The sequence below is a fragment of the Engystomops pustulosus genome, chromosome 8, assembly GCF_040894005.1.
Source record: "Engystomops pustulosus chromosome 8, aEngPut4.maternal, whole genome shotgun sequence".
Classification (NCBI taxonomy): Eukaryota; Metazoa; Chordata; class Amphibia; order Anura; family Leptodactylidae; genus Engystomops; species Engystomops pustulosus.
In genome coordinates, this window is record NC_092418.1 from 114,239,698 (window position 1) to 114,480,590 (window position 240,893).

The 240,893-nt window shown below is 44.7% G+C and overlaps 4 protein-coding genes across 9 annotated transcripts; all 4 read right to left on the minus strand.

The window, feature by feature from the left end:
* Positions 1-31,713: 31,713 nt before the first annotated feature.
* Positions 31,714-44,930, minus strand: LOC140074967 (uncharacterized). Its single transcript, XM_072120354.1, has 2 exons — positions 44,850-44,930; positions 31,714-33,680 (listed from the first exon to the last, which is right to left on the minus strand). Exon 2 carries the CDS (start codon positions 33,671-33,673, stop codon positions 32,594-32,596), a length of 1,080 nt encoding a protein of 359 aa, XP_071976455.1. The 5' UTR covers positions 33,674-33,680; positions 44,850-44,930; the 3' UTR covers positions 31,714-32,593.
* A 29,216-nt stretch (positions 44,931-74,146) lies between these two features.
* LOC140075885 (uncharacterized) lies at positions 74,147-140,554 on the minus strand. Of its 2 annotated transcripts, none has more exons than XR_011849478.1 (2): positions 140,437-140,554; positions 74,147-77,607 (listed from the first exon to the last, which is right to left on the minus strand). XR_011849478.1 is itself a non-coding variant. In XM_072122279.1 (2 exons), exon 2 carries the CDS (start codon positions 129,915-129,917, stop codon positions 128,883-128,885), a length of 1,035 nt encoding a protein of 344 aa, XP_071978380.1. In that variant the 5' UTR covers positions 129,918-129,924; positions 140,437-140,554; the 3' UTR covers positions 127,911-128,882. The 2 variants fall into 2 exon arrangements, 1 of the variants encoding a protein (XP_071978380.1); XM_072122279.1 differs by lacking the exon at positions 74,147-77,607 and adding an exon at positions 127,911-129,924.
* Positions 140,555-147,534: 6,980 nt separating this feature from the next.
* Positions 147,535-155,089, minus strand: LOC140075886 (uncharacterized). Of its 5 annotated transcripts, none has more exons than XM_072122283.1 (3): positions 154,938-155,053; positions 153,419-153,698; positions 147,535-149,087 (listed from the first exon to the last, which is right to left on the minus strand). In XM_072122283.1, exon 3 carries the CDS (start codon positions 149,075-149,077, stop codon positions 148,037-148,039), a length of 1,041 nt encoding a protein of 346 aa, XP_071978384.1. In that variant the 5' UTR covers positions 149,078-149,087; positions 153,419-153,698; positions 154,938-155,053; the 3' UTR covers positions 147,535-148,036. The 5 variants fall into 5 exon arrangements, with proteins under 5 accessions (XP_071978384.1, XP_071978383.1, XP_071978382.1 ...); XM_072122282.1 differs by having other exon boundaries at positions 154,894-155,003; XM_072122281.1 differs by lacking the exon at positions 153,419-153,698 and having other exon boundaries at positions 154,938-155,089.
* A 3,208-nt stretch (positions 155,090-158,297) lies between these two features.
* Positions 158,298-231,003, minus strand: LOC140075888 (unconventional myosin-X-like). The gene is made up of 41 exons (XM_072122285.1): positions 230,534-231,003; positions 211,005-211,103; positions 197,793-197,951; positions 196,976-197,163; positions 195,208-195,333; positions 194,604-194,728; positions 192,346-192,359; positions 192,147-192,231; positions 190,227-190,330; positions 189,677-189,806; positions 189,145-189,263; positions 188,130-188,276; positions 187,896-187,996; positions 186,882-186,948; positions 186,662-186,754; positions 186,312-186,380; positions 185,188-185,270; positions 184,989-185,097; positions 184,534-184,614; positions 184,186-184,310; positions 183,859-183,973; positions 177,933-178,039; positions 175,414-175,704; positions 175,198-175,237; positions 174,238-175,029; positions 173,792-173,915; positions 173,076-173,322; positions 172,895-172,990; positions 172,632-172,725; positions 172,448-172,503; positions 170,985-171,127; positions 170,494-170,688; positions 170,253-170,410; positions 169,644-169,767; positions 168,524-168,821; positions 167,983-168,190; positions 167,282-167,418; positions 166,205-166,331; positions 164,144-164,593; positions 162,256-162,447; positions 158,298-159,983 (listed from the first exon to the last, which is right to left on the minus strand). Exons 1-41 carry the CDS (start codon positions 230,552-230,554, stop codon positions 159,870-159,872), a joined length of 6,153 nt encoding a protein of 2,050 aa, XP_071978386.1. The 5' UTR covers positions 230,555-231,003; the 3' UTR covers positions 158,298-159,869.
* Between the last annotated feature and the right edge of the window lie 9,890 nt (positions 231,004-240,893).

The following is a 240,893-nucleotide window of genomic DNA, read 5'->3' on the forward strand; positions in this document are numbered from 1 at the left end:
CTCCTGCGCATGTACATAGAGTCCTCCATAACAACCTCCTGCACATGTACATAGAGTCTGCCATAACAACCTCCTGCACATGTACATAGAGTCTGCCATAACAACCTCCTGCACATGTACATAGAGTCCGCAATAACAACCTCCTGCACATGTACATAGAGTCCGCCATAACAACCTCCTGCACATGTACATAGAGTCCGCCATAACCACCTCCTGCACATGTACATAGAGTCCGCCATAACAACCTCCTGCGCATGTACATAGAGTCTGCCATAATCACCTCCTGCACATGTACATAGAGTCCGCCATAACAACCTCCTGCGCATGTACATAGAGTCTGCCATAACCACCTCCTGCACATGTACATAGAGTCCGCCATAACAACCTCCTGCACATGTACATAGAGTCCTCCATAACAACCTCCTGCGCATGTACATAGAGTCTGCCATAACAACCTCCTGCACATGTACATAGAGTCTGCCATAACCACCTCCTGCACATGTACATAGAGTCCGCCATAACAACCTCCTGCACATATACATAGAGTCTGCCATAACCACCTCCTGCACATGTACATAGAGTCCGCCATAACAACCTCCTGCACATGTACATAGAGTCCTCCATAACAACCTCCTGCACATGTACATAGAGTCCGCCATAACAACCTCCTGCACATGTACATAGAGTCCGCCATAACAACCTCCTGCACATGTACATAGAGTCCGCCATAACAACCTCCTGCACATGTACATAGAGTCCTCCATAACCACCTCCTGCACATGTACATAGAGTCTGCCATAACAACCTCCTGCATATGTACATAGAGTCCTCCATAACAACCTCCTGCACATGTACATAGAGTCCTCCATAACAACCTCCTGCACATGTACATAGAGTCCTCCATAACAACCTCCTGCACATGTACATAGAGTCCGCCATAACAACCTCCTGCACATGTACATAGAGTCCGCCATAACAACCTCCTGCACATGTACATAGAGTCCTCCATAACCACCTCCTGCACATGTACATAGAGTCTGCCATAACAACCTCCTGCACATGTACATAGAGTCTGCCATAACAACCTCCTGCACATGTACATAGAGTCCTCCATAACAACCTCCTGCACATGTACATAGAGTCCACCATAACAACCTCCTGCACATGTACATAGAGACCTCCATAACAACCTCCTGCACATGTACATAGAGTCCTCCATAACAACCTCCTGCACATGTACATAGAGACCACCATAACAACCTCCTGCACATGTACATAGAGTCCTCCATAACAACCTCCTGCACATGTACATAGAGTCCGCCGTAACAACCTCCTGCACATGTACATAGAGTCCGCCATAACCACCTCCTGCACATGTACATAGAGTCTGCCATAACCACCTCCTGCACATGTACATAGAGTCCGCCATAACAACCTCCTGCACATGTACATAGAGTCCACCATAACAACCTCCTGCACATGTACATAGAGTCTGCCATAACAACCTCCTGCACATGTACATAGAGTCCGCCATAACAACCTCCTGCACATGTACATAGAGTCCACCATAACAACCTCCTGCACATGTACATAGAGTCCACCATAACAACCTCCTGCACATGTACATAGAGTCCGCCATAACAACCTCCTGCACATGTACATAGAGTCCGCCAAAACAACCTCCTGCACATGTACATAGAGTCCACCATAACAACCTCCTGCACATGTACATAGAGTCCTCCATAACAACCTCCTGCACATGTACATAGAGTCTGCCATAACAACCTCCTGCACATGTACATAGAGTCCACCATAACAACCTCCTGCACATGTACATAGAGTCCACCATAACAACCTCCTGCACATGTACATAGAGTCCTCCATAACAACCTCCTGCACATGTACATAGAGTCTGCCATAACCACCTCCTGCACATGTACATAGAGTCTGCCATAACCACCTCCTGCACATGTACATAGAGTCCTCCATAACAACCTCCTGCACATGTACATAGAGTCCTCCATAACAACCTCCTGCACATGTACATAGAGTCCGCCATAACAACCTCCTGCACATGTACATAGAGTCCGCCATAACCACCTCCTGCACATGTACATAGAGTCCTCCATAACAACCTACTGCACATGTACATAGAGTCTGCCATAACCACCTCCTGCACATGTACATAGAGTCCTCCATAACAACCTCCTGCACATGTACATAGAGTCCTCCATAACAACCTCCTGCACATGTACATAGAGTCCGCCATAACAACCTCCTGCACATGTACATAGAGTCCGCCATAACAACCTCCTGCACATGTACATAGAGTCCTCCATAACAACCTCCTGCACATGTACATAGAGTCCTCCATAACAACCTCCTGCACATGTACATAGAGTCCTCCATAACAACCTCCTGCACATGTACATAGAGTCCTCCATAACAACCTCCTGCACATGTACATAGAGTCCTCCATAACAACCTCCTGCACATGTACATAGAGTCCCCCATAACAACCTCCTGCACATGTACATAGAGTCCGCCATAACAACCTCCTGCACATGTACATAGAGTCCGCCATAACAACCTCCTGCACATGTACATAGAGTCCGCCATAACAACCTCCTGCACATGTACATAGAGTCCTCCATAACAACCTCCTGCACATGTACATAGAGTCCTCCATAACAACCTCCTGCACATGTACATAGAGTCCTCCATAACAACCTCCTGCACATGTACATAGAGTCCGCCAAAACAACCTCCTGCACATGTACATAGAGGCCGCCATAACAACCTCCTGCACATGTACATAGAGTCCTCCATAACAACCTCCTGCACATGTACATAGAGTCTGCCATAACCACCTCCTGCACATGTACATAGAGTCCTCCTTAACAACCTCCTGCACATGTACATAGAGTCCTCCATAACAACCTCCTGCACATGTACATAAAGTCCTCCATAACAACCTCCTGCACATGTACATAGAGTCCTGCATAACAACCTCCTGCACATGTACATAGAGTCCTCCATAACAACCTCCTGCACCTGTACATATAGTCCTCCATAACAACCTCCTGCACCTGTACATAGAGTCCTCCATAACAACCTCCTGCACCTGTACATAGAGTCCTCCATAACAACCTCCTGCACATGTACATAGAGTCCGCCATAACAACCTCCTGCACATGTACATAGAGTCCGCCATAACCACCTCCTGCACATGTACATAGAGTCCGCCATAACAACCTCCTGCGCATGTACATAGAGTCTGCCATAACCACCTCCTGCACATGTACATAGAGTCCGCCATAACAACCTCCTGCACATGTACATAGAGTCTGCCATAACCACCTCCTGCACATGTACATAGAGTCCTCCATAACAACCTCCTGCACATGTACATAGAGTCCACCATAACAACCTCCTGCACATGTACATAGAGTCCTCCATAACAACCTCCTGCACATGTACATAGAGTCCGCCATAACAACCTCCTGCACATGTACATAGAGTCCACCATAACAACCTCCTGCACATGTACATAGAGTCCGCCATAACAACCTCCTGCACATGTACATAGAGTCCGCCATAACAACCTCCTGCACATGTACATAGAGTCCGCCATAACAACCTCCTGCACATGTACATAGAGTCCGCCATAACAACCTCCTGCACATGTACATAGAGTCTGCCATAACAACCTCCTGCACATGTACATAGAGTCCGCCATAACCACCTCCTGCACATGTACATAGAGTCCGCCATAACAACCTCCTGCACATGTACATAGAGTCCTCCATAACAACCTCCTGCACATGTACATAGAGTCCTCCATAACAACCTCCTGCACATGTACATAGAGTCCTCCATAACAACCTCCTGCACATGTACATAGAGACCGCCATAACCACCTCCTGCACATGTACATAGAGTCCGCCATAACAACCTCCTGCACATGTACATAGAGTCCTCCATAACAACCTCCTGCACATGTACATAGAGTCCGCCATAACAACCTCCTGCACATGTACATAGAGTCCTCCATAACAACCTCCTGACCATGTACATAGAGACCTCCATAACAACCTCCTGCACATGTACATAGAGTCCTCCATAACAACCTCCTGCGCATGTACATAGAGTCCGCCATAACAACCTCCTGCACATGTACATAGAGTCCTCCATAACAACCTCCTGACCATGTACATAGAGACCTCCATAACAACCTCCTGCACATGTACATAGAGTCCTCCATAACAACCTCCTGCGCATGTACATAGAGTCCGCCATAACAACCTCCTGCACATGTACATAGAGTCCGCCATAACAACCTCCTGCACATGTACATAGAGTCCACCATAACAACCTCCTGCACATGTACATAGAGTCCGCCATAACAACCTCCTGCACATGTACATAGAGTCCGCCATAACAACCTCCTGCACATGTACATAGAGTCCTCCATAACAACCTCCTGCACATGTACATAGATTCCTCCATAACAACCTCCTGCACATGTACATAGAGTCCTCCATAACAACCTCCTGCACATGTACATAGAGTCCTCCATAACAACCTCCTGCGCATGTACATAGAGTCCTCCATAACAACCTCCTGCACATGTACATAGAGTCCGCCATAACAACCTCCTGCGCATGTACATAGAGTCCGCCATAACAACCTCCTGCACAGGTACATAGAGTCCGCCATAACAACCTCCTGCACATGTACATAGAGTCCGCCAAAACAACCTCCTGCACATGTACATAGAGTCCTCCATAACAACCTCCTGCACATGTACATAGAGTCCTCCATAACAACCTCCTGCACATGTACATAGAGTCCTCCATAACAACCTCCTGCACATGTACATAGAGTCTGCCATAACAACCTCCTGCACATGTACATAGAGTCCTCCATAACCACCTCCTGCACATGTACATAGAGTCCTCCATAACAACCTCCTGCACATGTACATAGAGTCCACCATAACAACCTCCTGCACATGTACATAGAGTCCGCCATAACAACCTCCTGCACATGTACATAGAGTCCGCCATAACAACCTCCTGCACATGTACATAGAGTCCGCCAAAACAACCTCCTGCACATGTACATAGAGTCCGCCATAACAACCTCCTGCACATGTACATAGAGTCCTCCATAACAACCTCCTGCACATGTACATAGAGTCTGCCATAACCACCTCCTGCACATGTACATAGAGTCCTCCATAACAACCTCCTGCACATGTACATAGAGTCCTCCATAACAACCTCCTGCACATGTACATAGAGTCCTCCATAACAACCTCCTGCACATGTACATAGAGTCCTGCATAACAACCTCCTGCACATGTACATAGAGTCCTCCATAACAACCTCCTGCACCTGTACATAGAGTCCTCCATAACAACCTCCTGCACATGTACATAGAGTCCACCATAACAACCTCCTGCACATGTACATAGAGTCCTCCATAACAACCTCCTGCACATGTACATAGAGTCTGCCATAACAACCTCCTGCACATGTACATAGAGTCCGCAATAACAACCTCCTGCACATGTACATAGAGTCCGCCATAACAACCTCCTGCGCATGTACATAGAGTCCTCCATAACAACCTCCTGCACATGTACATAGAGTCCTCCATAACAACCTCCTGCACATGTACATAGAGTCTGCCATAACAACCTCCTGCACATGTACATAGAGTCTGCCATAACAACCTCCTGCACATGTACATAGAGTCCGCAATAACAACCTCCTGCACATGTACATAGAGTCCGCCATAACAACCTCCTGCACATGTACATAGAGTCCGCCATAACCACCTCCTGCACATGTACATAGAGTCCGCCATAACAACCTCCTGCGCATGTACATAGAGTCTGCCATAACCACCTCCTGCACATGTACATAGAGTCCGCCATAACAACCTCCTGCGCATGTACATAGAGTCTGCCATAACCACCTCCTGCACATGTACATAGAGTCCGCCATAACAACCTCCTGCACATGTACATAGAGTCCTCCATAACAACCTCCTGCGCATGTACATAGAGTCTGCCATAACAACCTCCTGCACATGTACATAGAGTCTGCCATAACCACCTCCTGCACATGTACATAGAGTCCGCCATAACAACCTCCTGCACATATACATAGAGTCTGCCATAACCACCTCCTGCACATGTACATAGAGTCCGCCATAACAACCTCCTGCACATGTACATAGAGTCCGCCATAACAACCTCCTGCACATGTACATAGAGTCCGCCATAACAACCTCCTGCACATGTACATAGAGTCCGCCATAACAACCTCCTGCACATGTACATAGAGTCCGCCATAACAACCTCCTGCACATGTACATAGAGTCCGCCAAAACAACCTCCTGCACATGTACATAGAGTCCGCCATAACAACCTCCTGCACATGTACATAGAGTCCGCCATAACAACCTCCTGCACATGTACATAGAGTCCGCCATAACAACCTCCTGCACATGTACATAGACTCCGCCATAACAACCTCCTGCATATGTACATAGAGTCCGCCATAACAACCTCCTGCACATGTACATAGAGTCCGCCATAACAACCTCCTGCACATGTACATAGAGTCCACCATAACAACCTCCTGCACATGTACATAGAGTCCTCCATAACAACCTCCTGCACCTGTACATAGAGTCCTCCATAACAACCTCCTGCACATGTACATAGAGTCCGCCATAACAACCTCCTGCACATGTACATAGAGTCCGCCATAACAACCTCCTGCACATGTACATAGAGTCCGCCATAACAACCTCCTGCACATGTACATAGAGTCCGCCATAACAACCTCCTGCACATGTACATAGAGTCCGCCATAACAACCTCCTGCACATGTACATAGAGTCCGCCATAACAACCTCCTGCACATGTACATAGAGTCCGCCAAAACAACCTCCTGCACATGTACATAGAGTCCGCCATAACAACCTCCTGCACATGTACATAGAGTCCGCCATAACAACCTCCTGCACATGTACATAGAGTCCGCCATAACAACCTCCTGCACATGTACATAGAGTCCGCCATAACAACCTTCTGCACATGTACATAGAGTCCTCCATAACAACCTCCTGCACATGTACATAGAGTCCACCATAACAACCTCCTGCACATGTACATAGAGTCCGCCATAACAACCTCCTGCACATGTACATAGAGTCCACCATAACAACCTCCTGCACATGTACATAGAGTCCGCCATAACAACCTCCTGCACATGTACATAGAGTCCGCCAAAACAACCTCCTGCACATGTACATAGAGTCCGCCATAACAACCTCCTGCACATGTACATAGAGTCTGCCATAACCACCTCCTGCACATGTACATAGAGTCCTCCATAACAACCTCCTGCACATGTACATAGAGTCCGCCATAACAACCTCCTGCACATGTACATAGAGTCCGCCATAACAACCTCCTGCACATGTACATAGAGTCCGCCATAACAACCTTCTGCACATGTACATAGAGTCCGCCATAACAACCTCCTGCACATGTACATAGAGTCCGCCAAAACAACCTCCTGCACATGTACATAGAGTCCGCCATAACAACCTTCTGCACATGTACATAGAGTCCGCCATAACAACCTCCTGCACATGTACATAGAGTCCGCCATAACAACCTCCTGCACATGTACATAGAGTCCACCATAACAACCTCCTGCACATGTACATAGAGTCCGCCATAACAACCTCCTGCACATGTACATAGAGTCCTCCATAACAACCTCCTGCACATGTACATAGAGTCCTCCATAACAACCTCCTGCACATGTACATAGAGTCCACCATAACAACCTCCTGCACATGTACATAGAGTCCACCATAACAACCTCCTGCACATGTACATAGAGTCCGCCATAACAACCTCCTGCATATGTACATAGAGTCCGCCATAACAACCTCCTGCACATGTACATAGAGTCCGCCATAACAACCTCCTGCACATGTACATAGAGTCCGCCATAACAACCTCCTGCACATGTACATAGAGTCCGCCAAAACAACCTCCTGCACATGTACATAGAGTCCGCCATAACAACCTCCTGCACATGTACATAGAGTCCGCCATAACAACCTCCTGCACATGTACATAGAGTCCGCCATAACAACCTCCTGCACATGTACATAGAGTCCGCCATAACAACCTTCTGCACATGTACATAGAGTCCTCCATAACAACCTCCTGCACATGTACATAGAGTCCTCCATAACAACCTCCTGCGCATGTACATAGAGTCCTCCATAACAACCTCCTGCACATGTACATAGAGTCCTCCATAACAACCTCCTGCGCATGTACATAGAGTCCTCCATAACAACCTCCTGCACATGTACATAGAGTCCTCCATAACAACCTCCTGCACATGTACATAAAGTCCTCCATAACAACCTCCTGCACATGTACATAGAGTCCGCCATAACAACCTCCTGCATATGTACATAGAGTCCTCCATAACAACCTCCTGCACATGTACATAGAGTCCGCCAAAACAACCTCCTGCACATGTACATAGAGTCCGCCATAACAACCTTCTGCACATGTACATAGAGTCCGCCATAACAACCTCCTGCACATGTACATAGAGTCCGCCATAACAACCTCCTGCACATGTACATAGAGTCCACCATAACAACCTCCTGCACATGTACATAGAGTCCGCCATAACAACCTCCTGCACATGTACATAGAGTCCTCCATAACAACCTCCTGCACATGTACATAGAGTCCTCCATAACAACCTCCTGCACATGTACATAGAGTCCACCATAACAACCTCCTGCACATGTACATAGAGTCCACCATAACAACCTCCTGCACATGTACATAGAGTCCGCCATAACAACCTCCTGCATATGTACATAGAGTCCGCCATAACAACCTCCTGCACATGTACATAGAGTCCGCCATAACAACCTCCTGCACATGTACATAGACTCCGCCATAACAACCTCCTGCATATGTACATAGAGTCCGCCATAACAACCTCCTGCACATGTACATAGAGTCCGCCATAACAACCTTCTGCACATGTACATAGAGTCCGCCATAACAACCTCCTGCACATGTACATAGAGTCCGCCATAACAACCTCCTGCACATGTACATAGAGTCCGCCATAACAACCTCCTGCACATGTACATAGAGTCCGCCATAACAACCTTCTGCACATGTACATAGAGTCCGCCATAACAACCTCCTGCACATGTACATAGAGTCCGCCATAACCACCTCCTGCACATGTACATAGAGTCCTCCATAACAACCTCCTGCACATGTACATAGAGTCCTCCATAACAACCTCCTGCACATGTACATAGAGTCCTCCATAACAACCTCCTGCACATGTACATAGAGTCCGCCATAACAACCTCCTGCACATGTACATAGAGTCCGCCATAACAACCTCCTGCACATGTACATAGAGTCCGCCATAACAACCTTCTGCACATGTACATAGAGTCCGCCATAACAACCTCCTGCACATGTACATAGAGTCCGCCATAACCACCTCCTGCACATGTACATAGAGTCCTCCATAACAACCTCCTGCACATGTACATAGAGTCCTCCATAACAACCTCCTGCACATGTACATAGAGTCCTCCATAACAACCTCCTGCACATGTACATAGAGTCCGCCATAACAACCTCCTGCACATGTACATAGAGTCCGCCATAACAACCTCCTGCACATGTACATAGAGTCTGCCATAACAACCTCCTGCACATGTACATAGAGTCCGCCATAACAACCTCCTGCACATGTACATAGAGTCCGCCATAACAACCTCCTGCACATGTACATAGAGTCTGCCATAACCACCTCCTGCACATGTACATAGAGTCCTCCATAACAACCTCCTGCACATGTACATAGAGTCCTCCATAACAACCTCCTGCACATGTACATAGTCCGCCATAACAACCTCCTGCACATGTACATAGAGTCCGCCAAAACAACCTCCTGCACATGTACATAGAGTCCGCCATAACAACCTCCTGCACATGTACATAGAGTCCGCCATAACAACCTCCTGCGCATGTACATAGAGTCCTCCATAACAACCTCCTGCGCATGTACATAGAGTCCTCCATAACAACCTCCTGCACATGTACATAGAGTCCGCCAAAACAACCTCCTGCACATGTACATAGAGTCCGCCATAACAACCTCCTGCACATGTACATAGAGTCCGCCATAACAACCTCCTGCGCATGTACATAGAGTCCTCCATAACAACCTCCTGCGCATGTACATAGAGTCCTCCATAACAACCTCCTGCACATGTACATAGAGTCCGCCATAACAACCTCCTGCACATGTACATAGAGTCCACCATAACATCCTCCTGCACATGTACATAGAGTCCTCCATAACAACCTCCTGCACATGTACATAGAGTCTGCCATAACCACCTCCTGCACATGTACATAGAGTCTGCCATAACAACCTCCTGCACATGTACATAGAGTCTGCCATAACAACCTCCTGCACATGTACATAGAGTCCGCCATAACAACCTCCTGCACATGTACATAGAGTCCGCCATAACAACCTCCTGCACATGTACATAGAGTCCTCCATAACAACCTCCTGCACATGTACATAGAGACCGCCATAACAACCTCCTGCACATGTACATAGAGTCCGCCATAACAACCTCCTGCACATGTACATAGAGTCCACCATAACAACCTCCTGCACATGTACATAGAGTCCTCCATAACAACCTCCTGCACATGTACATAGAGTCTGCCATAACAACCTCCTGCACATGTACATAGAGTCCACCATAACAACCTCCTGCACATGTACATAGAGTCCGCCATAACAACCTCCTGCACATGTACATAGAGTCCTCCATAACAACCTCCTGCACATGTACATAGAGTCCTCCATAACAACCTCCTGCACATGTACATAGAGTCCACCATAACAACCTCCTGCACATGTACATAGAGTCCACCATAACAACCTCCTGCACATGTACATAGAGTCCGCCATAACAACCTCCTGCATATGTACATAGAGTCCGCCATAACAACCTCCTGCACATGTACATAGAGTCCGCCATAACAACCTCCTGCACATGTACATAGACTCCGCCATAACAACCTCCTGCACATGTACATAGAGTCCTCCATAACAACCTCCTGCACATGTACATAGAGTCCGCCATAACAACCTCCTGCACATGTACATAGAGTCCTCCATAACAACCTCCTGCACATGTACATAGAGTCCTCCATAACAACCTCCTGCACATGTACATAGAGTCCTCCATAACAACCTCCTGCACATGTACATAGAGTCCGCCATAACAACCTCCTGCACATGTACATAGAGTCCGCCATAACAACCTTCTGCACATGTACATAGAGTCCGCCATAACAACCTCCTGCACATGTACATAGAGTCCTCCATAACAACCTCCTGCACCTGTACATAGAGTCCTCCATAACAACCTCCTGCACATGTACATAGAGTCCGCCATAACAACCTCCTGCACATGTACATAGAGTCCGCCATAACAACCTCCTGCACATGTACATAGAGTCCGCCATAACAACCTCCTGCACATGTACATAGAGTCCGCCATAACAACCTCCTGCACATGTACATAGAGTCCGCCATAACCACCTCCTGCACATGTACATAGAGTCCGCCATAACAACCTCCTGCACATGTACATAGAGTCTGCCATAACCACCTCCTGCACATGTACATAGAGTCCTCCATAACAACCTCCTGCACATGTACATAAAGTCCTCCATAACAACCTCCTGCACATGTACATAGAGTCCGCCATAACCACCTCCTGCACATGTACATAGAGTCCGCCATAACAACCTCCTGCACATGTACATAGAGTCTGCCATAACCACCTCCTGCACATGTACATAGAGTCCGCCATAACAACCTCCTGCACATGTACATAGAGTCCGCCATAACAACCTCCTGCACATGTACATAGAGTCTGCCATAACAACCTCCTGCACATGTACATAGAGTCCGCCATAACAACCTCCTGCACATGTACATAGAGTCCTCCATAACAACCTCCTGCACATGTACATAGAGTCCGCCATAACAACCTCCTGCACATGTACATAGAGTCCGCCATAACAACCTCCTGCACATGTACATAGAGTCCGCCATAACAACCTCCTGCACATGTACATAGAGTCCGCCATAACAACCTCCTGCACATGTACATAGAGTCCGCCATAACAACCTCCTGCACATGTACATAGAGTCCGCCATAACCACCTCCTGCACATGTACATAGAGTCCGCCATAACAACCTCCTGCACATGTACATAGAGTCCGCCATAACAACCTCCTGCACATGTACATAGAGTCCGCCATAACAACCTCCTGCACATGTACATAGAGTCCGCCATAACCACCTCCTGCACATGTACATAGAGTCCGCCATAACAACCTCCTGCACATGTACATAGAGTCCGCCATAACAACCTCCTGCACATGTACATAGAGTCCTCCATAACAACCTCCTGCACATGTACATAGAGTCCTCCATAACAACCTCCTGCACATGTACATAGAGTCCTCCATAACAACCTCCTGCACATGTACATAGAGTCCTCCATAACAACCTCCTGCACATGTACATAGAGTCCTCCATAACAACCTCCTGCACATGTACATAGAGTCCGCCATAACAACCTCCTGCACATGTACATAGAGTCCGCCATAACAACCTCCTGCACATGTACATAGAGTCCGCCATAACAACCTTCTGCACATGTACATAGAGTCCGCCATAACAACCTCCTGCACATGTACATAGAGTCCGCCATAACAACCTCCTGCGGCAGAGAGTTCCATAGTCTCACTGCTCGTACAGTAAAGAACCTTTGTCTATGGTGATGGTAGAAACTCCTCTCATCTAGGTGTAGAGGATGCCCCCTGTCTATGGTGATGGTGGATCCTCCTCTCATCTAGGTGTAGAGGATGCCCCCTGTCTATGGTGATGGTAGAACCTCCTCTCCTCTAGGTGTAGAGGATGCCCCCTGTCTATGGTGATGGTAGAACCTCCTCTCCTCTAGGTGTAGAGGATGTCCCCTGTCTATGGTGATGGTAGAACCTCCTCTCCTCTAGGTGTAGAGGATGCCCCCTGTCTATGGTGATGGTAGAATCTCCTCTCCTCTAGGCGTAGAGGATGCCCCCTGTCTATGGTGTTGGTAGAACCTCCCCTCCTCTAGGTGTAGAGGATGCCCCCTGTCTATGTTGATGGTAGAACCTCCTCTCCTCTAGGTGTAGAGGATGCCCCCTGTCTATGGTGATGGTAGAATCTCCTCTCCTCTAGGTGTAGAGGATGCCTCCTGTCTATGGTGATGGTAGAACCTCCTCTCCTCTAGGTGTAGAGGATGCCCCTGTCTATGGTGATGGTAGAATCTCCTCTCCTCTAGGTGTAGAGGATGTCCCCTGTCTATGGTGATGGTAGAACCTCCTCTCCTCTAGGTGTAGAGGATGCCCCCTGTCTATGGTGATGGTAAAATCTCCTCTCCTCTAGGTGTAGAGGATGCCCCCTGTCTATGGTGATGGTAGAACCTCCTCTCCTCTAGGTGTAGAGGATGCCCCCTGTCTATGATGATGGTAGAACATCCTCTCCTCTAGGTGTAGAGGATGCCCCTTGTCTATGGGGATGGTAGAACCTCCTCTCCTCTAGCTGTAGAGGATGCCCCCTGTCTATGGTGATGGTAGAACCTTCTCTCCTCTAGGTGTAGAGGATGCCCCCTGTCTATGGTGATGGTAGAACCTCCTCTCCTCTAGGTGTAGAGGATGCCCCCTGTCTATGGTGATGGTAGAACCTCCTCTCCTCTAGGTGTAGTGGATGCCTCCTGTCTATGGTGATGATAGAACCTCCTCTCCTCTAGGTGTAGAGGATGTCCCCTGTCTATGGTGATGGTAGAACCTCCTCTCCTCTAGGTGTAGAGGATGCCCCCTGTCTATGGTGATGGTAGAACCACTTCTTCTCTAGGTGTAGAGGATGCCCCCTGTCTATGGTGATGGTAGAACCACTTCTTCTCTAGGTATAGAGGATGCCCCTGTCTATGGTGATGGTAGAACCTCCTCTCCTCTAGGTGTAGAGGATGCCCCCTGTCTATGGTGATGGTAGAACCTCCTCTCCTCTAGGTGTAGAGGATGCCCCCTGTCTATGGTGATGGTAGAACCTCCTCTCCTCTAGGTGTAGTGGATGCCTCCTGTCTATGGTGATGGTAGAACCACCTCTCCTCTAGGTGAAGAGGATGCCTCCTGTCTATGGTGATGGTAGAACCTACTCTCCTCTAGGTGTAGAGGATGCCCCCTGTCTATGGTGATGGTAGAACCTCCTCTCCTCTAGGTGTAGAGGATACCCCTGTCTATGGTGATGGTAGAACCTCTTCTCCTCTAGGTGTAGAGGATGCCCCCTGTCTATGGTGATGGTAGAACCTCCTCTCCTCTAGGTGTAGAGGATGCCCCCTGTCTATGGTGATGGTAGAACCTCCTCTCCTCTAGGTGTAGAGGATGCCCCCTGTCTATGGTGATGGTAGAACCTCCTCTCCTCTAGGTGTAGTGGATGCCCGCTCTCTATGGTGATGGTAGAACCTCCTCTCCTCTAGGTGTAGAGGATGCCCCCTGTCTATGGTGATGGTAGAACCTCCTCTCCTCTAGGCGTAGAGGATGCCCCCTTGTCCTGGTCTCAGGCCTAGGTATAAAAAGATCTTTGGAGAGATCCTTGTACTGTCCGTACAGGTATTTGTACATTGTAATGAGGTCTCCCCTCAGTCATCTTTTTTCTAAACTGAATAATCCCAAATTTTGTAATCTGTCATTGTATTCTAATCCCCTAATAATCCCCTAATAATCCTGGTTGCTCTCCTCTGCACCCGTTCCAGCTCTACTATATCCTTTTTATACACTGGTGCCCAAAATTGTACACAATATTCCATGTGTGGTCCGACCAGGGACTTGTAGAAGGGCAAAACTATGGGGCACATTTACTTACCCGGCCCATTCGCGATCCAGCGGCGCGTTCTCTGCACAGGATTCGGGTCCGGCTGGGATTTAAGATGGTAGTTCCTCCGCCGTCCACCAGGTGGCGCTGCAGCGCCGAAAATAATCTTAACGCCCCGGAATGCACCATCCCATAGAAGGTGAAGGTGAGCGCTCCCCAAGCGACACATTTTCGGTTTTTAAATGCGGCGGTTTTTCCGAATACGTCGGGTTTTCGTTCGGCCACGCCCCCCCGATTTCTGTCGCGCGCATGCCGGCCCCGATGCGCCACAATCCGATCGCGTGCGCCAAAAACCCGGGGCAATTCATGTACAAGCGGCGCAAATCGGAAATATTCGGGTAACACGTCGGGAAAACGCGAATCGGGCCCTTAGTAAATGACCCCCTATGTCTTTATCATGAGAATCTATTCCTCTCTTGATACATCCCATTATTTTATTTGCTTTAGCAGCAGCCGCCTGGCTCTGGTCAATAAAATTAAGTTTACCATCCACCATTACCCCCAAGTCCTTTTCAGCTCCAGTTTTACTAAGTAATTGACTGTTTAGAACATAATTATACTCTTTGTTTCCATGGCCCAAGTGCATAACTTTACATTTATCTACATTAAACCTCATCAACCATTTCTCTGCCCACTCCTCAAGCTTCCACAAATCCCTCTGTAATGCTAAACTATCGACCTCAGTATTTATTACTTTACACAGCTTAGTATCATCTGCAAATATTGAAACTTGACTGTGTAAACCCACTACAAGGTCATTAATAAAAAATATTAAGAAGTGGCCCCAATACTGACCCCTGTGGCACTCCACTGGTAACATCAACCCAATCTGAGAATGTGCCATTAATGACCACCCTCTGTTTTCTATCACTAAGCCAATTACTTACCCAAATACACAGATTTCCCCCTATTCCCAGCAGTCTCATTTTATATACCAACCTTTTATGTGGCACGGTGTCAAATGCCTTTGAAAAGTCCAGATATACAACATCCACAACGTCCCCCAGATCCAGTCTTGAACTTACCTCCTCGTAGAAACCAATCAGATTAGTCTGACAGGACCGATCTCTCATAAACCCATGCTGACCTGCACTATATAACTTGCCAGCCCCTTCAGTATATAGCCTGCCAGCTCCTGCTCCCCCACTATGTAGCCTGCCAGTCCCTGCAGTATATAGCCTGCCAGCTCTCCCCCATCCCCCAGTATATAGGCTGGCAGCACCTGCACTATATAGCTTGCCAGCCCCTTCAGTATATAGCCTGCCAGCCCCTGCTCCCCCAGTATATAGCCTACCAGCTCCTGCTCCCCCACTATGTAGAGATTATGAAGCAAGAAGAGGACCTGCGGGGGGCATCGGAAAGGTGAGTACAGTGTTAATTTTTTGACAGAGTTAGGCACAATTTTTGTGGTGAAGAACTTGGCTAATACTTGAGTATATAAGGGATATATCAGTATCATAGGTTTCCCCTGTGCCCCCTGTTATATAGCTGCAGCCTCTCCCACTCGCTGACAGTCATAGGGATCATACTTATTAAAGCTACAGGTGCTACTCAAGTAAAAATCTTCAATCACAAAATCAAGTAAAAACACAAAATCAGTCTCCTCAAAAAAAGGCCTCTCTTTTTGTCCCACCACAAAATTCAGCGAGTATGACTTGTTTTCTACAGACTTTCATACGGAAAATTCCACAAAATCCACCCACAGAGGTTCCCTCATGTCAGGGTTCACGATCAGTGGACCCTCTGGACCACCGCGGGAGGTGGAACTAACCGACACCTGCTACCGGAGTCTAAGTGGCACCTGGTCTTCACCAGAGCCCGCTGCAAAGCGGGATGGTCTTGCTGCAGCGGGGTGCCACCAGGTCGTTCCACAGGTGCGACTAGCCCAGGGTGGCAGCAGGAGACAGTTTCATGGTGAGGTTCAGGCAGGCGGCAGAGATGAAAGGTCAAGTCCAATCAGGGGTCAGCAATGGGAGGTCCAAGCAGATGGGAACGGGAACACAGGTACACAGGAACACATGAACACAAGAACACAGGAACGCAGAAGCAGGAACACACAGGACGGGTAACACGCAGGAACACAGAAATGCAGGAATATCACTGGGGAGCTTTCTCTAAGGCATAGGCACATAGATCCGGCAGGAAGCACAGGGAGGGGCTGGGAATTTATCAGGAAGGCAGGTGGCCATCGCCAATTATGGGTGCGCTGGCAGTTTAAATCTAACACAAGCGCGTCCCCACTGCCTGGCTAGGATCATGAAAACGAGGGGTCTCCATCAGAATAATGTAACAGATGGCAGCGCATGATCGTTCTGCTCCATTAATCTCTATGGACCTGACGGAGATCGCCGAGCATGGAGCCACATGCCACTCAATACTTTGAGCGTGAGCCCCTCCTCCGGTCACACAATAAATAGCAGGGTCCTGTAGCTGAGTTACAATCATGCGCTCCTAAACTACAAAAGACGCAAGAACAAGGTAAGATCGTCCATCAAGTGTACATTACTTACACAAGGAATATATGGATCACAAAGTAAAATGGATTACTGTGAACTTATAAATAGGCTTTTTACCTATGGACCTTTTTTATATATTTACTCATCCAGCCATATATTGATAGCAAAATTTTTAAAATGTTTTTATATGTACTGAAGTCAGATAATCCTTGGTTTTATGTATTTCCCATATATTTTTGTCTTTTGGCAAATATTCGAAAATGGGACCCTAGAGTCCCCAAACGAGTTGTATCCAGAGACGACTGAATAAAATTAATTCCTTATAAGACAACTATTCCTCCCACATTTTTACCCTATAAAAAAAATTACCGGACATTCCTAAAACCATCACCACCAATTTACCTCACTTTAAAATATCTGTTGCCAAGCACTCGCCCCCTTCACAAAAACTGCATCCTAACACTCCCTGAACTAACGCATCCTTACAAGAAAATATAGACTACTTGGGGCATATTTATCAGGACCTCTGCGCACCGCCAGTGGCGCAGAGGCTTATTGCTAGCTTTTGCGATTATTTTCCCCAATCCGCCACCTTCACGCCAGTGGGGCGTGAAGGGGGGGGGCCGAGCGGGGGGCGCGGCCGGACGGGAGCGGGCCGGCACGGGGCGTTACTGTCCCCGCGCCTGCGCACTCGCTGCTGCCGGCGACTTTTCATACGTGAAAAATCGCCGGCTGCGTTTTTTTCTACGCCGGGCCCTGCCTGGCGTAGGATAAACGCTGCGCAACTGGCAGCCCGATACATCAAGAGGTGGAAGCCTCTTGATGTATCGGGTTGTGAATTTGCAGCGGCGGGGCGATCATACGCTGGCGCAGGAGCACCATGTATGATAAATATCCCCCCTTGTCTTCATCCTCCCCAATACCACACAAATGGGACCCTAACACAGAGACCAGGTAATGGAGAGGGTGGGCTGATGGAGAGGGTGGGCAGGACAATTTGCTCCCACTAAGAAAACCCCCAGAATAGAATGAAATGTTGTCTTAATAGTCTGCGGGAGCTTATGGTTACTTTTCAAAAGAAAGAAGAAACTGGTGCAGGGTCCTTCACAAACAGCGAATTAGTGATGTAAGATCAATTACTACTGGGCATGAGGAGTCAGCCACTGTGGAGAACTCTACAAGAGCGTGTTAAGCTTGATCCTCACCCGACCCTCCATAAAGTACTGAAGGAAACTATCACGCTAGAGAGGGAGGAGGAGCGGGTAGCAGTCCCTGGTGGCACCTGTTTGAGAGGCTACATTAGAGTTCAGATTGAATTCTCTTGAGGAAGTGCTGAGAGTGCTTAAAGAGCCCCTGTCTACCCAAGACCACAGGCTGACGTGTCATAACCAGGAAAGTGGGAGAGCTACCCAAAGTACTGCGAGGATTAAAGAAAACAGCCGGAGGTACTGGGGCTGTGGTGAAGTGGGCCATTTGACCAGGAGGAAGCAAAAAGTTATGCCCAATGTTGGATGTCCAAGACATAATTGGTGAGAGTCCGGTGGTCAAGGCCCAGTTTAACGTCAACACAGGCTTCAAAGGTACAACCCTGGCTAGACAAGCATTTAAAAAAGACCCTTCCCTCCTACATTTCTTAAAGATATGCAAGCTGCCATGGACATTTGGGGTTGGATGGTAAAAGGAAAACACGTAATGCTGGTACAGAACTCTATGAAATCTCAAGCGTCAGTAATCCGAGTTACAAGACCTTGATGGCTCATAGATTAGGGCCCAAGTATTGGCAGCATGTTCCTGACAACCATTCAGCCCACAAAGCCCTGCAATGATCATTAAGACAGTGCTAGATCAAGGCAGAGCTGGAAGAAGTCACAGGCCAACTGGGTAGCATAAGAGTACACTATTCCAGACATTACATGAGCTGCTGGTCCTACTGCCTCTGGGCACTGGTCTAATGTTGCATGGCACTACAGTAATGGTGGAACTCATCCTTCAAGGATTTGCTGCTCACTCTGACTAGACTGAACCAGACTAGAAACTTGAGACCAAGACTTAAGACCCTGTGCTCCCACCCATCATTGAGGTCATCCAATAAACACATTTTTGATGTTCCAGGTGGTGGAAACAGGAGCCACAGATCAGAATCACTGACGACGACAAGAATAAGTTTACTTTATACAAGAGAATCGGAGATATAGCGAGATCCTCATTTCACTGATATATCAAGGCCCAGATGATTCTAGTAATTGTTCACAATATGGAGAACATAAAGGGGGTCATTTACTAAGGGCCAGAATTGCGTTTTTACTGCGGGCTACCCGAATTTTTCAGTTTTGCACCGATTTTCCCTGAATTGCCCCGGGTTTTTGGCGCACGCAATCGGACTGTGGCGCCTCGGCGTCGGCGTGCACGCGACGGAAATCGGGGGCGTGGCCGTACGAAAACCCGACGGATTAGGAAAAAACGTCAGTGCACTCCGACGAACTTCAGCGCAGCAGCGACACCTGGTGGACGTCGGAGGAACTACCTTAGTGAATCGCCGGAAGACCCGAATCCTCCGCACAGAACGCGCCGCTGGATCGCAAATGGACCGGGTAAGTAAATCTGCCCCAATATATTCGGCAATCACAAAGTTTAGAAAACCTTTCACACAGATGACAATAACTTGAGTGGGTGCCATAAGGGTCATAAGAAGTCTTTTCCTATATAAGGGATCGTCTAGTACAATATGAGGACCTTCTACAGATTTTTCATTATTACACAGTTGGAAAGTGACAAAGACCTTCTATAAATAAAATGTCATGGCCATCATGTCTGCCGTGTCCTGGACTCCTAGGTGATCAGCTTATAGGGAATATTCTCCATACTTGTTATATAGAAGTTTCCCCCCGATGAGACACAGGTTTGTCTCCTATGACTGCGCCGTGGGCCGTGATTACTGTATAACTACCAGTCAGGCGCCTTCATGTGACTATAGTCATGTGGGAGCAGGTGGAGGAGCCCAAGGGTGCAATATGCTGATATATACAAACCAATGACTAGACATTTAATAAAATATCTAAGCTGAAAGTAAGCAACAACTAGAAAAGTAATAACATATAAGCAAATAGTAATTACAGCAGGTATAACCTTGTGTAGCCCCGTGTATGGCGAGGAGTAATAGAGTGTATAGTAAAGGGGCAGCTAGAGGTGCACCAGCTGGTGCATTTGTTACTTGTCCCATAAACCGCGAGGACCACAGACCCCTCTATCATCACTTACATCTCCTCTGACCTCGGGTATTATAAATCCTCTATTGCTTTCTGCACTGATATAAGTGAACGTCACTTTTATTATTAATGATAGATCCTTGTTGGTAGGTGAAGTAGTAACATGTGTTGGCCCTTAATTAGTCGTAGAATAAACATGCAGAAAAGGTATCTGATTTGGGGGTACATTGGGGGGTTTGGGGGTACATTGACTCCAGTGGCGATGTTGGAGACGAGAAGGCTGGGAAGAAGGCCCGACATGATGCAGACGGTGTGGCGGCTCTACAGACAGTTGGTCGGGATTGGCCCTTGGACACAGTTTACTCCCTTATGGGATAATCCGTGTTTGGGGGAGGTGTATATGATGGAGGATGTTAGGAGGGGGTGTCAGAGGGGGATTAGATACCTACATTAGCTGTATGTAGGGCCGACAATGAAGTTGTTTCAACAACTAGCAGAGGAGTTTGGGGTCCCCAGGCTTATGTTATGTTATACGGTATTGCCTTCAGTCACATTTTGGGTCAAGAGAGGTTACCATTTCCTCTTTGGGAGTGATGCAAGGGATGGTCCAGGCTAAGACTATGAGAGGACTAATATCCTTATTGTACGGGGAAATACTGGATAAAGTACTGGGGGACCCGTTGACAGAGGATCGTTGTAAATAGGAATTGGATGTTGGAGCATTGCTAGATGAGGAATGGTAGCAGATAATGGTAGGCCACAAGCAAACCGAATGTGGCACATCACCGATGACATTTACTCCGTCTTCAAAGGGCTTATCGTAACCCTGTCATCATGAAGAAAATAGGCATTTGCGGGGAAGATAAATGTCTGAGATGTTTGTCAGAGGGACATATTGTACATATGTTTGGGACGTGCCCAATGCTGGGGGAGTTGGAAGATTAATTGATAAAGTGTATGGAGTGGGAGACCTGAGCGACCCAAAAGTCTGTTTGTTGGGATGTGTTGGAAGATTGGAGATCACCAGGGCAGAACAGCTAGCAGTAGCTAAGATACTGTATCAGTTCCCGGAAGACCATTGCCAGAGACTGGCTAGATAACTATCCCACCGAGGCTAAGGGTACAAACAAATGATTTTTCAAATGACTTACCAAATAGAGCTAGGAGTTTATATGAAACAGAATGCACTTGGGAAGTTTGAGAAGCAATGTCATAAATGTCTGGAAATATCTTCCTGATCCGAGGTGTTATTCGTAAAACCAAGAACTTGATCAGGGTTAAAGATGGTGTAAATGAGCCCCAAGTGTAGCAATGGCCTGTACTATTTTGGTAGTGACGATTGCTATTACTTTGTGAAGCCTCATGACGAATGGGGGATGCAGTATCTAAGAAGCACCAACTTCCATGGCAACCCCAGACCAAGGGGACCTTCTCCTTCCATCCAAGTGTCATCAAGACCATCAGCAATAGGTCCTGGACCCCTATACAATGGCAGAAGAAGATCACCAAGAAGACTGGATATGAAAAGGAGAAGATGTCTACTATAGCGCACAACTGGAGGGTAACTGCAACCCTCTCAGAAGAAACGGGTGGTTTGGCAAAATTAATCTGCCAGTCAGTTCTCTCTGACAACTGAATTTGGTGGATACAGTGTCATCACTGACAGGGAAAAATGGAGTGAAGCGACTGACATTGAGGAGACCATCAGTGTTACTCTGCAACCTAAGCAGAAGATCTACATCTGGACCATCGGCTTACCCTGGGAAAGGATCCTGTGCTGTACTGCCTTGATATGAGAATTTTGGATAATCCAGACCCCCCAACTGATATCCCATTACCTCCTTCAAGAAATAAAAGGTTAATGAAGAATTGCTGGCTGCTGAAGCTAATGCAGAGTGACCACATATACACATATGCATGTTCTAATAAGTATTTTACCATATAGGAAGTCACTGTGATGTCCAGCAAGACTGTGGGCCATTGAAATCTCCATAACAAGGTTCAAGACGAGCTTCATACATTTATGAAGAATTACAGCCTTTCTAAAACAATGTTAGAGAACTCTTATAAGCTTCTCCTGATAGATCTCATCATCTTATTGCATTGTATAGTTCACACATGAATAAACCCTTACCGGTAGGTGACGTATTAGTACGTTGTGTGTCTGCTGTGGGTTTATGGAGAGGGCTCACGGGCTGAGCCCTATGCATTCAGGTTGGGTATCTGCTGCATATTGCAGCAAAAAACTCACCGGTAACACCTGCTATCACTGATCGCGAGTGTAAACCTTCTATTTGCCACCAGCAAAGCCGCAGTTGGTAGGTGCTGCCATCTTTGACAGCCTCGGATCTTTGTAAGACCTGAGGCTGTATAGTCTCTGACAATCTGTTACAATTGGGTAGATTTACTTACCCGGTCCTGTCGAGATCCCACGGTGCGTTGTCCGACGAGGATTCGGGCTCGGCGCAATTCACTAAGATCGTGCGCCCGAGTTCCTGCATCTGTCGCTTCCCCACCGAGGTCCGCTGGAGTTCACCTGCTTCTTCCCGGTGTATGTAAGTGCTGATCTTGCGACACATTTCTAATTGTTAAATCCCGTGCGTTGTCCGAATCTGTCGGGTTGTTCAACAAGCCGGTGCGCCAAAATCCGATCGCGTGCGCCAAAATCCCGGGGCAATTCTGCACGAAACAGAAATTGTCGGGAAACCCGCCGAGAATGCGTCTGACGGACGCCCCCTAATTTTAACATAAAAAAGCAAGAAAACACATTGGGCAGATTTACTTACCTGGGCCAGTCGCGATCCCGCGGCACGTTCTCCAACGCTGATTCAGGTGCTGCCAGTATTCACTAAGGCCCGTGTGCCGGATGTCCACTAGGTGTCGCAGCTGCGCTGAGGTCCCCGGAGTTCACCTGCTTCATTGCGGTGTATGTGAGTGCTATTCTTGCAACACAAATTTTTTTTTTAATTTGTTTTCCGACGGCCACGCCCCCCGATTTCCGTCGCGTGAAAGCCGATGCGTCACAATCTGATTGCGTGCGCCAAAATCCCGGGCAATTCGACGCAAATCGGAAAAATTTTGGAAACCCGGTGGAAAAACGTGATTCGGACCCTTAGTAAATCTGCCCCATTATCTATAAAATCTCCCAACAATGCCATACTTTAGTATGAATCAGACAACCTATGGTTAAAGTACCCTAGGAGGTCTGAAAAATAGTAAAAAAAAATTTAAAAAGGGAAAATTAATAAATAAACCTAAAATTTTAAATCACCCCCCTCTCCCTAGAACTGGTAAAAAACTAAACTTTAAAAATCATAAACATGTCCGATCTATTAAAATGTAATAACGGTTATTCCAGGAGCTGAACCCCTTTGACAGAAAATAAAAGAAATTAACTTTTTTTGCCATTTTGCAACTAAATTTTATAAAAAATTTATTATAAGAAGTGATAAAAAATGGTTGCACATAAAATGTCAACTCGTCCTGCAAAAATGACACTTCACACAGCTCTGTACACTGAGGTGTGAAAAAGTTATTATCGCCAGATGGCCAGATTTTTTTCTTTTGTTCAGAAGGTTTTAATTTTTTAAATGTATGAAAACACAATAAAAACTTATAAATGTGGTATCCCTGTTATCGTACCAACCCAAACAATAAAGAATATGTGTCATTTTGGCCACAAAGAAAAATCCGGAAACACCAAGCCCACAAGAAAAAATTTGAATTTTTTTCCACTTCACATTATGCAGGAAACAGGCCCACACACAGGTTTATATGGAAAAGGAGTGAAAAATGGAAACACAAAAACAAAAAAGGGCCAAGTCCATAAGATGTTAACTCCTCCTTACCTTTGAGCTAAAGTTACCACATACATATTGATTTTATATAGATGCAACTTCCCCCACGGGGCCTTTTTCTTGGGGCCTGGAGACAGCCGGGGCCCAGAATACCGGAGTGACCGGCGGTTGCGGCCTAGGCACGCTGTGGTCACGGCGCTTGTTATAGGGACCGGAGGGCTGTCCTACAGCCTGGCAGGTCTCCAGCAGGTGGTGTTGGCAAGAAATATGGAGAGAGAGGCTGTGGTACTGGTTCTCCCTGAGGCAACCCCTGAGTGTCTGTAAGATAGGTCCCTATGTAATGGATGGGGCGCCCTTGGTGTAACAGCCGTGTGCAGGGACCAGACGAAGGCAACGTTGTGCACAAAAAAATTAGGGTTCTTTATTCAATCAACTGTTGGAGATTCTGGATTACTGGAGTGGTCATGGAGAGTGATCCTCAGGAGTAGTTTCACCAGCCTGGTAGCAGGTGCAGGCTGGGAGGTAGCTGTGTCCAGGTATGGAAGCTGCAGCCGAGTGCCGAAGACCTATTCCATTCTCCTTATGAGCTGATCAGACTCCCTTAGAGGGGTTCTATAGGTAGAGGGCCTGATTCACAAGTACTCCCTTGCCTATACATTGGCAGGGGTGTTGCACTACATTCTTTATGACTTCTCTGTGCACATATTATGTAGGTAAAGCAAGGCAACTGCGATGGGGCCTAGCTAATACAGCTAGGCCAGTGGTGGTGAACCTATGGCACTGGTGCCAGAGGTGGCACTCGGAGGCATCTCTGTGGGCACATGGGCTGTCTCCCAGGCACAGAGTTTGCCAGACATGGCACTTTTCACTCTTGGTCCTGTCCGAAGAGTGAAAAGGTGTGCAGGGTCGGATTGGAGCTCAAAGATTCTGGTAGAAATAAGTTTGTTACTGCCTAAATTGCTGTGTTGGCACTTTGGAAAAAGCTAGTGGTTTTCGGGTCTCATTTTGGGCACTCGATCTCTAAAAGGTTGGCCATCACTGAGCTAGGCCCACAGTCCTTACCCCAAGGGTAGTGTATGTCCACAGAGGGTCGCTAGGCTTCACAATGATAATGGAAACCATGTGAGGGACAAAGCCCAACAGTCCCACAGCTTTACCTCTTTGAGGGACAAGTAGGAAGATGGCCGACCCCAGGAGCCTCTATCGTTATCATTTGGTTATTTTTCCTTGCTTTATTCCATATGTATAACATTACATTATCATGAAAACATTACCAGGCATCAGATATATATTGATACACTACATGATAAGAAAGTTGTAATTTCTAATAAAGCTATTCCTGGAATCATGCTTGGCTATTGCAAATAAATAAATGAATATGCGATGATGCCTGGACTGATGCAGTTGTGCTACTTTTCTATATTTGTGGTGTTAAGCTGAACAACAATATGGGAATATGAGTATAGTGTTCAACACAGCGCTCAGGCTGATCAGCTTGTTATTCTGTTAGAGGCCATGGACATAGGCACGGCCGTCATCATGGGGGTAAAGTCTGGGGCCTGGCCACTAGTAGGCCGTACCAACTCACCTTCCGGCGCTCCTATGCAGCTCCTCTTCTCCCTTGGATTCCACAGCAGGCAGCCTCCGCACACACTATCTTGTCATGATGTTTCGTAGTTTGTGACAGAGGGGTCTGGAGAATGAGGACAGAGGGGTTTGGAGAAGGAGGAGGACAATGGAGTCTGGAAGAGGAGGAGGACAGAGGAGTCTAGAGAAAGAGAACAGAGGAGCCTGGAGGGAGCAGATCGGCAGGGTCTGGAGGAGGGGGACAGAGGAATCTGGAGGAGGAGGACAGATGGGTCTGGAGGAGAAGGACAAAGGAGTCTGGAGGGAAGAGGACGGAGGGGTCTGGAGGAGGAGTCGGAGGAGTCTTTTAGAAAACTTTATAGCAGGTATATGAAAATTTTTTTATGCGGCTACTGGGGCGTGGAGTAGCCGGATATGAGGCTACTAGTCGCAGCTACTACACGCCCCAGTAGCCGCGTTACTCCGCCTACCAGGTAATTTTCGGCGCGCAGCTGCGCGGCCGCGGCTCCAGAGCCAGAACTACTGCGCATGCGCAGTGGCCGGGGGACTCGGACTAGGGCGCACAGCTACCAGGAGCTGCGCGCCGAAGATTACCTGGTAGGCTGAGTAACGCGGCTACTGGGGCGTGGAGTAGCCACGACTAGTAGCCTCATGTCCGGCTACTGCACGCCCCAGTAGCCGCATAAAAAAATTTGCATATACCTGCTATAAAGTTTTCTAAAAGACAACCGGGACGTGAGGATTAGCCCAAAAAAGGGCTATCCTCAAGTCCCATCCATCCACCTACCACCCCTTCTACCTTTATAGGTAGAATCGGGGTGGTAGGTGCCCTTTAATCTTTCCAACATAGTCCCATGTAAATACACCTCTCCTGTCCCCCCAGCTTTCTAACATGAAGTCCCATGTAAATACATCCCTACTGTCCCCCCAGCCTCCTAACATACAGTCACATGTATATACATCCTTCCTGATCTCCCAGTTTCCTAACCGTGATCACAGCGTGCCCAAGGCCGCACCAGCCAGCCACTCCGGTATTCTGTGCCCCAGCTGCCTCCAGGCCCCCAAGAAAAGGCTCGGCCCCGGTGGGGGATGTTGCACATGTAAATAAAATCCTTGGGCTCCTTATGCTTTCTAACTGTAGTAAATGCATGTAACAACATCCCTCGAGCCTCTAACATGTAGCCCCATGTAAATACACACCAATAAATGACATCCTTTCCAGATGTCCAGTGAAACAGAGTGGTGATCACATGACCTGCCCAGGCAAGAGCAGGACATGTGTCCTGCAGCAATCTTCAGTCCTGTGCCTCTTACACTGGGACAAAGGGCCAGTAGCATTTTAATTCTTCATTATAGTCTATGTTCGCAGCAATTTTCTGTTAACGGGAGCAAAATTTTAAATAACAACTAGTTACATATTTTCTTAGATTTTAAACTCATTCAAATATTAATTATGTTTATTCCTGAAATAACCCTTTAAGCAAAGGAGAGACTCATGTGGGGAAGGAATTCATTCTCCTTATGGAGATTTCTTATGCAGGCCACCTTTTCTGGTGTGACCATGCAAGCTCCACAGAAGAGCCTGGGTAAGGAATATGCAAATACATTTTCCAGGAATGAGCATTCATGGCCTTTAAGACCGTATTCCTGAAATGGTGACCTGCAAAGGCAACCTCCATGAGGAGAATTAATTCCTTCCTGACTTATGTCCACAGATGCTTAGAGAATAGAGGATAACAAGCTGATCAGTGAAGGTCTGACTTCTATGACCCTCACCAAGCACAAGAATGGGACCACAAGCAATCTGGAGAACTGAAGTCCAATTCTCAGCAATAGGATGGTAGTACTGCTGCTCCAATCAAATATTGTATCATATGTATCATATTGTATGCCAGTGAAACCTGAGCGCTGTGTTGAACACTATAGGGCAGGGATGGCGAACCTACTTTTATGTCGCAAATTGCCAAGATGACAATTTAAGCAGTAACCTACTGATCCCAACTGTATCATAAGTCTGGGATTGCAGCTTCCTTCCAGGGTCCCCTGAAGAGGAAGAATCAGGGGACCCAGAGCAGGAACTCCAAGCATAATCCATCTCTGTCCATACCTTCTCGCTAGGTAGGTAGTAGGTGCATCCAAGAAGGAGTTGCTTTAAAATAGCTTTAGACCGCAGTAGGAAACCTTGAGTCACGTCTAGCAAATTTTGTGCCGGGGTGATGGCCTGGGTGCCCACAGAAAGGGCTCTAAGTGCCACCTCTGGCACCCGTGCCATAGGTTCGCCACCACTGCTATAGGGCATATTTACTAAGAGATTTGTGCCTATTTTCTGATGGACTTTGCACGTTCTTTTCAGTGTAAACTGCATGCACATGTATACAAGAAGTGTCCACGCCGCTATTATGTGGCACGCGACTCTTTTGTGGGGTGGCTGCGCTGCCTCCGTGCAACACAAATTAGGGGGCGTTCCAGTGCTCAGTCGGACCGTGCACCAGATTTAACACAAAAAAGATGATGAACTCTGTGGGGCCAGAGCAGGGAAGCGACAGATTCATGATTTCTATATAATGAAGAAGAAGCATGTGTCATGTAGCCAAAAAACACAATTTTATTCAAATTACCAACATGAACATGGCACAAAACATCCAAAGAGCAAGAGATAAAAACATTTAAAAAGGGTGACAAGCACCCATCAATGAAAAATCACCTGGAGCCTGACACCTGGTGTTGTCCGGTCCTCCAGGCCTGAGCCCCCCACAATGGCATCCCCCACAATTGTGTATAGAGTAATTGCATTCAGCACTAGGTGAATTTCTAGTATATTGTTTGGTCTTGCACTTGGCCCATTTGATTGTATTGGACACTATTCCAGTAATGTTCTTATTAGACCAAATACTTCTGCACAGTCATATATTACTAGATCTGCTGCTATCACACACAACAATACTGCACTAGCACTTTATTAGCTAACCGCTCTATCTGATACACACCTTGCATCCCCTTCTCGTCGTACTGATACATCGGCGTCGCTGTTGCCTAGACACAGAGACGCGGCGCGCATGCGCAGGTGGCCTCCCGCGTCAGCGGAAGTGACGCGACCACGCGGCGCGCCTCCTCCTGTGTCAGGGGACAGCCCCCTGACGCCGCTCCACTGCACACACACCGGCTACAGATGCACATCAGATACTATGGGGCAGATTTATCAAGCAGTCTGAATGTCAGAATATTTCCAATTGCCCATGGCAACCAATCACAGCTCCCCTTTAAAATATTCATGAGCACTGGTCAAATGAAAGCTGAGCTGTGATTGGTTGCCATGGGCAACTGGAAATATTCTGACATTCAGACTGCTTGATAAATCTGCCCCTATGTGTATATATACTCGAGTACTACATCCATGGGGCACCCCTGAGGAAGCTGCGGTTGGCGGCAGAACGCGTGGGGCTACCCTTCCTGAGCCTTCACCCTCATCCCACACTCTCTGGTAACACTTAGGTATTGGTTTTCCATGGGTGGCATGTGACTAGTGGGTTCATTCTCCACATTCACGACACAGCAGGACACCTCTGCGCTATCTGTGCACAGATTTTTATCACTCCCTGCTGTGTCCTCTGCGTGTGGCTACTCCACCGCAAGGTATACACACACACACTCAGCCACCTTGCATTTGCTATTTCAGCCAGTGTGTTTGTGGGATGCCATTGTGGGGGGCTCAGGCCTGGAGGACCGGACAACACCAGGTGTCAGGCTCCAGGTGATTTTTCATTGATGGGTGCTTGTCACCCTTTTTAAATGTTTTTATCTCTTGCTCTTTGGATGTTTTGTGCCATGTTCATGTTGGTAATTTGAATAAAATTGTGTTTTTTGGCTACATGACACATGCTTCTTCTTCATTATATAGGCTCTTTTGCGTGTGTTCAGCCCTAGATAGGGTTTCCATATTGCATTTAGATCCCAAATCTTTGCATACGCTATTAGATTCATGATTTCTGACGCACGTTCTTCATGAATGGGTTGCACCCAGCATTATACACGGGCAGAGCACTTTTAGTGAAGTTTCCGACTTTCTCAGTAAATTTGCCCCAATTTTCAGATTGTCATATTGTTGTTCATATTATCACTAAGAATATAGAAAGGCAACATGACTGCAAATCTAGTCGTCCTCAGGCATTCATTTATTTATTTGCAATAGGTGACTATGATTCCATAAAAAGCTTAATAAGAAATGACAACTTATTTATCATGTGGTATGTTATTTTATCTAATGCTTGTCAATGTCATACATATACAATAGAGTGGGGGGGGGGGGGGTAACATATAACACACAGGCTCCTCCTTCCTGTCCCTGTGGGACTGCTGGGCTTTACCCCTCACTATTTCCATTATGATTGTGAAGCTTTTGGAGACAGCGGTCCCGGTGTGGACAGAAATTACCCATGTGGTAAGGACTGTGCGCCTATAACAGCTAGGCCTCCATTTATCTAAGCTACTTATATAATGGGGCACATTTACTTACCCGGTCCATTCGCGTTCCAGCGGCGGGTTCTCGGGTCTTCCAGCGATTCATGAAGGTCCTGCGCCCGATGTCCACCAGGTGTCGCTGCTGCGCCGAGGTCCGCCGAGTTGCGTCGGAGTTCACTGATCTCTTCCTGGTGCATGTAAGTATGGCCCGTGCGACCAATTTTTTGTTTTAAATGCGGCGGTTTTTCCAAATCCATCGGGTTTTCGTTTGGCCACGCCCCCCCCCCCATTTCCGTCGCGTGCATACCAGCGCTGACGCGCCACAATCCGATCACGTGCGCCAAAAACCCGGGGCAATTCATGGAAAATTGGCACAAATCGGAAATATTCGGGTAACACATCGGGAAAACGCGAATCGGGCCCTTAGTAAATGACCCCCAATATGTGCACAGAAAAGCATTCCTCTCAACATTTCTGGATGAGAAAGAGGGACAAAATGGCGGCATGCTTAACGTGCCACGGCTATCCCCCTAAGCCCCACCCCCAATCACTCCCTGGCTACGCCCCAAATTTTTACCATTATTATAATTATCATTGTCTTAATAATAACAATATGAAATAAATTTATGCCTGGGCTTGGATTTGAACCGAGAACCTGCACACTCCATGTGCCATGGAGACACGAAGGGGGTCATTTACTAAGGGCCCGAATCGCTTTTTTTCGTTGGGTTTCACAAATTTTTCCGATTTGCGTCTTGCACGCGACGGAAATCAGGGGGTGTGGCCATCAGAAAACCCGACGGATTCGGAAAAAACGCTGAATAAAACGCTGGCGACAGGACCGGATAAGTAAATCTGCCCCAGTACCTTTTTTTGTGACTAAGAGCTGTTAACAGTTACTGTTACATAGGCTTAATGCACTAATATATAGAGAGGGATCTTCTCAGAGATTATTATTGTAATTATTGAGACAATTATTATAATGATTTTTATTATTATTTTTATTATTATTATGGTGACAATTATGAATATTTTTATTATTATTAATAATAGTCTCCACAATAATAATAATAATAATAATAAAATAATGATTGTCTCAATAATTACAATAATAATCTCAATAATAATCTCTGTGAAGATCCCACTCTGAATATCAGTGCATTAGGTCTTTGTCACAGTGTAACAGTAACAGGTAACAGCTAATGGCTCTTACCAAAAATCCTCCTGTAGACAACCACTCAGCTCATAGTCTAGTGGGTAGAGGCTCTGTGCTGCTACTCTATGGAAGGTGAACTGCAGAGGTTCTGGGTTTGAATCCTGGGCTAAACAGAAATTTATTTAATTGAATTAAATAGAGCCTTGTGTCTGGGGAAGCCCCGGGAGGTGTAGACACCATATGTGGACAGATAGTGATGTCTCCCTGATGATGTGGTCCCTGCTCTGCGCTATCTCAACACATCTCTCAAAAGGATTCCCTGCCCGATGTGTGTATAAGTAGTTCACTACTGCAAGTTCTGGATTTGAAAATATATACTAGGCGGGACACAGAGCCGGGACAATCTCCCAGCTGCCCGTGACAGCGGGACAGAGGTGAAAAGCCGGGACTGTCCCGCCAAATCCGGGACAGTTGGGAGCTATGTCAATAGACAATCATTCTGTATATAGTAACTTTAGCTCAAAGCAGAAGAGAAGTTAACCATTTGTGAACTATACTATGCAATAATATGATGAAATCTAAAAGATGAAGGATATAGGGGGTTTGCTCAGTATTTTTGGTAAAGTGACTGGCACAGTCAGGCCAAGCAGGGAAATATTTCTCTCTGTTTTAGAAAGGTTTTCTTGATTTGTCCTGGTGGGTTGAAATCCTTCTCGGCGCTAATTAAACCTTTTTATGGAGATTTCAATGAGCCGCAGTCTTGCTGGACATCACAGTGGCTTCCAATATGGTAAAATGCTTATTACAGCTTATGTGTATATGTGGTCACTCTGCTACAGCTTCATCAGCCAACAATTTCTTCGTTAACCTTTTATTTCTTGAAGGAGGTAATGGGATATCAGTTGGGGGGTCTGGATTATCCAAAATTCTCATATCACGGCAGTACAGCACAGGCTCACTTCCAAGACAAAGCTGGTAGGCCCAGATGTAGATCCTCTGCTGAGGTTGCAGAGTAACATTGATGGTCTCCTCAATTTCCGTGGCTTCACTCCATTTTTCCCTGTCAGTGATGACACTGTAGCCACCATATTCAGTTGTCAGAGAGAACTGGCCTTGGCATATTAGTTTGGTCAAAGCGCTAGTTTCTGCTGCGACGGTTGCAGTTACCCTCCAGTTGTGCGCTATAGTAGACATCTTCTCCTTTTCATATCCAGTCTTCTTGGTGACCTTCTTCTGCCACTGTATAGGGGTCCGGGACCTATTACTGATGGTCTTGATACATACCCATTCACCGCATGCTGGCCCTTTGGTAACACCCACACCCCCTGGAAGAAAGTTGATGACACTTGGATGGAAGGAGAAGGTCTTTGGTCTGGGGTTGCCATGGAAGTTGGTGCTTCTTAGATACTGCATCCCCCATTCGTCATGAGGCTTCACAAAGTAATAGCAATCGTCACTACCAAAATAGTACAGGCCATTGCTACATTTGGGGTGCAAAGTATATTCTACACCATCTTTATCCTTTATCAAGTTCTTGGTTTTACGATAAACGCCTCGGCTCAGGAAGATGATATAGAAGCTATCCCAAGCTGACAGGTAGAAGTCTCCTCCTCGGCAGTTTGGGTGTAGAGGGAAAACTATGGCATCTTCATCCGAGTTCATGTTTTTCACTCGACGACAATTATTCCCCTTTATTATAAAGAAGACATCATTTTTGTGAGCCAGGTAATGGTCTCCGTTTCTACAAGAAGGATGAAGGCTGAAGACCACTATATCTTTTCCACGGTTTAAGTCTGTTGATCTCATGTAACAAGAAAGATCTGATCGGACAATGTAATAAAAATTTCCGATAGCACAGAAATCCACACCTTTGGCCATCTTCTTAGGGAGAATTTTTGCTGACATTGTAAATCTGAAAAAAAATGAGATGTCAAAAGAAAATATAGACGGGGCTCATGAGTCATCTTATCTGTTACATTCGTGCCAACACAAACACAAATAACCCTTTAGCTAAATAGAGGATATTTAACCCTTTCAGGACCTGGCCCTTTTTTGTTTTTTCATTTTCATTTTTTACTCCCCATGATCAAAAATCCATAACTTTTTTATTTTTCCATGTACAGAGCTGTGTGACGGCTTATTTTCTGCGTAACAAATTGCACTTCATAGAGGTGGTATTGAATATTCCATGCCGTGTACTAGGAAGCGGGAAAAAAATTCCAAATGCAGTGAAATTGGTAAAAAAACGCATTTGTGCCGCCTTCTTGTGGGCTTGGATCTTACGGATTTCACTGTGCGCCCCAAATGACATGTCTACTTTATTCTTTGGGTCGGTACGATTACAGGGATACCAAATTTGTATAGGTTTTATAATGTTTTCATACATTTAAAAAAATTAAAACCTCCTGTACAAAAATTTTTTGGGGGATTTTGCCATCTTCTGGCGCTAATAACTTTTTTATACTTTGATGTACTGAGCTGTGGGTGGTGTCATTTTTTGCGGATTTTGATGACGTTTACAATGTTATCAATTTTAGGACTGTACGACCTTGTGATCACTTTTTATAGAATTTTTTAATTTTTTTAAATGACAAAAAAAGTGCCATTTTCGAATTTGGGCACGATTTTCCGTTACGGGATTAAACGCAGTGAAAAAACGTTATCATATTTTGATAGATCGGGCATTTTCGGACGCGGCGATACCTAATGTGTTTATGATTTTTACTGTTTATTTATATTTATATCAGTTCTAGGGAAAGGGGGGTGATTTGAGTTTTTAGGGTTTTTTATTATAATTTTTTTTTTTTTTACTTTTTTTTTTTTTTATTTTTAGTACTTTTCAGACTCCCTAGGGTACTTTAACCCTAGGGGGTCTGCACGATCCTATCATATACTGCCATACTACAGTATGGCAGTATATGGGGATTTTACTCCTCATACATTACAATGTGCTGATAGCACATTGTAATGCATGGGTTAACCAAAAGTAGCCTCGGGTCTTCGCGAGACCCGAGGTTACCATGGCGACGGATCGCCGCTCCCCGATGACGTCACGGGGAGCGGCGATCCTCGAAAAGATGGCGGCGCCCACGCGCCGCCATGCTTTTGAAGCCGCCGGCAGCATTGCCGGCGGCGATCGAGGTGAAAACACCCGCGATCGGTGCTAGCACCGATCGCGGGTGTTACCGGTAAGCCTTTGCTGCAATATGCAGCAAAGACTTACCGGCTATGGAGAGGGCTCAGCGCGTGAGCCCTCTCCATGCACCCGCGGCCGACCCGTGACGTGCTATTACGTCACGGGTCGTGAAAGGGTTAAAGGAAATCTACCATTTGTTTTTGTGCATTATGAACCAAATATACCCTGAGAATGCTGTAGCTACACTGAAGCAGAAACATATCTTGTTTAATGCTTGAGCCGAGTGGTTTTGCTGAAAAAACAATTATAAAATTCAGGACTTTGGGAGAGCTGGGTTGCATGCTGAAAACCCACATAAAAACATTACACGGGGAGCTCCCTGAACTGTCCAGACAGGACTAGTCGACCTAAGTTTGATGACTTATAAACAGCAGCTGGGGGATGGTGCAGTCATTGATTGCTTCTGCCTGTCAGGGGCAACACAATGATGACGTAGTCACAGCATAAGCCGGGTGGTACAAGGCTAGAGCAGTGCATAATTAGGGTGAGACGAAGCGCTGAGCCAGCCAAAGGAGCAAGAGAGCCTCTTTAGCAAAATTTTTTTGTCTTTTCAGCAAATCCACTAGATTTAGAGAGTAAACAAGATATGTTTCCTTTAAACAACATCTACTACCAGGATTACTGATTGTAAACCGAGCACACTTATGTGGCAGTGTGTGCCCCTCTGATAGATCCGCTCTTCTTTTAGCTTCTCATGCCCTCATTTTTACAAGAAAAAGCTTTAAAGTGTAACCTTCATTCTGAGCAAAAAAAAAACCTAAAAAACATAATTCTGCTCCAGGTGTCCCTGGGAATCATTCCTCAAAGTATTTTGCCTCTCGGTCCTCATTTAGTACCGTTTTTGGCCCATAACAACCAGGGTTTCCAGCTCTCAAAAAAACTACAATTAGCAAGAAGGAGGGGCGGTACCTGACACCTGTGACCTCATCACAAGCTGCTGGCTATCCATCTATCTATCTATCTATCTATCTGACTATCTATCTATCTAATATCTTTCTATCTCCTATCTATCTATGTATATCCTATCTATATCATATCTATCTATTTATCCCATATCTATCTACGTATATTCTATCTATCTACCTATCTAAGTAAAACTTCAGCACAGCACATGAGGTGACAGCTTGAAGACTTGGAGAGTCTCTCCTGCCACTTCCTGCTGTGGAGTGTGAGGTGATGGGGGAGGGAGATTGTGATCGATGTGCAGTTTGCGTCTTTGTGGATTATTTGTTTATACACAAGTGTAGTTAAAGCTGAGGGAGAGATAAAAGAGTAGGTGTTTTGTTACTATATATTAGTTAGGGCTTCTCTCTGCACATGACTGCTGGAGCAGTGACACATGAGGTAATCAGCTGTGAGCAGAGAGAGGACAGGTGGGCGTGTCTCTAGCTCCTGTAGTCAGCTCCTCAGAGAAGACAGAATGGGAATCATTTACTAAGGGACCGAAACACTTTTTTTCGTCGGGTTTCCCACATTTTTCTGATTTGCATCGTTTTCCCCTGAATTGCCCCGGGTTTTTGGCGCACTCAATCGGATTATGGCGCATATCAAAAGTTTTTGAAATGATGGTTACACTTTAAAAGGGGCCTCAATTAACAGCTATGGAGCCTGGAGCCCCTCAGGCTCATTTGCATAATTTTCTTCTAAAAACGAGGGCATAAGAAGCCAAAAGTAGAGCAGACCCTGCCAGAAGCGGCACACACCTGCATGGAAGTGTGCTTGGTTTACAATCTCTGATCCTAGTGGTATATTTCCTTTAAAAAATTTTCATAAGAGATGCCCATACTAGGAACTAGTCTTAGGGTTTCTCTGGGTCCCTGGGATGGTCCTTGTGCATATTTTAATTTGAGCCACATTAGCACTCTAATACATGGTGTGACTTTTAACCATTGTATGAAAGCCTCACATACACCAGTGTGTTTCAGATTTGTAACCCCAGGACCCTCTGTACTCTTTGAACATCAGGGCAATACTTACGTTACCTTAAAAGTATACCCACCCCTGGTTACATGAACGCTCCATCTAGTTAGAGTGATCATAAAAGGAAAATTTGATATGTGAACTGGAATGTCACCCATGTTCTTGTATGATGTATCATGATATCTATAGTAGGAAACACCTTATCTGCATCATGAACATTGTATACATGATTGCCTTAATGGCTCTCTGATCAAATCTTAAATACAGTATATTGGTGAATATTGGTGATAGGGTTAAATAATCCCCAAAGCCAATGATATTGTTTGAAATGAAATATATACACTGGGCTGCACATTGCTTTTTTGCTGCCTGAGGCAAAATATCAAATGGCGTCACACCCTTCAAACCAATGAACAAAAACTACTGTACAGTATAAAAAATGTAACAACCCCATAAATATACTGTATTTAGGTTTAGCCCTCCATTCTAAGGATACCTTGGCAGGATCCTGACTTGTCCTTATTACAGAGGGCTACAACATATCCCATATTCAGTGGGATATGGACTCTATCCTCCTGTTTAGCCCCTCCCACATCAGCAGTAGGCAGTGATTGGCTGCTGCCAGTGTTCAGGGTGTTTCCCCAGTGAAGTAGAATCATTTGGGAACACCCACAGTGTACGCTCAGTGGAGGCCAGGGATGGGGGGCCATACAGTTGATTCCCTATCCCATAGGCTCTAATGGCCTCTGCTGAGCATATACTAAACTCTCCAGCAGGAAGATATTGTACACACTCTATTTCATACAGTGTTTTCTGCTGGATGTGACATATACAATTAGATGCCCTCCCCTGCTAGTATAGGTCTATGGAAATGTTTGACGTGTGCATCAGGAGCTTTTAACATTTCCAAAAAAAACTGAAATGAACTCAACCTTATGCTTATATTTACACCCACAGGACACAAACAAAATGAAAAATATTACATACAAACATAAATCCCTTACACATGTAATATTACACACCAATTATACAGAAACACACATGAAGGTGCGCATTAAATGTACCCCTATATAACATACGTTTACAAATATAAGCACAGTTTATATACTGTCTACATACATACACACATGCATATTGTTATACACACACACACTTTTTGCACATGAATGGTGACAGGTTCACAACTCTGTTCTTGTGTACACAACCCAATACCCCCCTCCGCCTCCCCCGTCCTCCTCATCAAGCTCCGACAACAGAGCTGTATTATTCACACAAAGGAGCAAGCTACTGTATATACCGTGACAAGGTAAAAAGAATGGAAGTAAAAAAATGACAAATCTCATTAAAAAATACAATAAAAAATGTAAATAGTACATAAAGTTTATACTGATTAAGATTCTTAGAGAACATATCCATATCATAATATACATAACCTTAAAGGGAAATGCATAAGATGCCTCCAGTGACTCCTGCCCAGTGGAGGATATTGAGGAATATATCAGACAACCATTTTTCTTGAAAAATGCTATTTGTTGTGCATATAATGTTCTTTGTTCCATTTTTATTTCCTTTCTATTATTAATTTACATACACATTTAATTAATTTTTGGCTATTAAAGAAACCTTGTTAATATTGAATGATTCTGACAGATTCTGACAGATCTACAGATCTATCTATCTCCTATCTATCTATCTATCTATCTATCTATCTATCTATCTCCTATCTATCTCCTATCTATCTCCTATCTATCTCCTATCTATCTATCTATCTATCTATCTATCTATTTATCTATCTATCTATCTCCTATCTATCTATCTATCTATCTATCTATCTATCTATCTCCTATCTATCTATCTATCTATCTATCTATCTATCTATATATCTATCTCATATCTATCTATCTCATATCTATCTATCTCCTATCTATCTATCTCATATCTATCTATCTAATATCTATCTATCTATCTATCTATCTATCTATCTCCTATCTATCTATCTATCTATCTATCTATCTATCTATCTCCTATCTATCTATCTATCTATCTCCTATCTATCTATCTATCTATCTATCTATCTATCTATCTATCTATCTATCTATATATCTATCTCATATCTATCTATCTATCTCATATCTATCTCATATCTATCTCATATCTATCTATCTATCTCATATCTATCTCATATCTATCTATCTATCTATCTATCTCATATCTATCTATCTAATATCTATCTATCTAATATCTATCTATCTATCTAATATCTATCTATCATCTATCTATCTATCTATCTATCTATCTATCTATCTCCTATCTATATATCTATCTATCTATCTTCTATCTATCTATCTATCTATCTATCTATCTATCTATCTATCTCCCATCTATCTCATATCTATATCACAGCTATCTATCTCCTATCTATCTATCTATCTATCTATCTATCTATCTATCTATCTCCTATCTATCTATCTATCTATCTATCTATATATCTATCTCATATCTATCTATCTATCTATCTCATATCTATCTATCTAATATCTATCTATCTAATATCTATCTATCTATCTAATATCTATCTATCATCTATCTATCTATCTATCTATCTCCTATCTATATATCTATCTATCTATCTTCTATCTATCTATCTATCTATCTATCTATCTATCTATCTATCTCCCATCTATCTCATATCTATATCACAGCTATCTATCTCCTATCTATCTATCTATCTATCTATCTATCTCATATCTATCTCATATCTATCTATCTATCTATCTATCTATCTCCTATCTATCTATCTATCTATCTATCTATCTATCTATCTATCTATCTCCTATCTATCTATCTATCTATCTATCTTCTATCTATCTATCTATCTATCTATCTATCTATCTATCTCCTATCTATCTATCTATCTATCTATCTATCTATCTATCTCCTATCTATCTATCTATCTATCTATCTCCTATCTATCTATCTATCTATCTATCTCCTATCTATCTATCTATCTATCTATCTATCTATCTATCTATCTCCTATCTATCTATCTCATATCTATATCACAGCTATCTATCTCCTATCTATCTATCTATCTATCTATCTATCTATCTATCTCCCATCTATCTCATATCTATATCACAGCTATCTATCTCCTATCTCCTATCTATCTATCTATCTATCTATTTATCTATCTATCTATCTCCTATCTATCTATCTCCTATCTATCTATCTATCTATCTATCTCCTATCTATCTATCTATCTATCTATCTATATATCTATCTCATATCTATCTATCTATCTATCTATCTATCTATCTATCTATCTCATATCTATCTATCTAATATCTATCTATCTAATATCTATCTATCTATCTAATATCTATCTATCATCTATCTATCTATCTATCTATCTATCTATCTCCTATCTATATATCTATCTATCTATCTTCTATCTATCTATCTATCTATCTATCTATCTATCTATCTCCCATCTATCTCATATCTATATCACAGCTATCTATCTCCTATCTATCTATCTATCTATCTATCTATCTATCTATCTCCTATCTATCTATCTATCTATCTATCTCCTATCTATCTATCTATCTATCTCCTATCTATCTATCTATCTATCTATCTATCTATATATCTATCTCATATCTATCTATCTATCTATCTATCTATCTAATATCTATCTATCTAATATCTATCTATCTATCTAATATCTATCTATCATCTATCTATCTATCTATCTATCTCCTATCTATATATCTATCTATCTATCTTCTATCTATCTATCTATCTATCTATCTATCTATCTATCTATCTATCTCCTATCTATCTATCTATCTATCTATCTATCTATCTATCTCATATCTATCTCATATCTATCTCATATCTATCTATCTATCTATCTATCTCCTATCTATCTATCTATCTATCTATCTCCTATCTATCTATCTATCTATCTATCTATCTTCTATCTATCTATCTATCTCCTATCTATCTATCTATCTATCTATCTCCTATCTATCTATCTCATATCTATATCACAGCTATCTATCTCCTATCTATCTATCTATCTATCTATCTAATATCTATCTATCTAATATCTATCTATCTATCTAATATCTATCTATCATCTATCTATCTATCTATCTATCTCCTATCTATATATCTATCTATCTATCTTCTATCTATCTATCTATCTATCTATCTATCTATCTCCTATCTATCTATCTATCTATCTATCTCATATCTATCTCATATCTATCTCATATCTATCTATCTATCTATCTATCTATCTATCTCCTATCTATCTATCTATCTATCTATCTATCTCCTATCTATCTATCTATCTATCTATCTATCTATCTATCTATCTTCTATCTATCTATCTATCTCCTATCTATCTATCTATCTATCTATCTATCTATCTATCTATCTATCTCATATCTATCTCATATCTATCTATCTATCTATCTATCTATCTATCTATCTATCTCCTATCTATCTATCTATCTATCTATCTCCTATCTATCTATCTATCTATCTATCTTCTATCTATCTATCTATCTCCTATCTATCTATCTATCTATCTACCTATCTATCTATCTATCTATCTCCTATCTATCTATCTATCTATCTCCTATCTATCTATCTATCTATCTATCTATCTATCTCCTATCTATCTATCTATCTATCTATCTATCTATCTATCTATCTATCTATCTCCTATCTATCTATCTATCTCATATCTATATCACAGCTATCTATCTCCTATCTATCTATCTATCTATCTATCTATCTCCCATCTATCTCATATCTATATCACAGCTATCTATCTCCTATCTCCTATCTATCTATCTATCTATCTATTTATCTATCTATCTATCTCCTATCTATCTATCTATCTATCTCCTATCTATCTATCTATCTATCTATCTCCTATCTATCTATCTATCTATCTATCTATCTATCTATCTATATATCTATCTCATATCTATCTATCTATCTATCTATCTATCTATCTATCTCATATCTATCTATCTAATATCTATCTATCTAATATCTATCTATCTATCTAATATCTATCTATCATCTATCTATCTATCTATCTATCTATCTCCTATCTATATATCTATCTATCTATCTTCTATCTATCTATCTATCTATCTATCTATCTATCTATCTATCTATCTATCTATCTATCTCCCATCTATCTCATATCTATATCACAGCTATCTATCTCCTATCTATCTATCTATCTATCTATCTCCTATCTATCTATCTATCTATCTATCTATCTATCTATCTCCTATCTATCTATCTATCTATCTCCTATCTATCTATCTATCTATCTATCTATCTATATATCTATCTCATATCTATCTATCTATCTATCTATCTATCTAATATCTATCTATCTAATATCTATCTATCTATCTAATATCTATCTATCATCTATCTATCTATCTATCTATCTATCTCCTATCTATATATCTATCTATCTATCTATCTATCTATCTTCTATCTATCTATCTATCTATCTATCTATCTCCTATCTATCTATCTATCTATCTATCTATCTCATATCTATCTCATATCTATCTCATATCTATCTATCTATCTATCTATCTATCTATCTCCTATCTATCTATCTATCTATCTATCTCCTATCTATCTATCTATCTATCTATCTATCTATCTATCTATCTTCTATCTATCTATCTATCTCCTATCTATCTATCTATCTATCTATCTATCTATCTCCTATCTATCTATCTCATATCTATATCACAGCTATCTATCTCCTATCTATCTATCTATCTATCTATCTAATATCTATCTATCTAATATCTATCTATCTATCTAATATCTATCTATCATCTATCTATCTATCTATCTATCTATCTATCTATCTATCTATCTCCTATCTATCTATCTATCTATCTATCTATCTATCTTCTATCTATCTATCTATCTATCTATCTATCTATCTATCTATCTATCTATCTATCTCCTATCTATCTATCTATCTATCTATCTCATATCTATCTCATATCTATCTCATATCTATCTATCTATCTATCTATCTATCTATCTATCTCCTATCTATCTATCTATCTATCTCCTATCTATCTATCTATCTATCTATCTATCTATCTATCTTCTATCTATCTATCTATCTATCTCCTATCTATCTATCTATCTATCTATCTATCTATCTATCTATCTATCTCCTATCTATCTATCTCATATCTATATCACAGCTATCTATCTCCTATCTATCTATCTATCTATCTATCTATCTATCTCCCATCTATCTCATATCTATATCACAGCTATCTATCTCCTATCTATCTATCTATCTATCTCCTATCTATCTATCTATCTATCTATCTATCTATCTTCTATCTATCTATCTATCTATCTATCTATCTATCTCATATCTATCTATCTATCTATCTATCTAGCTATCTATCTATCTATCTCCTATCTATCTATCTATCTATCTATCTCCTATTTATCTATCTATCTATCTATCTTCTATCTATCTATCTATCTATCTCCTATCTATCTATCTATCTATCTATCTATCTATCTCCTATCTATCTATCTCATATCTATATCACAGCTATCTATCTCCTATCTATCTATCTATCTATCTATCTATCTATCTATCTCCTATCTATCTATCTATCTATCTTCTATCTATCTATCTATCTATCTATCTATCTCCTATCTATCTATCTATCTATCTATCTATCTCCTATCTATCTATCTATCTATCTCCTATCTATCTGTCTATCTATCTATCTATCTTCTATCTATCTATCTATCTCATATCTATCTATCTATCTATCTCCTATCTATCTATCTATCTATCTATCTATCTCCTATCTATCTATCTATCTATCTATCTATCTCCTATCTATATATCTATCTATCTATCTCATATCTATCTATCTCATATCTATCTATCTATCTATTTCATATCTATCTATCTATCTATCTATCTATCTATCTCATATCTATCTATCTATCTATCTCATATCTATCTATCTCATATCTATCTATCTATCTATCTATCTATCTATCTCATATCTATCTATCTATCTCATATCTATCTATCTATCTATCTATCTATCTATCTATCTATCTCCTATCTATCTATCTATCTATCTATCTATCTATCTATCTATATATCGCCTATCTATATATCTATCTATCTATCTCATATCTATCTATCTCATATCTATCTATCTATCTATTTCATATATATCTATCTCATATCTATCTATCTATCTATCTCATATCTATCTATCTATCTCATATCTATCTATCTCATATCTATCTATCTCATATCTATCTATCTATCTATCTCATATCTATCTATCTCATATCTATCTATCTCATATCTATCTATCTATCTATCTATCTATCTACCTCCTATCTATCTATCTATCTATCTATCTATCTATCTATCTATCTCATATCTATCTATCTATCTATCTCATATCTATCTATCTATCTCATATCTATCTATCTATCTATCTATCTATCTATCTATCTCATATCTATCTATCTATCTATCTATCTATCTATGTCATATCTATCTATCTATCTATCTATCTCATATCTATCTATCTATCTATCTATCTATCTATCTATCTATCTGATGGCTCCTGAGTCATTCTTACCACACACTGAATAAATCCTGTCAAAAATGATGCATCGGCATATACACATAATACACAGCATATCTGGAGGCTCCTGTACTCTATCTGTTAGTACATTGCAAGTAATTCAGTTATTTTACTTGTATAATATCCACATAACTACTAAATAATTATAGTTGCAGTGATGTATTATGGCAGCCGATGCCCATAGGTTTCCCCTGTGCCCCCTGTTATATAGCTGCAGCCTCTCCCACTCGCTGACAGTCATAGGGATCATACTCACAATGTGTGCAGTCTGGGTATGGGAAGAGTTTGGGGCTCTGCTGATATTTCTTATATACTTTTCTTATGTAACACCTGTAGCTTAGGGTGAGATCCAGACTGACTACACGGCTCCGGGCGATACATAACGCCACGTAGAATGACATATAACTGCTGCTGCATCTTGTGATTAGTTATTTTGAAATAAATCAAATTTTAATTGTTTTGTCCCATTTAGAAAAGCTCTTTTTCTGTGCATATAAATGTGAATGGTACAAGCACTGGCTCTGAATAAGATTACTATGATATGTATGTTGTAGGTGGAATGGCATAACTTTATAGAGTGATTGATAAAAGTTTCTTTTTAACATATTCAATAACTTTCAGGCAACCAAAAATGGGACCATCAAAAAAATACAAGCCCTGACACCTTAGATAACTTTTCTGCTCATCCATCCTAATTAATGCTTATTAAAGGGCCATCACATGTCCCTGCTTATATTTACTTACCAGCAAGGATCTATCATTAATAATAAAAGGCTCCTTCTGCCTCAGGAAGGGATCTAAGCTTACAGGCCCCGGATGCGATGTTCTGCAGTCCACATCCCTGCGTTGCTGCTTGTTCACTGTTCAGACCTTCCTGACCTCAGCTAGGAATACTTGTCTGTACCAGGATCTGATTACTTTGAATCAATGCTGCCCACCTTGACCCTGGTTCTCCATCATATATCTGACAGTTCTTTGCTTCACACCAGAGTCTCTTGACCCATCAGGACAGGGACATGTCCATGTATCACTAATATCAGTGCAGAAAGCAACAGAGGATTTACAATACTTAAAATACCAGAGGTCAAGGAGAAGTGATGATAGAGAGGTCTGTGAACCTCCTGGCTTATGGAACAAGATGTGAATGTGACTCCTGGTGCCCCTTTACTATACACTCTATTAAAACTAGCCATACACACTGGTGGCTTAGGGGTTAGCATTACAGCCTTGCAGCGCTGGGGACCAGGGTTCAGGTGCCAGGGTCAACATCTGCAACATCTGCGTGGTTTTCCTCCGGTTTCCTCCCACACTCCAAAACATACTGAGTAGATTGTGAGCCCCATTGGGGACAGGGACTGATATGGCAGCTCTGTGCCGTGCTGCGGAATCTGTGTGTATTACATAAATAAAGATTTATTAATAATAGAACTTTTCTAGCAGTTGCTTAACTTCAGTTCAGATTTTTATTTGATATTTAGTAATTCGTTTTTATAGGTGTACATTTTGGGCCACATGTATCACTCATTTTTTCTGTTGTTTTTGCGCCTTTTAATTAAGGCGCACCGTTTTTTTGCACCATTTTTGCGACTAAACGCCAAACTAGCTGCGCAGCAAAAATAAGCAGCTTTCCCTCATCTATCTTACCAATACAGATGTTCTGCTGCACCTAATGACATTCATCACTTGCAACTTTTTCATTTAGGCGCAAAAACACTCCAGCCCGAAGGTGGCGTTAACTGAGAAGAAAGCACTGAGCCCCTGTGCAGAACAGCTCATTTCTAGCAGCAAAGCTCAGCCAGACGCTAGAACAGATCATATAGACCAGTGATGGCCAACCTATGGCACGCGTGTCAGTGCTGACACGCATAGCCATTTTCAGTGACACGCGGCCGCCGGAGAGTTAACTTTCATCCTCGGCTCCTACACGGCCAGGTGCAGTAGCCGAGAGTCTGAGAGATTGTCCAGCACATTGTAGATGTAAATAGATGATATGGAAAATCCCCATATACTGCCAGACTGTAGTACATGGTAGCATCAATCACACAACCTAGGATTAAGGTACCCTAGAAGTTAAATAATTATACATATTTGTTATTTAAACTATAAATATCACAAAATTATGTTTTTTTTTGTCAAGGTGACACACCACCCGAGTTATGCTCGTTTTTTTTGGCGAATTTTGACACACCAAGCTCAAAAGGTTGCCCATCACTGATATAGACACACTACATACACTGCAGACACTAGTACAGATAATACAGACATTACATACACTAGTACAGATAATACTGACATTACATACACTGCAGACACATACAGATAATACAGACAATACAGACATTACATACACTAGTACAGATAATACAGACATTACATACACTAGTACAGATAATACTGACATTACATACACTGCAGACACATACAGATAATACAGACATTACATACACTGCAGACACTAGTACAGATAATACTGACATAACATACACTGCAGACACTAGTACAGATAATACACACATTACATACACTGCAGATACTAGTACAGATAATACAGACACTACATACACTGCAGACACTAGTACAGATAATACACACATTAGATACTCTGCAGACACTAGTACAGATAATACAGACAGTACATACACTGCAGACACTAGTACAGATAATAGATACATTACATACACTGCAGACACTAGAACAGATAATACAGACATTACATACACTAGTACAGATAATACACACATTACATTCACTGCAGACACTAGTACAGACATTACATACACTGCAGACACTAGTACAGGTAATACACACATTACATACACTGCAGACACTAGTACAGATAATACAGACATTACATACACTGCAGACACTAGTACAGATAATACACACATTACATACACAAGTACAGATAATACACACATTACATACACTGCAGACACTAGTACAGACATTACATACACTGCAGACACTAGTACAGATAATACACATATTACATACACTGCAGACACTAGTACAGATAATACAGACATTACATACACTGCAGACACTAGTACAGATAATACAGGCATTATATACACTGCAGACACTAGTACAGATAATACAGACACTACATACACTGCAGACACTAGTACAGATAATACAGACATTACATACACTGCTGACACTAGTACAGACATTACATACACTGCAGACACTAGTACAGACATTACATACACTGCAGACACTAGTACAGACATTACATACACTGCAGACACTAGTACAGATAATACACATATTACATACACTGCAGACACTAGTACAGACATTACATACACTGCAGACACTAGTACAGACATTACATACACTGCAGACACTAGTACAGATAATACACATATTACATACACTGCAGACACTAGTACAGATAATACAGACACTACATACACTGCAGACACTAGTACAGATAATACACACATTACATACACTGCAGACACTAGTACAGACATTACATACACTGCAGACTAGAGATGAGCGAGCACTAAAATGCTCGGGTGCTCGTTATTCGAGACGAACTTTTCCAGATGCTCGAGTGCTCGTCTCGAATATTGAGCCCCATTGAAGTCAATGGGAGACCCGAGCATTTTTCAAAGGGACCATGGCTCAGGAATAAAATGTGTTATTTAATTGAAAAAGAATGTCTTCTGATAAGTTAGCAGATGTATGCAAACATCTGCAATCTATTCTTCACTGTTCCGTGTGTATATTATCTCCCGACAAGTTAACAGATGTGAAGAACAGTGAAGAATAGAATAAAAACAGTGAACACAGGATCATTTAAGTGAAAAACACAGTGAAAAACACAGTGAAGAACAGATTATAGATCTTCTGCACATCTGCTTACTTGTCGGGGTGATACGCTGTCCCGGGATCCGCTCCTCTTCTTCCACTGAAGTCTCCCCGTGCTGCCCGATGTCTGTCTCCCCCCTGCTGCCCGATGTCTGTCTCCCCCGTGCTGCCCGATGTCTGTCTCCCCCGTGCTGCCCGATGTCTGTCTCCCCCGTGCTGCCCGATGTCTGTCTCCCCCGTGCTGCCCGATGTCTGTCTCCCCCGTGCTGCCCGATGTCTGTCTCCCCCGTGCTGCCCGATGTCTGTCTCCCCCGTGCTGCCCGATGTCTGTCTCCCCGTGCTGCCCGATGTCTGTCTCCCCCGTGCTGCCCGATGTCTGTCTCCCCCGTGCTGCCCGATGTCTGTCTCCCCCGTGCTGCCCGATGTCTGTCTCCCCCGTGCTGCCCGATGTCTGTCTCCCCCGTGCTGCCCGATGTCTGTCTCCCCCTTGCTGCCCGATGTCTGTCTCCCCCGTGCTGCCCGATGTCTGTCTCCCCCGTGCTGCCCGATGTCTGTCTCCCCCGTGCTGCCCGATGTCTGTCTCCCCCTTGCTGCCCGATGTCTGTCTCCCCCGTGCTGCCCGATGTCTGTGTCCCCCGTGCTGCCCGATTTCTGTGTCCCCCGTGCTGCCCGATGTCTGTCTCCCCAGTGCTGCCCGATGTCTGTCTCCCCAGTGCTGCCCGATGTCTGTCTCCCCAGTGCTGCCCGATGTCTGTCTCCCCCGTGCTGCCCGATGTCTGTCTCCCCCGTGCTGCCCGATGTCTGTCTCCCCCGTGCTGCCCGATGTCTGTCTCCCCCGTGCTGCCCGATGTCTGTCTCCCCCGTGCTGCCCGATGTCTGTCTCCCCCGTGCTGCCCGATGTCTGTCTCCCCCGTGCTGCCCGATGTCTGTCTCCCCCGTGCTGCCCGATGTCTGTCTCCCCCGTGCTGCCCGATGTCTGTCTCCCCCGTGCTGCCCGATGTCTGTCTCCCCCGTGCTGCCCGATGTCTGTCTCCCCCGTGCTGCCCGATGTCTGTCTCCCCCGTGCTGCCCGATGTCTGCCCGATGTCTGATGTCTCCCTGCTGCCTGATGTCTCCCTGCTGCCTGATGTCTCCCTGCTGCCTGATGTCTCCCTGCTGCCTGATGTCTCCCTGCTGCTTGATGTCTCCCTGCTGCCTGATGTCTCCCTGCTGCTTGATGTCTCCCTGCTGCCGTTCCGCGCGTATCTTCCGACAAGTAAGCAGATGTGCCGAACATCTGTAATCTATTCTTCACTGTGTTCTTCACTGTCTTTTTCACTTAAATGATCCTGTGTTCACTGTTTTTATTCTATTCTTCATTGTTCTTCACTGTGTTTTTTTAATTAAATGCTCGATCTCGAGCAGGGGAAATACTCGTCCGAGCAACGAGCCGTTTCGAGTACCTTAATACTCGAACGAGCATCAAGCTCGGACGAGTATACTCGCTCATCTCTACTGCAGACACTATTACAGACACTACATACACTGCATACACTAGTACAGATAATACACACATTACATACACTGCAGACACTAGTACAGATAATACAGACATTACATACACTGCAGACACTAGTACAGATAATACAGACACTACATACACTACAGACACTAGTACAGATAATACAGACATTACATACACTGCAGACACTAGTACAGATAATACAGACATTACATACACTGCAGACACTAGTACAGATAATACAGACACTACATACACTACAGACACTAGTACAGATAATACACACACTACATACACTGCAGACACTAGAACAGATAATACACACACTACATACACTGCAGACACTAGTACAGATAATACACACATTACATACACTGCAGACACTAGTACAGACATTACATACACTGCAGACACTGCAGACACTAGTACAGATAATACACACATTACATACACTGCAGACACTAGTACAGATAATACACACATTACATACACTGCAGACACTAGTACAGATAATACAGACATTACATACACTGCAGACACTAGTACAGATAATACAGACACTACATACACTGCAGACACTAGAACAGATAATACACACACTACATACACTGCAGACACTAGTACAGATAATACACACACTACATACACTGCAGACACTAGTACAGATAATACACACATTACATACACTGCAGACACTAGTACAGACATTACATACACTGCAGACTAGAGATGAGCGAGCACTAAAATGCTCGGGTGCTCGTTATTCGAGACGAACTTTTCCAGATGCTCGAGTGCTCGTCTCGAATAACGAGCCCCATTGAAGTCAATGGGAGACTCGAGCATTTTTCAAAGGGACCATGGCTCAGGAATAAAATGTGTTATTTAATTGAAAAAGAATGTCTTCTGATAAGTTAGCAGATGTATGCAAACATCTGCAATCTATTCTTCACTGTTCCGTGCGTATATTATCTCCCGACAAGTTAACAGATGTGAAGAACAGTGAAGAATAGAATAAAAACAGTGAACACAGGATCCTTTAAGTGAAAAACGCAGTGAAAAACACAGTGAAGAACAGATTATAGATCTTCTGCACATCTGCTTACTTGTCGGGGTGATACGCTGTCCCGGGATCCGCTCCTCTTCTTCCACTGAAGTCTCCCCGTGCTGCCCGATGTCTGTCTCCCCCGTGCTGCCCGATGTCTGTCTCCCCCGTGCTGCCCGATGTCTGTCTCCCCCGTGCTGCCCGATGTCTGTCTCCCCCGTGCTGCCCGATGTCTGTCTCCCCCGTGCTGCCCGATGTCTGTCTCCCCCGTGCTGCCCGATGTCTGTCTCCCCCGTGCTGCCCGATGTCTGTCTCCCCCGTGCTGCCCGATGTCTGTCTCCCCCGTGCTGCCCGATGTCTGTCTCCCCCGTGCTGCCCGATGTCTGTCTCCCCCGTGCTGCCCGATGTCTGTCTCCCCCGTGCTGCCCGATGTCTGTCTCCCCCGTGCTGCCCGATGTCTGTCTCCCCCGTGCTGCCCGATGTCTGTCTCCCCCGTGCTGCCCGATGTCTGTCTCCCCCGTGCTGCCCGATGTCTGTCTCCCCCGTGCTGCCCGATGTCTGTCTCCCCCGTGCTGCCCGATGTCTGTCTCCCCCGTGCTGCCCGATGTCTGTCTCTCCCGTGCTGCCCGATGTCTGTCTCCCTCGTGCTGCCCGATGTCTGTCTCCCCCGTGCTGCCCGATGTCTGTGTCCCCCGTGCTGCCCGATGTCTGTGTCCCCCGTGCTGCCCGATGTCTGTCTCCCCCTTGCTGCCCGATGTCTGTCTCCCCCGTGCTGCCCGATGTCTGTCTCCCCCTTGCTGCCCGATGTCTGTCTCCCCCGTGCTGCCCGATGTCTGTGTCCCCCGTGCTGCCCGATTTCTGTGTCCCCCGTGCTGCCCGATTTCTGTCTCCCCCGTGCTGCCCGATGTCTGTCTCCCCCGTGCTGCCCGATGTCTGTCTCCCCCGTGCTGCCCGATGTCTGTCTCCCCCGTGCTGCCCGATGTCTGTCTCCCCCGTGCTGCCCGATGTCTGTCTCCCCCGTGCTGCCCGATGTCTGTCTCCCCCGTGCTGCCCGATGTCTGTCTCCCCCGTGCTGCCCGATGTCTGTCTCCCCCGTGCTGCCCGATGTCTCCCTGCTGCCCGATGTCTCCCTGCTGCCCGATGTCTCCCTGCTGCTTGATGTCTCCCTGCTGCCTGATGTCTCCCTGCTGCTTGATGTCTCCCTGCTGCCGTTCCGCGCGTATCTTCCGACAAGTAAGCAGATGTGCCGAACATCTGTAATCTATTCTTCACTGTGTTCTTCACTGTCTTTTTCACTTAAATGATCCTGTGTTCACTGTTTTTATTCTATTCTTCATTGTTCTTCACTGTGTTTTTTTAATTAAATGCTCGATCTCGAGCAGGGGAAATACTCGTCCGAGCAACGAGCCGTTTCGAGTACCTTAATACTCGAACGAGCATCAAGCTCGGACGAGTATACTCGCTCATCTCTACTGCAGACACTATTACAGACACTACATACACTGCATACACTAGTACAGATAATACACACATTACATACACTGCAGACACTAGTACAGATAATACAGACATTACATACACTGCAGACACTAGTACAGATAATACAGACACTACATACACTACAGACACTAGTACAGATAATACAGACATTACATACACTGCTGACACTAGTACAGATAATACAGACATTACATACACTGCAGACACTAGTACAGATAATACAGACACTACATACACTACAGACACTAGTACAGATAATACAGACATTACATACACTGCTGACACTAGTACAGATAATACAGACATTACATACACTGCAGACACTAGTACAGATAACACAGACATTACATACACTGCAGACACTAGTACAGATAATACAGACACTACATACACTACAGACACTAGTACAGATAATACAGACATTACATACACTACAGACACTAGTACAGATAATACAGACATTACATACACTGCTGACACTAGTACAGATAATACAGACATTACATACACTGCAGACACTAGTACAGATAATACAGACATTACATACACTGCAGACACTAGTGCAGATAATACAGACATCACATACACTGCAGACACTAGTACAGAAAATACAGACATTACATACACTACAGACACTAGTACAGAAAATACAGACATTACATACACTCCAGACTCTAGTACAGATAATACAGATACTACATACACTCCAGACTCTAGTACAGATAATACAGACATTACATACACTACAGACACTAGTACAGATAATACAGACACTACATACACTGCAGACTCTAGTACAGATAATACAGACATTACATACACTGCAGACTCTAGTACAGATAATACAGACATTACATACACTGCAGACACTAGTACAGATAATACAGACATTACATACACTGCAGACACTAGTACAGATAATACACACACTACATACACTACAGACACTAGTACAGATAATACAGACATTACATACACTGCAGACACTAGTACAGATAATACAGACATTACATACACTGCAGACACTAGTACAGATAATACAGACATTACATACACTGCAGACACTAGTACAGATAATACAGACATTACATACACTGCAGACACTAGTACAGATAATACAGACATTACATACACTACAGACACTAGTACAGATAATACAGACATTACATACACTGCAGACACTAGTGCAGATAATACAGACATCACATACACTGCAGACACTAGTACAGAAAATACAGACATTACATACACTACAGACACTAGTACAGAAAATACAGACATTACATACATTGCAGACACTAGTACAGATAATACAGATACTACATACACTCCAGACTCTAGTACAGATAATACAGGCATTACATACACTGCAGACACTAGTACAGATAATACACACACTACATACACTGCAGACTCTAGTACAGATAATACAGACATTACATACACTGCAGACTCTAGTACAGATAATACAGACATTACATACACTGCAGAGACTAGTACAGATAATACAGACATTACATACACTGCAGACTCTAGTACAGATAATACAGACATTACATACACTGCAGACTCTAGTACAGATACTACATACACTTCAGACTCTAGAACAGATAATACAGACACTACAGACACTAGAACAGATAATACACACACTACATACACTGCAGACACTAGTACATATAATACAGACATTACATACTATATACCAGTGATGGCGAACCTTTTAGTGGCCGAGTGCCCAAACTGCAACCCAAAACCCCCCTTATTTATCGCAAGGTGCCAACCAAAAATTAAAGCAGTAACTTATTGCTCCCTGTTCAACAACTTTCAATCATTTTGGTCTCCTGAGGACAGCAACACAGTAGAAAGATGGAAAATTTTCATAATTTTAGCTTCTTTCCAGTGTCCTTCTGTACACAGAGAAAATCGTGGGGGCAAGCAGGAGGTCCTCCAAAGATAATTCGGCCCTGTCTACTCATTCTCCCTCTTTCTACAGTCCAAAGTAACAAAATATGACTGAAAGCAACATCTTTTAAGTTGTTTGGAACTGCAGGAAGATTTTTTGAGTCTTGTCTGGTGTGCTGGGGCGATGGCCCGGGTGCCGACAGAAAGAGCTCTGAGTGCCACCTCTGGCACCCGTGCCATAGGTTCACCACCACTGCTATATACACTAGTACAGATAATACACACACTACATACACTGCAGACTCTAGTACAGATAATACAGACACTACATACACTGCAGACACTAGTACAGATAATACTGATACTACATAGACTGCAGACTCTAGTACAGATAATACAGACATTACATACACTACAGACACTAGTACAGATAATACAGACATTACGTACACTGCAGACTCTAGTACAGATAATACAGAAACTACATACACTATAGCCACTAGTACAGATAATACAGACATTACATACACTGCAGACACTAGTACAGATAATACAGACATTACATTCACTGCAGACACTAGTACAGATAATACAGACATTACATACACTGCAGACACTAGTACAGATAATACACATACTACATACACTCCAGACTCTAGTACAGATAATACAGACACTACAGACACTAGAACAGATAATACAGACATTACATACTACAGACACTAGTACAGATAATACACACACTACATACACTGCAGACTGTAGTACGGATAATACAGACATTACATACTACATACACTAGTACAGATAATACACACACTACAAACACTGCAGACTCTAGTACAGATAATATAGACATTACATACACTGCAGACACTAGTACCGATAATACAGATACTACATACACTGCAGACTCTAGTACAGATAATACAGAAACTACATACACTACAGCCACTAGTACAGATAATACAGACATTACATACACTGCAGACACTAGTGCAGATAATACAGACATTACATACACTGCAGACACTAGTACAGATAATACAGACATTACATACACTGCAGAGTCTAGTACAGATAATACATACATTACATACACTGCAGACACTAGTACAGATAATACATACATTACATACACTGCAGACACTAGTACAGACATTACATACACTGCAGACACTAGTATAGATAATACAGACATTACATACACTGCAGACACTAGTACAGATAATACAGACACTACATACACTGCAGACACTAGTACAGATAATACAGATACTACATACACTCCAGACTCTAGTACAGATAATACAGACATTACATACACTGCAGACACTAGTACAGATAATACAGACACTACATACACTTCAGACTCTAGTACAGATAATACAGACATTACATACACTGCAGACACTAGTACAGATAATACAGACACTACATACACTGCAGACACTAGTACAGATAATAGACACACTACATACACTACAGACACTAGTACAGATAATACAGACATTACATACACTGCAGACACTAGTACAGATAATACAGACATTACATACTCTGCAGACACTAGTACAGATAATACAGACACTACATACACTTCAGACTCTAGTACAGATAATACAGACATTACATACACTGCAGACACTAGTACAGATAATACAGACACTACATACACTGCAGACTCTAGTACAGATACTACATACACTTCAGACTCTAGAACAGATAATACAGACACTACAGACACTAGAACAGATAATACACACACTACATACACTGCAGACACTAGTACATATAATACAGACATTACATACTATATACCAGTGATGGCGAACCTTTTAGCGGCCGAGTGCCCAAACTGCAACCCAAAACCCCCCTTATTTATCGCAAGGTGCCAACCAAAAATTAAAGCAGTAACTTATTGCTCCCTGTTCAACAACTTTCAATCATTTTGGTCTCCTGAGGACAGCAACACAGTAGAAAGATGGAAAATTTTCATAATTTTAGCTTCTTTCCAGTGTCCTTCTGTACACAGAGAAAATCGTGGGGGCAAGCAGGAGGTCCTCCAAAGATAATTCGGCCCTGTCTACTCATTCTCCCTCTTTCTACAGTCCAAAGTAACAAAATATGACTGAAAGCAACATCTTTTAAGTTGTTTGGAACTGCAGGAAGATTTTTTGAGTCTTGTCTGGTGTGCTGGGGCGATGGCCCGGGTGCCGACAGAAAGAGCTCTGAGTGCCACCTCTGGCACCCGTGCCATAGGTTCACCACCACTGCTATATACACTAGTACAGATAATACACACACTACATACACTGCAGACTCTAGTACAGATAATACAGACATTACATACACTGCAGACACTAGTACAGATAATACTGATACTACATAGACTGCAGACTCTAGTACAGATAATACAGACATTACATACACTACAGACACTAGTACAGATAATACAGACATTACGTACACTGCAGACTCTAGTACAGATAATACAGAAACTACATACACTATAGCCACTAGTACAGATAATACAGACATTACATACACTGCAGACACTAGTACAGATAATACAGACATTACATTCACTGCAGACACTAGTACAGATAATACAGACATTACATACACTGCAGACACTAGTACAGATAATACACATACTACATACACTCCAGACTCTAGTACAGATAATACAGACACTACAGACACTGCAGACACTAGTACAGATAATACACACATTACATACTCTGCAGACTGTAGTACGGATAATACAGACATTACATACTACATACACTAGTACAGATAATACACACACTACAAACACTGCAGACTCTAGTACAGATAATATAGACATTACATACACTGCAGACACTAGTACCGATAATACAGATACTACATACACTGCAGACTCTAGTACAGATAATACAGAAACTACATACACTACAGCCACTAGTACAGATAATACAGACATTACATACACTGCAGACACTAGTGCAGATAATACAGACATTACATACACTGCAGACACTAGTACAGATCATACAGACACTACATACACTGCAGACACTAGTACAGATAATACAGACATTACATACACTGCAGACACTAGTACAGATAATACAGACATTACATACACTGCAGAGTCTAGTACAGATAATACAGACATTACATACTCTGCAGACACTAGTACAGATAATACAGACATTACATACACTGCAGACACTAGTACAGATAATACAGACATTACATACACTGCAGAGTCTAGTACAGATAATACATACATTACATACACTGCAGACACTAGTACAGATAATACATACATTACATACACTGCAGACACTAGTACAGACATTACATACACTGCAGACACTAGTATAGATAATACAGACATTACATACACTGCAGACACTAGTACAGATAATACAGACACTACATACACTGCAGACACTAGTACAGATAATACAGATACTACATACACTCCAGACTCTAGTACAGATAATACAGACATTACATACACTGCAGACACTAGTACAGATAATACAGACACTACATACACTTCAGACTCTAGTACAGATAATACAGACATTACATACACTGCAGACACTAGTACAGATAATACAGACACTACATACACTGCAGACACTAGTACAGATAATAGACACACTACATACACTACAGACACTAGTACAGATAATACAGACATTACATACACTGCAGACACTAGTACAGATAATACAGACATTACATACTCTGCAGACACTAGTACAGATAATACAGACACTACATACACTTCAGACTCTAGTACAGATAATACAGACATTACATACACTGCAGACACTAGTACAGATAATACAGACACTACATACACTGCAGACACTAGTACAGATAATAGACACACTACATACACTTCAGACTCTAGTACAGATAATACAGACATTACATACACTGCAGACACTAGTACAGATAATACAGACATTACATACACTGCAGACACTAGTACAGATAATAGACACACTACATACACTACAGACACTAGTACAGATAATACAGACATTACATACACTGCAGACACTAGTACAGATAATACAGACATGAGATACTCTGCAGACAGGAGCTGCAGACTCTATTTATAGTTCATCACTTTCTATTTACAAAACATTCTGCAAAATCTTCAGCTCAAAGCAAAGAGCTCAGAACTTTGCAGAATTTTGCGAATACTACAGACAAGTGTCCCCCGTGTAGCAGGATGACCATACTGGTGTCTGAGGGGGATACTGTGCAGAATTACAGGGGTGCAGCAGGAGACCAGCACTTGGGGATCCCCTCCAGGAGAAGCCCCTGCTGAGGAGGTCACTGGGTGCTGGGTGTCACACACCTGGGTGCTGCTGTGAGTGTTATCTTCATTCTGGGCTGTGGGAGAAGCAGAGAGGAGCTTGTAGCAGGATCACATGTAAGTGCCCGAATCTAACATTGCGCCTAAACTGCGCCAAAATTGCGCCTCAACTGTGTTAAAGTAAAGTGATTAATAAGAGGCAGAAAATATACTTATCACAGATGGTTGTAGCTTGTGATAATTCTGGCAAAACAGTGTGCCAGAAATTAGGCGCAACTACTACACACAAAAGTGATAAATGTGGCCCTTTGTTTTAAAGAGGACATGTCAGGTAGATTTGGGACCCAAAACCACTTATAGGTCTGTATATCCTATGAACACTTACATGTCCCAAATCTACCTGCATATTAAATTTACGTGGACTAAATAAAAAAAAACAAAAAAAAAAACACTTGTACTTATATGTGAGTCCAACCTCGCGTAGGGAACAGTAAAGTCGGGACATAGGGAGCTCCAGATGCAGGTAAGTGTAAATGTTAGATTTTTTAAATGAAATTGTGTGTAAGGGGCGATTTGGGACACTAAACCACCGGTCCATAAGGATCTGTGAGTAGTTTAGTGTCCCAAATCGCCCTGACTGTTTTCCTTTAAAGATGTTTTTCCAAACCCCTTGGGCTCCTCCACCTGCTCCCACATGACTATATTCACATGAAGGCGCCTGACTGGTAGTTATACAGTAATCACGGCCCACGGCGCAGTCATAGCAGACAAACCTGTGTCTCATGGGGGGGAACTTCTATATAACAAGTATGGAGAATATTCCCTGCCACATGACCTATAAGCTGATCACCTAGGAGTCCAGGACACGGCAGACATGATGGACATGACATAGTTTATTAGATGACACATACATTGTCCTACCATCTGTCACAGAAGCTTCACTGCACTTTCCTATAGATAGAAGGAAAATAAGATTCATATACGGTAACTCAAATATGTGGCCTCCTGCGACATGGTTCTTACTTTCCAGCTGGGTCTCAGTAGGTCCTGTAATTGTACTAGATCCCTCATATAAAAGCAACTTATAGCCCCTGAGCCAGGATCCATTGTACCCTCTGCACCCACTCAGGTTATCATCAACCCATGTAAAACCTTCTGATTGATGAATATATTAAATGAGTATTCCAGTAATATAGAACATCTGATACAAAAACCCATAATGATATAAATAAATGAATATAACAAAACTCAATGTCATTAATCACAAAATGGAGCTTAAATAGTTAAATTTTATGATTCACAAAATGTTATGGCCTTTCTAAAGTAGGCAGGGTTATCACCAAGATGGCCGCCACTGGAAACTACAAGTCCCATGATCCTTTAGTTCTCAATAACTCCTCCTCCCTCTTATGCTCTGCTCCCGTTGATTATGTACCAGACTGTCCTGCCCTGTTACCATAGTAATGATTAGAGATGAGCGAACATGCTCGTCCGAGCTTGATGCTCGGTCGAGCATTAGGGTACTCGAAACTGCTCGTTACTCGGACGAATACTTCGCCCGCTCGAGAAAATGGCAGCTCCCGCCGTTTTGCTTTTTGGCGGCCAGAAACAGAGCCAATCACAAGCCAGGAGACTCTGCACTCCACCCAGCATGACGTGGTACCCTTACACGTCGATAGCAGTGGTTGGCTGGCCAGATCAGGTGACCCTGGGATAGACTAGCCGCTGGCCGCGCTGCTCGGATCATTCTGTGTCTGGATGCCGCTAGGGAGAGAGCTGCTGCTGGTCAGGGAAAGCGTTAGGGTGTTCTATTAGCTTACTGTTAGGCAGGAGTGATTCTCAAAGAACCCAACAGCCCTTCTTAGGGCTACAATAACGTTCTACTTTTTTTATTTTAATTTGCATCTATTACCATTTTGTGAGGAATTAGCAGGGGGACTTGCTACCGTTGTGTTTAGCTCTTAGTGGCACACATATCCATAGCAAAGACCGAAGTGGGAAAATTCAGTAGGGGTTGGATTTCTATTAGGCAATAACTCAGTGTCATCTCATCTGGCATAGTAGTGTGCTTCCTTTGATACTTGGCTAGAAAATAGCCATAGGAGAATACAAACAGCTTCTTGAAGCCTACAGTAGCGTTCTATATATTTGATTTCTGGTTGATCTGCTGGTGGCTGTAGTTTCTGCAGTGCATGTACTTGCCAATTCTGAGCAATTTGTAGTGAGACTTGCGACCGCTGTGTTCTGCGCTTAGTGGCGCACATATCCATAGCAAAGGCCGAAGTGGGAAAATTCAGTAGGGGTTGGATTTCTATTAGGCAATAACTCAGTGTCATCTCATCTGGCATAGTAGTGTGCTTCCTTTGATACTTGGCTAGAAAATAGCCATAGGAGAATACAAACAGCTTCTTGAAGCCTACAGTAGCGTTCTATATATTTGATTTCTGGTTGATCTGCTGGTGGCTGTAGTTTCTGCAGTGCATGTACTTGCCAATTCTGAGCAATTTGTAGTGAGACTTGCGACCGCTGTGTTCTGCGCTTAGTGGCGCACATATCCATAGCAAAGGCCGAAGTGGGAAAATTCAGTAGGGGTTGGATTTCTATTAGGCAATAACTCAGTGTCATCTCATCTGGCATAGTAGTGTGCTTCCTTTGATACTTGGCTAGAAAATAGCCATAGCAATAGGATAGGATTGTTTGGTTTTAAAAACTCAAAAAAAAACAAAAAACACAAAAAAAAAAAAAAACACAAAAAAACACAAAAAAAAACAAAAAGAAGTAAAAAAAAAAAAAAAGTTATAACTCTCATTTTAAAAATGTTTAACCCGAGGGCTAGGGGTAGAGGACGAGGGCGGGGACGTGGGCGTCCAACTACTGCAGGGGTCAGAGGCCGTGGTCCTGGGCGGGGTGAGACACCACCTGCTGATGAGGGAGCAGGGGAACGCCGCAGAGCTACACTCCCTAGGTTCATGTCTGAAGTTACTGGGACTCGTGGTAGAGCACTGTTGAGGCCAGAACAGTGCGAACAGGTGATGTCGTGGATTGCTGACAATGCTTCGAGCAATTTGTCCACCACCAGTCAGTCTTCCACGCAGTCCACCCATGTCACCGAAATCCCCACTCCTCCAGCTCCTGCACCTCAGCCTCCTCCCCCCCAGTCTGCCCCCTCCCAGGAAAATTTGCCATTTGAACCGGCATACTCTGAGGAACTGTTTTCTGGACCCTTCCCACAGTCACAAACCACTTGTCCGGTTGCTGCTGAGCAATTTTCCGATGCCCAGGTTTTCCACCAGTCACAGTCTGTGGGTGATGATGACCTTCTTGACGTAGTGGAAGTGTGTAAAGAGGTGTCCGACGATGAGGAGACACGGTTGTCAGACAGTGGGGAAGTTGTTGTCAGGGCAGGAAGTCCGAGGGGGGAGCAGACTGAGGGATCGGAGGATGATGAGGTGACAGACCCAAGCTGGGTTGAGAGGCCGGGTGAACACAGTGCTTCTGAGACGGAGGAGAGTCCTCGACCTGAACAGGTTGGAAGAGGCAGTGGTGGGGCCAGACGGAGAGGCAGGGCCAGAGCTGGTGCATCAGCGCCACTGTCAACTAGTGAAGCTCCCGTGGTGAGGGCTCTTGCGGCGAGGGCTAGATCTTCAGAAGTGTGGAGGTTCTTTAAGGAAACACCGGATGACCGACGGACTGTGGTGTGCAACATTTGCCAAACCAGGCTCAGCAGGGGTTCCACCACTACTAGCTTAACTACCACCAGTATGCGCAGGCATATGAATGCTAAGCACCCCACTCAGTGGCAACAAGCCCGTTCACCTCCGGCCGTGCACACCACTGCTCCTTCCCCTGTGTCAGCTGCTAGTCAGCCCCCTGCCCAGGACCCTGCCACAAAAACCCCATCGTCGCCTCCACGATCCTCCACAGCATCCACCAGCGTTCAGCTCTCCATACCCCAGACGCTGGAGCGGAAACGCAAATATAGTGCAACCCACCCGCACGCCCAAGCCCTTAATGTGCACATCTCCAGATTGCTTAGCCTGGAGATGCTGCCCTATAGGCTAGTAGAGACCGAGGCCTTTCGCAACCTCATGGCGGCGGCCGCCCCTCGGTATTCGGTCCCCAGCCGCCACTACTTTTCCCGATGTGCCGTCCCAGCCCTGCACCAGCACGTGTCAGACAACATCATCCGTGCCCTGACCAACGCCGTTTCTGACAAGGTCCACCTGACCACGGACACGTGGACGAGTGCTGCCGGGCAGGGCCACTATATATCGCTGACGGCACATTGGGTTAACTTGGTGGAGGCTGGGACCGAGTCTGACCCTGGGGCTGCTCATATACTGCCGACGCCGAGGATTGCGGGGCCTACCTCGGTCCAGGTGTTTCAGGCCTACTATGCCTCCTCCTCCTCCCACCCCTCCTCCACCTCCTCCTCCGAACTACCATCCGTGGGCACGGCGCCATCAGTCGGTAGCTCTAGGCACAGCAGCAGTGCCGTCGCTAAGCGACAGCAGGCGGTGCTCAAACTGCTGAGCCTAGGCGACAAAAGGCACACCGCCCAAGAGCTATTACAGGGCATCACGGCGCAGACTGATCTGTGGCTGGCACCGCTGAACCTCAAGCCGGGAATGGTTGTGTGTGACAACGGCCGTAACCTGGTGGCGGCTCTGCAACTCGGCAGACTGACACATGTGCCATGCCTGGCCCATGTGTTAAATCTGATAGTGCAGCGTTTCCTCAAGACATACCCCAATCTGTCTGATTTGCTCACGAAGGTGCGCCGCATCTGTGCGCATTTCAGGAAGTCCAGCCCAGATGCTGCCACTCTCAGGGCAGCGCAGCGCCGCCTCCAACTGCCCGCTCACCGACTGTTGTGCGACGTGCCCACGAGGTGGAATTCAACACTGACCATGTTATCCAGAGTTTACCAGCAGCGCAGAGCGATTGTAGACTGCCAGATGTCAACTTCCACCAGAACTGGTAGTCAGGTCAGTCAGCTTCCTCAAGTCTACAATGAGGAGTGGACGTGGATGTCTGATATCTGTCAGGTGCTGAGTAACTTTGAGGAGTCAACACAGATGGTCAGTGGCGATGCCGCCATCATCAGCCTCACCATCCCGCTGCTTGGCCTGTTGAAAAACTCTCTGGTCAGCATGAAGTCGGAAGCTTTGCGCTCGTCACAAGAGACGGGGGAAGAATATTCCCTTGTTGATAGCCAAAGCACCCTGAGGTCTGTTTCTCAGCGCATATCGGAGGAGGTGGAGGTGGAGGAGGATGAGGAGGAAGAGGAGGAGAATGTTGGCGAGACACAAGAGGGGACCATTGTTGAGTCCTTCACTGTTCAGCGTGTATGGGCAGAAGAAGAGGAGTTGGAGGAGTTGGAGGAGGAGGAAATGGGCAGTCAGGCCAGTGAGGGGAGTGAATTCTTACGCGTTGGTACTCTGGCGCATATGGCAGATTTCATGCTAGGCTGCCTATCCCGTGACCCTCGCGTTCAAAGAATTTATTCCAGCACCGATTACTGGGTGTTCACTCTCCTGGACCCACGGTACAAGCAAAATCTTTCCACTCTCATCCCTGCAGAGGAAAGGAGTGTGAGAATGCATGAATACCAGCAGGCCCTGGTGCACAAGCTGAAACAGTATTTCCCTTCTGACAGCGCTAGCGGCAGAGTGCGTAGTTCTGCGGGACAAGTAGCGAGGGAGAGTAGGCGAGCAGGCAGCTTGTCCAGCACTGGCAAGGGTACGCTTTACAAGGCTTTTGCCAGCTTTATGTCACCCCAGCAAGACACTGTCACCTGTCCCCAGTCTCGGCAGAGTAGGGCTGATCTTTACAGAAAGATGGTGAGGGAGTACGTAGCTGACCATACCATCGTCCTAAATGATCACACAGCTCCCTACAACTACTGGGTTTCAAAGCTGGACATGTGGCACGAACTGGCGCTGTACGCCTTGGAGGTTCTTGCCTGCCCTGCCGCTAGCGTCTTGTCCGAGCGGGTTTTCAGTGCAGCTGGTGGCATCATCACCGATAAGCGTACACGCCTGTCGACTGACAGCGCTGACAGGCTGACGCTTATTAAAATGAATAAAGGCTGGATTTCTCAGAATTTCCAATCTCCACCAGGTGAAGGAAGCTCAACCTGAATAATTGATCCACTCCTCCTCCTCCTCCTCATTTTCCTCCTTCTCCTCCTCTTTGTACAGTAAAGCAGAGGAAAATGGCTATTTTTTGACAGGGCCCACTGGTTCTTGCTATAGTACTTCATGCATTTAATTTTTCTGGAGGGCCACCTACCCGGTCCTCTGTTTGAAACAATTTTTGTGAGTGCCACATACAGGCACTCAATCTATTCCATTTTTCTGGAGGGCCACCTACCCGGTCCTCTGTTTTAAAAATTTTTTGGGACTGCCACATACAGGCACTCAATCTATTCCATTTTACTGGAGGGCCACCTACCTGCTCCTCTGGTTTGAAACATTTTTGGGACTGCCACATACAGGCACTCAATCTATTCCATTTTACTGCAGGGCCACCTACCTGCTCCTCTGGTTTGAACAATTTTTGGGACTGCCACATACAGGCACTCAATCTATTCCATTTTACTGGAGGGCCACCTACCTGCTCCTCTGGTTTGAAACATTTTTGGGACTGCCACATACAGGCACTCAATCTATTCCATTTTACTGGAGGGCCACCTACCTGCTCCTCTGGTTTGAAACATTTTTGGGACTGCCACATACAGGCACTCAATCTATTCCATTTTACTGCAGGGCCACCTACCTGCTCCTCTGGTTTGAAGAATTTTTGGGACTGCCACATACAGGCACTCAATCTATTCCATTTTACTGGAGGGCCACCTACCTGCTCCTCTGGTTTGAAGAATTTTTGGGACTGCCACATACAGGCACTCAATCTATTCCATTTTACTGGAGGGCCACCTACCTGCTCCTCTGGTTTGAAACATTTTTGGGACTGCCACATACAGGCACTCAATCTATTCCATTTTACTGGAGGGCCACCTACCTGCTCCTCTGGTTTGAAAAATGTTTGGGACTGCCACATACAGGCACTATCCAAATTAAATTGTCTCCATAGCAGCCTCCACACGTTGTCTCCATTGCTACCTCCAAAAGTCGTCCATATAGCTGCCTCCATACATCGTCCCTTTATCAAACGAGGTGTGTCAGGCAGAAATTTGGGTTGTTTTCATGGATTCCACATCAAAGTTGTTAACTTTGTCGCCACCCTGCTGTGTTATCCACAAAATATACTGGCAAACTTTTACCATTTAGGGATATTATTTCAGCGCTTCTTGCGCATCTGTTTACATTCCCCTCACCCGGCATATCCTAAACTTATAAGAACGCTACTACACTTGATCTTATACAAAAGGTTCTTAGAAGTGCTGTTTGGGGAGTAGCCTAGAGACAGGGGCTTGGACTGGCGAAAGCTCGCCTGGCAGCGGAGCGCCAGCTCCATGCGCATCATGCGCTTCTTGCGCATCTGTTTACATTCCCCTCACCCGCCATATCCCAAACTTATAAGAACGCTACTACACTTAACTTGGTGCAGGCTGGGACCGAGTCTGACCCTGGGGCTGCTCATATACTGGCGACGCAGAGAATTGCGGGGCCTACCTCGGTCCAGGTCTCAAAGGCCTACTATACCTCCTCCCACCCCTCCTCCACCTCCTCCTCCTCCGAATTACCATCCGTGGGCATGGCGCCATCAGTCGGTAGCTCTAGGCACAGCAGCAGTGCCGTCGCTAAGCGACAGCAGGCGGTGCTGAAACTGCTGAGCCTAGGCGATAAAAGGCACACCGCCCAAGAGCTATTACAGGGCATTCCACATCAAAGTTGTTAACTTTGTCGCCACCCTGCTGTGTAATCCACAAAATATACTGGCAAACTTTTACCATTTAGGGATATTATTTCAGCGCTTCTTGCGCATCTGTTTACATTCCCCTCACCCGGCATATCCTAAACTTATAAGAACGCTACTACACTTGATCTTATACAAAAGGTTCTTAGAAGTGCTGTTTGGGGAGTAGCCTAGAAACAGGGGCTTGGATTGGCGAAAGCTCGCCTGGCTGCAGAGCGCCAGCTCCATCACAAGATCCAACTAACATAGTTGCAGCACCTTTAATCTACTACTAGTTCACTGCCTCCATAATAATAATAATAATAATCTTTATTTATATAGCGTCATCATATTCTGCAGCGCTTTACAAATCATAGGAAACAAATACAAATGTAATGTAACAGAGCACAACATTTGTATGGAACAACAGGAGTGAGGTCCCTGCTCGCCAGAGCTTACGGTTTATGAAGATGATGGGGTAACACGAGGTAAAAGAATATTTAATGGTCAAGCCATTCTTCTTAGGGAATAGAAAAAAATATAATAAATGGAATTGCTGTCGCTTGAAACACTCAGCCGTCATCTTATATACCAGGTCCAGGGTGAATGGGACTGCAGAGAAGTCTGGTGCCTGTTGGTTGCTGGATAACAGATGGGAGGACGACACAGGACGGGTTAGTAGAAGAGTTAAAACTTCATGCAGTTAATGAGTGTTATAGGCTTGCCTAAAGAAATGGGTTTTAAGAGCACGTTTGAAACTTTGGAGGTTAGGTATTAGTCTGATAGTCCGGGGCAGAGCATTCCATAGAATTGGTGCAGCTCTAGAGAAGTCTTGGAGACGCGAGTGGGAGGTCCGCACTAGGGTAGAGGTTAATCTAAGATCACTGGCGGATCTAAGAGCACGGGTTGGGCGATAGACTGAGATAAGAGAGGAGAGGTAGGGGGGTGCAGCATTATACAGAGCTTTATGGATGAGGGTTATTATTATTTTAAACTATTCGAAAGGAGACTGGCAGCAAGTGCAGCGACTGGCATGAACTGTAAGCATACATGGTCCCCTTATCAAACGAGCTGTGTCAGGCAGAATTTGGGGTTGTTTTCATGGCTTCCATGTTAACTTTGTCGCCACCCTGCTGTGTAATCCACAAAATATACTGGCAAACTTTTATCATGTAGCGATATTATTTGAGCGCTTCTTGCTCACCTCCTTTGGTTCCTCTCTGCCACCCATTGGTTTGAAGCCTGAGTCCATTTAGGGTATGTCGCCATGCCACTCTCTAGCCTGCCGCTGCTGCCGCTGCCTCTGCATGCCGTCCCCTATAGTGTCAGGGTCAATTATTGGATGTTTTAGATGCTATCTAGCTTCATTCTGTCACTCTGTCATGGCCATGCTGTTGCCCATAGTTTTGGCATAATGGTGCGATTAGGCAGCCTCAGAGGCATCCATGCATGCTGCCCCTGCTGTTTCCTGTCCATTTCCGTGGTGTTTCCATCCTTTTCTGAGGTTCCCAGGTGTTTGGCCAAGCTTCCCTGTGCAGAGCCTTGGTCCCCTTGAAAAATGCTCGAGTCTCCCATTGACTTCAATGGGGTTCGTTATTCGAGACGAGCACTCGAGCATCGGGAAAAGTTCGTCTCGAATAACGAGTACCCGAGCATTTTAGTGTTCGCTCATCTCTAGTAATGATGTGTAATTGCCATCACCACAACACTGCACTACACTGCAACCAACCGACTACAACCAAACGTAGTGATGATCACATGACCTCCCCAGCCAAGGACCCCCAAAATTTTAAATAACAGCTAATTACATATTAGCTAATATTTTAAGGACCCATTTGTACATGATTTATGGTTTTTCCTGGAATATCCCTTTAAGGTTACGCTGATTCTAAACAATTACATGAATAAGCCAAAATAAATCAGTGCAATGAGGGGCTCCATATCTCAGATACTCTTGTGTAAGATGAACTAATTCTTTTCCGTCTTCAGTGATTGTGATCCGTGGCTCATGTGTCCTCTACCTGGAAACCAAGGCTAACACCAAAAATGTGTTAATGGAAGGACCCCAATCATTATCTAAGCAGTGTGAGGTGCAAACATACCTGAAGCCCTAGTGATAAGCAGACCCAACAGTATTTGGGTCTGGTGGGTTTGACTGAGCCTGGAACCAAATCCGAAAACCTGTGATCGGTGCTGAACTGTCTAAATGGGTCTTAATAGTGTTCTGTTGTTCTCCTAGAGATCACAGTTATGCTATTACAGTGGCAATAGTCACAGCACCTGCCCCTAGTAGCCAGTGCTGCCCCCAAGCTGTCACAGTGCTGTCCCAATAGCCAGTGCTGCTTGCCCCCATGCCTAGTAGTCACAGTCTTGCCACAGTAGCCAATAATTAAAAAAAAAAAAAACATACTGACCTTGCTCTTCTCGGCCTCTACGTCAGAGCTCCAACATTCAGCGAATGATGACGTCAGCCTGCACTGGGTCGGTTCCATAAAACCAGGACTATTCCCCTTTGAGATCCTGTTCAGGTCAGCCCCCAGACTTGCATTTCCCCTGGATTTTACAGTTACAGAGTGATGCCTGACTCCATTTTGTGTGTCTTCAAGTAAAAGTGTATTCTATGTTCTACTAGAATGCTTGTATAGATACAGTGGCTACAGAAAGTATTCAGACCCCTTTAAATGTTTCAATCTTTGTTTCATTTTTTAAAATTTTTGCTCATTAATATACACTCTGCCCCCATCTTGACAGAAAAAAAACAAATGTAGATATTTTTGCAAATTGCAAACAAGAAACACTGAAATATCAGATGGTCAGGAGTATTCAGACCCTTTGCTATGACACTCATATTCTAACTCACATGCTGCCCATTTCCTTCTCATCCATCTTGAGATGGTGCTACTCCTACATTACAGTCCAGTTATGTATATTTAAACTGATTGGGCTTGATTAGGAGAGGCGCACACCTGTCGACATACGACCTCAAAGTGCATGTCAGAGCACATGCAAATCATGAGGCATAAGGAACTGCCCAAGGAGCTCAGAGACAGAATTGTGGCAAGGCACAGATCTGGCCAAGGTTTATAAGTAGAGATGAGCGAGTATACTCGTCCGAGCTTGATGCTCGTTCGAGTATTAAGGTACTCGAAACGGCTCGTTGCTCGGACGAGTATTTCCCCTGCTCGAGATCGAGCATTTAATTAAAAAAACACAGTGAAGAACAATGAAGCATAGAATAAAAACAGTGAACACAGTGAACACAGGATCATTTAAGTGAAAAACACAGTGAAAAACACAGTGAAGAATAGATTACAGATGTTCGGCACATCTGCTTACTTGTCGGGAGATACGCGCGGAACGGTGCGAACAAAATAGTATGTGAAGAACAATATATATGTGTGAAGAACACATTGCAGAACACGGTGAGCAGGACAGAGACAACGAGGAGCAGCACAGAGACACCGGGGAGCAGCACAGAACACCGGGGAGCAGCACGGAGACATGGGGCAGCGGCAGCACGAAGACATGGGGCAGCGGCAGCACGGAGACATCAGGCAGCGGCACGGAGCGGCACGGAGACATAGGGGCACGTAGACAGCTGGGCACGGAGACATCGGGGCACGGAGACAGCGGGGCACGGAGACAGCGGGGCACGGAGACAGCGGGGCACAGAGACAGCTGGGCACGGAGACATCGGGGCACGGAGAGAGCGGGGCACGGAGACAGCGGGGCACGGAGACAGCGGGGCACAGAGACAGCGGGGCACGGAGACAGCGGGGCACGGAGACAGCGGGGCACGGAGACATCGGGGCACGGAGACAGCGGGGCACGGAGACAGCTGGGCACGGAGACATCGGGGCACGGAGAGAGCGGGGCACGGAGACAGCGGGGCACGGAGACATCGGGGCACGGAGACAGCGGGGCACGGAGACAGCTGGGCACGGAGACATCGGGGCACGGAGAGAGCGGGGCACGGAGACAGCGCGGCACGGAGACATCGGGGCACGGAGACAGCGGGGCACGGAGACAGCGGGGCACGGAGACAGCGGGGCACGGAGACAGCGGGGCACGGAGACAGCGGGGCACGGAGACAGCTGGGCACGGAGACATCGGGGCACGGAGAGAGCGGGGCACGGAGAGAGCGGGGCACGGAGACAGCGGGGCACGGAGACAGCGGGGCACGGAGACAGCGTATCTCCCGACAAGTAAGCAGATGTGCCGAACATCTGCAATCTATTCTTCACTGTGTTTTTCACTTAAATGATCCTATTCTTCACTGTTCTTCACATCTGCTAACTTGTCGGGAGATAATATACGCGCGGAACAGTGAAGAATAGATTGCAGATGTTTCCATACATCTGCTAACTTATCAGAAGACATTCTTTTTCAATTAATTAACACATTTTATTCCCGAACCATGGTCCCTTTGAAAAATGCTCGAGTCTCCCATTGACTTCAATGGGGCTCGTTATTCGAGACGAGCACTCGAGCATCTGGAAAAGTTCGTCTCGAATAACGAGCACTCGAGCATTTTAGTGCTCGCTCATCTCTATTTATAAGCTTTATAAGTGCACAGTGACCTTCATAATCCTTCAATTGAAGAAGTTTCGAACAACGACAACTCCTCCTCAACCTGGCTGTCCAGCCAAACTAAGAAATTGTGGGAGAAGAGCCTTGGTGAGAGAGGTAAAGAAGCTCCAGATATGCAGGAGGGAGATAAGAGAAAGTGCCACAAAGTCAACTATCACTGCATCTTTCCACCAGTCGGGGATTTATGACATATGTACGCAGCCTGGCACACCCATCCATCCTCTGTCCCAGCACTGTATTAGGCACTGGGACAGGAGACTGAAGGCTTTGTAAGATCACTGGAAGTTGTAGGAGTAGAGGTGCCATACCCCTGTAAATAAACAAATACGGGAGACCAGGAGCCCTGGAAGGGGCAAGTAAAGGTTATATTTTTAACAGCCCTCCCCAGCCCACCTGCCCAGTTTTTTACCCCTTTAACGCAAGCAGTGACATGTCCCATGCTGCCTACACACAGAGCAGGTATTAGCTACAGACACACTGATCCTCTTTTCTCTCCCTCTCTCGCTGTCATTATCTCCTTCCTGCACAGTGGAGCCTGTGGAAGGAGGGGCAAATTCATAGGGGCCCCAGGGTGTGAGCCCCAGATGCCCACCCTTTAGTCCAGCCCTGAGTATAATAATGATGCCCACCTACCGTGACCCCCCCTGTAGGCAATATAGTCACAGTATCCTCAATACCTTAGTCTCAGTTCACAACTTATAGTCTTGTCCAAAAATGCAACCTTTTTGGCAGGAAGCAAATCGTTTGATTAAAAACCTGGGCATTACAAACGTCTGACTCTCCCCAGCATCAGCACTTTTGATGGATCTTAAAGATATCCCTCTCAAATCTTGTATCATTAAAGACCATATTCTGATGTCTACTAAAACTTGAGACATTAGAAAGATACCTGTATCCCCAACATCGGGTAGGTCATTGTACAAAATGATTTTCCGGATAATGCCACTGTACAGTCCATGAAAGGAACATGGTCCAGAAGTTCGTCAGCTGCTTTTAAACATACTGGTAGTGCTTTGTTAAGCCAATTTCTGACGATAGGTTCCCTTTAAGCTGTATTGTATGTTAATTGCTAGATCAAGGCTCTTAGCTGAAACCCGTCAACCGTTTTCTGTGTTTTACCCAATGTACTACATGCTGTGACACTCATAAAGACACTTTATATGAGGATGTAGGAGGCTACGCTGGAGTTTTCTCATTTTTTGTTCCTTTAACACATAACATATTATAGAGGGATAGGAGACATGCAGGAGACATGCAGGGCAAGGTGCAGCTTGGTGTCATCATCTTCAGATTACTAGAAGGGGCGTTGGAAAGATTTGGACATTGGGGCTCATTTACTAAGGGTCCGAATTGCGCATTTTCGTCGGGTTTCCCAAATATTTCCGATTTGCACCGGATTGCCCCAGGATTTTGACACACTCGATCGGATTGTGGCGCATTTGCTGCCGGCTTTGACGCAACAAAAAATCGGGGGTGTGGCTGTCGGAAAACTCGACGGATTCGGAAAAACCACGGAATTTAAAAAAAGAAAAAATTGTGTCGCAAGAATAGCACTCACATACACCGGGAAGAAGAAGGTGAACTCCGGTGAACCTCGCCACAGCAGCGACACCTAGTGGATATCGGGCGCACGACCGAATCCCGTCGGAGAACGTGGCACAGGATCAAGAATGGACCGGGTAAGTAAATGTGCCCCATTAGCTCGAAGTTACCATAAAATATTAGTCCCATATTGACCCCTGCACTATTCCCTTATTCTCCTCACTTTCCTCACTTGTTATTACTATGAGGATAAGCGGTGACAAGAGGTATAAGAGCTTGTATAATGGTCCAGCCATTCTTTTTAACCTCTTAACCACCAGGGCCTTTTTTGTTTTTCCGTTTCTATTTTTTACTCCCCATCTTTGGTGATTGGATTTTACAGCTTTCACTGTGCGCCCCACATGACATGTCTCCTTTATTTTTTGGGGTCGGTATGATCACGGGGATACTAAATTTATACAGGTTATTTAATGTTTTCATACATTTACAAAAATTGAATACCTTCGGCACAAAAAATAAATTCGTCCCTTTGCCATAACTTTTTCATACTTAAAGGAAACCTACCAGTTAGAATGGCAGGGGTAAGCTGTAAGTACCGAGCACCAGCTCAGGGTGAGCTCAGGGTGAGCTGGTGCCGGTACTTACTTTCGTTAGTGTTATAAACCGTGGTATCGCGGTTTTAACACTTTTTAAACTTTAGAGCAGAGGAGGCTTCGGCGCTGCGTGCGCACGAACATGCGCGCGCCTACATAGGAAATAGCGGAGATGTTGCGCGCGCACGGTCGCGCGCAGCGCCGAAACCCCTTCTGCTCTAAAGTTTAAAAAGTGTTAAAACCGCGATACCACGGTTTATAACACTAACGAAAGTAAGTACCGGCACCAGTGCACCCTGAGCTCACCCTGAACTGGTGCTCGGTACTTACAGCTTACCCCTGCCATTCTAACTGGTAGGTTTCCTTTAAGTGTACAGAGCTGTTTGGGTGGTTTTTTTTTTGCGAGATGATATATCGTTTTCAATGCTACCGTTTTGAGGACTGTACAGCCTTTTGATCACTTTTTATTACATTTTTTTATATGTTGCAAAATGGCAAAAAAAAGTGGCATTTGCAACTTCAGGCACTAACTGTTATTATATTTTGATAGATCAGACATTTTTGCTATTATTTTCCCGAGCGTGAAGAGGGGGGTCATGGCCATCGGGTCAGTGGGCGCAGCCCCGCGCCTGCGCACTCGCTGCAGCTGGTGAATTTTCATATGTGACAAGGCGCCGGCTACATTTATTTCATGCCTGGCGTAGAGATAATCTAAGCGCAGGTCATCGCTGGATACATGAAGAGGCCGAAGCACAAGCTCCGACGTATGATAAATAGCCCCCTACGCTCATATTCTCACTCAGCTTATCACTACAGATATAGAAAAGTAACACAACCGCGAGTCCAGGCATCATTATAGATTCATTTATTTATTTCCATATGTCACCATGATTCCAGAAAAAGCTTTATTAGAAATGATAACTTATGTTGTAAATTGTTACTGTATATCTAATACTTGGTAATATTTGCGTTATAATGCAATGTTATACATATGGAATAAAGCAGGAGAAATAACCTAGTGATAACGATAGAGGCTCCTCGGGGGCCGGCCATCTTCCTACTTGTCCCCCGAGGAGGTAAAGCTGTGGGACTGATGGGCTTTGTCCCTCACACGGTTTCCATTATGATTGTGAAGACTTTGGAGACAGCGGTCCCAGTGTGGACATACATTACCCTTGGGGTAAGGACTGTGGGTCTATTACAGCTAGGCCTCCATTTATCTAAGCTACTTATATAATATGTGCACAGAGAAGGTATACAGCTTGTAGCATCTATAGAAAATCATTATGTATACGGTAACTTTAGCTTAAAGGAAGTCTATCATTAGGAATCTACTATTAGGAATTGGGGCAGAAGATTCCCTTTTTTCACTAAATCAGGAATGCACAAATAGAGTTTAATGCTGGAATATGCAAATGTATTTCTAAGACTGCTGGAGGGCGTGGAGTAGCCCGAGATAGCTCCGGGGAAGAAAGGCTGCTCCACGCCCCAGTAGCCACAACTGAACCTCATTCATCCACTCCAGCCTGTCTCTGGCATCATTTGAGCTCTGCGCAAGCACAGCAGCTCCCTACCTGCAAATGCACCTGCTGCTGGGGAGCGCTGCGCATGAACAGTAGTTCTGATTCGTCTGCCAGCAGCACACCGGCAGCGAGCTTGAGGCTCAAATGATGTTGGAGACGGGTCGATAGAGGAGGGTCAGTCGTGGCTATTGGGGCGTGGAGTAGCCTTTGCCCCAGGACCTCAGTTGGGCTATTCCACGCCCCCAGTAGCCCTAGAAATTAATTAGCATATTCCAGCATTAAACTTTATTTCTGCCACAGCTGCATTCCTGAATTAGTGAAAAATGGGATGCAGATGCGTCCGGGTGGGGAATCTTTGAGAAAGTAGATTCTTCATGGTAGATATGCTTTAGAGCAGAAGAGAAGTTAATCATATGTGAACTATGCAATGCAATAATGAAAGCTTAAAGGTGAACAATAGAAGATTCCTCCAACATTAACCCCTTAACAAACAGGCCCTTTTTCATTTTTTGTGTTTCCATTTTTACTGTCCTCTTTCAAAAATCTGTAACTTTATTATTTTTCCTTTTAAAGCGCTGTGTGAGGGCTTGTTGTCTGCATGATAAAACTATTACTGCATTACTTCATAATGAAAGTATTTTCTGGTGGGCTTGGTATTTACAGCTTTCACTGTACACCCCAATTGACATTTATTTATTTGGTAGGTGCAATTACAAGGATACTAAATTTATATAGGTTTTATGATGTTTCCATACATTTACAAAAATTAAAACAAAAAAAAAATTCTTCATTTGTCATTTTCTGGCACTAATAACTTATCCATACTTCAGTGTGCAAGACGTTTTCAATGCTTCCATTTTGAGGACTTTATGGCCTTTTGAACAGTTTTTATTACATTTTTTATATGTCGTAAAATGGCAAGTGGCGTTTTTATCTTTGGGCCCTAAATTCCGTTACGGGATTAAACGCCTGGAATAACTGTTTTTATATACCTAACAAGTTTATGATTTTTACAGCCAACATGTGACATACTAATACGTCACACGTCAGTACGGGGTTAAGGGTTTGCTCAATGTTTTTGGTAAAGTCACTGGCACAGTCAGGCCGAGCGGGCAAATATTTCTCAAGTGTTTTAGAAAGGTTTGTCCTTATGGGCTCTAAGCTCAGTCTTGGCACTAAATATCTGACTCATGTCTTGAACCCTTGTTATGGAGACGTCAATGGTCCAAATTGTTTCTGGACCTTAGACATCTGCGCTACAAATATGATGGTGCCATATAAATAAAGATTCTTATTACTAAAAGCTTACTGATTTAGCGTATGTATATATGTATGTATCACTCTGCTTCAGCAGCCAGAAGTTTCTTATTTCATGTTTAATGCTTAGCAGGGGGTAATGGGACCTCAGTCGGGGGATTTGGATTATCTAAAACTCAGGATCATTTCCCAGACAAAGTTGGAAGGCCCAGATGTAGATCTTCTCATCAGGTTGCAGAACAACATTGAGGAGCTCCTCAGTTTCAGTGGCTTCATTCCAATTTTCCCTCTCGGTGTTGACACTGGATCCACCATATGCAGTTGTCAGAGAGAACTGGGTCTGGCAGATTGCTTTAGTCAAACCACCAGTTTCTGCTGAGACTTCAGAGGTCACACTCCAGTTGTGCTCTATAGTACACATCTTCTCCTTTTCATATCCGGACTTCTTGGTGACCTTCTTCTGCCATTGTACAGGTGTCTTGGAATCATTGACGATGGTCTTGATACATACCCATTCACCACAGGCTGGCCCCTTGCTAACACCTAATCCCCCTGGCAGAAACGGGATGACATTTGGATGGATGGAGAAAGTTTCACAATTTGTGTTTTTATGGATGTCCTTGCATCTTACATACTGGATCCCCCATTTATCTTGAGGCTTCACCATGTAATAGTAATCTTCAGTACCAAAATAGTACAGACCATCCTTACAGTCGGGGTGCAGAGGATATTCTACACTATCTTCATCCCTGTGCAAGTCCATGGTTTGACGAAAAACACCTCGGCTCAGGAAAATGATAAAGAATCTATCCCAAGATGACAGGTAGAAGTCTCCTCCTTGGCAGTTGGGGTGTATGGTGTAAGTGGCGGCCTCTGTATCCTGGTGCATGTCACTCACTCGACGAAAATGATTCCCCTTGATTATGTAGAATACATTGGGGGTCATTTACTAACGGCCCGATTCGCGTTTTCCCGACGTGTTACCCGAATATTTCCGATTTGCGCCGCTTGTACATGAATTGCCCCGGGTTTTTGGCGCACGCGATCGGATTGTGGCGCATCGGGGCCGGCATGCGCGCGACAGAAATGGGGGGGGCGTGGCCGAACGAAAACCCGACGTATTCGGAAAAACCGCCGCATTTAAAAACCGAAATGTGTCGCTTGGGAAGCGCTCACCTTCACCTGCTATGGGATGGTGCATTCCGGGGCGTTAAGATTATTTTCGGCGCAGCAGCGCCACCTGGTGGACGGCGGAGGAACTACCTTCTTAAATCCCAGCCGGACCCGAATCCTGTGCAGAGAACGTGCCGCTGGATCGCGAATGGACCGGGTAAGTAAATCTGCCCCATTATCTTTATAACTCAGGTAATGATCTCCGTCTCTACAAGAAGGATGAAGACTGAAAACCTCCATATCTTCTCCACTGTGGAGGCTGGACAATCTCATGTAACAACCAAGATCTGATCGGACGATGTAATAATTTTCGGTGACAGCACATATATCAACGCCTTTGGCCTTCTTCTGAGGAACAATTTTTCCTGCCATTGTAAATCTGAAAGAGATGAAAAGTCAAAAGAAAGCTTAGTGGAAATCTTCCAATTCACCACTGATCTACTGCTGCCAAGGTGCTGAACACGAATTTTAATTTTAACATTTCATTTTGGAAGAGTGAAAGGAAGAGAAAGAGGCAGAATAAAATATTCATAGTTTCATAGTTTCATAGTTTATACGGTTGAAAAAAGACACTTGTCCATCAAGTTCAACCGAGGAAGGGTAGGGATTGGATGAGGAAGGGATTTAGGGGAAACAATCCTATATAGCATAACAATCAATGTTATATAGGTGTAAAAAGGCATCTAGACCCTTCTTGAAGCTCTCTGCTGTCCCTGCTGTGACCAGCGCCTGAGCTCGGCTATTCCACCGATTGACAGTTCTCATAGTAAAAAAGCCCTGTCGCCTCCGGTGATTAAACCTTGTTTTCTCCAGACGGAGACAGTGCCCCCTCGTCTTTTACTTTTTTATTATTGCTAGTTTAAAACTAGGGCAGGGTGAGGGAAATGTACACCTCACATTGTGTATGTAAAAATACACTTCCCCTATGATTGTGAGGATCAATGATGGACAACAGCTCTGTAAGTCTAGTACCAGGGCCGGCACCTACAGCAGAGTGGAAGCTCTGGACCTGAGCAGAGGACTGAGGTGAGTATTACTGATCATATTTACTAGTCCATAGGGGTTACAGAGATGCAAATAATTCATGGGGGGGGGGGAGGGTGAGGAGGGAATGCATATAATACATGGGGGTTGAGGAAGGGCTGCATTTTGATCTATGGGGGTGAGTGGGGCCAGGGCTTTATTTAATTATTCCATGGGTGTTGAGGAGACTGTACATAAGTAATCCCCAGCAATAACTATATACAGCCTCCCCCAGCAACCACTATATGCAGCTCACCAGCAGCCACTATATACAGCTCCCCCAGCAATCACGATATACAGCTCCCCCAGCAATCACTATATACAGCTCCCCCAGCAATCACTATATACAGCTCCCCCAGCAATCACTATATACAGCCCCCCCAGCAATCACTGTATACAGCTCCCCCAGCAATCACTATATACAGCTCCCCCAGCAATCACTATATACAGCTCCCCCAGCAATCACTATATACAGCTCCACCAGCAATCACTGTATACAGCTCCCCCAGCAATCACTATATACAGCTCCCCCAGCAATAACTATATACAGCTCCCCCAGCAATCACTATATACAGCTCCCCCAGCAATCACTATATACAGCTCCCCCAGCAATCAGTGTATACAGCTCCCCCAGCAATCACTGTATACAGCTCCCCCAGCAATCACTATATACAGCTCCCCCAGCAATCACTATATACAGCACCCCCCAGCAATCACTGTATACAGATCCCCCCAGCAATCACTATATACAGCTCCCCCCAGCAATCACTGTATACAGCTCCCCCAGCAATCACTATATACAGCACCCCCCAGCAATCACTGTATACAGCTCCCCCAGCAATCACTATATACAGCACCCCCCAGCAATCACTATATACAGATCCCCCAGCAATCACTATATACAGATCCCCCCAGCAATCACTACATACAGCTGCTCCCCCAGCAATCACTGTATACAGATCCCCCAGCAATCACTGTATACAGCCTCCCCCAGCAACCACTATATACAGCTCCCCAGCAATCACTATATACAGCTCCCCCAGCAATCACTATATACAGCTCCCCCAGCAATCACTATATACAGCTCCCCCAACAATCACTATATACAGCTCCCCCAGCAATCACTACATACAGCTCCCAAAGCAATCACTGTATACAGATCCCCCAGCAATCACTATATACAGCTCCCAAAGCAATCACTGTATACAGATCCCCCAGCAATCACTGTATACAGCTCCCCCAGCAATCACTATATACAGCTCCCCCAGCAATCACTATATACAGCTCCCCCAGCAATCAGTGTATACAGCTCCCCCAGCAATCAGTGTATACAGCTCCCCCAGCAATCACTATATACAGCACCCCCCAGCAATCACTGTATACAGCTCCCCCAGCAATCACTATATACAGCTCCCCCAGCAATCACTATATACAGCTCCCCCAGCAATCACTATATACAGCTCCCTCAGCAATCACTGTATACAGCCCCCCCAGCAATCACTATATACAGCTCCCCCCAGCAATCACTGTATACAGCTCCCCCAGCAATCACTATATACAGCACCCCCAGCAATCACTGTATACAGCTCCCCAGCAATCACTGTATACAGCTCCCCCAGCAATTACTATATACAGCTCCCCCAGCAATCACTATATACAGCTCCCCCAGCAATCACTGTATACAGCTCCCCCAGCAATCACTATATACAGCCACCCCAGCAATCACTATATACAGCCCCCCAGCAATCACTGTATACAGCTCCCCCAGCAATCACTGTATACAGCTCCCTCAGCAATCACTGTATACAGCTCCCCCAGCAATCACTATATACAGCCACCCCAGCAATCACTATATACAGCCCCCCAGCAATCACTGTATACAGCTCCCCCAGCAATCACTGTATACAGCTCCCTCAGCAATCACTGTATACAGCTCCCCCAGCAATCACTATATACAGCACCCCCCAGCAATCACTGTATACAGCTCCCCCAGCAATCACTGTATACAGCTCCCCCAGCAATCACTATATACAGCTCCCCCAGCAATCACTATATACAGCTCCCTCAGCAATCACTGTATACAGCTCCCCCAGCAATCACTATATACAGCTCCCCCAGCAATCACTATATACAGCTCCCCCAGCAATCACTGTATACAGCTCCCCCAGCAATCACTGTATACAGCTCCCCCAGCAATTACTATATACAGCTCCCCCAGCAATCACTATATACAGCTCCCCCAGCAATCACTGTATACAGCTCCCACAGCAATCACTATATACAGCCACCCCAGCAATCACTATATACAGCCCCCCAGCAATCACTGTATACAGCTCCCCCAGCAATCACTGTATACAGCTCCCTCAGCAATCACTGTATACAGCTCCCTCAGCAATCACTATATACAGCTCCCCCAGCAATCACTGTATACAGCTCCCCCAGCAATCACTATATACAGCTCCCCCAGCAATCACTATATACAGCTACCCCAGCAATCACTGTATACAGCCCCCCCCAGCAATCACTATATACAGCCCCCCCCAGCAATCACTATATACAGCTCCCCCAGCAATCACTGTATACAGCCCCCCAGCAATCACTGTATACAGCCCCCCAGCAATCACTACATACAGCTCCCCCAGCAATCACTATATACAGATCCCCCAGCAACCACCATATACAGCTCCCCCTGCAATCACTGTATACAGCTCCCCCAGCAATCACTATATACAGCTGCTCCCCCAGCAATCACTATATACAGCTCCCCCAGCAATCACTGTATACAGCTCCCCCAGCAATCACTGTATACAGCTCCCCCAGCAATCACTGTATACAGCTCCCCCAGCAATCACTGTATACAGCTCCCCCAGCAATCACTATATACAGCTCCCCCCAGCAATCACTATATACAGCTGCTCCCCCAGCAATCACTATGTACAGCTCCCCCAGCAATCACTATATACAGCTCTCCCAGCAATCACTATATATAGCTCTCCCAGCAATCACTATATACAGCTCCCCCAGAAATCACTATATACAGCTCTCCCAGCAATCACTATATACAGCTCTCCCAGCAATCACTATATACAGCTCTCCCAGCAATCACTATATACAGCTCTCCCAGCAATCACTATATACAGCTCTCCCAGCAATCACTATATACAGCTGCTCCCCCAGCAATCACTGTATACAGCTCCCCCAGCAATCACTATATACAGCTCCCCCAGAAATCACTATATACAGCTCTCCCAGCAATCACTATATACAGCTCTCCCAGCAATCACTATATACAGCTCCCCCAGAAATCACTGTATACAGCTCCCCCAGCAATCACTATATACAGCTCCCCCAGCAATCACTATATACAGCTCTCCCAGCAATCACTATATACAGCTCTCCCAGCAATCACTATATACAGCTCTCCCAGCAATCACTATATACAGCTGCTCCCCCAGCAATCACTGTATACAGCTCCCCCAGCAATCACTATATACAGCTCCCCCAGAAATCACTATATACAGCTCTCCCAGCAATCACTATATACAGCTCTCCCAGCAATCACTATATACAGCTCCCCAGTAATCACTATATACAGCTCCCCAGCAATCACTGTATACAGCTCCCCCAGCAATCACTGTATACAGCTACCCCAGAAATCACTATATACAGCTCCCCCTGCAATCACTATATACAGCCCCCCAGCAATCACTATATACAGCTCCCCCAGTAATCACTATATACAGCTCCCCCAGCAATCACTGTATACAGCTCCCCCAGCAATCACTGTATACACCTCCCCCAGCAATCACTATATACAGCTGACTCAGCAATCACTGTATACAGCTCCCCCAGCAATCACTATATACAGCTCCCCCAGCAATCACTATATAGTGATTGCAGGGGGAGCTGTATACAGTGATTGCTGGGGGAGCTGTATATAGTGATTGCTGGGGGAGCTGTATACAGTGATTGCTGAGTCAGCTGTATATAGTGATTGCTGGGGGAGGTGTATACAGTGATTGCTGGGGGAGCTGTATACAGTGATTGCTGGGGGAGCTGTATATAGTGATTACTGGGGGAGCTGTATATAGTGATTGCTGGGGGGCTGTATATTGTGATTGCAGGGGGAGCTGTATATAGTGATTTCTGGGGTAGCTGTATATAGTGATTGCTGGGAGAGCTGTATATAGTGATTGCTGGGAGAGCTGTATATAGTGATTTCTGGGGGAGCTGTATATAGTGATTGCTGGGGGAGCTGTATACAGTGATTGCTGGGGGAGCAGCTGTATATAGTGATTGCTGGGAGAGCTGTATATAGTGATTGCTGGGAGAGCTGTATATAGTGATTGCTGGGGGAGGTGTATACAGTGATTGCTGGGGGAGCTGTATACAGTGATTGCTGGGGGAGCTGTATACAGTGATTGCTGGGGGAGCTGTATATAGTGATTACTGGGGGAGCTGTATATAGTGATTGCTGGGGGGCTGTATATAGTGATTGCAGGGGGAGCTGTATATAGTGATTTCTGGGGTAGCTGTATATAGTGATTGCTGGGAGAGCTGTATATAGTGATTGCTGGGAGAGCTGTATATAGTGATTTCTGGGGGAGCTGTATATAGTGATTGCTGGGGGAGCTGTATACAGTGATTGCTGGGGGAGCAGCTGTATATAGTGATTGCTGGGAGAGCTGTATATAGTGATTGCTGGGAGAGCTGTATATAGTGATTGCTGGGGGAGCTGTATATAGTGATTGCTGGGGGAGCTGTATATAGTGATTGCTGGGGGAGCAGCTGTATGTAGTGATTGCTGGGGGGAGCTGTATATAGTGATTGCAGGGGGAGCTGTATACACAGCTCCCCCCAGCAATCACTACATACAGCTGCTCCCCCAGCAATCACTATATACAGCTCCCCCAGCAATCACTATATACAGCTCCCCCAGCAATCACTATATACAGCTCCCCCAGCAATCACTGTATACAGCTCCCCCAGCAATCACTGTATACAGCTCCCCCAGCAATCACTATATACAGCTCCCCCAGCAATCACTGTATACAGCTCCCCCAGCAATCACTATATACAGCTCCCCCAGCAATCACTATATACAGCTCCCCCTGCAATCACTGTATACAGCTCCCCCTGCAATCACTGTATACAGCTCCCCCCAGCAATCACTACATACAGCTGCTCCCCCAGCAATCACTATATACAGCTCCCCCAGCAATCACTGTATACAGCTCCCCCTGCAATCACTATATACAGCTCCCCCCAGCAATCACTACATACAGCTGCTCCCCCAGCAATCACTATATACAGCTCCCCCAGCAATCACTGTATACAGCTCCCCCAGCAATCACTGTATACAGCTCCCCCAGCAATCACTGTATACAGCTCCCCCAGCAATCACTGTATACAGCTCCCCCAGCAATCACTGTATACAGCTCCCCCAGAAATCACTATATACAGCTCCCCCAGCAATCACTGTATACAGCTCCCCCAGAAATCACTATATACAGCTCCCCCAGCAATCAATGAATACAACTCTCCCAGCAATCACTGTATACAGCTTCTCCAGCAATCACTGTATACAGCTCCCCCAGCAATCACTGTATACAGCTCCCCCAGAAATCACTATATACAGCTCCCCCAGCAATCACTATATACAGCTGCTCCCCCAGCAATCACTATATACAGCTCCCCCAGCAATCACTATATACAGCTCCCCCAGCAATCACTACATACAGCTGCTCCCCCAGCAATCACTGTATACAGCTCCCCCAGCAATCACTATATACAGCTCTCCCAGCAATCACTATATATAGCTCTCCCAGCAATCACTATATACAGCTACCCCAGAAATCACTATATACAGCTCCCCCTGCAATCACTATATACAGCTCCCCCAGCAATCACTATATACAGCTCCCCCAGCAATCACTATATACAGCTCCCCCAGCAATCACTGTATACAGCTCCCCCAGCAATCACTGTATACACCCCCCCCAGCAATCACTATATACAGCTCCCCCAGCAATCACTGTATACAGCTCCCCCAGCAATCACTGTATACAGCTCCCCCAGCAATCACTGTATACAGCTCCCCCAGCAATCACTGTATACAGCTCCCCCAGCAATCACTGTATACAGCTCCCCCAGCAATCACTATATACAGCTCCCCCAGCAATCACTATATACAGCTCACCCAGCAATCACTGTATACAGCTCCCCCAGCAATCACTATATACAGCACCCCCCAGCAATCACTGTATACAGCTACCCCAGCAATCAGTGTATACAGATCCCCCAGCAATTACTGTATACAGATCCCCCAGCAATTACTGTATACAGATCCCCCAGCAATCACTGTATACAGATCCCCCAGAAATCACTATATACAGCTCCCCCAGCAATCACTTTATACAGCTCCCCCAGCAATCACTATATACAGCTCCCCCCAGCAATCACTATATACAGCTCCCCCCAGCAATTACTATATACAGCTCCCCCAGCAATCACTATATACAGCTCCCCCTGCAATCACTATATACAGCTGCTCCCCCAGCAATCACTGTATACAGCTCCCCCCAGCAATCACTGTATACAGCTCCCCCCAGCAATCACTATATACAACTCCCCCCAGCAATCACTGTATACAGCTCCCCCAGCAATCACTGTATACAGATCCCCCAGCAATCACTGTATACAGCTCCCCCAGCAATCACTATATACAGCTCCCCCCAGCAATCACTATATACAACTCCCCCCAGCAATCACTGTATACAGATCCCCCAGCAATCACTGTATACAGATCCCCCAGCAATCACTGTATACAGCTCCCCAGCAATCACTATATATAGCTCTCCCAGCAATCACTATATACAGCTCCCCCAGCAATCACTATATACAGCTCCCCCAGCAATCACTATACACAGCTCCCCCAGCAATCACTATATACAGCTCCCCCAGCAATCACTATATACAGCTACCCCAGCAATCACTGTATACAGCTCCCCCAGCAATCACTATATACAGCCCCCCCCAGCAACCACCATATACAGCTCCCCCTGCAATCACTGTATACAGCTCCCCCAGCAATCACTATATACAGCTGCTCCCCCAGCAATCACTATATACAGCTCCCCCAGCAATCACTGTATACAGCTCCCCCAGCAATCACTGTATACAGCTCCTTCAGCAATCACTGTATACAGCTCCCCCAGCAATCACTGTATACAGCTCCCCCAGCAATCACTGTATACAGCTCCCCCAGCAATCACTGTATACAGCTCCCCCAGAAATCACTATATACAGCTCCCCCAGCAATCAATGAATACAGCTCTCCCAGCAATCACTGTATACAGCTTCTCCAGCAATCACTGTATACAGCTCCCCCAGCAATCACTGTATACAGCTCCCCCAGAAATCACTATATACAGCTCCCCCAGCAATCACTATATACAGCTGCTCCCCCAGCAATCACTATATATACAGCTCCCCCAGCAATCACTATATACAGCTCCCCCAGCAATCACTACATACAGCTGCTCCCCCAGCAATCACTGTATACAGCTCCCCCAGCAATCACTATATACAGCTCTCCCAGCAATCACTATATACAGCTCTCCCAGCAATCACTATATACAGCTACCCCAGAAATCACTATATACAGCTCCCCCTGCAATCACTATATACAGCTCCCCCAGCAATCACTATATACAGCTCCCCCAGCAATCACTATATACAGCTCCCCCAGCAATCACTGTATACAGCTCCCCCAGCAATCACTGTATACACCCCTCCCAGCAATCACTATATACAGCTCCCCCAGCAATCACTGTATACAGCTCCCCCAGCAATCACTGTATACAGCTCCCCCAGCAATCACTGTATACAGCTCCCCCAGCAATCACTGTATACAGCTCCCCCAGCAATCACTGTATACAGCTCCCCCAGCAATCACTGTATACAGCTCCCCCAGCAATCATTGTATACAGCTCCCCCAGCAATCACTATATACAGCTCCCCCAGCAATCACTATATACAGCTCACCCAGCAATCACTGTATACAGCTCCCCCAGCAATCACTGTATACAGCTCCCCCAGCAATCACTATATACAGCACCCCCCAGCAATCACTGTATACAGCTACCCCAGCAATCAGTGTATACAGATCCCCCAGCAATTACTATATACAGCTCCCCCCAGCAATCACTATATACAACTCCCCCCAGCAATCACTGTATACAGCTCCCCCAGCAATCACTGTATACAGATCCCCCAGCAATCACTGTATACAGCTCCCCCAGCAATCACTGTATACAGATCCCCCAGCAATCACTGTATACAGCTCCCCAGCAATCACTATATACAGCTCTCCAGTAATCACTAAATACAGCTCCCCCAGCAAACACTATATACAGCTCCCCCAGCAATCACTATATACAGCTCCCCCAGCAATCACTATATACAGCTCCCCCAGCAATCACTATATACAGCTCCCCCAGCAACCACTATATACAGCTCCCCCAGCAATCACTGTATACAGCTCCCCCAGCAATCACTGTATACAGCTCCCCCAGCAATCACTGTATACAGCTCCCCCAGCAATCACCATATACAGCTCTCCCAGCAATCACCGTATACAGCTCTCCCAGCAATCACTATATACAGCTACCCCAGAAATCACTATATACAGCTCCCCCTGCAATCACTATATACAGACCCCCAGCAATCACTATATACAGCTCCCCCAGTAATCACTATATACAGCTCCCCCAGCAATCACTGTATACACCTCCCCCAGCAATCACTATATACAGCTGACTCAGCAATCACTGTATACAGCTCCCCCAGCAATCACTATATACAGCTCCCCCAGCAATCACTGTATACAGCTCCCCCCAGCAATCACTGTATACAGCTCCCCCCAGCAATCACTACATACAGCTGCTCCCCCAGCAATCACTATATACAGCTCCCCCAGCAATCACTATATACAGCTCCCCCTGCAATCACTGTATACAGCTCCCCCTGCAATCACTATATACAGCTCCCCCCAGCAATCACTACATACAGCTGCTCCCCCAGCAATCACTATATACAGCTCCCCCAGCAATCACTGTATACAGCTCCCCCAGCAATCACTATATACAGCTCCCCAGCAATCACTATATACAGCTCCCCCAGCAATCACTATATACAGCTCCCCCAGCAATCACTATATACAGCTCCCCAGCAATCACTATATACAGCTCTCCCAGCAATCACCATATACAGCTCTCCCAGCAATCACTATATACAGCTACCCCAGAAATCACTATATACAGCTCCCCCTGCAATCACTATATACAGCTCTCCCAGCAATCACTATATACAGCTCCCCCAGCAATCACTATATACAGCTCCCCCAGCAATCACTATATACAGCTCCCCCAGTAATCACTATATACAGCTCCCCCAGCAATCACTGTATACAGCTCCCCCAGCAATCACTGTATACACCTCCCCCAGCAATCACTATATACAGCTGACTCAGCAATCACTGTATACAGCTCCCCCAGCAATCACTATATACAGCTCCCCCAGCAATCACTATATACAGCTCCCCCAGCAATCACTATATACAGCTCCCCAGTAATCACTATATACAGCTCCCCCGTAATCACTATATACAGCTCCCCCAGCAATCACTATATACAGCATCCCCAGCAATCACTATATACAGCTCCCCCAGCAATCACTATATACAGCTCCCCCAGCAATCACTATATACAGCTCTCCCCGCAATCACTATATACAGCTCCCCCAGTAATCACTGTATACAGCCCCCCAGCAATCACTGTATACAGATCCCCCAGCAATCACTGTATACAGCTCCCCAGCAATCACTATATACAGCTCCCCCAGCAATCACTGTATACAGCTCCCCCAGAAATCACTATATACAGCTCTCCCAGCAATCACTATATACAGCTCTCCCAGCAATCACTACATACAGCTGCTCCCCCAGCAATCACTGTATACAGCTCCCCCAGAAATCACTATATACAGCTCTCCCAGCAATCACTATATACAGCTACCCCAGAAATCACTATATACAGCTCCCCCTGCAATCACTATATACAGCTCCCCAGCAATCACTGTATACAGCTCCCCCAGCAATCACTATATACAGCTCCCCCAGCAATCACTGTATACAGCTCCCCCAGCAATCACTGTATACAGCTCCCCCAGCAATCACTGTATACACCTCCCCCAGCAATCACTGTATACAGCTCCCCCAGCAATCACTATATACAGCTGACTCAGCAATCACTGTATACAGCTCCCCCAGCAATCGCTATATACAGCTCCCCCAGCAAACACTATATACAGCTCCCCCAGCAAACACTATATACAGCTCCCCCAGCAATCACTATATACAGCTCCCCCAGCAATCACTATATACAGCTCCCCCAGCAATCACTATATACAGCTCCCCCAGCAATCACTGTATACAGCTCCCCCAGCAATCACTGTATACACCCCTCCCAGCAATCACTATATACAGCTCCCCCAGCAATCACTGTATACAGCTCCCCCAGCAATCACTGTATACAGCTCCCCCAGCAATCACTGTATACAGCTCCCCCAGCAATCACTGTATACAGCTCCCCCAGCAATCATTGTATACAGCTCCCCCAGCAATCACTATATACAGCTCCCCCAGCAATCACTATATACAGCTCACCCAGCAATCACTGTATACAGCTCCCCCAGCAATCACTGTATACAGCTCCCCCAGCAATCACTATATACAGCACCCCCCAGCAATCACTGTATACAGCTACCCCAGCAATCAGTGTATACAGATCCCCCAGCAATTACTGTATACAGATCCCCCAGCAATCACTGTATACAGATCCCCCAGCAATCACTATATACAGCTCCCCCCAGCAATCACTATATACAGCTCCCCCCAGCAATTACTATATACAGCTCCCCCAGCAATCACTATATACAGCTCCCCCTGCAATCACTGTATACAGCTCCCCCCAGCAATCACTGTATACAGCTCCCCCCAGCAATCACTGTATACAGCTCCCCCCAGCAATCACTATATACAACTCCCCCCAGCAATCACTGTATACAGCTCCCCCAGCAATCACTGTATACAGATCCCCCAGCAATCACTGTATACAGCTCCCCCAGCAATCACTATATACAGCTCCCCCCAGCAATCACTATATACAACTCCCTTCAGCAATCACTGTATACAGCTCCCCCAGCAATCACTGTATACAGATCCCCCAGCAATCACTGTATACAGCTCCCCCAGCAATCACTGTATACAGATCCCCCAGCAATCACTGTATACAGCTCCCCAGCAATCACTATATACAGCTCTCCAGTAATCACTAAATACAGCTCCCCCAGCAATCACTATATACAGCTCCCCCAGCAATCACTATATACAGCTCCCCAGTAATCACTATATACAGCTCCCCCGTAATCACTATATACAGCTCCCCCAGCAATCACTATATACAGCTTCCCCAGCAATCACTATATACAGCTCCCCCAGCAATCACTATATACAGCTCCCCCAGCAATCACTATATACAGCTCTCCCCGCAATCACTATATACAGCTCCCCCAGTAATCACTGTATACAGCCCCCCAGCAATCACTATATACAGCTCCCCCAGCAACCACTATATACAGCTCCCCCAGCAATCACTGTATACAGCTCCCCCAGCAATCACTGTATACAGCTCCCCCAGCAATCACTGTATACAGCTCCCCCAGCAATCACCATATACAGCTCTCCCAGCAATCACCGTATACAGCTCTCCCAGCAATCACTATATACAGCTACCCCAGAAATCACTATATACAGCTCCCCCTGCAATCACTATATACAGACCCCCAGCAATCACTATATACAGCTCCCCCAGTAATCACTATATACAGCTCCCCCAGCAATCACTGTATACACCTCCCCCAGCAATCACTATATACAGCTGACTCAGCAATCACTGTATACAGCTCCCCCAGCAATCACTATATACAGCTCCCCCAGCAATCACTGTATACAGCTCCCCCCAGCAATCACTGTATACAGCTCCCCCCAGCAATCACTACATACAGCTGCTCCCCCAGCAATCACTATATACAGCTCCCCCAGCAATCACTATATACAGCTCCCCCTGCAATCACTGTATACAGCTCCCCCTGCAATCACTATATACAGCTCCCCCCAGCAATCACTACATACAGCTGCTCCCCCAGCAATCACTATATACAGCTCCCCCAGCAATCACTGTATACAGCTCCCCCAGCAATCACTATATACAGCTCCCCAGCAATCACTATATACAGCTCCCCCAGCAATCACTATATACAGCTCCCCCAGCAATCACTATATACAGCTCCCCAGCAATCACTATATACAGCTCTCCCAGCAATCACTATATACAGCTCCCCCAGCAATCACTATATACAGCTCCCCCAGCAATCACTATATACAGCTCCCCCAGTAATCACTATATACAGCTCCCCCAGCAATCACTGTATACAGCTCCCCCAGCAATCACTGTATACACCTCCCCCAGCAATCACTATATACAGCTGACTCAGCAATCACTGTATACAGCTCCCCCAGCAATCACTATATACAGCTCCCCCAGCAATCACTATATACAGCTCCCCCAGCAATCACTATATACAGCTCCCCCAGCAATCACTATATACAGCTCCCCCTGCAATCACTGTATACTGCTCCCCCTGCAATCATAGTTTCATAGTTTATACGGTTGAAAAAAGACACTTGTCCATCAAGTTCAACCAACCAGGGATTTAGGGGAAACAATTCTATATAACATAACCAGCAATGTTATTTAGGTGTAAAAAGGCATCTAGACCCTTCTTGAAGCTCTCCGCTGTCCCTGCTGTGACCAGCGCCTGAGGCAGGCTATTCCACAGAGTGACAGTTCTCATAGTAAAAAAGCCCTGTCGCCTCCGGTGATTAAACCTTGTTTTCTCCAGACGGAGACAGTGCCCCCTCGTCTTTTGATTTGATCTAATCTGAAACAACTTACCACCATATTTTTTGTATGGACCATTCATATATTTAAATAAATTAATCATGTCCCCTCGTAGTCGTCTCTTTTCCAGACTAAATAAATCTAGTTGTTTTAATCTTTCCTCATAACTAAGACCCTCCATACCCCTTATCATTTTTGTGGCTCTACGTTGAACCCTCTCCAGCTCCAGGGCATCCTTTTTATGGACCGGTGCCCAGAACTGGACGGCATATTCCAGGTGAGGCCGAACCAGTGCCTTGTACAGGGGTAATATTACATCCCTATCACGAGAGTCCATACCACTTTTGATACACGACAAGATCCTACTAGCTTTAGAGGCAGCTGATTGACATTGCATGCTGTTATTCAATTTATGATCTACTAGTACCCCCAGGTCCTTCTCAACAAGGGACTCTCCCAAATTTACTCCCCCAAGGACATATTTTGCCTTTGGATTATTGGCCCCCAGGTGCATAACCTTACATTTATCCACATTAAACCTCATTTGCCAAGTGGATGACCAAACATTCAGTTTGTCCAAGTCACCCTGCAGCCTATGAACATCCTCCATAGACTGTATTACACTACACAGTTTGGTGTCATCTGCAAAAATAGACACAGTGCTATTAATTCCTACCTCTATATCATTAATAAATATATTAAATAGTAGTGGGCCAAGCACAGAACCCTGAGGTACACCACTCATAACTGGTGACCATTCCGAGTAGGAATCATTGACCACAACTCTCTGGATACGATCCTTCAGCCAGTTTTCAATCCAATTGCAAATGATTTCTGCCAAACCAATAGCCCTAATTTTACCCATCAGGCGTCTATGAGGAACAGTGTCAAATGCCTTTGCAAAGTCCAAGAACACAATATCCACAGCTGCTCCTCCATCCAGGCATCTGCTCACCTCTTCATAGAAGCAGATAAGGTTAGTTTGACAACTTCTATTCTTAGTAAACCCATGCTGGCTATCACTTATTATTCTATTTGATGTCACATACTCCAGTATGTAGTCTTTTACTAACCCTTCCAATACTTTCCCCACAATGGAAGTTAAGCTTACAGGTCTGTAATTGCCTGGCAAAGTTCTAGAGCCCTTTTTATATATTGGCACCACATTTGCCTTGCGCCAGTCACTTGGCACCACACCAGACATTACGGAATCCCTGAAGATTTTAGACAGTGGTACAGCAATAACAGAACTGAGTTCTTTAAGAACTCTGGGGTGTAACCCATCTGGTCCAGGAGCTTTGTACACATTGATTTTATTGAGCTTAGATTGGATAATGTCTACATTTAGCCAGTCTAGTATATTACAGGGTGCATGACCCGCACTGGCACCACCCAAGTCAGAAGTTCTCTCTTCTATTGTATAAACGGAGCTAAAAAACCTATTAAGTAACTCCGCCTTCTCTTGGTCTCCAGTCACCGATGCCCCATTTTCAGAATAAAGGGGTCCAACCTGTTCTGACCCATTTTTTTTTGCATTGATATACTTAAAAAAATTCTTGGGATTTGTTTTGCTATCTTTAGCCACCTGTCTTTCATTTTGTATTTTGGCTGATTTGATTTCTTTTTTACAGATTTTGGTAAGTTTTTTGTAAGTATTGAAAGCCTCAGGTGACCCATCAGATTTATATTTTTTAAATGCCCTCTTTTTCTCATTAATTGCCCTTTTAACTGTAGCTGTAAGCCACGCGGGATGTGATCTAGCCCGTCTATACTTGTTACCTATTGGAATAAATTTAGAAGTATAAAAACCCAGGATAGATTTGAATTTCTCCCATGTAACATTAGTATCACCATGTGACAGTATCTGATCCCAGTCTATATCCTGTATTGCAGCCCTGAATTTCTGGAAATTGGCCCTCTTAAAATTCAAAGTTTTCGATTTTCCCACCTGTTTCTGCTTTTTAACGTTTAAGAGGAAAATAATTATATTATGATCGCTGTTCCCAAGGGGTTCCCTGACACTGACATTTTGGACAATCTCCTCATTGTTAGAAATCACAAGGTCCAACAATGCGTCACCTCTTGTGGGATCTTCTACCAGCTGCACCATAAAATTATCCTGAAGAATGTTCATAAAATGTTTCCCCTTCACAGATGAAGACGAGCCCTGACCCCAATTTATATTTGGAAAGTTAAAGTCTCCCATTATCACTACGGTCCCCTCCTGTGCAGCCCGCTCCATATGTTTATATAGGTGACCCTCTATTTCCTCAGAGATGTTAGGGGGTCTATAAATTACACCCAAAACTATTTTTTCAAAGCTCTCTTGGCTTTGAATTTCAACCCACAAAGTTTCAGCCTCCTCACACTCTGAGACCACTGACTCATTCACAATCGCTTTTAAGTCTCTTCTGACATACAGACATACACCACCTCCCCTCCTATTTGCCCTGTCTTTCCGAAAGAGTGTAAAACCTTGAATATTAACACCCCAATCATGCGATGCATCAAGCCATGTCTCTACTACACCAACAACATCTAACTGTTCCTCTAATATCAGAGCCTCAAGCTCGCCCATTTTGCCTGTGATACTTCTGGCATTTGTGAACATACAATTTAATTTTCCACAGTTATTTATCTGATTTAAAGTAATTTTACTGGCACATTTATCCTCACCACTGTTCTGCAACTTGTGGATCTCCTTATCCACCGCCTTGGTCCCACATACACCGCCCACCTCACCACCCACCAACATAACCTGCCCCCTCTCTGACCTGTCTACCCCTTCAGTGTCTTCCTTTTCCTCCTCCCCCGATCCTAGTTTAAATACTCCGCCACCCCTGCTAGGATCCTCTCCCCCAGCACAGCAGCCCCCCTTCCACTTAGGTGCAAGTTATCTGCAGAAAACAGCTTGTACCCCAGTGAAAAGTCAGCCCAATGCTCTAGGAACCCAAATCCCTCTGCTCTACACCAGGATCTGAGCCATGCATTTAACTCCCTGAGCTCCCGCTGTCTGCTCTGTGTAGCGCATGGCACAGGTAGGATTCCGGAGAATACTACCTTGGAGGTCCTTTCCTTAAGCTTTGAACCTAGTTCTTTAAAATTATTCTTCAGGCTCCTCCACCTACCATCTATTCTGTCATTGGTACCAACATGGACCACGACAGCTGGGTCATCCCCAGCCCCTCCCAGTAATTTATCCACCCTTTCCACCACATGCCGAACCCTGGCACCAGGGAGACAGCAAACCATTCGGTTGAGGCGGTCTTGGCGACAAATTATTCTATCCGTCTTCCTGATTACAGAGTCCCCTACAACCACTAGCTGCCTTGGCTTGCCTGCACTCCCATCCACCCTACTACTAGCTGGTCTGCTCCCCCGGCTGTGAGGGAGAGCAGGATCCGCTAGGGCTGCCATTTCTGACACTGACGTCCTGACATCATTGCACAATTTTGCAATTTTGCTTGGATGTTCAGAGTCAGAGTTGGCCTTCCTTTTCTTTGACCCCTTCCTACTCCCTCTATTTACAGTAACCCAGCTACCCACCTGGCCCTGCTGGCTTTCCTCTCCACCCTCCACTTCTACCCCGCTTATTGCTTGCTCAGTGAGCAGCATACTCCTCTCAAGATTGTCAATTGCTCGCAGCCGTGCAATATCTTCCTCCAGATCTCTAACACGAGCTTCTAGTAGAAAAATATGGGCACATCTGTCACAGCGGTTTTCACCCTGGAACTCCTGCTCCAGCAGTGTATACATGTGGCAGAGTGTGCACTGGAGCATACCACCAATCTTGCTAGCCATATCCTAGTTACAAAACTGTGATGAGTATATAAATCAAAAGATATAAAATGTAGGTTACTTACAGTTCTGTGGACTTCTCTTTTTCAAACTCTGCTTTTTTAAACTCACTTAAGTTCACTAGCCACTTAGAATCACAAGCCAAAACTGAGCGAGCTCAAAAGTGAGTTGCTAGACCTTAATTTATCAGGTGTGAACACTAATCCCTCCTCCCAATTAGCAGACCAGGCAAAGAAGAAAAAAAAAAAAAAAAATCTATTTAAATTGTGACACTAAGAAAAGTGCCTTGCTATTACCTGTATACTCAGTCCACAATCACCCAAACAACAGATTCACTCTTAACACACACAAAACTCTGCTTTTTTAAACTCACTTAAGTTCACTAGCCACTTAGAATCACAAGCCAAAACTGAGCGAGCTCAAAAGTGAGTTGCTAGACCTTAATTTATCAGGTGTGAACACTAATCCCTCCTCCCAATTAGCAGACCAGGCAAAGAAGAAAAAAAAAAAAAAAAATCTATTTAAATTGTGACACTAAGAAAAGTGCCTTGCTATTACCTGTATACTCAGTCCACAATCACCCAAACAACAGATTCACTCTTAACACACACAAAACTCTGCTTTTTTAAACTCACTTAAGTTCACTAGCCACTTAGAATCACAAGCCAAAACTGAGCGAGCTCACTATATACAGCCCCCCAGCAATCACTGTATACAGCTCCCCCAGCAATCACTATATACAGCCCCCCAGCAATCACTATATACAGCTCCCCCAGTAATCACTATATACAGCTCCCCCCAGCAATCACTACATACAGCTGCTCCCCCAGCAATCACTATATACAGCTCCCCCAGCAATCACTGTATACAGCTCCCCCAGCAATCACTATATACAGCTCCCCCAGCAATCACTATATACAGCTCCCCCTGCAATCACTATATACAGCTCCCCCCAGCAATCACTGTATACAGCTCCCCCTGCAATCACTGTATACAGCTCCCCCTGCAATCACTATATACAGCTCCCCCCAGCAATCACTGTATACAGCTCCCCCTGCAATCACTGTATACAGCTCCCCCAGCAATCACTATATACAGCTCCCCCAGCAATCACTGTATACAGCTCCCCCTGCAATCACTATATACAGCTCCCCCCAGCAATCACTACATACAGCTGCTCCCCCAGCAATCACTATATACAGCTCCCCCAGCAATCACTATATACAGCTCCCCCTGCAATCACTATATACAGCTCCCCCCAGCAATCACTACATACAGCTGCTCCCCCAGCAATCACTATATACAGCTCCCCCAGCAATCACTGTATACAGCTCCCCCAGCAATCACTGTATACAGCTCCCCCAGCAATCACTATATACAGCTCCCCCAGCAATCACTGTATACAGCTCCCCACAGCAATCACTGTATACAGCTCCCCCAGCAATCACTGTATACAACTCCCCCAGCAATCACTGTATACAGCTCCCCCAGCAATCACTGTATACAGCTCCCCCAGCAATCACTGTATACAGCTCCCCCAGCAATCACTGTATACAGCTCCCCCAGCAATCACTATATACAGCTCCTCCAGCAATCACTATATACAGCTCCCTCAGCAATCACTGTATACAGCCCCCCAGCAATCACTACATACAGCTCCCACAGTAATCACTATATACAGCTCCCCCAGCAATCACTGTATACAGCTCCCCCAGCAATCACTGTATACAGCTCCCCCAGCAATCACTGTATACAGCTCCCCCAGCAATCACTATATACAGCTCCTCCAGCAATCACTATATACAGCTCCCTCAGCAATCACTGTATACAGCCCCCCAGCAATCACTACATACAGCTCCCACAGTAATCACTATATACAGCTCCCCCAGCAATCACTATATACAGCTCCCCCAGCAATCACTATATACAGCTCCCCCTGCAATCACTATATACAGCTCCCCCCAGCAATCACTATATACAGCACCCCCCAGCAATCACTGTATACAGCTCCCCCAGCAATCACTGTATACAGCTCCCCCAGCAATCACTGTATACAGCTCCCCCAGCAATCACTGTATACAGCTCCCCCAGCAATCACTATATACAGCTCCCCCAGCAATCACTATATACAGCTCCCTCAGCAATCACTGTATACAGCTCCCCCAGCAATCACTAAATACAGCTCCCCCAGCAATCACTATATACAGCTCCCCCAGCAATCACTATATACAGCTCCCCCAGCAATCACTATATACAGCCCCCCAGCAATCACTACATACAGCTCCCCCAGCAATCAGTGTATACAGCTCCCCCAGCAATCACTGTATACAGCTCCCCAGCAATCACTGTATACAGCTCCCCCAGCAATCACTACATACAGCTCCCCCAGCAATCACTATATACAGCTCCCCCAGCAATCACTATATACAGCTCCCCCTGCAATCACTATATACAGCTCTCCCCAGCAATCACTATATACAGCACCCCCCAGCAATCACTGTATACAGCTCCCCCAGCAATCAGTGTATACAGATCCCCCAGCAATCACTATATACAGCTCCCCCAGCAATCACTGTATACAGATCCCCCAGCAATCACTATATACAGCTCCCCCCAGCAATCACTATATACAGCTCCCCCCAGCAATTACTATATATAGCTCCCCCCAGCAATCACTATATACAACTCCCCCCAGCAATCACTGTATACAGCTCCCCCAGCAATCACTGTATACAGATCCCCCAGCAATCACTGTATACAGCTCCCCAGCAATCACTATATACAGCTCTCCAGTAATCACTAAATACAGCTCCCCCAGCAATCACTATATACAGCTCCCCCAGCAATCACTATATACAGCTCCCCAGTAATCACTATATACAGCTCCCCCGTAATCACTATATACAGCTCCCCCAGCAAGCACTATATACAGCTCCCCCAGCAATAACTATATACAGCTCCCCCAGCAATCACTATATACAGCTCCCCCCGCAATCACTATATACAGCTCCCCCAGTAATCACTGTATACAGCCCCCCCAGCAATCACTGTATACAGATCCCCCAGCAATCACTGTATACAGCTCCCCAGCAATCAATATATACAGCTCCCCCAGCAATCACTGTATACAGCTCTCCAGTAATCACTAAATACAGCTCCCCCAGCAATCACTATATACAGCTCCCCCAGCAATCACTGTATACAGCTCCCCAGTAATCACTATATACAGCTCCCCCAGCAATCACAGTATACAGCTCCCCAGCAATCACTATACACAGCTCCCCCAGCAATCACTATATACAGCTCCCCCAGCAATCACTATATACAGCTCCCCAGTAATCACTATATACAGCTCCCCCGTAATCACTATATACAGCTCCCCCAGCAAGCACTATATACAGCTCCCCCAGCAATAACTATATACAGCTCCCCCAGCAATCACTATATACAGCTCCCCCCGCAATCACTATATACAGCTCCCCCAGTAATCACTGTATACAGCCCCCCCAGCAATCACTGTATACAGATCCCCCAGCAATCACTGTATACAGCTCCCCAGCAATCAATATATACAGCTCCCCCAGCAATCACTGTATACAGCTCTCCAGTAATCACTAAATACAGCTCCCCCAGCAATCACTATATACAGCTCCCCCAGCAATCACTGTATACAGCTCCCCAGTAATCACTATATACAGCTCCCCCAGTAATCACTATATAGAGCTCCCACAGCAATAACTACATACAGCTGACTCAGCAATCACTGTATAAAGCCCCCCAGTAATCACTATATACAGCGCCCCCAGCAATCACTATATACAGCTCCCCAGTAATCACTATATACAGCTCCCCCCGCAATCACTATATACAGCTCCCCCAGCAATGACTATATACAGCTCCCCAGTAATCACTATATACAGCCCCTCAGCAATCATTATATACAGCTGACTCAGCAATCACTGTATAAAGCCCCCCAGTAATCACTATATACAGCCCCTCAGCAATCACTATATACAGCCCCCCAGTAATCACTATATACAGCCCCCCAACATTACCTGTATACACTGTGTTCCAAATTGTTATGCAAATAATATTTTCTCATATTTTCCAAAATGACCTATGTGAATTGCAGTGATTGTAATTTTCCAAGCAGCAACTATTCGAGTATAATTGAAATGTTTTAGAACAAACTGTCTATGATAACAGTATATTTAAAAAAAAAATAATCACTCAAAATGCATGGTCTAAATTATTAGATTTTCATTCTTATTAAGAACAAAAAAATAGGTCATTTGTAACATAAGCATTAGCAGGTTATCACAAACTGAAATCAATCAGTTTTCAAGTCAAACATTTATTCTAGGTGCTGATACATTTGCACATAGGACCCCTTGTTCGAAAGGAACTTCTGAACTCTCTTGTCCATTGAATTTGTCAGTTTTTGGATGGTTTGTGCTTCAGTTGCTTAGATGTAAACTTCCTCCCGCCACCATAGACACTCCTTTTGATGTTTGCTCCAGAGGTTCTTAATGGGGTTGAGATCAGGGGAGCATGGGGGCCACACCATAAGTTTGTCCCCTTTTATGCCCATAGTAGCCAGAGATGCAGATGTGTTATTTGCAGCATGAGACGGTGCTTTATCATGCATGAAAATGATCTTTCACTGTTCTTCTTTTTGAACCATGGCGGGAGGTGCTGGAGTTCATCCAACAATCTCACTCCCCATGATTCCAGCCCAAAACATTACTCCACCTCCTCCTTGTTGGCGCCATAGCCTTGTTTGCATGGGGTGTCCATCAACCAGTCATCCTCCACTCCATCCATCTGGACCACTGAGCATTGCACGGCATTCAGCAGTGAACAAAACAGTTTTGAAGTCACTCTTCATGTATTGTTTGGCCCACTGGAGCCATTTCTCCTTCTGTGCAGTGGATAGAGGAGGTGGACAGGATGGCTTACGTACAGCTGCAAACCTCTGAAGGACCCTGCATCTTGTTGTTTGGGGGACGTTGGAGGCACCAGCAGCTTCGAAAACTTGTCTGCTCCAGTGACAAGGCATTTTTGCAGCTGCTCTTTTAACTTGACGTACTTGCCTGTTGGAAAGAGTCCACACATGTGCTGGGAATCAGCTACATACTTCTTAATTGCATGATGATCACGATGAAGTGTCTTGGCAATGTTGATTGTAGTCATGCCTTGACCTAAACACTCCAGAATTTGTTGCTTCTCAGCAGCCGACACATCCTTTTTCTTTCCCATTTTGGTTGAAAATGTAGGCTGCTTAATAATTTGGGACAGACTTCTTAAAGGGAACCTGTCACCAGGAGACCCATTTTTACCAACCCCCCAGTCCCCACAGAGCATAGTACATACACTGCCAAAGTGTTTTTGTATAAAAAATAGGTTTTACAGAAAAAAAGATATGTAATATTGTACCTTTCATTAGCATCTGCTGTGTGACTAGGCACTCATCCCCTGGGAGTGGCTGGAAAGGAGCAGTTTCCCCCCCACCCTTGAGAACCTGCCCCTCCACGTGTCCTTTTCAAATATATGAATAACTCCCCTCACTCGGGATTGGCTGTAGAGAAGCAGGGGGCGTCACTAAACCATATATTTTAAAAGGAAACATGGAGGAGCTGTTTCCCAAGGGTGGGGGGAAACTGCTCCTTTCCAGCCACTCCCAGGTGACGAGTGCCTAGTCACACAGCACATGGTATTGAAAGGTACAATATAACATATCTTTTTTTCTGTAAAACCTATTTTTTATACAAAAACACTTTGACAGTGTATGTACTATGCTCTGGGGGGGGGGGGGAGTGCTAAAAATGGATCTCCTGGTGACAGGTTCCCTTTAACCCCTTCCCGGCGTGCGCCATTGTAGTTCGACGCGCGCCGGGTCCTGGTGCAAGGAGAGGGCTCGCGGACCAAGCCCTCTCCATAGCCAGGAAGTCTATTCATGTCGATCGCCGCCGGCACCTTCAAAAAGATGGCGCTGCATGGGCGTCGCGATCTTGCCGCTGATCGTCGCTCCCCGATCAGCACATTGTAATGTATAAGGAGTAAAATCCCCATATACTGCCATATTGCAGTATGTCAGTATATGATAGGATCGATCAGACAACCTAGGGTCTGAAAAATGGTAAAAATAAAAAAAAGTTAAAAAAAAAATTATAATAAAAAAACCTAAAAATTCAAATCACCCCCCTTTCCCTAGAACTGATATAAATATTAATAAACAGTAAAAATCATAAACACATTAGGTATCGCTGAGTCCAAAAATGCCCGATCTATCAAAATATAATTACGTTTTTTCATTGCGTTTAACCCGTAGCGGAAAATAGCGCCCAAAGTCGAAAATGGCACTTTTTTTGCCATTTTGAAAAATATAAAAAAATTTATATAAAGTGATCCAAAGGCCGTACAGTCCTAAAAATTATAGCAATGAAAACGCCATCTAAAGTCTCAAAACATGACACCACTCACAACTCCGTACACCAAAGTATGAAAAATTTATCGACGCCAGAAGATGACAAAATCCCCCCAAAAAATTTTGTACAGTTGGTAATAATTTTGTAAATGTATGAAAACATTGTAAAACCTATACAAATTTGATATCCCCCATGATCGCTGCGACCCAAAGAATAAAGTAGAAATGTCATTTGGGGTGCACAGTGAAAGACGTAATATCCAAGGCCACAAAAAAATGGAGCAAATCCGTTTTTTCACCATTTTCACTGCATTTGGAATTTTTTTCCTGCTTCCCAGTACACGGCATGCATTATTAAATACCATCACTACAGAGTGCAATTTGTTACGCAGAAAAATAGCCATCACACAGCTCTTTATGTGGAAAAATAAAAAAGTTATAGATTTTTGAAGGTCGTGAGTGAAAAATGGAAGTGAAAAAATTAAAAAAGGCCAAGTCGTTAAGGGGTTAAGTAGTCTTGCCTTTAATTGGACACACCTGGCAAACTAATTAGCACAGGTGTCTGCAATTGCTTTCAGTGATATAAAGAGACCTGATACACATCTCCATCAATCAGTTTAACTGACAAAGAAAAAAATTCTTACCTAAAAACTTTTTGCATAATAATTTGGAACAGGGTATAGTCCCACAACATTAACTATATACAGCCCCCTATAACTATATATAGCCCCCCTATAATAACTATATACAGCGTCCCATTATAACTATATACAGCCACCTATAATACCTATACACAGCCCCCCCTATAACTAAAAAAGTTACTCTGGCAGGAGTTCCAGATCTACCAATTTTTTTTTTCTTTCAATAAAATGTTCTACAAGCCTTTTTTCGATAATAAAACTCTCTCCAAAGACTAACACAATTGCACAGATGCTCTGATAAGAATAAGCCACTATTAAGACCAGACCAGACCATCACCTTTGCATTTTATCTTCCTTCATTGCCACTTTTCACCACAGTAGATCGCTGGAAGAAATACGCACGTGTAGTTAAAATGCGCATATAAAATTACTGTCACGGATGCCCCCGCGTTCCATGTCTTGAATCGAGGGCACACCCGTATCCTACGATGTAGAGCCTTTCCCCCGAGCCCGTACTCACCTCTCCTTGCTCCGGATTCCACGGCGGTCCCGTCCTCCATAGACCGCGCTTCTGCTGCTTGCCGAGGCCGCGCGCTCCCGCTGCTAGGGTGCGGACACCCGACTCTCCGGGAACTTAAAGGGCCAGCGTCCTCCGAATTGGCGCTGGCATTCTCAGCTCTGCTACATAATCTAGTGGCTTCCAGCATCCCCTGCAGGATCTTTAAGTCTTTCCACTGAAGAGAAAGCCCTCAGTGTTTCCTGTACTCCTGTGGCGGTCCTGTGTTCCTGTGGTGGTCCTGTATTCCGGTGGTCATCATGAGGTGCTGCCTTCTTAGGTCCTGCCTACCCGGTGTCTCTACCTTGGCTGCCACTGCGGGCCTAGTCGCATCCTTGGAGCGACCTGGCGTCTCCTCAACGCAGCGAGACCATCCCACTTTGCTGCAGGCTTTGGCGAAGACCAGGGGTCCACTTAGACTCTGCTCCCTGGTTGCGGCTAGTACCATCATCCCCCGCGGTGGTCCAGGGAGTCCACAGACTTTTAGCCTCAAGAGACTCTCCCACATCCCCGTGTGTGACAACTTGTTAGACAGAAGATTGATGCGGTGAATAGATCAACTGATATTTATTTATTTGTAAACAGAAAGTATTCCAAACATCCAATTGGTAACGCGTTTCGGGTATAGTACCCTGGGAGAGTTTGGTCTGAGGAAGGGGACTATACCCAAAATGCGTTACCAATTGGATGTTTGGAATACTTTTTGTTTACAAATAAAAAAAAATATCATTTGATCTATTCACCGCATCAATATTCTGTCTAACAAGTTGGTTACTAGCGCACCCGTTAAGCCCCATTTTGTTTTCTACTCTATAATCCGGCCCTGGCTGTATATGATAAATCTATGGGGGTGAGGAGACTGCATATAATGGGGGTCATTTACTAAGGGCCCGATTCGCGTTTTCCCGACGTGTTACCCGAATATTTCCGATTTGCGCCGATTGTACCTGAATTGCCCCGGGATTTTGGCACACGAAATCGGATTGTGGCGCATTGGCGCCGGCATGCCCGCAACGGAAATCAGGGGGTGTGGCCGAACAGAAACCTGACGGATTCGGAAAAACCGCCGCATTTAAAAAAAAAATTGTGTCGCGAAAATTTAACTCACCTTCATCCAGGATAGGCCGGTGTATTTCGAGGCATTCCAGCGGACTTCAGCGCAGCAGCGCCACCTGGTGGACGCCGGAGGAACTACCATCATAAATCCCGGCCGGATCCGAATCTAGCGCAGAGAACGCGCCGCTGGATCGCGAATGGGACGGGTAAGTAAATCTGCCCCAATGAGTCCATGCCGCTACGTTAGTTTACTGCAAAGGGGCCCATTGAGGCTCTGTCACCCAAGGACCTGCTGAAACCCTGAGCCAGCCCTGTCTAGGAGAGAGGTAAGCTTTATTGTGTGTCACTATTTTTCTGTCATTGTAGACAGGATATTCTGAAAGGTTTTTTTTTTTATTATCATGCAGGATACATATAAGTTAGAATGTTCCACATTTCTGATACATTAGAACTAGAGATGAGCGAACACACTCGTTCGAACATTAGCGTACTCGGAACTGCTCGTTGCTCGGACGAATACTTCGCCCGCTCGAGAAAATGGTATCTCCCGCCGTTGTGATTTTTGGCAGCCAGAAACAGAGCCAATCACAAGCCAGGAGACTCTGCACTCCACCCAGCATGACATGGTACCCTTACACGTCGATAGCAGTGGTTGGCTGGCCAGATCAGGTGACCCTGGGATAGACTAGCCGCTGCCCGCGCTGCTCGGATCATTCTGTGTCTGGATGCCGCTAGGGAGAGAGCTGCTGCTGGTCAGGGAAAGCGTTAGGGTGTTATATTAGCTTACTGTTAGGCAGGAGTGATTCAACAAGAACCCAACAGCCCTTGTTAGGGCTACAATAGCATTATATATATATTTTGTTGATTTTCTTGTGGCTGGCCTTGCTGGCACTAGTAGTGCAGCTAGTACCATATTGTGAGGAATTTGCTGGGAGACTTGCGACCGTTGTGTTTAGCTCTTAGTGACACACATATCCATCTCAAACACCTAAGTGGGACAATTTATTAGGGGTTTGATTGAATTAGACACAGTCTGCCGATTTTTTATTTTTTTTTTCAAAACTTAAAGTGACAGGCACACCACAAAATACAGTTGTGTGCTGTCAGTGTAGGTTAGAAACTAACCATAGTAATCATCGTCATCTTTTGTGGTTGGTGTGTGATTTCTTCTGATTGTTTTGATAAAAAAAAAAAACACAAAAAACACACAAAAAAAAAAACTCGAATAAAATTTACAGTTTATACTTTAATTTTGAAAACATTGAACCCGAGGGCTAGGGGTAGAGGACGAGGGCGGGGACGTGGGCGTCCAACTACTGCAGGGGTCAGAGGCTGTGGTCCTGGGCGGGGTGAGACACCACCTGCTGATGAGGGAGCAGGGGAACGCCGCAGAGCTACACTCCCTAGGTTCATCATGTCTCAAGTTACTGGGACTCGTGGTAGAGCACTGTTTCACGTAGTGAAGCTCCCGTGGCGAGGGCTAGATTTTTGGAAGTCTGCAGGTTCTTTAAAGAAACACCGGATGACTGACAGACTGTGGTGTGCAACCTGTGCCACACCAGGATCAGCAGGGGTTCCACCACTACCAGCTTAACCACCACCAGTATGCACAGGCATATGAATGCTAAACACCCCACTCAATGGAACCAAGGCCGTTCACCTCCGGCCGGGCACACCACTGCTCCTTCCCATGTGTCATCTGCTGCCTCTGCTAGTCAGCCCCCTGCCCAGGACCCCGGCCCAAACACCTCCCGTGCGAAAACCACACCTTCGCCTCCACGATCCTCCACAGCATCCACCAAGTCTCCATGCGCAGCGTCAAGCTCTCTATACCCCAGACGCTGGAGCGCAAGAGGAAATACAGTGCAAGCCCTCAACATCCACATCTCCAAATTACTGAGTCTGGAGATGCTGCCCTATAGGCTGGTAGAGACCGAGGCCTTTCACAACCTCATGGTGGCGGTCGCCCCTCAGTTTTCGGTCCCAAGCCGCCACAAATTTTTTCAGATGTGCCGTCCCAGCCCTGTACCAGCACGTGTCAGACAACATCATCCGTGCCCTGACCAACGCCGTTTCTGACAAGGTCCACCTGACCACCGACACGTGGACGAGTGCTGCCGGGCAGGGCCACTATGTATCGCTGACGGCACATTGGGTCAACTTGGTGGAGGCTGGGACCGAGTCTGATCCTGAGGCTGGTTATATACTGCCTTCGCCGAGGGATTCGGGGCCTACCTCGGTCCAGGTCTCTCAGGCCTACTATGCCTCCTCCTCCTCCCACCCCTCCTCCACCTCCTCCTCCGAATTACCATCCGTGGGCATGGCGCCATCAGTCGGTAAGCTAAGCGACAGCAGGCGGTGCTCAAACTGCTGAGCCTAGGCGATAAAAGCCCAAGAGCTATTACAGGGCATCACGGCGCAGACTGATCTGTGGCTGGCACCACTGAACCGGAAGCCAGGCATGGTTGTGTGTGACAATGGCCGTAACCTGGTGGCGGCTCTGCAACTCGGCAGACTGACACATGTGCCATGCCTGGCTCATGTGTTAAATCTCATAGTTCAGCGTTTCCTCAAGACATACCCCAATCTGTCTGATTTGCTCACGAAGGTGCACCGCATCTGTGCGCATTTCAAGAAGTCCAGCACAGATGCTGCCACTCTCAGGGCAGCGCAGCGCCGCCTCCAACTGCCCGCTCACCGACTGTTGTGCGACGTGCCCACGAGGTGGAATTCAACACTGACCATGTTATTCAGAGTTTACCAGCAGCGCAGAGCGATTGTAGACTGCCAGATGTCAACTTCCACCAGAACTGGTAGTCAGGTCAGTCAGCTTCCTCAAGTCTACAATGAGGAGTGGACGTGGATGTCTGATATCTGTCAGGTGCTGAGTAACTTTGAGGAGTCAACACAGATGGTCAGTGGCGATGCCGCCATCATCAGCCTCACCATCCCGCTGCTTGGCCTGTTGAAAAACTCTCTGGTCAGCATGAAGTCAGAAGCTTTGCGCTCATCACAAGAGATGGGGGAAGAAGATTCCCTTGTTGATAGCCAAAGCACCCTTAGGTCTGTTTCTCAGCGCATATCGGAGGAGGTGGAGGAGAATGAGGAGGAAGAGGAGGAGAATGTTGGCGAGACAGAAGAGGGGAGCATTGCTCAGTCCTTCACTGTTCAGCGTGTATGGGCAGAAGAAGAGGAGTTGGAGGAGGAGGAAATGGGGAGTCAGGCCAGTGAGGGGAGTGAATTCTTGCGCGTTGGGACTCTGGCGCATATGGCAGATTTCATGCTAAGCTGCCTATCCCGTGACCCTCGCGTTCAAAGAATTTATTCCAGCACCGATTACTGGGTATTCAGTCTCCTGGACCTACGGTACAAGCAAAATCTTTCCACTCTCATCCCTGGAGAGGAAAGGAGTGTGAGAATGCATGAATACCAGCAGGCCCTGGTGCACAAGCTGAAACAGTATTTCCCTTCTGACAGCGCTAGCGGCAGAGTGCGTAGTTCTGCGGGACAAGTAGCGAGGGAGAGTAGGCGAGCAGGCAGCTTGTCCAGCACTGGCAAGGGTACGCTTTACAAGGCTTTTGCCAGCTTTATGTCAAACCAGCAAGACACTGTCACCTGTCCCCAGTCTCGGCAGAGTAGGGCTGATCTTTACAGAAAGATGGTGAGGGAGTACGTAGCTGACCATACCATCGTCCTAAATGATCACACAGCTCCCTACAACTACTGGGTTTCAAAGCTGGACATGTGGCACGAACTGGCGCTGTACGCCTTGGAGGTTCTTGCCTGCCCTGCCGCTAGCGTGTTGTCTGAGCGGGTTTTCAGTGCAGCTGGTGGCATCATCACCGATAAGCGTACACGCCTGTCGACTGACAGCGCTGACAGGCTGAGGCTTATCAAGATGAATAAAGCCTGGATTTCTCAGGATTTCCATTCTCCACCAGGTGAAAGAAGCTCAACCTGAATAATGTATGCACTCCTCCTCCTCGTTTTCCTCCTTCTCCTCCTCTTTGTACACTAAAGCAGAGGAAACTGGCTATTTTTTGCCAGGGCCAACTGGCTCTAGCTATAGTACTCTATGTATTTAATTTTTCTGGAGAGCCACCTACCCGGTCCTCTGTTTTAAACAATTTTTGGGAGTGCCACATACAGGCACTCAATCTATTTAATTTTTCTGGAGGGCCACCTACCTGCTCCTCTGGTTTGAAAACTTTTTGGACTGCCACATACAGGCACTCAATCTATTTCATTTTTCTGGAGGGCCACCTACCTGCTCCTCTGGTGTGAAAAGTTTTTTGGACTGCCACATACAGGCACTATCCAAATTAAATTGTCTCCATAGCAGCCTCCACATGTCGTCTTTTTAGCTGGCTCCACACGTTGTCTCCATTGCTACCTCCACACGTCATCGCCATAGCTGCCTCCAAAAGTCATCCATATAGCTGCCTCCATACATGGTCTCCTTATCAAACGAACTGTGTCAGGCAGAATTTTGGGTTGTTTTCATGGCTTCCACATCAAACTTGTTAACTTTGTCGCCACCCTGCTGTGTAATCCACAAAATATACTGGCAAACTTTTATCATTTACCAATATTATTTCAGCGCTTCTTGCGCATCTGTTTACATTCCCCTCACCCGCCATATCCTAAACTTATAAGAACGCTACTACACTTGATCTTATACAAAAGGTTCTTAGAAGTGCTGTTTGGGGAGTAGCCTAGAGACAGGGGCTTGGATTGGCGAAAGCTCGCCTGCAGCGGAGCGCCAGCTCCATGCCAAGATCCAACTAACATAGTTTTAACTGCAGCACCTTTAATCTACTACTAGTTCACTGCCTCCATACATGGTCCCCTTATCAAACGAGCTGTGTCAGGCAGAATTTTCAGGTGTTTCACCAGATACATAGTGGAACTCGGCCCATCTGTCGCCGCCATGCTGGAGACCTGAAGTTGCAATCATAGCAGCGCAATATGGATGCCCCATACTGTCGCTCTTAATCATGGAACCATTTTGTAAAAACAATTAAAAATAAAACCACTATGCTATTCCATTATTCCTAGGTGAAATATTCAAACGACCCGGCCTGCTTTGAAAATTATAATTTTTTCAAAGTAAACGCTTCTGGCCCCCAGGCCCATTTTGGGTGGGGAGGAGCCGAGAGACAGGGGCTTGGACAGGCGAAATCTCGCCTGGCAGTGGACCGCCAGCTCCATCCCAAGATTAGGCGGCCTCAGAGGCATCCATGCATTCTGCCCCTGCTGTTTCCTGTCCATTTTGCCTCCACGATCCTCCACAGCGTCCACCAATGTCTCCATGTGCAACTTTCAACTGTCTATACCACAGACGCTGGAGCACGAGAGGATATGCAGCACATCATCCGCTTATCAAACGAGCTGTGTCAGGCAGAATTTTCAGGTGTTTCACCAGATACATATTGGAACTCGGCCCATCTGTCGCCGCCATGCTGGAGACCTGAAGTTGCAATCATAGCAGCGCAATATGGATGCCCCATACTGTCGCTCTTAATCATGGAAGTCGTCTCCATGGCTGCCTCCACATGTCGTCCCCTTATCAAAAGAGCTGTGTCAGGCTCATTTTTCGGGTGTTTCACCAGATACGTTATGGAACTTGGTCACTATGTCGCCACCATGCTGTGTTATCGACTAAGTATGCCGTCAACCTTTTGTTCACATAGGAAATAATTTCACCTCCTTTGGTGAAACCTGAGTCCATTTAGGGTATGTCGCCATGCCACTCTCTAGCCTGCCGCTGCTGCCGCTGCCTCTGCATACCGTCCCCTATAGTGTCAGGGTCAATTATTGGATGTTTTAGATGCTATCTAGCTTCATTCTGTCACTCTGTCATGGCCATGCTGTTGCCCATAATTTTGGCATAATGGTGCGATTATGCAGCCTCAGAGGCATCCATGCATGCTGCCCCTGCTGTTTCCTGTCCATTTCCGTGGTGTTTCCATCCTTTTCTGAGGTTCCCAGGTGTTTGGCCAAGCTTCCCTGTGCAGAGCCTTGGTCCTCTTGAAAAATGCTCGAGTCTCCCATTGACTTCAATGGGGCTCGTTATTCGAGACGAGCACTCGAGCATCGGGAAAAGTTTGTCTCGAATAACGAGTACCCGAGCATTTTAGTGCTCGCTCATCTCTAAATAGAACCTTATACAGATATTTGATTTTCTCTTTGTAAAAAAAAAAGGATAAGGTTTCTTCTGGAAAATGTATATAGTACATGTATGTTTGGAACTGTATTTATATTTAATATGGAAATTAATAAAAATAAATAAAGCATGTTCTGCCACAGGAAGGCTCCTAATATTATAGGTCCTGGATGCGATGTTCTGCAGTCCACATCCCTGCATTGCTGCTTGTTCACAGTTCCGATCTTCCTGACCTCAGCTAGTAATACTCATCTGTACCAGGATCTCCCGATTTAATCTAGAAATGACATTGGATCTATACTGCCCACTGTGACCCTGGTTCTTTACTATGATTCATGACTGTTCTGATTCACACCAGAGGACAGGGACATGTCCATGTATCACTAATATCAGTGCAGAATAGAGGATTTATAATACCCGAGGTCAGAGGAGATGTAAGTGATGATAGAGGGGTCTGTGGTCCTCGCGGTTTATGGGACAAGTAACAAATGCACCTGCTGGTGCCCCTCTAGCTGCCCCTATACTATACACTCTATTACTCCTCGCCATACACGGGGCTACACAAGGTTATACCTGCTGTAATTACTATTTGCTTATATGTCATTACTTTTCTAGTTGTTGCTTACTTTCAGCTTAGATATGTTATTAAATGTTTAGTCATTGGTTTGTATATATCAGCATATTGCACCCTTGGGCTCCTCCACCTGCACCCACATGACTATATCCACATGAAGGCGCCTGACTGGTAGTTATACAGTAATCACGGCCCACGGCGCAGTCATAGGAGACAAACATGTGTCTCATGGGGGGGAAAACTTGTATACAGTATGGCACCAGGACTAAGCACACCCAACCAGAAATGGTTTAAACAGCCAACGCACTACAATTGGTTAAAACATTGATAATTGTACATCTATACATATACAGGCAGTTCCCGGGTTACATACAAGATAGGGTCCATCGGTGTGTTCTTAAGTTGAATTTGTATGTAAGTCGAAACTGTATATTCTTTGCCCAAGTGACAACTGGATTTTCAAAATTTTAGTTCCAATGTGACTGAGGATTATCAATAAAGCTTCATTACAGACACATTACAGCTGATCATTACAGACTGGGACTATAGTAACATCCAGAGGTCACCAGAGGTCACAGGGGGCAGAGGGGTCCGTCTGTAACTAGGGGTCGTCTGTAAATCGGGTGTCCTTAAGTAGGGGACCACCTGTACAACAATTGGTTGAGTTGAGCAGATAAGGTCAGTCAACTACACATGTCCTAATTACCGGTAATAATTTAGTAAACCCCCATATCTGCCCATCTATAATGATACTGAAGACACTAAAGTCAAATGTCTAGAAATTACCTGGTGGTCCAAAACCTGAGCTGCTAATATATGCAATCCCCAGACATTCACTTGTCTATAAACAAGATAGAAGATACAAAATACAAGTGAAAATACAAAGGGGGTCATTTATCATCGACTTTCAAATCACCTTTCCAGTGCTTCTCTTTTTCCGACTCATTTTATTTCACCTTCATTAATGTGGAACCTTTTGTTTCCTGCGCCGTATCATTAATCCCCAAACGTTAATCACACTGGAAAGTATAGCCCCTTTCCTGCACCACCCTGCACCCAAATCGATAAATGCCCCCCAAACTATTTGCAAGATACTCAAAAGGTAAGTGCTGCATAAAAATAATATAACCACAAACAATCCAAGGCTGCAGCGTAGCAGACACCAGCAGCAGATTGGTCAGATCTCAGATATATAACAATGTAATAGGTGGTGGAGGACTTCTATATAAGTAAACACATCCAACCCTATATGAGTGTATTGCTGCTTGTGTAGGGGCAGAACAATTAATGATTGCAAATACTATACAAATAGACAAAAAAATTAGATTAAATCACATGCAGCGATACATAAAAACAATATTTATTTTTTTAAGGGTCCTTTGTACAATGCACAGAGCTATTTATCGTGTCACGCAAAGTCCATGTGGAACAAGAAGTGGAGATGGAGCTGACGAAAGGTCAGAGATCACAACTGTGAAGCACAACATCACAAAAGACTTGATTGTTAAATGTCCAATTGTATATGTACTTATGTCATATGATATAGGCCAGTGATGGCGAACCTGTGGCACGGGTGCCAGAGGTGGCACTCAGAGCCCTCTCTATGGGCACCCGCGCCATCACCCCAGGGCAGGGTTCGCCAGGCAGGACTCAAGTCCTCTTGCAGTCCCAGGCAGCCCAGGACCCCAGAAGGAAGCTACAATGATAATCCAAACTTCTTCTCCTTCTTTCTACTCTATTGGTGTCCTCAGGTGCCTATACAATTTAAGAGCAAGTAGTAATAAGTTACTGCTTAAATTGTCACATTGGCACTTTGCAAAAAATACATAAGTTTTGGGTGTAGTTTGGGCACTCGGTGTCAAAAAGGTTTGCCTTCACTGATATAGGCCATTGGTGGCGAACCTGTGGCACGGGTGCCAGAGGTGGCACTCAGAGCTCTCTCTATGGACACTCTAGAGTTTGCCAAGCAGGACGCAAGGACAGAGCTGGATTACAATGGGAGCTTCGGATTCGGGCCCAGCGTTTTTTCTTGTTCATGGGGACCCTAGAGGGGAAGCTAAAATGATCATGTGCATTTCTCCAATTTATTTGTACTGTATTAGTTTCATCAGGACGCTGATACGATTTGAAGCTGTGACAGAGAAGGTAGCGATAAGTTACTGCATAAATTGCTGTGATGGCACTTGGCCATGAATAAGTGGGTTTTGTGCTGTTCTCCTTAGTTGTATATGTTGTTATTCTACTGTTTACATTACTGTATTTTGTTCTACCTCTATTATTCTTCTATGTGATATATTGGGGCTATGCTGCCATCTGCTGGTCAGGATGCACATGCGCTCCCTCTGCTTGTTTTTATAAGTTTTTTCTAAGTGGGAGTGGTTTGGGAGCCTGTTCCTTGTTATTTCCCTGTGGCAGCCATCTTCGGTTGCCTGTAACTGGGAACACATGTGTTTTGGGCTACTGGAGCATCAAATTCTGACCAGCAGCTCAGATGTCCGTATTACAGAAGCGTATATCATCTTCAAGACTCATCAATTACCGGCATCAACAATCTCAATCGCTGTATCTGTGACTATCACTGTATGTGTGACTATCGCTGTATGTGTGACTATCGCTGTATCAGTGACTATCGCTGTATCAGTGCCTATCGCTGTATGTGTGACTATCGCTGTATCAGTGACTGTCGCTGTATCAGTGACTATCGCTGTATCAGTGACTATCGCTGTATCAGTGCCTATCGCTGTATCAGTGCCTATCGCTGTATCAGTGACTATCGCTGTATCAGTGCCTATCGCTGTATCAGTGACTGTCGCTGTATCAGTGACTGTCGCTGTATCAGTGACTGTCGCTGTATCAGTGACTGTCGCTGTATCAGTGACTGTCGCTGTATCAGTGACTGTCGCTGTATCAGTGACTGTCGCTGTATCAGTGACTGTCGCTGTATCAGTGACTGTCGCTGTATCAGTGACTGTCGCTGTATCAGTGACTGTCGCTGTATCAGTGACTGTCGCTGTATCAGTGACTATCACTGTATGTGTGACTATCGCTGTATGTGTGACTATCGCTGTATCAGTGACTATCGCTGTATCAGTGACTATCGCTGTATCTGTGACTGTCGCTGTATGTGTGACTATCGCTGTATGTGTGACTATCGCTGTATGTGTGACTATCGCTGTATGTGTGACTATTGCTGTATCAGTGCCTATCGCTGTATGTGTGACTATCGCTGTATGTGTGACTATCGCTGTGTCAGTGACTGTCGCTGTATCAGTGACTATCGCTGTATCAGTGACTATCGCTGTATCAGTGACTATCGCTGTATCTGTGACTATCGCTGTATCTGTGCCTATCGCTGTATCAGTGCCTATCGCAGTATCAGTGCCTATCGCTGTATCAGTGACTGTCGCTGTATCAGTGACTATCGCTGTATCAGTGACTGTCGCTGTATCAGTGACTATCTCTGTATCTGTGACTATCGCTGTATCAGTGACTATCGCTGTATCAGTGCCTATCGCTGTATGTGTGACTATCGCTGTATGTGTGACTATCGCTGTATCAGTGACTATCGCTGTATCAGTGACTATCGCTGTATCAGTGACTATCGCTGTATCTGTGACTATCGCTGTATCTGTGCCTATCGCTGTATCAGTGCCTATCGCAGTATCAGTGCCTATCGCTGTATCAGTGACTGTCGCTGTATCAGTGACTATCGCTGTATCAGTGACTGTCGCTGTATCAGTGACTATCTCTGTATCTGTGACTATCGCTGTATCAGTGACTATCGCTGTATCAGTGCCTATCGCTGTATGTGTGACTATCGCTGTATGTGTGACTATCGCTGTATCAGTGACTATCGCTGTATCAGTGACTATCGCTGTATCAGTGACTATCGCTGTATGTGTGACTATCGCTGTATCAGTGCCTATCGCTGTATGTGTGACTATCGCTGTATGTGTGACTATCGCTGTATGTGTGACTATCGCTGTATCAGTGACTGTCGCTGTATCTGTGACTATCGCTGTATCTGTGACTATCACTGTATCAGTGACTATCGACGTATCTGTGACTGTCGCTGTATCAGTGCCTATCGCAGTATCAGTGCCTATCGCTGTATCAGTGACTGTCGCTGTATCAGTGACTATCGCTGTATCAGTGACTGTCGCTGTATCAGTGCCTATCGCTGTATCAGTGCCTATCGCTGTATCAGTGCCTATCGCTGTATCTGTGACTATCGCTGTATCAGTGACTATCGCTGTATCTGTGACTATCGCTGTATCAGTGACTATCGCCGTATCTGTGACTGTCGCCGTATCAGTGACTATCGCTGTATCAGTGCCTATCGCTGTATGTGTGACTATCGCTGTATCAGTGCCTATCGCAGTATCAGTGCCTATCGCTGTATCAGTGACTGTCGCTGTATCAGTGACTATCGCTGTATCAGTGACTGTCGCTGTATCAGTGCCTATCGCTGTATCAGTGCCTATCGCTGTATCAGTGCCTATCGCTGTATCAGTGCCTATCGCTGTATTTGTGACTATCGCTGTATCTGTGACTATCGCTGTATCATTGACTATCGCTGTATCTGTGACTATCGCTGTATCTGTGACTATCGCTGTATCTGTGACTGTCGCCGTATCTGTGACTATCGCCGTATCAGTGCCTATCGCTGTATCAGTGCCTATCGCAGTATCAGTGCCTATCGCAGTATCAGTGCCTATCGCTGTATCAGTGACTGTCGCTGTATCAGTGACTATCGCTGTATCAGTGACTGTCGCTGTATCAGTGACTATTGCTGTATCAGTGCCTATCGCTGTATGTGTGACTATCGCTGTATGTGTGACTATCGCTGTATCAGTGACTGTCGCTGTATCAGTGACTGTCGCTGTATCAGTGACTGTCGCTGTATCAGTGACTGTCGCTGTATCAGTGACTATCGCTGTATCAGTGACTATCGCTGTATCAGTGACTATCGCTGTATCTGTGACTATCGCTGTATCAGTGACTGTCGCCGTATCTGTGACTGTCGCCGTATCTGTGCCTATCGCTGTATGTGTGACTATCGCTGTATCAGTGACTATCGCTGTATCAGTGACTATCGCTGTATCTGTGACTATCGCTGTATCAGTGACTATCGCTGTATCTGTGACTGTCGCCGTATCAGTGACTATCGCTGTATCAGTGCCTATCGCTGTATGTGTGACTATCGCTGTATCAGTGACTATCGCTGTATCAGTGACTATCGCTGTATCAGTGACTATCGCTGTATCTGTGACTGTCGCCGTATCAGTGACTATCGCTGTATCTGTGACTATCGCTGTATCTGTGACTATCGCTGTATCAGTGACTATCGCCGTATCTGTGACTGTCGCTGTATCAGTGCCTATCGCTGTATGTGTGACTATCGCTGTATCAGTGACTATCGCTGTATCAGTGACTATCGCTGTATCAGTGACTATCGCTGTATCTGTGACTGTCGCCGTATCAGTGACTGTCGCCGTATCAGTGACTGTCGCCGTATCAGTGACTATCGCTGTATCTGTGACTATCGCTGTATCTGTGACTATCGCTGTATCAGTGACTATCGCCGTATCTGTGACTGTCGCTGTATCAGTGCCTATCGCTGTATGTGTGACTATCGCTGTATCAGTGACTATCGCTGTATCTGTGACTGTCGCCGTATCTGTGACTGTCGCCGTATCAGTGACTGTCGCCGTATCAGTGACTATCGCTGTATCTGTGACTATCGCCGTATCTGTGACTATCGCCGTATCAGTGACTATCGCCGTATCTGTGACTGTCGCCGTATCAGTGCCTATCGCTGTATGTGTGACTATCGCTGTATCAGTGACTATCGCTGTATCAGTGACTATCGCTGTATCAGTGACTATCGCTGTATCAGTGACTATCGCCGTATCTGTGACTGTCGCCGTATCAGTGACTATCGCTGTATCAGTGCCTATCGCTGTATGTGTGACTATCGCTGTATGTGTGACTATCGCTGTATCAGTGACTGTCGCTGTATCAGTGACTATCGCTGTATCAGTGACTGTCGCTGTATCAGTGACTGTCGCTGTATCAGTGACTATCGCTGTATCAGTGCCTATCGCTGTATCAGTGACTATCGCCGTATCAGTGACTATCGCCGTATCAGTGACTATCGCTGTATCAGTGACTATCGCTGTATCTGTGACTATCGCTGTATCTGTGACTATCGTTGTATCAGTGACTATCGCCGTATCTGTGACTGTCGCTGTATCTGTGACTATCGCTGTATCTGTGACTATCGCCGTATCTGTGACTGTCGCTGTATCTGTGACTGTCGCTGTATCTGTGACTGTCGCTGTATCTGTGACTATCGCTGTATCTGTGACTATCGCCGTATCTGTGACTGTCGCTGTATCAGTGACTATCGCTGTATGTGTGACTATCGCTGTATCTGTGACTATCGCCGTATCTGTGACTGTCGCTGTATCTGTGACTGTCGCTGTATCTGTGACTGTCGCCGTATCAGTGCCTATCGCTGTATCAGTGACTATCGCTGTATCTGTGACTATCGCTGTATCTGTGACTATCGCTGTATCAGTGACTGTCGCTGTATCAGTGACTGTCGCTGTATCTGTGACTGTCGCTGTATCAGAGGTAAATAAACCAGGTCTTGCTTCACATCTCTGATTCCTGCATCTTATCTCCTGCATCTGAGCTCTGGTCCTGTCTGCTCCACATTCTGGATACGAAGGCAGGAAAGTTTCCCAGTTACTACCTACCAGCCAGTTACACCTTCAATCGCCTTGTGTGGGGACAGAACAGGTTTTGGTTGTCGTTTGGGCACTTGGTCACTAAAAGGTTTGCCATGACTGATATAGGCAGTACTTGGCACAGACTTGTCTGTCATTAGGATTACTTCATTTCCATGCATTATTTGCCCCCTGGTCTCACCTCCTTTATTTCTGATGTATTACCTTATACTAATGACTGTTTGTTTTATTACTTATATATGATATTGGAATTGCAAGGAAAACTTATGATAATATGCACTTTGGGCCACATTTATCACTTATTTTTTCTGTTGTTTTTGCGCCTTTTCATTTAGGCGCACCGTTTTTGCGCCATTTTTGCGATTAAACGTCAAATTAGCCGCGCAGCAAAAATAACCACCTTTCCCTCATCTATCGTTCAGTTCCAGATGTTTTGCTGCGCCTAATGATATTCATCATGTGCGACTTTTGCATTTAGGCGCAAAAACGGGCGCAAAAACACTCCAGCCCGAAGGTGGCGTTATCTGAGAAGAAAGCACTGAGCCCCTTTGCAGAAGAGCTCATTTCTAGCAGCAAAGCTCAGCCAGACACTGTAACATATAATAGATACAATTAGATACATTACAGACAGGAGCTGCAGACTCTATTTACAGTTCATCACCTTCTATTTACTAAATATTCTGCAAAACCTGAGCTCACAGCAAGAAAGAAGAGAAGTTTGCACAAGTTTGCAGAAGCTTGCAGAATGTTGCAGATACTACAAACAAGTGTCCCCCATGTAATTCTGCACAGTGTCTGAGGGGGATATTGTGCAGAATTACAGGGGTGCAGCAGGAGACCAGCACTGGGGGTTCCCCTCTAGGAGAAGCCCCTGCTGAGGAGATCACTGGGTGCTGGGTGTCACACACCTGGGTGCTGCTGTGAGGGTTATCTTCATTCTGGGCTGCGGGAGAAGCAGAGAGGAGCTTGTAGCAGGATCACATGTAAGTGCCCGAATCTAACATTGCGCCTAAACTGCGCCTGAACTGCGCCTAAACTGTGTTAAAGTAAAGTGATTAATAAGAGGCAGAAAATATACTTATCACAGTTGGTTGTAGCTTGTGATAATTCTGGCAAAACAGTGCGCCCGAATTTAGGCGCAACTACTACACTTAGGCGCACAGAAGTGATAAATGTGGCCCTTTATTTCTATGAAAAGGTTAGCGCTGTATGGAGAAGGCTCATAGGCTGTTCCCTCTCCATACAGGCCAGCTATGTGATCTGGGGCAGATTTACTTACCCGGTCCATTCGCGATCCAGCGGCGCGTTCTTTGTGGAGGATTCGGGTTCTGCCGGGATTCACTAAGGTAGTTCCCCCGATGTCCACCAGGTGTCGCTGCTGCACTGAAGTTCGTCGGAGTGCACTGAAGTTCACCAAGCCAGGCCGGGTGCAGGTAAGTGCGTGTCAAGGGTTTTTTTTTTTTTCAAAAAAATACTGCGGTTTCTCCGAATCCGCCCCCGATTTCTGATTTTGCGTGCATGCCGGCGCCACATCCGATCGTGTGCGCCAAAATCCCGGGGCAATTCAGGGAAAACCGGCGCAAATCGGTAAAATTCGGGTGAAACGACGTAAAACCGCGATTTGGGCCCTTAGTAAATGACCCCCACTGGCAACTAACCACTGCAAACGATGCTGGTAACAGTCGTGGCAGTTCATCTGTTAGTTGCCATGGTCAAAGCCGATCAGCCAATGTCAGGTGTCACTGTGCCCCAAAAATCCTCCTGATCTATCAAAATATAAAAACTGTTTTCCAGTGGTGAACCCAGTAACAGGAAATAGTGGCCATAAGTCTGAATCACAACTCTTTAGCCTTTTAACAGCACTTAAAAATTTTAATTAAAAGTACTCAAATAGTCACACAGTCCCCAAAATGGTAGCAGTGAAAATATCAGTTCGTCCAGCAAAAAACGATAACCCTAACTTACACAAGTCAGCTCAGCCCCATTTTTTTGTATTCGGACTTGCGTTGTCTTATATGGTTATAACTTTTGAACGCTGTTACTTATGAAAGCGATTATGGGATATTTTTTTTTTCGTCACTTTTTGTTCTTCATTCTAGTTGTACATTTTGGCTGATAAGATTTGTGCTTATTTATTTAAAAAATTTTAAAAAACGGATGATTTTTTTAGAAAAATTTGCCATTTTCAAAATTTTTAATTATCTAGTTTTCAGGCAGATAGTTTTACCACCTAAACAAGTTGCTGAATAACATTTCCCATGTGTCTATTTTACATTTTAATAATTTTTTAAATGTCTGGAAAAATTATTTTGAGGTCACGCGGCTACAAATCACAAATGGGTTTTCCGTATTTTCAAGGAGACTTCAGAATTGACTTTTTTTGGGAATTCTTATTGTTTTTAATAAAATGTGAATATATAATATTAGAACCCCCCACCCCCCCCATATATCAACCTATTTTCAAATCTGCATCAAACTATCAGAAACAGCTTGTAGGAAGATTGTTAACCCCTTGAGATCTTCATAGCAATTACATCAAAATGGAGGCAAAATATAGAATGCTCCAAATTTGTCTGTGATATGTTCATTCAGCCCTAAAATTTACGCACAGAGAAAACCCATCATAAAATAAAATTTTAGTTTTTCTGTTGCTGGGGATGTGTGTGGCCAATTTTTTCGCAGGATGAAATGTACACTCACCGGCCACTTTATTAGGTACACCTGTCCAACTGCTCGTTAACACTTAATTTCTAATCAGCCAATCACATGGCGGCAACTCAGTGCATTTCGGCATGTAGACATGGTCAAGACAATCTCCTGCAGTTCTCCCGAGCATCAGTATGGGGAAGAAAGGTGATTTGAGGCCTTTGAACGTGGCATGGTTGTTGGTGCCAGAAGGGCTGGTCTGAGTATTTCAGAAACTGCTGATCTACTGGGATTTTCACACACAGCCATCTCTAGGGTTTACAGAGAATGGTCCAAAAAAGAAAAAACATCCAGTGAGCGGCAGTTCTGTGGGCGGAAATGCCTTGTTGTTGCCAGAGGTCAGAGGAGAATGGGCAGACTGGTTCGAGCTGATAGAAAGGCAACAGTGACTCAAATTGCCACCCGTTACAACCAAGGTAGGCAGAAGAGCATCTCTGAACGCACAGTACGTCCAACTTTGAGGCAGATGGGCTACAGCAGCAGAAGACCACACCGGGTGCCACTCCTTTCAGCTAAGAACAGGAAACTGAGGCTACAATTTGCACAAGCTCATCGAAATTGGACAGTAGAAGATTGGAAAAACGTTGCCTGGTCTGATGAGTCTCGATTTCTGCTGCGACATTCGGATGGTAGGGTCAGAATTTGGCGTCAACAACATGAAAGCATGGATCCATCCTGCCTTGTATCAGCGGGTCAGGCTGGTGGTGGTGGTGTCATGGATCCATCCTGCCTTGTATCAGCGGGTCAGGCTGGTGGTGGTGTCATGGTGTGGGGAATATTTTCTTGGCACTCTTTGGGCCCCTTGGTACAACGCCACAGCCTACCTGAGTATTGTTGCTGAGCATGTCCATCCCTTTATGAGCACAATGTACCCTGTAACATCTGATGCTACTTTCAGCAGGATAATGCGCCATGTCATAAAGCTGGAATCATCTCAGACTGGTTTCTTGAACATGACAATGAGGTCACTGGACACAAATGGCCTCCACAGTCACCAGATCTCAATCCAATAGAGCATCTTTGGGATGTGGTGGAACGGGAGATTCGCATCATGGATGTGCAGCCGACAAATCTGCGGCAACTGTGTGATGCCATCATGTCACTATGGAGCAAAATCTCTGAGGAGCTTCCAGCACCTTGTTGTATCTATGCCACGAAGAATTGAGGCAGTTCTGAAGGCAAAAGGGGGTCCAACCCGTTACTAGCATGGTGTACCTAATAAAGTGGCCGGTGAGTGTATTTTCCAATGATATTATTTTGAGGTTTACATCCCCTATTGTTGAAAACATATTGATGAATAATTATGTATTCTATGGGTTGTTACAGACGGGATAATAATATGGGGGTCATTTACTAAGGGCCCGAATCGCGTTTTTCCGTCGCGTTAAACAAATATTTCCAATTTGTGCCGAATTTTCCCTGAATTGCCTCAGGATTTTGGCGCACGCGATCGCATTGTGGCGCATCGATGCCGGGTTGCACGCGACGGAAATCCGGGGGGCGTAGCCGTGAGAAAACCCAACGGATTCAGCAGCGACACCTGGTGGACATCGGGCGCACTACCTTAGTGAATCGCCGGAAGACCCGAATCCTTCACTGAGAACGCGCCGCTGGATCGCGACAGGACCGGGTAAGTAAATCTGCCCCATTATTTGTGGGGATTGTGTAATGATTTTGACCTTTTTCACATCATTTTATGTGTTAATGGGGATTTGGGGCATTTTTATTAATTTATTAATGTATTTTTTATGAATTAACTTTTTTTTAAACTTTTCTATTTCTTCCACCATTGGACATGAACAAGCAATTATCTGATTGCTTGTTCATGATAATATTAGCTCAGTCATGCACATGCATTGGCTGACACTGTGCCTGTAAGATCCTATCACAGACGGGATCTTGCAGGCAGTGTTTTAATGAGTTAAACACCCGCGATTGGAGCTCATTGGGGTGTCAGCTGTTAGTTACAGATGACACCCAGTGTTTTATGATGCCGGCTCAGCTATGATCTCGAGCAAAGTTTTTAATAATGCTATAATGCTATGTTTTTTAACGCGATCACATGACTGCAACAGTGGGCTATTTAAAATCACCCGTTCACGCTATGCCATGATGAAGGAATTCTCCGAAATGTGTTGGCAATAACTCTGTGTATGTCTGTGTTCTCCACGTGTTCATCCGTCTTTATGAATTTCTTATTAAAAAATGAATTTCTACGTTTTATAACCCATCCTGGACTGTTGTCTGAAACTGGACCTAATGTGTATTTCTATGTTGTGGACTGAACTGAGTTGTCAGTGCTCCAACAGTCCAGGCATCGCTACATGGCGTTTAGGTGAGCTGACTCTCCCTCTCTTCAGTACTTCTTCTCAGTGTGGCCCTCTTTCCTTTTTGTAGTGTAGTTAAAAAAAAAGTTCCCCAGCAGCTACTTTCCTCTTCTTTTCTGATGCTGTGTACAACATGTCGGCAGGTGATGACATCATCATATCGCGCCTGCTGCGCTGATGATGTCACGGGGAGCGATATGCAGCAAAGACTTACCGGCTATGGAGAGGGCTCAGCCGTGAGCCCTCTCAATGTACCCAAACCCAACGTGAGCCCTGCAATTACAACACACGTAGGGAAGGGGTTAAAAAATACCTTAAAAATTCACATAACCCTAGAACTGATATAAATCTAAATAAACAGTAAAAATCATAAACGTGTTAGGTATCGTTGCATCCCAAAATTCCTGATCTTTAAAAATATAATAATGGTTATTCCCGGTGTTTAAATCTAGTAATGGAGGAAATAGCGCCCAAATGTCCAAACGCGGCTTTTTTTTTCGCCATTTTGCAACATAAATTTTTTTTTTTATAAAAAGTGATCAAAAGGTCATACAGTCCTCACAATGATAGCAATGAAAATGTCATCTCCATTCCCAAAAAATTATTCTGTCCACTGAAGTATGAAAAAGTTATTAGTGCCAGTTAATACGAAACTATAAGCTGCTGCCTTGAATAAGATGGAATGGGGGTCATTTACTAAGGGCTCCGCGGCCGCACTTTTGTCGGGTTTCCCGACTTTTTCCGTTTTGCGCTGAATTCCGCCGGGATTTTGGGGCTCGCGAACAGATTTGGCGCAATCGCGCCGGCTTTCACGCGACACAAATCGGGGGCGTGGCCGCCGGAAAACCCGACGGATTCGGAAAAACCGCGGAATTGTGTTGCAAAATCTATCACTCACATACATCGGGGATAGGTTGGTGAACGCCGGCCGACTTCAGCGCAGCAGCGACACCTGGTGGACATCGGGCGCACGACCTTAGTGAATCGCTGGAAGACCCGAATCATCGTCGGAGAACGAGCCGCTGAATCGCGACAGGACCGGGTAAGTAAATGATAAGTAAATCTCACATATCTAGTAAGAAGACTGTTCTCTGCCTTGTTACGCTTCTCAATAGACCAATAATTCAATAAATTTTGCAGATTTCCCTTGAAATATCACTTTCATTACATGTAAAATCAACAATTTGTCGAAAACTTGTGCCAGTATACACTCACCGGCCACTTTATTAGGTACACCATGCTAGTAACGGGTTGGACCCCCTTTTGCCTTCAGAACTGCCTCAATTCTTCGTGGCATAGATACAACAAGGTGCTGGAAGCTCCTCAGAGATTTTGCTCCATATTGACATGATGGCATCACACAGTTGCCGCAGATTTGTCGGCTGCACATCCATGATGCGAATCTCCCGTTCCACCACATCCCAAAGATGCTCTATTGGATTGAGATCTGGTGACTGTGGAGGCCATTTGTGTCCAGTGACCTCATTGTCATGTTCAAGAAACCAGTCTGAGATGATTCCAGCTTTATGACATGGCGCATTATCCTGCTGAAAGTAGCCATCAGATGTTACAGGGTACATTGTGCTCATAAAGGGATGGACATGGGCAGCAACAATACTCAGGCAGGCTGTGGCGTTACCAAGGAGCCCAAAGACACCATGACACCAGCACCACCAGCCTGACCCGCTGATACAAGGCAGGATGGATCCATGACACCACCACCACCAGCCTGACCCGGTGATACAAGGCAGGATGGATCCATGACACCACCACCACCAGCCTGACCCGCTGATACAAGGCAGGATGGATCCATGCTTTCATGTTGTTGACGCCAAATTCTGACCCTACCATCCGAATGTCGCAGCAGAAATCGAGACTCATCAGACCAGGCAACGTTTTTCCAATCTTCTACTGTCCAATTTCAATGAGCTTGTGCAAATTGTAGCCTCAGTTTCCTGTTCTTAGCTGAAAGGAGTGGCACCCGGTGTGGTCTTCTGCTGCTGTAGCCCATCTGCCTCAGAGTTGGACGTACTGTGCGTTCAGAGACGCTCTTCTGCCTACCTTGGTTGTAACGGGTGGTGATTTGAGTCTCTGTTGCCTTTCTATCAGCTCGAACCAGTCTGCCCATTCTCCTCTGACCTCTGGCATCAACAAGGCATTTCCGCCCACAGAACTGCCGCTCACTGGATGCTTTTTCTTTTTCGGACCATTCTCTATAAACCCTAGAGATGGTTGTGCATGAAAATCCCAGTAGATCAGCAGTTTCTGAAATACTCAGACCAGCCCTTCTGGCACCAACAACCATGCCACGTTCAAAGGCCACAAATCACCTTTCTTCCCCATACTGATGCTCGGTGTGAACTGCAGGAGATTGTCTTGACCATGTCTACATGCCTAAATGCACTGAGTTGCCGCCATGTGATTGGCTGATTAGAAATTAAGTGTTAATGAGCAGTTGGACAGGTGTACCTAATAAAGTGGCCGGTGAGTGTATAACAAGCTAGTGTCACTGCTTGGTCATATAGCGCCATCTAAAGGAGAGTGTGTTATGTGAATTCTCAGCCTTCATTCCACTTTCTGTGTATCTAAAGACATCATAGGGGAAGGAGGGTGGGGGTGATGTTATATAGCAATTGTTCTCAGTTACTGATGACTTAGCACATTGAACAGAGGGGCAGGCGATAAATCTAAACGGGTTGTATTCAGGGGTGAACCTCCACTTTCTGCTGCCTGAGAACATTTTTAGTGAATGGTTTCTGCATACAATTTCTCACATCCATGCTTACATCACATGTGAAGTAACACTATATTAAAGTGTCAGGTTCTGCTTTGTGGCAAATGAATCTGCCCCACATCTTTCTGCAGGTGGTGCCGCCTGAGGAGCAGAACCTTTATGATCTAGGTATTAGTGCGCGCTAATAACCGCAGCACCATTACAAACTAGGTATTAGTGCACGCTAATAACTGCAGCACCATTACAAACTAGGTATTAGTGCACGCTAATAACTGCAGCACCATTACAAACTAGGTATTAGTGCACGCTAATAACTGCAGCACCATTACAAACTAGGTATTAGCAAATGCTCTACACTGAGAGCAGTAGCTTTATGCTTTGCTAAAGCTGAACACTACACATCAGAACACTACATAACCCTGGACATCACCTTCAAGACCTTGCTGTAAGATGCAGTAAATGCCAATATTCCTTTCCAGATATTGCTTAATAATCCTCTAAAAACATTAAGAATCTCTCCGCACTATAGCAGCTGATGAGTAGCCTTATGCAGTCCTAATTCAGATTCCACTTGTCCCTAATAATAGCAGTCTCCTCTCCTTTCACAGCCGTGCCTACAGAGGACATGTCTGTTGTAGGTAAGTGCTGCAAGCTACATGATTTTCTGCTGTGCTTTTTTGTCACCCATGTCTCGGGTCATCGGGTTCCAGCAGGGTCGCCCGTGGCTCGGCTCCTCCTAGGCCGTCCCTGCCTCCTAGGACATGTGTCTGTCAAATTTAAAGGGCCAGTGCTCCAATAATTTGCGCTGGCCGGCTGCCAATTCTGTTAAATAGCCAGCCCCCTCCTGTGTCCCCTGCTGGATCTTTATGCCTCATAGCCTTAGAGAAAGCTTTATCCTCATGCCTTGTGACTGTTTGCTGAATTCCAGTTGTGACTCCGGTTCCGTTCCTGACTTCGCTCCTCTGCTGCCTGCCTTGACCTTTTGCCTTGCTCCTGACTCCGATCCTGTACCGCCTGTCCTGACCTCCTGCCTGTCCCTCTGTACTGCAATGTATTGTGCTTGTCAATGTTTTGATGCCATTTTGCCTTTGAGATCCAGTCTTGCACTGTATCTCATAGCCCCTCGTACATGGCAGACACGGTGGTCTTAGTCAGACCTCTGGCTGCCATGGCAATACCCCGGCACACTGTGATCGTGCTGCAGGGGGCTGTGGGAGTGACAGATGTCTTTCTCCTTAGCTGCCGTGTTTGTACTCGATTTCAGCAGTTAAGGGGTTAAACTGCCCAGCACGGAGCGATCTCCGTGTTGGGCAGACGCAGCAGGATGTATATACCGGGATGTATGTAACAGCCAGTCTCCTGCTGCGCATGGGCAGTGCCAGCGCAATCTCAAAGACGTTATAAATCGTCCTCATTCGTCAGAGGCCCACTGTTTAGAACGATCTATATCGTCTTACATCGACTGCATAGAGGTGACTATTGCAGTTTCCATGTTGTGTGGTTTAGCCTGACCAGCTGGGGAGTGGGAGGTACTGATTTTGTCCCTCCTTCCTCTTTATCTATGAATAAGGATCCATCTAGGATGGCCTGAAACGTGTTACCTTGCTTGTGATAAATTTTTAATGTTTTTTCTAATAAAGCCTTGAACACTTTTTAACAGAATTGCCTGCTGCCAAAGGAGTTTTCTATTTTATGTTTCCATTTCAAAAACCCAGGATCGAAGCAGGCTTTTTCCTCTTGAGGATGGCCCTGACATAAGCATTGCTTTACTTATGTCAAGGATAAGACTGCAGTGACTGGAGTATCAGAGCTCATCAGAACATTGGATAAGCATCACAATTGAAATCATATTAACTCATAACACATAAGCTCTTATATCGAGAATGTCATTTATTGCCTATAGCAACCAATCTGAGCTCATGTTAATGACCTGTAGCAAAATGGAAACTAAGCTGTGATTGGTTGCTATCCAGGCTTACTTTCCAGCTGTGGCTCTTGTAGTTTTGGCATTATGTAAAACAGGTCACCGGGGACTTCTGTGCAAATATTTGCGTGATTGTAAATGTGCAGATTCCTTTAGCGAAAAATACACGCATAGGGGTTATTTATCATCGGTTTTGATTGGCTTTTTTGGAATATAAAAGTCTAAAAAAAAATGCAGGGAGGTTTTTGGGACAGCTAAAAAGTCTCACAGGGCTATTTCTGCCTCTTCAATAATATGGAGTAAACTACTGCGAGTGCAACACAGTGCAAAGCCAGAATAGTTACTCCTGTCCCCTGCTGGTGTATGTGCTGGGACTTTTTATGCATTTGGAGACATTTCTGGGAATTTATGAAAAAAAAAATCCCACACAGCAATTGGACCAAATGCATATTTATTATAGGGCCAAAGCCGCTGTAATGAATCTGATGGATAGCGGAGCTTTTAATTCCTACGTGGGTTTTTTTGTTCAGAAAGCCCCAAAAAAAGTCTCAAAATGTATTCAAAAGGGTTCATTGACATTGTGTATGTTGCTAAATAATTATTGAAACAAAATTGTAGAATGGGAGTCATTCTAAGTCTACTAGACATATCTATGTACGTTCCCGTATTTTCAGAGCTTTGTATTTCTATTCTGACTCTAATAAAATGTTGTTAAAAAAAGTCCCAGCACGTACACCCGCAGGGGACTGGAGTGACTGTTTTTTAAAATCCCAAGTTTTTAAAGTTTGGTTTTGCATCAGTAGTTCTATGTTTACTCCAGATTAAAGAAGAGGCAGAAATGGTCCAGTTTTTACGCCAAAAAAGCACCGGAAAACCAATGATACAGTGCCCACTATGTAGCTAAGTAACAAGTAAATAGTAAGTAATAGTATCACTATGAATATAGAAAAGTAACACAACCACGAGTCCAGACTTCATTATATCTTCATTTATTTATTTGTAATAGGTGACCATGATTCTAGAAAAAGCTTTATTACATATTACAATTTACTTCTCCAGTGATACATTATTGCCTAATACTTGGTAATATTTGGATTATTATGTAATGTCATACATATGGAATAAAGCAGGAGAATAATAACCTAGAGCAGTGGTGGCGAACCTATGGCACGGGTGCCAGAGGCGGCACTCAGAGCCCTTTCTGTGGGCACCCGGGCCATCGCCCCCAGCACACCAGACAGGACTCAAAGAATCTTCCTGCAGTTCCAAGCAACTTAAAAGTTGCAGCTTTCAGTCATATATTAAAGTGATACTTGCTTCACTACTTGGAACTGTAGGGAGAATGTGCAGACATGGCCGAATTATCTTTGGAAGACCTTCTGCTGGCCCCTTGATTCTCTGAGTACAGAGGGACAGAAGCTAAAATGATGCAAATTTTCCAATTTTCTTGTCCTCAGGAGGCCAATGTGATCGAAAGTTGTTGAAAAACAGAGAGTAATAAGTTACTGCGTTAATTTTTGGTGGCACCTCACGATAAATAAGGGGGGTTTGGGGTTGCAGTTTGGGCACTCGGCCGGTAAAAGGTTTGCCATCACTGACCTAGTGATTGACATACAGGCACCTCCTGGGGTCGGCCATCTTCCTATCTGTCCCTACAGGAGGTAAAGCTGTGGGACTGTTGGACTTTGTACCTCAGTCACTATTTCCATTAACATCGTGAGGCCTAAGAAGATAGTGGGCCCTGCGTGGACATACACAAATGGGCTCCAATTCCTCTAGGTACTAAATATCTGACTCTTGTCTTGAACCCCGTGATAGAGTTGTCACTGGCCCACAGGCTTGCCGGACTTCACAATGACTTCCTATATGGTAAAATTAGAACAGCTTATGTATATATGTGCTCAGTCTGCCACAGATTCAGCAGCCGGACATTACTTCTTTGACTTTAATTTTCTGCAGCGGGTAATGGGACCTCAGTCGGAGGGTTTGCATCATCTAAAACTCTTATATCACTGCAGTACAGCACAGGATCATTTCCCAGGCAAAGCTGGTAGGCCCAGATGTAGGTCTTCTCATCAGGTTCTAGATAAACATCGAGGGTCTCCTTAATTTCAGTGGCGTCACTCCAATCTTCCTTCTCAGTGTCAACACTGCATCCACCATATTCAGCTGTCAGAGACAACTGGCTCTTGCAGATTGCTTTAGTCAAACCACCAGTTTCTTCTGAGACTTCAGAGGTCACACTCCAGTTTTGTTCTATACAAGACATCTTCTCCTTTTCATATCCAATCTTCTTGGGGATTTGCTGCTGACACGGTTCAAGCATCTTAATATCATTGACGATGGTCTTGATACAAACCCATTCACCATAAGCTGGTCCCTTGCTAACACCGACTCCCCCTGGCAGGAAGTTGATGACACTTGGATGGAAGGAGAAGGTCTCAGTATTGGTGTTTTCATGGAAGTTGGTGCTTCTTACATACTGGATCCCCCATTCATCATGAGGCTTCACAAAGTAATAGTAATCTTCAGTACCAAAATAATACAGGCCATCCTTACAGTCGGGGTGTAGAGGATATTCTTCACTATCTTCATCCTTGTTCATGTTCTTGGTTTTACGATAAACGCCTCGGCTCAGGTAGATGATATAGAAGCTATCCCAAGCTGACAGGTAGAAGTCTCCTCCTTGGCAGTTTGGGTGTAAGGTGTAAACGACGGAGTCTTCATCCGTGTTCATGTTTTTCACTCGACGATAATAATTCCCCTTGATAATGTAGAATAGATCATCTTTATGAGCCAAATAATGATCTCCGTCTCTACAAGCAGGATGAAGGCTGAAGATCTCCAGATTTTCGCCTTTGTTGAAGTTGGTTGATCTCATGTAACAACCAAGATCTGATCGGACAATGTAATAATATTTTCCGACACCACAGATATCCACACCTTTGGCCATGGTTTTAGGGACAATTTTTCCTGACATTGTGAACCTGAAAGAGATGAAATGTCAAAAGAAAACAAAGACGGGGCACAGAAGTCATCCTACCGGTAACACTGATCCCAACCCAAACACAAATAACACTTCAGCTCAATCCAACAGAGGAGATTTAAGAAACTGTCTATAATAGGAAGTAGCTTTAGGCAGGGGCGCAACTATAACAGGCTCCTGCATGGGGCCCCCTACCCACTTAAAAAATATACATATTTATATACTCACACATGTGAGTTCCAATCATTTATACACTCATGTGCATACATACATACAGTATATACACACATCATACACTGTATACACATACAGAATATATACATCACATACACTCACCGGCCACTTTATTAGGTACACCATGCTAGTAACGGGTTGGACCCCCTTTTGCCTTCAGAACTGCCTCAATTCTTCGTGGCATAGATACAACAAGGTGCTGGAAGCTCCTCAGAGATTTTGGTCCATAGTGACATGATGGCATCACACAGTTGCCGCAGATTTGTCGGCTGCACATCCATGATGCGAATCTCCCGTTCCACCACATCCCAAAGATGCTCTATTGGATTGAGATCTGGTGACTGTGGAGGCCATTTGTGTCCAGTGACCTCATTGTCATGTTCAAGAAACCAGTCTGAGATGCTTCCAGCTTTATGACATGACGCATTATCCTGCTGAAAGTAGCCATCAGATGTTACAGGGTACATTGTGCTCATAAAGGGATGGACATGCTCAGCAACAATACTCAGGTAGGCTGTGGCGTTGTACCAAGGGGCTCAAAGACACCATGACACCACCACCACCAGCCTGAGCCGCTGATACAAGGCAGGATGGATCCATGACACCAGCACCACCAGCCTGAGCCGCTGATACAAGGCAGGATGGATCCATGACACCACCACCACCAGCCTGAGCCGCTGATACAAGGCAGGATGGATCCATGACACCACCACCACCAGCCTGAGCCGCTGATACAAGGCAGGATGGATCCATGACACCACCACCACCAGCCTGAGCCGCTGATACAAGGCAGGATGGATCCATGACACCACCACCACCAGCCTGACCCGCTGATACAAGGCAGGATGGATCCATGACACCACCACCACCAGCCTGACCCGCTGATACAAGGCAGGATGGATCCATGACACCACCACCACCAGCCTGAGCCACTGATACAAGGCAGGATGGATCCATGACACCACCACCACCAGCCTGACCCGCTGATACAAGGCAGGATGGATCCATGACACCACCACCACCAGCCTGACCCGCTGATACAAGGCAGGATGGATCCATGACACCACCACCACCAGCCTGAGCCGCTGATACAAGGCAGGATGGATCCATGACACCAGCACCACCAGCCTGAGCCGCTGATACAAGGCAGGATGGATCCATGACACCAGCACCACCAGCCTGAGCCGCTGATACAAGGCAGGATGGATCCATGCTTTCATGTTGTTGACGCCAAATTCTGACCCTACCATCCAAATGTCGCAGCAGAAATCAAGACTCATCAGACCAGGCAACGTTTTTCCAATCTTCTACTGTCCAATTTCGATGAGCTTGTGCAAATTGTAGCCTCAGATTCCTGTTCTTAGCTGAAAGGAGTGGCACCCGGTGTGGCCTTCTGCTGCTGTAGCCCAACTGCCTCAAAGTTCGATGTACTGTGCGTTCAGAGATGCTCTTCTGCCTACCTTGGTTGTAACGGGTGGCAATTTGAGTCACTGTTGCCTTTCTATCAGCTCGAACCAGTCTGCCCATTCTCCTCTGACCTCTGGCATCAACAAGGCATTTCCGCCCACAGAACTGCCGCTCACTGGATGTTTTTTCTTTTTCGGACCATTCTCTGTAAACCCTAGAGATGGTTGTGCGTGAAAATCCCAGTAGATCATCAGTTTCTGAAATACTCAGACCAGCCCTTCTGGCACCAACAACCATGCCACGTTCAAAGGCCACAAATCACCTTTCTTCCCCATACTGATGCTCGGGAGAACTGCAGGAGATTGTCTTGACCATGTCTACATGCCTAAATGCACTGAATTGCCGCCATGTGATTGGCTGATTAGAAATTAAGTGTTAACGAGCAGTTGGACAGGTGTACCTAATAAAGTGGCCGGTGAGTGTATCTCCAAAGCATTTCAAGACACTTCACTTCCTCCCAAAATTTAAGTCATTAATAAGTGATACAAAATAGAAATAATCTCTCTCTCAAAGGGGGGGCGTGACCAACAAGCATGGCCGCGCACTAGCTCATGCAGATGGCCGTCGGCGGCTCTCAAAACCTAGTAGTCCTAATATCCCTAATACTCAAGTATCCTGACACCATGGCGCCCTGACATAGGTTCCACGCCAGGAGGACATCTGAAGCAGGATCGCAGGATCGCGGCAGTATCAGTGGACGCTGGACGCGGCGATACCTACAGAGGAAGAGGAAGACCGGGAGAGGAGGGGAGGTGAAGGGACGCGGACAGTCCGGACGATCCCAATCCACGGAGGAGAAGCAGGAGCCGCAGGTGCACATAGGCAGCTTCAGAGGTCCGGAGCCGGCGCTGGCAGAAGATTGGTGGTGCAGAGCGGCGTCCTTCTTGTGGGAGCAGCAGCGCGAATCAAGAGGAGGAGGGGAACTGTGGAGGCAGCTGGTGGGTAAGACGGGGGGGAAGGGGCAGAGGGCACCCCAGGGGTTAGCGGTGAGCGGCATACCGCGGGCCGCCGTTTGGTGTCACGGGGGGACGGGCCTACCTGGACGGGGGACGGCTCCTGCAGAAATGTCATGGGGGGACGGGAATCGGGTCCTTGCGGCCCCGGTTCTGACCCACATAGGCGCCGGCGCGTGGATCGTCTCCTGGCGGGAGGGGGGGCCTGCTAAAAATTGCTTCCCCCTATTGATCCTCTAACCTACTAACTTACACTAACTTACTAATCTATTAATCTGATCACCTGTACAAGCCTCACTGGAATTGCTGTTCTCTTTGCCTCCTTAATTGAGCCATACAGGACAGTACAAGATTAATATATAGTGTATTTTTGGACAGATAAGTGTAAAGCAGGACTGGCTATTCTAATTCTGGCAGTCCTCTGTTGTCACTAAACAGGAAAGAACGACTCTATGGACGCTGCCGCTTAACTACTTAAATCCCACAGAGACTATTTTACATGAAAGATAAAGAGCCTAGTCCAAGTCGGACCAGCGAAACCGCATATTATGCATGGAGGAGTCTTTTCCTCTCCGTTTACTCACATAAGTCGTATAAGACAGTGCAGGAATATTACATATAAGTCTGTATGGATAAGTGTCTAATGCATGCCTAACATAACTGACATCTGTGTGGAAAGAATGGTTATTAAGCATAAGGAGTATGTCTAACTAATTCAAAATCTGCTAACTAAAGTATAAATATAACTGTTGAGCAGCAAATATATACACCTAACTGTGTCCAAATTTGCAAAATTAAGGATTAAGGGTTAATAAGGGCCTTAAACTGTCGGCTGAGCGCCAGAGGGTTATCATCTCCCTTATGCGGATAAGCCTACTGGAATACCTACCTATACAGACTCCGGAGGTGGACTCAGAATCCACACTGTATCTATACCTGTCGGAAATACAGAGTAATAACAGACAGAAGGAGGGGGGGGGGGGGGGATCCCGCTAAAATATCCAGATACCTTACAAATACTTGTCCTAAAACGAAGCTACGGAGATAGTGGGGGGGATGTATGGCCAGGGAAGAACTTCCAGGATCAGGAAAACACAGTTAAAAAAAGCAACTCCCCCAAAAAGTAAGGATTTCATGGCACGTAGACCAGGAATGCAACAAAAAAATATTCCAGAGAAATTAGACAACATGGAAGAAGCAACAGCGATAGAAACTAGACAGAAAGTACTCACATTAGAGGAAGGTAGAAATACAGGAGAAATAGTCCCCCAAACAGTTAAACAAAGTACATATGACCATCAAAATGGAAGTGACAGGGCCATGGTCGCAGGAAGTTAGGCTAGGAAGGAAGGGAACGACAAATAGCAGTAACCAATTGCCAAATGAGAGTATAGGAACACAAACGGACGACTATATAACAAAAAGTATGAAGGAAATCTTTGAGACGTATCATAAATCGCTGGTTACAGAATTTAGATCAACCTTTGGGGTATTAAGAGAAGAAGTAGATGAATTAGGAAATAGAACAGACGGGTTGGAAAAGAAAGCAGAAGACAGTGCCAAAGCACATAACAGCTTAGTGGAGGCACACCACAGATTGGAACGTGAAATGACAATGATGAAAGACAAGTTGGGGGATATTGAAGATAGATCCCGCAGAAATAACATTAGAATTAGAGGCATACCCGAGTCAGTAGAGAATAAGGAGTTGGAGGGATATGTAAATAAGATGTTATCGGTAGTAATAACGGAAGAGGTAGCCATGGACAAAACAATCGACAGAATACACAGAATACCTAAACCCAAAACTGTAAAACCTGAACTACCTAGGGACACGATTGTGAGGTTCCACCTATTTAAAATGAAAGAAAAGCTGATGCAGGCAGGGAAACAACTATCTAGACTCCCAGAGCCATATCAAAACATTGAAATATTCGGAGACTTATCAGTAAACACTTTAAGAAGAAGAAGAGAGTTCGGAGAAAGTACAAAAATATTAAGAGAAAATGAAATAGACTACAAATGGGGGTTTCCAGTTAAATTATTGGTATGGTTTAAAGGCCAACAATATATATGTACCGTATATACTCGAGTATAAGCCGACCCGAGTATAAGCCGAGACCCCTAATTTCAACACAAAAAACTGGGAAAACCTATTGACTCAAGTATAAGCCGAGGGTGGGAAATGCATTGGTTACAGCCTCCCAGTATATAGTCTGCAAGCCCCTGTAGCATACAGCCTGCCCAACCCCTGTAGCATACAGCCTGCCCAACCCCTGTAGCATACAGCCTTCCCAACCCCTGTAGCATACAGTCTGCCCAGCCCCTGTAGCATACAGCCTGCCCAGCCCCTGTAGCATACAGCCTGCCCAGCCCCTGTAGCATACAGCCTGCCCAGCCCCTGTAGTAGGAAAAAAAATAACACTGTACTCATCTTTCCGACGTCCCCCATAGGTCCTCTTCTGTCTCAGACTGTCTCAGACAGAAGAGGACCTATGGGTGACGTCAGAAAGGTGAGTTTTGTCTTTATGTTTTTAGTTGACTCGAGTATAAGCCGAGTTAGGGTTTTTGAGCACAAATTTTGTGCTGAAAAACTAGGCTTATACTCGAGTATATAAGGTAATAAACCAAATGAATTGGAGTCTTTACTTGAAAGCTGGGGCCTGAAACAAAGGGAAAGGCTAGAACAAAACCAGGTAGGAAAAATCCAGACGGAATGGACACGAGTGGGGAAGAAAAAGTAGGGAAGGGATAAAAAGATTAACATAATTATTAAAGGCAGACGGCCTAAAATCTAAATGAGCAAATAGGATAAGAGAAAAAATATATATATATAATAAAAATAATAAAGGGTATTGAGCACCTCCAATATATACAACCCAACAGGTTGGAGGAACTCCCCCCAATAACAATCGGTGAAGAAACCGATAAGGTAGAAATGTGGGATAATTTGTTTAGTGTTTGTATATGTTTATGTGTTTATGAGGTGTGGAATGGGTACCGGCAATATCAATCCTGGAAAATAAATAAAATCTTGTTACAATGTAATAGATGGCGCTGAAAATGTTATCTATAAATGTGCGAGGGTTGAACTCCCCTTATAAAAGAAGGGTTCTCTGGACAGAGGTAGAGGAATCGAGATGCGATATAGTGTGCATCCAAGAATCACACCTTTTAGCTAAAGATATATTTAGAGTAACACGTAGGGACTTCAAAATAGGGTTTCACTCAAATTCCATTAGTAAAAGAGCAGGAGTTAGTATTCTTATAAAGTCCTCTTTGAACTTTGAATTAAAAGAGTGGGTGAAGGATAGAGAAGGGCGTTATGTGATAGTGATCGGTGAGATAAACGGTAGGCAATACACGGTGGCTACAGTATATGCACCAAACACAGGGCAATGCAGGTTCCTGCGGTCAGTTTTAAAAAAGATTAACGAAATTAAACAAGGAAGATTAATAATCTGTGGGGATTTTAATGCACCTCCTTCAGAGAGTCAGGACTGCACCACATCGGGAGGTAGAAAGGAAATGGGATCCATCATCCGGGAGTGGGATCTGCATGATATATGGAGATATCAACATGTAGAGGACAAGGACTATACATATTTTTCTCCTAGACATGGATCTTACTCCAGGATAGATTACTTCCTGATAGATAGAGAGATCCTACCACACTGCATTAGCACAACGATTGGGGACATAACATGGTCAGACCACGCCCCCATAGTACTGAAACTGCAGAATGGACCGAAGCGAAATGTTAACATAGGATGGAGATTACAAACACGCCTATTAAGATCCCCCGAAACTCAAGCTCGCGTGGAAAAGGAGACAAATTCATTTTTTTAAAATAAACGACAACGCACAAGTAAGTGAGGAAATATTATGGTCCACATACAAAATGTTCATGAGGGAGTTGTACAAGAAAATTGGTGCAGAAGCTAAAAAACGGAGGAAGAGCAACATAGACAAGCTGACCTCAGAGTTAAGAAGGATAGAAGAGAGGAATAAAATGGCCCCATGTCCAGAGGGCACAAAAGTTTTGTCAGAGATAAGACTGCAGTTACGCACGTTATTACTCCAGACGTACGCCCAGGATATGAGGAGGTGTAAAACAAAGTTCTACTCAATGGCGGATAAAGCGAGTAAACTTTTGGCAAAGAGAGTTAGAATAAATCGAGCCAAGAACAAAATAGAAACCCTGCAGTACCCCGCGAACAAGTTTAGCAAAAATCCAATTGAGATAGCGGAAGCTTTCCAAACATACTATGCCAAACTATACAATTTAAAAGATGAAAAGGCAGAGACACAGCCTACGGCAACGAAGATACAAAATTTCCTAAAAACCATAAACCTACCAAGTTTCTCAGCAGAATAAATAGAGAACCTAAATAGCCCATTCACGACAGAAGAGATAGGGGGAATAGTTAAAACAACAAAATTAAATAGATCCCCAGGCCCAGATGGGCTACCGAATGAACATTATAAGCAATTTGCAACTCAGCTTTTGCCATACCTAGAAAGATTATACAAGTACTGGCAAAAAAAGGGCAGAATTGCACATGAAAACTTAACAGCATCTATAATCACGTTAGCAAAACCAGGTAAACCGCCTAATAAACCAGAAAATTTCCGCCCAATATCATTACTGAATAGCGATATAAAAATATATTCTAAAATTTTGGCCATTAGACTAAATAAGGTATTACCAACAGTTATATCACCAGACCAAGTGGGTTTTGTGGCTGGAAGACAATCCAGAGATGGTACAAGAAGAGTAATAGACCTACTGCAGACTGCTCAGACGTCCTCGACCCCCAGTGTGTTTTTATCCTTAGATGCCGAAAAAGCATTTGATAGAATACACTGGGGATATATGGAGGCCACTTTACAAAAATTCGTTCTGAGTGGAGCAATCCTAAGTGCAATAATGGCCCTATACTCAAATCCAAATGGGCGGGTAGCCTTGTCGGGTTTTGTGTCATCCGGGTTTAAAATATCCAACGGAACCAGACAAGGCTGCCCACTATCGCCAGTAATATTCGCTATGGTAATGGAAACACTGGCCCAGGCAATAAGGTTAAACACACAAATTAAAGGAATTCGCTCAGGGTCAGAAATACACACTATAGGCCTGTACGCGGATAATATAATCATCATGTGCACGGATCCAGAGAAATCTATAAGAGTCTTAATGGAAACATTGCGACAATTTGCTAGTATCTCTTTCTATAAATTGAATGTGGCAAAATCAATTATTTTTTCAGTAAATATGCCTCCAGAAACAAAAAAGCGGCTGACGGACATATATGGGTTTAAGGGAGGAGAGGAAGGATTCACATATCTTGGGGTACAAATGTGTCTACCATTGAGGAAGATGGTGGAAATAAAATTCGGATTCAGTATATAGGAAAATAAAAGAAGAAATAGAAAGAATAAAAAAGGTGGAACTCTCATGGATAGCAAGAATCCAAGTGTGCAAATCAATCCTCCTATCCAAGATAGTATACCTTTTCCGATGTATCCCACTACGATTTCCCAGGTCCATACTAGAAAAAGCACAAAAACTACTGCTTAACTTTATATGGGCAGGGAAAAAATCCAGGGTTAGCAAAAAAGACTTGGAATGCCTAACCTGAAGTTATATCACAAGGCTGCTATTTTAGACATGCTAAGCGAATGCTGGGCACCGTCACTGGCACACAAATGGGTTCAAATCGAAAGCGCAGGCACGCCAGCAGGCTCTATAAGACTCCTCATGGAAAGTTTGTATATCCGCCCGATTAGGAACCAATACACCCTAGACAGTCTGAGGTACGCTATGGAAATTTGGGGAAAAGTAATAAAGGAGTAATATCTTTTAAATTAATATCATTAAAAAGTGTGGAATCAATTATACCGAACTTAAATTTAGACAAGTGGGTAAAGAGAGGCTATAGTAACGTAGACTCTATATTGAAGGATGGATATTTGAAATCATTTGAGAGGCTACAAATTGAAAGTGGATTAGAAAAAGAGACCTTTCTTGAATACTTACAGATAAAGAACGTGTTAAGGGGTATGATAGAGACACATAAGAAAAAGGGATATAGCGAATTAGATATACCTTATATACTCGAGTATAAGCCTAGTTTTTCAGCACAAAAAATGTGCTGAAAAAACCCAAACTCGGCTTATACTCGAGTCAAAAAAATAAATATATCTAAACTCACCTTTCAGGCGACCCCTGTATATCTTCTGTGCGATCTGTCCGGCAGGGTCTGGCAGGCTATATACACTGGGGCAGGGTCTGGCAGGCTATATGCACTGGGGCAGGGTCTGGCAGGCTATATACACTGTGGCAGGGGCTGGCTGGCTATATACACTGGGGCAGGGTCTGGCAGGCTATATACACTGGGGCAGGGTCTGGCAGGCTATATACACTGGGGCAGGGTCTGGCAGGCTATATACACTGGGGCAGGGTCTGGCAGGCTATATACACTGGGGCAGGGTCTGGCAGGCTATATACACTGGGGCAGGGTCTGGCAGGCTATATACACTGGGGCAGGGGCTGGCAGGCTATATACACTGGGGCAGGGTCTGGCAGGCTATATACATTGGGGCAGGGTATGGCAGGCTATATACACTGTGGCAGGGGCTGGCTGGCTATATACACTGGGGCAGGGGCTGGCAGGCTATATACACTGGGGCAGGGTCTGGCAGGCTATATACACTGGGGCAGGGTCTGGCAGGCTACATACACTGGGGCAGGGTCTGGCAGGCTATATACACTGGGGCAGGGTCTGGCAGGCTATATACACTGGGGCAGGGTCTGGCAGGCTATATACACTGGGGCAGGGTCTGGAAGGCTATATAGCTCCAAGCTCCAAAGGTTTTGGTCCGAGGTTTTTGGATTAATCTCCACCATAACAGGTGAAGCGGCCAAGCCATCCCCCCTACAAGCAGTTTTACATATAGGGGTTAACAAATTTCCTAAACAATACAGAGGAGTAATAACGCACATTTTAATAGCAGCGAGACTGTGTATAGCCAGAAAATGGAAATCCACAGATACTCCAAACATTCTAGAAGTTATAGAAAGAATTAATACACAAATGCACCACGAGATAGCCCTAACAGAGGGGTTAAAACAATGGAAGGTTAGGAAAAAGCTCTGGCAGCCATGGGAGATAAGGTTAGATGCCATCCAAATTATCGATTAAATGAAGGGGAGGAAGTGACAAAATGGGTTAAGTATGTAAAAGAGAAGTCCGGGATTGAATAAGATACGATACCGACTCCACACCAGGAGAGAATGTACTTGTTGTATTTCTCATGATGTAAATGTTTTATGTGAACTGTCTTATTGTATATTTGAATTGTATGTGAGAGGTAATCTCTATTTTGTAAGTAAAAAAAAAAAAAAAAAAATAGAAATATGTACACATAAAAGCTCCAGTTTAGCATCCATAAAAAAATACTGAAATATGAAATCTTATGAAGTCAGATTATGTCAATGCAAACAAAATGTTTCCAAAACATTAGCACGTAAAACTATATAAATCCATTAGAATTTGGTACATGTATACCTGTAATAGTAGATTCTTCACACACACTGAATGAACCTTGTAAAAATGTTGCAACTGAGCTTTAGTATCAGGGTCCAGAGCCCAGGGCTACTACCCTGGCAATGGGTTACTAGGCCAACCAATCTGTCAGTAACAATCAGCTTTTACAAAATCTACATCCTACATACCTACTAAATAATTATAGTTGCAGTGATGTATTATGGCAGCCGATGCCCATAGGTTTCCCCTGTGCCCCCTGTTATATAGCTGCAGCCTCTCCCACTCGCTGACAGTCATAGGGATCATACTCACAATGTGCGCAGTCTGGGTATGGGAAGAGTTTGGGGCTCTGCTGATATTTCTTATATACTTTTCTTATGTAACACCTGTAGCTTAGGGTGAGATCCAGACTGACTACACGGCTCCGGGCGATACATAACGCCACGTAGGGTGTCAGGGCGGTGACATCTATAACTGCTGCTGCATCTTGTGATTTCACAAGAGTAAACACATTTCATTGCTTTCTGTCGCATTGTGTAGTCTATATAATTGTGAATGGTACAAGGTACTGACCCAAAATAACAGTATTATGTATGTTGTAGGATGAATGGCATGAATTTATTGAGTATCAAAATAGTTTTTTTCATCCTTTGCAGAAAGAGATAAAAAAAATTTTATTTAGATTTATTTAGTCTGGAAAAGAGGGGACTTGATTAATTTACAGAAATATATGAATGGTCCATATTAAAAATGTGGTGGTAAGTTGTTCCAAGTTAAATCAAATCAAAAGACGAAGGGCGGAGTCTCAGTCTGGAGAAAACAAAGTTTAATCACCGGAGGCGATAGGGCTTTACTATGAGAACGGTCAATCTGTGGAATAGCCGAGCTCAGGCGCTGGTCACAGCAGGGACAGCAGAGAGCTCAGGCGCTGGTCACAGCAGGGACAGCAGAGAGCTCAGGCGCTGGTCACAGCAGGGACAGCAGAGAGCTCAGGCGCTGGTCACAGCAGGGACAGCAGAGAGCTCAGGCGCTGGTCACAGCAGGGACAGCAGAGAGCTCAGGCGCTGGTCACAGCAGGGACAGCAGAGAGCTCAGGCGCTGGTCACAGCAGGGACAGCAGAGAGCTCAGGCGCTGGTCACAGCAGGGACAGCAGAGAGCTCAGGCGCTGGTCACAGCAGGGACAGCAGAGAGCTCAGGAGCAGAGCACAGCAGGGACAGCAGAGAGCTCAGGCGCTGGTCACAGCAGGGACAGCAGAGAGCTCAGACGCTGGTCACAGCAGGGACAGCAGAGAGCTCAGGCGCTGGTCACAGCAGGGACAGCAGAGAGCTCAGGCGCTGGTCACAGCAGGGACAGCAGAGAGCTCAGGCGCTGGTCACAGCAGGGACAGCAGAGAGCTCAGGCGCTGGTCACAGCAGGGACAGCAGAGAGCTCGGGAGCAGAGCACAGCAGGGACAGCAGAGAGCTCAGGCGCTGGTCACAGCAGGGACAGCAGAGAGCTCAGGCGCACAGCACAGCAGGTACAGCAGAGAGCTCAGGCACTGGTCACAGCAGGGACAGCAGAGAGCTCAGGCGCTGGTCACAGCAGGGACAGCAGAGAGCTCAGGAGCAGAGCACAGCAGGGACAGCAGAGAGCTCAGGCGCTGGTCACAGCAGGGACAGCAGAGAGCTCAGGCGCTGGTCACAGCAGGGACAGCAGAGAGCTCAGGCGCTGGTCACAGCAGGGACAGCAGAGAGCTCAGGCGCTGGTCACAGCAGGGACAGCAGAGAGCTCAGGCGCTGGTCACAGCAGGGACAGCAGAGAGCTCAGGCGCTGGTCACAGCAGGGACAGCAGAGAGCTCAGGCGCTGGTCACAGCAGGGACAGCAGAGAGCTCAGGCGCTGGTCACAGCAGGGACAGCAGAGAGCTCAGGAGCAGAGCACAGCAGGGACAGCAGAGAGCTCAGGCGCTGGTCACAGCAGGGACAGCAGAGAGCTCAGACGCTGGTCACAGCAGGGACAGCAGAGAGCTCAGGCGCTGGTCACAGCAGGGACAGCAGAGAGCTCAGGAGCAGAGCAGAGCACAGCAGGGACAGCAGAGAACTTCAAGAAGGGTCTAGATGCCTTTTTACACCTAAATATCATTGAATTGAAATGTTATATAGAATTGTTTCCCCTAAATCCCTTCCTCATCCAAACCCTTCCCTTCCTTGGTTGAACTATGTGTCTTGTTTCAACCGTATAAACTATGTAAGATAAACAATATATGCAATAATTTATAGTAATGTTCCCCAACCACCGGTCCGCGGCCCAAAACCGGGCCGTGGAACACCTGGTTTCCGGGCCACAGTCTTCTGTTCCTTTACTTAATTTCCATGTTAAAGCATCATATCTGCTGACAATAGAACCATGCATTACTGCAGAAGAGAAGTGAAGGAAGAGAAGACTGCTGCAGGGGAATGAGGAAGGTGAATTTTGTTTTTTGAGTTCGGCTCGGAAAGGGGATATTGGAAGCAGAGAGTTGGGGCAGCTAAAGGAAAGGGGACATGGGAGGAAGGCATGATCCAGGAAAGGAAACTTTGGAGCGGGCATGCTACAGGAATTGGGACAATATAAGTGGGGGGTGCTTCTTCAGGAAATGGGACAACATAAGCTAGGCACACAGCGAGTTATGGTGAGGCATGCAAACATACACCAGACCGCATCCCCCCACCCACCGGTTCCTGGAGAAAATGTATGTTTACAACCGGTCCCTAGGCAAAAAAATATTGGAAACCACTGATTTATGGGCAACCTAAAATGAGACCATCAAAAAAATATAACTTTTGTAGCAAAAAAAAACAAGCCCTGGAACCTCAGAGCCTCAAAGCCGGCCGGCCTATGGAGTGGGCGGAGTGGTCCTGGGAAGAGGCAGCGCCTTGAACTGCCTCCTCATGAATACACCGGACTGCTTGATCGTGGTCTGGCATTCCTATTGTACTTCGCAGCAGTGTTTGCTAGCGTTATTGGAGGGTTCCGATAAAGCTAGCAGCTCCTAGTGATTTTTTTATGGGTGACAGGTCCTCTTTAACTGCCTAATGGGTTAATGAAGTGCTGACTGGGTCCAAGGCACAAAGCACTTTGACTCTGGTTGGAGATCCAACCAGGCTTGGGGGAAACCACTCCTTGCCTCCAGTTATTTCCTACTCCACTTCCACCTTTACTACTTACTGATCCAGTCAGCGCAGTGCCTCCACCACCAGTTTTAACTGAGCAATAGGCAAAGAGCGTTAGACCATGCTGAAACTCATCTGTTTGAGCCAAAGACTACACCGTCCAGGAGATGGGATCGGGAGCAGACAGTGAACCTCAAGCCTGGCAAGTTGGACTATGACCAAAACCTTGTACCAACCTTGGGCCCAGACAGGTTGTCGCACATCCCTTGCCTATGTGCTCAGCTTGGTGGCGCAAAGGTTCCTGACCAATTACACAGAAATTGCTGGGGCTGCTGCATAAAGTGCATGCCATGTCTGTGCATCTTCAGCGGCCCCATCCTGCTGCTGCTCGCCTACCCTCACTGCAGAGAAACTTCAGCCTTCCCACCCAGCACTTCAGCGCATAACCAACAATGACTCCGCCTCCATAAGGTACATTTGTGGCATGATGCAGTGATTCCAATACCAATATGGTCAACGCTGATGTCTCATCATCATCAGCACTACCATCCCTATCCTTTGCTGTTACAAAAAAACCTTCAGACTATGAGATAGGATGTAATGGTGGCACAGGAGGGAGCAGAGGAGGAGGTGCTGTCAGGCAAGTTTCTTGAATATGTTATTATTTGGTGCCACCAACTGCCAGCAGATAGTAACCACACCTGCAGTATAATAGTATCACGCCTATCACTAAAGGTTTAATGTGTGATGTGTTGGTTTTGATGTTGCAACATTTGTAATCCTTTTTGCAGAATCTGGGATGGTGATTGGTTGAGTAAACTCAGCATGCATTGCAGTGAGCTTCTGCAAGAGTCTATGAATATAAGCTCAGAGAGAGTTCTGTCAGTCAGTCTCCCTTTAGAGGAATAATCCTCTCCTATGGCTGCATCTCTATGTATTAATACCACAGAGACTGCCACCTTGCTGCCCAAGCAGCAGAGCCAATCTGTCTCCTACTAGGCAGCCCCTGACCACTGGACTAGGGCTGACGTATGCTCTAAATGTTGGATACACAACTAACCTGGATACACAACTAACCGCCTTGTGTGTGCCTGCAGAGAGGAACTTTTACAGCCTGTTACCTGCTGCTTCGTTGGACTATGTGCTATTAAAAACACTATTGGGGAAATTTATCAGAAGTGTCGGAGCAGAACTGTTCTATGGCAACCAATCAAAGTTCAGGTTTTATTTCCCCACAGATTTTAAAATATTAAAGCTGAGCTCTGACTGGTTTCTTTGGGCAACTACAAAAGTTTTTGTACAAGATTTCTGTCTCCACGTGTGATCCCTGGCTGCTGCTACTAACACTCTGGGCCACCCCTTCACATCTGCCCTGGGATCTATCACTACACATACTGTACAATGGGAGTGCCCCGGGGGAATCCCTTCACTATACTGCAGCCTTCCCCTCTCCTTGCCTTCTTCAGCATTACTGGCTGGTGGTGTCATCACCAACAAGAAGATCCACCTGTCCACATGGACATCCTCACACTCGTAAAGATTAACCAGTGTAGTGAGTGCAGGCTACCCCTTCCACTCGCACCGCTGAATCACCTCCAACTCCTCCTCCCATTGGACCTCTGACACCTGTTTCTAAATTAATATTTTATGTTTTTTAATTACATTTTTAATCTCTAAATTTAATATTAGAATTATTTCGGATATTGTTATTTTAAGTACCTTGTATACTCGAGTATAAGCCTAGTTTTTCAGCACAAAAAATGTGCTGAAAACCCCAAACTCGGCTTATACTCGAGTCAAAAAAATAAATATATCTAAACTCACCTTTCCGGCGAGCCCTGTATATCTTCTGTGCGATCTGTCCGGCAGCGACGGAAGGCTATATACACTGGGGCAGGGTCTGGCAGGCTATATACACTGGGGCAGGGTCTGGCAGGCTATATACACTGGGGCAGGGTCTGGCAGGCTATATACACTGGGGCAGGGTCTAACAGGCTATATACACTGGGGCAGGGTCTGGCAGGCTATATACACTGGGGCAGGGGCTGGCAGGCTATATACACTGGGGCAGGGTCTGGCAGGCTATATACATTGGGGCAGGGTCTGGCAGGCTATATACACTGGGGCAGGGTCTGGCAGGCTATATACACTGGGGCAGGGTCTGGCAGGCTATATACACTGGGGCAGGGTCTAACAGGCTATATACACTGGGGCAGGGTCTGGCAGGCTATATACACTGGGGCAGGGTCTGAAAGGCTATATACACTGGGGCAGGGTCTGGCAGGCTATATACACTGGGGAAGGGTCTGGTAGGCTATATACACTGGGGCAGGGGCTGGCAGGCTATATACACTGGGGCAGGGTCTGAAAGGCTATATACACTGGGGAAGGGTCTGGTAGGCTATATACACTGGGGCAGGGTCTGGCAGGCTATATACACTGGGACAGGGGCTGGCTCGCTATATACACTGGGGCACGGGCTGTATGGCTATATACACTGGGGCAGGGGCTGGATGGCTATATACTGGGGAGGCTGTGACCAATGCATTTCCCACCCTCGGCTTATACTCGAGTCAATAGGTTTTACCAGTATTTTGTGGTAAAATTAGGGGCCTTGGCTTATACTCGGGTCGGCTTATACTCGAGTATATACGGTAGTTTCCCTAGCCCAAGTTTTGCAAGGCAATTGCACTGTGAAAATAACTGCAGCTGGATACCAATAACATCTTGTTTATTTATTTTAAATTTTTTTTTTATTATTATTTATTTCTTTGTTTCATTTTTTAGTTTTTGTTAATATTTAATGCACTTTCCCCTTTCTAGGAAGCGCTGGAAACTCATCTCTGCTCAGTAATATAGAACCATCCAGTGGAGATTTTCTGGATATGGATTCTGTTGAAGTCCATGCTTCAGTCATTTATAGATGAAAATATGCAAAGTTTTCCAGAATGGTACAAGGAAAACCACGCCTCTTTTAGCTACCTTTATAGATGGAAGACAACTTATAGCGGTACACGCTTTTTTATGCTCAGTTGTACAGCGCCATCAAGTGGAGAGTTATGGATCAGGAAATTAAATGTATGTATTTGCTGCGATTATTGCTGGATTCTGCAAATTTCAGATTCTATTGAAGAGGTTCTACTGTGGTTCTGGTCCACCTGATATTCTTTTCCCCGGTTCTAATCATCTATCGGCCGAGATTCTGACATGTTGTCGTTTCACAAAAGAGAATGACTTTTCTCCAGCCTCGTACATTTTCTGGCTAACATGGACAGAATTTGGGTTTGCTGATAAATCTTCTGTAGTTTGTAGATATCAGAGAGCATGGTATGAACTACTATGTATATGGCGGCTGTAGTATGACTGCGGTAAGGTTCTGCCATGGATACTCAGAGTTCTTGGAGTGTCCTAGGTAATTAACTTCTGAAAGAGAGTTCATACTGACGCGCAGGTCTCTTACTATACATATAAACCGGTTCCCAGCTGTGTATCTCCTCCAACTATAGAAAAATATGATTTTATACAAAGTCATTATAGCATCAGAATCAGTGGCGTAACTAGAAGCTGATGGGCCCCATTGCAAAGTCTGTGCCGGGCCCCCGACTATAATATATGGCTTATAGTAATAGTCTTTTCATATGGGAAAGTGACACCATAAGGGCCCCCTAAACCTCTTGGGCCCGGGTGCGACTGCAACCTCTGCACCCCCTAAAGTTACACCCCCGATCAGAATATGTCCTTTTAATGAAATCTCCACAAGAATGGGACACCCGCCCCCCCAGGTTAATAGATCTGCAGGTGGAGGTCTATCACACTCTCGTTCATCTGGCTTCCAAATGCCATAGGGAATGTATGGAGTCTGAACCCTTAGGAGGGATTATAGTCATCTCTTGATTTTATCACTCGCATAGTTTAGGCGGGAAAATTTTCCCGCCTAAACTTGTTGCCACCCTGGTAAAGGTCTACCGGTATTGATTGGGTTATTAGCCAATGGTACCTGTCACCGGGAAGAGATCTGATGTGTACGTCACCCTTTCCTAAAGAAATCCTGATCATCGGGACCTGCATCGCCCTCCTTCCCTTCCCATATCTGTGTTATAATTCACGTGTCCATTCTGGCTCTGCTTCATCAGTTTACTTTGCCCTAAGTTTATTACACTTTCAGAATATTAGTTTAGTTTTTACAAAGTTCTGTTTTGTATGGAAGTAAAGACCATGTCCCGTATGGTTGCTGTTGGGTTTCTTCTATGAATATAATAAAGTGACACAACCGCAGGTTCAAGCTTCATTATATATTGATTGTTTTATTCCCCAATTCTCACCAGTGTTACAGAGAAGCTGATCATAAAAATTGCTATTCACATTATTACATTTTAGTATGTAATATTTTCATTTTTGCCATTTAATATAATAACAGACATTTGGAGGCATAGCAGAAGCACATATTACAGTGAGGGGGCTACACAGCGATGGATCTACCTCACACCGGTGGCCATTATCCCATTCTCCATTTCAAGGGATGAGAAAGTATTAAGACTTGTCCATATCTCACTAACATTATGAAAGGAAACCCTAAGCAGATGTACATTGCCCGTGACTTAGGGTTGTAAGCTAACTTTAGCTAGGCCTCATTTGATCTAGGCCCGATAGCAGTAGCCATGGTTACCTATATAGTATTAACACAGTGTAGACTAAGTATAGTGTCTAATGATAACCATATTTAGCCTATGGGCATGGTAGCTGCAGCTAGTCAAAAAACATCAGCCAGACATTGCTAGATTATGAACAATTTGCTGATGGGGGTAATGGGACATCAGTTGGGGGGCAGGGTTTACCCAAAATTCTCATGTCACGGCAGTACAGCACAGGCTGCTTTCCCAGACAAAGCTGATAGGCCCAGATGTAGATCTTCTCATTGGGTTGCAGAGTAACATTGATGGTCTCCTCAGTTTCTGTGGCTTCACTCCAATTTTCCTTTTCAGTGTTGACACTGGATCCACCATATTCACCGGTCATTGAGAACTGGCTTTTGCAGATTAACTTTGTCAAACCACCAGTTTCTGCTGAGACGGTTACGGACACCTTCCAGTTGTGCTCTATAGTACACATCATCTCTTTTTCATATCCGGACTTCTTGGTGACCTTCTTCTCCCACTGTACAGGAGTCTTGGAATCATTGACGATGGTCTTGATACAAACCCATTCACCATAAGCCGGGCCCTTGCTAACACCGACTCCCCCTGGCAGGAAGTTGATGACACTTGGATGGAAGGAGAAGGTCTCAGTATTGGTGTTTTCATGGAAGTTGGTGCTTCTTACATACTGGATCCCCCATTCATCATGAGGCTTCACAAAGTAATAGTAATCTTCAGTACCAAAGTAATACAGGCCATTCTTACAGTTGGGGTGCAGAGAATATTCTTCACTATCTTCATCCTTGTTCATGTTCTTGGTTTTACGATAAACGCCTCGGCTCAGGTAGATGATATAGAAGCTATCCCAAGCTGACAGGTAGAAGTCTCCTCCTTGGCAGTTTGGGTGTAAGGTGTAAACGACGGAGTCTTCATCCGTGTTCATGTTTTTCACTCGACGATAATAATTCCCCTTGATAACGTAGAATAGATCATCTTTATGAGCCAAATAATGATCTCCGTCTCTACAAGCAGGATGAAGGCTGAAGATCTCCAGATTTTCGCCTTTGTTGAAGTTGGTTGATCTCATGTAACAAGCAAGATCTGATCGGACAATGTAATAATATTTTCCGACCCCACAGAAATCCACACCTTTGGCCTTGTTCTTAGGGAGAATTTTTCCACCCATGATTGTGATCCTAAATGGGAGAAAAGTACATAAATTTAAGACAAACATCATTGTATACAGAAGCCGGATTGTATTATGAATCAATGAATCATTATCATATTCAGCTGTCTGGCTTATTCATGAGTGGGAGGCGCAGCCACACCCCCAGTGCTTGACTGACAGCCTGTAAAACGATGTGACACTCCTGGTGCTGATTGCTTCCCTATACTTCCTGGAGGTGGTGGCCACACTCCCTAAAGCCGTGTGTATAGCAGAACATGTCAGGTACTTGTGTAGCTGATGTCTGTGTCTCACACATGTGTATAGCAGAACATGTCAGGTACTTGTGTAGCTGATGTCTGTGTCTCACACATGTGTATAGCAGAACATGTCAGGTACTTGTGTAGCTGATGTCTGTGTCTCACACATGTGTATAGCAGAACATGTCAGGTACTTGTGTAGCTAATGTCTGTGTCTCACACATGAGTATAGCATAACATGTCAGGTACTTTTGTAGCTGATGTATGTTTCACACATGTGTATAGCAGAACATGTCAGGCACTTGTGTAGCTGATGTCTGTGTCTCTCACATGTGTATAGCAGACCATTTCAGGTACTTGTGTAGCTGATGTCTGTGTCTCACACATGTGTATAGCAGAACATGTCAGGTACTTGTGTAGCTAATGTCTGTGTCTCACACATGTGAATAGCAGAACATGTCAGGCACTTGTGTAGCTGATGTATGTTTCACACATGTGTATAGCAGAACATGTCAGGCACTTGTGTAGCCGATGTATGTTTCACACATGTGTATAGGAGGAGAGAACATGTCAGGTACTTGTGTAGCTGATGTCTGTGTCTCTCACATGTGCATAGCAGAACATGTCAGGTACTTGTGTAGCTGATGTCTGTGTCTCACACATGTGTATAAGAGGAGAGAACATGTCAGGTACTTGTGTAGCTAATGTCTGTGTCTCACACATGTGTATAGCAGAACATGTCAGGTACTTGTGTAGCTGATGTCTGTGTCTCACACATGTGTATAGCAGACCATGTCAGGTAATTGTGTGGCTGATGTCTGTGTCTCACACATGTGAATAGCAGAACATGTCAGGTATTTGTGTAGCTGATGTCTGTATCTCTCACATGTGTATAGCAGAACATGTCAGGCATTTGTGTAGCTGATGTCTGGTTATCACACATGTGTATAGCATAACATGTCAGGTACTTGTGTAGCTGATGGCTGTATCTCTCACATGTGTATAGCAGAACATGTCAGGTGCTTGTGTAGCTGATGCCTGGGTCTCACACATGTGTATAGCAGAACATGTCAGGTAATTGTGTAGCTGATGTCTGTGTCTCACACATGTGTATAGCATAACATGTCAGGTACTTGTGTAGCTGATGTCTGTGTCTCACACATTTGTATAGGAGAACATGTCAGGTACTTGTGTAGCTGATGTCTGTGCCTCACACATGTGTATAGCAGAACATGTCAGGTACTTGTGTAGCTGATGTTTGTGTCTCACATGTGTATAGCAGAACATGTCAGGTACTTGTGTAGCTGATGTCTGTGTCTCTCACATGTGTATAGCAGAACATGTCAGGTACTTGTGTAGCTCATGTCTGTGCCTCACACATGTGTATAGCAGAACATGGCAGGTACTTGTGTCTGCTGATGTCTGTGCCTCACACATGTATATAGCAGAACATGTCAGGTACTTGTGTAGCTGATGTTTGTGTCTCACATGTGTATAGCAGAACATGTCAGGTACTTATGTAGCTGATGTCTGTGTCTCTCACATGTGTATAGCAGAACATGTCAGGTACTTTTGTAGCTGATGTCTGTGTTTCCCATGTGTATAGCAGAACATGTCAGGCACTTGTGTAGCTGATGTCTGTGTCTCACATGTGTATAGCAGAACATGTCAGGTACTTGTGTAGCTGATGTCTGTGTCTGACATGTGTATAGCAGACCAGGTCAGGTACTTGTGTAGCTGATGTTTGTGTCTCACACATGTATGTAGGAGAATACAGCAGGTCATCCATTACACATAGACATGAACAGGGGGAGGGGTTATAGGGGTGACATTTTCTGTCTCCATGTGACCAGCCTCATTTACCTAATAAAGAAAAGCTGATTTTAAAATGATTAATGTATGAATTGACTAGATAAAGGCTGGGATGAATCATTGTGAGCTGCTCTAACAAGTAGTGGTGAAAGGACTAGTGATAGAGACCTGATGACAGGTGTCCTTTAAAGGGAACCTGTTACCAGGCACCTCATTTTCATTAGAGACAGATTGTAAAAGCCCATTACACCTGCAGTGCACATCTGCCTCTCCGCCTTTTCTAAGCATTGGCATCACAATATAATTGTGTGTTATAACTTACCTTGCACCCTGACAAAATCCTGGGGTAGTCACAGAGGCTGGGCTTTGGTTTGGATGCATTTCAAAAAACAACATGTGACTTGTCTGAGCTGCAGGCTGCCTCCATCTTTGTGCTCCTGTACAGCTTGTCCCTCCCACACTGATGTCAACACATCAGGCTGTGACCTCTAAGCAGGAAGCAACAGGAAGAGCTATACAGGAGCACAAAGGTGGGGGCTAAGATCTGAGGAGTGAGTAACACAGACAAGGCACATGTTGTTTTTTGAAATGCATCCAACTAAAGCCCAACTTCTGTGACTACCCCAGGATTTTTTCAGGGTGCAAGGTAAGTTATAACACACAATTATATTGTAATGCAAATGCTTAGAAAAGGCAGAAATACATATTTGCACTGCAGGTGTCATGGGCTTCTGCAACCCGTCTTTAGTGAAAATGAGGTCCTTGGTGACAGGTTCCTTGGTGCTCCAAGCAAGTTTTTTATTTTGTGAAGATCAGACAAAAACATAAAATCTACATCAAAACTATCATGATGAACCAGGCACATTTACTCAGATCCAGACACCGTGACTGTGGGATCTTCTTATATTGTTACAATTATGCGAATGAGCCTGGAGGACTGCTCAGTACTGTAGCTTCTTCCACCTCCCAATGTTTGAGATTACAGCATGCAGTAAGAGGAGGAAGTGCTGAGGGAATAGAGGAGAAGGGGAGAGCGTGTGTTCCTAATTCTATATACCAGTGGTGGCGAACCTATGGCACGGGTGCCAGAGGCGGCACTCCGATCTCTTTCTGTGGGCACCCGGGCCATTGCCCCAGGACACCAGACAGGACTCAAAGAATTTTACTGCAGTTCCAAGCAACTTAAAAGATGCTGCTTGGGACTGTAGGAAGAGGGAGAATGTGTAGACAGAGACGAATTATCTTTGGAGAAGCTACTGCTGGCCCCATTGGTTCTCTGTGTAGAGAGGGATACTGGATAGCAATGATGCAAATTTTCCCTCCTTCTTTCTACTGTGTTGGTGTCCTCAGGAGCCCAGTATGAGTGAAAGTTGTTCAGGGAGCAATAAATTACTGCTTTAATTTTTGGTTGGCACCTCACGATAAATGAGGGAGGTTTGGGGTTGCAGTTTGGGCACTCGGTCGCTAAAAGGTTCGCCATCACTGCTATATACTATGTCTTCATGGGCTGTTTGTCCTGTAGTGTATGACTTTCTTTCCAAAAAAAATGCCTTATGGCAAATACAGCATTGGTGGAGACATAACTCCGTGCTAAACATACAGGTCCAGATGTAACAGACATGGAAATATTATTGCTTTCTTTTCGTAACTGATAGGCAGCCAATTAGACCCTGCTTATGGCAGAATCTAGTAGGTATCTTTGAAGTAAAGACTTGGGGGTCTTCAGTAGGTCCAGGGGTGGACTGGCCATATGACCCATTGGGGGAAATCCAGGTGGGCCGACAGGGGGGGGGCTGGCTATATACAGGAGGGACAGACTGTATACTGGGGGGGACTGGTTGGCAGTGTTATATGGCATAGTATTTATCGGAGAAGGTATTGTAGTAGTTTTTTGTGTATATATAATAAGTCAGTATTAAGTTTTGTTTTTTTAAAATAGAAGTATAATTCCTGTGTAAGGGAGGCAGTGCAAGTCTCCTCTCCGCTGTACATGTTGATTTAGACCATCTATAAACACTTTGGGGCAGATTTATCAAGTGTCTGAAAAAGTGAGAATATTTCCAGTTGCCCATGGCAACAAATCACAGCTCAGCTTTCATTTTACCAGCGCCCGTGAATATGTTAAAGGAAAGCTGTGATTGGTTCCACAGCTGTCCTGCCTTGCAGACAATACTCCACAATTGTAAAATACTGACCTCTGCCATTCAACCATTTAGAAGCGTTACCCTCCATATCAGCGCTCCCTGTGCATTGCTAAGTTAGGAAGGACAGGATCCATCTTGTACATTACCTATTTATTGTGCAGATGCTAGACAGACGTAGTATAATGAGCCCTCTTCATCGCAGCAAAGACCCATCGCTATCACCCGCGGTCGGTGCTTGCACCGATCGCGGGGGTTAACCTTTTCTCTGTCGCCGTTGGCACTTAGAACATGGCGCTGCATGGGCATCCCCACGATTCTTCTATTCGTCGTTCCCCCCGAACGTCATCGGGGGGGCGGCGATCGGTTGCCATGACAGCCTCTTCATCAGGTCTTCGTCAGATGAATCACATGCAAAAATGCCATATACTGCAATACAGTTGTGTACAGTTAATGTACCCTAGAGGGTCTAAGAAATAGTGGGGGGGAAAAAAGTTTAAAAAAAAGTAAAAAAAAAATTAATAAAATAATAAAATTTCAAATCACCCCCCTTTCCCTAGAACTAATATAAAAAATAATAAACAGTAAAAATCAAAAACCGATCAGGTATCGTTGCGTCCCAAAAAGCACGATCTATCAAAATATAAAAATGGTTACGGCCGGCGGTCACCTCCGAGATGGGAAATGGCGCCCAAATGTCCGAAACGCGACTTTTACACCTTTTTACATCACATAAAAAATGTAATAAAAAATTATCAGAATGTCACACAGACCTCAAAATGGTAGCAATGAAAACGTCGGCTCATTTCACAAAAAAAATTACCCCTCCCCCAGCTCCAAAGTATGAAAAAGTTATTAGCGTCGGAGGATGGCACATTTTTAAAAAAAATTTTTGTACACATTTGTGGAATTTTTGTTAATGTATTAAAAAATGTACTATAAAACCGGAATAAATCTGGTATCACCGCAATTGTACGAGCCAAAGAATAAAGCTGAGGTGTTATTTGGAGCGAAGAGTGAAAGTCCTAAAAATTGAGCCCACAAGAACGTGACACACGTGCAGTTTTTTTTTTTTTTTCAATTTTTCCACATTTGGAATTTTTTTCCAGCTTCCCAGTACACGGCAGGGAATAATAAATAGCATCAAAGGAAAGTAAAATTTGTTACGCACAAAATAAGCCCCCAACACAGCTCTGTACACAGAAAAAGGAAAAAGTTATGGATTTTTGAAGGTGGAGAAAGAGAAATGAGCGGAAAAAAAACCCTGCATCCTTAAGGGGTTAAGTTATGTTATGTATCATACTGTCTAAATGTATCACATGTAATAGCATCTGCTGCAAGTGGTCACTAATATAGTAGCAGAAGTAGCCAAGCCTATTGTGCAGCCGATGTATCTAAGCCCACCATGTTGGATACAGTCTTAGATAACCAGAATGCTCTACACTAGAACATAAACTATTAGAGACATAAACTTTACATATTACTACATTGTGGCATCAGGAAAGTTACTAAAAATGCTAAACATTGTATCCAACTACTGGAGAGAGATAGAAAATACATGTGAGATGCTGGACAGATAGAAGGCAGTGTGTGTCATATATAGGAATATATTCGCAGATTTTACCCAAGTTGATGATTTTCGTAGTATCTGGCAGGGATGATACTCACAGAGTGCAGTCAGGATATGGAGAGGAGTAGTCGCTCTGTACCTACAGTCCTATGTCCCCTCTTTATATACTATTCTGATATAACACCTATTGCTTAGGGCGATGTCATGGGAGCCCCACCTTACATGATCACTGGCCAGAGACGTGTGTGACCATGTAAGATGCCATCTTTGATATAACACAGAAACACACGGCTCCAGGCAATGTGATGCCCTATATTATCAGACAACGCTTAGTAATGTTGCCTAATCCTGATGTCAGCACCAAATGCACCGCCCGGGGCTATAGGTTTCTTATCAGCCGCACCTAAGTAAGAGGTGGGAGAACCTATGGTTAGTGGAGCCAGAGCTAATGAAGGCTGTCGTGTCTTGTCTTGGGTTTGTTTACTAACCTATTTACACCGGTACAGGTTATTACTTCTCTAGAGGATCCTATATGATCCTGCTTAGGCTTCAGAGTTAGAGATAAGTGGAGCACAGTCTCCTCCACTTTGTGCGCAGGGCAGTAGCGGATAATATAGGCGGTTTGGCTGTAGCCCTCTAGGGGGTCCATGGACACCCAAACTAGCCACCAAATTTCATACTCAGAAGGACCTTCACCCATAAAACCTGTATGTATCTATATTATATATGTTTCTGCTCTTAATACACATGAAGGTCCTCTAAAAGGTCCTGAAACCGCAGCTTGAAAGCAGCAGAAGGGCCTCATCCTCCATTCCCCAAGAAGCTGATTCTATAACCAGATGTAGGAAGCGACTCTAGATTTGTAGGGGCAATAATATTCATACACCCCAGAGTCCATGGTGGTCTTATTCCATCCCTTGTGTAGTGTATAGGAGACAACATAGCAGCTAGTCTCCAGCCTCCTCCTCCGAGACATCTGAGAATAAGGGATCGAGGCTGCAGAGAGAGAGATGTGTGAAGAAGATCGATGCTGGCGAGGGTTGGCACAAAGGGAGCCTCAGCTCTTACTGCCTTGGGCCAGGTCACCATTACATTAAAGGGGGATTCCCACGAAGACAAGTTTCTTATATGTTCTCAGGAGTCAGGTTAACAAAATAATAACAGTGAATTAGAGAATGTGTTAACAAAAATACATCATTTCACAGATATAAGTCCAACCTGTCTCTATCAGTCCTGCTGTATACAATTTCAGTTGCTCCTAGACAGGACCCTGTAACTTCTGACTTTAGGGTCGGCTTCCATATTGGAATCCTTTGTGACGGCCGTGCTGCTGAGTTTGTGTCGCTCTACGCTGTGCCTGTAGCCCCGCCCCCTGCACGGAGCTTACACTGATCACTTCCTGCCAGCACATCCTGAGGAAGGAGAAGCTGCAAACTACAAGCAGATAGGTGATCCGGGGAAGGGGGAGGCAGGCACATATCTGGGAGAGCACAGATGGAGCAGAGCTAAAAGTGTAAAAGCCTCTGCCAGTCTGTATCAGTCATGTCTCTGTGTAATCTCATGCATCCCTGATCCGTCTCGTCTCTCTAGGTGTTAGTACAACGCCAGAAGCCGGATGAAAGTGTATATACACCTGTACCCTGATAATCTAACTACACTGTCATCCCACAAAACTAGATGAATCATAATGTTTCTACTTAGAGAGTCCCCGCCCACACCCTGGGATTTTGCACTGAGCAGCCTAGAGAGTGATCGGAGCTAAAACAGCAATAGGAGTAAAATTGTAACGCAAGGGGTTAAAATGATCTTTACTTTGTAGACTTCACTAGGGGAATGAGATTAAGAATTTTCTTTCAAGGGAAAACCCCATTAACCCAGTGGGCAGTTAAAGAGATGCGACGTCCCGGCCCATGTTTACTCCAAATGTCAGTTGTGAGGTGCAACCTGGGACCAATAGCATTGGACCGTGCAAACCTGGTTTCATAAACAACCTTTATGTGCAGGATGGGGACTGCCTGCCGGGAGAAGAAACGGAGCTGGGAACTTCATACCGTGTGACAGCCACTGTATCTTCTGTCCGTCTCCACCAGCCTGAATGGCCAGCAATTGGGAAATGCTCCTACTTTTCCCAATTGGCACTGGAGAAGTGGTGGTACAGTCATACTGAAGCAGCAGAGGAAGCCTCAAGTGTCTCCAGGCTGCAGCTCATGTTTACTTTGCAGGTGCCTGGTCATATATGAGGGTCTCCAATTGTTGAGACTTTTGCACACTGTGCCGCCTGTCTATGAATCACAGCCAATGACACGTCTTCTATCTCCTGCACAAGACCCTGGGCAGTGGCAGACCACATTGTGACTACGGGCTTAATCGATGTGCCGTGCCACCCTATCGCGTGTTCAAAGAATAGGTTATTCCCTATTAAAACATCTCATACCACAGTATGCACACAGGTACTATGCAGCCCGGTGCGTCTCCATGGTTACAGACTACAAACAACCTCTGAGCAGTTTGCAAAAGGAGCAAAAAGCCCTTTCTATGTGATATCATGATGGTAATATAGTGAAGGAATAGGATCTGAAGGAGTTAATACATTGAGAACGCGCCTGTAGATGCAGAATGGAACCGGCGATGATGAAATGGCATCAACTCTATAATCATCCATTTTTACTATTCCACACCTTGGGCGGCGCCTCAGTTGTGCAATAATCGCGTCTGAACATGAGGGGGCAGGAGCGGAGGCCATGAAATAGATTTATACCAGAGCTCTCCATTAAAAATACATTAAAACCTCTGACTCGCCCAACCCCTCAGGGACTGCCATGAAGACGACGCCGTTCCAGGGACTCTGTAAGGGACTGTGGTTGTCAAATTACTATTCATAAAGAATTTTACAGGGCGACGATGACCCCATCTTAGGCTTCTCTCCTCACGTGTCACAATTTTGTCTCTAGCACCCACCGTTCCGGAGCAATCAAGTATTTAAGGATCTAACTAAACTCTGTTCTGTCAGGTGGGTGGTGCTGGACTGGGACAGACCCCACCCACTTGACAGTAGTAAGCATAATTTGCATATTTGATGCCGGAAATACAGCCACCGTTTAGTCAGGAATGGTGAGGGGTAGGAGAAAAAATTCCAACTGTGTCGGAATCAGTGCACGGAGAGTCGGCGTCGTCACCAACAAGCAGAGCTGCAGTGTAAAGTATGGAGGAGCAGCGGGTCATGTTATATGAGGTATATAGTCATCTCCATTATATACAGAGTCATCGCTGTGTTTAAAATCAATAATTTATTAGCACTATAATGTAAATGCAGTAAAACAGTCGACTCCACCAAGAAGCGAAATACATTCAGTCCTGGGCACCGCTGCCCGCAGCAGCCCAGGAGCGCGGCACAAGAGCGCGGCCTCCATTCAACAAGCAAAAAAAAAAAAGAAAATATCAAGGCTCCCCCCCCCCCCCCCCCGGGTTGGTACCGAATGGCAGCATAAACTGTATTATTCATAGAATCTCATCTGCAGCATCACCCCCTGTGGATGGAGCAAATTTTAAAGGGGATAAAAAAAAAAAAAAAAAAGACCTTAAAAGGCCGGTGCCGGCGAGTCCATATGTAATACTTTAGAGAGTCCTCATCCTGGTGCCTCGATTGTCACAAAGAGGAGGAGTGTGACCACGGACTCTCTCATAGGACCTGCAATATGCAAAACAGTATTAACACTGCCTAGACCGCCCCTTTAAAGGGAACAGGTCAGCCATATTAACAGGTACACTCCAGCCAGTGTTATCATCCCTGGAGAGATGTATAATCAGACCTTTGTGTATGTTAGTAGCAGCAGGATTGTGATTTATATTCCAGGACTGCAGCTGTTCCAACTGAACTAAAGGCGTGCCCTCACACTGCTGTGCTCTCTGCACTGTTCCCCAACGCTTCCCTTAGGTTTTTGAGGTTAAAGCCTGCTGCAGATTTTACTCAGATACTACACTGCTTACTTGGGTCAGAGGGGAGGGGCTGTGGAGCTGTTCAATGCAAAGAGCACAGAGCACTGGAGGCGTGTCCTCACACTGCTGTGCTCTCTGCAATGCGAGGACACGCCTTCCATACACAGCATTCCAAGTACAGGTACAATCCAGGAATATTACTCAATGTATCGCTGTCCTGCTGCTTCGACCAACATATGTAAAAGTAGGATTACACAGATATCCACTGTGTGCGGTTTAACCCTTTAAAGACAGATTTAATACTATAGGATAAGAAGCCTCCATAGAAGTAACAGTACAGTATCGACACCAACCCTGAACAAGTCATCCAGGAACACTGATCATGGGTCGTCTTATCCCAGGGTGCCGAACTTCAGATGCTACATAGGACCCTCTGCGGAAGGGGTGGGGGGTGATGCCACCTGTACAGGGGGGCAACATTGCGGCATCAGGAAGGCAGAATAGTTCAGAAAATAAATAATACTCCATGTGCTTCATATATTACAGAGATCAGGGGAGCACAGGACCCCCCCCCCCATCCTACAGGGGACCCCCCCCATTAATACTGACTGATCTGGACCTCCACCAATGTCTACATCAGGGGGGGGGGGGGGGGGAGGCGGACTCCATGCAAATCTTAAAAATCCCTGAGAAGGATTCAGAAGATCGATCCGAGGCGGCACAATGTCTGCAGCAGGAAGACTGGATTTTTCTAGACAAAAAAAAGGGAGGTTTTTGAAGTCTATTTTTTTGTTCTTGTCCTTTACAGAAAAAATAAATAAATAAAAAATTCCCCTTGATGGTTTAAGTCTCCAGTCCAGTGTGTAAGGAGGTCACGCCGGGTCATCTGCTTCTCCCAGGTCTGGATACACAGGTAGAAAACAAAAAAAAAAAATTTCAGGGTCTTCAGGGGATGTGGCCTCCTTAAAGGCATCCTCCAGTCTCGCGCATCATTCCCAGGTATTGTGCAGGTCACGTCTTAATCTTAAATCCATAACGTGACCGTCATCGAGGTGCGATGTCCTAGAATACCACCACTAGGGGGCGCTGCGTGGTCACCTGGCCCAGCTGCTGAACTGACTGTCCTGGCTGGTTACAGACTTGACGCTGCAGCGCTTCTTGACGATCATGTTGATGTACGCCCTCATAATTTTGGTGATTTCTCCCACCTGAATGAATGAGAATAAGTGTGAAGCGTTACTGTGAGCGTGGTTACTACTGGGAATTATCATACTACTGGTTCTGGCAATACCAACTACAATTAAAGGCAACCTACCACCACAGATCCACCTATTAAGGTTGGGTGGTAGGTGCATATATAGGACGTGAGGACAGACCCTTTAAGCGCTAATCCTCACGTCCCCACAATCTTTTTATAACTTTTATTTGCCTTATATGCTAATTTTCTAAAGAGGCTACTGGGGCGTGGAGTGGCCAGAGCTGAGGCTACACGGCGCGGCTACTCTGCACCAAAGTGGCCTCTATGATCCTCCTACCAGAAATCTTTGGCGCGCAGCTATGAGGAGCGGCCCGCACTCGTCCACGAAGCCGGAGTTCTGCGCATGCGCAGTAGCTGCGGCTTCAGAGCAGTTACCGCACAGCCTGCTGTACTGCGATAAGAGGATCAGAGAGGCTACTGGGGGTGTGGTGTAGCCTCCCCGTGTAGCCTCAGCTCCGGCCACTCCACGCCCCAGTAGCCTCTTTAGAAAATTAGCATATAAGGCAAATAAAAGTTATCAAAAGATTGTGGGGAGGTGAGGATTAGCCCTAAAAAGGTCTGTCCTCACGTCCTATATATGCCTTTATAGGTAGATCCGTGGTGGTAGGTTCCCTTTAAACCTTAGTACTACTAGTATTAATACTATAGTATACTCACATAGCATTCTACGAAAAAACCACACCGACACTACTGTCACCATTGCTACGGACTTCAAATACATCAGTACAGCAACTACTATACGATTCTACAGGTAGCACCTCCGATAGATACTAGTACTGTAGTATAATACTAATGGCTACTACTTATATAAACGAATGCTATAATTACTAATAGCTTACTACTCCCCTACCAAGTGTATGCTGCACTTTAAGACACGCCTCCTTGTACCATGTTTCCTATATACACCCAATGTGGGTCACTTGTTAGCTGCTTGATGAAGGAGTCTCACACCGAAACGTTGCCACTTGTTCAATAAAGATCACCTTGCTTTGAATCTTGCACCCTGGAGTGCTGCCCACTTTCTACCATTTTCGTCCAAAAGGTATACAACTAGACTTACCACCCCACTATTACAAGCCACCAGGATGAAGGATAGTAAACCGAGCACACGGACATACTGGTGTGCGCCCTCTCTGGCAGGATCCACTTTTCTTTACGCTTTTTATGCTCTTGCTAAGAATAAAGTCTTTTAAAATTATGCAAATGAGACTAAGGGGCCCCAAACTCTATTAAAACCTATGGAGCCCGGAGCCCCTCAGGCTCATGTCCAGGATTTTAAAATCATTTTCTTTTTTTGTAAAAGTAAAGGCATAAGAAGCTAAAAAAAAAGTGGATGCTCCCAGAGGGGGCGCACACCAGTATGTCCGTGTGCTTGGTGTACAACCTCATGCTGGTGGTAGGTGTCCTTTAATTTAGTACTGCTACTACTACACTTGTCATACTTCAGGACACCACTAATACTAGGCAACCACTTCCATTAGTACTGTCATTAGTACTAGAGTAACACTGCTAACATACATGACTCCATCACAGATACTATGTTACTACAACTACACTAGTACTACCCTACCACTACTATATCACAGTACTCCACTCCTTTACTGCAACCACGAAGACTTCTACCACTAATCTTAATAAGTATATTTTAAAGAGGACCTGTCACCCTCAAAAACAGACGCAGCAGTGTTACAATGATAGCGTTATCAGAAACCTCCGATAACGCTAACACACACTGCTGCGCTGTACACTAGAAAAGCCGGACCACGCTGTAAGGGTCCGGCGTATTCATAAGGGGGCGGTCCAAGGCATTGCCTCTTCTCTGGACTGCGCCACCCTCTCCGTAGGCCAGCGGTGACTGCTGCGTGTCATGAGGCAGTCACCGCCCCTAACCCCGCCCCCTCATGAATAGTGTACAGCGCAGCAGTGTCTGCTAGCGCTATCATTGTAACACTGCGGCGTCCGCTGTAGCACTAGGAGCTGCTTCTTTTAGTAACATCTCCTAGTGCCGCTTTACAGGGTGATGGGTCCTCTTCAAGCATCACCACCACTAAATTACAGTACAAAGGTTACCAAAATTAGAATTTATCAATCTCCAAAACTCTATTACTTCCTATCATTTATTTAATACATTGTGGTTCTCATAGTGTAATACGGATACAATATGCTGCTATCAGTAATCTTTACTTTATACTAGAACTACTTCTCTCGGCGGCGAATCCTACCTGGGTGGTCTCAAAGAACATTTCTCGGTCGTCTACCGTAATTTTGAAGGTGTTGGGCTGAGGAGCTCCAAAGAAAATGATGTGTTCATACTGAAACGTCTCCAGGGGCTTCGATTCTCCACGTTTATACACAGACACGTTCTCTGCACTGACCCCCAGCCACAAGTCATTAGGAAACCCTCCTTCTTTATACTGGAAGAGAAGACGTACACAATGAATGACCTACACTATTGTCACATTGTAGTAGTTATATTCTTGTACATAGGGGGCAGTATTATAGTAGTTATATTCTTGTACATAGGGGGCAGTATTATATTAGTTATATTCTTGTACATAGGGGGCAGTATTATATTAGTTATATTCTTGTACATAGGGGGCAGTATTATAGTAGTTATATTCCTGTACATAGGGGGCAGTATTATAGTAGTTATATTCCTGTACATAGGGGGCAGTATTATAGTAGTTATATTCCTGTACATAGGGGGCAGTATTATAGTAGTTATATTCCTGTACATAGGGGGCAGTATTATAGTAGTTATATTCCTGTACATAGGGGGCAGTATTATAGTAGTTATATTCTTGTACATAGGGGGCAGTATTATAGTAGTTATATTCCTGTACATAGGGGGCAGTATTATAGTAGTTATATTCTTGTACATAGGGGGCAGTATTATATTAGTTATATTCTTGTACATAGGGGGCAGTATTATATTAGTTATATTCTTGTACATAGGGGGCAGTATTATAGTAGTTATATTCCTGTACATAGGGGGCAGTATTATAGTAGTTATATTCCTGTACATAGGGGGCAGTATTATAGTAGTTATATTCCTGTACATAGGGGGCAGTATTATAGTAGTTATATTCCTGTACATAGGGGGCAGTATTATAGTAGTTATATTCTTGTACATAGGGGGCAGTATTATAGTAGTTATATTCCTGTACATAGGGGGCAGTATTATAGTAGTTATATTCTTGTACATAGGGGGCAGTATCATAGTAGTTATATTCCTGTACATAGGGGGCAGTATTATAGTAGTTATATTCCTGTACATAGGGGCAGTATTATAGTAGTTATATTCTTGTACATAGGGGGCAGTAATATAGCAGTTATATTCTTGTACATAGGAGGCAGTATTATAGTAGTTATATTCTTGTACATAGGGGGCAGTATTATAGTAGTTATATTCTTGTACATAGGGGGTAGTATTATAGTAGTTATATTCTTGTACATAGGGGGCAGTATTATAGTAGTTATATTCCTGTACATAGGGGCAGTATTATAGTAGTTATATTCTTGTACATAGGGGGCAGTATTATAGTAGTTATATTCTTGCACATAGGGGGCAGTATTATAGTAGTTATATTCTTGTACATAGGGGGCAGTATTATAGTAGTTATATTCTTGTACATAGGGGCAGTATTATAGTAGTTATATTCCTGTACATAGGGGCAGTATTATAGCAGTTATATTCTTGTATATAGGGGGCAGTATTATAGTAGTTATATCCCTGTACATAGGGGACAGTATTATAGTAGTAATATTCTTGTACATAGGGGCAGTATTATAGTAGTTATATTCTTGTACATAGGGGGCAGTATTATAGTAGTTATATTCTTGTACATAGGGGCAGTATTATAGCAGTTATATTCCTGTACATAGGAGGCAGTATTATAGTAGTTATATTCCTGTACATAGGGGGCAGTATTATAGTAGTTATATTCCTGTACATAGGGGGCAGTATTATAGTAATTATATTCTTGTACATAGGGGGCAGTATTATAGTAGTTATATTCTTGTACATAGGGGGCAGTATTATAGTAGTTATATTCTTGTATATAGGGGGCAGTATTATCCATTGTACATTACTCAACAGGGAGCTCATACCTCAACATCAAAGAGGGTGGATCCATATCCCGGCCACTCCGTAACAATCGCCATATAGTTCACCATAGCTTGGTGCTGGGACATCCCATGAAGACGGCTCCATTTCTCGGCTATACTTGTGCGAGCTGCTGATAATTCTTCTTTCACCCACATCTCCATCATCTGTTCTTCCTCCATCTTCTGTTTCTTCATGGATCCCACTTTGAAGCCACGTTTCAAGGTCCCCTCTAGAAAGCTGGTCCTCCTCCTCTCCAGGGTCTGACCCGATGTGCTGCTGGATTTTGTGGCTTGTAGAATTTTGTTCTTTAACCTCTGTACAGGGTAAACCATCTCCAGAGACCACGAAACTTTGGAAAAGTCTCCATGTTGATATTGTAATCTCAATGCGGCCAAGTGCTGTAAAGTGTCTTCCGGGGCTGGGAAGTGGCCGCTTGTAAGACTTTCATGAGCCTGGAAAAATTTAAAGGCATCAGACACACGGTGGTCACGTGTAATAGTCTACAGATAAAAGAGAAAAATATTCCATAATAATATTCCATGATTTTAGCTTCTCCAAAGCAATGGGATGTGCCCTCACACTGCTGTGCTCTGAGCTCTCTGTAACCAACTGTTCTCAGTAGCCCAGGGTCACTGCTATGAAATGCTTCTCGTTTTATACTCATGGCAGAGGGGTGGGACCTTAGTATTGCTCAAAAAGGGTTAGCCAATGAAAGTTCTTCATTTTTATCCCCCAGTTGTGTTAACACAATAAAGATCGTTTTTAACCCCCTACTTTGCAGTTTTAGTCTGCGGTATCGCAGTTTTATTCCTATCACTTCCTAGGCCGGACAGTGTAAGATTCAGTGTTGTGGGGTTGGGCACTAGCCGAGCAGACACTTCATGATTCCTCTATGCTATAAGCTGCTGTGTGCTGACAATGTGCTTAGATTATCAGGGCACAGGGTTTATCTACACTTTAATTTAGTTGTCTTAAGAGTCTACTAGTACCTGGCACATAGAAAGAGAGAGATGAGACAGATCAGAATCGTGAGATGACTCACCTAACAAAGAACAGTCTTTTCACCCTAAATCTGAATCACAGTTCCCATGATGCCTTCTGTTCTTTTATGAAGCAACTAAGTTAACTCAATACATCCAGGGAGATTCCTTCAAGTAAATTATCTGAGCTCTGCATAGCGTGCATACAGGATCTATATAGAGAATAGACGTGGAAGCTTCCATCAAAGGGAGTATGCAGCATGAAATAAGTAGTAGAAACCAGCAGTGAAACAGTTACATGAAGTGTATAGTCTGTGCTGTGGGAGCACTAAGGGTAAATAGCTTCACTGCTATGAAGAAAGTGTCCAGAGAGCAGGAAGCAGCAGAGGAGTCTATGACACAGCTTGAGGTGCAGAGAGAAAAAGTTCTACAGAATCACAGACTGGGTTGAAAGGACTGAAAGAACAGGGGAGTCTACCTGCTAGGTAGAAACAGCATCACTTGACCTTCCCCCTCTCTCCAGGGGGAGCAGCAGCAAACCCTCCCCTGCGGCTGTTAAAAATCTATCTAGTTGTTGTGTAAACAAGCTTCATTCTTACAGAGATGAGCAGCACAGGCAGGAGAACCAGCTAATGCAGGGACAGGCGAACCAGAGGAGGATAGCAAACAAACTGCTCGGTGATGAAAGGAATAGTGATAGTTGTGCTACACTATAATTGACCTATTGATTTGTGAAAAAAATTTAGAGTTGAACTTTCAGGATGTTTCATCAGTTTTTTTTTTTCTGGAAAATCCATTTAACTAGCTCTGAGCAGGGAATCTGGTGCTTCGTGTCAAATAAATGTAACAAATCTATAATTAGATTTTATACGATTTTTAATTACATCCCTTACAGCAGTTTGCAATTAATAAAATGTCTTCTGAAATTATATCAGATAAAGAAATATTAAATTCTACAATCTCTCCTGTTCTATCTATTCCAAGGTAGGAAGCAGAGATTGAGATCTTATCAGCAGACGGCGGTGATCACCATGACGAGCGCCACAGACTAATTACTCAAATTATCAGTTTTATGAGACAAACCTGCTCAAACATGAAGGCAAATTCTACACCCTCCTTAGGAACACTCTGCACATCCAAGAAGCAGTAGAGTTTGAAATACAAGGTCCACTGACCCGATTCCTCCTCCTCGTCTCCTGTGCTGGCAAGTCTACAACAAGATAGATGATATATAGTAAATTACACTCCAGAGCTGCACTCACTATTCTGCTGCTGGTGCAGTCACTGTGTACATACATGACATTACTTATCCTGTACTGATCCTGAGTTACATCCTGTATTATACCCCAGAGCGGCACTCACTATTCTGCTGGAGCAGTCACTGTGTACATACATGACATTACTTATCCTGTACTGATCCTGAGTTACATCCTGTATTACACTCCAGAGCTGCACTCACTATTCTGCTGCTGGAGCAGTCACTGTGTACATACATGACATTACTTATCCTGTACTGATCCTGAGTTACATCCTGTATTATACCCCAGAGCTGCACTCACTATTCTGCTGCTGGAGCAGTCACTGTGTACATACATGACATTACTTATCCTGTACTGATCCTGAGTTACATCCTGTATTATACCCCAGAGCTGCACTCACTATTCTGCTGCTGGTGCAGTCACTGTGTACATACATGACATTACTTATCCTGTACTGATCCCGAGTTACATTCTGTATTATACCCTAGAGCAGCACTCACTATTCTGCTGCTGGTGCAGTCACTGTGTACATACATGACATTACTTATCCTGTACTGATCCTGAGTTACATCCTGTATTATACCCCAGAGCTGCACTCACTATTCTGCTGCTGGTGCAGTCACTGTGTACATACATGACATTACTTATCCTGTACTGATCCTGAGTTACATCCTGTATTATACTCCAGAGCTGCACTCACCATTCTGCTGGTTTGTGGCAGCACGTTACTGTTCACACTTAGATGAAAATTCTTTGCTTAATGCACTATTATAACAGCAGAGTTGTCAATCATGTTTTAGTTTCCATTATCAGTCAGTGAACATTTGGAGTAGTGGAGTTTCTATATTGTGATGTCCTAGGTAATATGGCAACTATAGAATAAAATTTAGAAACATCCAACCTCTCAAACTTTGCAAGGACGTCTGCCACGATAACCCGACTCTCCACTGCCCGGTCCGTTTGCTTGTTGCGTTCAAAGAGGGCGAACATGTTACGACTGTCATCCATAGACAAACCACGGATCAACTTCTCCACCACCTGCAATTATAGAAGTCGCTCACAATTAACATTTGGGTTCAGAAGCTTTAAAATAACAAAAGGCGGAGTTTTAAAAAATGTGTCCAAATCCATGAACAAAATGCTCCCCCTACTGGTGACTGCAGGAAGGACAAATTATGTAATTACAGCATTAAAGTCACTGAACATCCTTCAACGTCTGCAAATTATGTCATAAATTGTCACTTATTCAAATCGGAAGTGACTTCATCTCCCTCTACAAAATTGTGCCCATCTTTCGGCATTTGGTCACTGTGTATTGAAATTATTTTATTACTGTATAACAGTATGTGACACGGGATGGTGGTACTATATAGCCCATCATCGCATGGCAGCGGTACTGTATAGCCTGCTCTAAGCAGGCATTACTCCAGCACAGTATATATTTATAGTGTGTACTGGTGTAGCACTGTATAACATGCACTATGTGCCGGCATTATACTGCATGGTATAATGATAAGAGGTCAGCACCAGCCGTGACCGTTTTAAGTTATCGGTATTAAATAGGTCGTGTGACCCCCAGCGTACAATCACCCACCCACTTACCTCTCCCGCTGTGGTGTGAGAATTAATACTGATCTGACAGGAGCCTCCGCCATGACAGTAGACAGATGTGGTCATGTGGCTGCGCGTGAGCAGCGCGGAGATCTCTTCTTGAGATGGGACCAGCTCCCTACATTTTGTTTTCTTCAAAGCGTCAGCAACAAAGTGAGCAAACTGTTCAACCTCACTGCTGGGAAAGCTGTCCCGCACCCTGCAAAAAACAAGCCTTTTCTTAGAATTTGACATTAGAACTGCAAGTCCATCTGCGTCCACTAGATGGCAGTAACATATGGAAACATTGCAACAGCCGACTTCGGGTTTGCCAATAGAAAAATCTCAATAGGATTTAACTTTTAGCAGAACTTTTCCCCTGCAAAAATGTCCAAAAATAGAAAGAATAAGTAAAATCATAACCAACAATATTCATGTGGCCTCTCAATAGAAATTGTACATTAGAACTGCAAGTCCATCTGCGTCCACTAGATGGCAGTAACATGTGGAAACATTGTAGCCATGTAACACCTTGTAAGAACAGACACTTTACCTCTTGAGGTGGAACTTTAGGTAGCGCAGGATCTCGCGGCCGGGCAGGAAGGTGCAGCTCATGCACGTCAGCAGCTGCCAGTGGCGCAGGTTGCCCGGGCTGTTGGGTTGTGGGACGTGATTGGTCTGTTTGATCAGCTGACAATACACTTCATCTCTTAAAGGTTTGAGGTCTTGGCAGGTCTGCAGGATGCCCTGGATTATGGGGACCGGATCGGGGACGGTCTCAATCTCCTGCAGAGAGTTGAAGATCCTCACTGCCTCATCCTGCAGCGTGGTGTAACCCTTCTCCTTTTGCACTAGATGAAAAGAGAATAAAATAATTAAAAATAATAATAATAACTCAAAATAAAATCAAAACAAACAAACAATCTGCATTGAATATATACATATAGTGCGTTGCAGTCAGTACCTGTCAGTCAGCAGGTGTGACCGTGCAAACCGCAACCAGTGTTACACATTTATATTCCAAGATTGTAGCTTCACCAAGTACAGTAGGGGCGTCTCCTCACACTGCTGTGCTCTCTGCAGTCAGTGTTATGTATTGTCCCTGGGGAGATGTGCAATACTTGTTTGTATGCGGTTAGTTGCAGCTGGACTGTGAAAATTCATTTATATTCCAGGAATGTAACTGGACTTCTGAGATCTTACTGCAAAGTTCCTCTTCTCCGCTTCTGTTTGAATACTACAGCAGCTAATGAGGGGGAGGAGCTGTGCAGCAGTACATGGAGATCTAACAGACCAGGGAACCAGAGATCTCTCCGCTTCTCCTAATTGTTAGTTGTTGTAAATACTTGGATAATTATCAGATAAATGTCTAAATGTAAATCTTCGTTACCATTTCCCATGTCCATCAGGTGATTTTCCTACATTTTCTGACACTGTCAGCACTGATTGGTTGGACTGTGAAGAGATAAGCTATTGTTAAGGGGTATGGTACCACCCAATCAGGATTGATTTAGTGATGTCCAGGAGGAATAACAGAGGGATGGATATCAAAGAGCAGATTCTCCTCCTCTGGATCTTCTGATATTACTGGTTATGGTTCACAGTCTAAATAGTGTTAGGTTTTGGTCTCATCGCTGCCAGGAGAAGCTGCGGATGATGAGGGGGATACTTACAATTGAGGTTGACGTCCCCGTAAGGCAGCGGTAGAAGTGGTGAGTGCAATGGATGCTGGGTGTATCTTAGGATGGGATTCCTCCTGTACGTCTGCTCCACGGCGTCACTGTTCAGACTGTTCTCCTGATGGAGAGGGAATAGGATTACAGATGATATGGGGGAGCGAAATTGGGCAAGATTATAAATGTTTAGGGGGCACGGTGGCTCAGTGGTTAGCACTTCTGCCTTGCAGCACTGGGGTCCTGGGTTCGAATCCCACCCAGGTCAATATCTGCAAAGAGTTTGTATGTTCTCTCCGTGTTTGCGTGGGTTTCCTCCGGGTCCTCCGGTTTCCTCCCACACTTCGAAAAACATACTGTTAGGATTTTTAGATTGTGAGCCCCATGGGGACAGGGACCAATTTGACATGCTTGTGCAGCGCTGCGTAATCTGTGTGCGCTATATAAATAAAGAAAAATATATATATATATATCCCTAAGGACAACCTTAAGAATATTGGATTATAAAAAGCCACAGGCTGTATGGAGTTTGCAGTACCGTCTTTCTACCACTGGATGGCAGCACATTACCACACACTGCAGAGCTAGACAGTGGATATTTGCGTTTACCTTGATGTCCCGGATGAGTTGTTGTGTAGGGGTCTCTATGGGGGCTTTGCTGTCAATCACTCCCTGGATGGCGTTGGCCCACCTCATGGCCTCATTGAGAAGCTTGGTGTAGAGTCTATAAGAATGTTTTCTTCCGTACACGACAATGTTCCAATACCCTAGAGACAAGGCGTGAGATGAGCGATGCGGCTGCATGGAGGACAATGCGGAGGCTTCACCTGTATCTATGTGGTTACTGCACCTGTTTCCGTGTGCGTCTTCTCATCGGGCTGCACCACCGAGCACAGGCTGTTCAGGACCAGGGTGCCCAGCTTGGACGCCATCCTCTCGGAGGACTTGTAGTAGTCTAGAGCGGTCCGTGTCAGCACAAACCAGCGACGTTTTAATTTCAGCGACGCCATCTTGTTGCTGTTCTGAACCTCTTTATGGAGCCAACCTGGGAAACAAGGGAAGGAAACAGCAAACTATGACATCTCCTATACAATGATAGACCTCAGAGGGTGAATAATATATGCAAAATGTAAATCTCCTTGCTGTGCCCCTATGACAACACTTACGGTCTCTGGATTTTTGTGGTCTTGCCAGAAGGACATTGACCCCTCATAAAGAATCAAGGAAAAGACATGGACAAAGGCAACTGATTTGAGTCTTGTGTAAAACTAAACCCAACCAGAAGTGTTATCATAGGGACACAAGACAGATGGAGAACCCTTCAGTTTCTGATGCGTTTACCTCTCACAAGAAACTCCTGTCCGTCTACCTTGGCTTCTCCTCGAGGCTTCTGCAGTAGAGAGATCCAGTGATGCATCTCCTCCGGAATATCCGTGTTGCAGTGAATGACGCGGTTCGCCGTGATGATCACAAAGGAATTGGGTCTGCGTGAAAGAGACATCAAGGATAAGATGGACCGAACAGTTGTGATGGATCTGCGGTAATATTCCTGGTGGTCTGAGGTGGTTAGTGGTTGAATACTTTGTATCTCTGGTGGTCCAGAATGAAAGGGTTAATGCCGATTTGCATCATCTAGGGAGGTCTAGAGTGACCAATATCTTACCGTAAGTGGTTTAGGGTTTAACACTTCAAATTTTCGGGATAACCAAGATCTGAATTTTGCAAATCTGTTCAGGACCCCCGGGATGTACCATGTGCCAATACTATAGAAATATGGTCAAGGGAGGAGAGAAGTTCCATTTAAAAAAGGAACCTGTCAGCAGATGTGGCCATGGAGACTGCAGCCAGTTTTAGGTATTGTCCCTGGAGAGATGTGTAAATCAGACCTTTGTGTATGCGGTTAGTAGCAGCTGGACTGTGATATATGTACTTGGAGATTGCCCTCACACAGACTGGGGGCTGACGTTATTAGATGCAAAAGGGTTTAAAGTTTGGGTACTACAGCACTTTAATAGGGTTGGTGATCTGTATCTTCCCCCCTCCCCTGTCGCCTCATGACGTCCTATCCTCCTACAGGACATGGGGGTTTATATATGGCTGATCAATGTCATCTCCCTCAAGCTGTCCCTCCCTCCCTCCCTCCTTATGTTGAGATTTTTTTTGGTAACATTTTACTTTTGTATCGTATAGTTAAGTTCAAGTCACAGCAGGCGGAATGGTAGAAGATGTGAGATGGTGGTCACTCGGTTGGCCGACTTGCCAGCTGGGAGTCCAGCTGGGCTTACAGCTTCCAGAGCTCAAAAATGTGTGATTCTATTCCAAGTGCCTGATTCTTGGATATTCCGGGGTTAATATATATAAATAATAAAGCTGTGACCTCATTTTTCCACCCAGCGAGAAGTGTCTGTCATATTTTGGAAGTTACTTATATGGTTAAAGTTTACTGATATTTGTGTTGTGTTATGGGGTGTTACCTGCAAGTGCCCTTACAGGTGGTTTCCAGGTGTTCTGTTGCCCCCCAGGCTTGTATTTTTGAGCATAATATCCTCTAAAAGTTAGAAGAGGGCGCTCGGATTTACTATAGCTACTCTCTGGTCCAGGGGTCTGTAGCAGCTTCTGCCCAGCAGGGCACGCTTGGAGTCTGATGGGAGTTTTACTCCATAGCCAGACAGCACCTATTATACTGTGCACAATGCATCACCAAATGTCTCCAAAGTGCAGACTCAACATTATAGGATTTCTTACAAGGGTAATGGATTTTCTTATCTGCTAATTTAATATAAGGAGTATAAGAGGCTCATTACCTGTCCGGACAGTCTGAGGCGCAGACAGAATCGATCAGCCCCACGTCCAGGGTTCCCTGCAGGAGACAAAAAAAGGAGAAACTGGATCCATGTCCGAGGAGGCGCCGGGTAATGACTGACCACATGGAGACTCTGCGGGAACAGAGACTCGTGAGAAGCAGCCGTGACTCACACGGACACTCACCACAGCATTCTTGGGGTTGGCTTGTTCATCCCTCATATCTCGCAGCTGTTGGGAGGTCGCGCTGTGAACTCTGCTCAGGACATTGAACCATCCGCTGCAGGGGGAGAGAAGAGGAAACAGCGGGGGGGGTTAGTATTCCTGACCACCAATATGATAGGTGCACATCCCAGAGACCCTCAGGTATCAGGGACACTAATATGGCTTGTATCCGCTCAGTAGAGAGGCGGCCATTGTTGCTCGTCTCCATTAAATGTAGCCTTTACCTTGCGTCTTCAGGAGTCTCAGCCACGATATGATAGGTCCGCTCCTCTGTGACGACGTCCAGCGCGTTCTCCTTCTCGTGAATATCAATAATGGCTCTGAACGACACAGAACACCGATATCAGACCCGTACACCCAGGACGCGCATGTGCGAGCAATGTGTCCAGCTGTGATGGCACTTACTTGGCTGTCCGGACATCAATGGTCCCTCGGAGACGTTCCTCGCTGTCATTCTCAAAGTACATCAGCTTGGACTCTCGTAGCACAAACCAGCGACGCTTCCAGTTACGCCTGGACAACGTGGACATCCCGCCTCCCTTCTTATAGAGCCAGCCCGATTTCAAGGCTTCCTGCTTCGTCCGGAACCACATGAAGGTTTCGTCTTTCAGGACGCACCACCGACGTCTCCACATGTTCATAAGGCCACCGGCTAAAAGGACAAGGTCCACACTTACAATATAAAAATTAGGTATTCCTTCAACCAGAGAAAATTATTCCTCTGTTCCTATGCCAGAGGAGTCAGCCCCAGCATCTCCCATTTTTGGGCAAACCCAAAGAAAAAGTAAAATTTGCAAAAATTATAAAAGACAAACCTTAAAAAAAAAAAATGGAGAATTTTTGGTTCTCGCTAGGTTGGATCATCTATCAGCTAGAATGCAGACAGCGATCAAAAGTGTCCTCACCATGGAGGACCCATTATATCCCGGCACATAATACAATTGAATAGGAATCGTGTAATGCTCGATTCCTCCTGTGGAGGTGCTGTAGTGAGAACACTTTTAGATGGTTTCTTTGTAGATAATTGGGAATTCTTTCTTTAGCAGTAATCAACTATTGTTGTAAGGGGAAGCATCCGATAGGAAGGGAGTTTATGTGAATTAATACACTAAATCCATTACCTTTCATGTACAAGTAACTGTGAAAATAAGGTGGTCCCCCTCCGTTAAACAGAGTGACACGGGAGGTCATCAGTTCTTCATCGGTGTCAATGTGGCTGTCCGCTTCTTCATCGCTGTCCAAAAACTACAAGGAGAAAATGTTGAATAGACGTCAGGAGTCGACACTGGAGCTTTTCATAAGCATTCTGTAATCTCAGCACAAACACTTCCTGCAAAAGCTCAAGGAAAACACTAAAGTCTATGTACAGTAACAATAAAAACCTCTTCTCCGGCCACTAAAATACAGATGAGCTCAGAAAAGTCAATATAGCAAGTGCACGTAAGTGAAAAACAGGAACTGTCCACATACCAACCAGAGACGTGACACCAAAAGCTCCTGCTAATAGCAAGACCAGATGATGACCATCAGCTAACGAGGGACCTTCTTCCCGGTCCAGAGTACTCACCGAATCCATACTTCCACACTGTGATCCATAGCTGCCCGGGTTGGATATACGAAGAATCTCCTCATCAGTTAAGTGACCATCGCTTGAGTTCCTGGCATCAGTAGAACCTGGTGGACCTTCATCAAACTCTTCATGGTCATAGTCTGACTCCACATCGGGTGGGTAGCTGTAGATGGGCTCCTGCGCCTCCTCGCTGTTACTCTGGACATCTGATAGACATTGATAAATGCTCTCGGATTTGTCAGAAATTGCACTATATACATCTTGAGTCGATGGAAGCTCCAGAGGGGACACTTGTGAATCAGTGGAATTTCCTGGAATTTGTGTGTAGGTTCCATTGTCCGAAAAGCTCTCGCTTGTTTTAAGGACATCGTCATCATCCATTAACAACATAGAGGGTGGGGGTGGTGGTAACATCTCATCATCTGCATGAAATCCTTCATCTACCTCCTCTTCAGCCAAAGGAGCCACCAAACTGCCTCCCACATTCAAAGTTCCTTCACCTCCATTCTCCAGGCTGTTGGCACTCTCATCCAAATTTCCAAAGTCCAACAGTTCTAAGAATTCTTGAGCCACTCGAGAGGCTTCCTTCTCCAGTTTATGGATCTGCTCCTCCCTCTGACGTGTCAGCTCGTTACGAGTATCCACACAGGTGATGGATACGCCATCTATCTTCTGCTGCTGATGTAACTTCTCAATCTCTTTTTCCAGCCTCAAGATCTCGTCCATCTGTCGTTTCTCCTCTTCTTGTAGTATAAGGTTCTCCAGATTCCGAGCCTTTTCCTGTTCTTCCTACAAATGAAGGTCAGAAGTTTTAAGACCAGGAGGAAGGTTTTACCAAATAGCTGCTTATTATAGAAATAAGAGATGATAAGGATTTTTGGACTGGGAGAAGGTACAGCATAGGTTCATCCCTGGTTACAGAAGTTCTACAACAAAGAGCATATCCTGGAGACCTACCTGTGCCGCCCTCAGCTCAGCTTCCAGCCGTTCCTGCTCCCTAGAAGAGACGAGTAAGAGCATAAGTATAAGCAGGAGATATCTTCATCGGTGTAGGCTCAGGTAGTAATTCCATCAATAACACCGATGGTCCGTTCCTGCCATCGTTGGTCACATCAGGTCTATGGAAAACTATAGGAAAAACTAGAGCTACTGAGTTCCTGGTTGATCCATTACCTTCGCTCTTCCTCTTCTCGTCTCTTCCGCTCTTCCTCCATCTTGCGTTGCTCTTCCAGTTCTTGCCTCCGTCTTTCTTCCTCCTCTTTCCTCTTTCGTTCTTCCTCCTCTCTCCGTCTCCTCTCGTCCTCCAGCATTTGCTGATACAGGAGTCTCGCAGTCCTCCCACGCCAGTGCTTCTGGAGCTGCAGAGCAGAGTGCCGGAGCCGTAGGTACCTTGTTTTCCAGAAATGAGCTCGATAATTCTTCTGAATTGTGATGATGCTCAGACGCACGTGCTTATAAAGCTTCCTGCAAGAAGAGTGAGCGGAAGTTACTGAGTGGATGAATTCCAACAGGGACATTGTCAATATGTAGGTCCAGCTTCCTGCTATTCTATATTCCCAGCCTCCCTGACCTACAGAACCATTACCTCTTATATCAAGTCCAAATATGTCATGCTATATGCAGAGTATACAGAAAGATCTGCAGCATCTATAGGGAATGTAGTTATATTCCTGTACATAGGGGGCAGTATTATAGTAGTTATATTCCTGTACATAGGGGGCAGTATTATAGTAGTTATATTCTTGTACATAGGGGGCAGTATTATAGTAGTTATATTCTTGTACATAGGGGGCAGTATTATAGTAGTTATATTCCTGTACATAGGGGGCAGTATTATAGTAGTTATATTCCTGTACATAGGGGGCAGTATTATAGTAGTTATATTCCTGTACATAGGAGGCAGTATTATAGTAGTTATATTCTTGTACATAGGGGGCAGTATTATAGTAGTTATATTCCTGTACATAGGGGGCAGTATTATAGTAGTTATATTCCTGTACATAGAGGGCAGTATTATAGTAGTTATATTCCTGTACATAGGGGGCAGTATTATAGTAGTTATATTCCTGTACATAGGGGGCAGTATTATAGTAGTTATATTCCTGTACATAGAGGACAGTATTATAGTAGTTATATTCCTGTACATAGGGGGCAGTATTATAGTAGTTATATTCCTGTACATAGGGGGCAGTATTATAGTAGTTATATTCCTGTACATAGGGGGCAGTATTATAGTAGTTATATTCCTGTACATAGGGGGCAGTATTATAGAAGTTATATTCCTGTACATAGGGGGCAGTATTATAGTAGTTATATTCTTGTACATAGGAGGCAGTATTATAGTAGTTATATACCTGTACATAGGGGCAGTATTATAGTAGTTATATTCTTGTACATAGGGGGCAGTATTGTAGTAGTTATATTCCTGTACATAGGGGGCAGTATTATAGTAGTTATATTCCTGTACATAGGGGGCAGTATTATAGTAGTTATATTCTTGTACATAGGGGGCAGTATTGTAGTAGTTATATTCTTGTACATAGGGGGCAGTATTGTAGTAGTTATATTCTTGTACATAGTGGGCAGTATTGTAGTAGTTATATTCCTGTACATAGGGGGCAGTATTATAGTAGATATATTCTTGTACATAGGGGACAGTATTATAGTAGTTCTATCCCTGTACATAGGGGGCAGTATTATAGTAGTTATAGTCGTGTACAATACAAATTCTTGTAGTTACAAATGTGGATGGATTTTTGTAATTCTAGTGATATATTTTCAAGTTTATAATTTGTAATTAAAGAGGCTTTGTAATTGAGTCAGTTAATTTTATTGATGTCAATCACTGCTCACAATCCAAAATGCCTTAAAACTTGGCTTTTGGTACATTGAAGAAATACAAAAGACAGGCTCATCTTTTTCTAGGTGAGCAATCATGTTTCAAGCGCTATGGGGGTAGGTCTAAATTGCTCGCATTACCAGCTGTGAAACAGGCAAAATGAATATCATAGCTAATGAGCCCCTGGATGACTCCCTGCATATCAAACAAGTAAGCAAAAGATTATTTGGGTGGTCTAAAGTAACGTCACTATTTTCTCCTTATTTTTCCTACTATTTATGGTCGATTCCTGGATGGACGGAGGTGCAGGAAAGTGCATCTCACATATGATTCACATCACTTCCCCTCATCCTCGCTGAACTGATCCCTTGCAGCAACAAACACTGCACCATCCTGGATGCTATTCCGAACAAAAACATAACCTCTTCCTATATCCTGCTGACCCCCGGGCTAAAAATAGCAGCCGCATCTCATATATTCTAAAAAGAATTAGGCTATTGAGCAGAACCTTTTTTAGAAATCTTTCCTAAGTTATTGTTATAGATGTGATTAATGTAAAAATTAGACTGCAAGCTCTTGGGGCGAGCATGGACAGAATGAAAGAAATGGTGAAATTACTGAAAAGAACAGAGGAACACAACGTAACAATAGGGTCGCAGGACATTAAGAATCTGCAAAAAGCCACATATAGAAACTTTTCAAAAGTTTTGCAACAAAGTATCAAAATCTCTCAACAGACTTGACACATTCTATGAAGAGAGGGGGGGGGATCAATCTGTCATCAGGAATGGGGCCATGTCTGCTAAGCGGTGCCAAGCATGAATACTTTCAAGGTCATGGATAGAAGCCTTACCTGGCGATGTATCCCTGGATGTAAGCCCGGATGACCAAAGCCGCTCTCCTCAGCTCCTGATCTCGGCTCTTCTCCAGACGCTGCTCTAGAGCCTCTTTGAGGAACACCTGTGGGTGAGCAATGACACCCTCTAAGTGAGGTGACGGGAGCCATAAGACAGGTGGGAATCGGAGCAGTGTGCACCCAGAGACTCCGGACGAGGATTTTCCTCTCACCCTCTAGCACAGGGAAAAGCCAGATCTATGGGGAGGGGTTGAGCAGAGGAGGGGTAGGGGGTGATCCAAAGATATGAGTCAGGGAGCTAGAGCCGGTCACTACTCGCACAGCAGAAGGGCATATACCAGACTGTACAGGACAGGACAGCGGAGCCATGTTATATCCATCCCTGCCCAGTTTGTAAGAGGCATTAGAGCATCCCCCCAGGTGACATCTGTGCCGTTACATACAGAGGAAGCAGAAACAAAACTTTTCTTTTATCTCCAAGGACTTCATCTTTGCATCATCTGATAAGTAAAAAGGAACCTATCAGCAGTACTGTCCTTGTAAACTTGCAAAAAGGTGACATCCCTGGTAAAGTATATAATCATAGATTGCAGCTTCTCCAAGTGCACTGCACAATGCCCTCACACTGCTTTGCTCTGTACTCTCTGCATTGAGCTGTTCAGTAACCCCTCTCCTTTGCTCTCCTAGCTGTAGCAGGCTTCTGCAGAACTAGCAACTGAGAACAAGGTATTAGGTCTATTGAGAAGTTTATTGCAGAAAACTAAAGAGCACAGCAGTGTGAGGACAGGCCCCCAATCCTGGGACATTAATCCATATCTCACAGCCCTGCTCCTACTAACAATATACACAAGTATAGGTATAAAAAGCACAGGTTTAATTACACATCTCTCCAGTGCCAGTAACACTGACTGCAGTGAGCACAGAGAATAGCAGTGTGAGGACACACCCCTGTGCACTTGGAGAAAGTACAACCCTGGAATATAAATCCATATTTCACATTCCGGCTGCTACCAACCACATAACCAAAAAGGTACAATAACATCTCTCCAGGACCAATAACTAACACTGGCTGGAGAGTGCACAGCAGTGTGAGGACACGCCCACAGTGCACCTGGAGAAAGTAGAGACCTGCAATATAAATCTAATTTCACAGTCCTGCTTCTACTAACAACATATAGGATTACACATCTCTCGAGGCACAACACTGGCTGTGATATAACACAGGACTGCAGATAAGGCACTTAGTACAATGTGAAGAGCTCGGCTCTGCTGCATCAGACACACAGGATGGGAGGGACGCTGGGACATAGGAATGCACACAGGATGGGAGAGAAGACACCGGATACAGAGATGGGATCGCAGGAAGATCCATAGATACATACAAGACAGAACCAAAGAGCAGACAACCCCTTAAAAAAAGGTCAGAGGATAAGCTAAGGAGAGAGAGGCGCAATGCTCTGCAGACATACACACCAAGGTAGCGTCAGGAGTAGATGGCACTGCCCAGCAGGGTCTCATAACCCTCCAAGTAGTATTTAGCTCTCTATACTGTACAGGGGGCTGCAGAGGTTTTATTTGGTAAAAAAAAATATGACAAAGAATTTGCCCCCCTCCTCCCTCGCGCTCCCGGCTTCCTTCCAGAGGTTGTTCCTTCCGTTCACAAACAATCGACGGGAGAAAAAGCACATGGAGCGGAGTCAATGAGCAAGTAAATGTATGTTATAGAGCAAGGAGGGGGGTGACATACAGGGGTGCAAACCAACAACATGAGTGACCTGAGCAACCCGGGTCTGGGGGCCCCAAAACGTGGTAGGTGGGGGGGGGGGGGGGCAATATAAAAACTAAGTAATAGGTCATAACCCTTACAGTCTGGTGAAGAATGTTTTCCCAATGTCCTATATATTATTTGTGGCCAGTATCATTAAATCAAAATTTTGTTGGGAGACTAAAAAATGCTTCTTGTTCTGGAGGACCCGAAAAATATCAGCTTACTTTATAGGCTCCGTGCAATGCTTCATTTGACCAGTGGAGGTGCTGTAGGGAAATTGAACAGTTTCTATTACCGATTGCCAGAGATTCTAAATTTCCCCTGTAGGGGAGACTGTGGAGTACTGTGCAGCTCGGGGGTTGCAGTATTCTCCTTGTAGGGAGCGATACAGGAGATTTTTCGTCATTCCCAGGTCTACAAGCAGCGGAGGCGACACCGGATGTAACTGGAGCAGAATCACATCTCACTGTGTACAACTGATATCTAATCTACATTCTATAGGAATATATCACATGATACCGGAACATACGATACATAGAGCTGAGCTGCTGCATCTTATTCCCTTTATACAGAGCTGCTGTATCTAAGCTGCCATTATACCGGTATCTAGCAAACATTGAGCATACGTCTACTCCATATTATAGAGATAGCTACCATACAGAGAGCCGAGCTGCTGTATCTAAGCTGCCATCATAATGCAGTCTACCAGGGATGTTTACCATACATAAAGCTGGACTGCTGTATCTAAGCTGCCATTATAGAGTGAAACAATAGGAGTACGGTGTACAAAAGAATCCCCCCCCCCCCCCAGGGGATCAATAAAGTAATATTGCATCATATCAGAGGCATCGTAGATGTGAGATGCTGTATCTAAGCCAACATTATACAGGTATCATTTATAAAGATGAACTGCTGTATCCAAAGCGCTGCCATTATCTACCATACAGAGAGCTGAACCGCTGTATCTAAGCTGGCATTATAGAGCCATCTACCATACAAAGAGCTGAGCTGCTGTATCTAGGCTGCCATTATCCCGATACCTACCATACATGGAGCAGAACCACTGTATCTAGTCCATATTGCAGAGGTATCCATCATACATAGTGCCAAGCTGCGGTATCTAAGCTGCCATTATAAAGTAACCTACCATACATAAAGCGGAACTGTTATATCTAAGCTGCTATAATAGAGGCATTTACCATACACAGAGATTAGATAAATACACACCTTGCCAGATCAGTCCCTGTCCTCAGGTTTCCTCCCACACTCCAAAACATACAGCATGGCTCATAATCTAACAGTATCTAAGCTGCCATTCTAGAGGCATCTACCATACACAGAGCTGAGCTGCTGTATCTAAGCTGCCATTCTAGAGGCATCTACCATACACAGAGCTGAGCCATACTGTATCTAAGCTGCCATTATAGAGGCGTCTACCATACACAGAGCTGAGCTGCTGTATCTAAGCTGCCATTCTAGAGGCATCTACCATACACAGAGCTGAGCCATACTGTATCTAAGCTGCCATTATAGAGGCATCTACCATACACAGAGCTGAGCTGCTGTATCTAAGCTGCCATTATAGAGGCATCGACCATACACAGAGCTGAGCTGCTGTATCTAAGCTGCCATTATAGAGGCATCTACCATACACAGAGCTGAGCCATACTGTATCTAAGCTGCCATTATAGAGGCATCTACCATACACAGAGCTGAGCCATACTGTATCTAAGCTGCCATTATAGAGGCATCTACCATACACAGAGATGAGCCATACTGTATCTAAGCTGCCATTATAGAGGCATCTACCATACACAGAGCTGAGCCATACTGTATCTAAGCTGCCATTATAGAGGCATCTACCATACACAGAGCTGAGCTGCTGTATCCAAGCTGCCATTATAGAGGCATCTACCATACACAGAGCTGAGCCATACTGTATCTAAGCTGCCATTATAGAGGCATCTACCATACACAGAGCTGAGCCATACTGTATCTAAGCTGCCATTATAGAGGCATCTACCATACACAGAGCTGAGCTGCTGTATCCAAGCTGCCATTATAGAGGCATCTACCATACACAGAGCTGAGCCATACTGTATCTAAGCTGCCATTATAGAGGCATCTACCATACACAGAGCTGAGCTGCTGTATCCAAGCTGCCATTATAGAGGCATCTACCATACACGGAGCTGAGCCATACTGTATCTAAGCTGCCATTATAGAGGCATCTACCATACACAGAGCTGAGCCATACTGTATCTAAGCTGCCATTATAGAGGCATCTACCATACACAGAGCTGAGCTGCTGTATCCAAGCTGCCATTATAGAGGCATCTACCATACACAGAGATGAAATGCTGTATCTAAACGGTCAGTATATAGAGGTCTCAGTGCAGTTTGCGCCACCTGTGTCACCGATTAACTAAATTTTGCACCAATTTCTCTGGTTTCCTCAGCCGTGTCCAGGTTTCCTGCTGCTGGATTTAGAAAGCTGCCCCCGCCTACTCAATGACAGCAAGCAGAGATCTTGAAAAAGGGGGAGAAAGCTAAAAACAAAAGTTATAAAAGAAAGTAGCAGGAGCTCTCACTACGCCGTCGTTACTGTCATGAGCTGGTGTTTTGTGACAATGTGTGAGAATCCAGTCTGTTTGGGGGCGGCATAATAAGGGTTAAGATCAATATGAACGGCACTAACACTTCTGGGCTGTCACACAAAAGGCGCAGCCTGTGACCTTGAGCAGAACAAAGAGGCTTTGTGTTGGGCCTGCCCCGGGCTCTCAGCGCCAGAACTCCCCCACAATAACCCAGTGTAACCAGTGCACCAGCTCCTGACTTGTGCCACCCTCCAGGGGCAAGCGCCCTGCGACTCCCTGACATATGTCCACGTGATGTCACCGCGCCCATGACCCAAACATACCCCCTGTACCTCCCTCGCCCACTGCCTCATACCACAGGGTGGAGTCACCCCCGTCACAGCGCAAACAAATCCGTCATGGCGGTTATAACAAAGCGACGTCTGCCGGGACACAATGTGCTCTTCATAACCAGCACAATACGGAGGACGTCTCATCAGAGACACTAAGAAAAAAGCTCATTCCAATCATTACTGGGACTGGAGAACTACAAGTCCCAGCACAGGTCACCCAGCAGCGCTATAGATCTATAGGGGTACAGCAGCTGGTGCAGGAGATATACCCTGACCATATACATAACCGACAATGTACACAGCGCTGGATTATATGCAATGTATATGCAGGCAATCCGGGTTACATACAAGATAGGTTCTGAGGGTTTGTTCTTAAGTTGAATTTGTATGTAAGTCGGAACTGTATATTTTATCATTGTAGATCCAGACAAAAATATTTTTGCTCCAGTGACAATTGGACAAAGGATTATCGATAAAGCTTCATTACAGACACCTTACAGCTGATCATTGCAGTCTGGGACTATAGTAACATCCAGAGAGGTCACAGTGGAAAGTCTGTATCTAGGGGTCGTCTGTAAGTCGGGGACCGCCTGTATGTAGGTACAAAGGTATGTAGGTACTCCTGCATAGAACATGGACTTCTTCAATATTGATGACTTATCACATAAAAACATCTGGGATTGTCCAAGACACTGGTGGGATATCCTCACACTGCTTGGCTACCCTGCTCTCTGCTTTATGCTGCTCCTCCCCTTTGCTCTGAATAAAAGCAGAAGTCGTCCTCAATGGCAGGGGCTCTATGGAGACGTTAAATACTACTAACACACACAAAAGGTACGAATACACCTTCCTCCAGGGTGATGCCAACACTGGTCACAAAGAGAGAACAGCAGTGTGAGGCAAGATGGACGACCAACCTCCGTGGCCTCATTGGTCAGGATTGTGGAGTTCCTGAATCCCCTCGTTTGAATAGGTGGCATTTTCCCAAGCAAATTACACCATGTGCATATTTAATTGGGTCCAGTAAATAAATGGGGCTGGTCGGCAATGGCACAAACAGCCACTAATGAATGTATGGCGCTGTGTTTTGTGAAAAGAGCTGGCAGCACTGGACTAAATGTAAACCAGCAGCCACCACTAGGGGGAGCTGTATGTCTGCAGTTTAATATAGCTCCTAAGCTCCCCCTAGTGGTGGCTGCAGACTTCTTATATTAAGATTTTCATACCTTGGTTTTTCCAAGCTGCCATTCCTTCTTAGAGTCATCAAAGGTCTGCAGGAAAGCCGCACACTGCCCCCGGACATCATCCGTACTGCCGATATTCTTCAGGAGCATCTTATATCTGCAAGTGGAAACAAATACATAAATGCAAACACTACTCTACCATATACATACTATTGTGTATTAGGCTAGTGTATAGCAAAAAGTTGAGCAACTTTTTGACTTTTCTAAACTACTTTCCCCATTGTCGATAATATCTCTGCTTGCTGTCAGTTTGTGCGGATGCTCAGAGCAGTACACACAGTAACATGCCAATTATTCCGATGTCCTCACCTGCTCATGAAGTCTGGGTATTGCCTGCGGACGGGATACCCGGCCCTCCTGATCTTCACCGTCTCCAGCATCCCGGAGTATCGCAGCTGATTCAGGACAACATCAGGACTGAACTTATCTGGAAGCTGAAGAAAAAGTGAAGTTTATGAAAATTTAAATATGAGCAACTTTGAGAAACGAGATCTCTGCTTACATTTGGTGAATGGCAACATTTACAGTCTAAAAACTGGTAAAACCTCGACTACAAGTGTATTCAGTATAGAGAATATTCTGGCACATTTCTCACTGCTGAGGTTTTGTTACAATGTATCAACACAAGGGTCCATGAATGACACACCACGCTCTCACCTTCTCAGTATTGGGTTTGATGCAGCGGATGAAGAAGGGGTTGGAGGTATTGAGCATTGCCATGAGAGAATGAAGAGATTCCTAAAATAGAAGTAGGACCAGCAGTCAATGATACAGAAGAAAAAGCCAAAATACTCAAAGTTTATTACACACTAATTGCTTAAGTACAGCAGGAATGTTTGGTACAGATCTATAAATCCACTGTTATAGATTCATGGAATAATGTCTCCTCCTGTCACCACTAGAGGGAGCTCAGGAACCTGGAGCATACTTTTAATATACTGAACTCAATAATGAAGTAGTATGCAGTGAGCTCCACAGCTCCCCCTGTTGGTGGCTCCAGGAATCCAGTTATCACTTATATAAACTATACTGGGGAATTTCATGGTTAATTTTTGAGAAACATAGATGTAAAGGTCATCTCAGGCACAATCAACAATTATCACTGCACTTACTCTAAACTGAGAGCTGACTGTGGGCTTCTTCTTCTGTGTCCCCATCTTCAGCGTCTCCTCCCCACACCTGCTGGAGACTTTTTCAAAGAGGTCATAGATGAAATCCAACCTAAATAAGAGAGGTACAAGTGTACGGAGAGGTTATATTCTGTGTCGCACTCGAGTCTCAGACCCTTGTGTGATCTTTCAATAATCTTACCTGCTGTCTCTCAGCATGTTCAAAATGTCATCCCGGAACGTGTCCCTGTTCTTCTCCAGGAACCCAGAGACCACATACATGACCTAAAGGGCAGCAAGTAGGGGGTTCAGATCACAGGCCCCAGAGGGCTGGAGGCCCCCCCAAACCACAGGCCCCAGAGGGCTGGAGGCCCCCCCAAACCACAGGCCCCAGAGGGCAGGCCGCCCCGCTACCCCAACCGCAGGCCCCAGAGGGCAGGCCGCCCCGCTACCCCAACCGCAGGCCCCAGAGGGCAGGCCGCCCCGCTACCCCAACCGCAGGCCGCCCCGCTGCGCCAACCAGAGGGCCCCAGAGGGCAGGCCTCCCTGCTACCCCAACCACAGGGCCCCAGAGGGCAGGCCTCCCTGCTACCCCAACCACAGGGCCCCAGAGGGCAGGCCGCCCCTATACCCCAAACACAGGGCCCCAGAGGGCAGGACGCCCCGCTACCCCAAACAGAGGCCCCCAGAGGGCAGGACGCCCCGCTACCCCAAACAGAGGCCCCCAGAGGGCAGGCCGCCCCGCTACCCCAACCACAGGGCCCCCAGAGGGCAGGCCGCCCCGCTACCCCAACCACAGGGCCCCAGAGGGCAGGCCGCCCCGCTACCCCAACCACAGGGCCCCAGAGGGCAGGCCGCCCCGCTACCCCAACCACAGGGCCCCAGAGGGCAGGCCGCCCCGCTACCCCAACCACAGGGCCCCAGAGGGCAGGCCGCCCCGCTACCCCAACCGCAGGGCCCCAGAGGGCAGGCCGCCCCGCTACCCCAACCGCAGGGCCCCAGAGGGCAGGCCGCCCCGCTTCCCCAACCACAGGGCCCCAGAGGGCAGGCCGCCCAGCTACCCCAACCACAGGGCCCCAGAGGGCAGGCCTCCCAGCTACCCCAACCACAGGGCCCCAGAGGGCAGGCCGCCCCGATACCCCAACCACAGGGCCCCAGAGGGCAGGCCGCCCTGCTACCCCAACCACAGGCCCCAGAGGGCAGGACCCCACTTCCCCAACAGGCCCTAGACCCAACACTTGTATTTCCATTGTCTATAACAAATGATCACTTTTGTGTGACAAGTTGTGAATAGTTTGGGATATTCTGTGCGCCTCCTGCACTTACCTCGCCTGCGTAATGCTTGATGCCAAACTGGTTCTCTGTTACTCTTGGCTTGACATAATGTGGGTTATTCTGGAACAAGAACAAAAGAAATGACTTGTACCAGTATATTTACAATGCTTCTGAGTTGTTACAGGAGTTTTGTTAACACCCGATAAAAGCAATGGCATTTATGTACATTTGTACCCAAAAAAAGTTTTCGGACAGAGACTGGTGGGAAATCAAAACTTCACAATTTTTCCAAATGGATTTAAATATGTTCCATTAAACTCATTAAAATGCATTAAATGCAGTAAACTCCACGGCTCCCTCTAGTGGCGGCTGCTGGTGGACAGACTTTCAGCATTACTTACAGCATGTTGGTTGTGGAGCTTCTCTAGAAGGGTGAAGTCTGTGCCTTTAGGGAAACGACTCTCCTCATTGATTAAAGCCAACAAGCCGAGTTTCTACAGACATGATGAGAGGGGAAAACTAGGATTTAAGTCATGGAGTCAAAATGCAGTGAATATCCTAAAAACACAAACCTGCATAAAATATGCAAATATATATATATATTTTTTTTTCACACCTCACCTTTTCCACCAGATCCAAGCATTCTGCGTTGTCCATCCAGTCTATTGCTTCCCAGTTGATCCCTTCTCTGCAACACAAAGATTTCCAAGTGATTATTATAAGAAGCTCCGCAGATATCTTCTTGCTGTCAGTGAACGGTGGCATTCATGTTCCCTACATCCGCACAGCAATTTCTGCAGATTATTCGGACCAAGGCAGCTAAGTGCTCATATGTACGTCCTCAGCCATCCAAATATCATACTAGGACTGCAAATAATGCTACCGTCCACTGACAGCAAGCAGCGGTTTAAATCTTGTGCAGAATGTTGCATCTCCATGGTAACAGACTACACACTTAAGTAGTCTTGATAGCCCCTAGGCGCATAGCCGTTGGGCTAATGACTGCTCAAAGGTGGCTAGCAGTCCGAATACAATAAAAAAAAAAGTGTGTGGCCCCTTTAATTGGAGGTTGCTCTACCCTCTCTCATCTTTATTCATCAGAGGGATGTGCTGGGGGCGTGGCTAGTAACGTGGGCGGTACAGGAGGTGAGCACATGCTCAAATACTCTGAGTAGCAGAGACTCAGCCTCTTTTTCATCGGTTTTCCCTCCCACTCTCCCTTTTTATATAGTTTTCGTGTATTTTTTGTCACAGCGGGCGTTTTTTTAGGGGTAACACTGCCCTACATGCCCTTACATATGGCAGGCATACAGGGTGTTATCTGGTGTTATGTAAAGTGGAATGGTTAAAAGTGTGTATATATTCAAACAAAGAAATGGTTAAATTATCAATGGTTTCAATAAAGCTGTGGCCGACCCCGAGTCAACCCACTATTGAGAATGGTTAAGCAATGGTTTCTATGTGGTTATTTATATTTGGGGTATGCGGTATTAAAGGGGCCAGTCCGGCTCCGGGTTAGTACGTGTTTATTATTTGAGCAGTCTGATCAGGCAGTTATAGGGATACACTACCAAAAACCATGAAAAAAAAAACAAACAAAAACCAGCTTAAGTTTACATTTCAGTGACCAGTTACCTGTTGTATTCCAGCTGTTCCAGTGAAAAGATGTGTTTGTTGAAATATTCCTGAAGCTTCTCATTAGCATAATTGATATTAAACTGCTCAAAACGATTCACCTGGACAAAAAAAAAAAAAAAAAAAATACACACACAACTTGGAGTTAAAGTTAGAGAACAGACACCAGTGCGGGTCACCACTTATACATCCATGGAAAATTTTTATTGAAATCTGCCTTGGCCTAGAATTTACCTGGAAGTTTTCAAATCCAAAAATATCCAGAATCCCGATAGATTTGAAGTTTTCCTTTCCCCGGATGCGAACGTTTATTTTCCCCAGCAGCCAGGAGAAACACTGAGCATAAAGCGCCATCGCTAAGGAGTCCCGGGAGTCTGCGGCCTGGAGAAGATGCAGAACATCACTAAATATTACATACACTGCAATAACCAACAGTCACCTGCAATTCCAGGAATACAAAACAAAAAAAAAATGGAAATTGGGTATACAGCTTCTATGCAGACCCATGTATCTCCATGGTAACAGACAACAAACCTGGTATAGTCTGAAGCTGCATGCATACATTACAATATAAATCCATATTTCACAGTCCTGCTGCCACTAACATACAAAACTAAGATTACACATTCCTCATGCCTATTGCTCTACATAACAGTTTGTACTCTGATGTAATATTATATTTGTACATCTCCCCTGTGAGTTATTAAGCGCTGCGGATTTTGATGGCGCTATATATAAAGATTATTATTACTATTCCAGGACCAATATTTAAAACACTGAGGGCACAGAGCACAGCAGTGCGAGGACAGACTCCCAGTGTACAGGGAGAAGCTACAATCCTCCATATGTCACAGTCCCGCTGCTACTAATACAAAGAGGTATGAATACACAGCTCTCTGTGAACAATATATAACACTCACTGACTACCCAGAGCAGAGCAGCATAAGCACACGCCCCAGAGAACTGGGAGAAGCCACAATACTCCATATATCACAGTCCTGCTGCTACTAACACAAAGAGGTATGAATAAACAGCTCATCAGGGACAATATAGAACACTGACTACCCAGAGCAGCGCGAGCATACGCCCCAGAGACCTGGGAGAAGCTACAATCCTTGAAAATAAAAAAAACTTTTCACAGTCCCGCTGCTACTAACAATATACACAAAGGTATCATTATGCAGCTCTCCAGGGATAATACCCAACAATGGCGACTGATAATTTAGTAAATGGACATCATTGATCTCACCTGCTCCACCGTGAGGGGAGAACTGATCTCTTCCCCCCTCAAAATCATTGATCGCTGGGTGAGAACCTCCGAGAGCTGGAAGGAATCCAATCCCAGGAGATCGGCCACGTCACTCAGAACTGAGGGGGAAGAGGAAACAAAACATTCAGCTTTTTATCTCACTTTAAGGGACACTCAAGCTAAAGACTCTTCTCTACAATCGCTGGGTGGTTGAAGGAGTCTACTGTTCCCTGTTATCAGCCAGTTCCGGCTACGGGACGCTGAAAGGTTCATTCTAAAGACTATACATTCAGTCATAAACACATAGAAACGCCAGTAATAAGCGCACGGTGAATGACTATTCATATGGAGGGTGATCTGGATCCACCATGTCTCCATGACAACAATGTACCTGAGGGGAAGCAGCCTCAGGCTTCGGGCCTATAAATTCACGTGATTATATCTCAGCACAGGAAGAAGATATCAGAAAACGGACTTCACATTTTTACTCCTCATTACACAGACGATCCGGCTGATCTTATTACATTCTCACCCGCTTTGGTTGTGATCTGAGCACCCCCCGCCGTCATGAACTCCACATTCCCGAGTTGCAGCGTGCCGGAAAGCAGTTTCCAAACTTCACCGATCTCTTCATCGCTGAAATCCATCACTTGCAGCGCAGTCTGTGATCACAAATCAGCAATTACAGGGGACACATAAATTATAGAGAGAGACTGACTTACATGCACCTTGTATGTAATTACACTTGGGGTTTTTAGGACGTTTTTTTGGTTAGTGCGTTTTCAGATTGTAAAAAAAGTGTGCGTTTTTGTCCGTTTGTAATAGCGAAAATTCGGAAAAACTGACAAAAATGCATGCATTTTTTACGATCTGAAAACGGCCCACAAAACGGCCTAAAAACGACATCACCCTAATCCCCCACAGAGCAGAAGAGCTCGCGATTGCAGAAGGTTTTGTTTGGTTATAAAATCTGAGCGACAACTATAAAAGAGGAGAATTTTTAATGCCTCTTTGGGTGTGATTGGAGCAAAAAGATGTCATTTTTTTGAAGAAAATCTTTGAGGCTGTTGGATTTGACTCACCAAAACTTTGTTATACATGTCTTTATCATTGAGTCCTTCGGCCGTCACACACCCCGAGGAGCTGAGATACTGATAGCAGTGCGGTTCTAAGAGAGACAGCGCTTCTGTAAGGAGCCAAAGACAAAACACATTTATTGGGAAACACTGATGAAGGTGATCAGATTCTCAATTCTTAAATTTACTGCTGGTTAAGATCTCTGCTCGCTCTAAAAAAATATGATGTAACCATCCTTGCTCGCATTTAGTAGCTAAAAACCCTGCATCACGGAGCTCGAATACAGGCGGTCCCCTACTTAAGAACATCCGATTTACAGACGACCCCTAGTTACAAACGGACCTCTGGATGCTGGTAATTTGCTGTACTTTAACCATCGACTACAATAATCATCTGTAACAGTTATCACCGGTGTCTGTAATGAAGATTTATTTTCATAAGAACCAGGAATTACAATATTTTTGAAAAACCATTAATCATCACAGAGACCATAAAAATTTTTTGTCTGGTGCTACAATTATAAAATATACGGTTCTGACTTGCATACAAATTCAACTTAAGTACAAACCTACAGAACCTATCTTGTATGTGACTCCCAGTACATCTCACATCTGACGTTTGATAAATGGGTTCTCCAGAAAGGAGAGATGAATGGTCCTTACTTTGGATATTGACACCAGTGATCGCTATTGATCGCAGTGATCAGATATTCGCAGCAGTCTCATCACAAAACACAGCGCCGTTCATATTACACTGGCCGAGCTTGGTATTACAACCCTTGTGCGTTGAATAGAATTGAGCTGTGAGCGGGCCATATGAAGAAAGGACAAGACATCAGTGTTTTGGGAAGGGATGCCCACTCAAGCAGCTAATTGGGGGTTGTTGGTGTGAATACCCATGACCTATATTAAGGAATTCCTACAAAACCCCATTTAACTGGAGAAGATCATGTGAGTTGGACACTTGAACAGTACAAAGCCCCTAAATGGCTTAATAGTTTTGCTACAGTGTATCAGCGCAGGTAATTGCGCTCAGTAACATATGGGTCATTTCACTAGGAGTTTTAAAGTTTTTGTCCCATGTTTGTAAGCTGCCCCCTATCCACAGAATAGGCTACTACCAGCTGCTCCATTCACCATCTATGGGACTGACGATAATACGGAACAGAATAGTGCCGAAGGGAGCAAGCTGGACCTCCATATCCTACTGGGTAGGGGAAACCGGACCCCGTTCTCACGAGAGGTGGGAGTCCCTGCAGTCAGACCCCCATTATTCAGCATCGACAGCATAGAGCAGTGGTGGCGAACCTATGGCACGGGTGCTAGAGGTGGCACTCAGAGCCCTCTCTCTGGGCACCCAGGCCCTCAGCATAGAGTTCATAAGACAGGACCCGTGGCCTCCTCCTGCAGTCCTGGGCCACACAGGCCAGTGCTGGACTATAATTTGAGATCCTGCCAAGGGCCCTACATTGACCCTGGAGGAAAACTACAATAATAATAATCTGAATTTCTCCTCTTTCTACTGTACCGATGTCCACAGGACGCCAATACGTTTGAAAGCTTTGACAAAGCAGTAAGCAATAAGTTATTGCTTAAATTGCCATGTTGGTACTTTAAAATAAATAAGTGGGTTTTTGTTGTCGTCTGGGCACTCGATCTCTAAAAGGTTCCTGACCCCTGGCATAGAGGATAACATAAACTAAGGACAACCCCATTAAGCCTTGGGATGCAAAATTCACTGACAGCAATCAGAGCTTATTAGCCTGGTAATGAATGTCATCACAATATATTGCAGAAACATTTCCAGAAAGAGTCATTTATCCAGACAATAAAAAGACACCGTACAACATTTGTCATAAAGAAGAAATCCAAGACAAGATCTGAATGGCAGATAAATTATAATCACACACAAAACTAGGACTTTACCTCTCTCCTCCCTACTCGCCCCAGCAAGCAGAGCATAGAATATGTGATAGTTCCTCTCTCCGGGACTCTGCCGCGTAACTCGGGTCTGAGGGGGGGAAACAAAGAAACAGAACTTGGGGGTGAGAAGTGTTCATGGCTTTACCTGGAAGGATTAGACAGCCGCACATGTGCCTCGTTATATATAGTGGGATAAACTCACCTTTTCCAGTAAATCTGATAAACCTGGAGTTAGGGAACGTACAGAATATCAATATTTTTGTGCTTTAGAGTAAATTGCAGATGCTGAAGTGTAATGTTCGCTGCAGACACTAGGGGGCAGTCATCCTCTGTGTTCTGATAACATGAATTTCTAAGTTTACTAATTACATGTGACAGTCATTGGCTAAACTGGAATCCGATAGCTGTGCTTGGTGGGGATCATCATCATCAGACTCCTATGGTGGCAACTTATCTCCAACCTGCAACACATCTTTATAAGTTTTGCTTCGCCTGTTGGTTTGCTTTTGTCAAGTGGGTGGTCTGGGGTAAGAACTAGCAACACCTCCCACCTGACACCCAATTAGCATATAGGGATTACCCCTTTAATATGCATAAAGCTGTTCCTTAACCTAAAATGTGTTGCAATTTTTTTTCCCCAGACATGTTCCTCATACAGTCTTCCTTATTCTACGGCATCAGAGGTTATTGTCACCACACGAGGTAAAGCGTTATACACGAGCTTTACCGACTTCTTCCTATATGGTAACTATAGAACGTACAAAGTACACAAAGATTCCCCCTCACCTTTTCACATTTCCCCAAACCAGACATAAACACGACTTCTTCTCTACAGAAACCAGTTTCTATATTACAGATTAAGACACAAAAGTCTCAAGCAAATATCAGTTATATTCTTGTACATAGGGGGCAGTATTATAGTAGTTATATTCCTGTACATAGGGGGCAGTATTATAGTAGTTATATTCCTGTACATAGGGGGCAGTATTATAGCAGTTATATTCCTGTACATAGGGGGCAGTATTATAGTAGTTATATTCTTGTACATAGGGGGCAGTATTATAGTAGTTATATTCCTGTACATAGGGGGCAGTATTATAGTAGTTATATTCTTGTACATAGGGGCAGTATTATAGTAGTTATATTCTTGTACATAGGGGGCAGTATTATAGTAGTTATATTCTTGTACATAGGGGGCAGTATTATAGTAGTTATATTCTTGTACATAGGGGGCAGTATTATAGTAGTTATATTCCTGTACATAGGGGGCAGTATTATAGTAGTTATATTCTTGTACATAGGGGGCAGTATTATAGTAGTTATATTCCTGTACATAGGGGCAGTATTATAGTAGTTATATTCTTGTACATAGGGGGCAGTATTATAGTAGTTATATTCTTGTACATAGGGGGCAGTATTATAGTAGTTATATTCTTGTACATAGGGGGCAGTATTATAGTAGTTATATTCTTGTACATAGGGGGCAGTATTATAGTAGTTATATCCCTGTACATAGGGGGCAGTATTATAGTAGTTATATCCCTGTACATAGGGGGCAGTATTATAGTAGTTATATTCCTGTACATAGGGGGCAGTATTATAGTAGTTATATTCTTGTACATAGGGGGCAGTATTATAGTAGTTATATTCCTGTACATAGGGGCAGTATTATAGTAGTTATATTCCTGTACATAGGGAGCAGTATTATAGTAGTTATATTCCTGTACATAGGGGGCAGTATTATAGTAGTTATATTCCTGTACATAGGGGGCAGTATTATAGTAGTTATATTCCTGTACATAGGGGGCAGTATTATAGTAGTTATATTCCTGTACATAGGGGGCAGTATTATGGTAGTTATATTCTTGTACATAGGGGGCAGTATTATAGTAGTTATATTCCTGTACATAGGGGGCAGTATTATAGTAGTTATATTATTGTACATAGGGGGCAGTATTATAGTAGTTATATTCTTGTACATAGGGGGCAGTATTATAGTAGTTATATTCCTGTACATAGGGGGCAGTATAATAGTAGTTATATTCCTGTACATAGGGGGCAGTATTATATATAGGGCAATAATATACTTAATATGGATAAAGGAGGTTTAGCAGTATCATTATTGATTGCAAAACCAGATCTATATTCTCTATTATACTCTGAGGTTTCTGGAATGACTGCGGCAGCTTATATACAGTTATTTTTAGCTAGTATTGAGGAAGGCTCTGATCCCACTTCTACAGAGAATTCTCATGTGCTCACGGCTCGTGCTGATCTGATTCTCTGTTTCTGTGTTTGTTTAGAAAGTGAGAATTGAATTTCTCCTTTCTCTTTATGTGACACGATATAAAATGTAGCAATTTCCTCTATGGAGAATATCGGAGTAATTAGGTTCTCAGCAGCGCTGCGTCTTCTGCCCATGACACCGACTTGTCAGCATGTGTCTGATGAGAAGGATACAGTCCACCACGCGCCCCCCCTGGATGTGGCCCGGCTGGGAGAAGTGCAGCTGGATGAATTTTCCGAAGCGACTCGAGTTGTTATTGTAAACCGTCTTTGCATTTCCAAAAGCTTCAAGGATCGGGCTGTGGATTGAGACAGAACTCAGAGGGTAAATCCAGAAAATATGTAGACAGCGCGGGGTCATACACATCCTGTATATACACATAATGTACAGCTGTAGCCTCCTCCGTGCAATGTACGTCTGTACATCCCATGTCACGCCACCAAATCATAGAAAGCGGAATGAGAGATATGTCCTTAATCTAATCTATATCTAGAACAGGATAGTAATAATTAGACATTACTAAGCCCGCCCCTGCTTTCCCCAGAAACACCCATGAATAGTTAGACACGCCCCTTTTAAAGGAACACAGCAAAAATAATCTAAGTAACTTTGCTTCATTTAAAAAACACAAATAATATGATTTCTCCAACAACATTGATAGAGAAGTTACTCAAATAACTAAAAGTTTAGCAACTTTCCAAAGTATTTAAGGGCAGAATGATAAAAGAAAAAAAATAGAACCAAAGACTAATAATGGGCCTTGGGAAGATTACGAACCTGCTCTCCATGATGGCCTCCTCCACGTGTGTCTGATTGTCTCCTCCGGCGCAGCTCTGACTCATGGATGACAAGAACTTAAGCAGCAGTTTTGTGCTTTCTGTCTTCCCAGCGCCGCTCTCCCCACTGAAAGAGAAAAGTTAGATTCTCCTAAAATACTTTTGATAAAAATTATATTCTAATAAATCCAATTTTGCCTTGTACATAGGGGGCAGTATTATAGTAGTTATATTCCTGTACATAGGGGGCAGTATTATAGTAGTTATATTCCTGTACATAGGGGGCAGTATTATAGTAGTTATATTCCTGTACATAGGGGGCGGTATTATAGTAGTTATATTCCTGTACATAGGGGGCGGTATTATAGTAGTTATATTCCTGTACATAGGGGGCGGTATTATAGTAGTTATATTCCTGTACATAGGGGGCGGTATTATAGTAGTTATATTCTTGTACATAGGGGGCGGTATTATAGTAGTTATATTCCTGTACATAGGGGGCGGTATTATAGTAGTTATATTCCTGTACATAGGGGGCGGTATTATAGTAGTTATATTCCTGTACATAGGGGGCGGTATTATAGTAGTTATATTCCTGTACATAGGGGGCGGTATTATAGTAGTTATATTCTTGTACATAGGGGGCGGTATTATAGTAGTTATATTCTTGTACATAGGGGGCGGTATTATAGTAGTTATATTCTTGTACATAGGGGGCGGTATTATAGTAGTTATATTCTTGTACATAGGGGGCGGTATTATAGTAGTTATATTCTTGTACATAGGGGGCGGTATTATAGTAGTTATATTCTTGTACATAGGGGGCGGTATTATAGTAGTTATATTCTTGTACATAGGGGGCGGTATTATAGTAGTTATATTCTTGTACATAGGGGGCGGTATTATAGTAGTTATATTCTTGTACATAGGGGGCGGTATTATAGTAGTTATATTCTTGTACATAGGGGGCGGTATTATAGTAGTTATATTCTTGTACATAGGGGGCGGTATTATAGTAGTTATATTCTTGTACATAGGGGGCGGTATTATAGTAGTTATATTCGTGTACATAGGGGGCGGTATTATAGTAGTTATATTCGTGTACATAGGGGGCGGTATTATAGTAGTTATATTCGTGTACATAGGGGGCGGTATTATAGTAGTTATATTCGTGTACATAGGGGGCGGTATTATAGTAGTTATATTCTTGTACATAGGGGCAGTATTATAGTAGTTATATTCTTGTACATAGGGGGCAGTATTATAGTAGTTATATTCTTGTACATAGGGGGCAGTATTATAGTAGTTATATTCTTGTACATAGAGGGCAGTATTATAGTAGTTATATTCCTGTACATAGGGGCAGTATTATAGTAGTTATATTCTTGTACATAGAGGGCAGTATTATAGTAGTTATATTCCTGTACATAGGGGGCAGTATTATAGTAGTTATATTCTTGTACATAGGGGGCGGTATTATAGTAGTTATATTCCTGTACATAGGGGGCAGTATTATAGTTGTTATTTTCTTGTACATAGGGGGTAGTATTATAGTAGTTATATTCCTGTACATAGGGGGCAGTATTATAGTAGTTATATTCCTGTACATATGGGGTAGTATTATAGTAGTTATATTCTTGTACATAGGGGGCATTATTATAGTAGTTATAAAATTGTATATATGGGGGCAGTATTAAAGAGGATAGTAAAGTAGAATAGTTTTTTACATCTGCAGTGACAGGAGGAAATGCATAGCATTTGCTTCGTACCTAATAAGAACGCACTGGCTGTCGCGTCTCTTCCACAAGCAGCGGTAACACTCATTGGCTATGGCGAAAATGTGAGGTGGAAGTTCCCCTAAATGATGCCGACTGTATAAATCAACTGTGTTCTCATCATACAATCCTGCGATTTGCTTGTAGGGATTCACTGAGGCCAGAATAGACCCAATATTGGTCTAGAGAAAATAGATCAATCCTGTAAATTATATCTGTCATTTATACAACAAAACAATAATAAAAAGAGAACAGCAGAGACCTGACATAAAAGGCTGCATTGTGCATTGTGACATGGACCTAACAACAAGATATAGAAAGTGATATTCAGCTTTGCCGTATACCATTCGGCTGCTTCTCAACCAGAAACCGAAAATTCCAATAAAAACTCTAAATTCCTGGCATAGACAGCCACCACTAGGGGGAGCTCACTGCATGAAATGTAAACAAGCTGAATAGCTCCCCCTAGTGGAGTACAGAGATCATAACCGATGACAAATTAGAATTTTTGCTTAGTTTAGCAAACACCGAATTTACTATAAGGATACAAATAGAACACATTACAGCCGTGTCACTACTGAAGGAAGGCAGGAGAAATTATCTGCCTGTGCATTACCAGAAGCAAGATGTTACTTTGAAAAATGTTGAGGAAATGAAACTCACAAGGATATTAAAAACGACCAAGACGAAGATACAAGATAAATCCTTATTACAAATATGTTCCAAGATAAAGGCAAAACAAAAACACTAAAAAGCAGTGATCCAAGGACCCTGATCGCTCCATCCTGCGGGTCACCAGCTCATAACTCACGTAGATCTTGTCCATTATGTAACGCTGATGAAGATTCAACATGATGGCGGCTTCATGCAGGTCAGAAAGCAACGACATGTCCTCCACACCATCCCTGTTACTCGGATGCATCGGGAGGACCAAGTCCCTTGTGAGGGCGTTCCGGGGATACATAAACTCCTGGAAAGACGGAAGAAACATTGAGATTCTTATCAGAAAGTCCAAACAGATGTGTAATAACCAACAAGTTCAGATCTGTTACATAATCCTTGTACACAGGGGGCAGTATTATAGTAGTTATATTCCTGTACATAGGGGGTAGTATTATAGTAGTTATATTCCTGTACATAGGGGGCAGTATTATAGTAGTTATATTCCTGTACATAGGGGGTAGTATTATAGTAGTTATATTCCTGTACATAGGGGGTAGTATTATAGTAGTTATATTCTTGTACATAGGGGGCAGTATTATAGTAGTTATATTCCTTTACATAGGGGGGCAGTATTATAGTAGTTATATTCTTGTACATAGGGGGCAGTATTATAGTAGTTATATTCTTGTACATAGGGGGCAGTATTATAGTAGTTATATTCCTTTACATAGGGGGGCAGTATTATAGTAGTTATATTCCTGTACATAGGGGGCAGTATTATAGTAGTTATATTCTTGTGCATAGGGGGCAGTATTATAGTAGTTATATTCCTGTACATAGGGGGGCAGTATTATAGTAGTTATATTCCTGTACATAGGGGGCAGTATTATAGTAGTTATATTCCAGTACATAGGGGGCAGTATTATAGTAGTTATATTCCAGTACATAGGGGGCAGTATTATAGTAGTTATATTCCTGTACATAGGGGGCAGTATTATAGTAGTTATATTCCTGTACATAGGGGGCAGTATTATAGTAGTTATATTCTTGTACATAGGAGGCAGTATTATAGTAGTTATATTCCTGTACATAGGGGGCAGTATTATAGTAGTTATATTCCTGTACATAGGGGGCAGTATTATAGTAGTTATATCCCTGTACATAGGGGGCAGTATTATAGTAGTTATATCCTTGTACATAGGGGGCAGTATTATAGTAGTTATATTCCTGTACATAGGGGGCAGTATTATAGTAGTTATATTCCTGTACATAGGGGACAGTATTATAGTAGTTATATTCTTGTACATAGGGGGCAGTATTATAGTAGTTATATTCTTGTACATAGGGGGCAGTATTATAGTAGTTATATTCTTGTACATAGGGGGCAGTATTGTAGTAGTTATATTCTTGTACATAGGGGGTAGTATTATAGTAGTTATATTCTTGTACATAGGGGGCAGTATTATAGTAGTTATATTCCTGTACATAGGGGGCAGTATTATAGTAGTTATATTCCTGTACATAGGGGGCAGTATTATAGTAGTTATATTCTTGTACATAGGGGGCAGTATTATAGTAGTTATATTCTTGTACATAGGGGGCAGTATTATAGTAGTTATATTCTTGTACATAGGGGGCAGTATTGTAGTAGTTATATTCTTGTACATAGGGGGTAGTATTATAGTAGTTATATTCTTGTACATAGGGGGCAGTATTATAGTAGTTATATTCCTGTACATAGGGGGCAGTATTATAGTAGTTATATTCCTGTACATAGGGGGCAGTATTATAGTAGTTATATTCTTGTACATAGGGGGCAGTATTATAGTAGTTATATTCTTGTACATAGGGGGCAGTATTATAGTAGTTATATTCTTGTACATAGGGGGCAGTATTATAGTAGTTATATTCTTGTACATAGGGGGCAGTATTATAGTAGTTATATTCCTGTACATAGGGGGCAGTATTATAGTAGTTATATTCCTGTACATAGGGGGCAGTATTATAGTAGTTATATTCTTGTACATAGGGGGCAGTATTGTAGTAGTTATATTCCTGTACATAGGGGGCAGTATTATAGTAGTTATATTCTTGTACATAGGGGGCAGTATTGTAGTAGTTATATTCCTGTACATAGGGGGCAGTATTATAGTAGTTATATTCCTGTACATAGGGGCAGTATTATAGTAGTTATATACTTGTACATAGGGGCAGTATTATAGTAGTTATATTCCTGTACATAGGGGGCAGTATTATAGTAGTTATATTCCTGTACATAGGGGGCAGTATTATAGTAGTTATATTCCTGTACATAGGGGACAGTATTATAGTAGTTATATTCTTGTACATAGGGGGCAGTATTGTAGTAGTTATATTCTTGTACATAGGGGGCAGTATTATAGTAGTAACTGGTAATTTCTCAGACAGGGAGCAGTATTCTAATCTAATAATAATAAGTAGTCTTTGCTGCATTTTCTTTGGTTATTTAAGGCTTTCTAATCAATATTGCAACTCATATGAAATCCATTGATCTATAAGTCAGGATTGTGATGATATATATAGAGCAGTATACACGGCTTTGTTCCCCATTATCTGCAGTATAAGGAGGTCACATTTTGCCAACTACTTTCATAGCACAACATTTCGCCACCTACTGGTTACTCAGAAAACTACATGTAATTGAATCATCGATCCGAATTCCCGACAAAGTCTTTTACTGGAATTCTGCTTTTACAGCTTTCAGTCCACAGCTATAAACTTGTAATGACGGACGCGTCCTGTTCACCACGTGCAGAATAGTGACAACTGCTTTTAGGGCACCGCTCGTATTTCGCTTTTTACAGGCGTCTTGTGACATTACAATATCTTCTTCACAGTTGTCAGGCGTTTACAGGAAATTTACTTTTATATGTAATGGAAATTATTTTGAAATCCTGACCGATTTTGTAACACTGACACATTAATATGGAATTCTGTAACATCAAACATTCTCTCTAGTCACCGGATTCTAGGGGTTTCTGGGGAAAATTGAACCATACAATATGGTTAAAGGTTCATCTCCAAAATCATCTCCAAACCCCTTTACTGCCACATTAAGAAGTATAAGACAGATGGAGGACAACTCCTATCAGTGCCCAAAATTCCCTTCTATAAAAGGATCACAGGGAAATCTTCCTGAGCTGATAGATTTGCCTTTCAGGAATCATAGAAAGATGGAGGACTACCAATATAGTCTCTGATGCCAAGGAGGTTTTCACCCAGCTTTTCCTGGACCTCAGAAAGCAGCGGTCTTGGAATGTGTCCAAGTTAAAGGGGAACCCGTCACAGACTGCAGCCAATGTTAAAGGGGTGTTCCCATTTCATCAAATTAATATTATTATTATAAAAATATTTTCCAATATATTTTCAGCATCAATTCCTCATTGTAGTAGTAATAATAAATAATAATAATAATAATAATAATAATAAATTCCTTTTTATTTATATAGCGCACACAGATTACGCAGCGCTGCACAGAACTTGCCAAATCGGTCCCTGCCCCCATGGGGCTCACAATCTACCAGTTAGGAGTGTGGGAGGAAACCTGAGGACCCGGAGGAAACCCACACAAACACGGAGAGAACATACAAACTGTAGATGTTGACCCTGGGACTTGAGGCCAGGACCGCAGCGCTGCAAGGCTTTAGTGCCAACCACGAAGCCACTGTGGCTTTCTAGATCTCCGCTTGCTGTCATTCTATAGAAAGCTTCCATGTTTACTACCAGTGGAGAGAAATCTGACCATGGTCACACAGGTGCACGGCTCATTATATCACAGAGGGTAATTAGAGCCGTGCACCTGTGTGATATATAACGAGCCGTGCTCCTGTGTGATATATAACGAGCCGTGCACCTGTGTGACATATAACGAGCCGTGCACCTGTGTGACATATAACGAGCCGTGCACCTGTGTGACATATAACAAGCCGTGCACCTGTGTGACATATAACGAGCCGTGCACCTGTGTGACATATAACGAGCCGTGCACCTGTGCGACCATGGTCAGATTTCTCTCCACTGGTAGTAAACAGCTTTTTATAGAAAGACAGCAAGCAGAGATCTGGAAAACAGTGAGGAGTTGATACAGAAAGTATATTGGAAAATTGTACAACTTTTTTTTTTTTTTAAAAACAAACAAGAACATTAATTTGCTGAAATGGAAACACCCCTTAAGCATTGACCCTGAAGAGATGTGTAATGAGACCTGTAATGTGCGCTCTGAATAGAACATCTCCAAGACCACGAGAAAGGGGGATGTGAAGTAGCTCAGTGCACAGAGCACAGCAGTGTGAGGAAAGGCCCCAAATGCACTTGGAGGAGCTAGAATATAAATCCAAAATGTCACAGTCCTGCTGCTACTAACATACACAAAGATATGATTACAGGGAGTTATTTTGACCTCCATATTAGGAGTCAGGACGAAGATTTTTCCTGCTTTGGGCCATTTAACCTCAGCCTTGCAGGGTTTTTGCCTTCTTCTGGATCATCAAACTACAGTTTAATAGGTCGGACTTCATGACACATAAGAAGCCCTTTTAGAGCTTCCGTCTACGCGCTGAAGGTTTATAGAAGCGACAAAGGGCGGCCATGAATTATTCCTCATCTATAAATGTCATAAAACAGCTGGGACCCCCCCCCCCCCCCCCCGTCTCCAAATGTCACTCAGGACGGCGGGCGCTGCATAGACTGAACTTTACAAATTATTACTAATTGTCAGGGTGACATTAAAGGGGTATTCAAACCTTCGGTGCTTATGGCACATCCATTGGATATCCAGGACATCCCAAAAACGTGACGGCTGTTATCAGAAATTGTGCATCCCGGAGGGTTTAAAATATTCTGTAGAAATATCATAACATTGAACAGATATTCTTTAACAGAGTTACACAGTGAACACGTTTCAGATTGGACTCAATATTTTTTTTCTACTCTATTAGAAATTAGTTGAAAAAGTCTCATTTGCTAATTTTTTTCCTAATAATCTGGTGAAAATTTTTAGCTTTTCAGATACCTTTAAAAGGAAATCTACCATCAAAATCAAGGGACACTCAAAGATGGAGGCCCCGTGACATTGGTAATCTTGTACTTGTTAACCATGGCGTCCTACTTCCTAAACGCAACTCTTAAAATTATGCTAATGAGCAAGAAGGGCTCTACCGGAGCCCCTGCATGCTCTGGCTGCAAAGGCTGTTACACTGTTCTCACTCTCCGCCCCTGCTCCATGGCACTTCCAGTGCTCTGTATCGAAGCTGGTAACACCCCACCCACCAGAGCCATTCTGGCTCATTAGCATAATTTTTAAAGTTGATTTTAGAAAGAAAGAGACCATGAACAACAAATATAAGAAGATACAACTGTCCCGGTGCCTGGATCTATGAGTAATGTCCCTGGTTTATCAGGATGGATTTTGATGGTAGATTTCCTTTAAGTACAAAATCTACAGGACTACATCTTTCCGTGAATATTGAGGAATGCAGCCAAAAGCCGCCATTCACACACGCAGGTTTTGTTGAGGTTTTCTGCTGACGTTTTTTTAATAATACCTCAAGTTGATTATTAAAGGAGACACATGATAAAGAGTCTGTTCCCTTTCTATGAATTTACATTCTTAAAAAAAAATGCATAAAAAAATAAATAAATAAAAAGATTGTCATTTTTTTGGGGGGGGGGGGGGGGGTCATATATTAAATATACAAAGTTCTTAAGTTACAGGGAAGATTACGGGAAACACCAGAGGCCTGGGACAAGGTCAGGGAATGCTGCAAGACGTTGCACAGACATCCATGCAGCCCGCACACTTCACACGCCTGGATTTATCACTGACGAGCCCTTTTTTTTGGGAGGTTTGAGTTATAAAACTAAACCCTCAACAACCAAAGACCCCGATCTGCTTTCAATCAAACTCCCCCAAAACACAGAGCACAAATACCTTCTGTAATACACTCAAACCTGACACAACCGAGAGAGACTGTACGCAGCTCCTATGGAGACCTATGCATCTCCATGGTAACAGACAACAAGCCATGTAGTCTGACCCGTCATTTATATTCTCTTTCAGCTTCCTCCTTGCATAGATCTAGTCTATGTGCACAAATCATGGTGAGAATTCGACAGAAGGATAAATTACTAGTCCTGCCCTCAGCTCACGGTAGATATAATTGCATCCAATCCAGCAGGGGGTGCAGTCACAACTGGGCCCAAGAGGTTTAGGGGGCCCTTACGGTGTCACTTTCCCATATGAGAAGACTATTACTATAAACCATACATTATAGTCGGGGGCCCGGCACAGACTTTGCACTGGGGCCCCTCAGCTTCTAGTTACGCCACTGCAATCCAGACAAGGTTCTGTAATCTCTGGACTGATCCCCATAAGGTGCAAGGAATTGTGGGAGATGCCCCTTTCTGTCTTCGTAAAGAGGTCACACTCACCCTAGATGGAGCCCGTGAATCAGCACAAGACAAGAGTGAGCAGCGATATAAAGGAGCCATGTGTTACCCAATTATCACTTTCCCATGTGTAAAGCCGCCGCTCACTTCCTCTTTTTAGTTCCTCAAGTTGTCCACAATCGCTGCCACAATATTCCCAGAAAAATGGCATTCATGGTTTAAGTGCGGCCAAATAAAATAAATTAACCCTTCACTTATCTAAAAAAAAAAATACTATCTGGTCACCACACAAGCTACGGCCTCAAAATAACCCATGGTCAGACCAGTGTAATATCACAACACCAGGCAGGGTTAGATCTGATGCACTTCGTGATTTGGCTGTATCCAAGAATTAAGATATTGGCCCAATCACCAAAATGGTCGTTATCAGTTTATCTTTCATGAACACTGATCCACAAAGTCACAAGGTCATTGGTTGAAGCCATATGACGGTTGCCAAAAATGCCATCTACCCCATGGATAGGTGCAACCAATAGATCCTCAAGAACATCGGCCCAAACAGTGAAGAGGCCGCCACCAACATATTCTCAAAATTATTGATCCAACCCATGTGATGGTCGATGTTATGAACATTGACCCAACTTAAATAACATCCATCTTCAAAGACATTGGTCCAACTTCTGAGACGTGTTATAACCATACGAGGACTCATCACCCCATAGAATATCCATATACATTTCACCGTTCTTCGACCAAGGTTACCAACAAAGCATCCACCTATATCCACTAATGATGGGTCCACCTCGCACGGCAGCTGTAACTACTGTATTTGAAAGATTTACGGCCCAGCTACATAAAATATCTGCTGCCAATTCATGACAATGAGGATGAAGTGGTGGAAGAGACTTGAAGAGCCAAGCCAATTCTCTCGCACATGTTGAGGTTGGCCTAGTAGTGGCCACTATGGTCATGGGTATCGGTCAACTCTAAGTTTTAGGCATCACTTTATGGGTTAGGCCAATGTCTAGAGGCTGCCACATATCTGGTGGTCGGATGTCCACGATAACGATCATTGTCCATGATGTCAAGACAATATCAAGAATATCGTTGAACCATATCAGGAAGCCATCAACCTCCTCACTCTTGACCTAAACCAGTGATGGCGAACCTTTTAGAGACCGAGTGCCCAAACTACAACCAAAATCCACTTCTTTACCCTGAAGTGCCAGGATGGAATTTTAAACAGTAACTTATTGCTACCTGTTCTTTCACATCTTCAATTGTATCGGAGGTCTGAGGCCACCAGTTCAAAGAAGGAGGGAAAATTCAGATTATCATTGTAGCTTCTCTCCTGGAAAAATGGTCGGGTCCAGACCTCCAAAGATAATGCAACTTTGTCAAAACCTCACTTTTCCCGCAGTTCCAAACAGCCAACGAAGTGTCGAATAGCACTGGGAGCAGCATCCCTTAAATTTGCCTGGGACTGCAGGAAGATTGTGTTTGGTGAACTCTGTCCTGTGGTGATGGCCTGAGTGCCCAAAGAAAGGGCTCTGAGTGCCACCTCTGGCACCCGTGCCACAGGTTCGCCATCACTGACCTAAACCATATGGCGTCCAGAAGATCTAAACACCCATTACCGAAGGTCCATAATTTCCTTCATTTGACTTCTAGGCCCAGAACAACCTCCCTGTGATAAATCTTGAGTAGAAAACATTTTGCCTTCATCTCTACCGGTTGGATGGGGGATAAATTGACTTTTATGATAAAAATCTGAAGCAAAAGATGAGTCACACTGACATCAGTCACTTCCAGGGAATAAATCTGTCAAATTGTGCGACTCAGCTTTAATCAGTGGAGCGGCGGCTCGGCCCCACATCCCTGGTCCCGGCCACTTCCTGCAGGAAGCTCATTATCCTCGTCCATTTACTTCTCTCGTCAACTAAAAACATTGTTTTCGAGAACTAAGACAAAAACATCAGCGCAAAGAAAAGGCACGACCAACAAGAAAAGGCACTTTACGCGGTAAACAAGAGGATTTTGATTCCTTCAAATAAATTAGGGATGGAGATAGTAGATGGACAGCTCAGATGTGGTCTACAAAGTTTGTCCAAGTCCGAGCTCCTTCACCCATGGACAGTGGAGCAGGAGGACAACAGAGAAGCTCATTAGCAAACAGAAAAATGAGGCCCTTCATTGCTGCTGTGTGACACCCCCCCCCCCTTACCTTCCATGAGAGGAAGTCCTATATGTAGGACCAACCTACAACGGGCTTCCCCTTTCACTTACCTCATAGCAGCGGTGTGGGGGCTTCCCCTATGATACTTCTTGACCAGAAGTTGTCATAAGGTTCTACCGCCGCCAAAATTGTTTCTTCACTTTCATTACCATGTTAAAAGGAGAAGTGGGGTAAGTCAGGTTATATCAGGTTCCAAGTTAAGGACCCATCATCATCCCATGACAGATATATACGCAAGAGATGTCAAACTTTACTACGTAGGATGAGGTCTATCTTTATTACTTTAACCGTTGTCAAAGGTCACCTCTTACCAGGACCATACAATCCATTGGACGTACTGGGGGGGGTAAATTGTGCAGCTACATCGGGTCCCTGTAAGGAATGGGGCCCAGCGTCCATTTTCTAAGTTCACATGTAAAACGTCTGAGCTCAGAAATGTTGTGGCTAACAAATACAGAGAGTCATAATGATGGTGGATTGTGTCAAGATAGAAGATTTGGGAGACTTTAACCATCTGTGACCGCTAATACTGGACTCAAAGGGTTTTGCTTATTCAGGCCCCCCAAAGACAAGCAAAGTAAGTGCGAAGAACAATGTGGTCCACCAACTTCACATGTAGAAGCCAGACACCATTTACATCTCCCATAGAGCTAGGGTGAGAATTCTGGGTCACCCTTGTTTAAAGGGGACCTGTCAGAAGGGACCTCATTTTCACTAAAGACAGGCTACAGAGGCCCATTGCAGCTGAATTGCAGATCTACCTTTCTGCTTTCACTAAGCATTTGTATTACAACATATTTGTGTGCAATAACCTACATTGCACCCTGACAGAATCTTCTGTGTAGTCCCAGGGGTTGGGCTTTGGTTGGGATGCATTTAAAAAAAAAAAAACACACAACATGTTGTATACTTCTTAGCTCTCAGCCCCCACCTCTGTGCTCCTGCACAGAGGCACAAAGGTGGGGGCTGAGAGCTGAGGAGTCTACAGCACAGACAGGTCTGTGGATTTTGAAATGCATCCAAACCCCTGTAATCCAAACCCCTGGGACTACACAGAGGATTCGGTCAGGGTGCACGATAAGTTATACCGTGTTTCCCCGAAAGTAAGACAGTGTCTTACATTCTTTTTACCCTCAAAAGTCCCACTAGGTCTTACTTTCGGGGTATGTCTTATATTGGAAAAAAATTTCGATATCCCACACATCTCCCTTAGGGTTACAGCCCCATACAGTATCCCACACATCTCCCTTAGGGTTACAGCCCCATACAGTATCCCACACAGTCTCCCATAGGGTTACAGCCCCATACAGTATCCCACACACTGTCTCCCATAGGGTTACAGCCCCATACAGTATCCCACACACTGTCTCCCATAGGGTTACAGTACCTGGTACCGTAATGGAGATGGGATCAATTCCTCTGTAGTGCTGGGTAGAGGTGTAGCTTCTTCTTCCTCATGAAGGAGCCGCTGGTCCAATCAGAGGCTGCGGTTTTCTGCATGCCCCGGTCCCGCGATCTCCAGCTTCCGCCGGCATCAAGCTCCCGCCCACCCTTTGGCCGGCTCCAACCTGACCCCCACATACAGTACCTCCGCTTTCCACCCCTCCGCTCCCGGAAGCTGCATCGTACTCCCGCCCCTGTCGGCCGACTTCTGACTGCCGCCAGCAGCCACCAATCCCCCCTCCGTTCCCGGCTCCCCCTGCTGTCCATGGTCCTGAAGCAGGTACCATATAATTTTCCTCCGGTACGTCTAACTTTCGGGGTACGTCTTACATTAGACGTCCCCCCTTACACCCCCACTACGTCCTACTTTCGGGGGTGTCTTACAATCGGGGAAACACGGTAACATACAATTATATTGTAATGCAAATGCTTAGAGAAAGCAGAAAGAAATATTTGCACTGCAGGTGTGATGGGCTTCTGTAACCCGTCTTTAGTGAAAATTAGGTCGCTGGTGACAGGTTCCCTTTAATTCACAGGAATTGTCTTTTTGTTAAACAGGTTAATGAGCAAATTGACTTCACAGGAGAAGACAAATCCTGTCTCCGAGGATTATGGGTAATGACTTGCACATGAAGGATCCCGGGTAAGAGGAGTCCCTGGTAAATAGGCAGCGTGGCCTGTGGAAATGACATTACCCATGAAGTAGGTCAGGCCCAACGGAGATCAAAGCGCACTTAAAGGGGCGGTGAGTGGCCACGGACAATTATAGCCGCCCACTTTAATTAGAGAAGAGATTTTAATACAATTTCAGGATAAAATGGCTAAAAGAGATGCAATTATAGTTGGACGAGAGGCAGTACAGGAGGGCGGGTGTAAGGACGCTCGTAGAAACGGTCAGAGATATGGTCCGATATTTCATAAAGTTGTCACTTCCTCTCTGATCTTTTTTGACACGTGATCAGTGGTAGGTCACCCCGTGGTATCAGCTTTCTCTAACCGCAGGGTATACATGACACTTCAAAGATGCACTAAAGTTTTGCCTCAAGGGCACTTATCTACATAATGACAGCTCTTAAAGGGGTTGGCACACAGCTTTTCCTCGCTTCTGATTGACAAATCTCTACAGAGCCATCACTAGGAAATTAAGAGACTTATACTAATCTAGGAACCTTATTATTACATGACTGTAACAGGGTAACCTCTACCTCCCCCCCCCCCCCCCCATAGGGACCTGGACCTCACTGCCCACAAGTCATGTTAGAAGAAGGAAGAAGTCATTACCACTGACTATATATAGTTTTGGACCCTAAGTACGGATTTCAGTGCAACCGTTTTAAAAATAGGTCGATTTGTCATTCAGGAACCTGGAAAAGTTGAGTAACAACCCCTTTAAAAGGAAATCTTCAATCAATCAATATGCATCACAATAAGCCAGAGACACTTACTCATAGATACAGACACCGTGACTGTGGCAATTTATTATTTCTTATCCTCGGATTCCAACTATTATAACTATGTTAATGAGTAAGAAGAGCTCTGGGGGCATTACCAGAGCACCTCTGTGCTGCAGATTCACAGGCTATTACACTGTCTCAGACTCCACCTGCTGCCGCAGCACTACCACTCCTTCTGCCTGATGTAACCACACAGTAAGGAAGGGGGGGGGGGGAAGGGGTGCACCGCAACAGTGTAACAATCTGTGAAGCTACAGCATGGAAGGTCTTCTGTTAACACCACCCAGAACCTCTCATTAGCATAATTGTAAAAGTTGATTTAAGATGTAAGGAGGCAATGGATAACAAATATAAAAAGATTACCAGAGTAACAGCGTCTGGATCTATAAGTAATGTCCCTGGTTTATCAGGATGGATTTTGATGGCAAATTTCCTTTAACAACTGTAATGACCTACAAAATTGTCGATTTTTTGGATTGGTGCTAATCAATATACAACACCCCTCCCCCTATACTCCCAATAGCGATCTAGCTCCCACCCAGCTTTTCTAGATCCCAGAAAAAAGTCAACACTGCCTTATCAAAGCCTGAGAAAGCAGGGCACAGGAAAGTAACAGCAGCACAGAGTATTTTATGCCAATAAAGGAAGAATATTTCCTGAACATTTCTGCCAAAACCAATTCTATATAAATCCCAAATGCAGCGTGTACAAATATAGATCCCGATTTTCTGCTGATTTTACCCCTTTTCGTTCAGGATTTCTCTTCCCCGACACCACAAAGGGATCATCTATGGCTCATCGCATCCAGCAATAACCACATCCTGCCCTTTAATAACTATCCCAGGACCCAGAAAAGGGCATTCACACCCACGGGAAGTACATGGGGGCGCACGCACCCTGACGCCAGACTGGAAGTCCCTGATTTTAGGACTTATTTGTAGGAATGATGACCTCCTTGCACGAGGGGGGGGGGGGCGTCTTAGGAACGTAAAACATCGCGTACAATAACATTATACACATCTGTGAACAGCTGGCCACCCGGGTGACGTCGCCCGCCCCAGCACAGAATCGATTACTAAATGCACTAAAGTGGTGGAGAGACCTGAGGCAGAACAGCAGGAGATCACGTCCCGGATCAATGGGATACGCAGAGTTAAAAACTGCATTAGCAAAGGACATATTTGCAATTTTTTTTCTTTTGTGGCGGGGGAGGGGCGGGTAGACAATAGCTGTTCTGCAGTCATCCAGGGTGCATACTCATGATATGACGGCAATTACTGCCTATTGATGGGCTGTCTAATACATAGTGGTTACATTTCTAGTCCTTTTAAAGATCTCAGCTTGCTGCAAATGAATGGGGGGGGGGGGGGTGGAGACTTAAACAACCGCTTCTCCACTTGATGCCACTGGACCAAAACCAGTTCTGCCTTTTTGGGGTGGAACAGATCAAAAATTTATCAGGACTGTCTTGGTAAATTAGAGACCGTTCTAGCAAATTCAGAACAGTTCGCAGTCATGTTCATAGCCAGAGGTTTTCTATAACTGCAAACACTGGGTGGGGACTCCAGGAGGATACGTTTTACCTTTATAAATATACAACAACAAAAAAAAAAGAGAAAAATTAGAGGATTGTGTTGATGGAACGCAAATGGAACAAACCTCCAGCTGTGAGAACAGCCATGGTTTCAGCATCTGAGCATTAAATAAGAAGAATTGCGTTTATTCATTGACAGCAAGCATAAATCTTATGAAATTAAGATTAAAACATCCCGAATTTCTTAAGGAACTTGTCAGATCTTACCTGTCCATAGTCACTTGTAAACAGAACTTCTCCTTCACTGCTACAGGTGACTGTGGCAGGAACCAAAGTGCCGTTTACGACAAGCCACACATGGTGTCCCTGCAAGAAAAGGGGGAAATGTTTAAAGACATTTGATCATTTCTCTGCACAGCAATCAAGAATATAATTATTCTCTCCACATACATGTTATACTGCCCCCTATGTACAAGAATATAACTACTATAATACTGCCCCCTATGTACAAGAATATAACTACTATAATACTGCCCCTATGTACAGGAATATAACTACTATAATACTACCCCCTATGTACAAGAATATAACTACTATAATACTGCCCCCTATGTACAAGAATATAACTACTATAATACTGCCCCCTATGTACAAGAATATAACTACTATAATACTGCTCCCTATGTACAAGAATATAACTACTATAATACTGCCCCCTATATACAAGAATATAACTACTATAATACTGCTCCCTATGTACAAGAATATAACTACTATAATACTGCTCCCTATGTACAAGAATATAACTACTATAATACTGCCCCCCTATGTACAAGAATATAACTACTATAATACTGCCCCCTATGTACAGGAATATAACTACTATAATACTGCCCCCTATGTACAGGAATATAACTACTATAATACTGCCCCCTATGTACAGGAATATAACTACTATAATACTGCCCCCTATGTACAAGAATATAACTACTATAATACTGCCCCCTATGTACAAGAATATAACTACTATAATACTGCCCCCTATGTACAAGAATATAACTACTATAATACTGCCCCCTATGTACAAGAATATAACTACTATAATACTGCCCCCTATGTACAGGAATATAACTACTATAATACTGCCTCCTATGTACAAGAATAGAACTACTATAATACTGCCCCCCTATGTACAAGAATATAACTACTATAATACTGCCCCCTATGTACAAGAATATAACTACTATAATACTGCCCCCCTATGTACAAGAATATAACTAATATAATACTGCCCCCTATGTACAAGAATATAACTACTATAATACTGCCCCCTATGTACAAGAATATAACTACTATAATACTGCCCCCTATGTACAAGAATATAACTGCTATAATACTGCCCCCCTATGTACAAGAATATAACTAATATAATACTGCCCCCTATGTACAAGAATATAACTACTATAATACTGCCCCCTATGTACAAGAATATAACTACTATAATACTGCCCCCTATGTACAAGAATATAACTACTATAATACTGCCCCCCATGTACAGGAATATAACTACTATAATACTGCCCCCTATGTACAGGAATATAACTACTATAATACTACAGTATCAGTATATTAAAATCACATATGTGGGTAACTATATTACAGTGAGTTACTTCCTATACAGGGAACCATCCAATATCTTAAAATCTTATGTCACCTCTACCACTACAGCCGCAGCAGGACCGACAATGGGGATGATGGAAGATGATCTATGAGGAGCTTGTCTGCCCAAATAGATGTGTCACTATGCAGTGCCATCTCTGGGATAATCTTCTCAGGACAAGGGGCTCTAGGACTGTCACCTCTGGGGATGGACTGACAGGATGACAGCCTATCACTGACACACAGAACCAGCAGTGCAGAAGAAGTAAAGCTTGGGATGAATACTCGGCTCGCTCAGGATCTGAGGCATAAGAGATTTTACTGCAGACACTGCACTTAAATTATTTAGAGGACCATATGTCATTTACCACACATTTAACCCCCTGTGCCCAGCAGAGGGGTAACTTAAAGCTGCCGAGTACCAATGCAAAATCTTTACCAGACCCCCAGTTATACTGTATTGTTCATAGTACTTGTATCACTGTATGGGGAAGAGACATTATGGGTCCCTAAGGCTTAAGTTACATGACTGGCACAATGGCAGGAATAGATTATAGGTTACACAGATAGGACGTATTGTAGGCCCTTTCCACTGCCTCCTAACCCTACAATATATTCTATCAGGGCACATGGAATGGCCCCCCATAGCAGCCGTACACATCTGGGTGTACAGGTATTAAAAAGAAGTGTTATGGCTGGAATATAACCTTTGGATGAATACCCCTGAGAAGCGCCGTCACACAGAAGATCAGATAGGACATGATGGTGACAGCTAGAAATGACTGCGCTAGTGTGACCTGCACCATCACAGCAAATCATAGAACTATCAAAGGGTCCGCATGTCACCGTAATCCTAAAATAGACGACATGGGAATATATGGTCCGATGCACAAAGGACTTTTAATGACATCGTCCACATGAAATAAAACTGGGGCAGTTGCTACATTGTATCATTCCGCAGCGATTCTTGCTACAATTTAAGAAAACAGTAAACAACAAGTGTTACAAGTTTATATCAAAAGTAACTGGTTTTAAAAAGGTAAAAAAAAAAAAGCCTTTGCAATGGTATAAATCTATGATTGAAGAATGTCCCCTATGATTTGTAAAGTGCTAAGGGGGTACATACAAATCAAATACAACATTACAGAGTATAAACACATGGAACAATAGGAGTGAGGGTCCTGCTGGCAGGAGCTTACAGTCTGGAGGATGAAGGGGTGACACAAGAGGTATAAGAGCTTGTATAAAAAAAGAATGGACCATTAGAAGGGAACAGAATAAAATATAAAAATGCTGCTGCTCTATCAGTCATCAGCCGGCATCTTCTTTAGTCCAAGGTCAATGTGATTGCACAGAAGTCTATAGCCTGGTATTTACGGTTTGGAATATTCTTAGGATACGAAATGAATGTTGAGGGTCCAACCTCGGGGTCCTCCACTGATCCGTAGAATCAAGGGGCTGCCACAGGATAAGTCATCATTGTAGAATCACTGATGGTCCATAGGATACACAGGCAGATTAAGACCATCAAATATTTACTTTCCAATTATGATGCATCCTTTCTGCCTCATATCATATCAAATCTATGATTTCAGGACCTATAGACTAAAAGATGATAACCCAGTTGCATCTCAGGGAGGGAGGGGGTTAGAAAAGGTGTGTTGAAAATTGGCCAATTATGTTCACAGTTTTTTGTTTTTTGTTAGGCAAAGCTGTATATGTGCATTAATAGGATTATGCTGCCCTATGAAAGGCTATGCAGAATTTAAAATGTTTATAATTATCAAAAAAAATCAAATAAAGATGATGTGAAAAAAAAACCTATGTATGATGGATCCTTTCTGCCTTCCTAGAGTATGCATCTTATCAAATCTATGATTTCAGGACCTTTGGAGGACCTTCAAAAGTCCTAAAATGGCTCTTGTATACATGTGTATTAAGAGCCGGACCAAATGTAGGAGGAGTGAATGAGTGAAGGTACTTCTCAGTATAAAGATTGGTGGGTGTTTTGGGTTACCATGGGCCCCAAATACATGATAGATTGGGGTTTCACTTCTTGGACCCACATTCTCAGAAGTGGTGGTCCTTATTCCTGCTTTTTGAGTTTTGAGCTCAGACGTGGTATGGATGCACCAAAAATATCTCGTATAGACTCAAACTTTCAGTGCTCCTATAGACCTGGATGGAAGGTGGCATCGTACAAGAATCAAACTCCAATCAGCCTGGTCATAGGCCTTGCAATGCATAGGAGCTGCAGTAACCCAGCTTGGCCACTGCACAGAGAACAGAGCTGTTCTGCCGACAAGGCCTCTATCATTTGGTTTCCTCCATGCTGAAATTGTCTATTTATATGCAACCACAAAGACAAAGAATATCTGGCAGATCTGTGTTCACAATTTATAACCCATCCCTCCCCCCCCATTAGCTGACAGATCTAGCATCCCCTGCTAGGTGCACTGGGAGTGGAGGGGGGTGGCGGGGGAAATCATAGCTATCTGCTTAGCCCCTGTGATTTTACATTCCTGTGCGCCCCCCTCATCTCTGACAGATGCTGCACTTATTCCACTTCTTATTAATGGACTGTCGGATCTACAGGAAGAAGCTGAGCCCCAAGGAGGAAGAGTCTAATCAAGAAGAAACTGTGCAGCCGGCAGCTGGGGGACCCTCCGTAAATAGTCCTGTCATGTACACAGCAGGGGGGGAGCTGGTACCCACTAGATGCTGCAGGCAGGTACATGGACAGACCTGGAGGAACTAGTGGGAGGTATATTAGGGGGCAGGGGAGGAATAGGCCCCTTATAAACTATAGGTGACACATTCAGCCATTTTTCCATAACCAAAGAGATAGATATATCTATGGGTGGAGAAGTCCCTGACGTACAATGATTGCCTGGGCTCTGTGCTGACGATTCCAGAACAGATCTTGCTTAGGCACAAAAGTCCTTTACTTTTGGCAAAAAACAAAAAAAAAATCAACTTTAGACAATTTTAAAATGAATAGTTCACAGTCGGCGCCAATTACATAAGCCTCATCTTTTACTGGCTTCCTGCCTCCGAGAGTGAGTGACGTCACTCGACACTTATCATGCATGCGCATTATACTACACTCCTGCTGCACCAGTCAAGTAGAATGTGCATGCGCGGAAAGCGCCATGAGCCTGATGTCGTCACGGGCTCTGAGGCAGGAGGAAGAGGCCAGTGAAAGACAAGACGTACATACTTTTAATCCGGTGGACCACCAAATGTGAGCCATGATGTAACAGGAGCACCCGAGATTCATTAAAATTCTCTAAAGTTGCATTTTTGCCAAAAGTAAAAAGGTTTTTGTCCCAAACCAAGTTATGTTCCATCCCAATACATCTCTGGTTCTGGAAGAAAAATTGCTGAACGCGTACAAAGAATCTTGCATTCTGTCCACATGTAGCCTAAGTAAAAGTATAGGTCTCCATGGTAACAGACTACAAACAAATCCTGTGTGTAGTCAGGACATTGTTTTGACTTCTCCCTCTTGACAACCTTCAAGTGCTAAAAGATGGGAATTACACATGAATTCAGTGTCTGCAGTCCAGAACCATCCCAGGATAGTGTACACTGGAGCCATATACACACACAGAACAGCAGATGTCTTGTAAACAGGAGGCTGGTCATCCATCATCTATAGGGTAACGGTCCACGTAACCTTCACTGGTCACTAGCACATGGTGATTGTAAAGGATTTCTCAGAATAGATACATCTAAAGTAAATTCTCAGCTGTGAGAAGTATTAGAACTTTAAAAATTAAAGATTTTACGTAAAAAGGAAAAAAAACAAAAACATTTTGTACATGGGTAAATTAGAGAGTTGCAGACCTTTACAACTGTGATGCAGTGTATCTCAAAGGATAATGAATAGCGCCCCCATCCTCGTCCATGACCAATCACGGATCCCACATTTACTATAAATGTCAGACGTCCGTGTGCTAGGCTCCAGCTTCCATTGTATGTGGTGGTGGAGTTTGTGTAGCTAGAACAATACTGTCTGCTGCTGCTCTTAAAGAGAACCCGTCATGCAAAATAATCCCCTAAACTAAATATATTTTCATAAACTGCCATTAGAGAGCATTGCCTCTATCCCTTCATTGTCCCTCTACATGCCTGTAACCCTAAGCAATGAGGTCCTAAAGCTGTATGCAAATGACCTGTGAAATGTCCAATGAAGCATTAGCATATTCAAGCTGTCCACCTTATTCATGAGTGGGAGGCACAGCCACGCCCCCAGTGCATGACTGACAGCCTGTATAATGATGTGGGGCTGTATAATGATGTGCTTCCTGGTGCTGGTGGCCACGCCCCCTGCAGCCTGTGTGTGCATGTGTGTGTGTATAGGAGAGATACAGCAGCTCCAGGCAGCCATGTTATAGCAGAACATGTCAGGTACTTGTGTAGCTGATGTCTGTGTCTCTGTGTATTAGGAGGATGCAGCATGTCAGCAGATGCAGCACACACACTAGCAATGCTTTACTATACATTACACACAGACATGAGCAGGGGGAGGAGAGGGGAGGGGGAACAGGGGTGACATCACTGCCTCTGACCATGTGACCAGCCTCATTTACATGATAAGGAATAGATGATTTTACAATGAATAATGTATGAAATAACTAGATAAAGGCTGGGATGGGATCCTTGTGACAGGACTAGTGACACAGACCTGATGACAGGTGTCCTTTAAGGGACCAAGTTAATTTAATTTTCTGTTTTAGGTGTTCTGTGAGTGAGATAAAGACACTGCTGAACTACAGTATCCGGTCTACAGAAGCCACAAAGACACAGGTCAGCTACACTGATTATAGGGGTGCAAGGTTATGTACCTTATCATACACCACTAGGTCCCATCCTGGTGGACACCACTGCCCATCAGTCTGAAGATCGTTACAATCTTTTGGCCAAAATTACCTTAAAATTTACAGCCAAAAAAATATCCATCACGTTTAGGAGTCTATAATTCCATCATGACCATTGGCATTCAGCATATTGCCCCTAACCTCATCATAATAATCAAGCATAATCTCACCATTATTGATTGCCAATACGTACATTGCAAAGCATCAACCAATATCATCCTCATCTATTAGCCATCATCTCATCTTACCGATCATCACCGATATAACATTTTGTGGTAGGTACAGATGATTTAAGTGTTCCAAAGCCATCACCATATCTATCCCACAATCCTAAATCATCCATATCCATCCTCAAATCAAAAGTCATGGCACTAATCTCCTGGGTCATTCCACAGGATTTTAAACTGGGCCCCCCCACCTACAATGTGCCAATTATATTTGTGTCTTCAGAAGTAGATGAACCTTGGGAACCCCTCTTAGCCTTCAAAGCCGGGTCCTAAGTGATAATTATGTATTATAGCATTCTCCAATTTCCAAATACATCTCTGAGAACCCAGATCTGACAAACCGTCATCCTACCTACAACAAAATACAATGTTGCTGTTGGGTGTAGTCCACCATTAACTCTTATTATAAACCGACCTGTGGACTGCAGGAGTTGGGGTTAGAACTTTTTATACATGTAATGATCAGAACATTATTGCCAGAAAGATGTGGTGTCCCTTTAAATGTAATAATGTGACCACTATATAAATGATTGCGTCAGTATTATTTTATCCCTCCAGTAAGAATGACCGGGGGCTCTGGAGACAATGGGGGACATTCAGCTGGTGATACTTATACCCGCGTGGCGAGGGCATCACGCTGCTTTATTGTGTTTATGACGCAGACAATGAATCACTTTATGGACTCGGCGATGACTTTGGCTCGGTCTATCAGGCAAATAATTTCTTCCTTGGATGAACTGCGAGAATCGTTTTAGTCGCGGTGGAGAAGACTTCATGATACGTGGACTCTAGAAGCGTGACCGAATATCTGGCAAATGCTCCTCAAATATCCCACATACTCAGAAGCTGCACCGCGACTTCATCAATTGCACAAATTTCAACACTGTCAGAATGATGGTCACCGGTTGCAACTTGCTGTAGTCACAGAGGGGACATAAATCATGTGCAATACGACTTTCAGGAGTTTTTGGTATTTGTCTTGTTTATTATTTAAAAAAAAAAAAGTTTTGCACAATGTTATTTGTGCAATGCAAATCAAAAGATCAAAAGTTAAATGGCCACCTGCGAGCCACAAGGAGACAAGAAAGTTTTCTTCAGAACTTGATAACAGAGCGCTGGTCATGGGCAACATGAGGTGGAGCATTGGCTCGTCTTACCGATCTGCCCAAGTGTAGAAGCCATTGTTCTGCATCTAATAAGAACATCCCAAATACATCCCAAGTATGAACTACTTCAAGACACAAAAAATTATTTTACAGAAATGTGCAGGCTCTCTCACCATTGTGTAAAATTCAGGAAAGACCCTTTAAGTGAATGACACTAATACTAATTACACGCTGGGCAGATTTTATTTCCAAAATTGCTGATGGTGACCCTTTTAATGACACATTTTGGGTCTCCATAGATTGCGATAGCGTTGCAGCCACCCGGATGTATACATTCCAGGCCGTGACTTCTTGTCGATGTGTTTGGAAATACCAGATTTCATGTCCTTTTGCAACATGAAAGAATTCAGGATGTCAACAATTCCGCCTTTAAACATGAACTGCTTCCCGTACTAAGCGAGGGACTGATGGATCATGTACATATGTCTCCCCTGTGTCCTGACCCCACTGATGTCTTAATAAGTAATAACCCCCCTCCCATTACATTTCCTTCCACTGACTCAGCAATAGCCCCTCCTGCTGTTCCTCCGTCTGCATTCCTGTCATATGTCAGCCAGCACTCAGGGGGTTAAACCCAGAATCATGGGTGAAGCGCCTGAGTAACCCATGAGCGCCAGACATTGCCTTCCTATCAGGACGGGTGTTTAAGGAAACTGAAAGGGTGGCAAATATTGTAGATACTGGAAGCCGGAGGGGGTGAAAATAAGACATAAAAGTTCTCAAATCCTTGTCAATTTTTTTTTTTAAATTATTATTTAGCCCTTTAGGAAAGCGGATGATAAATATGACCGTTATTATAAGTGGACCACCCAATGAATGGTTAATGATGCTGGGTGGATTAAATTGCAAATGTATTCATGTTTCAATACAAGGGTCACCCAGCTTTCCCAGGTTCCTGAATGACTAATTTGTATACTCACACTTCGGCTCATCTGTGACAGGGCCTACTACAAATATAGTTTGTATCACAAATTCCACAATGGCTGCCCCAGCTTTCTATGACTCCTGACTGACTAATGTGTGTGGTAATAAACAGTGACTGCAGTCAGGATAGGAGAGGAATATTGGCCATTCTTTATGTTACCAAACTACAATCACCATCTTCAACCCCCCCGAAGGCCTAAACAATACAGGCCTCATTTATCACATCTGTATAAAAGCAAGACTGTCCTTGTTGCCCATAGCAACCAATTAGAGCTCCTCTTTCATTTCCTAAGCTCCTCTGCAGTTATGAAAGCTGTGCTGTAATTGGCTGCCATCATAGAGGACAAATATACTGCAGAAATAACCCTGGTTATAGAGGTTTTCACAAGATTTAGTAATGTAATCATATTTACCAGCTTTGAGAAGTGTTTCTACAGGATTACAGTACATAAAGAGCACTTGAAATTTTGGGAGGCTCACGTGACACCCTTTTCCTAAAACACAAGTCTCAATTTTGTGAAGCGACACATGCAGGATATCGGGCGCAGGATCTTAGTGACTCCCTGCACAGCACATTATACACGGACAATGCACTTACATGCACCAGGAAGAAGAAGGTGAACTCCTGGGACCTGAGCGGGGAAGCGACACATGCAGGATATCGGGCGCAGGATCTTAGTGTCCCCCCGCACAGCGCATTATACACGGACAATGCACTTACATGCACCAGGAAGAAGAAGGTGAACTCCGGGGACCTGAGCGGGGAAGTGACACATGCAGGATATCGGCTGCACGATCTTAGTGACTCCCCGCACAGCGCATTATACACGGACAATGCACTTACATGCACCAGGAAGAAGGTGAACTCCGGGGACCTGAGCGGGGAAGTGACACATGCAGGATATCGGCTGCACGATCTTAGTGACTCCCCGCACAGCACATTATACGAGGACAATGCACTTACATGCATCGGGGAGAAGAAGGTGAACTCCGGGGACCTGAGCGGGGAAGCGACACATGCAGGATATCGGGCGCAGGATCTTAGTGACTCCCCGTACAGCGCATTATACATGGACAATGCACTTACATGCACCAGGAAGAAGAAGGTGAACTCCGGGGACCTGAGCGGGGAAGCGACACATGCAGGATATCGGGTGCAGGATCTTAGTGACTCCCCGCACAGCGCATTATACACGGACAATGCACCAGGAAGAAGAAGGTGAACTCCGGGGACCAGAGCGGGGAAGCGACACATGCAGGATATCGGGGGCAGTATCTTATTGAATCGTAGCAGCTCCAAATCCATGTCGGACAACGCAACTCGGGGTACGTGACGGGTAAGTAAATGTGCCCCATTATGTGTATTCCAGGGAAGTAGAAGAGAAGATTATAACAAATCTCATTCACATGCTGCAGCTCGTAAATTCATTAGAGAAAGCTGCACCTCAGATTTCATGCTTTCTAATTCCATAGGGTGTTTTTTGGAAAATATGGAAAAATCTTACACTTAGTAGATGCAGGTTTTGCAAAACAAATAAAATAAAATTTGCGGAGGAAAACTCGTGTGTGTGTGAACGCACCCCAACAGTGACACAGGAAGACAATGAGAATTCTCGGAAATAATGGAGATGACCCGGAGGTCTGCAAAGGTCGGTCACTGGTGAGTTATCTCGCCCCGATAATGGTGGAAGAGACCAAGATAACAGAACCAGGCACATTACATGGTCGCTAACATCGTACCAAAACACAGGATGAATAAAATATGAGGTGGATGGCAGGAATCTGCTAATGGAAGAGAAAGCCTGGGGGGAGGGGAGCAGAGATTGGAAAATGGGGGGAATATTCCCAGGAAGGTCTGGAACAGTGGAGAAGGTAGAGCCTTGTGGGAAGGAAGACAGTGGCATTTCTTTAACTCTTACTGCACCAGGCAAATGCACTGTAAGGATAAGTGCACACAGTGGATTTGATGCAGCAATATCTGCAGCTGTTACATGCATATAAATGGGTTTAACAGAGCCATGTGCTTAATGCCGGAGCTCTAATGTATGCAGCAAACCTACCACGTGTGAATATACTCCTAGGAAACCAATGATGCATTATGCAGACTGGGTGACAGGTGGTAATGGGTGTGGAGGAGGGAGATTTTTCACATGAAATGGGCTATAAGGAGTTAACAACGTATAGTGCTTAAGGGGTTAGTCACACCAAGTGATGTTGTACCTATTCATTTGCACAATTTAACTAATTTTAGTTGCATATTTTTCGGTCTTTGGCAAAAAAAAAAAAAAAAAATCATAATTTGGAGAAGAAGATTAATGAATCCTCTCAATTAAAAGTCTCTTTAAGGCTTTTGTGGCTGTTTGACTAAAGTGACAAAGTTGCAGGATGGTGCAATAATTTACTGTCACCTCAAATAACATTGGTTTGGTGACCGCCTTTAACTATGGGACCTTTTGGTTTTGGAGTGGTTCACATCTCAAGGTGCGTTAACACGTGGCGTTTTTTGGAAGCTTTTTAAACACATGTGATTTTACATGTTTTCAATAATGCTGGAAGTGTAAACAGCCGTGTTAACATTATGACAGCTGCTTACACTTCCAGCAAAAAAAAAAAAAAAAAAAGCTTTAATACCAGACAAATGCACGGTAATGGCGTTTTGAGCCCATTTTTGGTCCGTTTTTAAGCAGTCCATTAGAAAACGAATGCGCTTTTGACAGGTTTTACCAATTATTTTAACGATGGTCAAATACACATGCGTTTTTTTTTAATGGAGTGCTTAAAAATGGACCAAAAACGGGTTCAAAACGCCATGTGTGGCATCACCCTAACCTGCAAAACACATGGGTTCAAAAAAATGCATCCAAAAATTCTACGTATGAACACACCCTCAGGGCTCTGGAGAACTTTAATTACAAAGAGGTAACACACTTCATGGTTACACTTCTCAGTTAGGTGATATTTTCAGAAGAATCACAACATCACTGCCTTTTGTGACATGTTGCCTGTTGCAGCTTATTCAGCGCCAACGTACATCCTGCAATGTTGGTGACTTTTAGGGGCGTCTTCCTTCACCATGATACGCCATTACTTTACTAAACAGTCGGAGATCGCTGTTGTCTTTGGCCTTTATAAGATGGACTACCTTGCCTTATGACAGATGATCTGTCTCTCACAACAGGTGGGCTAGTGTCCTCCTCCCAAAAACAACCCCTGCACCTTAAAGAGAACCTACCACCACGAATCTACCTATAAAGGTAGATCGGGTGGTAGGTGGATGTAAGGGACGTGAGGAGAGCTCTTTTTAGAGCTAATCCTCACGTCCCCGCTAACTTTTGGGAAACTTTATTAACCTAATATGTAAATTTAGTTATGCGGCTACTGGGGCGTGGAGTAGCCGGCACGAGGCTACACAGCGCAGCTACTCCACGCCCCAGTAGCCACATTACTCCTCCTACCCTGTTGTGTCCGGCGCGCAGCTCCTCGTAGCTGCGCGCCCTCGTCCGATATGATGGCGTTCTGCGCATGCCGGCTGAGCAGTCCCAGCTCCGAGGCCGGAGCTACTGCGGATGCGCAGTAGCTGGCTTGTCAGACGAGGGCGCGCAGCTACGAGGAGCTGCGCGCCGGACACAACAGGGTAGGAGGAGTAATGTGGCTACTGGGGCGTGGAGTAGCTGCGCTGTGTAGCCTCGTGCCGGCTACTCCACGCCCCAGTAGCCGCATAACTAAATTTACATATTAGGTTAATAAAGTTTCCCAAAAGTTAGCGGGGACGTGAGGATTAGCTCTAAAAAGAGCTCTCCTCACGTCCCTTACATCCACCTACCACCCGATCTACCTTTATAGGTAGATTCGTGGTGGTAGGTTCCTTTTAAAGTGGATGCTATTTAGTGGCCCCAAAACTAGCCCCTCAGTTCACTTCAAAAGCAAATCCTTGTTGGTCAACAATGTGCAGTAAGCTGATCTTCATCTCAGTACAACCATCTGCACAACACCTACTGGTGCTAAAGTCTCCCTTATAGACTTCTATGCTGACCCCAAACTAACCTTTGACCCAGCCCTGACGCTCTGTGCACTAACCTCTAGGACTCATCACTAGAGGTTCCTCAAAACTTGTCCACAACTATCCAGCAATGCCCTGCATTTTTTGACCGGAGGGTGTATCGTGCCTCCTCCTCCTCCTCCTCCTCCTCCTCCCCCCATCTGCTCGAGATTTTGAAGTCATCAAAATTCTGCATCAAAAAAACTTTATTCCTCCATCTAACAATCAGTACACTGATCTATAAGCATAATGACCCCTCAATTCCTCACAACATGGCTTCCTGTAGAAACGTGAGAATTATACCAAGTAAAATACTGCGGTCAGCCGTTATCCTCCATGAATTTTGAGGATTTAGTGGAGTTATCCTTTAAATATTTAGCCATATCTGCAGAACTGATGATTCAGATCTGTTAGAAAATGTTCACATACAACATGTGGATGACATCTCCGGTCACAGAGCCCTTCCCCTCGCCGCACAGCTGGGCATCGCACATCCTACTTTTGTAATCCAACAATGACCAAGACGTCTGGGACTATTATTCCAGGACTTATTTATATATAGAGCCAAAAGAATTTTCCCATGCATGGGATATCCCCACCGCAGAGGTCACCGGAAGATGACCAATATGGTTTCAATGAACCCTTAAATACCAAATGACTGGTAGCCGCCATAGTGCTCCACTACACATTTGGCATTTAACAGCATCGGTTCATTGAAACTATATTGTCATCCTCCGGTGGGATATCCCATGCGTGAGAAAATTCACACCTGATGCATATGGGAATACTTTGGCCCCCATTTCTTGATCATTGGGGGTCCCAGATGTTAGACTAGTTACTCTAAGTCTTACTCTAAGTAGTCTAACATCTGGGACCCACAATGATCCATCATCCTGTGAAAAGAGGGAGATGTTTTTGGTGGGTAAACTCACCTTATGGCCTCACATTGGTATATATTGTGAACTCTATGGCAGTCGGGACACTCGAGCGATTTAACCCTTGAAAGACAATGTATGGTATGGTATATTATATGTGCCCTGGGTGGCAATGGAGGAACTAATGGATAGCAAAATTGTTGCCAACTGTATCTAAGTATTTTTAGCCACTACTTTATGACCACCAATGCCGTACGGTACAATCATTTATTGTATGGTATATGGTGTAAATATTTGTGCGCCATGTTCAGCCTATATGAGACCTGTCCTCTATACATACGGCATAAATCCAAGACTGACATCATGTACTTAGAGATCATTGGAGGCTCTAGAGGAGAGGAGTCACAACTATTTTTCTTTTTCCCATCCTTGGAAGTGGTTTTCCATGCGTCAGGAGGCGGCAGCTGGTCACCCCAGGAATGCGGCTGTATATTTGCTCACAGACCAGGTTGAAATAATTGGCAGCGCATTACCTAATGACAACCAGAAATAGCAGAAGGAATAGCCGCCTGTAATAATACATGCAATCCACACCGCTCACTGTAATCCCCGCACTGCCCCGGGGGACGGAATTTGTGTCTCTTCAGACCAGATCTGTGTCATTATTACTGGCTAAATCAGGGACTATAAACTTCTAATGAGCAGCTACTGGATTAACCCCGCGGGCGCCGGGCACCATTGTATGCAGAGGTACCCAACCGCTCCCTGCCAATACCGACAATTACTAATCAAGTGAATTCACAAATATTTCTGCAGATTTTCATATGGAAAATCCACCAGTGATTACACGGACTTGGAAAAATGGGACTGCACAAGGAAAATAACCGGCAAATTTTCAGGACAGTTTTCGTGGATTTATCCTAAGATCTGATTTTTAACCAGTGTCCACAGGACCCCAACCGATCATAAGAACGGGGGTCACAAATTGCCAAATTGTAGATTTTCGGATGGATTTTCCCCTAGACTGTGTGCAGTCTCCACATCCAGACTCTTCTCAGCCAATATTTGTCATATCCGGTAATATTTGGCAGGATCGGGCACCCTTATGCCCCATGGGTTCCAGTAAAGAACCAAGATCTTGTTGGGGGAGGGGGTACATTTTTAACTTTTGGTAAATAGTCTTCCTAATGCTACCCAGCATGAGCTCCCCGCTGTTACCAGTATCACAGGGACCTTGGAATCATTGATCTTGATGTGTGACTGCATGCCTCAGCTGTTACGACAGACAATGGTCTCACCATAAGAATGTCCCACATCGCTGTAGATGAATGCAGCGACAATACTATTAGGACAGATAGACACGGCGTTCAATGACCCACAGACCCCCATGTCTGTGCAATATTGGATTTTCTCACGCAGCATATCTATAGTCTATCAAGAACACCATAGAAGACGGTGGACAGCCATAGCGAGAGCGCTGGTAATGGCCTCAAAAATCTCCTGCCTCTACCAGGTCTTGTACAAACCATAACGGATCTGACCCAGTGCAAGTGCCATCCTAACAAGCCTAACCTGTCCAGTTATTTGGTCAAGAAGTGTAGTAAAAGTTGTTGCAAGGCCTGCTAAAGGGTCGGACATTGACCTATTGGGTAGCACAATATGGTTTCCTTCCTTCTTAACTATAATAAGGACTACATGTCACTTAAAACTTGACCCCGTTAGGTTGCTAGGAGAACTGCACTTCTAGAGCTAAAACATATCCATCCGGATTAGATCACGATTTGTAATCTAAACACAAAAGTTAAGGCTGGATAACGTTGGGCAATCTGAAAAGCGAAAACTTTCTGGGACTTTTCTTATAAATATCTATGGGATTGCTGTATATAAAAAGTTATTTGATGTTGAATAGAGATGAGCGAGCACTAAAATGCTCGGGTGCTCGTTATTCGAGATGAACTTTTCCCGATGCTCGAGTGCTCGTCTCGAATAACGAACCCCATTGAAGTCAATGGGAGACCCGAGCATTTTTTTAATAAAACTGAACAGTAAAAGAACAGTGCAGAAAAAAAAATTTCCAGATGTTTGCAGATGTTTTACTTGTAAGAACACATTGAAATAACACTATTCTTCACTTTGCAGGTGTTCGCGCGTGTCTCCCGCTAAGTTAGGAGATGTGCACGAACATCTGGAATGTGAAGAATATTGTTCTTTCAATGTGTCCTGCACTTAAATGTTCCTGTATTCACTGTTTTTAATGTTTTAATTCTATTCTTCACATTGCAGGTGTGCGCGCGTGTCTCCCGATAGGTTCGGTGATACGCGCGCACAGCTGCAAAGTGAAGAATAGAATTAAAACATTAAAAACAGTGAACACAGGAGCATTTAAGTGCAGGACACATTGAAAGAACACTATTCTTCACATTCCAGATGTTCGTGCACATCTCCTAACTTAGCGGGAGACACGCGCGAACACCTGCAAAGTGAAGAATAGTGTTATTTCAATGTGTTCTTACAAGTAAAACATCTGCAAACATCTGGAATATTTTTTTTATTTTACAATAAAAATACTTTTATTCAATTTATTTTATTAATTTACTGCTCGATCTCGAGCCGGCGAGATACTCGTCCGAGTAACGAGCCGGTCCGAGTATGCTAATACTCCACCCAGCAGTATACTCGGACGAGTATACTCGCTCATCTCTAATGTTGAACCATTGTAAAGGAAAGGGTCCACATACATAATTTGGTGGCGCATGGAGACGCTTTACGGCAGGATTTGCTGTAATGTGCCACCATATTTGATCTGCAAGATGCCAACTGCATTTAGAGATAGATTTCTGTGCAAGGACTAGTACAGGGTCGCCTCCAGATATCAGCAGGCCACTGGGCGACACAGGCCCCTTTGCAAAAAAACAAAAACAGTCTCCTGTTCCCTAGTTTATCATAACAGACCGCTCATGGTTATTTTTTTTTATAAAGCCTCTATCACCCCCATGGGTTACTTATGTGCAATCTTATGCGGGCCCCGGCACGCTCAGTGCTAGCACTATCCCTGGACTATATATCATATGATGCGGAGAGTAACCGTCTCCCCATGAGACACAGTTCCACATTTTAACAATGATTTGCATACAAGACAACATGAAGGACTATTAAAAAGGAAATCTACCACCAGGATGAAGGATTGTAAACCAAGCACGCTTACATTCTGGTGTGTGCCCCCCTCTACCAACATCTGCTCTTATTTTAGCTTCTAATGATCTTGTTTTTACAAAAACATTTTTAAAAAATTATGTAAATAAGCCTGAGGGGCTCCAGGCTCCATTGAGATCTATGGAACTGGAGCCCCGTAGGCTCATTTGCATTTTTTTTACCTTTTTTTTCCGTAAAAACTAGAGCTTAAGAATCTAAAAGAATAGCCGATCCTGGCAAAGGGGGCACACATCTGCATGTAAGTGTGCTTGTTTTACAATCCTTCATCCTGGTGGTAGATTTCCTTTAAGGACTAGATGGCTGGGAGTTGTGGTACCAATGTAGCATTTAGTCTGGTGCTCATGAGCGTCAGATGGTCAGTATTTCTCAGGCTGAGTGTGTGAAGCCGGCCTTACATGACATCATTCTCACGTTTTATCTAGATAATCACATGAAAAAGAAATCTATAAATCAGCGCCGCGCTTTAGACCTTTCGCAGAAAAGCAACACAATTGTTTCCATACATCGGGTTTTGTGTCAATGACAATCCGGAGTTTTCCATAGATCTTACTGAATCAAACGCTTAAACTTTCCGTCGGAGAACAATATGACAGCGGTTATCGCTCATCTAGACGGGAGCTGAATGACGGGGGCATCCGAGGAGCCAGAATTAATTAATTCCCTGCACAGCCAGACAGCGGCCACGCAGAACCACCAAACACAACGGACACCTACAGGAGGGAGCGTCGCACGTTTCCAGGTGAAAAGAGGATAAAGACAGATAGACGGTAGTGGGGAGGGGGGCAATGAGGAACAAATAGGCACGACGAGAGAACAAAGCCGCCTTCTCTAGTGATAGGAGCGAGGAGATGAGGCACCAGCATCCTCAACACTGCACTGCAGGAGGAGCAGCGCACATTCATCCGCACCGGCCATTGTGCCGAGGACAACGCACCTTCATGCCCACCAGACCCATCAACCAATGTGCCACAGGGTCCTGCACCAGCCTGGTGTCCATATCCCCACCTATGTGGGTCATGATGGAAGATACGATAACAACAACTAGGTCATACAGTGCATAACAGCAGAGGCCAAGAGACACCTGAATGTGACCGATGGCCAGTGTGGGACTGGTCCCCCCAGAGCAACAGAGGATCCACAGCTTCAACCCAAAACTGGAGCACAGATAACAAGGCTAAAATAACTAATCTGGATGCATTTTACTAGGAGTTGAGGGACGATGGGCCCAGGGACTCCATTCCGATACTGGCAGTGACATCACCACACCTGAGATGATGTCACCTTCTCTCAAGAACCTAGGCAGAAGCTTAGGTCATCACAGCGATGGATGAATCCACACATCACAAAATGTGGGGGGTGGTGGCACACGAAGGCTTAGGAAGTTTTAATTGCTTTATCGCTCAGTTGGCCATCAGGCGATAGCCAAGTGGACCATTAAGCCGTGTTCACACATTGCGTTTTAGTTGAGGGTTTTTAAACGCAATGGGTCAGGGCTTGGTAAAAACACGTATGCGTTTCCACTGAAACATGCGTTCAGGAATGAGCACCAGGTATTGCATTATTTACAGGCTGCTCATTCCAGATCGCATGCGTTTCATGCGTGTTCTGACCCGTGGCATTAAAAAACGAAACGGAAATGTAAGATGTGAATGCGTCCTGAAGCTATCCCACTGCTTGGTGTGCCTCGTATGGTCCGACACATGGTTAGAGGGTATTGACTCATATACCACTGATGGAGAGAGCACATGGGATGACTAAAACTGAGAATCTAGCGCCACACTTGTCCAAAGGTTGTGTACGGTATTGCATCTCAGCCTCATTCACTGGAACAGAGCTGAACTGCAATACCAGGTGCCTCAACATTTCTTATCTACTCCTAAAGAAGAACCTCAACTCACAAAAGCTCCACAATAGTCACGCGACTCACGGTGCAGGCCTTTTACCTATTTATCACATCCCATTGCCTTTCACAGAGGTCCAATGACCTCCGCTTCTTTGGTAACATACGACGCCTCCCATGTCATTGGAATCCCGATATATATCATAAAGAAAAAGTTGTGTGACTCACAGAAACAAGAAGAGTAGCATCATAGCATCATAAAAGTAGCAGCACAGTCCTAACCTGCCTGGCCGGAGACATGGATGACTCATTGGGCCGTTACTCACCCATTGACACAGGAAATTAGGTAAGGGACAATATAGCGGGAGCCTAAAGCAGTGACTGATATTGATTTTGGTTTAGTGGAGTTTCCCTTCAAATACTATGACATGTGTATCTACAAACCATAGAAGTTGTGACATAACCCCAATACTCTGCAGGAAATGGAGGTCACCATCCGGCTATAGTCGCCACCCCATAACCTCTCTTCCCATAGGTTATATAGATAATGCGGTCCAGGCGGACAGAGTCCTGCAATGCAGTTCTATAGACTCAACATCATCACAAACTAAGGGAAGTGACCTCTACTGTGTCCTGTGATGATGATGGGTGTGGTAGTGCCCCCTCATCAACTCACTCTCATGATACCTGATCAAAAACTCCAACTTAAGACATAACCTTCAACCCCATGTAACAAATTTAACATCAATTCACCCAATTTCCTACAGTTACAAAACAAAAGGGAAGAAAAATCCTAATTTCTGTAAATTTTTACCAATTATAATTTCACTTTTCATAAAATCCATAGATTTGCAGGTTTCTGAACCCTAATGGGGGTTGACGGTAATTACCCACATTACGTAGACTCCAGATGTGCGAAATAGCCGCCGTCCCATCACCTGAAGACCGGACGTTGTGTCCCGGCACTTACCTCAATGAAATACTCATCCATTTTCCTGTGACTTCTGTAGCTTCACGGTCATCCAGGGTGTCCCAAAATCCAAGAAATCGCCAATATTTAAAGGGTTAAAACACCAGCTTTCCAATTGTCGCCTGATCCGATGGATGGCGAGGGGTCGGTGGGATCTGACTAGTAGCCACAGTCCATGTGCTCCGGCCCTTGGTAGTCAGTGGGGTTACCACGTCAGGCGTTATAGGTCTCCAACTCCTGAGATGTCATACAAAGGGCGGCTGCGGGCAGACGGGTAAAGGAGTCCCTGCTCCCCCTGTGTCCTTTGTTCTCAATTAGAGGGGTTAATTGGGGACATAAGCAGCAGAAGCCGGACCTGCACCCCACCTCCCTGTACAGGAGCAGCATAGCCCTCAATGGAAGATCCCTTCAAGACTCTCACATCTCCCTGTGATCCTGCATTGACCAAGGCTTTAACTGAACTCAGCTGCTCCCAGACAGCTCCACCTATAGAGGCCTGGCCTAATGCAGACCCCTCCTGCACCGCTGCCGCCCCCCTCCATGCACTGTCATACAAAGACTGCAGCTCGCATTGTGTGCACAGCCTCATCTGTCTGCAGGATCTGCACATGCTGCAGAGCTGAGTTTGTCTGATGTAGCAGAGCTGAGTTTGGCGCAGCTCACTGTGAAAACCTGCTCTTTCTGCTATTACATAGGACTGCAGGGGAGGCATTTATCATTGGCAACTTTTTATTTTTGTGTGCTACTCCTGCTCTTTGAGTGTTTCTAATCAAAAAGCTTATTAGTGAGTTTTAAGATTTTGCCAAATTGTCCTGGCAATTCACAGAATAGTACCACTGGCGATCAAGAGAATGGGACCCTCAGCAATCCAAAGAACAGGGGTAACATTAGGAATAGCAGCAACACAAACAATACTATGTTGGCTATTGCAGAGCACAGCGCTGGGGATTCTCCAGCATCCTTATAAACAGTGAGTGGAAGATACCTGAGCGCTATGTTCAGCAATTTCTGTCACTCCCATTGAATGCAGCGTCAGGACACATGCTTGTCTATTCTACCCATTAGTGAGAACAGGACCCCCATCCTCCAGATTGCTAGGGGTTCCATTCTCATCATCAGGAGGTTCCAGCTGACCAATTCATTTGTTATCCCCTATCCTATTGCACAGTTGGTACAACCCCTTTAACCTACTGCTATTAGGATGTCTTTTCTCATATGTGTGGGAGTCCCCGTCGACAGACTCAAACCAATCATTATGTTATCCCCAACTCTGTGGACAGGGGATAACGTTTACATTTTGAACAACCCCTTAAACTCTGGAGCATCACTGCAGAGTTACAATTACAATCTGATACAATACCAGAAAGTTGTTACTTTTTACATCTTTCCTATATACCTCGTACTCCAATTATTTACTGTTTTCAGCATCTTTGCTTGCAGTCACTGAATAGAAACATTTTTATATCTTTAGTACTTTGATTCAGTGATTGAGTCCAACCTTTTACAAAAACATATCTCACCGGGACATCTGCCCCTCTTGGGAATGGAGATGTTTGTCCTCCTTCATGACAAGGTCCAATTATCATTAGTGTCCATGATGAAGGGTCCCCCAGCTAGTGGCAGGATGGTCAGGGCTAATAGGAACACTTCCTGGACTGGTCCAATCCATCACTGGCAGCGCAGAAGGGGCCTCTGGCACCTCCTCAGTGGCTTCCTTCTTCTGGAGAACAGACAAAGCGGCCTTGGAGGCCATCTCGCCCCCTCCATGGAGAATACCTTCTCTAGGGACTCATTGTGTGGTTGACCTCAAAGACAACTGCTGAAGCCTCTGAAGTTCTCCCTGGTTTCCTCCCAACGACTCATCCTGATTTTGATGATTTTTTATGTGTTACCTTGATCTGAGATATGGAATTACCTTAGTCACCGATGATGTCACCAGACCCCGAGCCCAGGGGGGAGGGGGTGCACACATTTGGCTCCACAAGATCTGCAAGTGAGAATGAGAAATGAGATTAGTGTAATCTGCCTGATCAGGCTGGGAGCCCCCTCCTGCAGATTACACATGGGGACCCCTGCGAGGGGCTGCACACAGAGCCACATGTGCCTGTTGATCAGGACCTGGTGGCACATTTATCTCTGTATTAATTCACCAGCCGCAGTGACAGCTCATTAACTCTTGCAGCTCAAGTTCACATCCATTCCCCGAATATATTAGCCTTTATATCAGATGACTTTAACGACCAATTTTGACTTTTTCTTCATTGATATAAACTTTACATCCGAATGATAAAAACCCCATATAAATCTAATACCTACTGTAAATCTCATACAAAACGAATACTGTCCAGAATATGGCGGCGCTATATAACAGAAGATAATTAGCATAATTATTGTTAAATTCACAAAGTGAACAAAAATTCCATACATAAGCTGCAAACAGAAGCATAGACATTTTGTGTGGGTAATATTCGGAGTAAAAACCCTACAAATGTCAATATGAATACATAACGTCTGTTTTACTATTAAAGGGAACCTACCAGCACGATTCTACCTACCCAACATACTACCTTTAGCGGTAGAATCGTGGTGGTAGGTTCCCTTTAAAGCCTTTGGGCATCCTAGTGTCTAAAGTTAGTATCCAAAACATTTCACGATTTTGCAATTTGTGTGTTCTGCCACCTCCCCTGCCTGGGGTTGTAACCCTTTCAATGCCCCTGACTTTTAGGGCGCGTTCACGCGTTCCGCTATCGTCGCGTTCATAACGCGACGCTAGCGCATAGTGGGCGGGGCTCGGGCCTTTCTCTGGAAACGCATATGCGATCGCCCCAAACTCCGCCCCCTGTTCATAACGCGACGCTAGCGGAACGTGTGAACGCGCCCTTAGGGAGGAGAAATCACCACCATGTGTATTTAAAGATAAACTGGATATATTTTTCTCTGTGGATATATCCAGTTAATCCAAACATTTTTTATATTTATGTTGCATTTCCGTGATGTTGGCGCATGTGCTAATTATCTGAGTGCCGGCACGCCTGGTCAGTTACTTCTTAAACCCCATGGCTCATGAATAAGGACTGAAAACCTGTCAAAGCCGTGCAACCCCGAAAAGACGAACAGTCCGACAAAAGTGCGATCTGTGACCTTTAGTAAATGAGCCCCATTGTATCAAGAGCAAGTTTTCCTATGGGAAGGAGGTCGTGTAGAACAGCAGAATTGTCTCAAAAATTGAACAGCGATATGAGCACAGAGATTCTCCATAGATTCTCCTTATGATTGGATCCAGTAACTTCAGCTTTGGGGGTCATTTACTAAGTGCCTGATTCACATTTTCCCGCCGTGTTACCCGAATATTTCCGATTTGCGCCGATTTTCCCTGAATTGCCCCGGGTTTTTGCCGCACGCGATCGGATTTTGGCGCATCGGCGCCGGCATGCACGCAATGGAAATGGGGGGGGGGGGCGTGGCCGAACGAAAACCCGACGGATTCGGAGGAACCGAATTTTTTTAAAAAAAAGTGTCGCTGGACACGCGCTTACCTTCACCCGGCAATGGATCGTTGAACTACCTTAGTGAATTGCCGGAAGACCCGAATCCACCGCAGAGAACGTGCCGCAGGATCGCGAATGGACCGGGTAAGTAAATCTGCCCCTTTGTGTTCAGCACCAGGGACAACACGTCACATAGCTGTGCGTCTCAGGGATGAAGCAAGCAGAGATCTTAAAGATGGCGAGCGCTGCATAGAGCTTGTCACATTAGTCCCTGGGGCTCACAATCTAATCCACCTACCAGTATGTTTTGGAGTGTGGGAGGAAACCGGAGGAAACCCATGCAAACACGGAGAGAACATACAAACTCTTGGCAGATGTTGACCCCAGACTTGAAACCAGGTCCCCAGCGCTGCAAGGCTGAAATGCTAACCACTGAGCCACTGTGCTGCCCCTCAACTTCTGTGTTGAAGGATCTGTCTGGAGTCTCTGTTGTAGATGCCTTTAAAAATGCCAGACAGTAGCTTACATCTGGAGCGCACATTTACAGGATGATCCAAGACTTAATCTATTAGCCTAGGGAATTGTCTAGGCGAGACACATTTGTAACAAACCCTCAGCTGTGAGAAGTATAAGATCTGTACTAGTGATCAATGTGGATATAAACAAAGTTGTTCTGATTCACTGACAGCAAGCAGAGATCTTAAGAACTTGAATGTATTAACAAGAAGAAGGGGGCAGATGAAAAGAGCCATGGCGCAATATTCTGGGGTCCAGCTTCAGGGCGTGTTCACACGATGCGTCACTTTTTTTGAAGCGTTTCTGACACATTCCAAAGGCTTCATCCTTGATCACATGATAAGGATACATTATCGCGTTCTCTGCGGTGGATTCGGGTCCGGCCGGGATTCACTAAGGTAGTTCCTCCGACGTCCACCAGGTGGCACTGCTGCGCTGAAGTTCTCCGGAGGCGTGCTGGAATGCCCTGAAATTCACCGGCCTATTCCTGGGGCAGGTAAGTGTAATTTTCGCAACACATTTTTTGTCTTAAATGCTGCGTTTTTTCCGAATCCATCAGGTTTTCGTTCGGCCACGCCCCCCGATTTCCGTCACGTGCATGCCAGCGCCGATGCACCACAATCCGATCACGTGCGCCAAAATCCCGGGGCAATTCAGGTACAATTGGCGCAAATCGGAAATATTCGGGTAACACGTTGGGAAAACGCGAATCGGGCCCTTATTAAATGACCCCCATTGTGTTTCCAATCTATTTGCTAAAACGTGATGTAACCTCAAAACGCAACAAAAAAACCTGATGCAACGCAGCACATCGTGTGAGCGCGGCCTCAGGGTGTCAGGTCGGCATGATGGGAGTTGTAGTTTTGCAGGGGGCAGAGATTGGAAGAATCTGTATTGGAGGTAGAACAGGATGTGCCATCTCCTAGGATTCCCAGAGACCGGGATTACAAGGAGCTGTGAAGGTCGGTGGTCCGTCCCCATAGCCCACCATTATGTGTAATGCTATACCGCGCTGCCTTGTAATTAACCATTTACAGCCCAGGGGATATTAATGGCACAGACCACAGAAGAGGAGCAGATGATCACAGGCTTCCTCTATCCTATGACATGGGGTGTACTGATGGTCAAAGAGAAAGAAAAGTCCTGTGTCTCCTCCTGAAATGATGGGGATGTGCGGCGTCTTGTTCCAAAAGTTGCAAAAACATGAAGTTGCACAAATTTCGCAAGGAGTGAACTCCTTTCTATAGAAGCTTCTTGTGTAACTATATAATTGCGTGACAGTATCAGTCGCCATGCCTGGCTTAAAGGGAAGGTGTCAGCAGTGCTGATTGCGCAATGTATTAGGCATTGTCCCTGGAGAGATGTGTAATCAGACCTTTGTGTATGTTGTTAGTAGCAGCAGGACTGTGATATATGGATTTATATTGCAGGATTGCAGTTTACATGGGCATGTCCAGGAGCATAACTACAGTGGTAGCAGCCATAGCAGCCTCTGTGGGGCCCACAGTGTCAGGGGGCCCCAGCATCTGACACTAAAGAAAGGGAATGTGCACCAATATATACATATTGTAAAGCATAATATTTGTATACCTTATATGTGATGTATATATGCTGTAAAGATGTATATGGTGTATGGTGTGTATATATTGTATCTGTGTATATATGCTGTACGTTTGTATATGGCACTGTATGTGTGTGTGTGTGTATATGTGATGTATAGAGGCTGTATGTGTATATGGTGTGTATATATTATATGTGTGTACATATGCAGTACATGTGTATATAGCACTGTATGTGTCTGTATATGTGATGTGTATATGCTCTATAGGTGTATGTATGTGTAGAAGTGTATAAATGTATGAGTGTATAAATGTGGGTGTGTTTATATATAGGTGTTTATACAGGTGTATAAATATGTGAGTATACATGAGTGTAATATGTATAGTTTTAAGCAGGGAGTGGGGCCCCATTAAAAATTCTGCTATGGGGCGCTGCCTCTTCTAGTTACGCCCCTGGGTGTGTCCTCACACTGCTGTGCTCTGTGCTGCTCCACAGCTCCTCTGCTGTGAGTAAAAGCTGAATATAAATCCTTACATCACAGTCCTGCTGCTACTAACAACATACTCAAAGGTATGAATACACAACTTTACAAGGACAATACCTAACACTGGCTGCAGAGAGCACAGAACACAGCAGTGTGAGGACCAATCCCCAGTACAGTTGAAGTTACCATCCTGGAGTATAAATGCATTTTCACAGTCCTGCTGTTACCAACAACATACACAAAGGTCTGATTACAAATCTCTCACTGGACAATAACCAATATGGGCTACAGAGAGCACAGAGCACAGCAGTGAGAGGAAACAACAATCCTGGACTATAAATGCACATATCACAGTCCTGCTGCTACTAACAGCATACACATATCTCCAGGGACAATACTGAATATTGGCCGCAGTCTTCATGGTCACACCTGCTGAGTGATCTTTTTTTAGGGTGTAACTCAGAAACCAAGAGGATAGGTAAGGCCCACATGGTACATCCAGAGCCATGAGGTGTAATACCGCCATATGCTGCACAACAATATGGTAACGTACAGGAGCAGCATATGGCAGCAGAGACAGCTCTGTTGTGTACATGACACCTCTGACTGAGACGTTACGGAGCATCTGCGTCTAATTTTGGGAACATCGGGACCAACATACATGGGCTGCACCCATTTAAATTTTGCAGGTGTCGCCCAGTATTTTTTGATGACTTCATAGGAAAAGCCTTGGGATGTTTGTCTATGGCGCGGTCAGAGTCTTTTCCTTTGTCATTCGTGATGCAGATTTTTTAAGAAATCCTCAGTCTGACATAAAGCAGACTGCTCTGTATTGTGTTCATCTATGACGTCTTTGGGGAATCAGGGGTTAACATCTCGAGTAATGAAATTAGAGGAGCTGAAAGCTTCTTGTGGTCCGGTCTCAGCTGCACCTGCCCCTCTTGTTATCCATAGCCCCCCCCCCCCCCCCCCCCAATCCTATACTGATAGGACCTCACTTCATTTGACTAATGCATCTCAGACGTTTAGCAGAGGACTATTAGCAATCCCCCCAGGAGGACCCCCGGACGCATGCACCATGGGCCCTCATCTATTACTCAATAACCAGATCTAAGCATAAATAAAGATGGCGCCACCCCCTGACAGCTGCCGATACTATCCCGCCATAGTCCCATTGTGTCACACCCAAGTCATGTAGAGTTCCCAATTCTGTCCTTTCAGCTGCTTCCAGGAAAAGCTGGGTGGATGTGCAGACGGGCAGCCACTAGTATAACCACCACATCTTCAAAGAGTCCTGAATGAATCCACCATTGATAGAAACAGATATGCCATTCAGGACTGTGGGAAAGCTGGGTGACAGCCCCTGTGGTTGTGATGATATAATGTGCAAACAAAGAACAAAAATTCTCATTTTTCCATTCGCTGACATGTGACATCTGCTGACGGCGGGTTAGATGCAAAACAAAAAGCCCCAACTAATAGACTGAGTAACATCTGGAAATCAAAAATAGGGGCCACACCCCCCACACCCCACCCGTCTCATGGTGCTATACATATATATATACAATATATGCAAAGTAACCACATAAGAAAGCACTGTACATAACATGGGCACCCTCACATATACCAGGCACAGGAGACATCAGAACACTCTGCCAATCTAAGAATTTCACATAACTGTGGGACACAGTCACAGAAACCACAATACCATAGTCCCCTATACACAGGGGTGCACCAGAGGTGAGATGAGCCTCTTGCCTCAGGCGGCACCACCTGCAGTAAGATGGGGGCAGCATCACAGCATCTTCACACCTGATGTCAGCATGGGTGTGATAAATGGTGTAAAGAACCCACTTACTGAAATAATAACCCCTGCCTGTACATGCTAGGACAGACTCCCCATACCTTGGGTACCTCCATTTATGCCAGCCATAGCAGCCTCAATCACATGAATGCCAACCATAGGGGCCATTCACAAGATGTGCCCCCTATAACAGTGTGACAGTCACAAAATCTCCATAACTAAGTCATTTAAGGTTGATGACACATTTGCGGCTGGCACTGCCTGTTATATATATTGGGGCTTATTTACTAAGGTTCCGTGGATGCACTATCGTCGGGTTTTTGCACAGTTGTGACAGGTGTTTAACAGGTGTTTGTGTCACATGAGACCGGATTTTGGCGCAGTTGCGCTGCTTTCATGCAACATAAATCGGGGGCGGGCCATCGAACAATCCGACTGATTCGGACTGAGAGCAGGATTTAACTTTCAAATTGTGTCGCATTCAATGCACTTACATGCACCAGGAAGAAGAAGGTGAACCCCGGGGACCTGAGCGGGGAAGCGACACATGCAGGATATTGGGTGCAGGATCTTAGTGACTCCCTGCACAGCGCATTATACACCGACAATGCACTTACATGCACCAGGAAGAAGAAGGTGAACTCCAGGGACCTGAGCGGGGAAGCGACACATGCAGGATATCAGGTGCACGATCTTAGTGACTCCCAGCACAGCGCATTATACACGGACAATGCACTTACATGCACCAGGAGGAAGAAGGTGAACCCCGGGGACCTGAGCGGGGAAGCGACACATGCAGGATATCGGGCGCACGATCTTAGTGACTCCCAGCACAGGACATTATACACGGACAATGCACTTACATGCACCAGGAAGAAGAAGGTGAACTCCAGGGACCTGAGCGGGGAAGCGACACATGCAGGATATCGGGTGCAGGATCTTAGTGACTCCCCGCACAGCGCATTATACACGGACAATGCACTTACATGCACCAGGAAGAAGAAGGTGAACTCCAGGGACCTGAGCGGGGAAGCGACACATGCAGGATATCGGGCGCAGGATCTTAGTGACTCCCCGCACAGCGCATTATACACGGAAAATGCACAAACATGCACCAGGAAGAAGAAGGTGAACTCCGGGGACATGAGCGGAGAAGCGACACATGCAGGATATCGGGTGCAGGATCTTAGTGATTCCCCGCACAGCGCATTATACACGGACAATGCACTTACATGCACCAGGAAGAAGAAGGTGAACTCCGGGGACCTGAGCGTGGAAGCGACACATGCAGGATATCGGGCGCAGGATCTTAGTGACTCCCCGCACAGCGCATTATACCCGGACAATGCACTTACATACACCAGGAAGAAGAAGGTGAACTCCAGGGACCTGAGCGGGGAAGCGACACATGCAGGATATCGGGTGCAGGATCTTAGTGACTCCCCGCACAGCGCATTATACACGGACAATGCACTTACATGCACCAGGAAGAAGAAGGTGAACTCCAGGGACCTGAGCGGGGAAGCGACACATGCAGGATATCAGGCGCACGATCTTAGTGACTCCCCGCACAGCGCATTATACATGGACAATGCACTTACATGCACCAGGAAGAAGAAGGTGAACTCCAGGGACCTGAGCGGGGAAGTGACACATGCAGGATATCAGGTGCACGATCTTAGTGACTCCCAGCACAGGACATTATACACGGACAATGCACTTACATGCACCAGGAAGAAGAAGGTGAACTCCAGGGACCTGAGCGGGGAAGCGACACATGCAGGATATCGGGTGCAGGATCTTAGTGAATCCCCGCACAGCGCATTATACACGGACAATGCACTTACATGCACCAGGAAGAAGAAGGTGAACTCCAGGGACCTGAGCGGGGAAGCGACACATGCAGGATATCAGGCGCAGGATCTTAGTGACTCCCCGCACAGCACATTATACACGGACAATGCACTTTCTGTGAACTCCTCCACATGGGTAAGTAAATGAGCCCCATTATATTGTGGTGTGTGTATATCGCTCTTTGAAGTGTAACTTTTATATCTTCATCTATCAAATGCTCAATCTTTTATATGTAAAATGCTGCCAGCTGCATATGCACAAGCCCTGCACTGCGGAGATAAGCTCCTGCCAGACCCCTAAGGTCCCCTGTGTCCCCTCATACCCATCAGGCTTCCTCCAGACCCCACCAGCCCCTCTTGGCCTCTCTGACGCATCCAGACCCCCAGGACCCTCCGGACCCATCAGCTTTCCTCCAGATATCTCCATGAGTTGATTTTCTTTATCAGGGAACAAAACATTAGCATTTTAAATTCATTCCTCGTGATCCCTCTTTTGCCCGATGGTGGACACAGGGGGGGTCAAGCTGCTCCTATATGTGACCTGACTTGATTTTGAGATTTCTACCATCCAAATCCATCCTGATAAACCAGGGACATTACACATAGATCCAGGCACCGGGACTGTGGGATCTTCTTATATTTGTCATCCATGGTT

Coding starts and splice junctions, on each gene's coding strand:
- LOC140074967 (XM_072120354.1), bottom strand. CDS start 33,673: ATGTCAGCAAAAATTCTCCCTAAGAAGATGGCCAAAGGTGTGGATTTC.
- LOC140075885 (XM_072122279.1), bottom strand. CDS start 129,917: ATGTCAGGAAAAATTGTCCCTAAAACCATGGCCAAAGGTGTGGATATC.
- LOC140075886 (XM_072122281.1), bottom strand. CDS start 149,077: ATGGGTGGAAAAATTCTCCCTAAGAACAAGGCCAAAGGTGTGGATTTC.
- LOC140075888 (XM_072122285.1), bottom strand. CDS start 230,554: ATGGATGAGTATTTCATTGAG. Junction 185,098..185,187: donor AACATGCTGAGAGACAGCAG/GTAAGATTATTG, acceptor TCTCTTATTTAG/GTTGGATTTCATCTATGACC. Junction 175,705..177,932: donor ATCCAGGGATACATCGCCAG/GTAAGGCTTCTA, acceptor CTCTTCTTGCAG/GAAGCTTTATAAGCACGTGC.